Source organism: Doryrhamphus excisus, unplaced genomic scaffold, assembly GCF_037039965.1.
Source record: "Doryrhamphus excisus strain RoL-2023G ecotype Guam unplaced genomic scaffold, RoL_Dexc_Guam_v1.1 HiC_scaffold_24, whole genome shotgun sequence".
Taxonomy (NCBI): domain Eukaryota; kingdom Metazoa; phylum Chordata; class Actinopteri; order Syngnathiformes; family Syngnathidae; genus Doryrhamphus; species Doryrhamphus excisus.
Genome location: NW_027621862.1, coordinates 1,484,399 through 1,696,208, shown reverse-complemented (window position 1 = coordinate 1,696,208; position 211,810 = coordinate 1,484,399). Strand labels below are relative to the sequence as shown.

General features: G+C 41.4%; 10 protein-coding genes across 16 annotated transcripts; 5 read left to right on the top strand and 5 right to left on the bottom strand.

The window, feature by feature from the left end:
- Positions 1-2,337: 2,337 nt before the first annotated feature.
- LOC131109981 (C1q-related factor-like) lies at positions 2,338-7,825 on the bottom strand. 2 transcript variants are annotated; one of them, XM_058062587.2, is made up of 3 exons: positions 6,802-7,825; positions 4,065-4,204; positions 2,338-3,890 (listed from the first exon to the last, which is right to left on the bottom strand). In XM_058062587.2, exons 1-3 carry the CDS (start codon positions 7,795-7,797, stop codon positions 3,866-3,868), a joined length of 1,161 nt encoding a protein of 386 aa, XP_057918570.2. In that variant the 5' UTR covers positions 7,798-7,825; the 3' UTR covers positions 2,338-3,865. The 2 variants fall into 2 exon arrangements, with proteins under 2 accessions (XP_057918570.2, XP_057918569.2); XM_058062586.2 differs by having other exon boundaries at positions 2,340-4,204.
- Positions 7,826-11,566: 3,741 nt separating this feature from the next.
- Positions 11,567-36,976, top strand: LOC131109309 (vinculin). The gene is made up of 21 exons (XM_058061191.2): positions 11,567-11,876; positions 21,523-21,593; positions 24,464-24,614; positions 24,691-24,799; positions 24,878-25,000; positions 25,069-25,229; positions 28,189-28,279; positions 28,344-28,491; positions 28,565-28,718; positions 28,788-28,963; positions 29,045-29,235; positions 29,306-29,505; positions 30,660-30,788; positions 30,857-31,006; positions 31,081-31,189; positions 31,270-31,572; positions 31,645-31,769; positions 32,644-32,829; positions 32,897-33,100; positions 33,193-33,297; positions 33,357-36,976. Exons 1-21 carry the CDS (start codon positions 11,709-11,711, stop codon positions 33,501-33,503), a joined length of 3,201 nt encoding a protein of 1,066 aa, XP_057917174.2. The 5' UTR covers positions 11,567-11,708; the 3' UTR covers positions 33,504-36,976.
- Positions 36,977-37,089: 113 nt separating this feature from the next.
- Positions 37,090-132,397, top strand: LOC131109310 (adenosine kinase-like). 2 transcript variants are annotated; one of them, XM_058061193.2, is made up of 11 exons: positions 37,090-37,362; positions 38,858-38,932; positions 39,014-39,067; positions 51,935-52,013; positions 78,304-78,476; positions 80,209-80,317; positions 113,489-113,659; positions 119,520-119,555; positions 121,547-121,661; positions 130,787-130,873; positions 131,321-132,397. In XM_058061193.2, the coding sequence occupies exons 1-11, from the start codon at positions 37,313-37,315 to the stop codon at positions 131,443-131,445; spliced, it is 1,074 nt and encodes a 357-aa protein (XP_057917176.2). In that variant the 5' UTR covers positions 37,090-37,312; the 3' UTR covers positions 131,446-132,397. The 2 variants fall into 2 exon arrangements, with proteins under 2 accessions (XP_057917176.2, XP_057917175.2); XM_058061192.2 differs by lacking the exon at positions 37,090-37,362 and adding an exon at positions 38,216-38,377 and having other exon boundaries at positions 131,321-132,396.
- A 4,303-nt stretch (positions 132,398-136,700) lies between these two features.
- kat6b (K(lysine) acetyltransferase 6B) lies at positions 136,701-163,736 on the top strand. Of its 3 annotated transcripts, none has more exons than XM_058061490.2 (17): positions 136,701-136,836; positions 139,382-140,208; positions 149,098-149,206; positions 150,022-150,137; positions 150,339-150,420; positions 151,298-151,427; positions 151,497-152,416; positions 153,756-153,889; positions 154,003-154,115; positions 154,204-154,345; positions 154,492-154,653; positions 155,628-155,721; positions 157,843-158,074; positions 158,322-158,481; positions 158,770-159,066; positions 159,842-160,127; positions 160,236-163,736. In XM_058061490.2, the coding sequence occupies exons 2-17, from the start codon at positions 139,588-139,590 to the stop codon at positions 162,974-162,976; spliced, it is 6,339 nt and encodes a 2,112-aa protein (XP_057917473.2). In that variant the 5' UTR covers positions 136,701-136,836; positions 139,382-139,587; the 3' UTR covers positions 162,977-163,736. The 3 variants fall into 3 exon arrangements, with proteins under 3 accessions (XP_057917473.2, XP_057917472.2, XP_057917475.2); XM_058061489.2 differs by lacking the exon at positions 136,701-136,836 and adding an exon at positions 137,069-137,981; XM_058061492.2 differs by lacking the exon at positions 136,701-136,836 and adding an exon at positions 137,091-137,981 and having other exon boundaries at positions 151,497-151,552.
- Positions 163,229-165,497, bottom strand: LOC131109456 (dual specificity phosphatase 29-like). Its single transcript, XM_058061493.2, has 3 exons — positions 165,288-165,497; positions 164,999-165,222; positions 163,229-164,154 (listed from the first exon to the last, which is right to left on the bottom strand). Exons 1-3 carry the CDS (start codon positions 165,431-165,433, stop codon positions 163,913-163,915), a joined length of 612 nt encoding a protein of 203 aa, XP_057917476.2. The 5' UTR covers positions 165,434-165,497; the 3' UTR covers positions 163,229-163,912.
- A 3,305-nt stretch (positions 165,498-168,802) lies between these two features.
- Positions 168,803-173,140, bottom strand: LOC131109517 (dual specificity phosphatase 29-like). Its single transcript, XM_058061638.2, has 4 exons — positions 173,031-173,140; positions 171,582-171,764; positions 171,274-171,494; positions 168,803-169,080 (listed from the first exon to the last, which is right to left on the bottom strand). The coding sequence occupies exons 2-4, from the start codon at positions 171,737-171,739 to the stop codon at positions 168,860-168,862; spliced, it is 600 nt and encodes a 199-aa protein (XP_057917621.2). The 5' UTR covers positions 171,740-171,764; positions 173,031-173,140; the 3' UTR covers positions 168,803-168,859.
- A 662-nt stretch (positions 173,141-173,802) lies between these two features.
- Positions 173,803-175,738, bottom strand: LOC131110022 (dual specificity protein phosphatase 13A-like). Of its 2 annotated transcripts, none has more exons than XM_058062663.2 (3): positions 175,544-175,738; positions 175,249-175,466; positions 173,803-174,251 (listed from the first exon to the last, which is right to left on the bottom strand). In XM_058062663.2, the coding sequence occupies exons 1-3, from the start codon at positions 175,669-175,671 to the stop codon at positions 174,034-174,036; spliced, it is 564 nt and encodes a 187-aa protein (XP_057918646.2). In that variant the 5' UTR covers positions 175,672-175,738; the 3' UTR covers positions 173,803-174,033. The 2 variants fall into 2 exon arrangements, with proteins under 2 accessions (XP_057918646.2, XP_078644940.1); XM_078788814.1 differs by having other exon boundaries at positions 173,806-174,251; positions 175,249-175,461; positions 175,544-175,714.
- A 1,099-nt stretch (positions 175,739-176,837) lies between these two features.
- samd8b (sterile alpha motif domain containing 8b) lies at positions 176,838-181,174 on the top strand. The gene is made up of 6 exons (XM_058061755.2): positions 176,838-177,031; positions 177,664-178,240; positions 178,308-178,403; positions 178,479-178,596; positions 179,243-179,393; positions 180,129-181,174. Exons 2-6 carry the CDS (start codon positions 177,684-177,686, stop codon positions 180,431-180,433), a joined length of 1,227 nt encoding a protein of 408 aa, XP_057917738.2. The 5' UTR covers positions 176,838-177,031; positions 177,664-177,683; the 3' UTR covers positions 180,434-181,174.
- A 102-nt stretch (positions 181,175-181,276) lies between these two features.
- LOC131109873 (non-selective voltage-gated ion channel VDAC2-like) lies at positions 181,277-185,291 on the top strand. The gene is made up of 9 exons (XM_058062325.2): positions 181,277-181,546; positions 181,845-181,916; positions 181,996-182,045; positions 182,757-182,909; positions 182,987-183,039; positions 183,120-183,347; positions 183,425-183,575; positions 184,781-184,838; positions 184,917-185,291. Exons 2-9 carry the CDS (start codon positions 181,850-181,852, stop codon positions 185,006-185,008), a joined length of 852 nt encoding a protein of 283 aa, XP_057918308.2. The 5' UTR covers positions 181,277-181,546; positions 181,845-181,849; the 3' UTR covers positions 185,009-185,291.
- Positions 185,292-186,178: 887 nt separating this feature from the next.
- LOC131109874 (catechol O-methyltransferase domain-containing protein 1-like) lies at positions 186,179-190,476 on the bottom strand. Of its 2 annotated transcripts, none has more exons than XM_058062329.2 (7): positions 190,317-190,476; positions 188,649-188,773; positions 188,461-188,566; positions 188,163-188,281; positions 187,355-187,409; positions 186,849-186,982; positions 186,179-186,757 (listed from the first exon to the last, which is right to left on the bottom strand). In XM_058062329.2, exons 2-7 carry the CDS (start codon positions 188,751-188,753, stop codon positions 186,605-186,607), a joined length of 672 nt encoding a protein of 223 aa, XP_057918312.2. In that variant the 5' UTR covers positions 188,754-188,773; positions 190,317-190,476; the 3' UTR covers positions 186,179-186,604. The 2 variants fall into 2 exon arrangements, with proteins under 2 accessions (XP_057918312.2, XP_057918310.2); XM_058062327.2 differs by lacking the exon at positions 190,317-190,476 and adding an exon at positions 189,765-189,925.
- Positions 190,477-211,810: the final 21,334 nt, after the last annotated feature.

Here is a 211,810-nt window from a genome sequence, read left to right as displayed (position 1 = left end):
TCTGTTCTGCTTTAATAACCGAATTGCGGCACATTAACTAACCGGTAAATCGAACTTGTGGCCTTTTTATGTCGGCCTCTGAAAGACGATAAGTGTCGACGGCTAGTGGGTGACAACGAAGGGCAATTTAGTCTCCCGACAGTTCGAGGCATCTCTCTCTAATTTGGATCGCCCCCCCGGTAAGCTAATTTGGGGGTGGGGGGTTGAAGATGACAAAAAGAAAAGGGTTCATTAATGTCACGTTGGCAGAAGCCGCCATTGTTGTGTCGTCGTATAACGCAGCAGGGACATCCACAGCGCCGTAGGCGTCTGGAGACTTTGTCTATGTGTACTGTACTGTAAATATCACAGCCAAGGGATGCATTGGGGGAAGTGAGTCAAGGGTTCAAGCGCTGTGTACAGTCCAGATGCTGTTTCATCATAAAGACTGGTCCTGGAGGGGGTCCTGGGGGCGAGGTTGTTCAAACGGAATCACTGTCAAGGCCGGGAGAGCCTCAAGTCGCTTCGCCGAGGATTCCTTGTTTTTCTTTTCTAGGACAGGGGTCTCAAACTCAATTTACTTGGGGGCCACTGGAGCTAGGGTCTGGGTGAGACTGGGCTGCATCTATAGTCACATTTATACTCTTTTTATTTACAACATATTGCGCAACTGCAGGGTCTTGAGACACATGCTAACTCGCAAACGAGAGAGCTAGCAACCTAAATGGTAGCCTCCAAGTTATTTCCTTTCAACTTAAATCGCCAAAAACTTACCACTTCCACACGGATAGGGAGGATAACTATTAACACTTATTTAACCTTTAACATGAACATGAATCAAACGTAATAATTTTTTCTGGGTACATGATACCATACAGCATCCATATCAAACTTGCGCGGGCCGCACTAACATTAAACTTTCATATCAAGGCGGGGGCCTCACACTGGTGTCCTGCGGGCCACATTTGGCCCGCGGGCCGCGTGTTTGAGACCCCTGATCTAGGATATCTTTTTCTGACCATGTGGCTGCATACCTGACTTTTCATACGGTTAGGGTTAGGTATGGGGTGAAGGAGGTCTTGGTAGCTGAATGGTAGAACGGTACGTCCTAGGGCATTTTTCCCGAGGCCGGCCCCCTCCCAAATAAGTGGGCACGGGCTTTCATTTGGGACCACTTCCGACTTCCTGTGAGCACCGGAAGGGGGCGCAATTGTCAATAAACGTCCGTATCTCAGGAACCGGAAGTCGTAGAGCAGGGGTCTCAAACACGCAGCCCGCGGGCCAAATGTGGCCCGCAGGACACTAGTTTGAGGCCCCCACCTTGATATGAAAGTTTAATGTTTGATATGGATGCTGTATGGTATCATGTACCCAGAAAAAAAATTACATTTGATTAATGTTCATGTTAAAGGTTAAATAACTGTTAATAGTTATCCTCCCTATCCGTGTGGAAGTGGTACGTTTTTGGCCCCCAAGTAAATTGAGTTTGAGACCCTTGTCTTAGGGCGTTTTTCCCGAGGCTGACCCCCCCCAAATAAGTGGGCACGGGCTTTCATTTGGGACCACTTCCGACTTCCTGTGAGCACCGGAAGTGGGCGTAATTGGCAATAAATTCCCGTATCTCGGGAACCGGAAGTCGTAGAGCGTCGGGGGTGGTCTCAACGGAAAACTCGGGGTCGCCAACACGGCTTGATCTTTGCAGTGTTTGCTTCACCCTCGTACGGTGTCTTTGGGTTCGATTCCGTATGTTGCTATTTAGGAAGAGTTTCGGAAACTACCAATGTCAGACCGGCTAAACCCAGCAAGGCGTTGCGACGCTTTCTCACAGTCCGAGGGAGCATTCGTCTTTGACATTGTGACATGAAATCTCTTAATTTGACGATGCTCTCATAGCGCCCGAGAGGAAAGGGAAGAAAAAAAAAAAAAAAACAGGCTGCTCTAGTTTCTGGGCCGTCCTCGTGGCTCGGGTGACCTCTGCTTCAGCACGTAGCCTCAGTTTTAATTGTGTCTGGAGGAAGTGAGCTGTCTCAGGACAAGGCGGGCTTAAGTTTCGGCCCGCGAGGTGTCCGAGTAACATTGCAACGCTATCATACTCGCCGATGTTTGACCGAAGTGACATTTTGGACTCTTTCTCTTAACAAACTGTACGCTCAAAGCTGCGTTTTTTTGACAACTTCAAAACTTGTTTGGGGAATGTCGCAGCCTCGGTTGTCTCAAGTCGTGTCTAAAGATGTTGGAAAACTCTGGAAAAAATATATCGCTTCTTATAGATGAGCTCCACCAGCTACTGTCTTGTCGTTGAAAGTCAACACGCTGTCTAACGATAGGAGTCGCCATTTTGAACCAGACAAGAAATGCTAACATTCGAGGAAATTAAAACAACTTTTTCTTTAATGCAAAAAAAAAACATTGGGTACAATTCCAAAAACCAACAAACGTCAAAAACTGTTAAAGGTCCCATATTTTTATTTTTTTTTCAGCCATTTTAACAGACGAGGACCCTCGATTTCAAGTGTTTTTCGTGAGCTCCGTTTTGTGTCTGCAGCTTTAATGCAAATGAGCTCCACAACACATTGTGTTGATTGACGTTCACAAACGTTAGCGACGGTAGCATAGTTTCAGTTCTGACATCAGTCGTGTTTCAACATCATGGTGGGTTGGCTTAGAACAGGGGTCTCAAACATGCGGCCCGCGGGCCAAATGTGGCCCGCAGGACACTAGTTTGAGGCCCCCCGTCTTGATATGAAAGTTTAATGTTAGTGCGGCCCGCGCAAGTTTGATATGGATGCTGTATGGTATCATGTACCCAGAAAAAATTACTACGTTTGATTAATGTTCATGTTAAAGGTTAAATAACTGTTAATAGTTATCCTCCCTATCCGTGTGGAAGTGGTAAGTTTTTGGCTATTTAAGTTGAAAGGAAATAACTTGAAGGCTACCGTTTAGGTCGCTAGCTCTCTAGTTTGCGAGTTAGCATGTGTCTCAAGACCCTGCAGTTGCGCAATATGTTGTAAATAAAAAGAGTATAAATGTTTTATTATTATTATTATTATTATTATATTTATTTATTACTGATTGATTTTCTTTATTCTTGATTTGTTTATTTTTCATTTTATTTTGTGCAGAAAAATAAAAATCAAGATATTTGAGAACAGTGGAATGTTTTATCAGAGCTTTTATTGTAGAAAATCGAAACAAAAGCAAAGTTTATTAATTTTTCTGTTTTTAATAAATGCGTTTTTTTTTTTTTTTTTTTTTTTTAAACCTGCGGCGGCCCAGTCACGCCCAGACCCTAGCTCCAGTGGCCCCCAAGTATATTGAGTTTGAGACCCCTGGCTTAGAAAAACTAAATGATCAAACTCCCACACCAGTAGTTGACAGACTAGTGCTTTTATTTTTGTTTTTTGGTGTGTAGCGAAGCCTGCTTTTCCATAAAGTTGCGATCACAGCTCATGTCCTTGAGAAAGGGGTTCAAACCCTGCCTCAAAACCAAAACTTTTCTAAAAAACAAACATGTTTAGTTTTCATTACATTTTGGGACATATTACTGGTAGAACATCATCAAAAAGTCAAATTTTCACAATAGGGGACCTTTAATTAGTTTCCGTATCGATTTTAACAGGTGCTGCATGCTGAAGTTCAACAGATGCTAACATGTTGGCACGTCACACGGCACAAATATTTCATCAAAGTCTCAAACAGACAGGACTCGGACTGACAAGGTTCAATATCAGATCTGCTACACAAAGACAATCTCATTCTGGCCTCTGATCTCAAAGATTACGACACTTTAGCGCACTAATAAGAATGCAAGAACACCAACAAACAAGAGATTCCGGTTTGGAGATGATGCTGTCGGAATCGTCACCGCACTTGTTAGGTCGGGTCATCGGAATGGCGGCGTAGGCACCCTGAATGGACAAAAGAGGTAGACCCATTACCCATAACCACTAATCCATCTTACGTGACTGTCGATCAGTGGCTGTGGGCAACGTCGTCCTCGCTTGCAAGTGAAAGTCAAGCAATCGGTTGCTAGCGGTTCGCGCTAGTCGGCATAGAGAATGAAGCCCGAGAAGGTGCTGTACTTGTTGCTGTTGCCGCCGTGCGCCTTTCCGCCGTCCAGTTTGATGAAAACCTCATCGCCCGCGTCCAGGTGGAGAATAACGCTGTTGCTGGCGTAGTCGTAACTCTGGTCCTGGTCCTGGGCGATGGCGCTGGCCCTCACCTAAAATCGGAAAAACACGGGAATTTTTACTACAGCTACTTTACAGTTTAATTTATTCCTAATGCTACTGTTCTTGCTAACTTTCGTCATCTTCCATTGACGGTTAGCATAGTAATTTGTTGTGTTATCAGTAAACTGCATAAACCGTTCTATCACTTCTATCTAGTCTTCTATCTTTAACGTAAGTCGTCAGCGTTCAGTCGTTATGATTGTCATCAACAGTTATCGGAAGTTAGCATAGCAATACAGTGAAACATTGACCGTATGTTTTATTGTTTTGACGTTTGTTGGTTAGCTATTCGTCAAATAAGCTATGCAGCTTCGGATGTCTCAAGCATCTAAATTAAAAAAATTCGAAATCTAAAAAATTAACGTATTATTACCGATCTTTGGATTGGTAACCAAATCATTTTTACGTCTTTTGTTCATAAAATTTGTAAACTCTTCGCCAAAGCTTTTGTTGATATCAACATTCAACGTTATGCGTAACGTTTACAGCAAATTCATGCCGGGAAATCTAAATTTGTACGTTGTGTTTACATTCTCGTTGGTTTTCCACCACCGAAAGTCGGGATTAGATTTTTTCGGAAGTTGTAACCGGTTTCTATTGACATTTTACACTGAAATTGGTCCCAAAAAAAAATTGTAAACAAAGCTGTTGACATCAGCTCGTTATTGTAAGATCACAAGATAGCATATTGATGCAAAAATGTATCGTGTTTACGTTATCTTCACTCGTCCGCACAATGCGAACAATTTTTTTTTGTGATTTTTTGTTTATAATTAGTTGTATAATATGAATTACTAGTACAGGCTTGTGCTTGCTTAGCTCATTTAGCATTTTACGTCAGATTTATGTTAAAATCTGTCATCGCTTTGCCTAACTCGTGTCAAGAGATTCCAATTTCTGCTCATCTTGAAATCTTAAGAAGTGATCGTTAAAAACGTACAAAACGGAAACGCAATCTGAACAGAATTGTGACCTCTATTCCGTACACACACACACACACACACACACACACAATATGGTCATGTTAGAGGTGAAGTGTGTACTCCATTGAACAACCTCTCCACTCGTGACTCAAGTATAAGGAGTTAGTCTTGAGTCAGCCTTGCCTCGAGATGATGAGACGATCCTCTTTCATCATCAGTGCCAGGTCCCATACGTATCATTAGGACGACATAGAGGGTGGCGTTAGAGAGCAAAATCACTGAAAAACTTGACTCAAGCTTTTAGGTGGTTGGGTGCTAACGATCTGAATACAGTAAAATATGTCAAAGTTTTCAGCTATAAATTCAATAATAATGGTAATGGTTTTATTTCATTTGAACATGCATCAGATTACAATTGAATGCATCCCATAATCAGTTCCCAGTTCCACATGTCCAAAAGGAGTAGGAAGAAGCAAAGCTTATTAAATCCTACCCCTCCATCTGGTACTTTTACAATCAGTAACTGTTACATTTGTTCACTTCCTGCTTTCCTAATATAGTTGAAGTTTTTTTTTTTTATGTTTTTTTTTTTGTCCTATATGCTCAGGAGTGGTATGTCCGCAACGCATACTTTGTTTATATTGTGTGCGATAGTAAATAATAAAATAAATAATTTAATTTAATTTAATACCTTAATTTAAATTAAATTAAATCAAAATATAACAGTTATTAAATTAAATTAAAAGACGAGGCAGAGGTATTTAATTTAATTTAATTTAATTTAATTTAATTTAATTTAATTTAATTTAATTTAATTTAATTTAATTTAATTTAATTTAATTTAATTTAATTTAATTTAATTTAATTTAATTTAATTTAATTTAATTTAATTTAATTTAATTTAATTTAATTTAATAACTTACATTTGTTCACTTCCTGCTTTCCCAATATAGTTTAAGTTTTAAATTAAATTAAATACCTCTGCCTCGTCATTTAATTTAATTTAACTGTTACATTTGTTCACTTCCTGCTTTCCTAATATAGTTTAAGTTTTAAATTAAATTAAATTAAAAGACAAGGCAGAGGTATTTAATTTAATTTAATAACTGTTACATTTGTTCACTTCCTGCTTTCCTAATATAGTTTAAGTTTTAAATTAAATTAAATTAAATTAATCCATAGTTTGATTCCACATACTGAGATGCTATGGCTTTTTAACGTAGTTCTAGCAAGTGTTTCAATAATATTTCAGTAATATTTTTACTATTATTATTATTTCAGTTCCCGGGTGAAATTCCGTGTCGCTGTTAGTCTTGCGTATGTTTAGTTGTTTTTTAATAATTTGTATAATAACTTGTATTTCAATTTTAAAGGGCCACCAGCATTGAAGTGACGACAACCTGGGGCTATGTTTTGATGCGTTGGCGAGTTGCAGATCGCCACATAGCGCTCACGGAGTGTGTAAAATGCACACGTATGCAGTCTGGCAGCCTGCCACCGCGCGTTGCCGTTATTTGGGCTAAAAAACGGAATCTCAACACACATGACTGCGTGAATTCCACGTTTGGACTCTTTGCACGCTGGTGGGTTCGACTTACTGTAAGTCAAAGTGTCACAAAGGAGCATAACAACGACAGGAAGTCATCAAAAAAAGGGTCACCCACCAGACCGTTCTTGATCAGGTCGGCCCACATGCTAGTGCCGTCTCCGCCCCTCATCAGAACGTTGTATATGAAAAAGTAGGTGCCGGGAATCTTACAGGTGAACTTCCCCGTGGCGCCCTCGTAATTGCCCCCGATGTTGGTCACGACGTCGTCGAAGCGCAGGATGTCGTAGCCTTCCTGCGGATTCCGGAGCCCCGCGTAAAAAGCCACCCGGGGCGTGGTGTTGTAGGTCGGGGAGCCTTTATCTCCTAAGTTTAGAATCCCGGTCCGTACGACATCCATAGCATCCCCCGGTGGCCCCTTTGGCCCTGGAGGGCCCGGTTCTCCACGGGGCCCAGGGGGTCCAGGCTTACCGGGGCTTCCAGGTCTGCCGTGGGAGCCGTGAGCGCCGTACGTCGGCAACGGCGGTCCGATGCTGTGATCGGCCAAACCCGCCTCGTCTCCGTCGTCCACCTGTCGCTCGGCAGTGACCGGCTCCCCGGTGCCCGGCGTGGGGAAGGGGTCACACACCATGCGGCAGGTTCCCAGCATCTCGTAACGACCGGCACCGTCCTCGCCACCGCCCATCCCCACGGAGCTGACCAGCACGGGAATGAGCACCACCAGTACCAGAACCAGCATGACCCCCACGGCGGCTGCCACCAGGGTCTTACGCCCGATGCTCAGCCGGGGAAGGGGCTGCGCTGCCAGCGTGGAGCTCTCCGAGGTGGGAATGGTGGCTGTCGGGCGGGGAGAGGAACGCAGACGTGGAGATGATGCTCGGAGAGAGCCGGGAGGATTGTGTGAGTGACGGACAGGAGAGTCTGGAAAGAGAAAAAAGTCATCTAAAGGAGAGAGAGAGAGTGAGGAGGAGGAGGAGAGAAGAAGAAAAAGCAAGGGGAGGAGAGAGGAACATGAGTCAGGGCTGAGGAGAGCACTTTCCTCATGGCTGTCTCTTCCATTATCCTCCTCTTCCCATCGCCAAGGAGAAAGGCTCAATTCCAACATGGTGGCCATTTATTCGCTACTTTTTAATCATAGTATTGAATATCACGTTCATTCATTTTCGCCCAGCTGGACTGGTGGCCAGCCAATCACAGGGCACATATAGACAAACAACCATTCACACTCACATTCATACCTATGGACAATTTGGAGTCGCTAATTAACCTAGCATGTTTTTGGAATGTGGGAGTAAAACCGGAATACCCGGAGAAAACCCACGCATGCACGGGGAGAACATGCAAACTCCACACAGAGATGGCCCAGGGTGGAACTGAACCCGGTTCTCGCAGCTGTGAGGTGTGCACGCTAACCACTCGACCGCCGTGCAGCCCGACACCGAATATAAACAACATAATATACAGCGTAAATACGAAAATACAGTACAGTACTTCCAAATATTGACTGTATTTTTATCCTGTATATATTATTTTATTGTTGTTCTACATCAGGGGTCTAAAACTCAATTTACTTGGGGGCAACTGGGGCTCGGGTCTGGGTGAGACTGGGCCGCATCAGGTTTTCCAAAAAAAAAAAACAAAAACGCATTTATTAAAAACAAAAAAAATAAAAACCAATTTTCTACAATAAAAGCTCTGATAAAACATTCCACTGTTCTCAAATATCTTAATTTTTTTTTCTGCACAAAATAAGATGAAAAATAAATAAACAAATCAAGAATAAAGAAAATCAATCAGTAATAAATAAATATAATAATAATAATAAAACGGCAAATAATAAAAACTTAAGAAACCACATATAGTTGGTGGGTAGACAAATTATTTTTTTTCAGATTAAAATGAACAAAGCATTATTAGAGCCCTGTAGACATGACAAAACACGACTATAATCACATTTATACTCTTTTTATTTACAACATATTGCGCAACTGCAGGGTCTTGAGACACATGCTAACTCGCAAACTAGAGAGCTAGCCACCTAAACCGTAGCCTTCAAGTTATTTCCTTTCAACTTAAATAGCCAAAAACTTACCACTTCCACACGCTTAGGGAGGATAACTATTAACAGTTATTTAACCTTTAACATGAACATGAATCAAACGTAATAATTTTTTCTGGGTACATGATACCATACAGCATCCATATCAAACTTGCGCGGGGCCTCAAACTAGTCTCCTGCGTGCCACATTTGGCCCACGGGCCGCATGTTTGAGACCCCTGTTCTACATTGTCAAAACAGAAAATCCCGATTTGTTTGGCATATTAATATATCTCTGAACATAATAGTTACTGATACTCCTTTTTGCCCTCATTGGTCATTAGAACAATGTCCCCCTCATTTACATAAAAAGATATGAAATTGGATAAAAATTGAGGATAAGACTAATGAATTCAAAGCCTGGGCAGCATGAGGCCAACATATGCTGTCAGCGTGCAGCCGAATTAGCATATAAAAGTGCATTTATCAGCCGACTCCGCCGACCAATGAGAAGCTACAAAGGCACGCCACCTTTAGCTTTAGAGGCCAAGCAGGATGAGTCAGTCCTGAGTTAAAAAAACCTCATTTAATTCTCCTTAAAGGAAGATACAGCCCGTGCTGCGGGGTGCTCTCCAGCCATTTAAGTCAACTCCTGTGAAGAACACTCTGTCCCCCCTCCCACTTTGGAACTGTGCGACTAAAGGACCGCAATGTTAGCCTCTCTCTTGTAGCTGCAGTTTCAAGTAAAGCAGTCAGCTCCATGTTGCTAAGACGTACATCTTAAGGACATTCATTGTTGCTTCTAGTCGCTCTCAATGTTATCCAAAGCTTCTTATTTCCTTAATCAAGTCCAATCCGCAATCAGATTACATTTTACTGCATGTTATAAGAGGCTAGAACCATGGACTTTAAACATAAAGCATCATGCTAGCACCATAACTACAATCAAGGTCAGGGACCTCTCACGTGCATCACTAAGTCTATTGGAGGAACGATTGCAATCAGGTACGTGTTTCCACACGGACGAATATTACATTGCTCTCCCAGTCTTTACACCGTGGACACTCAATGACATAATATTTCCACAAAATTATTAATAAATGTTATTTTTTTTAAGTGATATTGGATAATTCCTCAGTGGAACAGTGATTTTAAATCACTTCTATACAGTTTATGATTGTTGTGGTTGTGTACGTTATGCTTTATGGTCAGTAGAGGAAACTCAATTGGTTCCGTCATTTAAATAGCAAGCGGAAGTAGTTTTTTTTTAAACATACGTTTGTATATATTTAAGTAAATGTGGGTTTTAATTCATAAATAAAACACAAGGAACCATTATTTTACTATAACGTTTTACTAGAGTTATACGTATAAAGTAGAACCCTCCCTGTGTTGTAGTTCTACTTTTCACCAAAAGATGGCGCCAATACTCAATGTTCTCCATTCCTCTTCGCCACAGTGAATATTCATCTTCGATTCAATTTGCATTGTTGTGACTTGATCCCGCTAATCTTGCAAGATCTTATTTGGTCTACTTAAGAAGATGGGGAGGGTCAGAAAGCCATGATGGACCTGCTTGTTTGTCTCTTAAGGGGCTTATTTCTTTGACTTTTGTCTTTTTAGTGTAGATAAAACCTGCTCGGTAATGCCAATTTTGTTTTCATCAGCAAGGATTTTTGGGAGAAATGAGGAAAACTATGGCTGCCATATTTATTACACTGCATCTCATAGACAGCTGTTGATATATTCTAACCACCAAAGTGCCTTGCTTGTTTACACAAGGCGCCAAACTCCCTAGATCCAGACCCTCAAGGTCCTTGTATCCTTATTAGGCAATGGGCCGCTACCTACCTACCAAGGGTTGTTTAGTGTGCCTGTATTACCTTTTTTTGGTGAGGACTTTTTCTTTTTTATTAGCTGTAAGTGTTGACCAAAAATTTAAAAAAAATTGTCTGCCGGTTTTTTTTATTGTTATTTTCATGTTTCTGCAATGTCATGTCATGGCATCTTAAGAGGATCCAGGCCAGGATGTTTACAAGGCCACTCCAAAGTCCTTATTTGGTTTTTCTTCAGCCATTCAGAGGTGGACTTGTCGGTGTGTTATGGATCATTGTCAAATTGAGGCCACAATTGATGGATAATGACTCTCACTGTGGTTTGCTGGAGTCCCAAAGCTTTAGAAATAGCTTGATAACATTCTCCAAACTGATAGATTTTAATTATTTTCTTTTTGAGGAGGGTGCAACAGGGGCAGAAATCACTTTTTCACACAGAACATGTAGGTTTGGATTTTTTTTGCTTTATTAATTAATTTAAGTTACATTTATTAAGTTGCTACAAACTTCAATAAATATTGCATATTTTGTGTTCTTCCCATCAAAGCAACCATGAGTTCTTCTCACAAAAATCTGTTCTATTGTAGAAAATATTTGATATGTGAAATGTTTATTTACAGGACCATTTTTGGACCTGAGTGTAAAAAGTGTAACTTTTTTTAAACTGTCATTTTCTTTAAAGCTTATATGGGAATACGACGGAGTAATATGTTGTTTTTTTTTCTGGTCTGCAGAGTGTCAAAAGTTGAGTGCGTCCGACCGGTTGATTTACATCGTCTGGAATGTGCGGGCTCACAAACACGACACACATATTGTCCTTTTTAGGGCATGAGGCTGTATTACGTAATTTAGGGAGCGCTCGGATCTCCAGCAGGAAAAAAGAAAGGCAATGATGTTGAGTGACGTTTATGTGCACCAATCAGAAAAGAGAAAGAGGAAGCCTCGCGCTTTGTGATTGGCGAGAGGGCGGGGTCTAGTGTAGTGACGTAGCAGTTAGCTCAGTCAGTCAGGACGAGTTTGATGGTTCTTCTCTGCCCCGGGTTGGTGACTGAGCGGGGGCGGAAAAAAGTGACTGGAAAGCGGGCTTCAAGGCGAAGGCTGGAAGTTTAACCTTCTTTTTTTTTCTTCTCCCTCTCCGATAAAGCAGTCGCCATGCCGGTGTTCCACACGAAGACGATAGAAAGTATCCTGGAGCCGGTGGCCCAGCAGATATCCCATTTAGTGATCATGCATGAGGAGGGCGAAGTGGACGGCAAGGCGATCCCAGACTTGACGGCACCGGTGGCGGCCGTACAGGCAGCTGTGAGCAACCTGGTCCGGGTGAGTAACAGACTTCCGGTTCTTTTTAGCTAGCTACTTCGCGGCTACCTGTCGCTTCATTGAGTAAACTTGTTGGCTTTGTTGAGTGGCAGCAAAGTCGTGGAAATGCCACGAAAGTTACCTTGCGGGGGGGGGGGGGGGGGGGTACTGACGCCCTTTGTTGAGGGTCCTACTGCTGGGTGGCAAACTTCAACTAGCAAAGTAATAAAATAATAGTCCATAGTACTAATAACAACATATTACATGTATAATGAAATACTTGCATTGCGCTAAACCAGACATTTTTGTGGGGGGGGGCAAACTGACACCATTACTCACATAGGGGTGTCAATAAGTTGTCTAGATACCCAATAAGGTGGCCCGGAAAGCTGCACTCTGTGTGTATATGCTACCAACCCCGCCTCCACCCGTTGACGTTAGTACAAAAGGGCTCACTCCATTCATTCCGTTGTTCTATGGAACAGATACAAAAACCACTGCGTGAACCCCCTCCTACCCGTTTGGAGGCGGGACATTAGGAAAACAGACACTCATGGACATTGCCATACCTAAATGATCGAGTTAACTGTTTATTGTGTGATTAATTAATCGCCCACTAGACCTTTGAGAAATCTTGTCATGTTTTAATCTTGTGAGATTGTCCAAAATGGCCAATTTATTGGCACACTGTAAAAATAACATTTCAACCCCCCAAAAATGTGATATGTTAGCATTTAAAAGTAAAAAGTTAATGCTAACAGAGACAAGACACTACCAACGAATAATGCAGAATAACCAACATCAGTGACCAGGATGGATAGGATCAGGAAGGAGTACATCAGAGGGACATTACATGTTAGCCGGATGTAGCAGAGATGAGGATGCTGAGGTTCTCACTGGGAGTGACCAGGATGGATAGGATCGGGAGCGAGTACATCAGAGGGACATTACATGTTAGCCGGATGTAGCAGAGATGAGGATGCTGAGGTTCTCACTGGGAGTGACCAGGATGGATAGGATCGGGAACGAGTACATCAGAGGGACATTACATGTTAGCCGGAGGTAGCAGAGATGAGGATGCTGAGGTTCTCATTGGGAGTGACCAGGATGGATAGGATCAGGAAGGAGTACATCAGAGGGACATTACATGTTTGCCGGAGGTAGCAGAGATGAGGATGCTGAGGTTCTCATTGGGAGTGACCAGGATGGATAGGATCAGGAAGGAGTACATTAGAGGGACATTACATGTTAGAGGCCTTGGAGATAAAGTCCTTTAGGCCAGACTGAGATGGTTGGGACATGTCCAGAGGAGAGATAGTGAATATATATTATATATATATATATATATAAAATGTGGCATCCCTCATGGAACAGGACATTTCCCTAACAGTTCCGACTCTCATGTCATAACACATAGGTCCTCTAGTTTTCTATTATGTAGTTAATGCTGAAAACCACTTTACACTGGCGGTTGCCCTCAAAGCCACAAAATGGAACTGGTTTAGAAACATTCACCCTTGTGAAACCTGAACAAAAATGCGACTCGCTTCTTCCAAACGCTGCTTCAGTCGTATAAAATGTACTTCCTGTTTCTTATTTGGACAGCTGCCTTTCATTCATCAGCATTGATGAGGGCGGTTACTTCACTGTCACTCCCAAACACACAAAAAAGTCTATCTCATGTGAGAGTGCTATTTATAGAACTTGTTTTCATGTAGAAGAACTAAAGGTGGTTTATTGGTGGTTGTGAGAGATGGACTTGATTGTTCTGAACTCCTGTTTCTATTGAGCAGATTAATACTGCTTAGAGATGTCATGTCACAAGTTGAATAGCAAGTGATTTATCGCTTTTTTTTTTTTTAAATTTGGGCAAATATATGAAACATTACAGTGCATTTATTACATCAATCAAAATATAACTTATTTACATTTGTATTCAACTATGTGATCACAAGCCCAAAAGGAGCAGGCTGAAGCAAAAGCTTATAAATGCCTACCCCTTTTTGCAAGATATAATCATGTTTATATTATTATCATTGTAAGATTATTATTGTTATTATCATTATTATCATTATTGTTATAATCTTGATCATAAGACATAGACTTTCTTTATTGTCATTGCACAATAACACAGCAGTGAAATAAGCAGTGAATAAATAATAAATAATAAATAATAAATAATAAATAATAAACAATAAATAATAAATAATAAATAATAAATAATAAATAATAAATAATAAATAATAAATAATAAATAATAAATAATAAATAATAAATAATAAATAATAATATGGAGAATAAATAGATGACATCAAATGTGATCAACAATGTACAGCGTCAACAGTAAATTGCACAATAATTTAAATAATTTTGGATAAATATTACCATTATTATTGTTATTATTATCACCATTATTATAATCATCATTAATATTACCATTTTCATCATTATAGTTGTAACAATTTTTTGATTTTTTTTTTATTGCTTGTAGTAGAGTGCTGTATCATTCCATCTGTTATTTTATGAAATCCACAGTATTTATGCTTTTATTGTCAATTTATTATAGCCCACTTTTTCCCCCTAAGTGTAACATTTATGTATAATTTTCTGGATTGCATGTGTTTAATCTTATGCATTAAAAAACAATAACTTGAGACTGTTGTCATGACGTTGGTTTGGCAAAACAGGAATCTTTCATTCATATTTCCAGATTATGGTTCCATGCGTTTGGAGCACGGATGAATCAATGAGTTTTGTCATTATTTCCAGTTGCCGTGGCAACCCTATAACATTGACTTTGCTAGGAGGTCCGTGAAGTTCCTCTGCTTTCTGGTGTCATGACTCATGCTCCAAAGGAAAAAAAAAAAAAAAAGAAAAAGAACGACTGTTCTATCTCTCTTCCTATTCATGCTGACATTTGAACGATTCCTCGGACCACAAAGCGAATCCTAAATAGTTCACCCTCGCTCGTATCAGTCGACAAGTGATACTAACATGCAACTGTCAGGAGTCCGAGATGGCGTCTTGAAAGGAACAGGAAGAGCTTCGTTTAATCGGATTGTTTGTTTTTGCAGACATCCTCAGGGCGGGGCCGTGTCATTAACCACATGTTGCGCACACTTCCTGTTGTGTCGACTCTGCTGGAAGATGTCTTGCTAAAGAACCGTTGTAGAATCTTAAGTATTGGCACACATGTTGGAGTGGAGGTTCTGGCTTGCAGTGAAATCTCTGTTAAGGTTCGGAACTCGAAAATCAACCCAGTATTTCAGAGAAAATATGACTTTAAATGTTTCCTAAACCATCACTAATAAACAAAAATACAAATAGAAATATTTCACGTATTCGGGATAAATACCACAACGTTCGCCCGAATCATGAGGAGGTAGTCGATCAACAATCTCTTCGTTGGAGCAAAACTTGTTACTACTTTGTACTGCAACCATGCCAAAATAACATAGCTGATACGTCAACAACCAGCCGTCGTCCTCAAACCACAACCACAACCACAGGACACAGTCTGTCACATTAACAGACAGTCGGAAATCGCAAACTCTAACGCTATACATCACTGCCACGTTGCTACATTAGCATTAGCGTTAGTAAATCACCGTTGTTTGTAAATTCGGCCAAAGCTCTCAGTGACAAAGTGTTCAGACATCTCTACAACAAGATCTGGAGCAGTTCAGAATGAGTATTTACCTAATAATGTGACAAAAAACCTTTTAACTTAAAACATAATTTGGATTGTTAAACATATCATCCAGTCACAGAATGGAAAAATTCGGACTTTATGGTGGGCCAGCTAGCTGGCTCTGTGAGGCGAATCTGAAATCCGATTGATTGCATATAGTAGTGTTTAAGTGACATGGGCCAGCACCCCTGATTCTGAAGGCCCTGGACAGATTCCATTGCCGTAGTAACACATAGAAGCTGAAATCTATACAATACAATACACTACATAACTGTGCGTGTGAAGGTTTTTTTTTTTTTTAACAGAGGCGATCTTTGTAATGTAGTATCCCTGGGAGTACTTCCTGTTTCCCAGAGTGCTTTGCAGTACAGTTTTTGTAAAAAAAAAAAAAAGTCTGGAAATCACATGGTTAGAGTTAATATTCTGCATTATACGTTTGTAGTGTATTGTCTGTTTTTATGCACATATTGGTGTTGCTGTGTTTGTTGTTGTTTGGACACCAGGAGTAGGAATAGTACCCTATTAGCTAATATGGTACGTCTCACACAGGGACGCTACAGTTGAGTACCAATGATCTTGGGTCGATAATTAATAGCGCAATTAAAAACTAGCAAAATGTGCTATTCTGATAGAACTAGCCAATTAATTCCACATGCATACAAACAAAATGATATGCAAATGATTTCAAAACAGCGTTAGACAGCTTTTCACAACAACGAACCAAACGCAAATGAATGGCGGGAATGTGAGGAATTCCCAGCCAGCCGGGCAGGAATGCAAACCTGCTCCCCGGGTGGGGGGGTTGAATCCATCCTTTTGAATGTGGAATGAAACATTAAAATACAATCATCTGTTTAAAAAGCCCCCAAAACGCAGTCTAAATCTGGTCATTCTTGTTGTAAGAAAGCCTTGCAGTACTACAACATGTCTGTAATTACACGCTCGTGGGGGGAAGAGCTGCATAAAAAGCCCCCCCCCCCCTTAAACCAAGTATATGCGCTGGTAAATGACACAGTATAGATCAGGGGTCTCTGCTAGCAACCTAAACGGTAGCCTTCAAGTTATTTCCTTTCAACTTAAATAGCCAAAAACTTACCACTTCCACACGGATCGGGAGGATAACTATTAACAGTTATTTAACCTTTAACATGAACATTAATCAAACGTAATAATTTTTTCTAGGTACATGATACCATACAGCATCCATATCATTAACATATAACATTAAACTTTCATATCAAGGCGGGGGCCTCAAATGTTTGAGACCCTGGTATAGATGCAACGCTAAAAAAAGTCCTTTGTAGAACACATTGTGAAGTCCAATTGGGTTGGTTTATCAGTACAACTGGTACCAGTACCGCCATTCTTTTGACTCGTATTTCAGCCCCAGTTGCACTTCATCATTTTTATAGTTCCTTTTTATAGACTTTGGGATAAAGACAGGAATGCTGGGGATGCGGGTGTCCGCGGGGAGAATAACGTAAGCGTTTACTTCCTGTTGCTGTGCTGGTTCCAAGGCTTCCATGGTCTCCCATGGAGACACCCAAGCGTTTATCTCTGATGGAAAGTCTAGAACAAAACTGCCACTCAGTCTGGAACAGGAAATGCAATCTAGAGACACACCTTTTACCTTTTGGTGGCTTTGAAAAGTTCACACCCTAATAGAAAGTTAGTTTGGGAGGGGCGCTTTTGTGTTCCAGCTCTACAAAGCACATAGTCTTGGATTACTTTACAGTGAAAAAACCTAACCTAGTCCTAACCTAGTACTATTGGGGTGAGATTGCGTACCAGGATTTCTCATTTACCGTTAGTGAGTTTTGACTTTTCTGGAACTATTCCCAGAAGAAGCATTCCAAAATGTTGTAAAAACCATTCCCAGAAGAGTGAAGGTGCAAGGACGGGCTGTGACATCCTCAAGGACTCGCAGTCTTTTAGGTGTTTTTTGTCTTCGGTCCTTATTAGTCCGCTTTCTTTGATGGTAGTACATTCTCCCTGCATAGAAATTGACCAGGAAATGCAGGCGGCCAAGACGGGAAGACCCACGCAGCTGTTGGCTCCCCCACTCCCCACTCCCCCACCCACACCACTCAGCAGTGGGAGTGGGAGTCAAACAAGGGAAACCCTTCAGTAATGAGACTTCATCTTAAAAGATGATGCTACACCAGGGGTCTCAAATACGCGGCTCGCGGGCCAAATGTGGCCCGCAGGACACTAGTTTGAGGCCCCCGCCTTGATATGAAAGTTTAATGTTTGATATGGATGCTGTATGGTATCATGTACCCAGAAAAAATTATTACGTTTGATTCATGTTCATGTTAAAGGTTAAATAACTGTTAATAGTTATCCTCCCTATCCGTGTGGAAGTGGTTAGTTTTTGGCTATTTAAGTTGAAAGGAAATAACTTGAAGGCTACCGTTTAGGTTGCTAGCTCTCTAGTTTGCGAGTTAGCATGTGTCTCAAGACCCTGCAGTTGCGCTCTCTGAATAGACAAAACATGTCTGGAATTGAACAGGGAATCTGACGTGGACTAAAAATGATTGTATCCTTTCGTAAGCGATAACGAGACTAAAATGACAGCGTGGGTTGAATGGTCGTGATGTGTTTGTTTTCATCGGGGCCGTTTGATTTATGACTTTCATCGCCTCGCCCCCCCCATTTCCTAACAGTTCGACACCGCTTGACAGATCCCGTGATGGAAGGCGTCGACCTCGGCCGCAACCTTCTTCCGCGTGGCACCTCTGAGTCATCGTTTTTTCGAACGATACTTGATACTACTTGGTTGGGATGGTATCGATCAGTTCAGGAGTGCTGGGACGACATTCTTCGGAATCTTGTGTCATCAGATTTCAATGCAAAGTAGGGGAATCACAATCCCGGGATGCTAAACCCCTTTCCGGATTATAGTTTCTAAGAGCCGACCTTGTGCATCAGTGACCCTTATGCTACAATTGAATCATTGGCGCTCTTTGGTCCCTGCAACTAACAAGGCTTTGTGTCCGAGCTAGCTAGCATGTGAAAGGCAGACTCTGTCTTGGAATCTTGGAAAACTTCAGAGTGGCCTTTCACGCTCCCAAGCGGAGTGGAGCGCTGTCAACAAAAGCCAGCCTGTTCTAAAGCTGCAGACACTTCATCAAGTCCACCTCTTTCACAATGCAGGGTTTCCAAATGGTGGCCCTCTGACAAAAAAGAAGCAACTGCATTTCCCTTTGTGTTAATATCAGCTAGCTAACAATACACAGCATTAGGACCCACCTTTTTCTACTTCAAAGCCTCTACAGTGTTTTATTGTTTGATATAGATGCTGTGATCACAAGCACATAGTTTGCATTGTGTGTGTGTGTGTGGGGGGGGGGTCCATGACCCCCCGCAATAATCTGATCCAACCAGTATAATCCACTCGACTCACAAATCACATTGTTCCGATTTAATAAAAATCTGCGTTATTTTGCATTAGTAAGTAGCAAGTTTAATCATCTGGTAATGTAACTCCCCCCTCGCTGAATACTTGGTATCACCCAACCTGCTGATGGACGACTAAACCTTCATTCATTCATTCATTCATTCGTCCATTTTCTACCGCTTATCCTCACGAGATTTTGGCTGGTGTTCAACATGGAACAGTACCACAGGTGGACATTTTGCACATACAGGGCAAACAACCATTCACACTCACATTCATACCTATGGACAATTTGGAGTCGCTAATTAACCTAGCATGTTTTTGGAATGTGGGAGGAAACCGGAGTACCCGGAGAAAACTCCACACAGAGATGACCGAGGGTGGAATTGAACCCTGGTCTCCTAGCTGTGAGGTCTGCGCGCTAACCACTCAACCACCGTGCAACTCTAAATCTAATTAAGAAAAAAAAATCCTGGCCAAAAAGAGGTAAATACCGGTGTTGTTAAGCTCGATTAGTTTGATCAATTGTTGTTTGTTCGATTCCCGGTCTCCTGTGAGGTGAATCAGACGTTGTCAGGACTAAAGTCTGTTAGCGGAGTTAGGATGCATACAAACGAGAAGTATTTTAGACCTTCATATTACCTTCATTGGCGGAGTATCTATGTGACATAGCTAGTTAGCTCCATGTCAGCCAGTGCAACAACACATCGAGGGCCTTAGGAGACCCAGGCATCAGAAGCGGCTTGACAACAACAGTTGGTTCTATTTTTACACCAAATTGTTTGCTCCGATTTAGAACTCAAGCGGACGAGGTCATGAGAAAGAAGGAAGTCGGTGCAGAATGTTAGAACTCCACATTGTTAGCCCATTATTCCTGTGGCCTAAAGTTGAAGACATGTCTGTACTTGACTTCAACTCATATAAATGGCGCTGCTTTGGCCTTTGCATCTGAATCAACTTCCGGAATTTGCTACAAATTTGCCACCGGCACCCACTTGGATGCGAGTATAAGCGGATTAGATTTTGGCTGATGTGCAAACCAGAGCAAGATAGAAATTCCTTTCAGTTTTAACCCCAAAATGGCTGCACAAAGTGTCTTTCCACAAAGTCAATATTATCGTAAGACATTTCCAACATGCTTGACCAAGGACGGATTTCGTCTTAGGTGGCCGATGATGTGACGTGTCAGCACGTCCGAACGCTTCTTGTGTTACGTCCTGCGCTCTCAGTTATGTTAACTGCTGTTATATATCCTTTGACCTTAGCTTGACTGAAGCACCCTCGACACTCATATTATGCATTTTGGGTAAAGATTACTGTATTTGCTGAATTTAACATGCCATACAGACAAATATAATCCCTTATGGAGTTACTTTGACACTTCTAATAGCGGAGAAGGCAGCAGTGGTGTTCAACATGTGCAGCTGAAAAATGATGATGATGGATGGGTTTGCTTGATAGGTGAAGGAAGAGTACCACAAGTGGATCTGACATTTTGCTGAGCTTGTTACATATCTGACAATTTCTGGTGATGTCATTCATTGTGCTGGAGCCTATCCCAGCTGTCTTAGGGCAAGAGGCGGGGTCGACAATTAAGTTAGCATGTTTTTGGAATGTGGGAGGAAACCGGAGTACTTGGAGAAAACCCAAGGGGAGAACATGCAAACTCCGCACAGAGATGCCAGAGGATGGAATTGAACACGGGTCTTCTAGCTGTGAGGCCTGAGTGCTAACCACTTGTCCACCGTGCAGCCAGTAAAACAGCAAAAAAAAGCCCAAAAATTTTTAAACGTTATTTTACAAGCATATGGTCAAAATATTAATTTAACAATAAAGTCATAATTTTATGAAAATAAATGTTCTTTTGAGGGAAAAACATGACTTTAGCAGCATAAAATTTAAATATTAAAGTTGTCATACTGTAAGAAACAAACAAAACAAATTTAAATTTTCTGAAAAATATGTTAATTAGGCGCTAACCACTCAACCACCGTGCAGCCAGTAAAACAGCAAAAAAAATTAAAAACATTTTTTTAACGTTATTTTACAAGTATATAGTCAAAATATTAACTTATCAATAAAGTAATAATAAAAATAAAAAATATAAAAATAATAATTTTATGAAAATACATTTTTTGAGGAAAAACATGACTTTAGCAGCATAAAATTGAAATATTAAAGTTGTAATACTGTGACAAACAAAGAAAACAAATTAAAATTTTATGAAAATTAGGTTAATTAGACGCTAACCACTCAACCACCGTGCAGCCCGGTGATGTCAAAATATGCAAAATATATGAATGACTTGACTCCCATCACAAACTTATTTTGCTACTCTCACGATGACAGGAAGTCCCACACACGGCAGACATGCTTGTTCTGGATGCTGAAATGGGGGGCGGAGCTAAACAGCTGTTATCGATACCATTCTTTTTCACTGATATCGATATACCGATATACCGATCAGTGGCCGGGGGCATTATGCCTGCTTTATGCGGCTTGGTGACCCCCATTCCTCCCATGCGGTCCCCAGAGGGTTGTCTTTTTGTCTTACGTGTGTCCTCTTGTGTCTCCAGGTGGGGAAGGACACGGTCCAAACCACGGAGGATCAGATCATGAAAAGGGACATGCCACCAGCGTTCATCAAGTAAGTAAACGTTGATCTGGTCTCTGGCTTTGTTACAGTAATGGCCGCCCAAGCGAAGGTCACACATGGCATGTTAAGTGCCGTTGCGTCTTCACTTGTCGAACTCAAATACCACAGGAGTGGAGGACTCGGGGTGGAGTGCCCCTTTTGTAAGCACCACTGCTGCGTCTATTTTTACTGATCTTAAACTCGCCCCTTTTGTTTGTTTTTGTTTGGAAGAACGACACAACTTCATCTTAACTATTAAACATTCGCTTGCAGTGTTTTCCCTCCGTCCGTCCGGGTCACAGATCTTTACAACCAGAGCCGAGGGAGACATCTTAAGACCCCCCCCCCCCCCCCCCCCGCAAGGTCAGGGATGAAACGCATTGGTTGTCAGGGCTCGACAACATTTGGCGCCTCCAAGTCACATCGTCACCCTGTCGTCATCCATCAGCGCCATGTGCTAGGAATGCATGGGCGTCACTAAATATAGTACCTGTTGGGGGGCGGGGGGGGGGGGGGGGGGGGATTGTTTTCTATGAAGGACATCTTGGCTGTAGTGTGTATTACCGTAAATTGGCACACACACAATCAAATTACCAGGACCTTGTTTAGTATAAGTTGGACTTTATTTCCCTGGTGTGGCTTGGTTATGGGACACACATGGGTTGGTGGTTGGTATTGTTGGTACTTTGTGGCTTTAAATTAAATTAAATTAAATTAAATTAAATTAAATTAAATTAAATTAAATTAAATTAAATTAAATTAAATTAAATTAAATTAAATTAAATTAAATTAAATTAAAACACATTTATCTGTGGCGGTCCAAATGTATGCATAGCGGACCATCACAAATAAGTGAATGTTTGGGAAACACTGCAGTAAATCATCGCCTCGGGTGTGTTATGGTTGACGCGGTAGCAACACATTTATCTGTGGCGGTCCAAATGTATGTATCATGGACCATCACAAATAAGTAAATGTATGGGAAACACTGCAGTAAATCATCGCCTTGAGTGTGTTTTGGTTGACATGGTAGCAACACATTTATTTATCTGTGGCGGTCCAAATATATGTATAGTGGACCGTCACAAATAAGTGAATGTATGGGAAACACTGCAGTAAATCATAGCCTCGGGTGTGTTATGGTTGACGTGGTAGCAACACATTTATCTGTGGCGGTCCAAATGTATGTATCATGGACCGTCACAAATAAGTAAATGTATGGGAAACACTGCAGTAAATCATCGCCTTGAGTGTGTTTTGGTTGACGTGGTAGCAACACATTTATTTATCTGTGGCGGTCCAAATATATGTATCATGGACCGTCACAAATAAGTAAATGTATGGGAAACACTGCAGTAAATCATCGCCTCGGGTGTGTTATGGTTGACGTGGTAGCAACACATTTATTTATCTGTGGCGGTCCAAATGTATGTATCATGGACCGTCACAAATAAGTAAATGTATGGGAAACACTGCAGTAAATCATCGCCTCGGGTGTGTTATGGTTGACGTGGTAGCAACACATTTATTTATCTGTGGCGGTCCAAATATATGTATAGTGGACCGTCACAAATAAGTGAATGTATGGGAAACATCGCAGTAAATCATAGCCTCGGGTGTGTTATGGTTGACGTGTTAGCAACACATTTATCTGTGGCGGTCCAAATGTATGTATAGCGGACCGTCACAAATAAGTAAATGTTTGGGAAACACTGCAGTAAATCATCGCCTCGGGTGTGTTATGGTTGACGTGTTAGCAACACATTTATCTGTGGCGGTCCAAATGTATGTATAGCGGACCGTCACAAATAAGTGAATGTATGGGAAACACTGCAGTAAATCATAGCCTCGGGTGTGTTATGGTTGACGCGGTAGCAACACATTTATCTGTGGCGGTCCAAATGTATGTATAGCGGACCGTCACAAATAAGTGAATGTATGGGAAACACTGCAGTAAATCATAGCCTCGGGTGTGTTATGGTTGACGTGGTAGCAACACATTTATCTGTGGCGGTCCAAATATATGTATAGTGGACCGTCACAAATAAGTGAATGTATGGGAAACACTGCAGTAAATCATAGCCTCGGGTGTGTTATGGTTGATGTGGTAGCAACACATTTATCTGTGGCGGTCCAAATATATGTATAGTGGACCGTCACAAATAAGTGAATGTATGGGAAACACTGCAGTAAATCATAGCCTTGGGTGTGTTATGGTTGATGTGGTAGCAACACATTTATCTGTGGCGGTCCAAATGTATGTATCATGGACCGTCACAAATAAGTAAATGTTTGGGAAACACTGCAGTAAATCATCGCCTCGGGTGTGTTATGGTTGACGTGTTAGCAACACATTTATCTGTGGCGGTCCAAATGTATGTATAGCGGACCATCACAAATAAGTAAATGTATGGGAAACACTGCAGTAAATCATCGCCTTGGGTGTGTTATGGTTGACATGGTAGCAACACATTTATCTGTGGCGGTCCAAATATATGTATAGTGGACCGTCACAAATAAGTAAATGTATGGGAAACACTGCAGTAAATCATCGCCTTGGGTGTGTTATGGTTGACATGGTAGCAACACATTTATCTGTGGCGGTCCAAATATATGTATAGTGGACCGTCACAAATAAGTGAATGTATGGGAAACACTGCAGTAAATCATAGCCTCGGGTGTGTTATGGTTGACGTGGTAGCAACACATTTATCTGTGGCGGTCCAAATATATGTATAGTGGACCGTCACAAATAAGTGAATGTATGAGAAACACTGCAGTAAATCATAGCCTCGGGTGTGTTATGGTTGACGTGGTAGCAACACATTTATCTGTGGCGGTCCAAATGTATGTGTATTGACGTCAATTGTGGTGTTCCACAGAGTGGAGAACGCGTGCACGAAGCTGGTCAAAGCCGCGTCCATGCTGAACGCCGACCCGTACTCGGTACCTGCTCGAGACTACCTCATTGATGGCTCTCGGGGGATCCTCTCTGGGACTTCAGACCTCCTCCTGACCTTTGACGAGGCAGAGGTATTTTTTTGATATCTTTTCTTCAGTTCCCACAAGAACTACTACTACTATTGTCACATCTTGTTCTTCACCACAGGTCCGCAAAATAATTCGAGTCTGCAAAGGCATCCTGGACTACCTGACTGTTGCAGAGGTGGTGGAGTCCATGGAGGACCTGATCACGTACACAAAGAACCTCGGACCAGGTCAGTCCAGCCTGAAAAGATTGACAGTTGTCTCAGATTGCTGTCCGCTTACTTCTTCCTCGACTTTGCCGTGTCCAGGTATGACCAAGATGGCCAAGATGATCGACGAGCGACAACAGGAACTGACTCACCAGGAGCACCGCGTCATGCTGGTCAACTCCATGAACACAGTCAAGGAGCTGCTGCCCATACTCATCTCAGGTAGACCATCAACGCCATCACCGAGGGATCACGTAGCGGTTTCCTGTAGCTCTTCCTTTATCCTCCAGGTATCAAAATCTTCGTGACCACAAAGACATCTGGAAGCCAGGGCGTGGAGGAGGCCTTGAAGAACCGCAACTTCACCTTTGAGAAGATGAGCGCTGAGATCAACGAGATTATTCGAGTGCTGCAGCTCACATCCTGGGACGAGGATGCTTGGGCCTACAAGGTGCGCACGCTTTCACTTTCTTTTACGTCACTGCGGGATCTGCGGTATCTAATATATTTTATTCATCATGCACGTAATTAACACACACACACACACATCATGGGAAGCCACGCCCCTCCCGTATGACGACAGATGGTGATTTCCAACACTATATATGTATCTCCAATTCACCCCCCTAAATATAGATAACTAGAGCTGTAAAAGTTAACGAGTTAATTACATGCTAATAATGCTTTAATGATGTGTTAATTGTGTGTTAATGGCGCATTAATGGTGAGTTAATGATGCATTAATGACACATTAACGGAAGTTTCCTTTAACAACAGCTATTTTTTTGATGCGCGATTAAAGTGCGCTCCTCCTGTTTGACCCTCAGCCCACATTTCTGCGATTAAATGTGATTAATCGTGAGTTGCATTAATGACACATTAACAGAAGTTTCCTTTAACGACGGCTATTTTTTTGATGTGCGATTAAAGTGCGCTCCTCTGATTTTACCCTCAGCCCACATTTCTGCGATTAAATGTGATTAATCGTGAGTTGCATTAATGACACATTAGCAGAAGTTTCCTTTAACGACGGCTATTTTTTTGATGCACGATTAAAGTGCGCTCCTCCTGTTTGACCCTCAGCCCACATATCTGCGATTAAATGTGATTAATCACGAGTTAACTATGAACAAAAAATTGCGATTAATCGCGATCAAATATTTTAATCAATTGACAGCCCTAACAATAATAATATATCAAACAGGCTTTCTTTTGTATTGTCCAAATACTCGTCATACTTCATAATATTTATTTCTAGAATTTGCCATGGGTCAATAAAAGAAGAGATGCGTGCTGAAAATGGCCCCTTGGTTGGAGTTTGGACACCCTGTCACAGTGAATAACGATCATAGCGACACTAAACAAAACAACTTCCTGCCCGAAGTAGTACTCAAGTTTTGAGTGTTTCCCTGGTTGAATACGCACCCGTACTGCATACTAGAGGAGTAAAAGTACGCTTAAAGTAAGGCAGTAACATACCAAGCATGCTATGTATCTCCGTTCTGTCTCGTCATTCTTTCCTAATCACTTTCCTCTCCTTTTAGTGTTTTTTGTTCCTGATGGTACTTTGGGATCATTGTTGCGTATTTATGTGGTTGTTCTTCTTTCCTTTTCTTTGTTTTGTTTTTTTTGTTTTTTTTTTACTGTTCCTTTCTCCCTTCATCCCACGTAGAAGGTAAGCCTCACCGCTCCTCTTTTTTTCTCTCTCACTGCTTTTGCAGCAGCAGAAGCATGTCTCAGCCATGATGTGTGTGTTTTGTTTTTTTTTTCCAAGTGCCTTTCCAAGAAAAAGTGTGTTGTCTTGTGCTTTTGTGATGCCCGTTGTGTGCTTTTTTTGCGGCGTTGGCGTCAGATTTCCAGGGATGAAATTGTGTTGCTAATAAAGTCGAGTGAGCTGTTTGAGTAGCCGGAATGTTTGGGCCCGTTTTAGTTCATCCTCAATTTTTTCATTTTTTTTTTTCATTTTTTCTTTCCATTTTAATTTGTTTGTATTTCAGTTTTTTGTTGTTACACTTATTTTTATTGTATTTATATATATATATATATATATATATACAACAACCATTCACACTCACATTCATACCTATGGACAATTTGGAGTCGCTAATTAACCTAGCATGTTTTTGGAATGTGGGAGGAAACCGGAGTAAACCCCGGAGAAAACCCACAATGTCCACACAGAGATGGCCGAGGGTGGAATTGAACTCGGGTCTCCAAGCTGTGTGGCCCGCGCGCTAAACGTTCATTCTAGCTTTGGTTTCTATTCATTCATTCATTCATTTTCTACCGCTTATCCTCACGAGGCTTGGGAGGGGGTGCTGGAGCCTATCCCAGCTGTCTTCTTCAGGCGAGAGGCGGGGTACACCCTGGACTGGTGGCCAGCCAATCACAGGACACATATAGACAAACAACCATTCACACTCACATTCATACCTATGGACAATTTGGAGTCGCTAATTAGCCTAGCATGTTTTTGGAATGTGGGAGGAAACCTACACAATAATACCTACCAAGGGTATGAACCCACGCCAAGCTAAAACTCTTAACTTCAAACAAGTCATTTGTCTTATTTTATTACTATACTGGGTAATACAAGTGTAAAAGTGACTATAGGGGTGCTATTTCATGTCTGGGGGGCTCTAGTAATGTTAAAAAAAACAGGTAAACAAGTTTTCATTCATTCATTTTCTACCGCTTATCCTCATGAGGGTCGCGGGGGGTGCTGGAGCCTATCCCAGCTGTCTTCTTCAGGCGAGAGGCGGGGTACACCCTGGACTGGTGGCCAGCCAATCACAGGGCACATATAGACAAACAACCATTCACACTCACATTCATACCTATGGACAATTTGGAGTCGCTAATTAACCTAGCATGTTTTTGGAATGTGGGAGGAAACCGGAGTACCCGGGTGCGGAATTGAACCCTGGTCTTCCTAGCTGTGAGGTCTGCGCACTAACCACTAGACCACCGTGCCGCCATAAATAAATGATTTACATCATAAATAAATTATCCCTAATATTTTCTAATAATGTCCGTCCTGATCTGATATAAAGTTGTTGATGCATTAATTGGATTAATTTTCTTCAAGGTTTCCCATTCGCCATCTTCATTGGCTTCCACGCTCGCTGTTGCCGATGAACACAATCATGGCATGCGGTTGTGCCTGACGTGTTTGCTTCCCCGGATCAAGGGTGTGGGCGGTTTAACATGTGGCTTCAAACCAGGAATGATCGGCTCCAAGCTCTATTTTTCGTAATTTGCGTCATTGGATGCGTCACATGTTCAACTCATCCCCACACTATGTGCTTTTTGCGGGAATATTAACACTAAAAGCTTGGTGTTTTATTGCATTTATTGTGTTATGTTTTTACAAATTCCTCATCTAATCCAGCCTGGTTTTCCTCCCAAAGGACACAGAAGCCATGAAACGAGCTCTGGACCTCATTGATTCAAAGATGGCTCAGGCGAAGAACTGGCTTCGGGATCCGAATGCCCCCCCAGGTACAAAAAACACAAACTTTCCTCATGACATTTTACCGATAAGAAAATGTCTTCTCCTCGCTAGGGGACGCAGGCGAACAGGCCATCCGACAGATCCTCGACGAAGCCGGTAAAGTCGGGGAACTGTGCGCCGGTCGGGAACGTCGAGATATCTTAGCTACGGCTAAGACTCTAAGTCACATGACCGACCAGGTGTCGGAAATGAGGGCCAGGTATGTCGTAATCTCAGATTATCCACCCGGGTGGACACTTTAGTCCAGCTTTCCGTGTTTCTGTCCACTCCAGAGGTCAGGGGGCGTCGCCGGCCGCCATGCAGAAAGCCCAGCAGGTTTCCCAAGGTCTCGATGTTCTCGCCGGAAAGGTGGAAAATGCTGCTCGGAAGCTGGAAGCCATGACAAACTCCAAGCAGGCCATCGCCAAAAGAATCGACACGGCCCAAGTGAGTCCATTGTCTCTTAGTGGAAACTGTAGGGTTGCTATACTATCATGTTGTTCTTGCTCATTCCAGAACTGGCTGGCTGATCCCAACGCGGGTCCAGAAGGAGAAGACAACATAAAGGCTCTTTTAATGGAGGCTAAGAAGATCGCCGACATGTGCGAGGACCCCAAAGAACGAGATGACATCCTGCGGTCGATTGCTGAGATAGCAGCCATGACCGCCAAGTTGTCTGACCTCAGAAGACAGTAAGTTCTTGACTTGCTCTCCAAAGATCTCATTCGGTTCTTCACATTTACTGGAATAAAAAGCTCCCTCTGCTCCGTTAGGGGCAAAGGCGACACCCCCGAAGCCAGAACGTTAGCGAAACAGATCGCCACAGCTCTGCAGAACCTGCAGTCCAAGACCAACAAAGCGGTAGCCAACAGCAGGCCCGCCAAAGCAGACGTTCACTTAGAAGGGAAAATCGAACAGGCTCAACGATGGATCGACAATCCCACCATGGATGACAACGGCGTAGGTCAGTGTCGTTTTCTTCCTCCGTTAGCTTAATTTCACCTCAATTAATATTTTTCTATATGTGTACTCAGGCCAGGCAGCCATTCGTGGGCTGGTGGCGGAGGGCCGCAGGTTGGCGAACGCACTCCCGGGTCCGTATAGGCAGGAGCTTTTGGGAAAATGTGAGCAGGTGGAGCAGCTTATGGCGCAACTGGCCGACTTGGCCGCTCGAGGTGAGGGCGACTCCCCTCAGGCTCGTGCCGTGGCTCATCAGCTACAGGAAGCCTTGAAGGTAGGATTCCTCATTCATTGTTCTACTAATACAGCAACAACAGTGGTTAGTCATACACTGTCAAACACCCCCCTCTGCTGGATGTTAGCGGAAGTGCAACAAAACGCACATACTGTGGGTTTTGTTTATATTATATTATTCATTCATTCATTCATTTTCTACCGCTTATCTTCACAAGGGTTGCAGGGGTGCTGGAGCCTATCCCAGCTGTTTTCATCCGAGAGGCAGGGTTTACCCTGGACTGGTGGCCAGCCAATCACAGGGCACATATAGACAAACAACCATTCACACTCACATTCATACCTATGGATAATTTGGAATTTTTTATGGAATGTGGGAGGAAACCGGAAAACCACTCGTCTGCCGTGCAACCGGGGCGGACTATACTCATGAAATTTAATTTCTTCAAGTTTCTAAGTTTCGGCGCACGAGTGGTTAGCACGCAGGTCTCACAGCTAGGAGACCCGAGTTCAATTCCGCCCTCGGCTATCACTGTGTGGAGTTTGCATGTTTTCCCCGTTCATGCGTGGGTTTTCTCCGGGTACTCCGGTTTCTTCGCACATTCCAAAAACATTCCAAATTGTCCATAGGTATGAATGTGAGTGTGAATGGTTGTTTGTCTATATGTGCCCTGTGATTGGCTGGCCACCAGTCCAGGGTGGACCCCGCCTCTCGCCCTGAAGACAGCCGGGATAGGCTCCAGCACCCCCCGCAGCGGTAGAAAATGAATGAATGAAAACTTGTTTACCTGTTTTTTTAACATTACTAGAGCCCCCCAGACATGAAATAGCACCCCTATAGTCACTTTTACACTTGTATTACCCAGTATAGTAATAAAATAAGACAAATGACTTGTTTGAAGTTAGAGTTTTAGCTTGGCGTGGGTTCATACCCTTGGTAGGTATTATTGTGTAGGTTTCCTCCCACATTCCAAAAACATGCTAGGCTAATTAGCGACTCCAAATTGTCCATAGGTATGAATGTGAGTGTGAATGGTTGTTTGTGTATATGTGCCCTGTGATTGGCTGGCTGGCCACCAGTCCAGGGTGTACCCCGCTATTGCTATGGAATCAAACTACAACATTTGCAGTATCGCCCACTTGTACAACGCAGAAGTGCTGACTCAGCGTAACATCTTCATGTCCTCCACAAAGGACCTTAAAGGGAAAATGCAAGAAGCGATGACTCAGGAAGTTTCCGACATCTTCAGCGATACCACCACCCCCATCAAGCTGCTGGCGGTGGCCGCCACCGCCCCCCTGGACACGCCCAACCGGGATGAGGTTAGCGTTCTAACTAGCGTTCTTTACCGTCCGTTGTGTCGTCGTGGTTTGACTTTGATCCTGTGTAGGTCTTTGAGGAGCGAGCCGCCAATTTTTTGAACCACGCCAACAGGCTCGGCGCCACCGCGGAGAAGGCGGCCGCCGTGGGAACCGCCAACAAAAGCACGGTGGAGGGAATCCAGGCGGCCGTAAAGTCGACGAGAGACTTGACGCCACAGGTGTGACCTGGCTTTGTGTTGTTGTTGTTGTTGTTGTTGTTGTCGGAATGTCACATGACTCGCTGCTTCTCCAGGTGGTTTCCGCCGCTCGAATCCTCCTGAGAAACCCCGGCAACCAGCCTGCTTACGAACATTTCGAGACCATGAAGAATCAGTGGATTGACAACGTGGAGAAAATGACAGGTTTGTACTGTTGTGTTATCTGAGGGAATCGAACCAAGGGGCAAAAACACACCAACAAGCAAATTCACTGTCTTGTTCAGGTCTGGTGGACGAAGCCATCGATACCAAGTCCCTGCTGGATGCCTCTGAGGAAGCCATCAAGAAGGACCTGGACAAGTGCCGCGTGGCCATGGCCAACCACCAGCCCCAGATGTTGGTCGCCGGCGCCACCAGCATCGCCCGCCGTGCCAACCGTATCCTCCTCGTGGCCAAGCGCGAGGTGGAGAACTCCGAGGATCCCAAATTCAGGGAGGTGGTGAAGGCCGCGTCGGATGAGTTGAGCCAAACGATCTCGCCGATGGTGATGGACGCCAAAGCCGTGGCCGGGAATATTCAGGATCCAAGTATGTGGATGTTTTTTATGGAGTTTTTTTTTTTTAATGGGGGATCCTTCTTATTCGGGTTTTTGTCTCCAGGTCTTCAAAAGGGGTTTCTGGATTCTGGGTACAAGATTCTTGGTGCTGTCGCTAAAGTAAGGGAGGCCTTCCAGCCTCAGGAACCAGACTTCCCACCACCTCCTCCTGATTTAGACCAACTTAACGTAAGTCCATACGTCCATAAGTATAAATATAAATATATAAATATAAATCCATCCATAAATATAGAAATATAATCCATCCATAAATATATCTATATCAATATAATCCAACTATAAATATATCAATATCAATATAATCCATAAATATATAAATATAAATATATAATCCATCCATAAATATATCAATATAATCATCCATAAATATATAAATATTATAATCCATTAATATATCAATATCAATATAATCCATAAATATATCAATATAATCATCCACAAATATATAAATATAATCCAACCATAAATATATATAATTCATCCATAAATATGTAAATATAAATATAATCATCCATAAATATATAAATATATAATCTGTCTATAAATATATGAATATTAATATAATCTATAAATATATGAATATCAATATAATCCATAAGTATATAAATATTATTATCCATAAATATATCACTATCAATATAATTCATAAATATAATCATCCATAAATATATAAATATTATAATCCATAAATATATCAATATATCAATATAATCCATCCATAAATATATCAATGTCAATATAATCCATAAATATATCAATATAATCCATCCATAAATATATCAATGTCAATATAATCCATAAATATATCAATATAAATATATAATCCATCCATAAATATATCAATGTCAATATAATCCACAAATATATAAATATAAATATATAATCCATCCATAAATATATCAATATAACCCACATATAAATATAAATATAAATATAAATATAAATATAAATATAAATATAAATATAAATATAAATATAAATATAAATATAAATATAAATATAAATATAAATATAAATATAAATATATGTCCCTCTCGTACAGCTTAACGACGAACCAGCGCCACCCAAACCTCCTCTTCCGGAAGGCGAGGTTCCGCCCCCCAGACCTCCTCCCCCAGAGGAGAAAGACGAGGAGTTCCCTGAGCAGAAGGCCGGCGACATGGTCAACGAGCCCATGATGGTGGCCGCCCGGCAACTCCACGACGAGGCCCGCAAGTGGTCCAGCAAGGTACCCCAACACATTTACCCCCCCCCCTCATAACTCAACCTCACAAGCCCCTCCCCCTCCCTAATAGGGTAACGACATCATCGGGGCGGCCAAACGCATGGCTTTGCTCATGGCCGAAATGTCCCGATTGGTGCGTGGCGGCAGCGGGAACAAACGCGCCCTCATCCAGTGCGCCAAGGATATTGCCAAGGCTTCTGATGAGGTCACGCGGCTGGCGAAGGAGGTGGCTAAGCAGTGCACGGACAAGCGGATCCGGACAAACCTCCTCCAGGTGAGACCATTTTTTCGTCACTGATTTCTTCAGTCTTAGCTTAGCATCATGTTATGATATGCTATGATATGACTTTTCATACCTGACTGCAGGTATGCGAGCGCATCCCCACCATCAGCACCCAGCTGAAGATCCTGTCCACAGTCAAGGCCACCATGTTGGGTCGCACCAACATCAGCGAAGAAGAGTCGGAACAGGTGAGCGAATATTTCACACCACCTCGCCTCCATTTTTTGCTAACACGGTCCGTTCCCAGGCTACCGAGATGCTCGTCCACAACGCCCAGAACCTCATGCAATCCGTGAAGGAGACGGTCAGGGAGGCCGAAGCGGCGTCCATCAAGATCCGTACCGACGCCGGTTTCACCCTCCACTGGGTGCGGAAGACGCCGTGGTATCAGTAAAAAAAAAAAAACCAGGACCAAGCGCTTTCTCTACGTCTGCGCTTACGCCGGTGCTGTCCTCATGGCGGACACTGAATGGACGGATGTTGAGTCTCACATCTTGGAAGGGTTGCTGGTTTTGTGTGGGATCCTTACTAGGAATGTGTGTAAAAATGTGATTTTTTTTTGGATAAATCCTGGGAATACACAGTATATATATTTGGATTAAAGCTTGGATTTCTTAGAGTTTTCAGTTCACATTCAGTTACTGACATTTGGACAAGACTATTTTAGACACACACTAGATTTCTTGGTTTTTTTTTGTCATAATTAAATCTCACACAAATTTAAATATTAATCAATGACAACACAACTGATACAAAATGCAGTTTTTAAATGAAACCTTTTAATTATGAAGGGAGAAAAAAATTCCCCTCTCTTAATAATAATAATAATAATAATAAAAAAGTGTCATTTAAAAACTGATTTTTTTGTTCAGTTGTGTTGTCATTGACTAATATTAAAAAAAAATTAAGTATAGGGAAAAAAAAGTAACAAAGGGGGCAAACACTTTTTCACACAGTAGATAATACCATTGTAGACTTAAACATGAGACCGCTGTAAAAAAACCATAATCTATGCAATATATAATACACAATAGACTATTGTAGACCCACACAAGACTATTATAGACAAGACTATCGTAAACCGTCACAAGACTTATAGACGAGTCCGTTGTGGACTGACACAAGGCTATTATAAGCGAGACTATTTTAGACCTACGCCGGACTTGTAGACAGGACTATTATAGCCTGACACAAAACTGCTATAGACAAGACTATAGTGAACCTACACCACACAATTGTAGACCTGCACAAGACAAGTATAGACCTGCACAAAACTATTCTAGATGACAAGATTTATAGATAAGACTATTGTAGATCTACACAAGACAATTACAGACCTGCACAAGACTATTATAGATGGCAAGACTATTGTAGACCTACACAAAACAATTATAGACCTGCGCAAGACTATTATAGATGGCAAGATTTATAGACAAGACAATTGTAGACCTGCACAAGACTATTATAGATGGCAAGATTTATAGACAAGACTATTATAGACGGCAAGAATACTGTAGACCTACACAAAACAATTATAGACCTGCGCAAGACTATTATAGATGGCAAGATTTATAGACAAGACAATTGTAGACCTGCACAAGACTATTATAGATGGCAAGACTATTGTAGACCTACACAAAACAATTATAGACCTGCGCAAGACTATCATAGATGGCAAGATTTATAGACAAGACAATTGTAGACCTGCACAAGACTATTATAGATGGCAAGATTTATAGACAAGACTATTATAGACGGCAAGAATACTGTAGACCTACACAAAACAATTATAGACCTGCGCAAGACTATTATAGATGGCAAGATTTATAGACAAGACAATTGTAGACCTGCACAAGACTATTATAGATGGCAAGATTTATAGACAAGACTATTATAGACGGCAAGAATACTGTAGACCTACACAAAACAATTATAGACCTGCGCAAGACTATTATAGATGGCAAGATTTATAGACAAGACAATTGTAGACCTGCACAAGACTATTATAGATGGCAAGATTTATAGACAAGACTATTATAGACGGCAAGAATACTGTAGACCTACACAAAACAATTATAGACCTGCGCAAGACTATTATAGATGGCAAGATTTATAGACAAGACAATTGTAGACCTGCACAAGACTATTATAGATGGCAAGATTTATAGACAAGACTATTATAGACGGCAAGAATACTGTAGACCTACACAAAACAATTATAGACCTGCGCAAGACTATTATAGATGGCAAGATTTATAGACAAGACAATTGTAGACCTGTACAAGACTATTATAGATGGCAAGATTTATAGACAAGACAATTGTAGACCTGCACAAGACTATTATAGATGGCAAGATTTATAGACAAGACAATTGTAGACCTGTACAAGACTATTATAGATGGCAAGATTTATAGACAAGACAATTGTAGACCTGCACAAGACTATTATAGATGGCAAGATTTATAGACAAGACAATTGTAGACCTGCACAAGACTATTATAGATGGCAAGACTATTGTAGACCTACACAAGACAATTGTAGACCTGCGCAAGACTATTATAGATGGCAAGATTTATAGACAAGACAATTGTAGACCTGCACAAGACTATTATAGATGGCAAGACTATTGTAGACCTACACAAGACAATTGTAGACCTGCACAAGACTATTATAGATGGCAAGACTATTGTAGACCTACACAAGACAATTGTAGACCTGCGCAAGACTATTATAGATGGCAAGATTTATAGACAAGACAATTGTAGACCTGCACAAGACTATTATAGATGGCAAGACTATTGTAGACCTACACAAGACAATTGTAGACCTGCGCAAGACTATTCTAGATGACAAGATTTATAGAAAAGACAATTGTAGACCTGCACAAGACTATTATAGATGGCAAGATTTATAGACAAGACAATTGTAGACCTGTACAAGACTATTATAGATGACAAGACTATTGTAGACCTACACAAGACAATTACAGACCTGCGCAAGACTATTCTAGATGGCAAGATTTATAGACAAGACAATTGTAGACCTGTACAAGACTATTATAGATGACAAGACTATTGTAGACCTACACAAGACAATTGTAGACCTGCGCAAGACTATTCTAGATGGCAAGATTTATAGACAAGACAATTGTAGACCGGTACAAGACTATTATAGACTGCAAGACTATTGTAGACCTACACAAAACAATTATAGACCTACACAAGACTATTCCAGACCAGACAATTGTAGACCTGCACAAGACTATTATAGACCAGACCATTTTAGACTTGCACAAGCCAATTGTAGACCTGCCAAAACTGTTCTAGACAAGACTATTGTAGACCTACAGTCCATAAGAATATTGTAGTCCTGCACAAGACCATTATAGCCAAGACTTCGAGAGTCTAGTCCTCCACAAGCACATTGTAGACCTGCACAAGACTACACTAGACCAACACTCGCTTCTGTCCGGTGACACTACTCTGTATTAAATATAAACACTGTTCTGTTGGTTACATTGTGGTGCAATTTGAGCTCATTTCTGTTGCCAAAGACTTGTTTTTGTTTTTTTTTTTGCTGTGACGTTAGACAAATAACGACAGTAGAGAGACAGCTCTGAGATTAAAATCTGCCTTTTTCAACAAAGCAAAAATAAAAATGTTACCGACACAAAAACAAAAAGTTTTAAATCGCACAACCAGTGTGCCTTTGCAATAGAATTTTTTATTTTTTTGTCATTTGCACAAGCAAAACAAATAAAGTTTCACCTGCCTCGCTATGCAAATAATGTAGTCAGAGATCATACTAAAGTGAAGATGCACCCCCATGTTTACTATATTGTAATAAAGCATTTTATAGCACTTGAACGCTGCTTGGTGTTGCATTTTCATTATTCAACCAGCAAAGAGCTCCTGTCACTTAGAGGATCTTTGACAAGCATGGCCATATTGCTTATGTACTGATGTGCAACTTTATCTATATTAGTGATGTAAAAAAAAGATATAATAGACATGATATATAAAATAAGAATGCTAGTGAAGGCTAGCAATTGTGTCAAATAGCCCTTCCCTTTATGTGGACTGCATGCTGTTGCTCCATCATCATCTTCAGAAGAGAAGAGAAGAGGAAGCTGCCGTTGGTGCCTTCACTTCTTGGATGTTCACCTTCATAGCACCATAAAAAAAATCTCTCATACAAAGAACATGTCTTACGAAGAGCCTAATGTGTCAAAATGGAGGAAAATAGCGTTAAGGTAAGCACTGTAGCTATTGCTGGGTGTATTGTATTGATTCTTGTGGTGCTGTAAGTCAACGGAGCTATCCGCTATAACAAGTATGTGTTGTTGCTGTTAAAGAAACGTTAATATTATGTGCGGTTTGGACTTAGGAGCCATTTTTATGACACATTAAACACCGCTGTTAGCATCCATTGATAGTAGCAGGCTAAATCACCGCTAGCTTGTCGAAAGGGTGGAGGGTGGTCATGTGACCGTAACACAACAATGTAAATAATGTTGATATAAACATATTTACAGAGTAACAATATTGATTTAAATTTATGTATTTTTTTTCTAACCGTATATTTATTTCTAAATCTGAGTGGTTGAACGTTAAGCAAACTTTAACTAAGTTAAATGTGTGGAAAATGCTCTCAATCAACACTTTCGTCACCACCCGGCATGCTTATTTAGAATGGGGCACAATCAGCACTTTCATCAAACTTTAAAACTTTATTGACACATAAATATTTAACAACACGGCTTTTTGTGCTAAAACACACTAAAGCCTACAAATCAATTTAGCCAGTTTTTAGCTTCCGATAAGAAAATATGGTGAAAGTTACGGGAAAAATGCGACGTTCACGTCACGCAGCGAATAGACGTGGCAGCCGTCTAAACCAAATATATCACATTTACTGACGGAGGTTCGAAAATGACTCAACTTTAGAGTTTTAGTTGCTGTTATGTGTTGTTATGTTGTCAACGAATAGTCACCATTTGCGTTGCTTAGTTGACACTTAGATGCCCAAAATCTTGCCTGTCCCAAATTTTCTCCACAAACCACATGGATTTGTAGCCAATCATTTACCAGAAATATGCATAAGACCCACCCTTTTTCGCAACGCCAGCCAATGGGCGGTTTCATTGCTGCTACACTTCCGGTATTCCAAAAGCACGTTTCTTTGGCAGCGCTGAAAAAGCCTGTTGGAACATTAAATAGCAATAATAACAAAACTGCACCGTTTTGTGACAACATGCCAACTCCAAGGTAAGACTTGTCCGATTTAGAAGTTAACTTTACGTAGTTGATTTGTGAGAGACATTTTATATTTGACGCTTAAAAATGTACTCTTGCTTCCTGTGTAAATTAATCTCCAAATGTTTCACTCTGAGAGCACTTTCGATGCATGCAAGTTGTGTAAGCTGTTATAAACAGTCATGCAATGGAAGATACCACTAAAATATCTGACAAAATGGCAAACGTGCCATGATGTTTTAAACATATACTGTATATAATTTTTTTTAATTTTTAATTTTCTTGTGTAAGCATACATATAGGTTTGAAATGTCCTGTGTTGAGCATGTGATGACCTCTGAAAAAAAAACCAGGTGCCATCTGTAAAAACAAAAAAACCCTAATTCAGCAAATCTCTACAGCATGACTCGCCACATCACAGCAGATTTGGATCCTCTGCCTGCTGAGTTTGTACAACAATATACAATATTTATTATTTCTGCTTCCACTTAGTGAAAACACACTTTTCGGGATGGGCAACCCCCTTCTGGACATTTCTGCTGTGGTGGACAAGGACTTTCTTGATAAGTGAGTGTGACTCTCATCCATTTTCTGTCATGTCATCAATTAAATATGTCTTTTAACGGGAGTCGAATCTATCCTAAAAAGGTACGGATTGAAGCCCAATGACCAGATCCTCGCCGAGGACAAACACAAGGCCTTGTGAGTAAAACTAACTCAATGCTAGTACACACACACATGCTCCACTGGTGTAACGTTAATATGCAGTGGAACCAAATAAGGGTTGTCCCAAAGCTTAAAATAGCAACCTTTCACATTTCCCCTGCGTAAGAGGGAGTCCCTGAACATGCCACGGCCATTTTATGTTATGTCTATGAAATATACTTAGAAAAATACAACCATCCTTATTTTGAATATCAAATATTTGGCGTTAATTGAAGGATTTTTGAAAACCCATTATATAAAATAATGATATGGAGTGCATGAGAAAGCTGCAAGAAAGAATATTGCTCTTTTTGATCACATGGAGAGCAGAGCACTGTTTCTAAGCAGCTACTGCAGAAAATGCTTGTCAAAGATCTTCTATGTGACAGGAGTGTGCTGCTGTTTTTTTTTAGGTAGCAACTGCAAAAAATGCTAGTCAAAGATCCTCTATTCGACAGTGCTCTGATGTTTTTAGGAATTGATGTGAATGTGTTGAACTGTCATTCCTGATTCCGAATTTTGCCCCACAATGTACAGTAATAAGTTATCCCAATATTATTTTTCCTGAACGCATCGCAGTGGAAATCAACAGGATCCATACTGCCTGGAGGTAAACATGTCCGCCAAACAAGCGTTTTGAAAGCAGAGATTACTTTTAATCAATAGCTGATCTGGCTCGAGCATCTGTCCTCGGGTAGAGTACAGATTGTACCGCGTCAGGGAATCTGTCTGGGTTAACGTCCACTATGACCAAAAAAAAACCCAATAACAACCATACCATCTGTGTGTACGACAATATGAATATGCCTTCCAATATGTCCAGATCAGCTCTTGTTGTCATTCCTGAGTCAAAAATTGCTCAACAATTGACACCTCCGAGCTGCTCGGGCTGACCGCAGTCTTATCCGCTATTAGCAAGATAACCGACCTGCGACCTGTCGGCCTCCACAGAAGCACTTTGGAGTTGCTCAAGGGCAGCGTATCAAGATAAGCGGTCGTAAACTCCATATTTGGACGTGTATAAGTCAATCTTGCACTTTTATTAGGGTTCAGTGGAACCGTGCAATATGAGTCAGTTACGTAATCAATATGAGCGTAGGCTTCTTTGATTGCACAACATGCCGTACACAGGAAGTAACAGGATGAGAGGAAGTAGACGTACAATAATATATTACTGCAGTACCGACGGTAAGATTACATAAAAGTGATAATATGTGACTATTTCTGCATAATACGTAGTACCTCGGGCTGCATGGTGCGCGAGTGGTTAGCGCGCGGGCCTCACAGCTTGGAGACCCGAGTTCAATTCCACCCTCGGCTATCTCTGCGTGGAGTTTGCATGTTCTCCCCGTGCATGCGTGGGCTTTCTCCGGGTACTCCGGCTTCCTGCCACAATCCAAAAACATGCTAGGTTAATTAGCCACTCCAAATTGTCCATAGGTATGAATGTGAGTGTGAATGGTTGTTTGTCTATATGTGCCCTGTGATTGGCTGGCCACCAGTCCAGGGTGTAGGAAGGAGTGTAAAGAGTAGGAAGAAGCAAAAGCTTATTAAAATCTACCCCTCCATCTGGTACTTTTACAGTTACATTTGTTCACTTCCTGCTTTCCTAATATATTTTTTTTAATTTTTTGTCACGTACCAAAGTACGAGGTGATATGACCATATAATGACATAATGGGTACTATACTAAGTGTCAATATAGTGATATATATAGCACATCATGACTGGTTCAAGACTCTTCATCCTTGTATTTATAGCATCAACTGCTTGTATTGTTTCTTGAATAAATAAAATAAAGTTTTGAATAAAAAGTTTAATTGAAAAAACTCTTAAAAAAACATTTTCACAGTACTGTGTGTGTGTGTGTATACTCCCTACAATATAACAATATAATAATATTTTATTGTCCACCTCCATGACAGCATCTTTACAGGCATGTGCTGCCATCTTGTGGCTGAAAGTGGAACGTACTTGTCAATAAATGAGTGCGAGCTCCCCTCCCCTTTTTTATTCACTTCTGCCGCTGTCCACTAGGTGGCATTAATGTCTCACTGATTCGTCCTCCTTCCCCCCTGCTCTGTATGGAGCTGGAAGTAACGTGTCATCACAACGAAGGTCCCGCCCCCTCCTGCAGGGGGATGATGATGATGATGATGATGTGTGCACACAGTAGACACATCATCACCATCATCATCATCACCATGCACCAATAGGACATCGCTTTTAATCGTGTTGTCTTTGCACTCCATCCAATGATAATGAATTGTTCTTTTGCAGAGGTTGTTTGCTCACATTGCAATTAAGTTCACCCTCCTCCTCCTCCTCATCATCGTCCTCCTCATCCCTTTCTGTGCTAAATGCAGATTAGCAGCGTCACAATGCAGAATGCGAGTAAACTCCTCATTATATCATGTGCGTGTGTGAGAACCTTTCTCTTTTTGCCGCATGAATAATTCAAGCCGCAGCATTAGCAAGCTGGCTGCTATTAGCATGCGGGATAGCGGTGGAGGATTGAGACGTACATCATCATCATCATCATCATCACATGCCCTGCTGTGTGTGCATGTGTGTGTGTTTGTACGTCGCTCAATCTACTTACAGGAAGTACAACAAGGCAGCAACTCCCCCCCCCCCCCGCACTCCATCTTGCCTAGATACCTACCTCGTGCTCAAACACCGGTAGCAGCGTGTGATACATTCATCTCTGTAAACACGCTAGACTGGTATTGTTTTGGAGCGAAGGGAACGGCTGAGTGCGCGCCCGCCATGGTTCCACTTCACAGCACGCTTGACTGAGCGTGTAGACACGTTTCTCCCCCCCCCCCCCCGTGCTGGCGCCGGTACTACACTACTTTAAAGTGACCTCCGTTCGGACCCCCCAGGGGTGGTGTGTGTGTGTGTGTATATGTGTGAGGGCGCAGCGGCGGTCACAACGTTCCCCCCTTCCGTCCTCTGCTCACGTCAAAGGTTGCAAGCCCGCGTCCATCAAGAGATAAATGGCGCCGGAGTGGTAATTGAGACCTCAGCGACGCGCCCGCCGGTGATGTTTTATTGATATGCATGAACGTGATGAAATGGGGATTTTGCATGAATGTGACATCACTGACATGCACACCCCCCCCCCCACCCGGTCTCCTTCTCACGGCCCTGCTCAGCTGCTGCAAGAAGTGTAGCGAAAAGCCTCTTGAAAGACGTTATATAGAACCTGATTTTTAGACTTTTTTTAATGATTCGGAGTGCATGGGAAAGCGGAAAACGGAAACCTAACCTCTCATTGACCACATAGTCATTCAATCACAAGTATATTGCAACAGAACCAATGTTGTAACAGTGGAGTGAACTGCTCAGCTAGCATGAATACCATTTGGGGAAAAAAAACAACAACCTTAAACTGTATTATGGAAAGCAGGAAGTGAACAAATGTAACAGTTACTGATTGTAAAAGTACCAGATGGAAGGGGGTAGGATTGAATAAGCTTTGCTTCTTCCTACTCTTTACACTCCTTCCTACACCCTGGACTGGTGGCCAGCCAATCACAGGGCACATATAGACAAACAACCATTCACACTCACATTCATACCTATGGACAATTTGGAGTCGCCAATTAACCTAGCATGTTTTTGGAATGTGGGAGGAAACCGGAGTACCCGGAGAAAACCCACACATGCACGGGGAGAACATGCAAACTCCACACAGAGATTGCCGAGGGTGGAATCGAACTCGGGTTTCCTAGCTGTGAGGCCTATGCGCTAACCACTTGTTCACCGTGCAGCCGAATGATATATTGTTCATTCATTCATTCATTCATTTTCTACCGCTTTTTCCTCACGAGGGTCACGGGGGGTGCTGGAGACTATCCCAGTTGTCTTTGAGCGAGAGGCGGGATATGTTTCAAGATGGCGCCGTCCGAGTTCAAGCTAGCTACGACAGCTCCGTGTCTCCTGCGCCGTTTTTAGTGTTTAATTGTGCTTTATTTATAAATTGAATGTGAGTGTGAATGGTTGTTTGTCTATATGTGCCCTGTGATTGGCTGGCCACCCGTCCGGGGCGTACCCCGCCTCTTGCCCGAAGTCAGCTGGGATAGGCTCTGGTATACCCACGTGACCGTTGGCGTCTGTTTCCAGTATTTCCTTCCGTGGCTCATCACTTAACCACCATAATGGGTGGGGGGAGGCTGATGCAATTGTCATTTGGGAGGGGGGGGGGGTCCCGTCCCAGCAGGTGGTGCAACAACAAACATGAACCACATTATTTATAACACGACTCCCCTCCTGGCCTCCCAGTCCTCTTCCACTTCCTTTTATGAGCATTTTATAATTAATACGTGGGTGTTCCGGACTATTTTTAGTCCACTTTGATTCCCCCCCCCCCCCCCCCCCCCCCCTACACCCCACACCCCAATTGTGCTATATGGGCTGGATGGTTCCACCGCACCTTAAGCACGCCCGCATGGCACATTCTTTAAAGTTCACAGCGGGCCATATGGTCCCCGCAGTAGCGTGGAATAATTCGCACGGATGGGCTCGGGCTTTGTAGTTTCGAGGGGTCTTCGGATCTGGATCCTCAAGAGAGCGACAGAAGCCTTCCATCCTTTTGTGCCACCGTCGCCGCTCTCACCCTCCCTTTTTTTTTTTTTTTTTTCCCTGCACCGCACTGTGGCAAACAAGCCTCTGCAGTGCAAAGAAGACGGGAAAAAAAAACTGCTGATATGAACACCAGTGTGGCCTAATTGAGTACAAACTGTCCTCTCGCTAATGCCAACAAATGTGCTGCTGCTGGATTGTCTTGCGTCTTGTTTTTTTTTTTTTTTTGGTAACACATTTTTTTTTTTTCCCCGGCGTTCTAATGCAATTACTCCCACATTACAGCCGTGTAATTGCACAGTCATTAATTGTGTACCCAGGCTGCGAAAAAAGCTGTTACGAGGTAATAGGTGCTTGTTTTCTCCCCTGAATAGGGATTTACCAAAATGGGCCATGAGATACCTGAACGTTATTATTATTATTATTATTCCGCTTTCGGCAAATGGGCATTTCTCCCATAGTGGATGAGAGCAAGGCTTCGACTCAACTGTTTGAATCATGACTCATTTGCACTCTTTCCATCTAAAGCAGGGGTCTCAAACTCAATTTACCTGGGGGGCCACTGGAGTTAGGGTCTGGGCAAGGCTGGGCCGCTACAGGTTTTCCAAAAAAAAACAAAAAAAAACGCATTTATTAAAACATTCCACTGTTCTCAAATATCTTAATTTTTATTTTTCTGCACAAAAAAAGATGAAAAATAAATGAACAAATCAATAATAAAGAAAATCAATCAATCAGTAATAAATAAATATAATAATAATAATAAAATGGCAAATAATAAAAACTTAAGAAACCACATATAGTTGGTGGGTAGACAAATTATTTTTTTCAGATTAAAATTAACAAAGCATTATTAGAGCCCAAAACACAACTATAGTCACATTTATACTTTTTTATTTACAACGTATTGCGCAACTGCAGGGTCTTGAGACACATGCTAACTCGCAAACTAGAGAGCTAGCGACCTAAACGGTAGCCTTCAAGTTATTTCCTTTCAACTTAAATAGCCAAAAACTTACCACTTCCACACGGATAGCGAGGATAACTATTAACAGTTATTTAACCTTTAACATGAACATGAATCAAACGTAATCATTTTTTCTGGGTACATGATACCATACAGCATCCATATCAAACTTGCGCGGCCGCACTGACATTAAACTTTCATATCAAGGCAGGGGCCTCACACTGGTGTCCTGCGGGCCACATTTGGCCCGCGGGCCGCATGTTTGTGACCCCTGATCTAATGTGATGAGAATGTCCTATTCGTTTTGCGGGAGATACTCTTTTTGAATAAGAATTTCCACAAGACTGATGTGAGGGGGGGGGGACCAGACTACGCAGGCAAGATAATTATTGATTTGAAATAAGAAAAAGATAAGGCTCAACCTTGAGGGGGAATAATTAATGGGCCTGTCTTGTCCCGCGCCAAGACACGAGGCGTATCGATTTTTAAAAGGATAAACTGCCCAACCCCTCCGCCGAGGCTTTGACAAACAATTTAATTGGGCAGAAAAACAAACAAACACACCTTGGCCTCGTCCATCTCCCTTTCATCGTGTCCCCGAGTTGTTTTCTCCAAGCCGACCTACGAAACGATTACTGTGCATCAGGCATCGCGTACGCATGCCTTCCAGACTACTAAGGAACATCAGCTAGGAATGGGATCCACGCCTTCTGATTGGGGATTCTAATCATCGAATGGACCTGCTTCCGTTCCAGGAACTCTCATCTTGTGCCAAAAATATGTTTTAGCATTTTAGCATAAACAGTTTTAGCATTCATCTGCAGGTGCCTTTTACACAGAACCAAGCAAAGAAAATTGCTGGATCAACTTTTACTACGGCTGCATGGTGGACAAGTGGCGCGGGCCTCGCAGCTAGGAGACCCGAGTTTGATTCCACCCTCGAGTTTGCATGTTCTCCCCATAGTATTACAACTGCATTCATTCATTCATTTTCTACCGCTTTTTCCTCACGAGGGTCGCGGGGGTGCTGGAGCCTATCCCAGCTGTCTTTGGGCGAGAGGCGGGGTACACCCTGGACTGGTGGCCAGCCAATCACAGGGCACATATAGACAAACAACCATTCACACTCACATTCATACCTATGGACAATTTTGGAGTCGCTAATTAAGCTAGCATGTTTTTGGAATGTGGGAGGAAACCGGAGTACCCGGAGAAAACCCACAGAATTGAACCCAGTGGAATTGAACCCTGGTCTCCTAGCTGTGAGGTCTGTGCGCTAACCACTAGACCGCCGTGCCGCCCCAGTATTACAACTTTAATATTTAAATTTTATGCTGCTAAAATCATGTTGTTTTTCCTCTAAAGAAAATTTACTTTATTGTTTAATTTATTTATTGAATTTTGTTTATTATTTTTTATTATTATTTTGTTTTTGTTTATTATTTAATTTGTTTATTGGACTTTATTGTTAAATTTATAAACTTTTTCACTTAATATTTTGACTTTATGCTTGTAAAATAACTTCTGAATTTTTTTTGTTTTTTGCTGTTTTACTGGCCGCTCTGTGGTCAGTGGTTAGCACGCAGGCCTCACAGCTAGGAGACCCGAGTTCAATTCCACCCTCTGTGTGGAGTTTGCATGTTCTCCCCGTGCATGCGTGGGTTTTCTCCGGGTACTCCGGTTTCCTCACACATTCCAAAAGCATGCTAGGTTAATTAGCGACTCCAAATTGTCCATAGGTATGAATGTGAGTGTGAATGGTTGTTTGTCTATATGTGCCCTGTGATTGGCTGGCTGGCGACCAGTCCAGGGTGTACCCCGCCTCTCACCCGAAGACGGCTGGGATAGGCTCCAGCGACCCTCGTGAGGATAAGCATTATAAAATGAATGAATGAACTTTTCCGACTTGTTCCATGCTTTCACACGCAACAACAGCAAAAGGGAAAAAGGCGGAACATTTGAAGCTTTAACCAGTTGTGTGAAAGGGGCTTAAGCATACTTGCCTTGCACTGTTGGAACAGATACTTGACTAGGTTCTTGCAGTATCGGAACTGTCCGACATTTATCCACACTTGTCCTGATTATGGTTTGGATACTATCTCGGAAGGTGGATAATTGCTGGGTCAGCTTTCACACAGAACAGCGCAGGGAAAAAGGTGGAACATTCCCAGCTTTAACCAGCAGTGTAAAAGGGACTTAAGTTGACCTGATTTTACGGTGGAAGCAGATACTTTACTAGCATTTTAGCATTTTTTTTTTTTACTAGCTTTTATGCAGATATCTCGCATCACAGCTGAACCTGCAGGTCTGGCATTTATCCTCAGTTGCCTTTCACACAGATCTCAGTGTGTTTGAGAAAATAGAGAAATTTTAGCATTCTGAAAGCCTTTTAATTTAATAAAAAAAATGACCAATGCGCCTTACAATCAAGTTCCAAAATCTGTAAAAATGTTATTCCGCCGAAGGTTGAATAATGCCGGCAACTCCTTTCACACAGCCATTCTTCTTCTTAAACCTCCACGGAGGACAAGCAAAGAAGTACTCTCCGTCTTCCCTTGAGCCCTCTCTTGAGCCGTGATTGAGGAGGTGCTTTCGGAGGGCGGGCTGTTTGATGGCGTCCTGGTGATTTGTTAGCTGTTTAAACATGAATGAGGCAATTAAATAAGGACGGGCAGTGGGTGCCGCAGTGATCATTAGAGATTAATTACCCCCGGTGCGCTCAAACACTCCGCGAGACGTCTTCCAGGAAGGAGTATCCACATCCAGTCGAGCCAATGATTAACGGAGTCTTGTACTTCCCGCGGAATCACTCAATGGGGATTTTCGGAGAACTCGTGCGGTCTTGTTGGGATCGGCAGAACACGAAAAGGCGAATGAAGAGAAACGGGCTAAAGACACTCAAGAGGAGCGAGTCTTGACTTATTGTCTTATTGTGTAAATAATCTGCTTCTAAAAAGGAAGTCATGAGTCACTTTGGGAACGCTCCGAGTACTTTTGGAAGTGCTCATATTTCCCTTGATGGCAGGAATGTAAACAACCAAGGGGGTCCCGACTTGTGTGATCTTGGACCTCCCTTAAGACTTACTTTTACACACAGATATTGTTCCAGGCAAGGAGGGAATGATATTGGTTGGAATAGTAGCTCATTATCCAATATTTTGGAAATGTTTGCAAGATTAAACGTTGCATAGTTTAATCCAGAAGTCCAGAACGCTAACCACGCTAACACCACGGAAGCTCACATTTTTCTTATGAAGTCCAGAATGCTAACCATGCTAAACATGCTAACCACGCTAACACCACGGCAGCTCACATTTTTCTTCTGAAGACCAGAACGCTAACCATGCTAACCACGCTAACACCATGCCAGCTCACATTTTTCTTATGAAGTCCAGAACGCTAACCATGCTAACCACGCTAACACCATGGCAGCTCACATTTTTTTTCTTATGAAGTCCAGAACGCTAACCATGCTAACCAGGCTAACACCACGGCAGCTCACATTTTTCTTATGATGTCCAGAACGCTAACCATGCTAACCACGCTAACACCATGGCAGCTCACATTTTTTTCTTATGAAGTCCAGAACGCTAACCATGCTAACCACGCTAACACCACGGCAGCTCACATTTTTTTTCTTATGAAGTCCAGAACGCTAACCATGCTAACCACGCTAACACCGCGGCAGCTCACATTTTTCTTATGAAGTCCAGAAGCTAACCATGCTAACCACGCTAACACCATGGCAGCTCACATTTTTCTTATGAAGTCCAGAACGCTAACCATGCTAACCACGCTAACACCACGGCAGCTCACATTTTTTTTCTTATGAAGTCCAGAACGCTAACCATGCTAACCACGCTAACACCACGGCAGCTCACATTTTTTTTCTTATGAAGTCCAGAACGCTAACCATGCTAACCACGCTAACACCACGGCAGCTCACATTTTTTTTCTTATGAAGTCCAGAACGCTAACCATGCTAACCACGCTAACACCACGGCAGCTCACATTTTTTTTCTTATGAAGTCCAGAACGCTAACCACGCTAACACCATGGCAGCTCACATTTTTCTTATGAAGTCCAGAACGCTAACCATGCTAACCACGCTAACACCACGGCAGCTCACATTTTTTTTCTTATGAAGTCCAGAACGCTAACCATGCTAATATATTACATAAATATTTTACATAAATTTGAACAATATTATGGTAAAGATTGATAAGGATAGTGCAAATTTATTTGTGGTATTGGATAGGATTCGGGGCAGCACATATTGTGCCCCTTCAGGAAAGCATAGAAGCGCTATCCCTGCAAGTGTTGTGTCCAACTGACATTATATAACAGCTATGTTATCGGAATGCATGGCATAGCTGAAATGCGAGTGAACAGAACCGTCATGGTTGTGGAAGCTTAGCCAAGTTTAGCGGCTGAGGACATTTTGTTCAAAAGGATCCCTTTTATTTATTTATATATATTTTTTAATCCTACCCTCCTAAACGCGCCCCCCCTACTTTTCCCGTCACTGGCTCAGCTCCGGCTGCAGTGGATTTTTGGTTTACTGTGTCGCTACTACGGGATCACATGTTTGCGGGTGTAAAAGGTCTGTCGGCAGCTGGTGTCCAATAGGAAGGGACCACCCCCGACCCCCCCCCCCCCTCTGCACTGAAAGTCGGAGCAAAGAGGAAAAAAATCCTCAGAAGCTGTCTGTCTATTTGAAATGGAGTCCCTGGGCAGCCTCCATGTTAGAAACACCCACAGAGCTTTAATTCCTCTTTTGTCCAGGAGTCATAACAGGTGTCTCAGGGTGGATTTTACTCTCCTTGCCCTGCTCCTCCTTCCTTCCTCCTGGTTAGCTTATTTTCCACTTGTATGGAAAGTTTTAGGAACATACCGGCTCGGCCCCGCCTGGAGAACCGATATAAGGACTCTTTTTGAAACCGTAAAGCTCAATTTACTCAATTTACTTGGGGGCCACTGGAGCTGGGGTCTGGGTGAGACTGGGCCGTATCAAGTTTTCCAAAAAAAAAACAAAAACGCATATATTAAAAACAAATTTTTTTTTTTTTAAAACTTCGCTTTGGTTCCAATTTTCTACAATAAAAGCTCTGATAAAAAATAAAAATAATAATAATAATAATAAAACTGCAAATAATAAAAACTTAAGAAACCACATAGTTGGTGGGTAGACAAATTATTTTTTTCATATTAAAATGAACAAAGCATTATTAGAGCCCTGTAGACATGACAAAACACGACTATAGTCACATTTATACTCTTTTTATTTACAACATATTGCGCAACTGCAGGGTCTTGAGACACATGCTAACTCGAGAGCTAGCGACCTAAACGGTAGCCTTCAAGTTATTTCCTTTAAACCTAAATAACCAAAAACTTACCACTTCCACACGGATAGGGAGGATAACTATTAACAGTTATTTAACCTTTAACATGAACATGAATCAAATGTAATAATTTTTTCTGGGTACATGATACCATACAGCATCCATATCAAACATTAAACTTTCATATCAAGGCGGGGGCCTCAAACTAGTGTCCTGCGGGCCACATTTGGTCCGCGGGGCCGCGTGTTTTGAGACCACTGCCGTAAAGGTTACTTTCACACCCGCTCCCAATCTGTCCATGCTTCATTAATACAGCTCCGACACGGAAAGGATGAAACGTGTGCATAGCGTGTGTTTGGCGCTTAAAACAGACATGTTTATTTCTCCAGGAAGGAGTGGCAACTAAAGGGGAATGCCTTGACAGCGTGTAATAGTTTGTTTATACAAGCGGCCATGCTTGTGATTAATTTAAGGTGGAATTACACAGCATAGGCACCTTGAACTGTTCACCATGTCGGCCACAAAATGGGCAGAATTCAATTTGCAGCTGGAGAGAACGTAGCGTATCATCTTGTAGACGGGGAGAATGCATATTATTTATGTGATTTTTTTTTTTTTTTTTTTTTTGCATCACCCGAGCATCTGAGCTATTTGTATTTGTATTTGTATTTGTTCATTTTTACCTCCATGTTGATGGTTTATATTTTCCTTGGGGCACTGCCCCTTGTGAGATGCAGTGAAATACCGCAGTTTTAACGCTTGAATTTTATTTGAACATGCATACATTTTACTTTGGTATCACTTTACAATTCATAACTTCTTATGACCAAAAGCAGAGCGTGAAATGAAGAGGGCGTGGCTTTCGGTTACTAAGTTACTTATGTTACTAACGCAACATAACAATGTGTTATAATGAAGTTGAGGTTCGTAAATCAATATACAGTAAAGTCTCGTTATATCGATATCGGTTAAAACGAATTACTACTTATTACGATACTATTTTCATTTCCCGGCAAATTTCTAGTCTTTTATGATATAATTAGCTCCGTTAGTACGATACACGGTTATTATGATAATCCGGTTACTAGGATGCCCTTTTTATCTCCCGCCAGCCAATTTGGTCTGCTTATATCGATACAAAAGCAGCTTAAATCAATCTTTGCTTAAGGATTTCAATACCACAAAAGAACACGGCGAACGGCTGCTTCCAGTCAACTTTATTTTTCACACTTCCACCACCAGAGTGCAGCACACACAGCGGAAAACACCCGTCCCTCGCGCCTACCCCTCCGGGTGGCAACACCTTCCCTATTGATAGTTCCGGCATGAATTATGTCCCGGTAACCGGTAATCACTACAGCGTAAGTTTATTTTTATTTACTGTAGTACAAAATGTATTGTAGTACAAAAGCATGCTAGATACGCAATCCATGAACTCAAGGAGAAAATTACATGCCATATCAAAGATCCGCCCACTTTTAATGCAGTTCGGCGCAGGATCGGATATATGGATAGTCCGGTTATATCGATATTTTTTCCGACTCCCAAAAATATCGATAAAACGAGACTTTACTGTAAATAAATTGAGGAAGTCTCGCTTTTACAGACCGAAAGTACATTTTTCATTTATAGGAATGTGTTCATAACTATGAAACATCATAATACACAATGTTGTAAACATAGGTAGTGCATTTTTTTTCATTTTAATAATCGGATTTGATGTTAATATCAGTGCAAGCATGTTTTGCTAACATTTTTGACCAATAGTGTCTTTTAATAAAATGTTCCGGCGAACCGGTGACATTTTTTCAAGATTATATTTCATTTTTTTCTTGCATTGAGTGCAAAAAAGTTGAGAAATGTTCTATGTCTTCATTTATCAATAGAAAAAAAATGTTATTCTATGATTTACCTTGAACAAAAAGTAATATTTGTTTGTGTGTGCGGTGTGTGCTTACTTTCAAGGTTCGAAGAAATCGTCAAGAGAAAAGAAGTTGAATACCATGCTGGCGGTTCCACGCAGAACTCGGTGAAAATTGCCCAGGTTAGTCTTGTTCTTGCGACTTCTCTTTTACTTTCGCTTTTTTTTTTATGCGTGGCACAAAGACACACGCCGGCAGGCTTTCATAATATTTGTGTAATATTTATCTGGCCTGATTTTTTTTTTTTCCGGGACACATCAAGCATCAATTAGAGTGTAAAAACAAGTCGACGCAATTAATGTGTCACAATAAATTCCATCAAACAAATGTTGACATTCTCCAAGGCGGCTCAGTATGTCGAAGAAATTGGTGCTTGTCCAAATCTTAAACGGCAACAAATGCAACCAGCCACTCCCGCCCCCTTTCTTTAAACTGACAATTTGGCATGCGGTGATTATGAACTGAAAACAAAACGATGGCGACCGGTTGAAAAATAAGTCTTAGTGACGCCTTTATTTGTGTTATTATATAGTCGTTAAACTTCCTGTTTGTAGCAGTAAATTAGTTCCCAGGGGAGCAAAGTTTGGGGTTAGCCACTTGGGTGGTCAACAAGCACCAATAGGTATCACACCCAAGGAACAAGACCACAAATAAGGGAAATGGGACCCAGGATTAGAAATCTGAGCACCATCGGAAAGACGTAGCGGTTCTCCTTAGGGACCAAAATGGGAGCAGTCCCAGGTACTGAAATGACATTGGGTACCGGGGACGGTCTTGAAGCATCACAATGTGCGGCAGTGCCCGTGACCAAAATGTTCAAAGTCCCCAAGCACCAAAACGGGAACAACGAAATTGTATGCTTTCCCTAAGGATAGAAACAGGAGTGGCCCCGTTGACTAAAAAAAAAGGTGTTAGCGAAAATGTAAACAGTGGACCAAAATGGGCGTGGCCAAGAAGCACCAAACCGCGAGGCACCACACCTGACGTCAGAGTCAAAGGAGAAATTTCTTTAGAAAATCAATGAAATGTATGAAATTTGTAGTTGTGGAGTATAAAATGATCTTGCACTTGAAAGAACTCTAAAAGAGCCGCCTTAAGGTATGCTTAAAAAAAAAAAAAAAAAAAACTCCCCTGTGAAATCAGGTGGAAATTTTCCACGGCAAGCCGACATGCTCCCCCTGTACCTCTGTGAGAAGCCTTCAGTCAGCTAAATTGGTCTTCTAAAGGCATGGCAGAGCCCAGTCAAATGTTATTCTACTCTGTTTATTTATCTATTTGCCCCCTCCAGAGGTATTCCGTAAAAAAAAAAAAAAAAAAAAAATCCAAGATAATACAGTACGAGTGTTTTCCTCCCACACCCACCAAGCCTCAGAGTCTCTGTCAATATATACCTTCAGGTGACGGTGCTCCTTTATGGAAAATGCATAATGCATAACCGGCTGCTGGATTATCACAATGTAGCACCTGCAAAGTACGAGCGGCTTCAAAACCGCACCGCATTGTCGGAGCTCGGCCTTCAAACAGAAACGATATGCACCGCATCCACATCAAAGCGCTCGCCTCCCGAATCCATCCAGGAGCTCCCATCGCCGGTCCAAGTCGAGAGAGAGAGAGAGAGAGAGAGGATGAAGGCGTTTGCAAGAAAACCCGAGTGTGGGTAAATCAATGATCTGAGTTTTCCTCCCGAACGCTTCATCAGAGGCTGTAATAGGTTAAATAGTTCTTCTCCATCCGAGTTGGGATTTCCGCACTATCAAGGAAAACCCTAAACCTCGGCTTTACGAAGGCGCCCCAATCGATGGTAATTGGATTTAGTTAAATGAGAATTGACCAAACGGAAGCTTATATGGATAAGTATGGTTGTGCTTGAACTTACGGTTCTTTCTTTGAAAACATCCACTGGACACTTTTATTTTATTTTTTGGTACCAGCTGGTAATGGAGAATTATTATTTTGGTATTTGTTCCAAAGAAAACATGTCGTTTGTTGACAGTTGGACTTTGGGTAATGTGGGACCTTAATGGAGGGCACTCCCTGCATAAGAAACAAGAGTGACCATTCATTCATTCATTTTCTACCGCTTTTCCTCACGAGGGTTGCAGGGGTGCTGGAGCCTATCCCAGCTGTCTTCGGACGAGAGGCGGGGTCCACCCTGGACTGGTGGCCAGCCAATCACAGGGCACATATAGACAAACAACCATTCACACTCACATTCATACCTACGGACAATTTGGAGTCGCTAATTAAGCTAGCATGTTTTTGGAATGTGGGAGGAAACCCACGCATGCACGGGGAGAACATGCAAACTCCACACAGAGATGGCCGAGGGTGGAATTGAACCCTAGCTGTGAGGTCTGCGCGCTAACCACTCGACCGCCGTGCCGCCAAGTCCAGATACAGATACAAATAAACCAATATTGTACCATGAAAATTGTACCATCCTCACAAAGGTCGCAGGGGGGTGCTGGAGCCTATCCCAGCTGTCTTCGGGCGAGAGGCGGGGTACACCCTGGACTGGTGGCCAGCCAATCACAGGGCACATATAGACAAACAACCATTCACACTCACATTCATACCTATGGACAATTTGGAGTCGCTAATTAGCCTAGCATGTTTTTGGAATGTGGGAGGAAACCTACACAATAATACCTACCAAGGGTATTAACCCACGCCAAGCTAAAACTCTAACTTCAAACAAGTCATTTGTCTTATTCTATTACTATACTGTGTAATACAAGTGTAAAAGTGAATATAGGGGTGCTATTTCATGTCTGGGGGGCTCTAGTAATGTTAAAAAAAAACAGCTAAACAAGTTTTCATTCATTCATTTTCTACCTCTTATCCTCATGAGGGTTGCAGGGGGTGCTGGAGCCTATCCCAGCACTCTTCAGGGCGTGAGGCGGGGTACACCCTGGACTGGTGGCCAGCCAATCACAGGGCACATATAGACAAACAACCATTCACACTCACATTCATACCTATGGACAATTTGGAGTCGCTAATTAAGCTAGCATGGGAAAACTCTCAAACTCCACACAGAGATGGCCGAGGGTGGAATTGAACTCGGGTCTCCTAGCTGTGAGACCTGCGCGCCAACCACTTGTCCGCCGCGCAACCCTGTCTGAGAATATTTTTCTTTGTTTTTCTCAAGATGCTGCTGAGTTTTTTTTTTTTTTTCCCCTCAGACAGCAAAGCCTTTTTTTGGTCTCCAGCCTGGAAAAATCTTGAATACTCTCCGTCTCGTATTCCGATCCACCTGTCTCCGTCACCTTTCTAACACGGCAGGAACTCAGAGAAACTGCATGACTGAGCCATCAGCTCGTAGCAAATCCTTCTCGTGATAAAACCGCCAGATAATCGCCCTCTTCAACTTTTACTATTGTGATCGCAGTGATTTAATGCAGTGGCGGCGTTACGCTGCGGCACAACATTCAAAGTGGGAGGAAAAGCGTGCGTTAACGGTGCATGTAAAAAAAAAAAAAAAAAAAGGTGCCTGATGGCGTGTGACACCGATGCCCCACATGAACACGTCGCTCGTCAAAGCGAATGAGGTGTGCTCGTGCTTCCGCGGATGAAAAAAAAAATAACCACTGAAGTACACACCTGGAATGTCGGCGCTGAAAACAGTCAGAAATCTTAAAAAAGATCCTTAAACCGTAAAAACAGGGTGCTTAAACAGCGCTTGTGCAATTAACCTGCCTTAAAAACCGAACCAGAGGATTTGGCTTCTAGGGCGACCACATGCTTGAGAGGCTCCATTTCTGCTGCTGAAAATGAAGGAGGGGGGGGTAAAAAAAAAAAAAAAAAAAAGCCAGCAGGGGCCTTAATCGCTCCTTAGCGGGTTTATTTCAAGCACAGCTGCACAGCAGCTACATTGGACATGATCAAAACCTGAAAAGGAGCGAGGTCAGGGCTCTTAGGAAAAAGACCTGAGACACTAATACCGAAGGTCTAGTCACAAAGAATGTCTGTCCTAGCACAAGTCATTAGGTTTGAGCAGGAGTGTAAGTAACAGTAAAACAGCTAATGGGCTCTTTTAGCGGAAAAAAAGCACATCCTACGCTCATGGCTGGAGCACAAAAGCTCCACTCTTTCGCCTTCTTGGCTAAGTGGTACCAGGCGTAGGAATTTCTTCATTTAGTCCGTTCAAGAAAAAGAAAAAACCACCCCCCCTCCCTGATACTGGTCTTTATTTATTTAACAGAACGAGCTATAAAAGGCAAACATTAGGTCATGGCATATTTTCACCCGGAGAAATAAGTCAATGAGACGTCAAAGCTAGTATTTCCTGAAGAAATGGTGCAGTCCGATTTTTTTTTTTTTTTATGTTTTTTTTTTTTTTTTTTTTTAATAAAACTTTCAACAGTGTGGTGCCGCACATGCGTTTCCAATAACATCCAAACCCGGGGCCCCCGCATTCACCCCTTCTGCAATTGACCACCTCTGAGGAAATGTTAAACAGGCTTCATAACCATAACAGTGACAAACGTGCGTATTTTTCTAACAATAATTAAGTATTTGCAAAAAAATTAACGACAAGATAATACAATAAAAATAAATCAAAAAAAGGTAGCTAACAACAAACATAGCAAACTAGGCAACTACACGACCTGCGTATTTGTCATGCGTCTTAATGAAAACACTCAGCATGCAGTGGTCGGATGCACTTCCCCCGGCAGAGGCAATAACTCCCAGGGTTCCAACCCTTGGGGGCTCTCCAGGGAGCTGTTGCGAGGCTTTGATGTTCTGGCTAAATGAATGGACTGTGCTTCTTGGTCCAGACACCCTCCCTGTGTCAACTGCCTCTTGTTACCTATATACACGATACTGCGAGTACACAATTCCCCACCGGTAACGAAGTAAAATAGCTCCCAGAAAAAAAAAAAAGAAGTGGTTTCTCGCTTGGTTCCGTCTTTTTGATGTGCAACATTGGGCTGGTTTTTGTTCATTTTACAACCAGTAGCGTTCATGTCGGATGTTGCTCCAGGGAAAGGTGTTTGGTAGATTCCAGAACTAAAGAAACAAGGTCCTGCACACTTCTAGGATTTTTACACAGAGAAGTTACAGGGATCTTGACAAGATCCAGTTCACCAAGATGGCCGCCATGGCCAAATAATAATAATGCTACATACAGTCAAAGACATCCATCCTTAGCTTGGTGGATTTACTCGAATATAAGACGACCTTATTGCATCAATTCAGGTATATCTGTTCAATCATATATCTCAGTCAATACAGTACTTTAAACAATAAACAGGATCAAATTATACCCTTGGGGACGGTCCCCATTTTGGGCCCCCGTTTTAGTGCCTGTTGGTCGCTCATTTCCATAACTGAAGCCCCCCCGTATTTTGGTATCTGTGGACTGTGACAATTTCGATCCCTCGGATCATCGCCGCATTCCCAGTCCCTGGCTGTCACTCCCATATCTGTCCGTGTTGGACTGCCCGGGTTTGGTTCCCCCCCGTTGGTCACACTCCATTTCTATGCCTGTAAGCCGCCCATTTTTTGGTCTTTAGAGACTGCCACATTTTGATCCCGATTGGTCACTCTTGGGGCAGCACGGCGGTCGAGTGGTTAGCGCGCAGACGTCACAGCTAGGAGACCAGGGTTCAATTCCACCCTCGGCTATCTCTGTGTGGAGTTTGCATGTTCTCCCTGTGTATGTGTGGGTTTTCTCCGGGTACTCCGGTTTCCTCCCACATTCCAAAAACATGCTAGGTTAATTAGCGACTCCAAATTGTCCATAGGTATGAATGTGAGTGTGAATGGTTGTTTGTCTATGTGTGCCCTGTGATTGGCTGGCGACCAGTCCAGGGTGTACCCCGCCTCTTGTCTGAAGACAGCTGGGATAGGCTCCAGCACCCCTGCGACCTTCATGAGGATGAGCAGTTGAAAATGAATGGTTTAAAAATGGGCTGCACGGTAAACAAGTGGTTAGAGTGCAGGTCTCACATCTAGGAGATCCGAGTTCAATTCCACAAATCCTCTGTTTGGAGTTTGCATGTTCTCCCCGTGCATGCGTGGGTTTTCTCCGGGTACTCCGGTTTCCTCCCACATTCCAAAAACATGCTAGGTTAATTAGCAACTCCAAATTGTCCATAGGTATGAATGTGAGTGTGAATGGTTGTTTGTCTATATGTGCCCTGTGATTGGCTGGCGACCAGTCCAGGGTGTACCCCGCCTCTCTCGAAGACAGCTGGGATAGGCTCCAGCAGTGGTATTGGCAATCTGGAAATGTTACCGGATATAACAAGACACTTATTTCAATTATTTGTAATTTTATTTATGTTGACGAGGAAAAATGTGAGCTGCCATGGTGTTAGCGTGGTTAGCATGGTTAGCGTTCTGGACTTCGGAGCAAAACGCCCCAGGTTCGAATCTTTTCTCGGTATTGGAATGTAAAGTATCCGTAATCAGGGGGAAAAATTTAACTTGAACTAGCTGGGACTTAAGTAACAGCGCCTCTGCTGGTTGTGGCCAAGTACTGCACTCAATTCTCAGTTACTTCAAGACACAATCAATGAATTCGGCTAATAGATAATTAATATATTATTTATTAATAATCGAAAGATAATCGATAGATAATTATTGAAATATTCTACCCATCCATGTCTTGTATTTTCCTTGCAGAATTCCAAACATTTACTGGCACATTTCTCTCCGTGCCCTCCCTTTTTTGTGGCTGAAATGTTGCATAGCAACAGAGAGAGGGGGGGGAACACTTTTTTAATATTTGGTTATTTTTTTTCTTTTGAGGAAATAACGTACAGCCCACAATTACAGTTCATTTCTCCTCCCGAGTTCAAAAGTTGAAGCAGCCCGTCGGGTTTGTGTGCCGAGCAATAAATGAAACCAAAATGAGGGTTTATGTCCGCGTGGAAAAACTGACAAAACGCAGCCTCTGGAATACCGCTCGGACTTATCAACAGCTGTTTTGTTTATCAAATAAACGCCGGGTAGCTTTCAGCGCCCCACGGTAATTCATTTGGAAGCTCGGTGTAGTTTTTGTGTGCGGTTTAAGACCCCAGCAAGTGCAACGGTGACAGGATGGAAAAATGTGTAGGTGAGCGCCTCGGGAAAGAGGGTGCAGGGGAGGCTGGCTGACGCACAGCAGGTGACAGGCAGACACTAATAGTAATGGCTCTTATCAGTGGCGGGCCTCTGACATCCTCCACCCACTCCCCCCATCTAGCTGTGGATGGGTACCGAGAGCTCGCTGCAGCCCGTTCAGTCGGAAAAAGAGACCTGCCAAACACCGCCCCCCCCCCCCCCCCTCACCCTCCCTCACATATAAATTGCATCATTAACATCGCCTAGATTATTCCTGAGCTCTCCCACCGGGTTTATGGCGACGGAGGCTCAACTTAGCAAGTTGACACTCGGAAGACACTGTGAGCTGTCAGGGGTGGCTGCTGGTTGGGGGGGTAGGGGGGGGCGTGCCAATTCTGTTCTTGAGCCTCAGCCTTATTATTTAGTCTGGTGTGCTTTAGTTGGATGTAAAAATAGACTTTTAGAAATAGATTTAGATTAAATTTTTCACTTTTTTACATCTTTGAAAAAGAAAATGACCCCCGTACAACAATAGAAAATGTGAGGATCTATTGTGTGTTGCATAAAGGTAAGTTAAAAATGTGAACGGCATCATATCAAAAATGTTTTTTGAGGAATACCTGGAATATGAAATGATAAAAATTTTTTCATTATGAAGATATTTCAAGAAAACAACCTGACTGGGTCATTTTTGACCCACTTATGGAAGGTTGGGGTAGTAACACAAAAACAAAAATTTCTTAAAATGTATAAAAGGTAAGTTAAAAATGTGAACGACATGATATCAAAAAAAATGTTTTTTCAGGAATACCTGGAATATGAAATCATAACAATTTTTTCATTATGAAGATATTTCAAGAAAACAACCTGACCGGGTCATTTTTGACCCACTTATGGAAGATTTCTTAAAATGTCTTAAAATGTATAAAAGGTAAGTTAAAAATGTGAACGACATGATATCAAAAAAAATGTTTTTTGAGGAATACCTGGAATATGAAATCATAAAATTTTTTTCATTATGAAGATATTTCAAGAAAACAACCTGACCGGGTCATTTTTGACCCACTTATGGAAGGTTGGGTTAGCAACACAAAAACAAAATTTTTTTAAAATGTATAAAAGGTAAAAATGTGAACGGCATGATATCAAAAATGTTTTTTGAGGAATACCTAGAATATGAAATAATTGTTTTTTTAATTACTAAGATATTTCAAGAAAACAACCTAACCGGGTCATTTTTGACCCACTTATGGAAGATTTCTTAAAATGTCTTAAAATGTATAAAAGGTAAGTTAAAAATGTGAACGACATGATATCAAAAAAAATGTTTTTTGAGGAATACCTGGAATATGAAATCATAACGAAGATATTTCAAGAAAACAACCTGACCGGGTCATTTTTGACCCACTTATGGAAGGTTGGGGTAGTAACACAAAAACAAAAATGTCTTAAAATGTATAAAAGCTTAGTTAAGAATGTGAACGGCATGATATCAAAAATGTTTTTTGAGGAATACCTGCAATATGAAATCATAACTTACTTTAGTGCACTGATCCTTGGGTATTGCCGGGAACATGTCTGCTTGTACATTATTGTGGCATTTCGGGGTTGTTGGCCAAAATTAGCCCCAAGTGGCGGACCTCCCAAACGTTCGCTTAGACCTCAGCGCGGAGCCCATTAGCAACGGGTGTAACCTAATAGGATTTGCTCTGTGATCAAGAGCTATTTCCTGCGGCTGTTACAGACCAAAGCACAAAAATAAATACCCCTGTGTTCGATGCTATGAAACGCACAACACCGAGCGATCACTGTGATCGGCCACTCCACTCCACTCCACGATACCCCATCCCACCCGGGATGCCTCGTTATTACCACCGTGCTCTCTCCCTCTCGCACTGAAACTAAAAGCCTTGCACTTTTCGTGCAAAGGAGTCATTTGTTCACTTGTGAATGAAAACTTGCATGGTCGGCAGAAGCTGCACGGTGTCGGAGGGTCGCGGAGATTAATCGCGTCCCCGATTAATCACATGGACGGTACAAGCGTGAGGATAGTCATTGAGGAGTAATTGCCACGGGGGGCTTTATTGTAGCGTAATGTATTCCGGCCTATGAGGTAGGTAGCCTCGCAGCGGGGAAAAGGCGGATAATAGACTAAGAGGATCATATAAAAATGTTTGGCGTTTCAACCTTTAACTCGGAGCTTAACCCTGACCTCGTATTGTAATTACGAGTTAATTGCCTACTGATCTGGATCGAGGGCGGGATCGGTTGGACTTCAGCGTGCATGTCAATCGGGCTTAGGTTCTCTAACTCCGCTACTCGTGAATTACTCCACACAAAAGGGTGAACATTTGTCAAGATATGCATCCAGCTGTGTTGCCTCTGCTATTATTCTTCGAGTTCTTGAGTTCTTGAGTACGCCACATGATGTGAAACCCCTCAAGTTGGCTTCACTTGACATGTCAATCAAGACCTCAATGTGCAAAAACACTCGCTGACTTTAGTGTGTTTTGCTAAATCACTAAGAAATTTGGTACACGACTATAAAAGTGGGGCTGCACGGTGGGTAAGTGGTTAGCACGCAGGCCTCACAGCTGGGAGACCTGAGTTCGATACCACCCTCGGCCATCTCTGTGTGGAGTTTGCATGTTCTCCCCGTGCATGCATGGGTTTTCTCCGGGTACTCCGGTTTCCTCCCACATTCCAAAAACATGCTAGGTTAATTAGCCACTCCAAATTGTCCATAGGTATGAATGTGAGTGTGAATGGTTGTTTGTCTATATGTGCCCTGTGATTGGCTGGCCACCAGTCCAGGATGTACCTGGAAGCGGTAGAAAATGAATGAATGTATTTCAATATTTCATTTGACTAATAATAGGCTATAGTCAACCACAAGACAGCGATCAATTAATTAATTTATGAATTTTTGAAACTTAATGACTGTATTATGGACTGAGTGGTTAGGGCGCAGGCCACACAGCTAGGAGACCCGAGTTCGATTCCACCCTCGGCCATCTCTGTGTGGAGTTTGCATGTTCTCCCCGTGCATGCGTGGGTTTTCTCCGGGTACTCCGGTTTCCTCCCACATTCCAAAAAAAAATGCTAACATGCTAGGTTAATTAGCGACTCCAAATTGTCCATAGGTATGAATGTGAGTGTGAATGGTTGTTTGTCTATATGCGCCCTGTGATTGGCTGGCTGGCGACCAGTCCAGGGTGTACCCCGCCTCTCGCCCTAAGACAGCTGGGATAGGCTCCAGCACCCCCTGCGAACTTCGTGAGGGTAAATGGTAGAAAATGAATGAATGAATGCTGTTTTACTTTTAGTTTACTTTTAGTTTACTTTTAGTTTTCTTGCAGGCCAATAAAAACACAGTGGATTTTCCCATGATACTAATGGGAGAAAAGTGTGAGGTATAAAAAGTACAACATAACCGGTGTGGCGCTTGTCCTCCACATGACCTCCGTTGATGCTGTCCTGATGGATGTCCTCGACATGGCGCACTTCATAAATCCACGTTCAGCGGCGTTCCCCTGCTGTCACCGTTGCCCCCCCCCCCCCCCTCCATGAGTGTATGTGCGCGCGTTGTCGTGCCACCTGCACGGTTACAGTACAGTGTGCACCTGTCACACGCAATTTATGACCGCCAATTTGTTGGTGCATGTCATGGGAGTTGCTCTTTTTTTCTTTTGAACGCCAAGGAGTGGAATTGAATATGTCCCAGTACCATGGTGCCATATTATAAAACAATGGCGACTACATTCTGATGTAGCCCGAGGGGCTTAGCGGCTTGTGATGAGCTGTCACTCGCCGTGTTCCGTACAATATAAGCAAACCCGAGCATGACAATGAGATTTTTTTTTTTGTTGGGCGTAATTGTTGCACCGCCGCCTGTACTGCCTGCGCTCGCAGCGAGGATTATCACCCCTCAGAGACACGGCGGGGGTAATAGTGGGTGTGTGGGGGGGGTATTCCAAAAGAGGTTTCCCACACCGCCTTGTTTTGATTCACATCTTCCCCGCCAATTAAGCTAATATGTCATAATTAGAATTTTTAATGTACTGTATAGCACTGTGAGATGAGTATTTTAAATAATTACACTCAACCAAAGCCCTCTGTTTCGCATTTCTTCGTCTTCACACATGAGTTGGCGGCTGATTATATCGCGGCGCTAATCAGAGCAGCATACGAATTTTAGGGGAGACCCCCCCCTTACTCTTGAGCAAACATTTCCATTACAGTATAGAAAATACACACACACATATATATATGTATGTATATATATGTGTGTATATGTATATATGTATGTGTATATGTATGTGTATATGTATATATGTATGTGTGTATATGTATATATATGTATTTATATACGTATGTATGTATGTACATATGTATGTATGTATGTACGTATGTACATATGTATGTATGTATGTACATATGTATGTATGTACATATGTATGTATGTACATATGTATGTATGTACATATGTATGTATGTACATATGTATGTATGTACATATGTATGTATGTACATATGTATGTATGTACATATGTATGTATGTATGTACGTATGTATGTATGTACGTATGTATGTATGTATGTACATATGTATGTATGTACATATGTATGTATGTATGTATGTATGTACGTATGTATGTATGTATGTACGTATGTATGTACGTATGTATGTATGCATGTATTTCTACTATCCCAGAGAAAGGGTATCAAACGAAGGACAAAGTGAGAAGCCACAAACTAACCACTTCCACACGAAAAAGGAGGAGAGCCTTTTTTCGAATGTCATAGGATGGATGTCTCATCCATGTAACATGACTGCTGCCTAGTGGCTGGAATACAACAACAGAGATTTTGCGAGGGAGAAATAATCGAACCGCGGTATTGTCAGAGATGTCTGTACTTTATCTAGTATCCGATATTCGTTTTTATATTGATTGTGTGCTGAAAAGTACTGAACGTTTTATTGCCCTTGGCTGTGTAGTCAATACTAGTTAAACATAGTATACTTTAGTCCGCCCAGGCGCCACGTATAAATGACCATCAATTCACGAGTATCATCTAGTCCAGTTGTTTCCTCTGCGCTTGTTTTTACTCAATGCCCCCACCCGCCCCAAGGGCCTTTTTCACTTCAACTTCAACGCACAAAGCAGTCAATATTGGCAAGAGAATATTACCCACAACCCCACCCTCCTCTTGTCCTGGCTTGTCACTGTATCAATACTCCTCAGCAAGAAGAAATAAACTAAACCCCAAAGACCTCCTTTTTGTGCTCGGCTATTGGCCCGCCACAAAGGAACTAATGACGGATCCCGCCGACGTAATTGTCTAATTATGTCGGGCAGATGGGCGCGCTGCTTTAACTAGGACACATTGTGCTGCCTCTCCACAACAAAAAAGGCAAAGCAGTGTGACAGCCTCTTCAGCGCTGAGTGGGCGGGAGAGCGAGAAATAAAGAGAGCGAAGGACAGGAGAGGATGAGGAGGGGGGGGGGTAGGTTGGTGTTCGCCGGGCCATTCCGCAGCTCGATGTGTTGCCACAGAAACAAACGTCTGGCGTAAACACCGCATGGATCACAGCTCCTGGGAGGTGAATCAGTGTAATGATCTGGGCTCGTTACCAAGCTCGCGTCGTATTTAAGGCTTCTAATTAAAGACGATTGGACACTCCGTCATTGATCACTTTGGTCAACTGCGCCTGAGAGGAAGATACAGCTATACATGGAGATAGCAGGGGCGCTACAACATATCGATACATTGCATGGTTATCTCCCGCGGAGCGGTGTCGGCGCCATATATATTGACATGGGCAGGTTTTTAATTATACGTAAAAAAACGCTACCAACTAAAATTGCTACTTTTTAAAATGACCTACTAGCCTTGATACTTTCTTTAAAAAATGTCTCCAAACTATACACAATGAACATACTTACCTTGTGGAAGTTTTTTCGGCTTAAAACTGTACCAAACATGCTCTCTTCTATTGTGGAGTTGCATCATCGCTTACTGTTAGATTTTAATGAATGACGCGCAAAGTGGTGAGAGATTACCGTACTACCAATGAAAACATGATTTACTACGTTGTACTTTTTAAACCCGCTAGCCTTGATACTTTGTTTTAAAAAAAAAAAAGATCTCAAACCAAACATGCTCTCTTCTATTGTGGAGTTGCATCATCGCCTCTTTATACCGTTTAATTTTAATGAATGACGCGAAAAGTGGTGCGAGATTACCGTAATACCTTATGTAATTTAATACATTTAATATATTGATTAAATGTCAATTTTGCTATGTTCCAGCGGCATTTTAACGACCAATGAAAACATGTTTTACTACGTCGTAGTATTTTTAAATGACCTACTAGCCTTGATACTTTGTTTAAAAAAAAAACTATACACAATGAATATGCTTACCTTGTGGAAGTTTTTTGGCTTAAAACTGTACCAAACATGCTCTCTTCTATTGTGGAGTTGCATCATCGCCTACTGTTAGATTTTTATTAATGACGCGCAAAGTGGTGAGAGATTACCGTAATACCTTATGTAATTTCATACCTTTAATGTATTGATTAAATGTCAATTTTGCTGTGTTCCAGCTGCACTTTAACGACCAATGAAAGCATGTTTTACTACGTCGTACTTTTTTTAACCTTGATACTTTGTTTAAAAAAAATGTCTACACAAACTATACACAATGAACATACTTACCTTGTGGAAGTTTTTTCGACTTAAAACTGTACCAAACATGCTCTCTTCTATTGTGGAGTTGCATCATCACCTACTGTTAGATTTTAATGAATAACGAGCAAAGTGGTGACAGATTACCGTAATAACAAATGTAATTTAATACATTTAATGTATTTATTAAATGTAAATTTTGCTGTGTTCCAGCTGCACTTTAACAACCAATGAAAAGTTTTACTACGTCGTAGTATTTTTAAATGACCTACTTGCCTTGATACTTTGTTTAAAAGAAATGCCTCTACGAACTAAACACAATGAACATACTTACCTTGTGGAAGTTTTTTCGGCTTAAAACTGTACCAAACATGCTCTCCTCTATTGTGGAGTTCAATCATCGCCTCTTTATACCGTTAGATTTTAATTAATGATGTGCAAAGTGGTGAGAGATTACCGTAATACCTTACGTTTTACTACTTTTACCTTGTGGAAGTTTTTTCCAGCTTAAAACTGTACCAATCATGCGCTATTTTATTGTGGAGTTGCATCATCGCCTCTTTGTGATTCTCGTGCAAAAAAAATGAACTTAAACGACCAATGAAAACAATGTTGTATTTTTCAAAATTTGCTGCTAGTATTGCTACTTTGTAGTAATGAAAACTAGTATAATGTGTGGATTACTGCATGTAGCATATTCATTAAAAGTACAGAATATATTTTTTTCAAATTGCTGCTTCTCAAGCAGAAAGCCTCGCAAACTCTGTGGTGGTCGTCGTCCGGCTGCCTTCAAACGGCCGACCTTTGACCTGCGCTTCTGTTTTTTTTTTTCCATAAGCAGCAGCAGCAGCAGCAGCAGCAGCAGCAGCGACGCACGCATCCACTTTCCAACTTCCAAGCGTGTGCTATTTTCAAACTGTGTAATCGCCGCTGTGACAAAATTCATTATGCTCAAAGGTCTGTTTGCTGTTTATGTACAGTACATTGCTGCCATATGGAGCCGTGATGCACATGGAAGTAGTAGACACTGCAGATGGAGGGATGCACACATTCACACTTTTTTTTTTCTTTCTTGCGATCTGTCGCACTTTATCGGAGCTAGGAATAACCACAGAATCTTTGAGTGGACACTATAAACCAGGGGTCTCAAACTCAATTTACTTGGGGGCCACTGGATTTAGGGTCTGGGCGAGACTGGGCCGCATCAGGTTTTCAAAAAAAAAAACAAAAAACGTGTGTATAAAAAAACATAAAAATTAATAAACTTTGGTTTGATTTCGATTTTCTACAATAAAAGCTCTGATAAAACATTCCACTGTTCTCAAATATCTTAATTTTTATTTTTCTTCACAAAATAAGATGAAAAATAAATAAACAAATCAAGAATAAAGAAAATCAATCAGTAATAAATAAATATAATAATAATAATAAAACGGCAAATAATAAAAACTTAAGAAACCACATATAGTTGGTGGGTAGACAAATTATTTTTTTTCGGATAAAAATGAACAAAGCATTATTAGAGCCCTGTAGACATGACAAAACACGACTATAGTCACATTTATACTCTTTATTTACAACATATTGCGCAACTGCACGGTCTTGAGACACATGCTAACTCGCAAACTAGAGAGCTAGCGACCTAAACGGTAGCCTTCGAGTTATTTCCTTTAAACTTAAATAGCCAAAAACTTACCACTTCCACACGGATAGGGAGGATAACTATTAACAGTTATTTAACCTTTAACATGAACATGAATCAAACGTAATAATTTTTTCTGGGTACATGATACCATACAGCATCCGTATCAAACATTAAACTTTCATATCAAGGCGGGGGCCTCAAACTAGTGTTCTGCGGGCCACATTCCGCATGTTTGAGACCCCTGCCCTTTAACATCGCCACAAAAGAACAACAACTTAGAACCTCATGCAACATTTGACAGACATAAGTGTCTTAAAGTACGTTTATGGGATGTTTTCTTAGCCAAGACTTGAGTAAGTTGTCAGACATGTTTCATATGTTCCATCCAATTGCTGTTTACTGTATGAGCTTCACCTCAGACAATTAATTACTGTTTTACTTCACTTTTCTTTTTTTTTTGGTCTTTCTGTCTTTGGAGTGATGTGATCAGTGTGTGTCTCGTCTGGTTTGGTCCACGCTGGCAGTTTCCCCGTTTGGCACCCGACCAGAGACAAACATGTTATTCCAAAGTGGGTGTAACTTCCCCATGCCAGTCACAAAGTGCTGCTTTGGCGTTTTCTGGAGTCCTGCGGCTGGCAGCTGTTAGCAATTTCTCTTGACAGCTCTCTCTCTCTCTCTCTCTCGCTCGCTCTTGCTCAAAAAAAAAAAAAAAAAAAAAAGGCTGCCCGGGTCGTTTTCTTGTCATTGATAACTCACATAGAGAATGCTGTGACCTCGACATTGCACCATCCAATACAATAATCATCATTATTACTATTATTGTTATCGCAAGTCAGGCAGAATATTTAAAGTCCATTAGGGTAGTTGGAGGTGACATCAATGGAGTGTTTGGAAAGCAGGAAATTGGCATAAAAAAATAACCAGAATATTTGTATTGTGTCCTAAAACCTGTTCAATCCCAACATTCCAACTATATGAGGCAGCGGGGTTATTACAGAGAAGACTTTTACCGATGTGTCAATAGAGAAACATTTGGAAATATATAAATTAAAGAACATTCAAAACAGGCGGGGTCTCAAACACGCGGCCCGCGGGCCAAATGTGGCTCGCAGGACACTAGTTTGAGGCCCCCGCCTTGATATATGAAAGTTTAATGTTAGTGCGGCCCCGCGCAAGTTTGATATGGATGCTGTATGGTATCATGTACCCAGAAAAAATTATTACGTTTGATTCATGTTCATGTTAAAGGTTAAATAACTGTTAATAGGTATCTTCCCTATCCGTGTGGAAGTGGTAAGTTTTTGGCTATTTAAGTTTAAAGGAAATAACTTGAAGGCTACCGTTTAGGTCGCTAGCTCTCTAGTTTGCTTCAATCATTTTATTTTAATCGGCTTATTAATGAGCATTAAGGGTCTTTATAGACTAATTTATTTCATATTTCATCACCACCGCAGCCACTCCCCCCCCCCCCCCACAGTACACATACATCTGGCTGTCAAAAGATGTTTATATAAGATGTATAATACTTTACAGACGTGTCGCTACCACTGAATAGTGTTGTTAAGGGATTATGTAAACAGGGCATGACTTATTCTGTTCTGTGGCAACATTGACATGATTTTTATTTTATCCCGCGTTCCGGCCGAATAACGTAATTTTTCGGAATGTTTTTATACCGTACTTTCAAGCCAAATGCTTCTTAATAACCCTAACCTAACCCTAAACCCTTCATTCATCCATTCATTGTCCTATTTTGCTAAGTTTTTGTCCCTTTGTATTGAGTTGAGGACTCCTATAGAGCAGCTACACACAATAACCCGCATAGAAAACTTTCGAGATCTTCCATAGTCTTCACCTATTCCAGCTGTATATTCTTAGATCTCCAAAACTGTTTTAATTTATTCCTTCAAGAATGCCCATGTGATTGTAAAAACACTGCGTTTATTGAACTATAAATGTCATGTGTGCAAATGTACTGTTCGCTTTCATAAATAATTGCAAACAATATATATATAACATATTTAAGCAAAGTTAATAAATCACACTTATCCGCACTTTTGGTTTGTTTTAAACGCTCGTCTTTTTTAAAAAACTGACATTTATTGACCTCTTAGGGTAAATTTCCGCAACACTTGGAGTAGACTCTCCGAGCTTTGTTATTGTTGTGGTTGTACGGTTGTATGGTTGGCCGGGGAGTCGCTACGAACGGAGCTGCCAAAGCCAACAGGAGTTGCTGCAGTCCGAGTGCAAAAAGCGATGATAATAACGATACAGTGTGCTTTACAAGGGATTGCACACATCGAAAACACTCTACTGCTCTTGTTTTCACTGCAATCCACTCACTAAACCCCCACGGTAACACACATTTGTATTGGCTTAAGCCGCTACCAAGAACCTCAGAGCCTAGGGTCTTAGGGTTCACATCTGGAGTCTTTGGTACTAGAGTTTTGGGGTTGGGATCTTGTAGTTAAGGATTCGGGCTCGGGTTAGAGTAATGCTTTGATCTTGTGGTTGGTAATAAGGCTATGAAGATTTTGGTTAGTTTGAGAATCTCCAGGGTTGGGTGATAGGGTTAGGGTTTTGCGGTTCAGGCTAGAATCATAGACAGTTGAGGCTAGTGCTAGGTTCTTTGCGTTGGGGTTACGACTTTAGGGCTAGCATTAGGGTCTTGAGGTTAGGTGAGGGTATGTCACATCAGTCTTTGTCATTTTTTGTCTTTAAGAATTTAAAGGAAAAGTGAACAAAAACCGCCCTCAGTCGCCACGCTAACAAAGTCATTGAATTTGCACCCTTATCCAGATCCAAATCAAAATGGATTCAGTTCTTTCTTACTTATCCCAGTCTGTAGTGATCGATTTTAATCGGCTGTTGTAATGTTTACCAAAGCTGAACAATCCTGAATCATAATCATCGTTAAAGTATGAAGGGTTTTTGGGAAAGGTCTACAAAAGTGATAAAAACATGAAGGGTTTTTTCCTCTGACAACTTCCTAATATAATTTTTATGACCTCTTGGTTGCAAAACTTGTCACTTTCCCGTTATTTCAGAAAGAGACATTTATTTGTACAGATTTCTCACAGATTTGAGTCGGGTCCAATCAACATAGTAACGCTATATCCACCCTACAGGTGGACATTCCTGGCAGTCACAACTGTGGGGGAAGCCCCCCGTTTGTTGTAGAGCACCAGATGATGCGGGTTGGGGCGGGCGGGGGGGGGGGCACTTTTTCCTGCGAAGACGGTCAGAACATAAATTCAAATGGCGCTATAAATCAAATATAGATTTTCAGATCCCTGCACTTTCCCGGGGAAGGGCTGCAATAACAATGTCATCTGACTCTGCCTGGTTACCATTAATGTACTGGCATCGGTCCAAGCCGCGGATTGGGGTCTTGGTGTCGAGTGTGTGTTTTACAAACCCCCGACTCGAGTGATGGAAATATTACTGACCTATTTAGTGCTTTGCATGTTAAAAAAGGGAAGAGGCTGAGTATTTCCAAACGCTCCCAAAAATGGAGTGGTGCCTGCCAGATATAACACCCGCACGAGCCAATAACGTTAATGCTGTGACTTTCTAGACAGCCGCATTAGGGAGCCGCAAGAAGAAGACAATGCGCTCCAGTTAAATTGAACCCAAGTGAATAATGCGATTGCTATTTAGATATTGTTCCTCATGCCAGGAGGGCCGTCCCCCTGCCAAATCATGAATTTGATCTAATTCATGTGTACTCTCTCATTAGACCAAAATACTGGAAAACTTTAAGAACGCATGGGCCAAGACTGACTCGCCTAACTGTGCTTCCTGAATGCTAACGGTACTGTGACTACAGAACCACTTTGATATCTCAACTAAAAACCCAGTGGAAAAAGTCAATTTATCGTTAAGATTTGTGTATTTTTATCTGGGCATCGTGGGTTCTCCCATTGCCCATGATTAAGATCCGAGTACAGTGGTGCCTTGGTTAACATCATTAATCCGACTTAAACCAAAACGGACTCTAACCAAGGCAAGTTTTCCCATCGAAAATAATATACATTCAATTAATTCATAGACTGCCAAAAGTACATCAGTCAACGTTCTACTTGAATTTGCTAATTTTTAAGGCTAATTTTCTCGTCCACATAATTTGTTTTCGCTGTAACCATCCTATGTTCTACTGACAATTTATAAAAACTAGAAAAAGGCTAGAAACAAACTTTTTTCTGATTAGTTTATGTTGTGTGTTTCTGTCTGGAAGCAGCAACCCTGAACGGTCCGTTGCAATTTTTAAAATTGGGAACATGATACAAGATGGCGGCGTAAACATTTTGCATGCTAACCGAGTGGGCGAACGCAAACCAAGGCAAAGTTTGATCAAGATTTTTGGATGTTAACCAAAAAAAACGAGCTCACCTGGGCAGATGTTAACAAAGGTACATACATTTTGTCTATGAAAATGTCTATGAAGGTGTACAATTTTGTAAAGTAATGTAAAATCTACCTCTCTGATTTCGTTGTGCGGGTGACGCCGTTTTTTGTAATTTTTCTTCATTTCTAGACATTAAAGACAAAGATCTGGGATTCTTGCTGTTTTTCCAAGACCGTTCTATAGATGACGCTCTTCCATAATTTGTCTATGAATGGGCAAATGATGGATCGAACCTCTCTGGGATTTAAAGATCTTTGCTTTGCTCGAGTGGTTGTCGTTATTTACCAATGGTCCAGCATAAAGTACGACACAATGCGAGTTATATTTGCGTCCTTGAAATATTACATCTCGTGAAGCGATGATAGGAATTCCGTTCTTTATGGTTTGGTAATAACTGCCTTATTTTTCATGGCGACGCGGCTTCTAATTTATCACTGGCGGCTCACACAGGGAGTGGAATGGTGGTGTTGAGGGGGGGGGGTGAATGATGGATGGCCGCGTCGTCCAACGTTGTCTGGCGAGCAGCACCGGGCGAAGGAATCTGGAAGGTTATCGGGGCAATAAATCCCAAACTTTTTAGATGTTGTTTTTGTTATGGCAAGAAACAAAGGGGCTCCGTCTTGCCCTGCAGACATCCGTAAAACAAAAACTGGAGGATAAGACCGGAAGTAAGAGTGCAACCAGAGAAATGATTGCATCTTTACTGTATTTGTCTCGCTCCATAGACATCAGTAAAACAATTTTGGAATATGATGGGACTTGCAATCTTGCAACGTAGACCTGAGTAAAACATACTTAACTCTGGGATAATATGGGACTTAAAAGGGCAAGCATGCTGGAAACAGCGAAACGACAAGGAAGTTTACATCTGTTGCTCTGTAGCACACGTGTCAATGGAGAACCTAGACTGCAGGTTTTCTCTGCATCAGTTGATTTAATTGGTAATGCTAATGCTAATGGTTTTGTTTCATTTGAACATGTATCAGATTACAATTGAGTGCATCCCATAATCAGTTCCCAGTTCTGCATGTCCAAAAGGAGTAGGAAGAAGCAAAGCTTATTAAATCCTACCCCTCCATCTGGTACTTTTACAATCAGTAACTGTTACATTTGTTCACTTCCTGCTTTCCTAATATAGTTTAAGTTTTTATGTTGTTTTTTTTTTATTTACATTTTTTTATTTTTTTATTTTTGTCCTATAGGCTCAGGAGTGGTATGTCCACAACACATACTTTTTTTTAATATTGTATGTGATAGTAAATAATTTAATTTAATTTAATTTAATTTAATTTAATTTAATTTAATTTAATTTAATTTAATTTAATCATTCATTTTCTACCGCTTTTTCCTCACAAGGGTCGTGGGGAGTGCTGGAGCCTATCCCAACTGTTACATTTGTTCACTTCCTGCTTTCCATAATACAGTTTAAGGTTTTTTTTGTGTTTTTTTTAATAATGTACCTCGTACCGAAGTACGAGGTGATATGAGCATCCAATGACGTAATGGGTACCATAGTAACTGTCAATATAGTGATATATATATATAGCACATCATGACTGGTTCAAGACAATCAATGTCCTAAAGGCTCAGGAGTGGTATGTCCGCAACACATACTTTTTTTAATATTGTGTGCTATAATAAATAATTATTTTATTTTATTTTATTTTATTTTATTTTATTTTATTTTATTTTATTTTATTTTATTTTATTTTATTATTCATTTTCTACCGCTTTTCAATTTAATTTAATTTAATTTTTGCTTTGTTCACTACTGAAATATTTCTGACCTTATGTTGTATATTATATTTGTAATATGAGGTTTCCAGCTCATATTTTCATCTATTGCGATCAATTAATTAAGGAGCTAGTTCACATAAATTGAAGGAGGTGCTGATCATTAAAATCAACTGCTTTTGTGACCATTTGGGGTAAAAAAAAAAAAAAGCAGTACTGTATACACGCCGTCTATTTGGAATACCGTATCCAGTCGACATCAGTAAAGCATACATAACTTAAGTACATGATGCCACTTAAGTGCAAACTGTGCTTGAACCAGCAAAATGATCGCACAATGACAATGAATTGATCTTTGTATTTAAACCGTCGCTCCCCACCCGGCAGCTATCTCCGCGACAGTGGTATGTATTTCATCTTGATGTATGCCCCCTGTTTAATTCCTTCTAATAAATGGCCCTTTTAAGCAGAAAAAGCAGGAGGGAAGTTATCCATGCTGGCAGTCTATTAGTGCAATGATAGGGACCATTACTGCACACAGCTGCCTGATTGAATGACGGCCCTCTCAAGGTCAGGCTGCAGTTTTTTTTGTAATACATACACTGTGTGTATATATACGTATATATATATATTATATATATTAACAAAGTTAACAGAAGTTTCCTTCAACGGCACTATATTTTTACTGTTACTGTATTTGTATCTACTCTCAATGTGATTGGACTGTCATGGAGTACATCGTTGTCGACTTAGTACAGAGAAGCATACTAGTGTCACAATTAACTAGTTTTTTTGGTTTTTTTTTTAAGAAGCGAGCCGTCTTTGGGCTAATTTTTTGCTTGGAAATGTTAGCTTAAATGTGGGTTCATGTTGTTTGTTTACAGCAGGCATAGCCGAGGACATCTAAGTTGGTTTTTGTGTCATTTCAGTGCTAGCTTTAGCAAGAAATAGTAGTGCACTAGCTAGTCATCGGCACGTCAATAAAGAGTTTTTTTGTTGTTTTTTTTGAAGAAGCGAGCCGTCTTTGGGCTAATTTTTTGCTTGGAAACGCTAGCTTAAATGTGGGTTCATGTTGTTTGTTTACAGCAGGCATAGCCGAGGACATCTAAGTTGTTTTTTGTGTCATTTCAGTGCTAGCATTAGCAAGAAATAGTAGTGCACTAGCTAGTCATCGGCACGTCAGTAAAGAGTTTTTTTTTTGAAGAAGCGAGCCGTCTTTGGGCTAATTTTTTGCTTGGAAACGCTAGCTAAAATGTGGGTTCATGTTGTTTGTTTACAGCAGGCATAGCCGAGGACATCAAAGTTGTTGTCATTTCAGCGCTAGCAGTGGCTAGCATTAGCAAGAAATAGCAGTGCACTAGCTAGTCACCGGCACGTCAGTAAAGAGTTTTTTTTTTTGTTTTTTTTTGAAGAAGCGAGCCGTCTTTGGGCTAATTTTTTGCTTGGAAACGCTAGCTAAAATGTGGGTTCATGTTGTTTGTTTACAGCAGGCATAGCCGTGGACATCTAAGTTGGTTCTTGTGTCATTTCAGCGCTAGCAGCGGCTAGCATTAGCAAGAAATAGCAGTGCACTAGCTAGTCATCGGCACATGTGTTAAAAACTATGACAAGAACAACAGAGTTGTTTTGGTTGCGTATCACAAATATACACATTAGCACTCAATAAGGTAAAATACAGTGTAGTAATAGTAATACTTTTGCAGTACTGTGCGTTGTGGGACGCATTAAAGATGCAAAAACTGATTTCTAATTGTATATTCGTCACTATATAACCTTTTTCATCTGTGATTAAATGTGATTAATTGTGAGTTAACTATGGAATAAATGCAATTAATCACGATTAAATATTTTAATAGACTGACAGCCGTAATGTATATGAGTATTTCCATCTGTGGAGGACATAAAGACACTAGTAACCTGATAGCAGGATTTTTACTTTTTTGGGGGGGGGGCCGGCAACCATAGACCAATAGACCTTGCGTCCCACCCCAACCCCCCCCCCCCCCCGTTCCCCTTCCCTCTATCAAAGTAAACCAGCCGTTAAAGTCACTTTGCAAGCGAGGTGCAGACGGGGTCAGAGGTCAAGCTGCGAGTGCAGCTGTTTTGTCTGCTTTGTCTGGAGTTCCCATACCCCCCCAACCGACCCCCCCCGCCGCCTGTGGACCAAAAGTATGTTCTTCTATTATTGTCTGCTATAGTGATTCTGCTCTAAATCCCGAACACTCAAGCAAGGGTTTTTGTTTAGCATCCGATCCTTCATGCTGTCAATCATCCTGTCTATTTACACAATTCCAGAGCATTATAATATAATAATAATACATTTAATATCTTGCAATAATACATTTAATATCTTTTCAGAGTACTCACAGACGCTTTACAATAGAGAAAAAAATAAATAAAAATAGAGTTGAGTTAAAACAGAGTAAAAGATGCATTAAAATACAATATGCTATAATAATAATACAATATATAATACTGCTGTGTCACTCTTTTACCCGTGTTTTAGCTGCGTATAAACAAATTAATGTTGTATTTTAATGTATCTTTTACTCTGTTTACTTGCTTTTATTCAACTCCATTTTTTGTAAAGTGTCTTTGAGTATTTTGAAAAGCGCTATACAAATAAATTTTATTACTATTATTATTAAAAATAATAAAAGAATAAAATAATAAAAGAAGCACAGCTTATTAAATCCTACCCCTCCATCTGGTACTTTTACAATCAGTAACTGTTACATTTGTTCACTTCCTGCTTTCATAATACAGTTTAAGGTTTTTTTTTTGTTTTTAATTTTTTTTTTATTTTTTTTATTTTAGTGACATGTCACTCATGTAGCAATAATGAGGGAGTTAACACAAAAATGACCCCTTCAAGTCAAATTTTATTTTAATTTTTTCTCCCCTTGTTGTAGTATTATTCAGGAAGTACTTTGACATATTTTACTCTGGTGTCCTCCTTCTTTTTTATGGAAGCACCTTTTTAAGAAGAATGTCACCGGCATCACTCCACCCCTTCGTTAATGAATCGCCTTGACGCACTTTCGCAATGTCCCGCCCTCGGGCACTGTGCTATAATTGGGATGTGACTAAGCATGAATAGCCAGGCGTGGCGTTGGTTGACCCCTCGCTAACCCCCCCCCCCCTCCACTCCTCCTTCCCCGTCATCAGTCAGCGGATGTGACTTTTTGTCATCATGGTGGCGTTAGGACGGGAATGAAATGATAAGGTAGTTTTGTCTTTGATGCTAAATAATAAAGATTAGCATCTTATCTATTGCTCGTCTGTGTTTATTAGAGGAGAGAAGCTTCCGGCTAAAGTGTGTGTGTGTGTGTGTGTGTGTGTGTGTGTGTGTGTGTGCTGCGTGGGTGCAGCGTCCTCATGCTAGTGTATGTTCGCCTGTTAACGACCCTGTAAAATGACAAGCTGAGTGAGTTGGCAGTGAGAGTACAGCCGACGGTCATGGGGGGGGCGGGGGGGGTGCTGTGCTTCACCCTGTGATTCCCATCACAGGGACAAGGGTGGGTGGACGTCAGTGGGGTGTGGGAGTTAGGGGGCCGGGTGCCCGTCATGTATTCCCACCTGAGCGGGGCCTCGCTTGTCATTATTTACAGCCTAACCTTGGATGGGATGGAGGAGCGGCGGCGGTGGTGGCGGGGGGGGGTGGCGCTCAGAATCCGATTGGACTTGACGTATACCCGAGACACTGACCTTGGTAAGTGCGAGGCGCCTGCAGCGAGAAAAGGTTGGGGATGGGAGGAAGAGGAAGAAGGAAAGATGGCTTCTGTTGGCTTTCGCTGCCAATTTGCACACTTGTTTATGTCAGCGAAGTGGGCGGACGCATGTAAGCATGAGTGGGGACGACACCCTGACTGTCCTGGAATTCACACCAGTCACATGTCACAAGTCGGTCACGCTTATGTCGACACCCCGCCCCCCCTAAGTATGACCTCGTCATACAGTACATACTCCTATCCCAGCTGTCTTGGGGCGAGAGGCGGGGTCCACCCTTGACTGGTCGCCAGCCAATCACAGGGCACATACAGACAAACAACCATTCACACTCACATTCATACCTATGGACAATTTGGAGTCGCTAATTAACCTAGCATGTTTTTTGGAATGTGGGAGGAAACCGGAGTACCCGGAGAAAACCCACACATGCACGGGGGAGAACATGCAAACTCCACACAGAGATGGCCGAGGGTGGAATTGAACCCAGGTCTCCTAGCCGTGCCGCCATTAGAACCACACCAAATAACGAAATTACCATCAAAAGGTTGATACCAGGTTGTATGTTAAGTTTAAATTAATTACTTTGGAAAAAACGGGCGGGCCGTATTCAAACACTTGGCGGGCCGGATTTGGCCCCCGGGCCGTAGTTTGCCCACCCCTGCCCTAAGGCATAATTTCTGTCATAAATCTCGACCTGTGTTTTGTTATTATGAACTGCTACCTACTTACACAGCATTAAAGCACATTGACTTCCTGTTCAGTGCAAAATAAGCTTCAAAATAATTAAAAGAAATTCACAGAAATTACATTCCCAGTTTTGCAAAATTACATTACTTTGTGCATAATGCATTAACCTTGATGAGAAATAGCGACAAGCACATCTTGAAGGTGCGCTATTTAGTTCTGAAACTTACAAAATATACCTATATATACAGAGCAGTTTTAGACAGAGGGCTCCGAGTGACTTCGAGTGCTTGTGTAAATAAGGAGATGAGCCTGCTTTTAGCGAGGCAGCGCAACAACAGCGCCTCTGTTTGCACACCGGAGTTGACTTGTTTACGACCGCCGGCCGGCGTCTCGTGGTTCCCTTCCAGCCCTTCCAACACAAAACCCGCTGTCATTTATTTTCTACTGTTTTTTTGTCCCACAGTGGATGATCCAGAAGCCCCACAAGGTGGCGACTTTCTTCGGCTGCATCGGCACCGACCGCTTCGGAGAGATCCTGAAGAAGAAGGCGGCGGAAGCTCACGTGGACGCCCGCTACTACGAGCAAAGCGAGCAGCCCACCGGCACCTGTGCGGCCTGCATCACTGGCGATAACAGGTGTGTGTGTGTGTGGGGGGGGGGGGGGGGGGGCGCATCTTGGTGACCTTTAACACCAAAAAAAGTTGACCATCCATTGAGTAATTGTCTTAAGCTAGTGGGGCAACTTCCTCCTACGCGGCTGCCAATCAATCAATCAATCACTGTACCGCCTCCCCCACTATGTGTTCTTTGCGGGCTTGTCGGACGTGAGCTCTTGACACCTGAAAAGGTCACATGACCCCGGGGGGACGGACTGTAATATTTCTTACAGGTGTTTCCCAGACAGACGCCGCACGGAAAAAGGTCACACATCGGGAAAAAAGGGTGATGCCTTTCAAGGTCTGAGAGCTTTCCAGTGTCACGACCCTTTCTCGCTTCGGTAATCCTTCACGTCAAAGCCGCGGTTCGCCTTCCCGTCGCTTTCCTACGAGCGACGAGCTTCCTGTTTCCTGTGTTAGCTTACCGTTTTAATTGTAGTGCACAGTAAAATGATACCGATGTCACCTTTTAATATCAGGCCGATAATTATCGATGCCCCGATATATAATATCAGACATGCCTAAAGAGGGTATGTTTTATCACCTCAACCAAGTGAGAACCTATTTGTGCTGAAGGCAGCACCTGCTCTGACAACCCCCCCCCAAACCCCCCACTCTAAGTAGCCATGATTGTGGCACTCATTTTGATAGGCACTCATAAAGAGACGGCTTTAATGTCCCACGTTGAGATAATGCCACCTGCCTCTCTCTTTACACAAATGCTCCTCACCCCCCCCCAAAAAAAAAATAACACACCACTTCTCACAACTCATGTGTTCACTTCATGATGTCCCCCTCCCCCCACTTGCACCGACAACAAATTGGCCTAAAATAAGCATTTTTAAACATAAAAATTACTAAATGAACAAGAATACAAATATTCAAACTGTGAATGTAGTATTCTACATTGGCCACTAGATGGCAGTAATTGTTTGATGAGACAGGGACTAGCATGCTCCTCCCCACAACAGGCACAATAATAATTTCATTCATTTTCTACCGCTTATCCTCACAAGGGTCGCGGGGGTGCTGGAGCCTATCCAAGCTGTATTCGGGCTGGTCGCCATCCAATCACAGGGCACATATAGACAAACAACCATTCACACTCACATAAATACCTATGGACAATTTGGAATCGCTAATTAACCTAGCATGTTTTTGGAATGCGTGAGGAAACCCGGAGTACCCGGAGAAAACCCACGCATGCACGGGGGAGGAATCAAACTTAGGTCTCCTAGCTGTGAGGCATGCGCGCTAAACACTCACCCACTATGCAGCCTAATAATAACATAATAATCATAATAATAGCATGGGCGACAGTGGATCCAAAACCCTCAACAAGCTTAAAATCAACACTGAATCTCAGGCGTCACTTCCTGCCCGCCCGCCACTAAGGTCCCCTAGGGAACTCTAAAACTCCATTTAGAAGATCATAAACAGGTTTATTTATGCCATAACTACGAAAATATTCAATTTATTAATATTGTAATTCACTCCTGACAGTTGGTTCTAGGATACATACTAGTCTAGGAGACATACTTGGTCATTTTAAAAGGCGCTTCCAGGCTGTAAAAGTGTGCACCCTTGCTGGTTACCCCCACTAAGGGGGCCTCAAAAGACTTTTTTGTCTAAAAAGACTTTTTTTGACAGAGAGCGAAAATGAAGACGGATGCCAAGCAGAGCTAAAAGAATTCTGACCTGTGTCTGGGCAGGTCCCTGGTCGCAAACCTGGCTGCAGCCAACTGCTACAAGAAGGAGAAACACCTGGACGTGGACACTAACTGGGAACTGGTGACCAAAGCCAAGGTCTATTATATAGCGGTAAGTGGAATAGGAGGACAAGATGTTTAAAAAGCCCTCACCCATCCATCCATCCATCCATCCATCCGTCCATCCGTCCGTTCATTCATTCAAGCTATTTTGTGTGGAATGATCCTCCATTCGACGTGAATGTAACAGGTACTGCTAGCTAGTGAGAAAAATGCATTGTCATGCCAATTCCGGAATTCCGCATTCCGGATGTCGTAACTTAACCACGGCGGCAGCCGTAAAATAACAAGCGTAGACCCCTGAATAATAATAGTAGGTGGTACTGTAGGCATAATAACAATAGTAGGGCTTTCAAATGACTACATTTTGTAATCCCATTAATCAGTTAATTAATCATAATTAATCACCAACTTAAAAGTTGATTGAAGTTATAAAAGAGCCTCAGACTCCACAGAGATATTTTTTTTTCGTTAGATGAATATTGGTGTGGGCTGCACGGCAGTCGAGTGGTTAGCACGCAAGACCTCACAGCTAGGTTCGATTCCACCCTCGGCCATCTCTGTGTGGAGTTTGCATGTTCTCCCCGTTTTCTCCGGGTACTTCGGTTTCCTCCCACATTCCAAAAACATGCTAGGTTAATTAGCGACTCCAAATTGTCCATAGGTATGAATGTGAGTGTGAATGGTTGTTTGTCTACATGTGCCCCGTGATTGGCTGGCCACCAGTCCAGGGTGTAGAAACCGGGGTGAAAACGATGTAATACACGAGGCACGCCTGCGTGTGGTGCCAGAACCAACACGCATACGGAGCATACGGAACCATGTGACACACCGCACGACGGAAGAAGAACGGATCCAATAAGCTAATTAACTGTATATTTAATTAGTTTAGTATTTATTTTACTTTTGTCTCCCCCCCCCTGCAACCCCAGTTTTTTTTCTTCTTCTTCTTCTTGTCTGTGTTTCTTCTTGCTCCGATCCGACTGCTCCGAATTTGCATAACAAAAACATAAAAAAACGGACAATAAAATTTCATAGTACAGGGAAGTTGTAGCTTACATATTTCCTGACACAAAGAAAATATGTTTAGCATGTAAGGTCATTTAGATCAACAATTAAAAAAAAAAATCCAAAAAAATGACAAAATAAAAAAAATATATTTTTGTATTTTTTACATTTTGGCACCCCCCCCAAAAAAAGCTTCTAGTTTTTGTTTAGTCCCGCTTTGGAGACTACATCAGTGCATTAGCAAGCGTGGCAAATATGCAAACACGTGTTTTTGTTAGTGGGGTTTCAGCGCGATGGGGGGCGGGGGTTTCACACATGGGTTTTTTTTTTTCTCAGGACCGGGTGCTCAGTGTTCCTGGCGAGGCCTCTTTGTGTTCCTGGCGAGGGTCTTTCACTCACATGACCCAGATCATGGCTATAAACCCATGCTAGCATGATATTTATTTACATGTTTGTTTGTATTTTAAATATACGACTGGCGGTGTTTGCTTGTGTGCATGCATGAAAGCATCATCATCATCATCGTCGTCGTCGTCGTCATTGTGGCTGGTGGAGGATGCAGAGTAGTGCAGTGCAGCCACCCCCCCCCCTTCACATCGAGAGAGAATGTTGAACTCCTGCCAAATGTTGGGTGGCAGGCTGGTTGCTAGGAAATGTGGCTCCTTAGGCAAATCACTGCACAAAGAGCAATAACAAAGGAGTGGATGGGATTGGGGGGGGGATAGAAAAGCAATGGCGGTGCATTTCAATGCCATTATTACGTGTTTTTAGGGGTGTTTGATTGCCGTCTTATATCAGAAAACGGAGTGACTCTAATTGTCGGGGATGATGTGGATCGGTTAGTTTCGTCCTTCCGCTCAATGCCACCCTCCCTCCGAGCATCTTTTATCTCTCCACACACTGCAGCATCATCATCATCATCGTCGTCGTCGTCGTCGTCGTTGTCGCCGGCTTGTTTTTCTTGCCCTGCCGCCCTTCCTGCTTTGTCATTTAGTGCAGCCTTTCAATGAACCCGCGCCGCGTAATATAGCAAGGTTTTAAGTAGTAAACCTTGCAGTTACGCAGCCCTGTAGACAATTTGAATTTGGGAAAAAAAAGGCTATTTAGCCGAGCGCAGATGGTCAGAAATAAGCCAAGGATGCGTGGAGGTGACGATCACCTCTGCCAATGAGGCTCAATCTGCTTGGCGAAACCTGAGCACAGCTGTCAGCTAACGGCAGAAGTCCATATTTACACTTAATAATGCAACTCAAAGGAAATAATATTCCTAAATAATATTCCGATTGTGATGTCATGGGATTAGATTCATTTCATAGATTCATTTCATTCACCTGATTGGCCTCCAAAGTCATTCTTGGTCATCCGAGTTCATGCTTCCTTATCCACCGATTCCGACATTTTTTGTGTGCTGAACACAACTCGCAGTTTTATTCAGATTGCATTCAAATTTTGTGTGTTTGTAACAACATTCAAGAGCTCCACTTGTGCCAAAAACGGTGTCTCTCGTTTCAACTCTGATGAAGTTAAGACCAGGAATAAGCGAGTACGCCGCCATCTGGATCTGTATCTGTTCACCCATGGAAATGATCTGTAGTGTACAGTACTGAAGTGGGGGGCGTGGTTTATTCAGAAATGGGTGGGGCTTACATCAGTCAATTATTTGTAGTCTGAAATTGACATAGATCAGGGGGCGTCACTAGGTTCTGAGGACGGGGGGGGGGGGTTCCACAGGATATGAATGAATGTAGTAGACATTCAAAAAAATCCAAAAAACAAATAACAAACAATTATTAGCCTATATTATTAGCCTATATTATTACTATCATTATTATCATTATTCTTCTTCTCATTATTACTACTACTACAAGTAGTAGTAGTAGTAGTAGTACTAGTAGTATTAATATTATTAGTACTACTACTACTACTGGTAGTAGTACTAATACTAGTAGTAGTACTAATAGTACTAATACTACTACTAATAGTAGTACTAATACTAGTAGTAGTAGTAATAATAGTAATAGTAGTAGTCATAATCAGAAGAATAATGATAATAATGATATTACTACTAGTACTTCTACTAGTAGTACTATTAGTACTACTACTAGTATTAGTGCTACTACTACTAGTAGTAGTAATCATAATCAGAAGAAGAATAATGATAATAATGATAGTAATAATAATGGGCTAATAATATAGGCTAAAAATATAGGCTATTAGTACTACTACTAGTAGTAGTATTAGTACTACTACTAGTAGTAGTATTAGTACTATTAGTACTACTACTGGTAGTAGTAGTAGTAATACTAGTAGTAGTACTAATAGCCTATATTTTTAGCCTATGTTATTAGCCTATTAGTACTACTACTGGTAGTAGTAGTAGTAGTAGTAATACTATTAGTAGTACTAACTACTACTACTAGTATTAGTAATAATCAGAAGAATAATGATGATAATGATGATTAGTACTACTACTACTACTAGTAGTAGTAGTACTATTAGTACTACTACTAGTATTAGTACTACTACTACTAGTAGTACTAGTAGTACTAGTAGTAGTAGTAATAATCAGAAGAAGAATAATGATAATAATGATAGTAATAATAATAGGCTAATAATATAGGCTAAAAATATAGGCTAATAATTGTTTGTTGTTTTTTGGATTTTTTTGAATGTCTACTACATTCATTCATATCCTGTGCATCTCCACCCCCCCCTGTAGTAGTAGTAGTAGTACTAGTAGTAGTAGTACTAGTAGTAGTAGGCTAGTATTAAAGATCGCCACGACAACAACAACAACAACAACACGCGCAATGAGCCCAAACACACGGCATCACACGGAGTCGCCGCATCTGCGTTGGTTTAGCATTGAGCAATATCGTTGATCGGTTGTGTTTTCAAACGCGCGCATGGAAGCATTTAGAAGCATTTAGAAGCATTTACACGTTGGCACAGCCCCGCGCTTTTGTTAACGGGGAATCTTTTGTTGTTTGTTATTGCCAGCGCCGTAACGCGAGCCACGGGGGGAGTGAAAAAATTGCTTTAATCCATTGCATCTTGGGTAATGGTCTCCTGGGTATAAGGGGGGGGGTATGTTTTGGTCCCTGGCGAGCCTCCAGGCTGTTGTCCGCATTACTGTATGACATGGTAAAAAAACAGTAACAAGCTCACCCCGCATGACTGTGTGCATCTGCTACACCGGCAACAAGTCTAGTTTGGCTTCCTCTGAAGTCTTATTTGCCTTTTTTTTTGAAGCTCTACCTGCTTGAATAACGTTAGCGAATAACGCCGGCTTTAATTGAATAGGCCGAGTAATTATTGGTCAAGTAATACAGAGCGGGGAAAATAAATAGCCACTTTGCGGCGAAGGATTTTGCCTGATGGCCGTGTGTTGATGCTCTCACCAGGGAGGAGTGGAAACCTGCTTTAGTGGCTAAGTGTCTAATTAGGATTCACACGACGTGATGTTTTCGGACTGTGTCTCTCTCCTGGGCAAAAAAATAATAAATAAAAATAATATCTTTAGAACACACACATAAACCAGCGAGACCTGTGTTCGTGTCAAAAATTGCCCCAAAATTCCAGTTTTCCACGGAAAAAAAGTCAAAGATACAAGGAATAGCTTGGCGTTGGCGGCACCTCGACAAAGTAATCATTCATTTTAACAGACGATTTAGCTAGCCAAAGCTAGCCTTGATAGCTTAAATAGAACTCGACACGCTCCGAACACGGTGCTAGCGTTGCACGGATTTGTGTTCAACGCAAGTCCGATGAGGTCACGCATTTGCTATCATGCTAATATCGTATCCCGAGAAGCTAATCGACCAGATTGTTGTCAACATTATGCATTCCGGATGCGACTTTCACCTTGAACAAGATTAAATACAGAACTGACCAGTCTGTCGCTCGAGGTCAGCTGGGATAGGCTCCAGCATACCCCCCTCGAATGGATAATGAACGGATAAAACGACAATTCGTGTCCAGTACATACATAAACAGTCAATAACACAACCTTTCTTTTCGTATTGTTTGTGTTTTTTCTTCAGCCGAAGTAATCATTCATTTTAACAGACGAACTAGCTAGCCAAAGCTAGCCTCGATAGCTTAAATAGAACTCGACACGCTCCAAACACAGTGTTGCGTCATGTTTCGGCTAGCATGGCACGGATTTGTGTTCAACGCAAGTCCGATAGCATTTGCTATCATGCTAATATAGCATCCCGAGAAGCTAATCGACCAGATTGTTGTCAACATTATGCATTCTTGATGCGACTTTCACCTTGAACAAGATTAAATACATAACTGAGCAGTCTGTCGCTCGAGGTCAGCTGGGATAGGCTCCAGCATACCCCCCCTCGAATGGATAATGAACGGATAAAACGACAATTCCAGTGTCCAGTACATACATAAACAGTCAATAACACAACCTTTCTTTTCGTATTTTTTTTTTTTTAGTTTTTCTTCAGCCGATTTTTGGTTGCGTTGACAATTGATGGACACTTATCGTACGAGCTTCTACAAGCGTAACTTTTTACAAAGAAGCGCAGAACTGAACCGAACTGAACCTCGGCGCTTGTTTGGGATGGAGGCTCTTTAGCGACCCCCTCCCCACAAAAAAAGATTTATTGGACAGCTTGCACACAAAAACAAAACACCGCCTACTCTCTTGAGGAGCGATTGTAAATGAAGATGAAATGATTTACAAATCTATTTAATAAGGCTTGCCAGAAGTCAAACTTGGCATGTAAATGCGGTGGGGATTCAATTTCAAGCGGGACTGTAACTGATCGCCTGCAGACAAAAGGGAGGTGGTGGTGGTGGTGGATGGTGGGGGAGTCGGGGTGGGGGCTGCCAGTTTTCCCTCCACTCTACATTTCTCTTCAGCCCCAAAAAACCACCCACCATTTTTTTTTTTTTCCCTCTTCCTTCCTTGGCTACGTTTTGACTCGTGATCCTTCCCAAGCTATGTGGAAGGACGGAGAAGGAAGGGAAAAAGGGGGGGTGGGGGGTTGCAGAGTGGCGCAGTGTAGCAAAGGGCGGCCCGAGGAATGAGAGGATGTTCAAGGTCAACGTGAGGACACGACATGGGGTTTGGAGACTCACCTCCTTGCTAGTTAGCTATTTAGCACTTCAGGATCGCCTTTGTTTTGGGCCCCGAAACTGCAGGGGCTGGCAAGGCACAGTAACAATGTGTGTGTGTGTGTGTGTGTGTCACTCTAGGGTGCTAGCAGGCTGGCGAACTGCTAGCGGTGCCAATACTGCGCACCATCAACCTCCTCACCCCCCCCCCCCCCCCCAAAAAAAAAAAAAAAACTCCCACCCCCTGTCTTCTTTGCATACAGTGCCTGAGGCTGAATCCCAGCTTTGCCCCTGCAGTGGAAGCATGAAAACACCTAGCAAACAGTCAGTATGTTTACTTAGCAGCACAGCGCAGCATGCAACGGGAATATATTCCGATAAAACTGCAATAACGTTTCAGTTTCGCTTTTTGCGTATAAATAAAAATATATTTAGTATTTATCCGTTGTCATTATAAACACTAAACCGCCCTTCTCCGGAACAAAACAGGTTGAATGGAAGCTAGCGGGGTTAGCTTCATGTAGCATGCTAATGAGGTTTGTGGTACTCTTGTACCCAACTCGTCATTCTCAACACACAGAGGACATACTACCAAATTTATACGTATTTATACGTGTTTTTTCAACCCAAACGCCCAATTCCAAAACCGTGTATACATAGGTGATGATGTAACTGCATGATGGGTTTTCTCCGGGTACTCCGGTTTCCTCCCACATTCCAAAAACATGCTAGGTTAATTAGCGACTCCAAATTGTCCATAGGTATGAATGTGAGTGTGAATGGTTGTTTGTCTATATGTGTCCTGGCGACCTGAAGACAGCTGGGATAGGCTCCAGCACCCCTGTGACCCTTATGAGGATAAGCGGTAGAAAATAAATGAATGAATGAATATTATATATACATTTATACACCATTGTTGGTCTGTTTACATGTAGCAGACATCCTGAGTTGATTCCACGTTGCTACATCCGAAGGTGGAATAAAGCCCGGTCGCCTTCATCAGGGTCAATGACAACAAAAAGGTGGAAAAATGTTGGCTTTTCCATGAGGCGGCGTGAAAGAGCGCTATTGTTTCCAAGCGCTTTGAGGCTTCACAGGGACTTCGGCATGGCCGCCGTTTCTCTCTGTTGGGAGCATTTGGACTCTCTGGAAAGTGTCAAAACGTGTCAGCAACACATGAAGTCTCTCAGCCTACTTCCTGTACGTGTCTCGCTAGCTTCCTCCACCCCCCCCCCCCGTCCCCCCCCGTCCGTCTCTGTCACACTAACAAGCTGCCACTGATCTATTTTTCATGTGTCGCATTGTTGGGACTTTTATTTTCTCTTGCCATGGCTTGTTACTGCCGGTGCCTTGCCCCCCCCCGCCCCCCCACCCCATCTACCCGTTGTCGAACTCCGAGACGTTCCGATGATGATCTCAAACATCATGGCCGCCAAATGACTGTAAATAAAAAGCAGACCTCTTTGGTCTCTTTTTGATTCTCTCCTTGTGTGTTTGCATGCATGCTTTGGAATGGGATGGGAGGGGGGGCACCAATCAAAACAATAACAGCTGCTCCTTTTGACAAAGCACCCCCCCCCCCCCCCACCCCAAGGCTCTCCATTGTCAGAAGATGTGAGCTGACTCATGCACACGAGAAGAAGGGCATGCATCCCTGCAAGCCGATGATGCATCTTCTTCTACTCCGATTAATTACAACTAGTCGCTAGTTTGTTGTTTTTTTTTTCCTCTAATGAATCCTCTCACTCCCCTGTGGAAATTGATTCGCAAATACCCCCCCACACTGACGGAAAAGGGGGGGGCAAAAAAAAAAAACATCCCTTCTAATTGGTTTGTTTATCTTGAGGAACAGACTTTGGGTTTGTGATTACTCACCTTGGAGAGATGAGGAAGAAGAGGGGAAGGAGGCAAGGTTGATGTGATGCCCCCCCCCACACCCACCCACCCCCCCCCCCCCCCCCAACCGTCCCCCGCCACTTTAGCTTGTGTGACATCATTTGCCAAGAGAGATTTGTTCCAGGAAAATATGATGATATTGGGGATTGATTTAAATGCGACACGATGGGACAGCACGGTGGGGGTCGTGGGGGGGGTCCTAACAAGCCGCCAACAGTGGATGTAGTCACGTATGATTGTTGACGTCTCTTATGTTTGTGACTTTTTTTTTTTTATCAAACAGCAGGATTTCATAGTCAAAATATGTAGTTTTTTTATTACATTTTATTATTTTTAATCAGAAAATATTAGGTTAAATATTAGGTTAGAATATATTTTTTTGTATATATTTTATTTATATTTTATCTATTGCAGTATGGTGTAATTTTAACCCACAATTCCTAATTTACTATATTGCATTGTTATGCATATTTAATAAATAATACATGTATTATAAATAATTATATAGGTATTTATAAATAATTAATGACAGTACTAATAAATATTATACATAAATCCAAATTAATAATTCTGTATAATAATAATAATAATAATAAAATAAATACAAAATAATTTAAATTAATTAAAATTGCATTTTTTAAATTAAAAATAAAAATATAAAATATCACAATGCGGTGTATTTCCCATGATTCTTAATTGACCTTAAAAATATAAATAATAAATTGATATTATTATTTGAATTATTTATGCTGTTATCATTTTTAATAACAGGAAATATTAAATTAAATATAATGAATTGTTTCAATGAGTAATATAATACAAAAATAATAAAATTTATATTAATGATAAATGGATTTACTAATATAAAAACAAATATATAAAACATTACAGTAAGAATAAAATAATACATTAATATCTTAATAAAACAGGAAGAAAATGTATTAATTAATAAATTATGAATAACTATATATAGATTGTAATAATTGTAAAAAATTTAATAAATGTAACGTTTGCCTTAGTGTAAAAAAAAAAACATCTTAAATCTTCTTCCCTCATGATCATGATACCGCCAACCATCCATCAAATAAAATAAATAAAATAAATAAAATAAATAAAATAAATAAAATAAATAAAATAAATAAAATAAATAAAATAAAGCTATGCCAACCATCCATCAAATAAAATAAATAAATAAAGCTATGCCAACCATCCATCAAAAAAACATTAAATAAAATAAATAAAATAAATTAAATAAATTAAATAAATTAAATAAATTAAATAAATTAAATAAATTAAATAAAATAAATAAAATAAATAAAATAAATAAAGCCATGCCAACCATCCATCAGTCTGACACAGACATATGACCTGTAGGGTTGATCATTTAGTTTCTCTTCCTCCAATAGGCTAACCAAACATGGACAAATACAGCTCATTAGCATTAAAGCCACAGGCACACAAAACCTGCTCGGGTCAACTAAAAGCACTTTTAAACCGTCTAAATTCCATCACCAAGGCTCGAGTTTGGACATCACGCTTCTTATACAATATTGTGACAGCTCCAGAGACCTAATTATGGAAAAATAATATCATATGGGACCTTTAATCGTCCGGATGTGCCCCTGCTGAGTTATCAGGCTAAGCCATCCGACTGTCGCCACGGAGCACATTGATATTAGCAACGAGAGCCCATCCTGCTGAAAGCGGCATAAAAGGATTAATGCAGCGCTTATCCTTTTGGAAATAATGCCCTTTTATTGAGCCGATTTGACACCGTAAAGGCTAATGATGACATTGAATGGAGCCGGGGATAAGTAATGGCGCATCATCACCGGAGTGCTGTTGCTATTTGCATTCTGCCGGGATCGGAGCGTATCGATCCGGACAACCTCCGAAGGCTTGTTTTTCCTCGGCGGTCAATCATCGGCGTTCCTGAAGCTAATGACGGTCGTCTCCCTGCGCGCAATGACACGCTCGGTTCACCGTCAAACTTCGCCGTGCAGGGGGGGGACCCGATAACGCGGTTAATCGTGATGAATGTACATCCTGACAGTCGCATCCACGAGTGGCGCCATTTATAGCGCTAAGACTTGATTACCGCATCCATCCAGGACTTTCCGCCGCCATCATTTTAACTCTGACAGTATAAAAAAAAACATAGTTTTTTTTTTTTTTTCACAAAGAGTGACCCGCTGCTTATTAGTTTTATACTCTCGACTGGTGGCTATAAACACAACATGTGCCCGTGCGAGCTAAACGGACCTCCGAGTGGAATGTAAATCACCGCTAATGTGATTCGCCGCCGCAGAGTCTCCTTGAACTTGCCCAACACCGTTTGATTATAAAGAGGTTAAACAAATGTAATCATAAATCTGTCCATTTTTTTAATAGGATCTTCCATTTTCTACGGCGGGCACTTAAGCCGACGTCCGTTATTTATCCACGCTAAATTGCCGCCTCCTCTTCGGACTGTGCATTTTATTTACTTTAGCTGACAAGCTAGCCAACTCATCCGTCACATTGTCAAGGACTCTAGCCAGTCTTCCTAAAACATCATTGTTTAAGTGTAATAATAAAATATGTTTATGATATGAAAAACAGAAAAGCGTACAAGTCAGCTTTTATTCAATTAATACGGTATTTTTTATCGTAGTTAATACAGAAAAATTGCTCTTGATTGGATTCAATGTTAATAAATGTAATATTTTTGTAGTTTAAGCATAAAAAAATCTATTTATGACTTTGTAAATATGTTTTTTTAACATTATTTGAGCCTTGTAGGCATAAAATACCTTGCCTATAGTCACCTTTACACTCCTATTATTCATTGTTTACAAGATATTGCGCAACTGCTGCTAACTAGCATGCTAGCCAGCTAACCAGTTAGCTGCAAATTTTCCATCCATCCATTTTCTGTACCGCTCACAAGGGTCACAGGTATGCTGGAGCCTATCCCAGCTGTCAGCGGGGTGCACTCTGGACTGGTGGCCACCCAGCCAATCACAGGGCACATACAGACAAACAACCATTCACACTCACATTCATACCTATGGACAATTTGGAGTCGCTAATTAACCTAGCATGTTTTTTGGAATGTGGGAGGAAACCGGAGTACCCGGATAAAACCCAGCCAGAGATGGCCGAGAGTGGAATCAAACTCGGGTCTCCTAGCTGTGTTGCCTGCGTGCTAACCACTCAATCCATAATACAGTCATTAAGTTTCAAAAATTCATAAATTAATTAATTGATCGCTGTCTTGTGGTTGACTATAGCCTATTATTAGTCAAATATTAGTCAAACCGCTTATCCTTACAAGGGTTGCGGGGGTGCTGGAGCCTATCCCAGCTGTCTTCTTCTGGCGAGAGGCCGGGTACACCCTGGACTGATGGCCAGCCAATCCCAGGGCACATATAGACAAACAACCATTCACACTCACATTCATACCTATGGACAATTTGGAGTCGCTAATTAGCCTAGCATGTTTTTGGAATGTGGGAGGGAACCTACACAATAAAACCTACCAAGGGTATTAACCCACGCCAAGCTAAAACTCTAACTTCAAACAAGCCATTTGTCTTATTTTATTACTATACTGGGTAATACAAGTGTAAAAGTGACTATAGGGGTGCTATTTCATGTCTGGGGGGCTCTAGTAATGTTAAAAAATAGGTAAACAAGTTTTCATTCATTTTCTACTGCTTATCCTCATGGGGGGTGCTGGAGCCTATCCCAGCTGTCTTGGGACGAGAAGCGGGGTACACCCAGGACTGGTGGCCAGCCAGCCAATCCCAGGGCACATATAGACAAACAACCATTCACACTCACATTCATACCTATGGACAATTTGGAGTCGCTAATTAACCTAGCATGTTTTTTTTTTGGAATGTGGGAGGAAACACCGGAAAAAAACCCCACGCATGCACGGGGAGAACATGCAAACTCCACACAGAGATGGCCGAGAGTGGAATTGAACCCCCGGTGTCCTAGCTGTGAGGCCTGCGCGCTAACCACTCAACCACCGTGCAACCCCAATATCGGACATCTCTAATAATAATAGTTTTAGTAAATGTTTTGTTGTTTTCCCTACTATTATTGTTTTATATTATTACTTATAATGAATTGTTGTGGATTCAAACATTGTTGCTAGTTCCAGATGCTAAGTGCGTATAAGAGGACGTGTGTGTGGGTGTGGTTAGGACACAGTTGAGTGCATAAGCAGGTTCATACTCGCTTCTCCTTCCTGTCCTTTTTTTTTTTTTTTTTTTTTTTTTTTTATATAAATCCTGTCTGAAAGCGAAACACGGTGTCTGGAACCCCGGCCAGGGAGCTCACTAACTCGCTCGCTCGCTCGCTCGCTCTGCAGCACTTCATGAAAAATGCATCCACTGGGTTTTTATAACTCTTCTTGGCCTCTGATAGTCGTTTCATATCATATCCATGTCATGTCAGCGCACGTATTAATTATGTAGCGAGTGCGGTTGAGGAGACAATATTGATGCGCGGCTGCCGCTAAATGGCCATGCGAGTGTGTGTGTGTGTGTGTGTGTGTGTGTGTGTTACCACTCTGCTATGGGGAAACATCAACATGAGTCAATTAAACACTGTCACTTACAATTTGATGAGCTATATCATCTTTTAAGGACACTCTGAGGACATTTTTTTTAATCTTTAATTAATCTTTAAAAGTAAGAATAATAGAAAAAGTGCTCTTTAAAAATACATTTTAGAAGCTTTTGCCGAAATATAAGATGCTAAATATATCAGAATCTACATACAAGACATGTATTCCATATGCGGCAGGTCGGAATATGAAGGTTTTGTTTATATGCGCACTGGGATAGGCTCCAGCATACCCCCCTAGTGAGGATAAGCAGGCCACTTTTTGGTCCCGTAATAAAAAAAAAAAACTCAACATGTTCCCCGGAGGTGGTTGCATCATTTCTTACTGTAGTAAAATTAGGTCAGCGCCGCAATTGACTTTAATTGTGAGATTATTTTGGGGATACACACACAAACACACACACACAGAGACACACACACACCTCATTAAAACTGTTGGCACATTTCCCATTGCAATCAAATGTGTCAACATATTTGTCATTCATATTTCACTTTCACTTTTTAGCCTTAGTATGTATTTCCAAAATGGAACGTTTTGTAAACAAGATCATATCCAGCCTTGGCGGAGGTCTTGTCCCCCCCCCCCCCGCCCCCCCCAACACCTCCAGCTGCAGTGTGTTTACTTCCTGGCCAGGAATAAATGCCCCCGAGAGAAGTGCCTCTTCACAGGAAGCGCCTCGTCACACGCGGCGCCGTGACACTCGTCCGCATATTGTGTTTGTCTTTTTGAAGATGGCGAATGTGTCAGCCACATGCATTCCGCCACCCGGCGAGAGGCTGAGCCGCTTTTGTCACGGTTCCGTTTTTAAATGGCTGCCAGTGATACTCAGCCGTTCACTTCCTCTTCAATGCACAGATTACTTCCCTTCGGGATGATTTGAGGGCGACGAGTTAAGATGTCAGTTGAAACCACGTTAGGGTGGAGGAGATTTGGGCGGTTGTAGTTTGTGCCCCCCCGCCCCCCATTTCCTGTGGGTAAACGTGTAAGTCGATGTTTAGCAATATTACTTTTACTTTTTATTTATTTTATTTATTTTATTTATTTTACTTATTTTACTTATTTTATTTATTTTACTTATTTTACTTATTTTATTTATTTTATTTATTTTATTTTTTTCTCTTATTTTCTCTTATTTATTTTATTTTTATTTTACTTATTTATAATTTATTTTATTTATTTATTTTATTTCTTGCAATAATTTTACAAGAATAAAGTCAAAATATTAAGGGAAAAAAAGTGGTGAATTTATTAGAATAATGTCATCATATTGTGATGGGAAAAAAAACATCATTTTAGTAGCATCAAGCTAAAATATTACAAAAAAATAGATATTATTTTTTAAGTCATATGATAAGCAAACAAAACAGAATAAAGATGTAATTTATGGAAAATTAGGTTTTGGAAAAAGTTTTGGGAATAAAGTCAAAATATTCTGGGATTATGTCATAATTACAAGATTAAGATTTACAAGAAGAAAATGGAAATAGTTAGAATAGAAAATTTAAGATAAAAAAACAACAGTAAAAAGAAGAATAAAGTCAAAATATTAAGAGAGTTGCAATTTTACAAGAATAATCTCATAATACTAGGATAATAAGAAAAAGTCATTTTACTAGCATTGAGTTTAAATATTAATGAAAAACTTTATATTTTTTAAGTTGCAATATGAGAACAAAAAAAAATTTTGTAATTTTTGGAAAATCAGGCGAGGAAAAACAGGTTACATTATGGAAATAAAGTCAAAATATTACAGGAATAAAGTCATAATATTAGAAAAAGACAATTCCTAAGATTTTTTTAAGAAGACAATTTAAAAAATTGGAAGGAAAAACAGCAAAAATGGGGAAAAAAAGCAATGAGTGAAGTCCATACATAATACGTAATTAATTGAAGCATAAAAAGCTTTCGAACATGTATTATTACGTATTTATAAATGATGACCGATTTATGGTGAATAAAATGGTTTTTTTTTTTGTGTGGAAAAATGTTATTTTTCATGGAAAAAAAAATCAAAATTTTTTTGGGGAGCTAAAAAAAAATGTAGACGCATTTAAAATGTTAATAAATTTCTTTGTTTTTTTTTAGTTTGTTTTTTTATCTCCCTTGGTGACATTTTTTTATGTATCATGTCACCTTGATTTGCTCAAGCATTTTTTTTTTTTAAGCTTTTTTTTTTTTATTAGCCATCGGCAATAAAATTCATATTAATAAGACGTACATTATATTGTCATCGCACCCTTAATTCTTTCTGAATGAGTCCCTGGGTGGGAAAAAGTTTGGCTACCCTTCACTTAGATGCTGCCAGTTTATGTCGGCACGCACGTTTGATGCCCACCCACGTCGTCTGCGCCGCTGATGCCCGTCGTCCCACCAATTAAAGAGCCCCGGCGGTTGGGTTGTCATATCAATATTCCCGTCATGACCTCCAGCTGCTTTATTGCAAATTTGCATTCACACTGGACAGTACCACGAAACACCCCCCACCCTCATTACCCCCCTCATCCTTCTCTCCCACCCTACTGTTGTTTTTCCTTTTTTTTTTGAGAGGAAAAGGTTTCTTGATTCCCGGCATGCCAGAGAGAGGTCCTGTGAGGATTACATTGGCTAAGCCCTTATCACTCCAGGAAATTCACTGCCTGCTTTAAAAAAGTGTAGAAAATCAAAGCGGGATGGGGGGGCCGCAAAGTCTTATTCTTCTCAACTTCTCCTCCTCTTCGCCGAGAAAGTTCTTGAGGAAAATAATTTTTTTTTTGTCAAGTTCTCATTCCTTGCTGTGGAATTTTGGAAACGGGGAAAAAAAAGTGAAGGCAGGTGCTTTAGAAAGCGAGGCACAGAAACGAGTGTGTGTGTGGGGGGGGGGTCCTCGTTCCTCGCTTTGGAAGCCATGTTAAACATCCAGGGGAAATGTTTGTTATTCTAACGGGATGGCGCCATGGCAACCGCTCCGAGAGACTCCCGAGGCTTTTGTGCGCTTTCATCAATCTCATTTCTTTACTTCCAACATGTCGCCCTGCCGATGACACGGATATGGATGGATGTTGTGTTGTCGGAGCGCGAGGGGAACGCTGCCTTTTAAAAAAAAATTCACTGTGATTAGTGCGGAATGACATCCTGCCTGGGAAGGATTAATGACATTAATGACACGTTTAGTTGCTATTATTTGCTTTGTGAGTCATATTTGAATTGAACAGATTTGAGAGTATTTGTAGACATAATGCCTTTTGAGTGATGATGATAATTTCATAATTACTGCAATTCTTTTTTTTCTTCTCATGGAAGTAGAAATGAAGCCTTGAAACATTACAAACGTTATATATTTTAACCTAATTAACATAAAACTATACAGTGTACAGTCTAACCCAGGGGTCTAAAACTCATTTGGGCAAGGCTGGGTTTAAAAAAAAAATAAACGCATTTATTAAAAACAGAAAAATATACAAACTTTTTCAGTACGATTTTCTACAATAAAAGCTCTGATAAAACATTCCACTGCTCTCAAATATCTTAATTTTTATTTTTCTGCACAAAATAAGATGAAAAATAAACAAATCAAGAATAAAGAAAATCAATCAATCAGTAATAAATAAATATAATAATAATAATAAAACAGCAAATAATAAAAACTTAAGAAACCACATATAACACATGCTAACTCGCAAACTAGAGAGCTAGCAACCTAAAACCGGTAGCCTTCAAGTTATTTCCTTTCAACTTAAATAGCCAAAAACTTACCACTTCCACACAGACAGGGAGGATAACTATTAACAGTTATTTAACCTTTAACATGAACATTCATCAAACGTAATAAACTCCGATTAGGTTAATTAGCGACTCCAAATTGTCCATAGGTATGAATGTGAGTGTGAATGGTTGTTTGTCTATATGTGCCCTGTGATTGGCTGGCCACCAGTCCAGGGTCTCGTCCGAAGACAGCCAGTAGTAGTAGTAGTAGTAGGCTAGTATTAGCCTGCTTTTGCCCTATTATATAAAATTTGTCAAAAAAAATGTTTAAATTTTTTTTTTAAAAATTAATAAAAATTATCAAATTATTTAGGAGGGCTTAAGAACATTTTAAAATAGGCCTAATGACGCCACTGGCTATGAGAAGTAAAAAAAACAAAAAAAAAACATGCTAGGTTAATTAGCGACTCCAAATTGCCCATAGGTATGAATGTGAGTGTGAATGGTTGTTTGTCTATATATGCCCTGTGATTGGCTGGCCACCAGTCCAGGGTCTCGTCCGAAGACAGCCAGTAGTAGTAGTAGTAGTAGTAGTAGCCTGCTTATTGGCTTGCTTATTAGCCTGCTTTTGCCCTATTATATAAAATTTGTCAAAAAAAATTTTGTAAATTTTTTTTTAAAAAATTATCAAATTATTTAGGAGGGCTTAAGAACATTTTAAAATAGGCCTAATGACGCCACTGGCTATGAGAAGTAAAAAAAACAAAAAAAAAAACATGCTAGGTTAATTAGCGACTCCAAATTGTCCATAGGTATGAATGTGAGTGTGAATGGTTGTTTGTCTATATATGCCCTGTGATTGGCTGGCCAATCTCTCGCCCCGAAGACAGCTGGGATAGGCTCCAGCATACACAGTGACCCTGGTGATTATACTTGGCTAAAATTCACTTCTAATGGTCGTATTTGGAACCAATTACCAGCAATCAATTAGCTAAACTAAGCTAATAGCAGCTCATATGTGTGCTGTACATATTCCATAAATAAGGTTATTATACATAATATAATGACAGGATGAAATAACATAGCAATTAACACTCTGGTCGTCTTTGTGGTTTAGGTAAATAAACACATTTAGCGTTTAACAATAAACCCCGTGAAGAGTCGCGATGCGGACTCGTTAACCAAAACCTCCACGGTGCCGTCCCACTGAAGAGCCTCCCCGACTCGCCGCAGTTGAACGCTCTCGTTGCTCGGACGCATCATGAAAAATGTCCACTTAAGGAGGGAAAAATAAACCTTTAAAGCCTGCCTGAGAAGAGGGGAGGTGGAAGGTTGCTTTCTAATTGCGGGAGAAGAGCGAAGTAAACAAAAGTCTGATCGATGGTGGTGGGGATTATATCCGAGGAAGAGTCTTTGGTCTTGGTCCAAGCGGAGAAGCTGCTGAGATAAAAGCATTATATATCACATGAAGGATGCTTGGGGGGGGGAGGGGGGGCAACTATCTTGGTTATTTGTATCAAACAAAGATAAGAGTGTTGGGAGTGTGATGGAAGGCTTAAATGGGATCATGACGGGGGGGAGGGACGGACTACCAACAGCATTACGTTGCGGTGTGAAGACCCTCCATTCATCACTGGGGATTCGGTTTTTTTCTTCATTTTCTTCATCTTGTCCTGATCCACTCCGCCACGGTGCAGAAATACGCTAGCATTCCTAGTGCCGACATCACCGCAAGGGTTTCACACCAGTCATACGGTTTCAATTACGTTTTGTGCCATTTATCATAAACGGTATCAGGAGGTTGCCTACAGCCACAGCAGTTCTGTCAACCAGGTCCACTATATTTTAATGTCATGCAGATCGGTGGTTTACGAGTCGAAGAGTTAGCTTGCACCATAACGCGAGGGTTGACTTGACCTCGACCTGAAGTGACATATTTTTATAGTTATGCCATAAAAAATATGTTTATGATCTTCTTATTGAAGTAACAGATGCAATGCCATAGTTACTTTTACTGGTAACTAGTTACTTTTGTAGTGGAGTAACTCAGTTACTTTTTTTGGGAGAAGTAACTAGTAAATATAACTTTTTTTTAAGTAACATGCCCAACACTGCGAAAATAATAATAATAATAATCATCATCAATAATAATCATATTCATAATAGCCACAATCACAATAACATTATAATCATAATCATAATAACCATAATAGTCATAATCACAACAACCGTAATAACAATAATGATAATAATAATAGTAATAATGATTTAAAAAAAAAATAATAATAATAATAATAATAGTAGAAAATAAGCCATTTAAGACAGTTTTCCTTGCCTGGACTGGTGGCCAGCCAATCACAGGGCACATATAGACAAACAACCATTCACACTCACATTCATACCTATGGACAATTTAGAGTGATTATTATTATTATTATTATTTATGCTTGAAAATGGGTCGCAGGGGTGCTGGAGCCTATCCCAGCTGTCTTCGGGCGAGAGGCGGGGTCCACCCTGGACTGGTCGCCAGCCAGCCAATCACATGGCACATATAGACAAACAACCATTCACACTCACATTCATACCTATGGACAATTTAGAGTGATTATTATTATTATTATTATTATTTATGCTTGAAAATGGGGCGCAGGGGCACTGGAGCCTATCCCAGCTGTCTTCAGGCTAGAGGCGGGGTCCACCCTGGACTGGTCGCCATCCAGCCAATCACATGGCACATATAGACAAACAACCATTCACACTCACATTCATACCTATGGACAATTTGGAGTGATTATTATTATTATTATTATTATTTATGCTTGAAAATGGTCAGTTTGGGCAAAATTAACGGAAGTGATTTTGGTTATTATCAATAAAAGACACTTTTCTCCTTTTTTTTTGTTGGGAACTGATATTTCCCCGAAACTAGTTAATGTGCTATTTTTGACAGCCTAAATTTATATATGTAGATATCAGAGGAGAGCAGTATGCATATCCGTACATAAACATATTAAAGTGAGTATCTATTTCTACGTTCTTGTTTTATAGTCTTTGGCACACAAACCTGACGCCTACCCACCATAAAGTGTGACGTCGGGATTTGAGTTATTTTTTTTTTTTTAAGCGCCTGCTTGATGCCTATTTTTTTTTTTTTTTTTTGGCTCAAATGGTTTCCTGGATCCTTTTTTTTCGAATGCAGGAGAGCCAACACTCCACTGCAAATATTTGACGTGGATTTCTTTTGGGATGGAAATGGGGGGGGCATCCGCTTAGGAAAAAGCAATATATTTCATCATAATGGGCAACTTGAGACGGTGTTATCTTACATTCAGCAACCTTCACTCGGCACAAAGCAAAGTTGGAACCAAAAAAAAAAACCCAAATCCTGGTATAAATGCAGACTCTTCAAGGAAATGAGTAATTATTTTTTTTGTAATATTGCTCAGCGCCAAATAAATAAACACGCCACAGAGTTTCTTGCAGCAAATGTCTCTTTTGCATAATTTCCACACTCTTGTCGCCACGTCTTGATTTGATTTGGAGCCCCTCCACTTTCAAGGAAATTGAGCTTAGGGTATGAGAGTTCACACTTCCCACCTCAGGGCAATTGATTTTTTTCGTTTTTTTCCCCCCCCTCCTGGAGCTCGGTGGTGTTTGAAAGTGTTAAAAATGTTGTGGAATGATACTGAAACCTCAGCAGGGATGTCATCATTGAGGGAAATATTTTTTTGGTACCACTTTACATAATGATGATCAATTATGATGTTTTTTTATATATGAAAGGTGGGGGTTATTTTGAATAACTGGAGTGATCATTTTAGTTACACATCCACCTTCCTCATACATGAGCGAGTGTACTGTGAGAATTGACTTTGTGGATTATTTGGAGTCTTTCATTTTATTTCTACTGTGTGTTTATATTACCCAAAGTGGCAGTTGGCATTAATAACTGGCGTAGAAAACAATCGCATTGATTATAGGACATGACGATCTTGGTTGTGCATTAGCTAGCATACCGTGAGCTTTGATTTTCAGGATTGTCTTTGAGTCTTTTTGTTTGCTTCTGTTACCTAAAGTGGCAGTTTTCATTAATAACTAGCACAACAAGCTATCACATTCATTATAGGACATGCCGTTCTTACTAGCATATTGTGCTAGTATTGTACTAGCATATTGTGAGCTTTGACTTTGGGGATTATTTTGAGTCTTTGTTTGTTTCTATGACCTAAAGTGGCAGTTTTCATTAATAACTAGCATAATAAGCTATTGCATTGATTATAACACATGCCGTTCTTACTTTTGCATTAGCTAGCATATTGTGAGCTTTGACTTTGGGGATTATTTTTGAGTCTTTCTATTTGTTTCTATTCCCTAAAGTGGCAGTTTTCATGAATAACTAGCATAATAATTACCCAAAGTGGTAGTTGGCATTAATAACTGGCGTAGAAAACAATCGCATTGATTATAGGACATGCCAATCTTGGTTGTGCATTAGCTAGCATACCGTGAGCTTTGATTTTTTGGATTATTTTTGTGTCTTTCTATTTGTTTCTATTACCTAAAGTGGCAGTTTTCATTAATAACTGGCATAATAAGCTATTGCATTGATTATAAGACACGCTGTTCTTACTTATGCATTAGCTAGCATACCGTGAGCTTTGATTTTCTGGATTATTTTTGAGTCTTTCTGTTTGTTTTTGTTACCTAAAGTGGCAGTTTTCATTAATAACTAGCATAATAAGCTATTGCATTGATTATAACACATGCCGAACTTGGTTGTGCATCAGCTAGCGTACTGTGAGCTTTGTTTTTCGGGATTATTTTTGAGTCTTTCTCTTTGTTTCTGTTACATAAGGTGGCAGTTTTCATTAATAACTAGCATAATAAGCTATTGCATTGATTATAGGACATGTCGATCTGGGTTATGCATTAGCTAGCATACCGTGAGCTTTGATTTTCGGGATTATTTTTTAGTCTTTCTGTTTGTTTCTATTACGTAAAGCGGCAGTTTTCATTAATAACTAGCATACTTTTGACTTTATGGGTTATTTCGATTCTTAGTGTTTATTTTTATCGCACAACTCTTCAGTTTTCATTAATAACCGGCGGGTGGAGTCATCACATAAATTGTATTAGATATGTATTTTGCTTATGCGTGAGCTAGCAGTCTTTGAGTTTTATGTTTATGGCTTATTTCGAGTCTGTGTGTTCATTTCTATAACTTCCTGTAAGACTTTATAGTAAAAGCAGTACCATGTTATGACTGCGTTGTACCCGTCCAAGATGTTCTCAGTGTCTGTGTTTCAAATCAAGCTAATACTTTTTGCGTTCCAAGTGTTGTGACTCCAGCGGCTTGCAGTTTTGGGACGATTAAATTAAAAAAAAAAAAAAAAAAAAAAAGTGTCAGGCGTCGAGCCAAGTGACATTCCAGTTTCCCATCCACGGTCTGGCCCGGCTATGAAAGGGGAGAAGTTAAAGTCTTTAGCGCCGGTCGAGGCGTGGATCGTGTGTCCAGAATACCGGGGTCCTGTTTCCCATGTGTCAGGGAGGCCTCCCCCCCCCGCCCCCCTCCCGGTGGAAGTGGAGCCGCCGATCGCATTTCCAGGTCGATGCAAAACATTCCGTTAAGCATTCTAGCCGGTGATAATTCCCGGGAAGACAACTTTACTCACAGCAAACATCGTCCAGCACTGAAAGGGCGTACGTACATTCTGGGTGTACGTTTGGGTGTAATGGGCTTAAAATATACCTTAAAAATAAAAAATGAAGGATTTGCATCATTTTCCTCTCCCACATGGAATTTATCACCTGAGTCTGTTGGCCAAAAGACTAATTATAGCCGATGTGTTAAATTAGATTTTATTTTGCAATGTCGCAAAATTTAGCATGATGTGTCGGGGAAACTTCAACTCTGTGAGAATCTTTTTGTGATTTTTTTTTTGTGATGTTTCTATAAAAGCATACAAGTGATGGCCAATAGGAAAAGTGTGATGATAACCATAGAACAGGAAATAGCTGTTAAATTTGAATGAAGAAATATCTGTGTTGAGATGTACTGCCATAATCCACCAAAATAAATCTGTGACCTGTGTCCTGTACAGGAAACAGGATAAAGTGTGATGATAACCATAGAATAGCAAATTAGATTTTATTTTGCAATGTCGCAAAATTTAGCATGACATTTCAGTAAACTTCAGTTGAAGTTTGATACAAATATGTTTTGGGGGAAAATATGCATCTAAATTGACAAAGGTTAAAGCGTGATGATAACCATAGAACAGGAAATTGAATAATTTTTTTTTTTGAATGTAGCCAAATTTGAACGACCATAAAAGTACACTTTGAAAGAGAGAAGTCAAGCCATTATGTGTGATGATAAAGTGTGATGATAACCATAGAATACCATATAGGATTTTTTTTTTTTTTTTTTTGCAATGTCGCAAAATTTAGCATGTTTCAGGAAACTTCAGCTCAGTGAGAATCTTTTTGTGATTTTTTTTTTGGTGATGTTACTACAAAAGCATACAAGTGATGGCCAATAAGAAAAGTGTGATGATAACCATAGAACAGGAAATATCCATTAAATTTGAATGAAGAGATATCATTTTCAGCCTGTGTTGAGATGTATTGTCATAATCTCCAAAATAAAACAGTGACCTGTGTCCTGTACACAAAACAGGATAAAGTGTGATGATAACCATAGAATAGCAAATAGGATTTTTTTTGCAATGTCGCAAAATTTAGCACAATGTTTTGGGAAACTTCAGCTCCGTGAGAATCTTTTTGTGATTTTTTTTGGGTGATGTTACTAAAGAAGCATATAAGTTCTGGCCAATAGAAAAAGTGTGATGATAACCATAGAACAGGAAATAGCATAAAAGAGATATAATTTGTTCTATATCATATGCACATACGTATAATTTGTGTGGAACTTTGTGGATTATTTTGAGTCTTTCAGTTTAAACCCAACGCTACGTCAATATTAGCATTAGCGTAAACACATGCTTCCATCCCAGAGCTTTCACTGATTCCTTCCTCTCATTACCCCAGACATCCATCCCATCATGCATTGTGGCGCTGAGGGGTTCATTACAGCGAATTAGATGTCACACAGATCTTCTCCTCCTCCTCCACGCTTATCTCTATAAAGCAAGGCCGATCGATAGCCGAGGTTTGGAGCTTCATTAGCTCAGCGTGCAGACTCCGTCGGGGGACGGACCTTTGGCATGCTCCGCTTACGAGATGCGCGTTTACTCTCCGGTATTCCTCGCCGTCCTGCTGTTTTACAAATGATGCACGGGCCGACAAAGACCTTCACGCATGATGTCACACTGTTTGGGACGAGGCAAACGCGGGACAAACATTTTTCGAGGTCTCGGTGAGGTCTCCCACCAGGCGTTCTCACCAAATTTGTACATCTTTCAAGAAAATCCATTGAGGAGGTCGTATTACCCAAAGTAGGTTTTTTGCAAACATGGAAAATGTGATAATAACCATAGAACCAAAAAAAATTGTGATATACCCTAATTTCAATGGCTATAAAGCCAATGATACATTTATGTTTGGGGAAAATATACATCTAAATTGACTAAGGTTAAAGTGTGATGATAACCATAGAACAGGAAATGGGATTTTTTTTTTTTGCAATGTAGCCAAATTTGAACAACCAGTACACTTCTTTGAAAGAGAGAGGTCAAGTCGCCATTATGCGTGATGATAAAGTGTGATGATAACCATAGAATACCATATAGGATTATTATTATTTTTTTTTTTTTTGCAATGTCGCAAAATTTAGCATGTTTCGGGAAACTTCAGCTCGGTGAGAATCTTTTTGTGATTTTTTTTTTTGTGATGTTACTATAAAAGCATACAAGTGACGGCCAATCAGAAAAGTGTGATGATAACCATAGAACAGGAAGTAACTTTTAAATTTGAATGAAGAGATATCATTTTCAGCCTGTGTTAAAATGTACTGTCATAATCCCCAAAATAAAACTGTGACCTGTGTCCTGTACACAAAACAGGATAAAGTGTGATGATAACCATAGAATAGCCATGAAAATCTTTTTGTGATTTTTTTTTGGATGATGTTACAATAGAAGCATACAAGTGATGGCCGATAGGAAAAGTGTGATGATAACCATAGAACAGGAAATAGCATAAAAAGTATGACGATAACCATAGAACAGGAAATAGCATAAAAGAGATATAGATATAGATAAAGACATACATGATATAGAACAAATTATCCCAAAATAAAACTATGACCTGTGTCCTGCACACAAGTGTGATGATAACCATAGAATAGCATTTATTTTTTTTTTTTTGCACTGTCGCAAAATTTAGCATGATGTCTTGGGAAAACTTCAGGTCAGTAAGAATCATTTTGTGATTTTTTTTTGATGATGTTACTATAGAAGCATACAAGTGATGGCCGATAGAAATGTGTGATGATAACCATAGAATAGCAATTTTTTTTTTTTTTTTTGCAATGTCGCAAAATTTAGCATGATGTCTTGGGAAACTTCAGGTCAGTGAGAATTTTTTTTTGATGATGTTACTTTCGAAGCATATAAGTGACGGCCAATAGGAAAAGTGTGATGATAACCATAGAACAGGCTATACTGCCATAATCCCCCAAATAAAACTGTGATCTTTGTCCTGTACACAAAACAGGATAAAGTGTGATGATAACCATAGAATAGCCGTAAGAATCTTTTTGTGATTTTTTTTTTGGGTGATGTTACTATAGAAGCATACAAGTGATGGCTGATAGGAAATGTGTGATGATAACCATAGAATCGCTTTTTTTTTTTTTTTTTTTTTTTTTTCCATGTTGCAAAATTTAGAATGATGTCTTGGGAAACTTCAGGTCAGTGAGAATCTTTTGGTGTTTTTTTTTTTTTTGATGATGTTACTTTCGAAGCATACAAGTGACGGCCAATAGGAAAAGTGTGATGATAACCATAGAACAGGCCATACTGCCATAATCCCCCAAATAAAACTGTGATCTTTGTCCTGTACACAAAACAGGATAAAGTGTGATGATAACCATAGAATAGCCGTAAGAATCTTTTTGTGATTTTTTTTTGGGGTGATGTTACTATAGAAGCATACAAGTGATGGCTGATAGGAAAAGTATGATGATAACCATAGAACAGTTTTTTTTTTTTTTTGCAATGTTGCAAAATTTAGAATGATGTCTTGGGAAACTTCAGGTCAGTGAGAATCTTTTGGGTTTTTTTTTTAATGATGTTACTTTCGAAGCATACAAGTGACGGCCAATAGGAAAAGTGTGATGACAACCATAGAACAGGCCATACTGCCATAATCCCCCAAATAAAACCACAAAACAGACAATTAAAAACAATGCGCAAAGCAGCATCACATGTGCTGAGTTGATTCGACACATACGATAAGGCGGCCATTGAGCTTGGGCAGCATCCTCCTCAGAGCGCCTTTGATCGAGCTGAGAGGCATTTTGGCGCGAGGCGATAACATCTGCCTCTTCTTTCCTCGCTTCCATTAGGAATCATGTTCCGCTCAAGCTTATCAGATAACTGGGAAATTCATCCACTGCTTCCAAGGGACTTGGGTGGAAGCCAGTTTGTGCTGGAGAATATAAGGGTGGTCTTTTTAAGGCCGCCCTTGGGAGTTCATGAAAAGGGGGACGGGGGGGTTATCATGTCAGGATGTAAGAACCTGAGTGTCCGTTATTAAGTAACCGATTCTTGATCTACCCGGGAATGGCGGCCTAACATTCCTGTTTATGTTGAAGCTAATTAGCGTGGACATCGGCCGTGCATTAAGCAAAATTAGCATTCATTTTCGCTAATAGAACGGGAAGTCGCTTGTGGCTGGCTAATTCGACATCGAACCTTTCCTGTGCCGGTTCAAAAATATGTTGGCAGTGTAGTGTCTCGGTCGGTCGGTCGGTCGGAACGCCAAGGAATGTTCTCAAGATCCAGGAGTAGACAGTCCAGGCGTTTTAGCATGCCAACATTAAGCCGCAAATAAATCATTGTCGTATAAAAAAGCAAAACAATGAGCTTCTTTCACATCAAGATCAAAGCCCTACGAGCTGTCTTTTGCATTTCTCACAGAACTTTTTGCTGTAAATGTCAATCATTGAATTATGCTTTGCCAAGCTCCTTTTACACAGACGATTAAAGCCAGAATATACACAAATTTCCTAAGTAAATTATCATCTAGGTAGTATTATCCAATAGCAGCTGTGTGAAAGGGAATAGCAAGAAACACATTTGTCGTTTTGTGTCAAAAGCAATTAGCTTTTTTGTGTCTCAGAATTTTTCTGTGTGAAAGACGCTACTTGTTGAAACTACCTCAAAAGTCGTGAAATTATTTTACACCCCCGTTATTCCACACAGGCACTACTCACACATGTATTTAGGTGTGCATTTCATACAGAACCGACCATACTGGAATACATTTTTGCATTTTTTCGCCCTGGTTTGTCTGCTAAGAACCGCATGCTTTGACAAGCTCCTTTTACACAGCTGATTAAAGCCAGAATATACACAAATTTCCTAAGTAAATTATCTACAGGTAGTATTATTGGTTAGCAGCTGTGTGAAAGGGAATAGCAAGAAACACCCAAGACTCATTTGTCCGTTTGTGTCAAAAGTGATTTGATTTTCCAATGTTTGTGTCTCGGAATTTTTCTGTGTGAAAGACACTACTTGTTGAAACTACCTCAAAAGTCGTTATTCCACACAGGCGCTACTCACACATGTATTTAGGTGTGCATTTCATACAGAACCGACCATACTGGAATACATTTTTGCATTTTTTCACCCTGGTTTGTCTGCTAAGAACCGCATGCTTTGACATGCTCCTTTTACACAGCCGATTAAAGCCAGAATATACACAAATTTCCTAAGTAAATTATCATCTGGGTAGTATTATCGGATAGCAGCTGTGTGAAAGGGAATAGCAAGAAACACCCAAGACTCATTTGTCCGTTTTGTGTCAAAAGTGATTTGATTTTCCAATGTTTGTGTCTCGGAATTTTTCTGTGTGAAAGACACTACTTGTTGAAACTACCTCAAAAGTCGTTATTCCACACAGGCACTACTCACACATGTATTTAGGTGTGCATTTCATACAGAACCGACCCTACTGGAATACATTTTTGCATTTTTTCGCCCTGGTTTGTCTGCTAAGAACCGCATGCTTTGACAAGCTCCTTTTACACAGCCGATTAAAGCCAGAATATGCACAAATTTCCTAAGTAAATTATCATCTGGGTAGTATTATCGGATAGCAGCTGTGTGAAAGGGAATAGCAAGAAACACATTTGTCGTTTTGTGTCAAAAGTGATTCGCTTTTCCAATGTTTGTGTCTCAGAATTTTTCTGTGTGAAAGACACTACTTGTTGAAACTACCTCAAAAGTCGTAAAATTATCTACAGGTAGTATTATTGGTTAGCAGCTGTGTGAAAGGGAATAGCAAGAAACACATTTGTCGTTTTGTGTCAAAAGTGATTCGCTTTTTCAATGTTTGTGTCTCAGAATTTTTCTGTGTGAAAGACACTACTTGTTGAAACTACCTCTAAAGTTGTTATTCCACACTGGCGCTACTCATACATGTATTTAGGTGTGCATTTCATACAGAACCGACCCTACTGGAATACATTTTTGCATTTTTTCACCCTGGTTTGTCTGCTAAGAACCGCATGCTTTGACAAGCTCCTTTTACACAGCCGATTAAAGCCAGAATATACACAAATTTCCCAAGTAAATTATCTACAGGTAGTATTATTGGTTAGCAGCTGTGTGAAAGGGAATAGCAAGAAACACATTTGTCGTTTTGTGTCAAAAGTGATTCGCTTTTTCAATGTTTGTGTCTCAGAATTTTTCTGTGTGAAAGACACTACTTGTTGAAACTACCTCTAAAGTTGTTATTCCACACTGGCGCTACTCATACATGTATTTAGGTGTGCATTTCATACAGAAGCGACCATACTGGGATACATTTTTGCATTTTTTTCCCCCCTGGTTTGTCTGCAAAGTAAACATTTCCACAAGGTGTCAATAGGTGGACATGAACGCTTTGAGTGAAAACACTCAAGACGACGAACGCGGGGTGTGAGACAGTGTCGCCGTGTTCGCAGTCGCTCTGTCGAAAAAGCTCACTGCAGCAGCTTGGAAAATGGCAGGTAATTGGCCCAGCCATTGAATCCAGTTAGGTTTTGCTTGAGAGACTAAAATAACAAAGCGCTGATTGCTGGAGGAGACAAGGGGCGGGTCAGCTCGGAGGCAAGAAGACTTAATTTGATACACATTTCTCCCCCCTCACCCACCTTGAAATGTACTGGAAAAAAAAAAAAAAGCGAGAAGGTGGGTGAAATGGTGAAATGGTGAAATGGTGAAATGGTCTCCCATCTGCCAGATTACATTTAAGCAGCAGGAGAAGCTGAAGGAGCGCCCTTCACAATATTGTGTGAAGGCTGTCAAAGTCTATGCAGCAGCCTGCTGGCTGAAAGTCGGCCTAATCAGAAATTCCGACTCTGTGAAAATGGAGGAGGACTTTTTTTTTTTTTTTTACATGTGTGTTTTTGTATTTCCAAAAAAAAAAAAAAAAAAAAAAACATGACACCTGAGATTTAGTGTTACACTAGCACATAATTGGGGGGGGGGCACATGCAACATGAGCAAAGTCACAAAGTCACAAATGAAGGCAAACATGTAAGTCGAGCTGACCGGGTTCGTGTATGCGCAATAACACACGTGTCACATGTATGTTTAATACAGTCATGCCAGTTATTAATGACAGTCATCACATGACATAATAGAAATAGACTCCAAAATAATACACAAAGCCACAGCACACTTGTACAAACATACGTACCTCCCACCAGTTATTAACAAAAAGCACCACCTTGCATATTGCAAATAGCTTGGAAGACTTGAAATAATCCGTTTAGTCAAAGCCCAAGGGATGCTAGCTCATGCACGAGCAATTAGCCTACACTATGCTAGCTCATGCAAAGTTAAAAGTCAAAATTAAAACTAGCATGTTAAAAATAGCTAGAAAAACTACAAATAATCCCTTTCGTCAAAGCCCAAAGTATATATGTCATATAATTAACACAAACTCTCCTCCCGCCAGTTATTGTTGAAAATTGTTAGCTTGTATTATGGAAAAATACATATATTACAAATAGCTAGAAAGACCCGAATATGCTTACTCAATGCAGACATGTTGTATACTTAATGCAAACACTCCTCCTGCCAGGTATTATTGACATGAATTGCCTTGCACAATAAAAATAAACTGAAAGACTTTAAATAATGGCAGTTATTAATGATAACCACCACCTTGGAAATAGAAACAAGGACTCCAAAAAAATAAACCCATACTAACTATGCACATGATCATGCATGAGCATAGAAATAAACAGAAGGGCTTGAAAGTCACAGTGGGTATCCTCCTGCCAGTTATGACGACCACTTTGTATGATATATTCACAGAAATACTCAAATACAGTAATCGCAAAGTATGCTTGCTCACGCATGACCAAATATAGTTAATGTGATCGCTCCTCCTGCCAGTTATTAATGACAAAAATGACACTCGGACATCGGAACAATCGGAACAAATGTCTCATTGGCTAATTATTTATAATAATTGGCACATAACACAAAGTCATGTACGATCATCACAGTGGGTATCCTCCTGCCAGTTATGACGACCACTTTGTAGAATATAATCACAGAAATACTAAAATACAGTAATCTCAAAGTACGCTTGCTCACACGTGACCAAAGTAGATGTTGTATAGTTAATGCGATCGCTCCTCCTGCCAGTTATTAATGACAAAAACGACACTTAGAAATCGGAACAATCACTCAAAATCGCAGTTCATAATGAAAATGTATGCTTGTGCGTCATATCAATAGCAGCACACATTGTCTCATTGGCTAATTATTTATAATAATTGGCACATAACACAAAGTCATGTACGATCATCACAGTGGGTATCCTCCTGCCAGTTATGACGACCACTTTGTATAATATATTCACAGAAATACTCAAATACAGTAATCTCAAAGTACGCTTGCTCACACGTGACCAAAGTAGATGTTGTATAGTTAACGCGATCTCTCCACCTGCCAGTTATTAATGACAAAAACGACACTTGGAAATCGGAACAATCACTCAAAATCGCAGTTCATAATGAAAATGTATGCTTGTGCGTCATATCAATAGCAGCACACATTGTCTCATTGGCTAATTATTTATAATAATTGGCACATAACACAAAGTCATGTACGATCATCACAGTGGGTATCCTCCTGCCAGTTATGACGACCACTTTGTATAATATATTCACAGAAATACTCAAATACAGTAATCTCAAAGTACGCTTGCTCACACGTGACCAAAGTAGATGTTGTATAGTTAATGCGATCTCTCCACCTGCCAGTTATTAATGACAAAAATGACACTTAGAAATCGGAACAATCACTCAAAATCGCAGTTAATAATGAAAATGTATGCATGTGCGTCATATCAATAGCAGCACACATTGTCTCATTGGCTAATTATTTATAATAATTGGCACATAACACAAAGTCATGTACGATCATCACAGTGGGTATCCTCCTGCCAGTTATGACGACCACTTTGTATAATATATTCACAGAAATACTCAAATACAGTAATCTCAAAGTACGCTTGCTCACACGTGACCAAAGTAGATGTTGTATAGTTAACGCGATCGCTCCTCCTGCCAGTTATTAATGACAAAAATGACACTTTGAAATCGGAACAATCACTAAAAATACGGTACCAGCAACACAGATGCAGTTAATAATGAAAATGTATGCTTGTAATAGCAGCACTAATAATAATTATCTAATCGGCTAATTATTTATAATAATTGCCACATAACACAATCAAAATAATCAGAATGACTTGAAATAAGCCCCCCAAGTTCATGTCTTCCCAGGCTCCATTTCTGGGAAATGTGGTGTCACGCTTCTGGCAGGAGGAAGCGACTTGTAGCCGCAGTGATCTTGGACTAGGCTTGTTTGGGGGGGCGGGGGTGGGGGGGGGGCTTTGATCAACGCTAACACGCTGCAAACCGTGGCGGTTTATTTTCAGAAAAGACAATCTCTTGACGCTTTGGCACACAGTAAAAGAAAAATGTCACGACTTCCTTGTGTTTGTGTCAGTGCAAGGCACGCAACCTCAGGTGCGAAACCCAGACTTAAATAAAGTCCGTCACTCTCGTCATCAGGCTTTAATGAGGAGATTCCCAGCAAGATTGAATGAAACTTTTTTTCTCTCTGAGCTCCAGCGTTTTATTTGCCAGAGCAGCTTGTGGCTGGAAAACAAGGTTAAGAAGATCAGTATCAAAGGAGGAGTCTTTCTGTGTGCCCCCCCCCCCCCCCCCCGTGTCGGATTTCCACCTTGAAAACCCGGAAGGTGTTTTCTTACCTGATTTGTATTCATTCACACAATAGGCCGACCTGCCTCTCTTGTTTCCCAGTAAGGAGAGTCCAGACGAGACTTTTGTTGGCGCGATCATCGGATACGTTCATGTTGTTTCCTGCGGCCGTGGGGGTTGATTCTTTGTTGCCATGCACTCTAAAAAAAAAAAAAAAAAAAAAAAAACACCCTCAAGAGTGTCGTCCAACCCGCAAATTAGCACCTAAAAGGTTTTTACAAATGCAACATAATAGTTGGGGGGGGCACAATCGCTAGCAACACTATCAAAGCTGCTCTATACGAGTCTATTGGCTGAAGAAAAAGGATCACACAACTCCCACGTCTGTAGCTGACTGACTTTATTTTAAGATGTGTAGTGAAGCCTGCTTTTATTCAAAACTTCATCATAGAAATGAAGTTTTGGATGAGCAAAAATTCACAAAAAAAGTCAAGAAACTTGATATTTATAATGAAAAAAAAACACAAATATGGCGGATAGGCAAACGTTAGCATGTTAGCTATGTGAGCTACATTGCAAATGTATATATTATCTATAAGATATATAAAATGTGTCGGACCGCCTGCGTTTCAATATGACCATTCATTATTGCTTAGCGTCTTGAGGGTCGTGGGGGGGGGCTGGAGCCTATCCCAGCTGTCTTTGGGCAAGAGGTGGGACACACTCTGGACTGGTGTCCAGCCAATCACAGGGCACATATAGACAAACAACCATTCACACTCACAGTCACATACCTATGGACAATTTGGAGTGGCTAATTAACCTAGCATGTTTTTGGACATGTCCCAACCATCTCAGTCTGGCCTTAAGTTCTTTATCTCCAAGGCCTCAAACATGTAATGTCCCTCTGATGTACTCCTTTCTGATCCTATCCATCCTGGTCACTCCCAATGAGAACCTCAGCATCCTCATCTCTGCTACCTCCGGCTAACATGTAATGTCCCTCTGATGTACTCATTCCTGATCCTATCCATCCTGGTCACTCCCAATGAGAACCTCAGCATCCTCATCTCTGCTACCTCCGGCTAACATGTAATGTCCCTCTGATGTACTTCTTCCTGATCCTATCCATCCTGGTCACTCCCAATGAGAACCTCAGCATCCTCATCTCTGCTACCTCCGGCTAACATGTAATGTCCCTCTGATGTACTTCTTCCTGATCCTATCCATCCTGGTCACTCCCAATGAGAACCTCAGCAGAACTTGCAAACTCCACACAGAGATGGCCGAGGGTGGAATTGAACCCTGGTCTCCTAACTGTGAGGTCTGCACGCGACTACCGTGCCGCCCTTAATATGACCAATGGAAAAATAATAATAATAATAATAATAATCTGCCGGAGGGTGTCATGAAACATGACAATAAAAATGGTGGTTTCAAGTAACCATAAGGTGTGCTAACCAGGTCATTCTCCAAGTTGGAGGCTGTTTTCCTAACCGGAATACGACTTGGTTCTTCTTTTCCAGGGCTTCTTCCTCACCGTGTCCCCCGAGTCCATCCTCAAGGTGGCCAAGCACGCGTCGGAAAACAATAAAATCTTCTGCATGAACCTGTCAGCGCCGTTCATCTGCCAGTTCTTCAAGGAGGGCCTGATGAAGATCATGCCCTACGTGGACATCCTGTTTGGGAACGAGTCAGTAAGTAGCGTCGATTTCCACTTTATCATGCATTTTGGCAGAAAATGGTGGGATTCTAACAATTTTAAACTTGCTATGACAATGAAAAAAAATTTATTCATTCATTTTCTACCGCTTATCCTGACAAGGGTTGCGAGGGTGCTGGAGCCTATCCCAGCTGTCTTCAGGCGAGAGGCGGTGTACACCCTGGACTGGTGGCCAGCCAATCACAGGGCACATATAGACAAACAACCATTCACACTCACATTCGTACCTATGGACAATTTGGAGTCGCTAATTAGCTTAGCATGTTTTTGGAATGTGGGAGGAAACCGACACAATAATACCTACCAAGGGTATGAACCCACGCCAAGCTAAAACTCTAACTTCAAACAAGTCATTTGTCTTATTTTATTACTATACTGGGTAATACAAGTGTAAAAGTGACTATAGGGGTGCTATTTCATGTCTGGGGGGCTCTAGTAATGTTAAAAAAAAAACAGGTAAACAAGTTTTCATTCATTCATTTTCTACCGCTTATCCTCATAAGGGTTGCATGGGGTGCTGGAGCCTATCCCAGCGCTCTTCGGGGCGAGAGGTGGGGTACCCCCTGGACTGGTCGCCAGCCAATCACAGGGCACATATAGACAAACAACCATTCACACTCACATTCGTACCTATGGACAATTTGGAGTCGCTAATTAGCCTAGCATGTTTTTGGTGGAATTGAACTCGGGTCTCCTAGCTGTGAGTCCTGTGCGCTGACCACTTGGTCACCATGCAGCCTCTTCTATAGCCAAATGACACATATAAATCATTAAAAAACGATTTTACTAGTAAGGAGATGCATTTTATCCAATAGGAGACATAGGGCAGCCAGAAAAAGGAGTGATGCAGCAAAGTGGAGACTATGGGGTCTATACTATAATATTGCAGCATCAGTGATTTTTTTCCCAGTATATGTATATATTTAGTTTGCCCCCTATATTGCCCTGGTCATAGTATTTTTTTTTTCATCCCTTCCCACCTAAAAGGTGTCAACATTCCCTGAGTAATTAGCCGGAATTCCCTTCCGGAGCCTTGTATAACAACCTCCTGTCCCATCCCAACGGAGGTGGTTGCGGAGGTGGCAGCGATGGAAGCGCATTGCTGCCCGATTTAATTGGCTAACATGTCGAGCGATGACCCAGGAGGGCGGCTTAATTGACTCCTTCCGCGTCGTCTTATTTGACTACCTGACACTGAAACCAGGGTGCCGTCTCGTGCCTTTTTCTGTTTTAATGGCGGCAGTTAATACGGCCCCCGATGAGAGACATGATTACCTTCTAGAATGAATTTAAAATAAAAAAAAAAAAAAGCTCACGGTCGGCCATAAAATTAGCCGCCATTTGCCTTACGTGCTCTCTGGAGCGTCGGAGATAACGCACACGCGGGATTGTTGGCTCGGGATTGTGGTATTTAACACAAACGGAATGATCATTATTGGATTCATCTCCCATACGGATGCTTTTAAGCCCTCTTCATGCGGTATCTGTCTGTGCTCTTTGGGAATTGGGTACAGGTCATAGTGTTTAAGCTTTTTTTTAAAGACTTTCTGTTTAATTGGACAGGAATAAGGCTTCGCTACACATCTTAAAATAAGTTCAGGGACGTGATGCTAATTCTACAAGTAGAATTACATATATTTTGTTTATTATTTCATCATTTCAGCATATTACATTCATACAGCATATAAAATAAAACTAGCGGCAACATTAGCATCCATTAGCATCACAAATAATTTTTACAAAATGACATGAAAACGTTGAGTATTAGTAAAAATAAATTACATCATATGTCAATTATAAACAACTGCAATTGGCTAACTACCAGTCCAGGGTGTACCCTGCCTTTCGCATGAAGACAGCTGGGATAGGCTCCAGCACCCCCGCGACCCTCGTGAGGATAAGCGGTAGAAAATGAATGAATGAATGAATAAACAACTGCAATTGGCTGACGACCTGTCCAGGGTGTACCCCGCCTCTCGCCCGAAGACAGCTGGGATAGGCTCCAGCACCCCCGCAACCCTTGTGAGGATAAGCGATATACAATGAATGAATAAATGAATGAACAACTGCAATTGGCTGACGACCAGTCCAGGGTTTACCCCGCCTTTTGCCCGAAGACAGCTGGGATAGGCTCCAGCACCCCCCGCAACCCTCGTGAGGATAAGCGATATACAATGAATGAATGAATGAATGAACAACTGCAATTGGCTGACCACCAGTCCAGGGTGTACCCCGCCTCTCGCCCGAAGACAGCTGGGATAGGCTCCAGCACCCCCGAACCCTTGTGAGGATAAGCGATATACAATGAATGAATGAATGAATGAACAACTGCAATTGGCTGACCACCAGTCCAGGGTGTACCTCGCCTCTCACATGAAGACCGCTGGGATAGGCTCCAGCACCCCCCGCGACCCTTGTGAGGATAAGCGGTAGAAAATGAATAAATTAATGAATGAGTAAAATAAATTGTATCATATATCAATTATAAACAACTGCAATTGCCTGGCGACCAGTACCCCGCCTCTTACATGAAGTCAGCTGGGATAGGCTCCAGCACCCCCCATGACCCTCGTGAGGATAAGCAGTAGAAAATGAATGAATGAATGAATGACCTTTTTCTGTGTATTTAGATTATACTGTAAATAATTCTAAAAAGTTGCATTCAAAGACACTGGGACAACTTATTTCCCTTTTTTAATATACCATAAATGGAACATTTTCTGAAACTTTTCAAATTGTCTCTTGACTGGGATATTTGGATGAAAGCATTCCAAGTCTAAATTCCGGAATGTGGACAATACACGTCCTATGCGCTATAGAGGGACAATCATCTGCTAAATAGTGAGCGTTTCCTTTCCGCCGTGGCCATGAAATCGTGGATGTGGCGTCTCCCTGACTGACTGCGCTGTGGATTATTAGCTTAAGCTGGCTAAAAATATCCCTTTGACTGCTTAAGCCTCTGACAGCAACAACATCTCACACGTTCTGATAGCTTCATACCAACCACGGCCTTCCCACTTAGCGTCTCTTACCTTGTTTGTCCCGTTTTTACCTCCTCCGACCGCCATCGCTCTCTCGCTCTCTCTCTCTCTCCATTCTCACATCTTCTTTTGATTCCAACAATACGATTTTTATCTATTTGTTGAGCCCAGATGTCACTTGAAGCCGTCGTCATTGTGGCGACAGCTGCAAAAGCACACGTTGGAAAGCTGTGGAGCGCAACATCACCCCCCCCCCCAAAAAAAAAGAAAAAACCACACATTATGTGTAAAACACACACGACTTGTAAAGGAAGGCATTAAATGTGGATGCTGTGGGCTCCTTAAGACAAAGATGGTGTTTATGATGGCCTATTATGTGATCTTTATGTTTCCCCAAGTAGCCGTCATATTTGCATTTTTATGCCATCGTTACATTTGCATACGCTCATCTGCTGCAACCTAATGGGAGCTAATGATAATATTTGCTAATGACTAACGAGGAGGGCTTACAATATTTTGGTGGCAGTATTCTATGCAATCAGTAACCAAAATAACAAAACAATTTAATTAGTATTAGTTTTTATGTTATTACTTAAATATATCTAATATATCATATAGTTGATATTATTATTTATTCCAGTCAATATATTATATTAATATTATATATATAACCAAAATAACAAAAAATAATTAGTATTTTTCTTTACAGTACTCATAGTTTTTATGTTATTACTTAAATATATAATATAATATAATTTATATTATTATTTATTGCAGTCAATATATCATATATATATATATATATATAAAACCAAAATAACAAAAAATGTAATTAGTATTTCTCTTTACAGTACAGTACTCGCAGTTTTTATGTTATTACTTAAATATATAATATAATATAATTTATATTATTATTTATTGCTGTCAATATATCATATATATATATATATATATATAAAACCAAAATAACAAAAAATGTAATTAGTATTTCTCTTTACAGTACAGTACAGTACTCGTAGTTTTTATGTTATTACTTAAATATATATTTAATATCATATCATATAATTGATATTATTATTTATTCCAGTCAATATATCATATTAATATTATATATATGTATATATATATATATATATATATATATATATATATAACCAAAATAACAAAAAATTTAATTAGTATTTTTCTTTACAGTACTTGTAGTTTTTATGTTATTACTTAAATATATATAACATCATATCATATAATTGATATTATTATTTATTCCAGTCAATATATCATATTAATATTATAAATATTTTTTTTACATAAAAGAGTCACCATTTTTTAAAAATAACAGTTTTTAAATCTTTTTTTATTTTATTATTTTTAGATTTGCAGGTTTTGCTTGAAATTATATTTATTGAATATTTTATTATTATATTATATGTTAATTGTATATTTCTTGTATATTTATTATTTTAATTAGTGTTTTTCTTTGAGTTTTTGCCTTCTTCTTCTTCGACTGGAGAGTGCAGTGTCAGCTCAAGTGCGCCCCCACAGCTCTGGTCCGGTATTACACATTAGTAGTAGTAGTAGTTAAAAAATAACGAAACAAATGTGATACTGACAAATTCGATTTAAAGGAGGCAAAAGGCAGCGAGGGGAAGGCGAACTCTTGACCTTTGCTCTTTACCAAAGCGACTGTAGTGATTTATTGATTTCATTGTGTGTGTTTTTGTGTGTGTGTGTGTGTGTGTGTGTGTGTTGAGTAGTGGATTGACATATTACTGTTGAGACTACCCACTCGGGAGCGCTAACCTTATTGTTCCGTGTCATTTCCTCCCCTGCTCTTTGAGCGCCACCCTGTTGACCTCCCACACAAAGTCATTCCACCTCCGTCAGGCCTGACACCCACCCTACCCCCCCACCCCATTAATGGAATATTGTGAAATCATAGCATCATCTTATTATCAGCTATAATAAAGCCTCACAAGCAAAATACACTATTTACGCTAGCTGTATTATATTAGTGAATATAATCACTCCATGAAAAAAATATTCAGAAGATATAATTTAATGTGCCAAAAAAAAATTACACATTTTACAAAATTGATCTCCTTTATGCTTTTGTTATTTTAATTATTATTTTAATAGTTTATTTGCTTATTTTATGTTAATTTGTATTTGTTTTTAATTAAGATACGTGGAGCTTTTACGTCTAAATTACATGCCTTTTGGTTTTAATACAAACAAAAATAAATAAATAAAAAATTTAATTATTAAATACACTAAAATAATAATTGTGCATAATTTATAAATATTCTATGTAATTTTTCCATGAAATATTGAGAATATTAACTGTAAAAAATGTTTTCTAATGGTTTGAGTTTTTTTTATTAAACTATAAAGAGTAACATTTGATATTAGTCCTTTTATTTTAATTCCTGTAATATTTTTATCATTATTTAAAATTTTTTTTGTAGTAGTAGTATTAATACTACACATAGAAATAAGTACATCTGCCAGTACAATGGAACCTCATAGGTTTACGCATATTAGCATCACACAGGCTAACACTGTGTTAAACTGCCTTTTTAAAACATTGCCTGTGCAGTTAATCAAGCTTTAACGATGGCCGCAGATTGACCTTGGAACAGACTATTTCTATTTCCATTCTCGTCTACGAGGGGAAAAAAAAAAAAACGATTCCACAGCACACGGGCAAATGAGTCACACATTACACTCGGTGACCTTACCTCTTAGCACTATTTATACAATATGGCGGGGGGGTCATGGGGGGTACTACCTACCTGCATGCCTCAGGTGCTTCAACACTTTGTAATCAACTGCTTTTTTTTTTTGTTAATGCAGGAGGCGGCGGCATTTGGCAAAGAGCTGGGCTTTGAGGTGAGTTAGCCTCTTCTGATACAAACGCATCCTTCTTATTTTATTTTTTGCTGATAATGAAGTTCTTTTTCGGACAGTGATTGATGTGCTATTATACTCTGCGGGCCTGGATGCAGTTGCTATGGCAACCTGGCAGTCGTCATGGTTTCTTTGTTCAGTGCCGCCTCTCTCACTCTCTTTCACTCTGTGTGTGTGTGTGTGTTATGACGCACTCTTGCCGGGTGTACAGCCGACATCGCCTACAGATGTTATTTATTGAATTTTGAAAAGCCTCTCTGGAAGCCGACGCATCCTTTGGAGCCGTTCGCTCATCAGGTTGCCTCCTCGTCTTGCCACCCCTAATATCGATTTCAACACACGCGCTAAAGTCCCTTAATAAGCTCATTAAAATCATTTTTAGACACCATGACCTCTTATGTGTCAAAGTATTTTTTTCGTATTTTTGGATTTGAGCTCCTTTTTAATAATAATTGTCATCCGGCATCACTAAAGCTGTGATCAACGTGACCGGAATAGGAATTCCATGATGGCACTTTGGAGAAGGAACAGGAGGAGGAGGGACAGGTGAAGGAGTGATGGAGACTCATGGGAGTAAAAAAAAAAAAAAACACACTTATAAAGGGCAAAAAATGTAAGGGTTCGCTCTTTTGACATTTAATTTCTAAATTCCATTATTATTATTATTATTATTATTATTATTATTATTACTCACTTGATAATGTGTTATTGATCTGGAAAATCACAACGTTGCTGCTTAAGGCGGGTCATGGACAGGAAGGGGCGTGGTTATATTTGATTTTTTTTTTTTTTTAGTACATATGACCCTTTTCGGGCTGCACGGTGTTCTAATGGTTAGCGCACAGACATCACAGCTAGAAGACCTGAGTTCAATTCCATCTCTGTGTGGAGTTTGCACGTTCTCCCCGTGCATGCGTGGGTTTTCTCCGGGTACTCCGGTTTCCTCCCACATTCCAAAAACTCCAAATTGTCCATAGGTATGAATGTGAGTGTGAATGGTTGTTTGTCTATATGTGCCCTGTGATTGGCTGGCCACCAGTCCAGGGTGTACCCCGCCTGGGATAGGCTCCAGCACCCCCATGACCCTCGTGAGAATAAGCGGTAGAAAAAGAATGAATGAACATTATAGGCATGCTTTTTATTTTATTTTGACGTCTTCCGCTGCCCGTTTAGGCGGCAAACTACTTGAATGACCTTGTTTTATGCTACTTTCCCCCCTACAATAGGGTACAGCTGCACTCTAAACACCTGTTGGCCTTATTTAGTCTGCACCCCCGGAGCCTCTTAGCACCTTAAACCTGAGTAGAGCACCTTTTTTTTTTTTTAATGTCGAACATAAAACCAAAGGGTGACAATTTGCCGAAACCTTCTGTGGTTTTGTGTTCAGTGTCTGGAGGAGTGCTTGTGCTTATATCCAGTCCCGGTAACAAATTGCCCCCCCCCCCCACCAAATCCTTCCACATTGCCTCCTCCTTTGCCCCAAGCACCGCGGCTTGCTAACAGCCTCTGCATTAACCTCCCCATTAGCACTTTTAGTGTTACACCCATTTTTCCCTCAGCCCGGGTTCTCAGCGGACCTCTCAGGGCTAATTAAAGGAGGTTCGGAAAGCGTTTAGAGGCGTTAAAAAAACCTCATTGGTTGACTTTTGCGGCGTCCGTCTTGTTTGATGACTCACCTTAACCGTACTGTTTGCTTTTGATTCCAGCGCAAGTGCCCACTCCGCTGTGGGGCGGCCATAATGGCACCGCACTCGCTTTGCTACATCGCGGTGGTTAATAATAAGGCGCCACTGACGGCCGCATCTGATCAAAGCGGCGAGGAGCACCGGCCGGACAATTTCCACACACCTATTTCCACCCCACTTTAGGGAATATGACACGGACCATCATTTCCTCCCACACGGCCTCTTATCGATCCGCTTTTTTTCCCCAGCGTTCCGATTCGCTAAATTGATAACGCTGTGTGCTTGCAGACGGACGATATCGGCGAAATCACAAGGAAGACCCAGAACCTCCCCAAGGACAACCCGACGAGGCAGAGAGTGGTGGTCTTCACCCAGGGCAGGGACGACACCGTCGCAACCACCGGTAAGCCATTTTTTTTGCAAGATTACGCAAATACAGATTTTCCGATTTTTTTTTTTTTGTGTAGGTGGCACAAGTAAACATTTTTTAAATATTTTTCTCAAAAAAAAAAAATCCCAAAACACTACTTCAGTCTTCTCAAATAATCCAAAAATTATTCTATTTAGCATTAGCGCCACATTTCATTGGAATCGCTACAAAACATAAACTTTTACATCTTGTTTTCATGTCTTTGGCAGCCCGTTTAGGCAACAATCTTTTTTGGTAACATTAGCAAGGATGCTAACAATGTCGGATCAAGCTAGCCAACTGTCGTCACAAGAATTCACAAAATATTTGGAAATTAAACAACAAAAAAAGCTATGTTTGTACATAAGTAGGACGCTATATATTCGGAATATCTGGATTTACTGTTAAACACGGAATTTTGTGGATATTGACATATTGTGAGTAGATAGCAACATAGCAATCCGGCATGACCGGAATCAGGTCAGTCTTTGACGAGGCCACTCCATTCATGGTTCCATTTATCACAGCAAATCAGCCACGGACACTCACACTACCACCACCATATTTTACTCTTGGTATGATGTCCTACTTTTAGACCAGGTGTAATGGGACACACACCGAGTATTTTCCCAAAGGTCTTAGGGAATCAGGTCAGTCTTTGACTTGACCACTCCATTCATGGTTCTATTTATCACAGCAAAACAGCCACAGGCCCTCACACTACCACCACCATATTTTGCTGTTTAAATGCGGCGTTACTTTGACACCAGGTGTAATGGGACACACACAGAGTATTTTCCCAAAGGTCTTAGGGAATCAGCAAAACAGCCACGGACCCTCACACTACCACCACCATATTTTACTGTTGGTATAATGTCCTACTTTTACACCAGGTGCAATGGGACACGCACAGAGTATTTTCCCAAAGGTCTTCGGGAATCAGGTCAGTCGTTGACTAGGCCACTCCATTCATGGTTCCATTTATCACAGCAAAACAGCCACAGACCCTCACGCTACCACCACCATATTTTACTGTTGGTATGATGTCCTACTTTCACACCAAGTGTAATGGGACACACAGTATTTTCCCAAAGGTCTTAGGGAATCAGGTCAGTCTTCGACTAGGCCACTCCATTTATGGTTCCATTTATCACAGCAAAACGGCCACAGACCCTCACACTACCACCACCATATTTTACTGTTGGTATAATGTCCTACTTTCACACCAAGTGTAATGGGACACACAGTATTTTCCCAAAGGTCTTAGGGAATCAGGTCAGTCTTCGACTAGGCCACTCCATTCATGGTTCTATTTATCACAGCAAAACAGCCACAGACCCTCACACTACCACCACCATATTTTACTGTTGGTATGATGTCCTACTTTCACACCAGGTGTAATGGGACATGGAGTATTTTCCCAAAGGTCTTCGGGAATCAGGTCAGTCTTCGACTAGGCCACTCCATTCATGGTTCCATTTATCACAGCAAAACGGCCACAGACCCTCACACTACCACCACCATATTTTACTGTTTAAATGCGGCGTTACTTTGACACCAGGTGTAATGGGACACACACAGAGTATTTTCCCAAAGGTCTTAGGGAATCAGGTCAGTCTTTGACTTGGCCACTCCATTCATTTATCACAGCAAAACGGCCACAGACCCTCACACTACCACCACCATATTTTACTGTTTAAATGCGACAGTAAAATGGGACACACACAGAGTATTTTCCCAAAGGTCTTAGGGAATCAGGTCAGTCTTTGACTTGGCCACTCCATTCATTTATCACAGCAAAACGGCCACAGACCCTCACACTACCACCACCATATTTTACTGTGACAGTAAAATGGGACACGCACACGAGTATTTTCCCAAAGGTCTTAGGGATCGTTACGATGTTTTCTGGGAACCTCTTCATAGTTCCTTCCATCTTCATTTCCGATTTGATTTGTCCCCACTGTGGGTTTTTTTTTCTTTTCAAGACGTGTAGCCTTCACTTGAAAGCGCGTATTTGGAGAACTGCACAAAGTGGCCTCAAATAGACGGCAGAATGCTGACAAGAAGAGCCAAATGCTATCAGGCCTTCTGCTTTGAAGTCAACCTCCAGTATTGACACCAGATGTCAACAAAAAAAAAGAAGGCTACATTTAGTCCTAAAAGGCGTGTTGTCGGGGGTGACCGGGGGGGGCATTGATTTGTGGAGTACTTCTAACTTTTTCTTGGACACGGTCCAGGCTGTTCAACTCCTACATGGTGCCCCCCCCAACCCCCCAAAAAAAACTAATTTTACCACACATATGTTGCTCTCTCTGATTAGCTGTTAGCATGGGTGCTAGCTTCGAATAGCGTGCAGAGACGTTATTTTGCCATGCATGCACCCTTTCTTTTTTAGACCTGTCGTGCACAAGCATAGATAGCCTCAGGTGAAGTCTCCATCATATCACCCCCCCCCCTTTCACCACCACCACCAGCAGCCTGAGGAGACGGCGGCAGCACTGTTAGCACGGCACCGACTTGGCATGTCTTTAATTCTATTTTTTAACCACCCGTATTTGCTTTTTATGGTCCGTCTGCCCTTTTCAGTTAAGCCTTTTTGAGAAGATAAAATAAAGGTTAAAGCGGCCGTAATCGGTCCGAGCCTCCTTTTGTCCTGCAGGGGTTTGGACTCGCTTTTACGATCGGAATTTGGGTTTGCAATTTGCAGAAAAGTGTGGATCCTGTGTTGTTTTTGGCAGCCATTTTCAATTTTGGTTGTAGTCTTTTGAATGAAAATGCTTGGAGGATTTCGGAAGACTAAAACTTGACACGGGACAATAATTAACTAATTAATCACACAATAAATTAAAATGACGTCAATAGCTGTGTCATTTTTAATATATTGCTGTTCCATAGAACAACATCATGAACGGAGTGAGCCCTTTAGTCAGACACACGTCTTTGTCGGTGGGTTGGGGGCGGGGTCGCTAGCATACGCACAGGGCGTGTAACTTAGCAAAAATAATTTTAGTCGATTGCAACCTATTTTCGTTGATGTTTTCGTGATATTATACCATCGCCTTGTTCTCGTAGACGCAGTTTTGCGCATCATCTGGTCTCTTGAATTTTAGTCATTCCCATATTAGTTAATAGTTTTAGTCCAGATTTTAGTCCAAGGATGCTAACAATGTGGGATCAAGCTAGCCAACTGTCGAGAATTCACAAACTATTTGGAAATTAAACGACAAAAAGAAAAGCTATGTTTGTATGTAAGTAGGACCCTATAGTAGACAAAAGGTCTTCAACAAGTCGTTGGGCCTCTCTGGCTGCCAACTGTAGTTGTTTGGGTGGCATCCACCTTCGTTGGCGTCCCGTTCATCGTCCCAACAAAAGCAAGGCGGATTAGCACGAAAGAAGTTAGTTGCAGAAGTAGCATCCCCGTATGTCTCAGGTCTGAGAAACTGAGAACATTTGAGACAGGGGTTGGTACACGCCAAAGACAAAACACCCAATACCCACAAGAACAGTCTAGTGTATGCGTATACGAGTGAGGGAAGCCATCTTGGGTCTATGACACCACCTCGCCTTGTTTCAGGTGACTCCATGACCATCTCACATCTGAATGATGGCATGCTAACAAAGACGATGAAGCTCATTTAAATAGATTGGCTCTTGCACCGAGTTCTCAATCTAGAGCTGTACTATCTATCTAACTAGCGAGCATCCAATCAGGAATTTCATCATGAACTGATTCCACTCGGATGTTCAAACATTCTAGTTAGCATTAGCATTGGGACATTTCAATATGGCTTCCACTTTAAGAGATAAAAAGTGTTGTTAATCTGGAGGCCATTGTTTAGGCTTAAACATCAAGCAATTAGCATGCAGCTGCCCCTTCGTGTCGTACATCTGATGGAACAAGTCGAGCGTGAAACTGGCTTGCTTGGATTTGAAATGGATCCAGGGGAATTAAACCCAAAAAAAAAAAAAACATCACAGTAGGATAATGACGATGATGATAATAATAATAGCATCACGATATGACTTCCACTTCAAGTCAATAAACGCTGACACACGGGCGTGCTAATGAGCGGCGTTGCTTGTAATCAATCAACATTTTCCAAAACGCCAGACTTGTAACAAACGGGAATGAATCCATTGTGCCAGAGGTGATGGATTTGTGGCCGCCTGCTGCGAGACGAAGCCCCCCCCTCGCGGGTTTGATATCAAGTCGACGATGAAAAGACAACGCCTTTCAGATGTCATCTACAAAGGCGAACATGATAAACGCCATTGAGCGCGCCCGGCAGATACATTAGCGGCTCCAGGAAGTAAGCGTGCGCATCGCCGTTCATTCATGGCAGCCAAATAAATGTCAGCGTAAAAAAAAAAAAAAAGACAATTAAAGATTTCCCAGAGGTGACGGCAACAACGGCGGCAGCGCTCTAATAAACCTGACGTCTCATTTTGTTTGCAATTTGTCCTCCTGTCAGGATTTGATCATTCGCCATGTCATGTTAAAGCATTTTATATTCCCGATTACAGGCGGGAATGCCGCTCTGATCCCACCCGGTTGGTATCGTACTCAACAAAGAAAAGACGTCATGTCAATTTGCTCATTTCCATGCCTCCTATTAACGTTTGCTCCGTGCTCGTTGACTTAGCCGACGCCGACGCTGATCGCTGACACGACACAAGGCTTTTTACTTGTACGTTCAATAAAGCGCTAATTAGCATCCATGTGCCAGGCGCCATATCTAATGAAAGATCCAGGTCTAGAGCCAGATTGGCTACGCTAATCCCGGATAAGGACTTGATTAGAAAAAGCGGTCCCGTTCAAAACGCAATGGAGATACTTGATTTTCACTGTTATTGTTATTTTACTTACATGCAAAAAAATGATGAAAAATAGAAAATATGTATGTTTTTTACTCAGTATATATATTAAAGATGTCTGGCTCGATATCAGCATCAAAATATCGGTATCGATTTTTTTTCCCATGCTGTATTCCACCACAGGATATATATCATGTTACACGTATTGGTCTCGGCTGATATCGGTATCGGCTGATATCGGCACGGCTATTGACTGGGGGAGGGGGACAAACGGGTATCTTGTCTCGGGTCCAGGTTTGGGGGGGGGTGGGGGGGGGGGGGGCAGCCAAAGCTGTCAACTGAGAGTTGGACAATATCGTTTTTTGGCAAAAAAAAAAATTCCTACTTTATATCCAAACCACTCCTAAAAAAAAAAAAAACAAAATAAAAAAAAAATTGATGATTTTTTTATAATAGATAGATTTAATAGATTTTTTTTCCATTTTTTTCTCAAAAAACAAAACTGCTTCAGATTTTTAAAATTAGTAATAATAAAAAAAACAAATACATGCTTTTTATTGGCCTTTCTTTTTGTTTTTGTTTATTTTTCTTATATCTGAAAAATAAACCAAATTTATCTTTTTAGGGCTACAAAAAAACTAAATTTAATGGGTTGACAGGGGGGACTAATTTATTTATTTATTTATTTATTTATTTTTTTAATTTTTTTTGCGTAATTTAGGCATGTCTCTCTGTTATGATGGCAGACGGAAGCACAGTGGAACTTCATTCTGACCCGAACACATCAACAGGAATCCAATTCCAACACCATATACATATATATGTATCTCCAACTCACACATGTCTGTAGTCTGTTTATCCTGGGAATGACACTTCCTCATACAGGGACACTCGGAGCACCAGAAAAATAAATACATAACTCAAAAAATGTGTTCCAGATAATAAAAAAAACAAAATTTTCCTCTGAAAAATTAACCAAAATAAGTATACACAATACACTAAAGTAGCAAAATGTATTTGAATTGTTAAATAAACGTCACTTGTCATTCATTGGCGTCTAAGGTTGCCCATATTTCCGATCGGGATCCGGGCCAATGCGGCGCTCTTCCATGTTTATGTGGCATGTATGCTATTAATCACAATGCCGTATCTCCCTGGCACGCTGCGTTGCAATGTTTTCTTTCATTCCTCTTATGGATACAGTATGTGTTGGCCACGCCGCTTGTGCTTGCAGTAATTACAGGCATGTGTAAACTTTTTACTCTTTTTTTTTCTCTTCCCTGCAAGCCATAACGTTGACAGTTACGACTGAGAAACATATTGAATGTCGACTGATTTCCCAACCTGTGGCGTTTGCCAAGAACGCCGTTTCCTTTTTCACTCTCTCCGTGGGCTTTCTTGAGTTTGGGTGCAAAGGCAAACGGGAAACATTCCAGACGAAGAAGAAGAAGAAGACGTTTCTCACATGGAGGTGGTGTTCCACTCCGATGATGAGCGATACCTTTTTTAGCGGAAGCGACTCATTTATTTATCATTATCACCGTGATTTGTAACCATGGCGATCAGAGGGGTCGGGACCCTTTTTGGCTATGATAATGTTGTTATAGTGAAGCTAACCAATAATAATAATAATAATATTATAATCACATTACCATTAGTGTGATTTCTGGTGCTGCATGGTACTCATGGGGATGAGGATGCTGAGGTTCTCATTGAGAGTGACCAGGATGGATAGGATCAGGAAGGAGTACATCAGAGGGACATTACATGTTTGCCAGAGGTAGCAGAAATGAGGATGCTGAGGTTCTCATTGGGAGTGACCAGGATGGATAGGATCAGGAAGGAGTACATCAGAGGGACATTACATGTTTGCCAGAGGTAGCAGAAATGAGGATGCTGAGGTTCTCATTGGGAGTGACCAGGATGGATAGGATCAGGAACGAGTACATCAGAGGGACATTACATGTTAGCCGGAGGTAGCAGAGATGAGGATGCCGAGGTTCTCACTGAGCGTGACCAGGATGGATAGGATCAGCAACTAGTACATCAAAGGGACATTACATGTTAGCCGGAGGTAGCAGAGATGAGGATGCTGAGGTTCTCATTGAGAGTGACCAGGATGGATAGGATCAGGAACAAATACATCAGACGGACATTACATGTTAACCAGAGGTAGCACAGATGAGGATGCTGAGGTTCTCATTGGGAGTGACCAGGATGGATAGGATCAGATCAGGAACTAGTACATCAAAGGGACATTACATGTTAGTTGGAGGTAGCAGAGATGAGGATGCTGAGGTTCTCATTGGGAGTGACCAGGATGGATAGGATCATTACTAAGGGGCATTACATGTTAGAGGCCAGTTTCAACAAAATTTCATTTCTCAGCAAAGCATTTTTTTGTGAAAAGATGCATTTCACTTTCACTTTCGAAATAGTACAAAATGAAATAAATAGCTCTAATTATATGCTACGATATAATTAGCTAAAATAAGCAAACACAGGAGTGTATTTTAATAATAATACGCCATCGAAACACTATAGCGCCATCTAGTGTATCAGAGTAACCAATCAGGTGTTAGGATCCACGCACAGACTTTGACATGTAACTTGACTTAGCCTGTGGGCCACACTTTGGACACCCCTGCTCTAAATAAATAAAAAAAAAAACAACTTTAGTTTATTTACATTTTTCTATCTATAACTTAACTGATTTCATTTCTGAAAATACTAATTTAGACACGATAACAATCCCGTCATCTCACTTCTCGTCGGAGTCGAGGTCGTCTGGAATGGGTATTGAAAAAAAAATAATAATAAAAAAAAGAATATGCGCTAATAAAACGCCTTAATTGATCGTCATTTCAAAGAGCCCGCTGTTGAAAGGCATTTCAATCAGCGCCACACAAGAGCGCTAATGAGCGTATTATGACAAGCCGGCGAACAAAAGCACACAATTAGAGCGTTACTTCCTCTCTTGTTGTTACGAGCTTCACCTATGGAAAGCGACACTTTCCTCGGAATACCGCCCTCCAAGCTTCCAGACCTGTCAGTGACCACAGGGTCCTCTTTTCTGTTTCCATGACTTGCCAATGAGCTCTTTGTTGCAGACAGGCGGGTAATTGTCGGGACTGTAACCTTAGCCGGTTTTAATCATTTGTATCACAGGGGTTATGTAAACCTCCCCCCTGAGCGGGACAAGCTGCGGCAGAGGAGGGACCGTGGAGAGAGAGACACAGGGGGGGGGGGTTTCTCTGGAAAAGACATTGAACGCCTCATGCGAGTGATTTTTCAATGGAAGCTCGTCGTTCTCTGCCAAAAGGCCCTCCGGGGCTCCTGTAAATAAAGTTAGCTTTGACGGGACAGCTGCACAAAAGACACAATTTACGACTTAAAAAGGATCAAAATGATTTACCAGTCATCCCATGTTGTGACACGTGTTATTATTTAGACGTTTGCCATCATCGCTTTCATCTTCTTGCAGAAAAATCCCAATATGGCGGAAGCCCAGAAGCGGAACGTTTATGAAAGAAAAGTTATTTCAAATATATAAAAGTCAAACAATAATCAGGAATAACAAAAATATTCACACAAAAGAATGCATAAAAATGATTTATGTTCTAATTTAGACATTTTTGCATCGCTGGCTTTGATCTGAAGTGAACCCCCGGAACCAGAAGGTGGTTCTAGAAGAGCAACTAGAATCCAGAACATGATCAAACATGTTAGCTCGATGGGACAGCTGAACAAAAAACACAATTCAGGACTTAAAACGTCATCCTATGTTGTGACTTAGGTTCTATTTAGACCAGGGGTAGGCAAACTACGGCCCGGGGGCCGCATCCGGCCCGCCAAGTGTTTGAATACGGCCCGCCCAATCTTTCCAAAGTATTTCAATTAAACTCAACATAAAAAACTCAACATACAGGAGTAAAAAAACAAACATCTAAGTAAGCTAGCATAAACATCTGTAATTCATATTTTAATAATATTTTAGTTCTATCAAGTGTTAGATTTTATTTTTTTATGTTATCATAATGTCTGAATCTTCCAAACTAGCTTTGTTGACTATAAAGACACAATGTAAACATTGCGCATGTTAGCATGTCTCGCTCTTTCACGAACTTGTTACATAGCATAGCCGTGATATCGGCCACCTGTATAATTACCGATGTAATTAGGCTAGTAAATTGAAAATCAACGGAAATATCGAATCAAAGTACTTGGGCTTAAAGTTTGATTAATAAAAAATAACGGCTTATTTTTATACCTTAATGTTTTTTTTTGTATCCTGATTGCAGGTGGCAAGGTGACCATGTTCCCCGTTTTGGACATCGACCAGAACGATATCGTGGATACGAACGGTGCCGGAGATGCCTTTGTCGGAGGTACTGTATGCATTTTTGTATGAAATCCGAAATCCGATCGATTGAAATCGGAGAGTGACTCTTGATAGAGTATTATAACAATTTGACCATGATAATTTGAAAGGATTGTGCGGGAACAATAAAATATGGCTCGAAATATGGCTGCTGTTCAGTGAAAAGCACGTCACATTATCCCGATATTTGATCCACGATATCAGTAGCATCAGGATACAACAATAAAACTACGAAATATTGTCACATAGCTAAAAAATTAGAGAGTTGTTTTTGTCCAATTTTTTTTGTTGGAGAAATTTGAAAAGAAACAACTGTACGATATTGCACCTTATCAATATTTTTTTAGTTGGTAACGTTAATTTGTTCACATTACCGTAACGTTAATTCTGCTTACCGTTTTTGGACGAGGTGCCGCAAACTATTAACGTAATACTCTACGATGTCGTTACGCAGGGTTCCTGTCTGCGTTAGTCCAGGAGCATCCACTGGAGGAATGCATCCGAGCGGGACACTACGCCGCTAACGTCATCATCAGACGAGTGGGATGCACCTTCCCCGAGAAGCCGGATTTTCACTAGATGCATTCGAGAACATGATCGCATACAGTACATATCCGCGTCGGGGTTTTATGTTTTTCTACTACGCAATCAACCACAATGGGCACAATAAACAACAACTTTTTAACCAAAATCTGTCATTTGTATCTTGCTAGCGATTGGACTTGATGTCTAATGTTATAAAGATCAGTTTTTAAATACGATATTTTTTGTGCACAGAACACAGGTCACAATTTTATCTGGATTATAATGGAATTTTGTACAGTTGGAACAATATTTGAGATCTCAAAGTGGGCAAAAAATCGTGTCTCCGGCTTCAATTTTGATGACGTTCTTGCATTTTTCCGCCGTAGCTTGAACACAATCGTAAAGACTGACCTCATTATTAGATACTGATTGTTTTTTTTCGGACAATGTTTCCGATACTTTTTATCATTTTCATCATACCAGCCGTATTTTTTTTGTTGTTGTTGTATGTAGCTAATTAAGCTAACCAAAATTTTGGCCAAAAATTAAATAAATGAACACAATCGTAAAGACTGACCTCATTATTAGATACTGATTGTTTTTTTCGGACAATGTTTCCGATACTTTTTATCATTTTCATCATACCAGCCGTATTTTTTTTGTTGTTGTTGTATGTAGCTAATTAAGCTAACCAAAATTTTGGCCAAAAATTAAATAAATAAATGAACACAATCGTAAAGACTGACCTCATTATTAGATACTGATTGTTTTGTCGGACTATATTTATGATACTTTTTATCATTTTCATCAAACCAGCCGTTTTTTTTTGTTGTTGTTGATTGTAGCTAATTAAGCTAACCAAAATTTTGGCCAAAAAATTAATAAATAAATGAACACAATCGTAAAGACTGACCTCATTATTAGATACTGATTGTTTTGTCGGACAATGTTTCTGATACTTTTTATCATTTTCATCATAGCAGCCGTTTTTTTTGTTGTTGTATGTAGCTAATTAAGCTAACCAAAATGTGTGAGTGTTTTGGGGTTGTCATGGTAACCCTTGTCTTAAGAAATATTGATTCTATATAAGTAATTTTATTTTTTGCATTATATGTATTTTACATATTTACATTTTTATATATTTATTTCCTAGATGATGTCATAAATATGTGATATAGTTTGACGACGCTTAATACAAAGAATAAGTCACAAATATAACAAGTTCATGTTAATTAAGTTTTTTGCCGAAAAACGATTAGTTTTGTCGATTATGCTATGAAAGCTAGCGCTACATCGAGAGGAAAAATAGTCAAATAAGCAACATTCATCAAGAAAGGATGCACACCAGGTTGGAATGGCTCCAGCAAATTCAACCAAATGCTTTATCATGCTAATACTGCCCATTAATTAGAAAGTACCCCCCCTCTCCACAAACGAACTCCGAAAAGTGCCAAAAGATCGACTATAGGAGCTTTTTTTTTTTACCCATCCCCCCAGCTGTGCCATCTTGGCCGGGTTGGGGGGGTGTCGGGGCCACTAAGCAACTGTGGTCCAACAACCTGTTACATCATATCAGCTGTCAATCAACAACAAAAAGGCTTCTAATTAACTTTTTGGGGTGTTTTTTTTTCTCCCACACAGATGCCACTCTGAAAGAAAGTGTGTGTGCGTGCGGGGGTTTGTGATTGGGCATGATCACACTCATGAGGGGCAGCTGGCTCATTGGCCTCTCTCAAGATGACAGATGGCAAAACACAAACACAAAAGGGGAGGCGGCCATGATTAAGTCATGAGAACGGACGCCCACAATGGTAGGGAAAAAGTCCTTTTCTCCTCACTTTCCCTGCAGAACTTTTTCCTTCGTCATGTCGGGAAATGGGATTATTTACGGGAAAAAAAATGGTTCGACCTATGTGTATGGAACCATGGGGGCGCTGCTGTGGTGCCCCTACAGATGGGCGGCAGTCTTGGTGAACACCGGTTTGGTTTTGGTCTTGGCAAGGGCCAGCAAGACGGGTGTCGTTACAAGGGGGATGGGGCACATTTGCTCCCATTCAAAAGATCCAAGACGGCTTCACCTGCAGCAGCAGCACCCCCCCCCCCAGCCCCCCCACCCAACGCCCCCTGCCCCCAATCCCCATGATAGCTTTACATGATTCCCACCCATTTAGGACAAATTGCATTGAATGTCATGTCGCTGAGCGCCATATTTGTTTCTTATGCACGCCAGTTAGCCAAACGCAGGACCGTACCATTTTTTTTGTGACTTCAAAAAAAGGAAAATAGTGGTTTTGTTTGTCGTACATTTGTTAACTACTTAATAGTACTTCTTGTGTTAAGAAGGATGGAATAAGAGGTATAAATAACTTTAACAGGTTGTGGCAGGGATGTGTTTTTGTTAGCTAGCAGGCTACTTCCTGGTTTCGAAGGCCCCAGCTAGAGCTAGCGTAGCAGTATAGCTATTTTGAAAGTATTTACACTCAGTCACTGCTGATAAACATCCTTCTTAAGGTACAAATTGTGATAATGGTGAAGTAGAATTGCGACAATTCTTCGATTATCCAATTTTATCAAATTTTATCAAAAGTTAGCAGGCTACTTCCTGGTTCCAAAGGCCCCAGTTAGAGCTAGCGTAGCAGTATAGCTATTTTAAAAGTATTTACACTCCGTCACTGCCGATAAACATCCTTCTTTAGGGACAAATTGTGATAATGATGAAGTAGAATTGCGACAATTCTTCGATTATTCATTTTTATCAAATTTTATCAAAAGTTAGCAGGCTACTTCCTGGTTCCAAAGGCCCCAGTTAGAGCTAGCGTAGCAGTATAGCTATTTTAAAAGTATTTACACTCAGTCACTGCCGATAAATATCCTTCTTTAGGGACAAATTGTGATAATGGTGAAGTAGAATTGCGACAATTCTTTGATTATTCATTTTTATCAAATTTTATCAAAAGTTAGCAGGCTACTTCCTGGTTCCAAAGGCCCCAGTTAGAGCTAGCGTAGCAGTATAGCTATTTTAAAAGTATTTACACTCAGTCACTGCCGATAAATATCCTTCTTTAGGGACAAATTGTGATAATGGTGAAGTAGAATTGCGACAATTCTTTGATTATTCATTTTTATCAAATTTTATCAAAAGTTAGCAGGCTACTTCCTGGTTCCAAAGGCCCCAGCTAGAGCTAGCATAGTAGTATAGCTATTTTAAAAGTATTTACACTCAGTCACTGCTGATAAACATCCTTCTTTAGGGACAAATTGTGATAATGATGAAGTAGAATTGCGACAATTCTTCGATTATTCATTTTTATCCAATTTTATCAAAAGTTAGCAGGCTACTTCCTGGTTCCAAAGGCCCCAGTTAGAGCTAGCGTAGTAGTATAGCTATTTTAAAAGTATTTACACTCAGTCACTGCTGATAAACATCCTTCTTTAGGGACAAATTGTGATAATGGTGAAGTAGAATTGCGACAATTCATCGATTATCCAATTTTATCAAATTTTATCAAAAGGTAGCAGGCTACTTCCTGGTTCCAAAGGCCCCAGCTAGAGCTAGCATAGTAGTATAGCTATTTTAAAAGTATTTACACTCAGTCACTGCTGATAAACATCCTTCTTTAGGGACAAATTGTGATAATGATGAAGTAGAATTGCGACAATTCTTCAATTATTCATTTTTATCAAATTTTATCAAAAGTTAGCAGGCTACTTCCTGGTTCCAAAGGCCCCAGCTAGAGCTAGCTTAGCAGTATAGCTATTTTAAAAGTACTTACACTCAGTCACTGCCGATAAACATCCTTCTTTAGGGACAAATTGTGATAATGGTGAAGTAGAATTGAACGATTATATGTTGTTATAGTTCCCATTCACTTTCGTTTAATAATCATACAGGGAGAGGAGTCACTCAGCAAAGGAACTACGCCATAAACGAGGTGAGCCATTTTGAGTCTTGTTTGTCTTGGTGGGCGGAGGCGGGGCGCATACACACATAGAGTGCAGGAGAGTGTAACAACGTCAAATTTAAGTTAGTAGATCGCACTTTTCTTAAGAGTCATGTTACAATTTTCATTGTTGATGTTTGTTAGCGTGTGTGATGCCTTCGAGGCGCCTTGTTTTTTCCAGTTTTCTGCAGCAAAGTCGAATAACGCCCGGATTGACAATTGTGTTTATTTATGGATGCATTTTGATCCTAAAATTTTTTCAGGCTAACAGCGCCACAGTTCACCACTTGTGTATAGGAATGCATTAGAAAATGCCCATGTGGTACATTGTGGTTGTCTACTGGCATGCATTTTTGTAGGCCCGTTTATGCATTTTGTGTGTGTGTGGGGGGGGGGGGGGGGTGTTACACATACGATATTTGTGACCGTAGGCTTGTTCATCATCCGTTGTTGTTTTGCGGTGCATTCCAGGAGGCTTGTTTTTTCCACTTCCCTGTGGAAAACTGGTGTATATATATGTTTTTATAGCAATTTTATGTTTTAATAGTGATTTTAAAATTGTGTTTTTTTCTATTTTTGCACTTCACGTATGGGAACGCATTAGAAATGCCCATAGGGGTACATTGTGGTCATCTGCATTTAGAATACTTGTCAGTGTGAAGATGTAAATACAGAAGAGCTTCTTCATCCTTTATTATTGTTATGCGATGCATTTGAGGCGGCTTGTTTTTTCCCACATCCCTGTGTCAAACTGGAGTACTCTTTCCGTTTTGGCATTTTTTTTTTTAAATAGTAATATACATTTTTATAGAGGGAATTTTGAGTTGACGATGCATTTGCAATATTTGTTACCATGGAAACATAAAACCTCTTCATCCTCCATCGTTGTTATTTTTTTCCCACGTCAAAACATTTTGAGAATTTCCGATTTTGATGCTCTGAAACGTTTCCTGATGGCATCGCAATTCACCAACGTCACCACTTGGTGGTGTTCTTACGCACTCGTGCATCGGAATGTCCTTCGGGGTACGTTGTGGTCGTCTACAACGGGAATTCTTTATTTAAGCAGCTTGAAATGATAAATATTTTAATATTTTGTCACCTTTTGGAGGTATTAAGGAGTAAAAACATGATAAAGTACACGATAGTAAACAAAGCCATGTATTAATTCATGCAACTTTTGTATTTCTTGCATATTTAATGCATGGTGCAGGTGTTTATGATATGATGGCGGGTCGACACTAAAGACGTGATGTCTCCAGTGAAGGAGGAGGAGGAGGGAGGGAGGCGAAGGAGAAGCAGGAGGAGGAGGAGGGTACCATTTTGTCACAGCCTGCTATGTAGATTAACCTTTCAATTAGTTGTTATCAACTGCTCTCCATGCGAGCTCTGCACCTCGGATATGCTTTTTTGTTTTTTTTCTTTTTTTCTCTCCCCCCTCCTCCTCCTCCTTTGAATCATTTCACCATCATGAAGACAAGAGGACTCGGAAAAACTTGAGGAGGTAAACTCAGCACTTATATGTTTTTTGGAGTGTTTTTTTTAACAATTTAATCGCGTTTCTTGCGCTTTCTTGCATGCAACTTAGCGTCAATGTGCGCACAATGGTTCATTTAAAGAGCGATTAAAAGCAACGTTTGCGGGACGTGACGGGTGCGTGGGGGGGTTAAACTCCTATACAGCGTTTATTAATGAATTTCCCCCCGCTCCTTAACTTGTCTCGCTTTCCTCCCTGCGGGCTCAACTATTTCGGATGTCGGAATTATTTAATGGCGATAAAGAGGTCACATCTTCATTGCGCAACGCCATGTGGGACGTTCACTGTCATATGGTGTCTGATGAGCAGGGGGAAAAAAACACGCACACTTTTATTAAATAATGTTTAATTGGCTTAAATGTGAATTATCGGGAGAATTAACGGGCTACTCCAGGGGAAAGAATAAGAAGGGAGGTGGTGCTTAACCGGGGCGATCGTAGCCCCCTCACACGTTTTGACTCCCTCTCCTGTTAGGAGTCTCTAAACGCGTCACCGTGTATTTGTGTACCACTTTACCGGCGTTTATCGGCCTTGCTGCTTCCCCGATAATTAATCATTTAAAGTGTAAAAACGATCCACTTGCAACTGTTCTAAGGAGGAATGTGTCATTAAGGTGGGACGGTGTTACATGGCCACTGACGGTTGGAACATTTGTCTTGTTAAATCGTGACACAGCATGTAACGAACATGCTGCGCGTCAGCGTGTGTTGAACTGCCACAAATAAAAGAGGAGACAAGTTGTAAATAAATGTTTTAGCGTCCTGTCCGCCTGTTCATGATATTTACGCCACCGTGAAGGCACCTTAAGAAGGCGGGACAAGACAAGGGGGGGAGGAAGTGACAGCTAGGCCGGCCAATGGCGTGAGCTCGTGCGTGAAGATTGACACGTATTTTATCAAACCAGGAATCGGATCTCGACTCGTTACAGCCAATATTGAAGTTGTTAGGGCGGGCGCATTAGTGTCGGCGAGCTTTAATGAGACTCCATTGGATTGTAATCAGCGTCATGTCGGATTCGCCGTAAACTACAACAGTGTAACAAAATGGCGACTGTTTAGGTGACGCCACTTTGAACGCTTGTCATTTCAGGAGCCACTCGACGCGACTCGCAGGTTTGTTACACGGTTTGTTACCCGCTTTCTCGTGTTTGCTTAAAAAGCGTGTCAGAGCGGCGAGCTTTCGCCCTTCGGGGCATCGAACGTGTGGCTGTCAGGGAGCGGACATTGATTTTGTGCGTGTGGCGTTAATCACTTTGTTGTGGGCGGCCATGGAGCTGTCAAAAAGTGGAAGGGTGGAATGTTGCCTCGGCGTCGTCATTTTGTGTGACGGAAATGTTATTTTTTTTTGTTGAAATGTTAAAACTCCAGGCAATGATAGATACAGTGACTGTTGTGTTGCTTTATGATGTAGAATGACGCACACAACTTACTGGGGAAGATTGTTTACACTTCTTCACAACTCCATAGAACTTCTAGAACTTACTAGACTTTGTTTGCTACTCACCAAACACTAAGCCTGGGTTTTAAATCTATGCATGTTTCTGAAATTGTTTCCTTATGTTTTACAACATCTTTTTCAATATGCTCATCACAGCCACTCAGCTGTTAACTTGTTGCCATATTCACACAAATGTAAGACGACCCTTCAGAATATGAGACGACCCATCTGTTTTTAAATACCAGTTATGGGAAAATATAAATATTTGATTAATCTCTCAGGATGTCCGTGCCACAATACCACACACATCGCAAGACATTTTTTTCCTTGTTTTTGTAACTCTGTAGAAGTTTCTACAACTTTGCTAACCTTCCTTTGCTACTTACCAAACACCTGAATTTTAAAACCTGTCAGGATTTGTTGTTTTACTACAAATTAAGTAGTTACCGTAGGGATGGGGGATGTAAGACGACCCCTGTATCCCTCTTTTTCAAGACCAGGAAAAAAATTAATACAATCCCCTATGCACTTTAGCGAGGACAATGTTTTCCACCTCGTTTTTGCTAGCTACCAACCAGTTAGCATGGATTTTAAACCCTATAAATGTTTTTAGCATTTTGTTCCTTATGTAATACTTGTCAGCTTCTTGTAAAAAAAATCTTTTTTTAATGTTTTTTTTATGTTTTACAACATCCTTTAGAAGGCAAAAGATGCCCATCAAATCCACTTGGTTGTTAACTAGTTATCAGTGTTGACCCGAATACAAGATGACCTGGAATATAAGACGAGCCCTCATTTTCAAGATCAGTTTCTCAGGAAAATATAAGACTTATATATAACTTAGACGGCCGAATATGGCCATCACAGCTACTAATTACCGCATATAAGACAACTCTGTACGCATGATGATCTTTTTAACGACCTAAAGCATCCAAAAGTTTTGAACTGGTCTCGCCGTAATTATATAAGACATCTTGTCAACTGTTTTCTCTGAAAAAAATCGTCTTATATTCGAGGCAGTTTTGTAATAGATGTGCATCTATCTGTGTAACGTGTCTATTTGCTTTTCTCATAGATTTAATGTTGGACTCAAGTAGAAACAGCCCAAGTGGTGGAATTTTATTAGTGCCAACTTTTCCCCCTGTTGTCTTACACCCGGGATTGTTGTGGAACGTACCTTTTTGACTTTCTTGTCAAGGATGTGGATGTACCCAGTGCTCGCCAGCAGCAAGTGGGGATCTGTATGGATTATCGCGTTCTTGTGAGTGTCCTTTTTCAGCCATGGTCAAACTCGCAAACCCTCTCTACACGGAGTGGATTCTCGAGGCAATACAGAAAATCAAGAGGCAAAAGCAGCGTCCCTCGGAGGAGAGGATTTGTCATGCGGTGGCCACATCGCACGGACTGGACAGGAAGACTGTATTGGAGCAGTTGGATTTAAGCGTTCATGACGGCTCTATTCTTAAGGTTACCAATAAGGGGAGCACTTCGTACAAGGACCCGGGGAACCCAGGGAGAGCCGGATTGATCCCGCCAGCTCCCGTTGTGTCCGTGCCATCAAAGGAATCTATATGGAATCCCGGCGATCTCCGCCACGTTGATTGGAATAAGATACTTCGGAGGGCCATTGGGGGCCTGGATGATTTGCACGGCTCGTCGCTGAAGAACATCGAGAGGTACCTGAGGAACCAGGATGACCTCACGGAAGTTGCAGACAACCCGGCATTCCGTCAGAGGTTGCGGCTGGCCGCTAAGCGGTCGGTCAACAGTGGCCGGTTGTTGAAGAACGGGCCGCGGTATCAGCTCGGGCATCCCGGCGCCGAGGGGAGGGTCCCAAGGTGCCCGGGTGCTTCCCCTTTGGTGTTGTCGACGGTGACGCTGCTCCCCCATGAGCGAGAACAGGTACATACATCTTACAACCTTTACAGTATCCAATGAATGTTTAGTCTACGATAGTTCGACGATACTTTTAGTAGTCGGGGGATTTGATAATCATTTTTAAAGGGGCGGGATGATGTTCTGATGCCGCTTTTTGTCCACAGCTGTTGTCCTTTTTTTAGACAGGAACTGGTGGAGTCAACAGAGCCTCTGCCGGTAGTGTAAACCAGCAACAGGTCAATATTGTATGTATTGGAAGTAACCCAACAATGCATAACAAACATCAATATTTGACAATGGTACATACAATATTGATACTTTGTCATACATGATACCAATACAGTCGCCTCTCGCCACTTTGTGGTTCGAATTGTGGCTTCAGTTATTACGGTTTTTCAAAATATATAAATGAATAAATCATACTGTTGATTCATATTGAATATAGCCAAAGTCTCACAACAGGCACAATAATTCCTAATGAAAACACAGCCGACTGTTGCAACCTTAACCCACGTCAAGGTGAAACTCAAGTCAACATCACTTCCTCTCCGCCACGCACACAGACACCCCTCCCCTGGGGAGCACATTTATGGCAACGTCTTATTTCTATGATTATGTCTACTTTATTGTGTGATACAAGTGTAAAAGTGACTATAGGGGTGTTTATTCATGTCTAGAGGGCTCTAATAACGTTAAACATATTTACAGTAGAAGGTCGTAAACAAGTTCTCTATATTCCACCTCTGAAACAATTCCATTTGTAAATAAGGATTCGTACCATGATAAATTGGTTCTGGAACCAGTTCCCCACGATAAAGGAGGGATGTCTGTACAATATGTTGCAGTATCAGTATTTGAATGCATATATAATGTTGTTGTTTAGTAGGTGAAGGCTGAATAATTGCCCTATAAAATAGTGTTGATAATCAAAATACACTTCAAAAATCACATCAAATAGCCCCTGTGTCTCAAAAAAAACAAAGGCGCATTTATTTTGCAAAGGAGTGAGCAACACTGTCTGTGAGCGCGCACCATTTTTCACCGTTTGTTTGGATTTACTTTGCCGACCAAAGCGTTAGTCGTAGCGCCCTTCTTTCCCGTCACTACAAATGCAACATATCGGTTTGTCAGTGTTTATTCGCTTAACTTATTCATTCTGTTTAAAACCGTGACGCTAACTTGCTGCTAGCACATGCGTAGTGAACCCTCTTGTCATCCAGCCTGTGTGGTAAAGCGATGAAACAAACACGCATGTATGCACATATCCGTTCATCAGGGCTGGCAAAATTATCAACTTTGTTTTTAATTTAATTTTTTTCAATTATGCTAAACCCTTGCTTCTGTGTTGCAAGTTGTTTTTGTTTAATTTTGCTTTTGTTGCAATTTTCAACGTCCCTTTTGGAGAATAATGCTTGTCTAAATGGCTCCTTGCGTCCACATTGGAGCGTGTGGCCCCTCAAGTGTTTGTGTTCCTGTTGCTGTGTCTCCATAATAAGAGTTGCTTATAACCAGGAAATGGTGCATGTGTGTGTATGTGTGTATGTGTGTGTGTGCGGTAGGCTTCCCACAGGTTACATAAGCCTCAGCCTAAGCCTAAATGACCCTTAAAGGATGTGGTTGACTGTCTTGCGAGTTAAAGTCGATGCATATATTTTCTGAGGGGGGAAATTCAAAGACTTAAATAACAAATCTGCTCCATGCAGATGCCAGGATGCTCACTAGGGGAAACATAAACTAGACCGGTCCCTCAAAAGCGTACCCTTGAGGGGGACCATAAAGGGTTGTTAATTTTTGCCAGGTGCATTGTGTTCCTTGCGTTTAGTGACTCCGAACGAGTTGACAGAAAGATGTCAAACGCTGATGAAGTAAACTATTTTAAGTTGCATCTGAGAATGCTAATGCTAAAAAAACAACCCTAACAAGCAAGCAAGCAAGTTAGGAAGGTGCTGCACTTTTCATGTGCTAAACTCAAAACAAAGCGTATACTTAAACACTTTTATGTATTACTCAGTCTCGGAAAATAAACCTTTTAATATGGCTAGCGTTGTCTATTTTCTGTAAATGTAAATGTTTTCTTTGTGTTTTTTTGAGCTGTGGTGTAAATGGTTTCATGCAGTGCAGAGATGTCACCTTGTTCATCAGCAGTTTCACAGTGAATAATCAGGAAGCGACACCTTTTTCATTCTGCAGCCATAACTGCGACTGTCTATGGTTAGGCCTAAAAAATGACATTTATTGAAAAGGGTCCTCAAGGTTCTCACAGCTGCATTTCCTTTTTTTTTTGTTGTTGACATCACCTTGCCCAGTCATGGTTTACCTTGCGCTTCAAATGTTGAGACTCCTCACAACTAAAGACACACAATGGCTGTGTTATGTGTTGAGAAAAACAGGTACTTTGCAGTAGAAAAGAGCAGTGTTGGCTCACAGTTTATAAGCGTCTGAAGAGAGAGACTGCCAGGAACAAAGGCGAGGAATAGGATTTTTTTTTTTTTTTTTTTTCCCCCTCAGCTGTGTTATGCAACCACTTGAGCTCGCTTTCCACCAGCAGTGTTCTAATAGGACCCCACCCCCTCGCTCAGGACAGCCTGCTCTTTTCATGCAGCATAATTTCCTGTAATGTACTTAATTTAGAACCCCTCCAAGAAAATCATCAGCATCTCTTGAGCTCTTGCTCTGGTTTGGGTTTATGTAAAATGCCAGTATAGATTCATTTCATGAATGTTGCCATGCTAGTGTTGTCACTTATTAGTGCAGAGCTGAAAAAAACAATTCAGATTAGAGCTGCAACAATTATTCAATTAATTATTTAACTGTTTCGATATTTGATTAATCAATTTTTTAAATATAAAAATGTAAATATTCTCTCCTCTGTCTTCAAAATGTGAATATTTTTTAATTTCCTTCATCATCCATAAATGCAGACCTATTATCTTTGTGTTTTTATGCAAAAAAAGATTTTCTCACACATCAGCGTTGACTTTTAAAAACGGTGATGGACATTTTTGGTGCTTTTCTCATGTGTTGCAGACCAAACCACCGTTTGGTTGCTTGTGTGCGGGTTCCTACTGCTTGTACCAGGCATGCCCATATAAGGAAGTCACCGGTTGGACTTCGCACAAGGCTCACTGTTAAGTCAGTGAGCCGGTGTTAGAAAAAAACTCTCTGAAACCGATCTTTCAGAGCCATCCCAAATGTCTTCCGAATATGCAAACCTCATTATCTGAAACTTTAGCATCATTTAACACAAGAATACGACATTCTAGCTACATTCATAGGTCAGAAAAGTGTAAAAAAACATAACAGGTCCCCTTTTTTTAAATTTGGAACTTAAATTACTCTGTCAATATAAGGGCATGCCTCTTTGATTTACTTTAAGGTGCTGCTTAAAATTTGTAGCGTTAACATTTGTAGCTGCGGGACCACGTTACATCAACATCAAATTTTTCACCCTTTTCTATGCATTATAACGAGTTTATATGAGCTGGCTAACAATGCACATCATTGAAACGTCCTTATTTAGACGATGAAGCCCTCTAACTTCACATTGTCTGATATACATGCTGTGATCATGCGTTAACAAGTACACTGATGACATGTACACATAACATTTAATACTTAATAATTAGTAGTAATCATAATAATATACAGTTTATTTGACTTTGATGTGAGTCAAACGACGTTAACAAGCTCTTTCACTGGCGCCAATGAGTTTAATGGGGAGACAAGAATGCAAAATTCAACCGAAATGATGACAGCAGCCACTTTTTAAAATATGGTTTCCTTTCCTACAGGCATGCTAATGCGTCAAATCCCTTCTGTGTTTTGTTGTGTGTGGCGAGGAGAGGTTTTTTTTTTTTCAGTCATTTTGGATCAAAGTTAAAAGGAACTACTGGGAACTTTCCAAAATGACATTGAAGCAGTTGTTGCCATTCCATCCAATTACTTTTTGGCTCTAACGTGACATTTTGTAGGATTTTTACAGTGGTTTATGTGATATATTAGTATATGACCCATTGTCGTAGGTTGTAGAAGTCCATGCCACGGTTGCAGGCATTTGTTTCTCTTCTGCAAAAAAATCCTCCCTAAAAGTTCCAGGGGCAGTTCCTTTGGGCCAAACACAGGTGGTGTGCAGACCGCTTCGCTGAGATGGAAAACCTCCTAATGATTCTTTGTGCTGCTATTTTTTTTTTTTTTGTCACATGCTGTGGATTTTGGACATTTTCAGTTCAAAGCAACACATAGCATATACTAATTCAAAGCAGAGGGTTTTATGTTTGGGGGTCTGAAAGCAGCAGCAGCAGCATCATCGTTCCAAACAGTCTTCTGCTTTTGTTGTCAACCATCTCTGTTGCTAGTTAAAAATCACAGACATGTGCTATTATTATTATTATTATTATTATTCATCTGTACTCCTTGTCATTCAGCAAAAGCACATTGTTTTACACCAGTCTAACAATGTCAACATGTCTCTGTCACATTCATTCTACAAGATCCTTATCAGAATTGTGTAAGGCGGTTGTTGCAGTAGCTGCTCAATTAACCGCAGACATGCTATCATGAAGCGTCTATTATGCTGGTGTTGCTTTTTTTTTTCATTTTTCCCAATGTCGTGCATCAATCATTAAAAACCTGGTCATTTTTTGTTGCCTTCAGGAGCATCAAGATTAAAACATAATCATATTTTTAAATAGAGATAAATCAACGCAACCCAGCATGACTTAGAAATGACTTATGCAATCAGAACATTCTGTTCAAAAGCAGTTGACACCAGTTTTTATGTATTTTTAGCAGAAAAATAACGTCTCTCATTCAGAGTTGACTTTTAAGAGTTTTGATTAATTAACCTTTACTTTCACAGAAAACATTTGTAGTGTGACGCATTTTATTGGCACCCTCTGACCTGATTTTTTTTTTTTTTTTTGGTAATCTGATCTCCAGCCAGTCTTGTTGAACAGGCTTCTCGTCGACCACAGAACATTTTTATTGTTTACCGTGTTTCCTCAAACAGTGGCCTTCGGTCTATGACATGCCAGCCAACAAATAAATGCCACACTTTCAATGGACTTAAAGTCCACAACAGTAGAGCTGAAGCAATTAATGGGACGATGAATCAATTATATAATTGAACAACAAATATTTAGGTATTCAATTAATGTCCTGACTGCTAATTGGATGAGCAAGGAAAAGGGATTGGCAGTCGGTTGTTTTGGCACGGTTGTTTCAATACAGTGATTAATCGACCACCTTGCAACTGTGGAATGGGCAGATCATTCCCAGCATGCTTTGCTATAGTTTAAAACGATCAGTTTTTGAAGTGTTGTGTACCGCTAAATTGTTTATGTTTTGTATTTGTATACTGCTTATTCTCACGAGTGCTAACAATAGGTTAGGCACAACTGTTGTGTGTTCGGTATTGAACATATCAGACTTGTGCATTCAAAATTTAGAGAAGCTCAATTAAGTTCACCTAAAAAGATTACGCAGTAGCACGTTTTGATTTCTTTCTGAAATGCAATCCGATATATCCCTAGCCTCTTGTGAGTAGTATAAAATACTACCAAATTAAAACATTAACTTGTGATTTGTATTGGACTGCATTGACTGTCCTGAAGTCCCATTTGTAATGTTGCCGTGCTCTGACTCATGTCCATTTTACATACTGGGATTTAAGCGCTCTTATTTTTTCCATGCGCTCACGTCTGATGTCTGTGGATACTTCCCCTCCAATTTATGTGTGTTTTGTCAAGTTGTCATGTCACATTTGCACTTTGGAGCAGTGCTAGTTTCAGAGCGTAGGAGACAAAGCCATTTGGCACCGGATACTGAAAGAATGGACATATATTTGGTTCGTCCATTCACTTTTTAAATGTTCGCTTTCCTTTATTAACAAGACACGGTTCTCATTTGAGGATGAAGTGGCTTAAAAAAACAGCGTTGGTAAATAAAATGTCCTTTTAATTAAATGCAATAATCCTTACATTTATTGATGCAATACATAAATGGACAATTTTGGCCAGTAATTGAGAAATAGATTGAGCCTGTCTTAACTTTTCTAATGGGATGTCAGCCTCTGCACACATTGCTATGAAATCTTCAAACAAGATAATGACTGTGTGCATTTGATTAAGGAAGATGTAGTCACACATGTAATTCCAACTGCATATGTTATTTATATTACATATCTATTTAAATTTTTTTTTTACACAGATATGGGGAAAATGAGTGTGCTCAAAATGTGTTTACAGCTAAGACAAACTATGTGCAAAAATAAATGCTCGTCTTTTTTTCACTCAAAACCTGCACGTTGTCATCATCGGGCATTGCAAAACACTCCTCACAAAAAGCGGTAAAACACAACTGTTGTTTGTTCATGTAAACCTGGATCCATTCCAGTTTGCTTATAGGCCTGGCAGGGTTGGTTGATGATGCAATAGGTACTTCATCGGATCCTGACACATCTGGAAATAGCAGTGACTTTTAGGAGCCAAGATTCTATTGACTTTTCCTCACTTTTTAATTGCATCCAACCGCATATTTTAGCAGAAAGACTGAAAAGCATTCACAGCATTGAGCCTGGCTTCATATCCTGGTTGATGGATTTATTTTTTTTTATCTGGGAGGTCGCAGCGTGTGTGAGTTAACAAGTGTTTTATCTGATGTTCTTTTATCTTCCATTGGGTCGCCACAGGGGTGCGTCCTCTCTGCTCTTTTTTTTGTCTTGTACACTAATGAGTGTCAAACTTCATACCCGGGGGCTGCATAGCCTTAAATTTGCAGATGACTGTAATGGTGTCGTATCTTAGGGATGATGACTGTTCATGTATGGAAGTATTTACTCGACGGAGTGCTCAATCGTGGCACTAAATCAGTGTAAAATGGCGAAAAACGCCTGCAAATCTCCTCTTACAGAGCTTAAATCGCAGCTAGCGTGGGGTTAGCCGCCGTGTTCCCTTCCCATTCTTGAAGACGGAGAGGGCAAGCTCCTCAAGAACCTCCTGTTCTTTGGTCCTTAGTAACAGCTGTCCATTGACTTAGCATCTTTTGCATATTTTCTTGCACATCTTAACACCTGCCTCGTGATCATAGTACAAAGAAGCAGGATTGGACAAGACATGAGTAGCAAGATGTTGCTTCAATGTGACGGGATTAATCACATTATGTAATCTCATGTCAGTTTTTTTTGCTAGTCACATGGGTTACTACTCTTTCAAAATTAACACATTTCAGTAATTAGATACAATAAGAACCAATGAATTTACATCCTTTTAAACATGAAATATTTATGTTTTAAAGATTGTAACCATATTGATTTTTTTTATACAAAATATTTATTGCTGTTTTCATCAAGCTTTTAACCTGAGGCCCATTGCACAGAAGTAGGATTGAGAATTGAGACATCCAGGATAAATGAATGAGCTGAGCTCAACCAAGCATAAAAAAATAACGTCATTGTCTGTGTCCATAAAATAACTTTGGAGTAATTAGTTAGCAATATCTCACCAATAACTCCCACATCAAATCTTAATTTGTCTTCTGTCCTGCAGAGAGCAAACTGAAACATAAAAAGAGGTAACTACATACATAGCATAGCCTTTTGTTAGGTTAATTGGCAACTCTAAATTGTCCATAGGTATGAATGTCAGCATGAATTTATTCTATTTTTTTCATTGTACTTATTTAAAAGTAATGTTAACGTCTCGTCTTTGCCGACCCAAAGTCATGTATTGTATCGTGTTAAATTTCTTGTGACACTCCTTTTGTGTAATCGAAATAACAATACAATAACGATACTCGGGAGACATGGTATCTGTAAAGCTGACTGATATATATTTTTTTTTTTGCAATGCAAACCCTTCAGTCATTAAAATGGGGGTGTCATAATGATATCTGAATGAATCCTTCAGGCGTCGTATCCATGGTTTTTATTTCGCAGCGTGAGCAAGGAGTCAGCCTCCACAGCGCCACAAGCCGACTTTCAAATATTGACCTGGCTGGTTGGAAAATAGAGTCATCATTGACCTGGGAGTAAACCGCCCCCCTCCCTCACCCAGCCACTCAACAATCTAATTGATACAGCAGCCTTCAATTCGGCTGCATTTTTACACCCAGACGATGCGTGGTGGAAAAGGTGGTCCTGTCATGTGTCTCTTGATGGATGAAAGAGGGTGGGCGGGGAGAGATATTCAACTGTAGGTCACGGAGGTGGTCATGTATGAGGTTTCAAGTGAGAGGATGCTATATTTATGCATGCCCAGAGTGCCCTTAAAGCTCTATTGACAAAGCCATGATGACACACAATCTTTACAGCCTTATGTAACGATCATATCTGCAAGTTGTTTACATATAGGGACGAAGGCAGCACTTGCTTTAATGCTCCTTGAGAGGGGTTTTACCTGGCTCCAAAAGCTCAATCCTTGACTTATTATTGTTCACGTGTGGAACGGGAAGCCTTGGAAATGTTTGTTCTGTAACGTTTACACAGGATCATGGCAATAACGTGTTTTTGTTATGACATTCTCGTTAATCCTTCTTGTCTTGAGTGCCAGCCTGAAGACGTGGATTAAGTCCTTAAACTACAGTTGACTAAAATGAGTCAGATGTAATTGATAATATGTGTTGGAATTCTAACATGGCAAAGGCTAGTGTGTTTTTATTTAGGATATAAGTACACTAGCCTATATTTATATTGCATTACATTTATTTGTGGGGACTATAGGGGTGTTATTTCATGTCTGGAGTATACGATACACTAACCGTTATTCCATTTATCGTCCAAATTCATTTATCACAGTCAGGCCTGGAACCATTAATTGTGATAAATGAGGGATGAGCGTATGTTTTGTACATTCACTATATAAGATCCTTCCATCTCACCCCCTTTAATGGTTTGTTTATGTTTGTTTTCCCATTCAGCTCCGGGTCGACCCCATACCAATATGCAGTTTCTGTCTCGGCACTAAAGAGTCCAATCGGGATAAGCGTCCCGAGGATCTTCTGTCTTGCTCAGACTGTGGGAGCAGCGGTAAGCACGCACACACACATATCGTTTCTGGTAAGCGGTATGAAACTGTTGTATTGTAAAATCAATCCCAGCCGTAAAGGTTATAGACAGCTTTGTGATCTCACACGACACAAGTACATCTTTCATCCTCGGGCATGGCGGCAGTTCTCAGCATTACTTAGTCAGCTCTTTTACCGGCCGGCTGGCCTTTCAGGGGATTTATCGGGAGAAGGACGTTTTAAATCGAGTGGCTTGAACCGATTCAAGGGAGCACGTCCTTCCACAAGTGTCCATTTTAGAACCCTCCGGTCAGATTCCGCTTCTGCCTCCCAGGAGCAAAGATCAACTCCTTTTTTTCCCACAGCAGATTTCCTTTTTCTGTTGTGTTCCATGCACAACTGCTCCAGCCCCGCCCTTCCGTGAAATGGCCATTTATGTTTGAACAATTATTTTTAAATGCCGCAAGGCATTGTTCTCAGCGTGACATTTTATAGTGCAAATTTGAGTAACTAGCGTCGAGGTGGTTTTTATTAAGAGCTCCGAGTGTACACAAATTGTCCTCTCACTGTAACACAGCTGTTTTACAACCAAGGGGGGGGGGTGTGGTGGGTGAGACACACTTCTACATGACTTTCATGGATTGGCTTCCATTAGAATGAGCGCCACTACCTTTTCAGCCTCATTAAGAGCAAATTATCCGTAATTAGCCACTCTGATGTTTTGATCGCACTGTTGTTAGCTTGTGGCAGGGTAAAGGGAATTTTAAAGGTGTACAGGCATGTGCTAATATTTGTAAATATGTAACACTTCAATTTTATTTTATTTTTTCCCCCTAGGGCATCCGTCATGTCTGAAGTTCTCCCCCGAGTTGGCCTCAAATGTGAAGCGATTACGCTGGCAATGCATTGAATGCAAAACCTGCAGCACCTGCAGAAGACAGGGGAAAAATGCCGTAAGTACACCCCATTCTCCTTTAAAGACCCACATGCCATTTATTCAATCCATCCCCGAGGCCTTGTTGCTTTTGTCGAGACTCTCCTGGCGTTATTCCCCCTCCGCTCCCACTTAACTTTAAACGATGAGTGCACGACACAAATGCACCGCACACTCCTTTTATTTATTTATTTTTTACACGTGTCTGCTGTTCCTCCAGGATGAGATGCTCTTCTGCGATTCATGTGATAGGGGCTTTCACATGGAATGCTGTGACCCACCGCTTTCAAGAATGCCAAAAGGTGAGGCTGTCCCTGCTGTCAATCCAAACCATGTCTGAGAGGGTGGGGACGGGGGGGTGTCGCTCAGCTCACTGTGGCTTATTTTGAGCTTTGCATGTATAGCAAATTATTCAAGCCTCACCAGGGAGATGCTGATACCTCCACATTACGGTGCTGACCTTCCAGCAGGCGTCTTGTAATGATGAGGTACATACTGTAGTAGTACACTTTGTTTGTACTCGTACTGCAGGAACTCACTATAAAAATATACTACATGCAATTTGACCGCACCCAGAAGAAACAGTTCTTGAAGGAGTAAAACTGAAATAAAATGGAATATTATAATTGTTTTTGAAAAAGTGTATGTGGAACAAAATATAACAAACAGCCAGTAAAAAAAAAAAAACATAATTTGAGAAAATTTTGAGAAAAAAAGAAAATAATGAGCATCTCAATTGTCATCCTAGAGGCTTTACAGGTTTGCAGGTTTGAAAATGCATGTGCAATTTCCCCCATTTTTGCACGTAGCTAGCACATATTTTGGGATGTAACGCCACCTTAAAGTGCACTTACAATCTGAAACATGAATTTAATTCAATTCAATAATTTTTCTTCTGTCCGCCCCCCCTCCCTGTAAACCTATGGGACTCTGCCAAGTGATTCATACCTCGTGTTGCCCAACAATCTGCCGTGAAGTTTATTTGACTAGACTGGAGTCATTGTTTTCCTTATGGCTTTCTGCTTTGTGCCGAGTAAATTGATTGTCATTGTGAGCCAATGGGACCGTCGCCAGCACCCGCTACTCGAGGAAATGTTTCTAAAAGAACGTACTGTTTGTCCCCTGAATTGGCCAACCCGCCCCCCCAACAGTGCTGTCCTGTGTTTGGATGCCCTCTAGGAACCTGGGTCTGCCAAGTTTGCCGGCCCAAGGAGAATGGAAAGAAACTGCTCCACAGGAAAGCTGACGAGATCAAACGTCGATATGCAAAGCCGATCGGAAGGCCCCGGAATAATCTCAAGCAAAGAATGTACGTGTGTAATATTCACTTGACACGAGATCCGGTGCAATCTGACATGGTAAATGTGTCTGCTTGCAGGTCTCTAACCGGTGGTGATGGTTCCATGGTGGCACTAGGCGGAAGGGGGTCACCTGGTAGGGGTCAAAAGATTACAGTCTGTACCACACCCTCATCCGGTCATGCTGTATCTGTGAAGGACGCCAGAGACAGATTGGCTGTTACAGACGCCACCCAATTCACCACCTCCACCCCCACCACCACCACCACTCCCCCCCTCCTCACGCCCTACACCACTGCAGCTACGCTCCCAGTTAACAAGAAAACCAAAGGGCTCATCGATGGGCTTTCCAAATTCTTCACCCCTTCCCCCGTGGGGCGCCGCTCGCGAGCCGTCTCCGTAGAGTCGCCCGCCAAGCGTTTAGGCTCTAGGGACGAGGGTCCGCCCGAGCTGACGCCGCCGCCGCCAGATACCGGTCACAAGATAGCCCCCTCGTCTGCACTTCCTCCCGCACCAACGTCACCGGGATTTAGCCCACCCTCGCAGGTGTCCAGCAGCTCCACCTCCGCTAACTCGCCCCAGAGCTCTTCCAGCCAGTCTAGTGTTCCTTCCCTGAGTAGCCTCTGCAATAGCAGCCAGCTAAAGGGACTATTTGACGGACTCTCGCACATTTACACCACTCAGGGACAGTCGCGGAAAAAGGCGCTACCTTGCTACGCGCCGCCCAGGCGTGCGCACCGAAAGCGGGACTCCAAATCGGGGCCGCAGCGCCTCGGAAAGAGCGAGTTTAATAAAAACAGGCTGAGCTCCACCTCTGCCGGGCCGGGCCGACCCAGAGGACACCCCTTTAAGTTGGTCGGCCATTTCAAACGCAACCCCTTCCTTAAAAAGCACCGGACTCTAGGCAGGCTGAGGTATAAAGTGAGCCCCCACAAGGGAGCCCCCTCCCCAGGAAAGGGCGACTTGACAGACGGAAGAATTAAGCCAGAGAATAATCACGGTAAGCAAGGCTCCCAAAAGCGCCAGCCGAGGCCTGCGTCTCGACACCTTTTTTTCTAAGCTTCTTCTTTATTTTCTTTCAAAGCTTTGACACTTGCACTTATTTTTTCTTCAAAGCCGAGCTAATCTTTTCTTTTTGAGACGACACCCACAGCATTCTAACAGACTGATCTGCTGCCTAATTTGAATTCTTTTACTTTCTTAACTTGGCTGCGGAGTTGACGTGGCTTCCATCCTCTCTCGCTATCTCTCAGCCCATTGGCTTGTTGTTCTAGTGCATGGCCCACTAACTCCTCTGTCCTTGACACCCCCCCGTCCTCCCTCCTCCCCCGCTTTGTGACTCGTAGTCCGCCATCACATCACCCTCCGAATCAGTGTCACCATTCACAGCAGCCATTTAGGCATGACTTCCCGAGTGATTCAGCCGCCCGGGCTGACTCAGAGATGACATGACTCCAAGCCACCACAGCAAGCACTTCAACAAAAAAGAAGGGAATATATTCAAACAAACTAAATTTAATTCACAAATAAAAATTCCCCAGCAGCGGCACGGTGGTCCAGTGGTTAGCGTGCAGACCTCACAGCTAAGAGACCAGGGTTCGATTCCACCCTCGGCCATCTCTGTGTGGAGTTTGCATGTTCTCCCTGTGCGTGCGTGGGTTTTCTTCGGGTACTCCGGTTTCCTCCCACATTCCAAAAACATGCTAGGTTAATTAGCGACTCCAAATTGTCCATAGGTATGAATGTGAGTGTGAATGGTTGTTTGTCTATATGTGCCCTGTGATTGGCTGGCGACCAGTCTCACCCAAAGACAGCTGGGATAGGCTCCAGCACCCCCCCCCCCCCGCGACCCTCATGAGGAAAAGCGGTCCAAAATGAATGAACGAATGAAAGTTGCCCAGCAGCACACTCATGGATATGCTAACTGCAAATTATTCCCACTTGAAATGTTTTGGTGGTTTAAGTCATGATGTCTTCTGATAAGACGACTACCTGCTCTCCAACATCCGCCGCGTCTCCATGTCGGTCCCCGCTCCCTTCACTGCATCTGCTTCTTTATTCATGGACAAATGTCTTGGTGGATGACTAAGCACATGAAAGCCGTTACGCAATTAGAGCCATTTAGTTTCGCTCCATTACATGAAATCTTTTTTTTTTTGTCCCCCTTCCCAAATAAACATGCAAAGATGATGAAAATTTCCTCGGAGGAAATTTGCATAGAATGTACCGAGGAAGTTATGTGGTCGCCCCCCTCCCCCTCCTCGCCTTCTTCAAAAGGGGCTGTTGTTTATTTTGCAAGTCCACGATGTTGATGTGGCGTTTATTGTTCCGTTAAATAGGCCACAATGTGGAGTTGCGAGTGAAGCGGGAAGCCGCCACCACCACCGCCACCAGCTTGGCAGCCATGTCCAGAGACCACGTGACGGATGAGGACATTGAGACCTTCACGCAGGTCCAGAAAGCCGCTTCACAGGTAAACACGGATTGTGTACTTCCAATACTAACTTCTGACACCTGGCTTTATCTGATAGCTAATGGTTTTCCCACAGACTTGTTGGGTGTTTACATGTTTGATTTTCTTCACAGAGAACTGGATATCAAATGAGCGCAGACTCAATGCGTTGTCCAGCCGTCATCGAGTTTGGGAAGTATGAAGTTCAAACCTGGTATTCCTCACCTTACCCGCCGGAGTATTCAAGGTATTCTTTATTTGTACGCAAGCAAATTGTATCCGTTTTGTTGCTACAAGATCATCCGGCATGTTTCTTTTTTTCTTTCTTTTGTCAGATTACAAAGGCTTTATCTATGCGAGTTCTGTCTGAAATACATGAGAAGCAAAAACATCCTCCAGAGGCACACAAAGAAGTGCGGCTGGTTCCACCCGCCAGCCAATGAGATCTACAGGAAGGACGACCTCTCGGTCTTTGAGGTCAGCATAGCCTTTCCAGCAATGAAGCAATAAGTGCATGCTGGATGGTGTTTTGTGGGCGGCAGAGGGAAGAAAAAAAAAGATATATATATATATATTTTTTTTTTTACCGAGTGTCCTCTTTGCTCTTTTTCTGCTCTGTTTAGGTTGATGGAAATGTCAGCAAGCTGTTCTGCCAAAACCTCTGCCTGTTAGCCAAGCTTTTCCTGGATCACAAGACCTTGTATTACGACGTGGAGCCTTTCCTCTTCTACATACTCACAAAGAACGACAAGAAAGGCTGTCATCTCGTGGGCTATTTTTCCAAGGTGGGCACCAGTAATGACACAACACTTAAATGGGACCTATGAATTTTGAATTTGGGTTGTGTTGTGGACGCCTAGAAAGCAGCTATGTGTATATAACCAGAACATAAAGCTTTCTAGAGCTTCCAGAAACTGCACCTATTCCAGTTGTATTTTCTTGGCTTCCCAAAAGGGTCTGTTTTTAATTTATTACACCCACAGCTCGCCTCCAGACACTCACTTGCTGTGATTGGACACATTCCCAAGTGTTCCCAAAGACTTCAGGACTATTGCCGAACCACACTTTGTAATTTTGTCAGTATAGGTGTTGATAATAAATGAACATAAAGAGCTACTTGAAAAGTAGTTTATTCGCTACTGGTAGCTTATCGGCTACTGGTTGGCGACCCCTGACTTTGGTAGTGTAAATTTGGTTATTAAACGTTTTTGCAGGACTACCCATGTTTAAAAACTTAGGTCGATCTGCCAATTCCAGACATTGCTGTGCTTGTAAGACACTCCCTGTATGCACACGCTATAATGCTACACAGACAACCACTTACTTAAACAAAATAAACACAGTTAGGACACTGATAATTTAAATTAAATGTACACAAAACAGTCCCATATTTTTTTTTTGCTGATTTTAAATCTCCAACCACTTATGCCAAGTTCAAAACCTGAACAAATATTTCCTGGAAGCCATTAGCGTTGAAACCGAGCGTCCATAGCCATCCCAAATGTCTTTATCATCACATCTCATTATCTGAAACTTTTCATTGAACATAACATAACAGGTCTCCTTTAAGGGTGGTCTCCAGTGCAATTATTGATTCACTCATTTAGCCCTTAATGTCTATTTGAGTTCTCTGAAAGTTCGCCGCCTGTGATTCATCTTTTTATTGAACTCCGTCAGCCGTGTGCGTGGACGAGGACAATGGCAGGTGCAGTAAATTGCCACAGCTCTGACATACTTGATCTGTTTCTCCTTCCCGCAGGAAAAGCTTTGCCAGCAGAAGTACAATGTCTCCTGCATAATGATCTTGCCTCAGTACCAAAGGCAAGGATTTGGACGCTTCCTTATTGATTTCAGTAAGTTCCTTGATGTTTGTTTTTTTTTAAAGCGCACCCACGTTGTCTTGTTTTGTTCTTCAGCTTACTCGTTGAATTAATAGCTGGTGGTAAGGTGCTGTTATTTGCTTAAGGCTCGGAAGTAGCCTAATCAAGAGCATTCACGAGCAGCTCTTAAACAGTCAGACAGGATTAAGTGTTAGAAACAGTGCAATTCTGTCCGCATACATTATTTAGCGCTCATTTCCTTTTTAAAATGTGTCACATCCTCACTTTCAAACCAGCATATCATTTTCCATCATACTGGAGAGCCGCTGGTAATGGAGCATTTGATTTCCTGCTCACTTTGGGGAGCCATTGAGACTCGTGCACACACAGCAAGGATCTTGCGATATTGAGAGTGAGCCGGTAACAAAAGACGGGGAGGATTAAGGGAGATTGAACGCAGCCGAGTTGTCAGCTCTTTGAGGACTTGATATTGGAAAGATGTAGCGCCGGAGATGGGAAGTTATTTAGATTAACAGATTTCCCTCTTCTGTCGGACCGTAATAACGGGCAGGTAGCTTGAAGGCGGCCACATTCTCAGCTCAAGGGCTCAAACGTATGAAAAGACCATAAATGCTCCAATTAACGCCTCTTCAGTGAACTAGTCACGGGGGGGGGGGGCACGGTTCAGGTTTCCTTTATAATGCTGGGTAAAACCCATTGGCATTATCAGCTGCGGTTGTAGGCAACCTCCTGTATTCTTTTATTTTTACTAACCTATGCCAGTAGCGGCTGCACGGTGGTGTAGTGGTTAGCGCGCAGACCTCACAGCTAGGAGACCCGAGTTAAATTCCACCCTCGGCCATCTCTGTGTGGAGTTTGCATGTTCTCACTGTGCATGTGTGGGTTTTTCTCCCGGTACTCCGGTTTTGAATATGAATATGTCATAATGTTTTTATATTTCATCAAAACAATTTTATAAAAATGTGATTTATAATACAGATTTTCAATCCATTGAAAATTGCTTAATTACTGTATTCAATACTTTAATTGGGTCTGGCGTGGAGGCATGCATGTTTTTGGAATGTGGGAGGAAACTGGAGAAAACCCACACATGCAAACTCCACACAGAGATGGCCGAGTAGGGAATCAAACCCAGGTCTCTTAGCTGTGTGGCTAACCACTCGGTCACTGTGCAGCCCAAAGTATAATTAATTTTACCTTTTTAAAAAAAAATGAAATTATGGCAGTACGGCGGATGAGTGGTTAGCGTGCTGGTCTCACATCTTGGAGACCCGAGTTCGATTCCACCCTCGGCCTCCCACATTCCAAAAAGGTTAATTATCGACTCCAAATTGTCCATTTCCATAGGTATGAATGTGAGTGTGAATGGTTGTTTGTCGATATGTGCCCTGTGATTGGCTGGCCACCAGTCCAGGGTGTACCCCTGGGCTCCAGCACCCCCCCACGACCCTCGAAAATTGCCTCTTACCTGTTTTATGTCCAGTTTCCTAACAACTATGCCGTATTTGGAGTGGAGTTTCCTTTTTAAATCATCATTCAATGCCTCCTGTTTTGTTGTATTAATGATATCACACTTGACAGACATTGAGTGTGTGTGTGTGTGGAGGGGGGGGGGCAAATGCTGTGAGCAAGTTGAATATTTAAAGGGAAGTGTTTGTGATCACAGAATCCTCCAGTGAGCTTCAGCAATGAATTATTTTCACCATGTGTTTGCCGGGTAGATGTGCTTGTTTGACGCCGGGTCGTGGGTGCACATTAAAAGGCATTAATTAATTCCATGCAGTTAATAATGGATGACCCTTGACGGTGGCTGCTATGAAACTAATTACACACACAGCTAGCATATTAGTTTGCTTGTTATCTCTTGCTTATGCAGTCTCTTGAAAGCGACGCCGCTGCCTTTTTGTTACTGCGTCTTTAATTCTCTCCTCCAGTATTTGTCATAGCTTTGGAGGAGAGGAGAACTGATTGCTTCGCTTTTACGATTTGAAGGTGAAATCCCAAGCAGGGGTCACATCCTTGCACTAAAAAGAGGAGGGAGGGAGGATTTGAAATGCAATCAAAAATAACCCAGCAGTTTCTTCCTAAAGCTTGACTGAAGCATTTTTTTATTTGTTTTATTTTTATTTTTAGGTTACCTTCTCACCAGGCAAGAAGGACAAGCCGGCTCCCCGGAGAAGCCGCTGTCAGATCTGGGTCGCTTATCCTACCTGGCATATTGGAAAAGTGTCATCCTAGAGTACCTCTATAAGCACCCAGATAAACACGTCAGTGTTAAAGGAATAAGCAGGGCCACTGGGATGTGTCCGCACGACATCGCCGCCACGCTGCAGCACCTCGGCATGATTGACAGACAGGATGGACGGTCAGTTTGTTGCTGCCACCTTACCTCTGGTCTTTGTCTCTCTGTCTTCTGCGCATGTATGTGACGTCTGACTTATCCAGGCCAGATGGTATTTTTAACAACGTCTCAGTATTACTGAATATTGACAGAAGTAAAACATTAAAACGTGCACACTGCTCCTCCATGCAGCCGGATATCGCTTTCAGTCATTATGTCATGTTGTCTTACTGTTAGCAAAATATCACATTATGATGGCCTCATATGTCAGGGTGGTGCTGATCAGGAGAGAGCGGCTAATCCAGCGACACGTTGAGAGGCTGAGAGCCAAACCCCGCCAGCCCGAGGTGGACCCCGACGCCCTGCACTGGACGCGATCCACGTCGCTAAATGCTGTCCTGTCCGAGGAGGAGCGGGAGGCGGAGATGGATGTAAGTTTCCTCCATCCTTGTGGTGGCGTACAGTTTGAGTTCAAATACAGGCCTCGTTAACAAGCACCGAAAATGTCATGCAAAATTGCTCTCACTCAGTTCACATTATACGCAATCTTTCATCAATGATGGCAAACATCCGATGAGAATGTTCCTGTCGTCGTACGAGCGTAAAAAAAACGCGCAGGGATTCATTTGTCACGATGTAAATTCCCATTAGCCTCATCGCTCACATGCAGGAGTGGCATCCCTCCCAGAGATAATGCACCTCGTCTTTTTAATTACCAGGCTGAGCGACTGAAAGAGCAGGCCAGTTGCTGGGAGAAAGAAGAACAAGAGAGCCACGTGACGACTCACGGCCGCAGGCAGTCGCTCACCAAGGTGCACTGTAAGGTGCCCTACAGGACGTACGAGCGGCGCCACGCACCGCCATGGAGCCGACGCATGCAGCAGCCGCAGAACGTAAGCGATGATGATGAGGACGAGGATGATGATGATGATGTCGAAGCGGAGCATGACGCTGACTCTGATGCCTCACCGCCTGTCCTGACAAAGGCTCGTGTGATGCTAGCGGCTAAGAGAAAGGTGACTTTTATTGTTTGTTGTTATAATGAATCACGCTCGCCTCCCCGTTGCGTAATCACAAATCACACGCTCTCCCAAAAGGGGGGACTCACTTTGAATGCATTCTTAGTCCAGGACAGAGTGGAATTAAATGCATATCATAAAATATGTTTCCCCCCCCTGTTACTTCATTAGTGCTGTGTACTCAGGCGAGATGAAAGTTGGGATAAATATTCATGAATTCAGCTGAGGGTTCAGTGGAGCCCCGCTGTCATCCAGACCCTCCTTGTGCTTCTGCAGCTGTGGATAATAGATTGTGTTTTCACGCTGGTGTCCAGACTGCGCAGGCTTTTAAACCTTGTACTATTGTCACCGGTCATGCTATATTTACCTCCCTGTGTCGTCATTGCATCTCACATCTTTCACTGCCCCCTGCTGCTGGAGATGATATTACACCCGAGACAATGAAGGAAAAACCGCTTGGATTTGATACAATGTGGTTATTGCATTACTGGTTTCATGTTCCTATGAGGCAAGGAGAAGGGCAGCAGTTGTGTCGTGGCAACCGCTGAGAAATGTAAAATGTCGACTGTGGTTTGTGACTGTCTCATTTGCGGCTCTGCACGCTAGGCTACATTGCTCCAACACTGTGTTTTTTTTTTTCCACATTTTTAATTTGTCAATGAATTTCTGCACTACTTCGATGGAGGTCACCCACCAAGTTGGCCTAGTTTTCATTCACCGCAGAGCAACTTGGACTAAACTTCATGTTTTTTTTTCTTTTCTTTCATTTTAGAGGAGCATCATACTGAAGAAGAGGGGGCGTAAGCGAAGGAGAATAAACAGCAGCGTGACAACCGAGACCATTTCTGAGACAACCGAAGTGCTGAATGAGCCCTTTGACAACTCTGAAGACGAGTGCCCAATGCCGCTGTTGGAGCGCACCTGCAGAGTGGGCGAGATGGACCAGGAAGAAGAGGAGGAAAAAGTAGCGAATATGATCACACCTGTGAAACGCAGAAGAGGACGACCGAGGCTGAAGGAGAAGATGCAGCGAGACAATCTGCAGCACTGGAATGAAGGTAATAGCATTGCTAATCACGAACATATTATCTGACGCGGTCATTAATGAAAAAATAAAAGCGTAAAAAAACTTACAATAAATAAACCCTGCATGATTTTGTTTATAGGTGCTGATGTCTCCAAGACACCCAGCAGACCTCGTCCTGTGAAGCGAAAGAAAGGTTGGCCCAAAGGCGTCAAGCGAGGCCCTCCTAAGTGGCGGTTGAAGAATGAGCGCAGGATGGGTTTCAAGCTGAACCTTTACACGCCGCCCGAAACACCCATGGAGGCGGAGCACCACCACATTCAGGTCGAGGAAGCGCACGACTGCAGCAGGGCGGCCAGACGCTCCTCCCGCCCGCATTTCACGTCACGGAGCCTCTACTCGGAACCCCCGAGCCCGTCTGATCATCAGAAGTTCAGCTCCCCCGCAGGCTCGCAGGGGGCCTCTTCGGCGTGCTCCCCCGCCGCCTCACCGGTGGCTGCTTCATCACCCAGACACGACGATGGAGGCGAGTCGCCAGAGCCTCAAGAAGATGACCGTCAAAGCGAGCACGAGATGGACTCGCCAACCAAAGATCACATCACAGAAGTCGCCGCGTCGCCGGATAATCACAATGACGAGATGCAGACGACGCAAGATCAGGATGACGATGACGGGAAGGAGGAGGAGCCTGAGCGCTGCCAAATAGAGGCTGAGCAAAGCGCAAAAGAAATTCCCGAATGCACCCAACGTTTTTTAGACCCAGAAGAAGGCGGTGACGGTGCATCGGGACAGCAGCTTTCTAACGTTCGGCCCGCTGAAGAAGAATCGGCTCCCCCTGCGGATAGCATTCAAGATGAAGGCGCCGAAATGAAAGCGGCATCGCCTCCTCCTGCAACGGAAGCGCTCTCCTCAGTAGCAGCTGTGGACTCCGATAACCCTGTTGAGTCTGAGTCAGAAGAAGAGCGTGCACCCAGTCCGGGCCGGGTGCCTCCTCCACCTCCTCAGAGGCCGCCGATCAGTCCCGTGCTCAGGGACGACCCCTCGATCTGTGCAGAGATCGACTCCGAGACCGCCCAGGCAGTTCAGTCTCTGACGCAGGAGAGCGAGCGTGACACTGTGTTCCAGGACTGTGTGGAGACCCAGGAAGCATGCAGGAACTTGCACACCTACGCCCCCGTCACCCCGATGGAGGACTGCCCCCAGTCGGACCACAGCAGCCCACTTTCGTCGGTGCACTCGCATCCCAGCCAGTCGGTGCGCTCTGTCAACAGCCCGGCTGTGTCCATACTGGAGACGGGCTACACGCAAATCAGCCCCGACCACAGCGCCATCTCCGTGCCCTCCATCCACAACATGGAGACCAGCCCCATGATGGATGTGCCGTCTGTGTCGGATCACTCGCAGCAGGTGGTCGACAGCGGCTTCAGCGACCTGGGCAGCATCGAGAGCACCACCGAGAACTACGAGAATCCCAGCAGCTACGACTCGACTATGGGCGGCAGCATCTGTGGGGCCGGCCCCTCCCAGGGCGGCTGCCCCTACGGGGGGATGCCACAAAGCGGCCTGGCCCAGAGCAGCTGCGCCGTGAGCCAGCAAATGGCCGCCGTCAACCCGGGAAGCTGCGGTATGATTCAGCAGAACACCCTGAGCTCCCCGCCGCACTGCAACGTCAAGTCCCCGCAGGGCTGCGTGGTGGTGGAGCGGCCCCCCAGCACCAGCCAGCACAGTCAGCGCGCCGCGCACGGCCAACACAACTCCCACAGCAGGCACGGCCCTCACAATCAGCAAGGCCAACACAATCAGCACGGCCCTCACAATCAGCTAAGCCAGCACAGTCAACACAATCCCCACAGCCAACATGGCCGCCACCACCACAATCACCACCTGCAGCACAATCAGCTGAGCCAGCACAATCACCACGCGCCGCACAACCTTCACAATCAGCATGCCGCGCAGGACGCCGCGCCCCAGTGCGCCATCCCCGCCAACTTTGCCACCACCATGCAGGTGGCGGACATCCCCGAATCCGGCAACCCCAACTTCGCTCTCTATGAGAGAATCAACCACCAGGGGGAATACGGCAGCGGGCACTACCCGCAGTCGTCGGGCCTCAGTCTCGCCAAGCTGCAGCAGTTCACCAACACGTTCATCGAGCACCCTCACTCGCTCTCCTTCAACCACTCGGCGTCGCACCCCATCACGTCGTATGCCAACACCCCCTCGCTGTCGTCGCAGCACTCCAGCCTGGTGTCTCTGTCTCAGACGCCGCATCGAGTCCCCAACCCCCAGGTGCAGGCCACCATGACCCCGCCCCCCAACCTCAGCTCCCCGCCGGCGGCCATGATGCTGCCGCGCAACATGAGTATCCCGCCCGCCCAGCGCATCCAGTCCCAAATGGCGCCCAAGAGTCACGTCATATCGGCGCGCTCCAAGTCGGCCCCGCTGTCGCACCACCACCACCCCCATCACCACCCCCCCCACCACCACCACCACCAGCAGCAGATGTACACTCGGCCGTCGCAGACCGTCGCCATGCAGGCGTCGCCCCGGACGCTAGCCGCCATGCCGCGCATGAACATGAGCGTCAACATCATGCCCGCCCCGGCCTACAACTCCATGAACATGTCGTCGCTCAACGCCATGAACGGCTACGGCATGAGCCAGCCCATGATGAACAGCGGCTACCATGGCAACCATGCCTACATGAACCAGTCGCCCCAGTACTCTATGCAGATGGGCATGATGGGAACGCAGCCATACCCCCAGCAGCCCATGCAGGCTCCGCCACATGGCAACATGGTGTACACTCCGGCTGGTCACCATGGTTACGTGAACACGGGCATGTCCAAGCAATCGCTGAAAGGGCCTTTCATCAGGCGGTAACCCTGATGCACTGATCTGGCCTTCTGTTTTCCTTTAGCGTGTGTGTGCTCTCCGATTTTCATTTGATTTGTTCTTAAAGCGACGAAACCAGCAGCAGCACTTGGAAAGAATGCAAACATTTTCATCCACTTTAAAGCTAATGTTTTCAAACCAATTTAAAGAGAAAGTATTTTTGTTCCTCTTGAGACGGGAAAAGCCTTACGTCGTAGTGATGACGATGATGACATTTTATTTAACGAGGCAGGTTTCCGAGGCTCCCGAGGTGGGCGTCATCAGTGCTCTTGCAGTCGTGTAGCAGCCTCCACTCAAGCCATTTAATGTGCCTGCTGCAAGTGGAACCTGTTCAGTGTACCTGTCTAACAGTGCTGACAATTAGTTTGTACGATATTCATGCCTTTGTATATTTAAATTATTGTACGTATTTTGTAAAGTGGCAACTCTAGCATGCTTGGGTCTCCGTTAGTGACAGTGCATTGAGTACTACTGTACAAGTGTCGTGCTTAATAGCCAAGCCATTTTAAAGATATCGGGCCTTTCATTAGGTTTCCCTGCAAAGGGAGAAAGATGAAACTATATTTTGTTAATTCTAATAATGTACAAAAAAAACAAACCCACAACATATGTAAACTTTAGTCCTGTTTTCTGTTGCGCTTTGAGAGGATTTATCGCTATATGTATGTATAATTCTGAAGTCTTTTTGTAACAGATCTCCTTCAGGCAGCTTTCTGTTTAATAAAGCAGACTGATTTCTGTCCAAATATTCAAGTGCTTGTTTGTACTCTAAATTTCAAAACTAAATGCTGATAGAATAATAAAAAAAAATGTAGTCCAAAGTTGCTGTTTTGCATAAGGTTTTACATGCATGTAACGTCTTTCATGATTTTAGCCTGAAGATGCAGAATGAGACGAGAATCACATTTGGAATCCAGGTATCCTTTAGCTCATCTCCTGTGGCTCATCTTTTTCTATTTGCTGACTCTCTTCTTTCCGTCGTTGCAGGAGGAGCTCATCCAGCGCCCTCAGCTGCTTCAGAAAGCCCCAGTTGGGCATGATCCTCCTGCGGTTCTTTACATGCTCCATGGCGTCCACCAGCGTCATGTCCTGGCAGATCATCAGGTAGGCGAGGAACAACGTGGCCGAGCGACTCCTCCCCATCACGCAGTGAACGAGCAGTTTGTCTGCAGGTACACACACAACAAAACTCTATGCCTTTTGAATATAACGCATGACAAAAAGCTGCAAGGTGCCTGGTAGGCTACATTGTCTACTATAATTCGTTTTGTGTGTATTTATTACGATTGTTTATTTTAGTTGCCACTCCCTAACAACTTAATTGTAGAAAAATATATCTATATTTTCCGAGATGCTGTGACATCACCTTAAAAAGGTTATTCATGCTGGAATAAATTTAAAATAAATTTAAAAAGCATAAAATCCAAATCGAAGCATTACTGTATGCTTACATAATGTAAATGGTAATAACTGCTACATACTGTATTGGTTAAAAGGCTCTACCTTACAGTAAAGAACGACTAATGTACCAAAAAAACACAACTTAACAGCTAAAAATAGATTTAAGTGGGACTTCTAAATCTATTATGATAAAAAAAAATTGTAAAAAACATTTTTGTAGTGCTTCCAAAAAAAGGTGATGCAATAAAAAAATAATTACAGAACATAAAAAGCCAGACTAATTTTTCAAAAGTAAACCCTCTATGATCCTCATCTTTGATACTTCAATAAATGTATGCATTAAAAATAACGACATGTAAAAAAGTTGTCAAACTTGTTTGAATTTACAGTAAATATGATAAAAAGAATTGACCAAAATAAAAATTTTAACAAGTAAACAAAAACTCTACAGTCCTTTACTGTAAAAGTAGATTTAATTGGTGCTTTAAAAAAAATTTAATCCTAAAAATAACTTCATAAAAAATGGTTCATATAAAAAAAACACCTTTAGGCTCTTTAATAAACTTTTATGACTTATCATTTAAACTAAATTAGCATCAATTTTCTTACTGCGGGGGTCGCTTAGGGCCTCTTGAATGAACTGGGCTGCAGAGAAAAAATACTGGCTTAGATCGAAGGTCGGGGTGTCTGCTGCCAGCACACCGTGATAGACCACGCCCATGTCGCCATAGTAACCGGCTCCTGTGTCCACGTTGTTCCACGTGCCCTCTGCTGCGTTCAAGACATGCGTAATTCCCAGGCTCTTCAGCTTCAGCTTGTTCTTTGCCGAGTCCCTGTCATGGTTGATGTCGTGTCAGTCCAGTTTTTATTCTTTTCAGGGGCGTGTTGGTTTACTTACTCGTCACCGATGTAGACCTGAGGCCACACCTCGCTGCAGGGGGTGTAGGCCGGGCAGCCACGGTTAAGGATTTTGTCCAGTTCATAACCGCTGGGTGTCACGTATTCGTTTCTGGTCTCGGAGGTAGCCTGCTTCCTTTCACACATAATTTATTTGCTTGCTGCTTGTTATATAACGCCAAAAAAGAAAAGCCTCTGGCGGCCTGTCGTCCTTTTTAAGACAGGACGTGCGAAGGCTTCCTGAAGGGAAAGATTGTGTAACTGCTGCTGTGACGGCCGTCAAATGGTAGAGTTTATTTTTAGGGCTGTGATGTGGCTAGCGTCCCTGACCTTAGCTGCCGCACTGGAAAACTTCCACTGATCCACCCCGCCTCTAAGCATGCTGCGCTAATCTTCACTGCTGGCAGGATGCACACACTCCTGACACTCAAATGTATGCCCATCATCTGCAGTCCTGAGATTCTCTTTTATGTGTGTTCGAAACTACCGAAAGGTCCAGCAGCTAGCACGTAACGCTACAAATTATTACATTATTACATATTATCATGAATGTATATGTTACTCAATGTCACAACATGGATATAAAACCTGGTTGGAGGTTTTTTTTAATGGTTTTATACTTCAAATAGGTGTGTCCCATGATGTGCTTTGTTAGCTTCCTCATGCTAACTGTTCATTTCTCTTTAGAATCCACAGAAAAGGATTGTGAATGATTGGCAAAAAAAACAAAAACTGCAGTTTCTTTAACTTTAACCAACATCAAAAACGTAGTATTTCTTGAATTCAATAGTGTTTCGCACTTTCTTCATCAAAATGTCGTCACTTTGACTCCATTTTGGGTTATTTTGCAGCCGTGATCCAAAGAAAAGTAGAAACTTTTTGATGAGAAACTCGAAAAACAATAATTGTAAAATTATAAAAACATGTTTTGGCTTTCTGGAATGGGTTAATTGGATTTATATTATTTCTAAAGCTGACTCGGTTAGAGTACATGTGGAACTGATTATTGACGCTAACCAAGGTTCCGCTGTTTCTTAAACAAAAATTGCTGAATTTGCAATTTTGACACTGAAATGTATGCCCATCATCTGCAGTGCTGAGATTTTCTTTTCTGTGTGTTCGAAACTACCGAAAGGTAACGCTACCCACTGCATTTGACTGTCCAGCAGCTAGCACGTAACGCTACAAATGATAAAAATACTGGTAAGTATTACATATTATCATGAATGTATATGTTACTCAATGTCACAACATGGATATAAAACCTGGTTGGAGGTTTTTTGAATGGCTTTATACTTCAAATAGGTGTGTCCCATGACGTGCTTTGTTAGCTTCCTCATGCTAATTGTTCATTTCTCTTTAGAATCCACAGAAAAGGATTGTGAATGATTGGCAAAAAAAACAAAAACTGCAGTTTCCTTAACTTTAACCGACACCAAAGTTCCACCAAATTCAATAGTGTTTCGCACTTTCTTCATCAAAATGTCCGCACTTACAACTTTCTTTGACTCCATTTTGGGTTATTTTGCAGCCGTGATCCAAAGAAAAGTAGAAACTTTTTGATGAGAAACTCTATAAAACTATAATTGTAAAATTATAAAAACATGTTTTGGCTTTCTGGAATGTGTTAATTGGATTTATATTATTTCTAAAGCCGACTCGGTTAGAGTACATGTGGAACTGATTATTGACGCTAACCAAGGTTCCGCTGTTTTCTTAAACAAAAATTGCTGAATTTGCATATTTCCCAATCAAGTGAGGCTGCCATGAGCGAGTTGGATCATGGCGCCTGCCAGGTTGTGTTTGTTAGCATGTGGCTAACAATATATTTACGACACTGCATGCCTTTTTATAACTTGTATAATGTCTTGGTCACCAGTCCAGGGTGTACCCCGCCTCTCGCTCCGAAGACAGCTGGGATAGGCTCCAGCACCCCCCACGACCCTCGTGAGGGAAAGCGGTAGAAAATGAATGAAAAACAGTCGCTATATAAGAAGGTGAAATGAGTAAATGCTTCCTTAGCGTCGTGGCAGGCTGTAGTGGGGGGGGGGCAAGATGGAAGTGAAACGTGTCAGACTTGACAGATGAGCCCTTTCATAAATGGGTAGTTGGTGAATGAACCTGAGCGGTGGCACGGTGCAGCACGGAACACGTCAGACGGACTTTTCACACCGTCACATCTTCCCCCGGCTGCCATCATTCATTCTGACAGCGGAATGGTTAAAGCTGTGATATCCAATTCTTTTTATTTTGACAGCGTGTGGAGAACATCTCTTATTAAGTCGCCTCTTCATCTCACGCTTTCAAAGTCCGACCTGATTCTGTACACAAGGCGTATTTTTTTGCCATATGAAAAGCCGCTACTTTGACAAATGGGAATAAATAAACTCAGTCTGGTTTATTTATAGGAACTCTGCGCTTGTTGATGGGGGGGCCTTTTGGACACTTGTCTGTCACTTGCTGGTTTTTGCTGATCCACTTCAAGTCTGAGGAAAGAGCTCTGCTCTCAAGGCGGCATCAAACTTGCGTAGCTGCTCCAGAAAAACCCACGTTGGTGGTGTGCTCTGTATAGCTTTAGCGAGGGATAGTCCTTCCTTGATCATGAGGAAGGCCGGCACCAGGGTCGCCGAGGGACTGATTCCCCAAGCACAGTGCACCAGTACTCAGTACCTGGACCGCAATGACCGCATTTTCTGTGAGATCCGTTTTTGCAGTTGTTAGCATATGTTATGCTGTCTTCGGGCGAGAGACTGGTGCCCAGCCAATCACAGGACACATCCAGACAAACAACCATTCACACTCACATTCATACCTATGGACAATTTGGAGTGGCTCATTAACCTAGCATGTTTTTGGAATGTGGGAGGAAACTGGAGAAAACCTGGGGAGAACATACAAACTCCACGCAGACATGGCAGAGGGTGGACTCGAACTCTCGAACTGTGCGCTAACCACTCATCCACCATATAACATATATTATTAATTGATTTGAGAAAAACCCATATAAAGTGAGGGAGTGATGTTGGAACCGTGATGTAGCGAGGGACGACTATACTACAATTACTACAATACTACAATTTTAATGTATCTTCTTAATGGCTTATATTTGTATTTGATAGTTCATTTTGTATGCTTGAAAAATGCCGAGGGTGGAATTGAACTCGGGTGTCTGAGCTGTGAGGCCTGCGTGCTAACCACTCAACCACCTTGCAGCATGATGAAAACTTAAGAAAATGTTCCTGTGTGCACAGCCGCTAAAGTTGTAATATGAAAAAGTCGGTTGGATACATAATGCGTTATGCCGCTAAGCAACCAAACAACAAACTTCAGATTTTGAACATAAGTTAATTTTGAGCAGTCTTGCATAAGGACCTTTTTAAAAAGAGTCTGTATGCATTGTGTACGAATTGCGTAATTGAATCAGGATTGAGCTAGCATAGGCAAGAATTTTTTTTGTGTTGATATTGAATTAAAAATGAAAAATTTTGACTCTCGAGGTATTTTTATCAAAACATTGTCTGAACATTTCTGATTCTTTTATTTCATTCTACTTCCAAGCCAGGATCATCACTCCTAAGTCCACCCTTCGCGCCTCGCCGCCCCTTGGTGGCACTGCAATTGTTCATCGAGCTCTCGCAGCTGCTGCAGGAAGCCGGCGTTTGGCGAGATGTTTCGGTTGGCGCCGACGGCCTTGATGGCCTCTGGGAGCGTCATCTTCTCGTGGATCATGAGGTAGGCCACCACCAGTGTGGCTGAGCGGCTGAGGCCCATGGCGCAGTGGACCAGTACCCGACCTAGAAAACATTAGGAAAACAAACGAGTTAACGTCTTAGCCCGCCTTATTTACGTCTTATTTGAGTGCGAGGACAAGTCTTGTCAGGAATAATCCAGAGGCCTTTGCCTTTCATAGAAGCCATTTCCGATTCCAGTTGATCAACCACAGGTCAAATTTTTTATTCGTTATTCCGACAACTTATATCGTCACGGACTGTAGACTGATTTTAATTATGCGACATCACGACATCTGTAAGAAAAGTAGGAAAAAATTCTACATTTCCTTGTACGATTTTTTGGTTAGCTAGCAGGCTACTTTCCGGTTCACGGAAACGTAAGGCATTTGATTATCTAAAATGGTGTATTTGTGTGTCAAGGACAACGTACAACCTTACGAATTGACAAAGTAGATCGATTTTTAATTAGCAGTAAATAAATAACATGAGTAATAACATAAAACGAGAAAGCTAATTAATCAAACTGGGTCTTTAGATACCGCATTTGTTAGATTTTTGTTTGTGCTTGTTAGCTAGCTGATTACTTCCTGATTTAAGATAAACGGCTGTACGAAGATTTGGACGAGTCAAAGGAGAAAATGGTGACTGAAACTGCGTTTTCCGAATCCAAATCTCTCACGGGAATTGGTTCTATAGTGTTTTGGTTAACAACGTTGATCAACCACAGGTCAAATTTTTTTTATTTGTTATTCCGACAACTTATATTGTCACGGACTGTAGACTGATTTTAATTATGCGACATCACGACATCTGTAAGAAAAGTAGGAAAAAAAATTCTACATTTCTACATAAAATTCTACATTTCCTTGTACGACTTTTTTGTTAGCTAGCAGGCTACTTTCCGGTTCACGGAAACGTAAGGCATTTGATTATCTAAAATGGTGTATTTGAGTGTCAAGGACAACGTACAACCTTACGAATTAGACCGATTTTTAATTAGCAGTAGATAAATAACATGAGTAATAACGTAAAACGAAAAAGCGAATTAATCAAACGGGGTCTTTAGATACCGCATTTGTTAGATTTTTGTTTGTGCTTGTTAGCTAGCTGAATACTTCCTGATTTAAGAGAGACGGCTATACAAATATTTGGACGAGTCGAAGTAGAAAATGGTGACTGAAACTGCGTTTTCCGAATCCAAATCTCTCACAGGAATTGGTTCTATAGTGTTTTGGTTAACAACGTCGATCCAAACAAAGCCGATACTTGTCGGCGTGGTTCTCTGCTCACTTCCTGTGGATCACCCGGCAGCTCAGCCACCCTCCGTCACCATCCACGTCTGCGTTTACAACCCCGCTACAACGGGATTATTTCAGCCAACTTTAGTCTAACTGACTAATTTGTGACTTCTTCTGTGGATTAAAAGTCACACGCGTCACGGCGACAGCGAGGAGAAAGGAGGAGGGGACTCCTAACTCCCGAGAAAGTCCGCCCCCCCCCCTTCCACCCGACGTGTTGCATCAAATGTTTCTACACACGGTAATCCTCGCTGCCTTATCGGCGGGCACAAGGATTAGGGCGCACAGGAGCGCGTAATTGAACTGTCTTGGCGGCTGTGCACTTTTATCGGGGATTACGGTGGGCGCCTGCCACACAACACTGAAGCCCACCCCCGCCGCCCTCCCACTCTGCCGGCGCGGGACGGAAGAGGCCTCATCCTATAACTGTCATGTCGCACAACGACTACTCGTACAGACTCACAACGCAACAACGTGCAGGAAAAGGCTAATGCTAGGAGTCCACTGCGCCGGTGCCAGTTGGTGCCAGTTGGCGCCAAAGATTAGCGCGTGATGTTCGCTCAGCATGTTGTCGTTATTCGGCGCCACAGCAAGCCACTATGCGCCAATCACATAATCTTTGACGTCAACTGGCGCCAGCCCAGTGGACACCTAGCATCATTGGTGCAACTTGGCTCGTGCCATTACATTCCAGTGGATTCCTTTAGGTGGATTGTTTGTGACATTTGGTTCCACTTTACGGACACTTGCATCAAACAATTGGCGCGACGAAGATTTTAAAAAATTTTCTTGCCGCCAAACAACATTTTTGCCGCCGTTACAGGCCACCACGAGCCAGTTGGGAGGCACTTTGAGCCACTAGGCACCTTATTGGCGCCACTAGGCGCCACAGTTGCATCATTCTGCCTAAAAACAAAACCCAAACGGAACCGAGTTTAGTCATGGAGAACCCGGTCACCTGTTGGTGAGCTCAGAGCTCTCCTGATGAAGTCAGCTGATGAGTAAAAGAAGGGGCTGAGGTTAAAGGTCACCATGTCGAATGCCTCCACGCCGTGATAGGTGATGTTGGCGTCTCTGTAGAAGGAGGCGCCCGTGTTGACGTTGAACTTGCCATCGGCGGCGTTGAGCACGTGGTTGATGCGGTGAGCCTGCAGGCTCCTCTTGTCTTTGGCCGCGTACCTAAAGACCGAAGACTACATTTGTAGTATTTATTTATGTAGTATTTATTTCTGATTATTGCAGTTGTACTGGAGTCATTCATCTTACATGTCTCCCAAGTAGATCCTAGGCTGGACCTCGTCCATGTGGTGGTTGTCGCTGCCTTTCTTGGTCCACATCAGCCTCTGCAGTTCCGAAGCTGGGGGGGTCACGTACCTGCCATGTGCCCCCCCAGGGTTTGCTAAGCTTCCTAGTCTTCCGGGCATGACCCGATGCTCCACTTTGGCTTTTCTGTATGACCGACCATGTAAAAAACCTTTTTAATTGATCAAAGTGGAGCCTCGAATGAGTCATAGGTCGTACAAATCACACACCCACAGTCTGTTTTGCTTTTTATGGAGCTTTTTCGGACCTTGGAAGCAAATTAAATCGCCATTATTCTGTTACTCGTCTGACATTAGTGACACTGTAAAGTTAGCAGCCAGGCGTCTTACTGCTATAAATTATGTGGTTATGTTTTTTGTAGTTTTTAAAGGGGAGACAATCTCATGTAGTCTCTGGCGGGGGATCTTTTGCTTCTGGCGAGATCCGGAAGTAAACCGGAAGCATCATCGGAAACAGGAAATGCGTTTTAAAATGAAGACACTAGAAGACTAGAGTTCAACTGTAGCTTTTAATTGCCTTTTAATTGCCTTCCTTTATATTTATGTGTGATTTATGTGTGAAAAGGCATTCCTATGTGATAATTCACCGTGGATTGCATATAATACAATCTCATGTAGTCTCTAGCGGGCGATCTTTTGCCTCTGGCGAGATCCGGAAGTAAACAGGAAGCGCATCATCGAAATCCGGAAGTATATTTTAGAGATAACATTTTTAAATATAAATTTACATACACAATGAATTACGTCTTTAAACAACTTATAATAATTTCTGTTTTCAACAGAATTGAAATAGAAATGTTTTCAACTGATAATTCAACCTGGATGACATCTAATATAACCTCATGTAGTCTCGAGCGAGCGATATTTTCCCTCTGGCGAGAGCCGGAAGTAAACCGGAAGCGCAGCTTCGGAAACAGGATATACATTTTAGCGATAACATTTTTAAATATAAATTTGCAGAAACCATAAATTACTTGTTTAAACAGCTTCTAATCATTTTTAGCACATATATATATTTAGCATTGTTTATTTAAACCTATTAATTTATTTATTCAGAAAATTGCCTTAAGGGCAGCACAGAGACACTTAAAAAAACACCACCCTTTCTCCTAAACACATTGTGATGGTTTATGGTTCTAGAAAACACCCTGAACTTAATAATACATGTACAAATTGTATTGATATACCAATTCTAGCTTGCCTAAAGGGGAAGAAATGTAAAAGTGTATCACATAACCACTCCTTCCCCTACGGGGGAACAGTGCCCACAGTTAACATGGACTCCTCTTTCTCCGGGCGTCTTCTCTATGTGTTCAGACTTATTTTTCAGTACATTCATGATTCATGAATATATTAACAGTTCAAAGCACACAATCCGATGTAGGACACTTGCCTTAGCTTGGAACTTCTCCGGTATCAAATGCACGAGCGACACAAATGTAGTTTGTCGTCGTCCTCGGCCGCAATAATCTACCCGGCAACCTTTTTGGCTATTTTAACATGAGTGCTCCAGTACTCTCTCATGCACTCCCCAAAATAATTCAAGCGTCATCTTTCTTAAAGGTTAGCAGAGCCAAGAGGGAACACTGAGGGGACAGATGTTGTGTACTTAAAATAATAATAATAATTATGACTGTAGGAAATAGGTTTTTTACATTTATTTTCTTAATTTTAGAGGTTAGGGTTAGTTATCAAGTCCACAAAAATGGACAGTTCAGTATATAATATAATTAATAAATTAATTATATTTAATTATATTTATGTTTAATTATATTTATATTTAATTATATTCATTAATAAATTAATATTAATAAAGTTAGTGTATTGTGAGTGGTTTGCTGGAAATATTTCCTTACACCGTAATATTTATTTACATCTTTTGACTTGTGTTTTTCGCCAGGAATCGAACCCGTGTCTCCTAGCTGTGTGGCCTGAGCGACGCTAAGTGGGTTTATTTCTGTGTAAGTAAGCAGTTGACTGTGTAGCATTATAGAGTGTGCATACAGAGGGAGTGGGGGGGGGGGGCAAATTACAAGCTCACTGATGTCTTGAGTTCCTTTTCCACCACAGTCAGTCGTCTACTTGAAGTAGAATACTAGTGGTACTGCAAAAAACGTGTAATGACCACATTTGTACACGTGTAGAAATAGTAGTATCTTTTTATTGACATATTATGTTGCAATGAAGAAACATATACAGTACATTTATTTGGTCCATTTAGAGAAAGGCATACAAAGTTTAAGACCATCCATTCTAGGGCTATGCTGGAGCCTATCCCAGCTGACTTCGGACTAGAGGCGGGGTACACCCTGGACTGGTGGCCAGCCAATCACAGGGCACATACAGACAAACAACCCACAGTTTAAGAGCTATCTAATACATATATATCATATACGTCATAATATTTGACACTTCTCCTTCTTCTTCTTCCTGGCCAGCTGCAGGTCCAAGTCCAGGAGCAGGGCCAGGAAGTTCCTGTTGGGGTAGATGGCCCTCTTCTTCACCAGCCTGTGCAGAGCCTGCTCCAGCGGGAGGTGCTGGTAGATCATCAGGTAGGCCAGCACCAAGGTGGACGAGCGGCTCATTCCCATGATGCAGTGCACCAGCACTTTGCCTGAGGAGGAGCAGACCAGATTTATAGACATTTATAGGGCCATTTTTATATTTAGTAAGTTACATATATTTCAAGACATGACAAAATGGTCTTTGCTCTTTTTTTCTCAAATTGTTTACATTTTTTTGGAACTTTATTCCCACACACAACTTATTCCCCAACCAAATTTTCCAAAAATTACAACTTAATTTGTTTTGTTTTTCATAAATTTTCAACAAAAAATTCATAAAATTCATACAAAAAATATTTATTATTTCAACTACTTAAATTATTATTTTCTTTCTTGTTAGAATACGACTTTTGTCTCAATATTTTGACTTTATTCTTCTAAAATGACTGCTGTTTTTTTCTTTGCAAAAATAATTTTTAATTTTTTTCACCATAATTATGACTCCCCCACCCAACCTAATTTTCCAAAAATGAAAAAATATTTTTTCTCCTATTTTGACTTTTATCAAATGTCTTTTTCCTTTAATACTTCAACTAAAATGACCTTGACATATTTTTACTAATAATATTATGCTATACTATTCATAAAATTATAATATTACTTTATTCTTGTAACATTCCTGCTGATTTTTCCATATTTTTACAATAAAAAAAAATATATATATATTGCAAAAATAATTTTTCATTTTTTTCACCATAATTATGACCCCCCCCCCAACCTAATTTTCCAAAAATTACAAAATATTTTTTTCTCCTATTTTGACTTTTACCAAAGGTCTTTTTTCCTTTAATACTTCAACTTTATGGTACTAAAATGACCCTGACATATTTTTTTACTAATACTATTATGCTATTTTATTCATAAAATTATAACTTTAATTTTTTTCTTTTAAGATTATGACTTTTTCTTGTAAAATTCCTGCTGATTTTTCCATATTTTTTACAATTAAAAAAATATATATATATCACGGGCTGCACTTTGGACACCCCTGATCCAACCCAATAAAAACAGACATGCATGAACGTAAGGATAGGAGAGGGACCCTACCCTGGGGGGCCTTAAGGCCCCTGTGGATAAAATCGGCGGCCGGTCGGAAGTAAACATCCAAGTCAAAATGCGTGGAGTCGTCTGCCGGAATGCCGCAATACTCAAAGTCCTTCCCGTAGAAGCCCTGATTCCCGATGCTGCCTTTCTTGGAGTGAGCGGCGTTCAACACGTGAGTTATTCCCAACTGGACCAAGGCGGTCTTGGTCTGGGCCACTGTCCTGGCAGAGAGACCGAGAAGGTCAGAGGTCACAGCTTTAGAAATCAGCCATCGAGCTGAAATGAGCGGTCGACTTACACGTTGCCGATGTAAATATTGGGCCACACCTCATCGATCTGACTCAGGTGGAGTTTACACGAGTCCAGGATGTTCTGCAGGTCCTTCACCGTCAGGTATTCTTTCTTCTTACCTTTATGGGCCCACATTTTCTCCCAAATCCTCCGGTGTGGATGGATTAGATCCCCTTCCGCTCTCAGCTGGGAATGATTTGTCCCAGCAGGTGCTTTGCTCCGCTGCTGTCACTGGACACTCCCCGCCCGCCGCCCCCTTCCCTCGTTATTTAACCCACTAGGTTGCACTCACGGGGCGCTACACACTGGGGGCGCCTCCCTGCACCCGCAGTTTGGAAAAAACAATCCCAATAATGCTCTTTTTTCATTGGTCATATCATTTATTGTCGCTAGGTAGAATAGTTAGTTTCCTTGGCGACTTGGAGCCTCACACAGAATAAAGTTGTAATATTAGAAGAAAAAATCAGAAAAAAGTTTTCATATTAAGAAACTTACAGAAATTAAGCTGTAATATTGACCACAAATTGTGGGGATGAAGTGAGATGTAATGTTGAAAAAAGTTAAAATTTTATGCAATAAAAGTATAAAATATATTTAAAAAAATATATGATTTAGTCAGAAAGAACCTCTGATTTTATGTGAAAAAAAATAATTTATGGGGATAAAATGAGAACAAATTGTCCTAAAAGTGATAATTATTCATGAAAATTAACTAATCATTTTACCAAATATTTCACAACAATAAAGTACTAATATTATCGAAAGAAAGTCGCATTCATAAGTGGAAAAAAGGTCATAATATGAAAGAAAAATGATGAGAAAAATTCTAAATCATAATATTACGAGAATAAAGTAGTAATATGACCAAACTATAAATATATGAATAGTGAAGTAATAACAGTATATTTGTATGACAATAAATGTACAATATTATGAAAAAAAAGAATTTTGTCAGAATAAAGCTCTGATTTTATGAGAATAAACTGCAAACATGAGAAAAAAATATAGGGATAAAATCCAAATTGTCAGCGTAATATAAAAAATATTATAATATTCATGATGAAGTTATGAAACAAAACTACCATCAATATAATTCTCAGTGGGAAATGTGTAACACCACCCAGATAAAATCGTAATATTATGACAAAAATACCTCATAGTATAATGACAACGACGTCTTAATGTTATGAGGAGTAACGCGTAATATTGTGGGAATAAAGTCATACAGCAAAACAATATTATCACACCACGCTGTAGTTCCTTTTCCTTCCACGGAGTGTCGCTGTAAGCCCTCGTAAGCCATTTACCTCTCCTTGTGCCATCACAACGGGATGCTAACCAGGGTGACATGATTGGCAGCAGCATTACAATTATTATTATTATTATACCTGCCGTTATGAATTGCTCACATGTTTGCGAGATACCTTACAGTTAGCTTCCTTGGAGCCTCTACGTTACGGCGGCGTCGCTTTCTTTCATCGACCTCTCAACTCGGGTGAGTGAACCTCGAAGGGAAGCTAACGTTGTTAGCTTAGCAACCTAGTGATTAGCCTCCGGATGCTAGCTGGTTGTTGACTGAGGAGGTGGCGCTCTAGTTTAATGATTATTTCTTTGGCAGTCCGTTAAATCATAATCACGCTATTAATATTGTACATATATTTGTCTTTTAAAACAGGTGTAATTGCCCAAGGGAGGGGTTTGAACCCGAAACCACAGAAGCCATATACGTATGACACATTAGTCACAAACGCTAAGCAACAATTAAATATGTTGATGTGCATTCATGTAATATTTGCTTTATAAAAAAATTAATTTTCAGTAATTTATGTTGAATAATAGCGTGCCCAATATGAGTGCATTGAGCACCTTAGATTTTTTTAATTATTTTTTACTACTACTATTTTAATTATTTTTTATTTTATATTTTTTATTGTAAAAATATATACATATAGTAAAATAAAATATAAAAGATATACATTTTTGATAATACATGGTGCCCATGTGTGCATACACAACTCCACCCACATCTTCAGTTCAAAATAAATGGTCAATGCAAAGTGGCGTAAAAGTAAATAATACATTAGCAATGTTAGCATGAGTGTCATCCATGTTGTTTTTGTCCCTCAGCTTTGGGAGCAACGAAGGAAATGAGCCAGCCGAGCGTCCGCCTTTGGACCCCCAAACACGTGGCCAAATGGCTGAAGGAGGAGGGCTTCTGCGACTACGTGGACCTGCTTTGCTACAAGCACCGCTTGGACGGCACCAGCTTGCTCGCCCTCAGCGAGTACGACCTCCGCTCCCCACCTCTGGAGCTCAAAGTGCTGGGCGACATTAAACGCCTCATGGTGTCAATTCGTAAACTCCAGAAGAAGAACCTGGACCTGTTGGAGGAGCTGGGTCTCCCCTTTGACGGACACTCCCCGACGGGCGCGGGGGGAAACTCGGACTGGTTGTGCAACGGCGAACCCAGGAGGGACTGCGACAGTACGGACATGGCGCCGGTCGGCGAGGAGTACCAGCAGTACACCAACGGGAAGTACAAGCAGCAAGCCAGGAGGTTGGATCCTGAGTACTGGAAGACGGTACTCAGCTCCGTTTATGTGGTTTTTGTATTTGGATTCACCTCTTTTGTTATGGTCATCGTGCACGAGAGGGTCCCTGACATGCGCACGTACCCGCCATTACCGGATATCTTCCTGGACAGGTGATACCACCGCTTGCTAATATGAGCGTCCCTTGCAAAAATGATGACCTCGCCATTTTTTGCTTAGTGTGCCTCGAATCCCGTGGGCCTTCGCCATGGCTGAAGCATGCGGTGTGATCCTGTGCAACATCTGGCTGCTGGTTCTCCTCCTGCACAAACATAGGTAACACTTAGCGCTTACACGAGCATGCTGGGAAAATTCATGGAGCGGTTTTGAACACTGTTTCTTGTGTTTTAGGTCCATTCTTCTCCGCCGCATGTGCAGCCTCATGGGCACCGTGTTTATGTTGCGATGCATCACCATGTTTGTCACCTCCCTTTCTGTTCCCGGGCAACACCTGCAGTGTTCCGGAAAGGTAACTTCTACATAATGCTGGAGCCTATCCCAGGCACATATAGACAAACAACCATTCACACTCACATTCATACCTATGGACAATTTGGATTCGCTAATTAACCTAGCATGTATGTGTTTGAAAAAAAAAAACATGCATGCACGGGGAGAACATGCAAACTCCTCACAGAGATGGCCGAGAGTGGAATCGAACTCGGGTCTCCAAGCTGCGAGGCCTGCACGCTAACCACTCGACCAGCGTGCAGCCTCATAATCTGCTATTTTTTACCTTTTTATCGACTCCTATAGAGCAGTTACACACAATAACCCAATACAGAAAGATTTCTAGATCTTCCAGAATCTGCACCTATTTCCTTGGAAATGTGCTTCCCGCCAAAACGGTCTGTTTTAATTTATTTCAGGCCACACCCACTCTGCAGTGATTGGTCTCACTCAGCTTGTACAGGGCACGCCCATATAAGGAAGTCTGGCTCACTGTGACATCACAGAGAGCCGGTCTTAGAAAAAACTAGCATACTAGCCATGCCAAATTTCTTTCAGGGCTAATTTCCAAATGATCTGAAGAATACGACATTCTAACGACGTTTATAGGTCAGAGAAGTAGAACAAACATAACTATGTCATCATTTCCTGTTCTTCTGGTGCAGATTTATGGCGACATGTGGGCCAAGCTGCAACGCGCCGTGGCCATCTGGAGCGGCTTCGGGATGACGCTGACGGGCGTCCACACGTGCGGCGACTACATGTTCAGCGGACACACCGTCGTCCTCACCATGCTCAACTTTTTTGTCACAGAGTGTGAGTAGCAAATTGCAAATTTTTTTTTTTTTTTTTTTTTGCAATTTAAAAAAAATGTTGAGCATCAAACTTGAACGGGGAGACCATTGGCAGAAGGGGACATTAGGCGATACTGCAAATTTTGGTATTAATCCAATACCAAATCAAAATAGCAGTACATGAACCACCACTTCAAATCATTCTAGTGTATAGATAAGTATATATAAGTATATATAAATAATAGCTAGGTTGCCATGACATTTTTACTGACAATCTACACTAATGCCATTTTTAAAAAAAAAATGTTATAATTCATGTTAATATGTATGATAATAAAAAAATGCATCATTTAAAATGTTAATTTCAGTCAATAACTCCAAAACAAAAAACATAACAAAAGAAAAGGGCACCTGCCAAACACAACAGAGTATACCGGGTCAACGCACAGTGGGGCTTCTGATCCGGGTGTTTCCCGTTCTGTAAGACCGGCACGGTGAAACCGGTCCCACAGGTGTTGCAACTGTAGCGTCAACAGAGCCTGCTGTGTTGTGACGTTTTCTGCAGGTTTCTGATTGTGGGTTGGGAACAGCCAAAAAGCCTGGCTATGTCACCACCATACCCAATGCATGATGCCGTTCACTGGACTAACAATGCTGGCCTTCCTGTGTAATTTAAATGGGAAACAAGCATCCTTTGTTGTCTCTTAGTATTCTTTGGTAGTACACATGATATTGTATGTATTCTTTTCAAATGCAGACACGCCACGGAGCTGGAACTTCATCCACACGCTGTCGTGGGTGCTCAACCTTTTTGGCATCTTCTTCATCCTGGCGGCGCACGAGCACTACTCCATCGACGTCTTCATCGCCTTCTATATCACCACCAGACTCTTCCTGTACTACCACACGCTGGCCAACACGCGCGCCTACCAGCAAAGTCGCCGCGCTCGCATCTGGTTCCCAATGTTCTCATTCTTCGAGTGCAACGTCAACGGGCCCGTGCCCAACGAGTACTGCTGGCCCTTCTCCCGGCCCGCCTTCATGAGGATGCTGATCGGGTAGCAAGTAAGCTGCATCAATTTGATCACTTTCAAGGCATGAGCCTATCAGCAGCAAGGCCTGATGGGGGGAAAAAATGCACATTTTAAATCGCCCTAATCGCCTTTTTTCCTTGCAGGATTTATAGAGAGTAAGAAATCTGCCAAAAAATTAATGAAATTCTTCTCCCTTTGTCTTAAATATGATTCAGTTTGCCAATTACACATAGAAATGTCCCATTCTTGACACATTTGATGATAAAAATGACTTTTCTACCAACATCAATGAACTTTCCACAGCATTAATGACAGCACATTATTTTGTAGTTATACTGTAGTATAAGTTATTTAATGTTTTTTGTGTTTCTTGATGTTAACTTATTTCATTATTTTGTGGTATTTTTGTACTTGAAGCAGCAACATGCACACTAAAATATGTTTACAGTTGCTCAAAAGGACGCACTACCTGTTTTTTTATTTTTAAGTGTAATGATTGATTTGTTGGCCTCAGAGTGAAAGTTGCCTCCTGCGGTAGTCGGCAAAAAAATGTAACTAAGTAAAACTTAATGAAACCATTATGCCCCGACAGAACCATGTTACTTTTCATGCCTCATTGAGCCATTTATATTGTGGAATAAAATAAAAGGAACTTGTTGATTTGTGCCTAATTAATGTGCAGTATATTGATGTTAGTTGACTAATAGAAACACTTGATAAAACACGACGAACCTGTTGAATTAATGTGGATGTCAATAAAGTTTAAGAGAAAAAGCACGTTGCCATGACAATTTTGAGCTCTTTTCAGATGCCTGTTTTATTGCTCGAGCGAAACCTGCGCTTTTCTTTCAAAACGCAATACCAAAAATTAAGATATATTACATTTTGTTAACAAAAGTGTGTAATTGTTTAAAAATAATTACTCTTTAGTGAGTAGAATAGTTTTTTTTAATGTCATTTTAAATCAGGCGCGCCGTAGACATACTATACTTCGGGGTCCTACATCACCGAGGTCAGCCGTGTCTCCTCTCCTCCAAATCGTCCTATTCCCGACACCGGCACCTGCTCACTGCTTTTATTTAAAACATTTATGTTCTTTTGTGGTTTCCAGAAACCCTAACAACGATATAAACATCTTTTGGTGAGTAAACTACGTCACGGTGTCTTGTTAGTTTTCATTGTTATATTGCGATAAGTTCGACAAAGTAGCGTCCTACTTGCTAGCTAGTAAACGCCCCTAGCTTACACCCTCAATCCTCCAGCAAAGCAAATAGAACATAATGAAGTGTTTTTCCACGTATATGTACTAGTTGAAATGATTAAGCGGCGTTCATTTTTTCGCTAACAGTATGCTTTTCCATAAGCAACAAGTATACATTTTCAAACAGAAGGAATTTTGTTCCCCCAACAAGTGTACTAATAACATGTATTGTGAGCAGACACAATGGCAGTTCCTCCATCATATGCAGATCTTGGAAAATCAGCAAAAGATATCTTCAACAAGGGATATGGTAACTAAGATTATATATTTTTTATTTATTTGTGTTTTAACTTAATTTAAGTTGTTAAATCTGTAAATTGTACTGGCAGGATTTGGACTGGTGAAGCTTGATGTGAAGACTAAGTCTTCAAGTGGAGTGGTGAGTAAATCTGACTTAAATATACACTATGTCTTTATAGCTCATAATATGTGCTGTTTTTTTATGTTTAAAAAATATAAAACCATGCACAAATGTAGCCAGAATCTTTATGTACTCAACTGCAGACGGGGTCAGGAGTAAGGTATTTATTAGGAGGGTGGCCTTGCTTTAAATGCATGAATTAATTACATGAAAAAAAGAACTGAATAAAATATTTTATTATATTTGTCAAATTTTATGATTCTTTTATAACATCTTTTGTCATAAATATGATATGCTTTAAAGTACTATGTATTAAATATGCTCATTTTCTATCGAGTCGTGTACTCCTATAAAGTAACTACACACTAACTTTCCAGATCTTCCAGAATCTGCGCCTATTCCACCTGTGTGTTTCCTTGCATTTCCTACATTTTCTGTTTTTAATTTATTACACCCACGGCTTGCCTCTGAGCACGCCTACTCCACTGTGATTGGTCACACTCACAAACTGAGTACCTGAGTACTTCCAGACTGCTGCCGAACCCCACTTTCTAATTTAGTGGGTATAACAAATCAAGAAGGGGGGCAAACACTTTTTTCTCACCACTTTAATACTGTCAGTTTTACAGATAGCATTTCCTTCTATGGGTAGTATATGTTGTGGTAATCATAGTAAATTATTGAAGTGCTAACTGTATTGTGGCCATGCTTGAACAACCATCATTTTAGGAGTTCAAAACATCAGGCTCGTCCAATGTGGACACCACCAAGGTGACCGGAACCCTGGAGACCAAGTACAAGTGGGCCGAGTATGGGCTGACCTTCACGGAGAAGTGGACCACGGAGAACACGCTCGGGACAGAAGTGTGCATCGAGGATAAGGTACGTTTTGTTACTACAGCTAATAGTTCTCCATCATGTTTGGGTACATAAAGTGACACGGTGATATGCTTATTTAGATCACAAAGGGACTCAAACTGAATTTTGAAACCACATTCTCACCAAATACTGGGTATGTACTAAAAAAAATGTAGAACGTGTCCGAGGTCATTGAAATACGAGCTTTTAGTGTAATAATTATTATTTGCACAGCAAGAAGAGTGGCAAAATCAAGACGGCGTACAAACGGGAGTACCTTCATGCCGGTGGTGAAGTGGACTTGGATTTCGCCGGCCCCACCATCCACGGCGCGGCAGTTGCCGGCTACGAGGGCTGGCTGGCCGGCTACCAGATGAGCTTCGACACGGCCAAGTCCAGGATGATGCAGAGCAACTTCGCCGTCGGCTACAAGACGGGCGACTTCCAGCTGCACACCAACGTGTACGTCACGTGCGTCACGCTTCACAGGAAGATGCTACCACCGCTCATAATAACACCATCTTGACTCTTGGTTGCAGAAACAACGGCTGCGAATTCGGGGGTTCCATTTACCAGAAGGTGAACGACCAGCTGGAGACGGCCGTCAATCTTGCGTGGGCGGCAGGCAGCAACGGCACTCGCTTTGGAATCGCAGCCAAATACCAGTTAGACTCCAGTGCCTCCATATCAGTGAGTGCCCGCTTCATCATTACACGCATTAATATCAACAATTAAAAGTGCGAGAATCAGATTGTCAACTGCATTGCTACTATGCATGATAAGAAATGTTATATCCAAAAGGCAGTTTTTGGTATTATTATTGTAAGGCCGATCCCAGCTGACGTCAGGCTAGAGGCGGGGTAACAACCTGGACTGGTGGCCAGCCAATCACAGGGCGCATATAGACAAACAACCATTCACACTCATCTTCATACCTATGGACAATTTGGAGACGCTAATTAACAATTAAGTTTCTGGAAAATATCAGTTCCCAACTAATGATACATTTTAAGCATAATTTCATTCACACCATTCGTACTTATGGGCAATTTGGAGTTGCCGGTTAACAATTAAGTTTCTGGAAAATATCAGTTCCCAACTAATGATACATTTTAAGCATAATTTCATTCACACCATTCGTACTTATGGGCAATTTGGAGTTGCCGGTTAACAATTAAGTTTCTGGAAAATATCAGTTCCCAACTAATGATACATTTTAAGCATAATTTCATTCACACCATTCATACCTATGGGCAATTTGGAGTTGCCGGTTAACAATTAAGTTTCTGGAAAATATCAGTTCCCAACTAATGATACATTTTATGCATAATTTCCTTCACACTCACATTCATACCTATGGGCAATTTGGAGTTGCCGGTTAACAATTAAGTTTCTGGAAAATATCAGTTCCCAACTAATGATACATTTTAAGCATAATTTAATTCACACCATTCATACCTATGGACAATTTGGAGTCGGCAATTAACAATTAACATGTTTTTGGAATGTGGGAGGAAACCGGAGCACCCGGAGAAAACCCACACCTGCACGGGGAGAACATGTAAACTCCACACAGAGATACCCACACGGAGATTCAAACCCAGATCTTCCCGATGTCCTGATTGTGTGGTCAACATGCAGCCCGCAGTCTTAATGACGGGGTCTATATCTGTATTTCACCCATACATAAGGCGCATCATATTATAAGGTGTGTACTAAAAGATTGTTAAATTGCTGGATATTACACATTATTTCTGATGGGTTTAACCTCTGGAGTTCATAAAAAAACACCCTTGCGTCATCATAGCGCGGGTACTGAGTCCAGGTAGCCTTTTCAGAACTCCAAAATGCCGATCTTTCTCTGAGATTCCAATGATGGATTGACTGTCCTGCAGGCCAAGGTGAACAACGCCAGCTTGGTAGGAATTGGATACAGTCAGACTCTTCGGCCCGGTGAGAGAAAATTCCTTCTATTGAACATCAACCTGTAAACGTGATATTTCACAGATATTTTTTTATTTCTTGATCCAGGTATGAAACTCACCCTGTCGGCGCTCGTGGACGGCAAAAATATCAACGCCGGCGGTCACAAACTTGGCCTGGGACTGGAGCTGGAGGCATGAGGATGACTTTTCCCATTTTGCAGATGAGTGGAGCATTGATCCCTCGTGTGTGTGTGTGTGTGTGTTTCACTATGTATTTCATCCTCTGTAACTCCCATGATGCACCAGTCTGACACACAATCCCCTGTACTACATTCGATGCGGGAACTTCTTCGGCTTGACAATCCAGGTTGCACAAACCTTTTGGTGGCGTGTTGCTTTAAGTGGGATGTAGAATGTATCACTCAGCCGTTATTTTGCACACTAGGCTTTTATCTTTATCAATTAAAGCGCTTCTTCCTTTTGTTTTATCCGTCCTTCTTTATCGTCTTGCTCGTCGCAATGACCCGCTTCTAGTTTGCCAAGACTCTTGAGTGGGTGTCTGTTATTTTTAGTCAATAAGCTGTTTTATTATTATTTTATTATACACCCTTGTGGCGCTAGCTAAGCCGGTAGAGCTGTGCCTTTTGCCTTTTTAGTTGCAGATTGTTTGAATCATAAACAATCCATCTTTTTTATACTTTTTGTTAAATTATAGTCTTGTAATATAGGTACAAAAAATCATCTCCTACTAATACCAATTGTTCTCAAATTGTGCCCCGGTTTTATGCATATATAGAAAATATATGCATTATGTTGACAAAACAAAATATATTGCATATATTTCGAAAAATGTATATTGAATTTGAGTGTGAATGGTTGTCAGTATGTCCAGTATGTGATTGACTGGAGACCACTACAGGATGTATTCCACTCCTACCCTTGAGTCAGCCGGGATAGGCTCCAGCATACCCTCCGACGTAGATGGAGCGACACCACCTACAATGTCCGGCTGTGTGCTCCACTCCTCAGGTAAAACATGCTAATGGGACAAACCATCTTTTTTGAGTCGTCCTAGCGAAATTGAGAGCGAGGTATCCACGCCGCCATCCGTGCGTGACGCTGACATGAGCGGCAAACACTTGATTGCAGTTGTTGCTTAGGGTGGCCCAAGCAGTTATTAGGTTTGGGGGGCAATCACTCTCCATTTTTTTTCCTCCCTTAGTAAATTTCACAATTAGAGACACTTAAGTATGGCAAAACAGGCAAAAAAAATCAGGAAGTGGCACACCCCTTTTCACACTTTCCACTTCAGTGATGATGTAAAGACATTCATGCTTTACATAACACCCCTAATAAATCCCTCGCCACTTTAGTTCATTTATTTCAATCAAGTGATTTATTCTTGTACTCTAAGTAGAAAAAGCTGTGTGCTAAAAAACTTAAGTATGCTTCATTAATACTGAATAGGTTGTAATAGACAGTATTTTTATGTGGAGGGGAATAAAACACTATTATATATTCACTAAATATATTACATAATGAAACATTTAATATACATTGTTATTGCCAACAAAAATCACGTACCGAATCTCCAAATTAAAGTAATCTGACAGTAATGAATGCTTGAGCCCTAATAAATGCCTGGTACTCCCTGCAGTTGAGGCAATAAACAGCCACTATTTGAGGAACTATAAATGGAGTTAAAAATCACAATCACAGTAATTCATCCTTTGGATTAGCACCTCGGGGGTGTTGTAGTTCCTTTTAGCGATTGATACTATTGCAGTGATTGGATTACAGTTTGACGGCCAGCGTGAGGCCGTCTCCTACAGTGAGCATGCTCAGACTGACCCGAGCATCCCGGTGCAGCTTCTTGTTCAGCTTGTCGATGGCCACCGTGTCCAAGTCGTCGGCGGCCGGCTGCAGCACCTTGCCCCCCCAAAGAACCTGCACAGACGGCAAGCGGGCCACATTATTTACTGCACGTTTTGACTTATTTCATGAGTAAAATAAAAACAAAAAAAAGAAGGCATCTTACATTGTCCACAGCGATGATGCCTCCTTTCTTGATGAGCTTCAGGGACTTTTCATAGTAGGGGTCATAGTTCACTTTGTCGGCATCAATGAAGACAAAGTCAAATGTTTCGGCCTCGCCAGCAGCCAGCAGTTCATCTAAATATAATGACAATAACATAATAGTTACGCAACTTGGACAGAGTAATCAATATATGTACATTTCTTGCGTGTGAAAGCACGGAAAAACTATGATATGTAGGAAGGAAGCCATCATGCAATGCAATGTCTTTTAAAAAGAGGGAGAATACCGCCCTCTACTGGGACCTTGTAGAAATAACAGTGTAGTGGGCAATCCATTGCCCAATGATAAAAAAACCAAGTCAAAAATCATTCAATGATATCAATCATGTACGCACTGGCCAACTTTGACCCTGAGGTAACTTTGGTAGTGTATATTATTATTATTATAGTGTATATTATATTATTATTAAATCAAATAAAACTTGTGGATAAAGTTCAGAGCTTTACCTAATGTGGTCAACGCCGGCTGAATGCGAAGATCAATCTTTTTCTCCACCCCCGCCTGTGGAGTCATCAAAGTACACTTATGTGTGTATACTGTAAATACACAAGATTTTACTTACAAGACCTGAAACTTGTGATGAGTTGAGTCATGGTTTTGCAATACGGGAGCAGTACATGACTATTACTCATATTTTGCTCATTTCCTAGGGATGCTCCTATCCGTTATATCAACCACTGAACATGACTAAAAATATTTACAAGAATATGTAGTAGTACGCATTCACAAACGATGAGTATTTTTTTAAAAAGCTGATCGGTATCGGGCATTATCACATACTACAGTATTAATTGGCCCTGTACCCTAGAAACGGCCCATGAATGATACGGGAAAAGGCTGAAATGATACTGTGTCAAAGCCCAGGGCAGTGATACTGATAAAATATAGTTTTACCATGTCCAGTATCAGCCCCCCGTAGCTGTCCACTCAGAGCGCGCTGCTCTGGTATCGTGGCCGTGAAACAACCAATCAGAGAACAGCGCACAAGCGTGTGGACACACAGTTTACACTGTTTAGATATAATACATGAAATAAACTGATGTTTTTTTCTGGAAACAAAATGGTCTTTTGATTAAATAGTACGTGATAATAAGATCATCACATGGTTTGTCTGGTATCAGACCCAGTATCATGCCCCCGCGTGCCAGTATCGGATACTGACACTTGGGGGCATGATGCCTGATCCGTATCGGAATCAGAAGTCGACAGCATAAAACCCTAATCTTAGCATTCCTACTTTTTTTTTTACTGTACCTCTTTCCAGAAGGGTTTGCCAATGTTGACGTATTTTTCATCGATGTCACACGCGACCACGACGCCGTCATCGGGCAGCGCCAACGCCATGCTCAGCGTGTTGTAACCCGTGTACACACCTGCAACAAAAAAGGTACGTCAATTGATTTCACAACACACAAATCACAATTTAGCTTAATGTGTTGGTTATTTGGAAGTTACACTTAATGCCGCACCTCAAATCTCATCCAATTAGTAAAAGAACATATATGTTGATTTATTGTAACATACAAAATATGATATTGCTCAAAAAGGTTACCGATCTCTATGGCCTTCTTGGATTTGATCAGTTTGACCAAATTGGCCATAAACTGCGACTGCTCACAGGCCACCATCATACTGCTGCTGTTGTGCTCCAGTGTCCTCTGAAAGCATCCATGTCCAAAAAAAATACATAATCAGGTCGAATATGAAGCTTATGATTCTAAGGCTAAAACATATGCACACCTCTCTGAGGTTGGCCAAGGCGGGATGCTCCCTCATGGAGTGACGCAGGACGTACTGCAACAGCGGGTTGTTTTTGCCGCCGCAGTGACTTTTGGAGATGTTCATTCTGAAAGATTTTCTCTTCCCTGTGGGGGCGAAAATGAACAGCATAAATAAAAAAACACTTGCTCAGGGTAGGCATTATGTTGATAAAGTGCAGTGGAAGTGGACTTTGTACTACCTGTGCTTGACTCAAAGTCAACTCTAATCCAAACAAAGCAATGTTACACTGTAAACGTGAAACTTGTAGCAAAGAATTGACTTTGTAATGATATTGCTGTGAAATTGCGCCAGTAATGTTAGCACTGTAGCGCACATAGCTACGTATATAGATATGCTACTTAACAAACCACTGTTGTTGTGTATGCGATATACGGCATCTATTGCGTTGTGGAGAGTTACGATGTATTTTGTAGCAACCCCAATGTGTTCTTGTTGACATGTTTTCTGGAATGTCTGACCGTTTCGGGTGGCCCTGAATGCACCAGGAGGCGTGTCGTTGAGGGGAACCAGGAAGAATGCACTGGTGTGTTATTGACCACAGTCATGCGACTTCCGGATACATAACAAGTAGGGCTGTCAATAACAGTTTTTTAATTTACTTAATTAATGACATTACTTTTTTTTAACCGCAATTACCACATTAACACACAGCGTCTTGGCGAGCCACGTCGCACACTTATGACGACAGAAGGAGGCACAGCGACAATGTCTCATTAGTGGTAAAGCTACAGAAACACAAAACCAACAAAAAACACACTTTTAAAACTACGTTCCAACGCCAAAACTAGATGTTTATATTCTTGTGAAACCTATTGTCCCAATATGGACAAACTTTTGTTAGTCATATACAATATAATAAACATTACGGTGTCATTTTACATTAATTGATCTGCAAATGAGTTTAACTTACTTTAACTAGTCTATATTCAACATATATAAATATTAAATGTTAAACATTATATGTTAGCACAAGAAATCTGGCAGTGCACATAATCATTAAACTAACAGTCCTCTAAACAAGGCACAATGGCACTCCTCGTAAGCTCGTAAAACCAAGAAAGTCTCCGTCCTTACCGAGCAAATACCCGGCGATAAAAAAGAACCCCAGTGTGATAGTTCCAACCAGGGTTTCTTTGGATATGTTACGAGAAGGCATACTTTAAAAAACGGGAGTGAAATCCAAATAAACAGCGGCTTAAGCGTGGGATCTTTGGAGTGACGTCATCCGAAGTCGCCACACATGAGGCGGCCTCAATACAGTAACTCCCCGAATAGAGGCGCCGCTTTAAAAGCCAGATCGTCGCCATTACTTGACAAAAATCATTAAAAGTACGTTACAAGCCACCGATTCGTGTATTTAACTTGCGTGAACACCGCGTGTACAAACTACTACTACTACGACAAGTCACGCCGGATGTAGCCCTTCTAAATCACTGCATTAACCGATTTCACGTTTTGTGGGCTTGTTACCGTACTGCCGGGAATAGAGACGAAGCTTGTTCTTATAAAGAAAACAAACGCTGCACCTTGACTGAATTATCAGTTAGTGAAAGATTACAGAAAGCAAGTGAGCATTTTTTTTACCATATAAGCGTCCTCGATAGTGGTGATAATCAGCTGCCTTACCTCCTAGTTAGCAGTTCTGATGTGTTGTGTCTGGTCTCCCTTGGACTGAATTCCAAGTGAACCTTGGATCTCGGTTCACTCAGTCGGGATGCATGCAAGTCACATGACAAGCACCGCCCTTTTAGTTGTATAAGATCATATAATACAATACTCAAAAGCCTCGAATGGCGCATATCTCTTTAGTGGCTGCAATGCTTACCCGATCCTGGTCTGAATATTACAAAGATAGCATAACAACAGATGGTTGTTAACGGGTGTAAACAAAAGGATGTAACAGCGTTGATCCGCCACAAGAGGGCGGTGTTGCATCTACAATGAAGTATTATCGTCTCTGATTGGGTGAGTTGGAGCACCTGTGGTTGCTGGGAGCTTCGAGGCGATTCAAGTCCCAGCTGACAACGAATCAATCATGCTAACAATTTAGTAGTTTTGTTAGCGTAAGTTTTATATTCTACATCTATGTTGCATTAGTAGCTTTCGTTTGTGTTTTTTTCTCTTGCAGTAAATGGTGTCAATATACTACAACAAAATAGGCTATAACTCGCCAAAAGTACATATAATATATACTGTAGTCGTTTATATCCCTGTATATATCCACACTGTATCATAGTCACTTCATTGCACTATTGTACATATTACTGTTATTATATCTTGTCACATTCATATATATTTATATTCAAATCCCTGTATATACGTATCTACACTGTATCATAGTCATAGCCTGTTATAGTTTGTACATATATCTGTCCATTCACAGCTTTATTCTATTTCTTCATTTATTTACTTTATAAATTTGCACTTTTGGTTGGATGATAATTGCATTTTGTTGCATGAGCAATAACAATAAAGTCTAAAGTAAACTAAACTAACCTAAAGTAAACTAAAAAACTAAAGTAAACTAAACTAAAGTAAAGCAAAGTAAACTAAAGTAAAGTAAACTCTAACAAAAACAAAACACGGAGGCTTGGCAGTCATTCCGAATATTCACTTTTCACATTGGAATATTGTAAAATGAAAAGTCTAAAAAGTAGTAACCCACCTACATCAATACTCAAATATAAGACGGCATGATACTGTACCCAAGTTCCGATTTGAAAGCAACTAATTCCCAAATAATTCCAGCAGGGTACACGTGAGGAAGTAACGAACCACAGCATCAAACAAGTGACTCAAGACTTCAAAGGGTAGCTACTGCCATCTGGAGGTTTCCTACAGCCACACCGGGTGTTAATTGGTAAGTTTATTTCTCATTCCGGGAATTTTTTTTTTCTCCAAGTTCAGCCCGATGCTGTCCAAACTGAAGTCTGATTATGGCAGGTTGAGGTTTTGCATAATGACTTTAGTCGGAAGTCGTGCCGTTTCGACTCCGGAGTCGACGCTATCATTGCATTTCCCCATCATCCCCACTCGCCCACGCGCTCTTTCAGGCTTCATTATTCAGCAAACGTGTCAAAAGTTTGAAGTAACGGATCTGAGCGCTGTCAAGTCGCTTGCCTTTCACCCAGAAAATGAAATGTCATGTAAGTACGGTCCTCTCAACTCCTGTGACTTTGGCAGCCGAGTCTCTCCTTGACTGACAGAGCAGCGAGCGATACGACTCCATCAGAGAGCGGCGCCTGACAGTTTGATTTGACAGCCCTCTTCAAAACCAATATACTCCTTGTTCCTGACACTACATCAGCGTGACAAGGGGAGGGGGGGGGGGGGGGGGGGCAGATAACAACGCTCGTCTGCATACACATCAGTACAAAATGTACGACAACATATACTTAAACGTCTTTGCATTTTCACGTCTTTCACGTGTATCTCCTATTCGTTTTCAGTCTGAGGCAGCGTCCATTAATAAGTATATGAATTGTTTAACTTATACAATAACACAAAGACATATATTTGGACTGTAAGTGTTGTTCAACTGATCATTATTCTTAGATTATTTTATTAGATTTATTATTATTAGATTTGCTGCACGGTGGGCATGTGGTTAGCGCGCAGACCTCACAGCTTGGAGACGCGGGTTCAATTCCACCCTCTGCATGTTCTCCCCGTGAATGCGTGGGTTTTCTCCGGGTACTCCGGTTTCCTCCCACATTCCAAAAACATTCCAAATTGTCCATAGGTATGAATGTGAGTGTGAATGGTTGTTTGTCTATATGTGCCCTGTGATTGGCTGGCCACCAGTCCAGGGTGTACCCCGCCTCTCGCCTGAAGAAGACAGCTGGGATAGGCTCCAGCACCCCCCGCAACTCTCATGAGGATAAGCGGTAGAAAATGAATGAATGAAAACTTGTTTACCTGTTTTTTTTTTAAACATTACTAGAGCCCCCCAGACATGAAATAGCACCCCTATAGTCACTTTTACACTTGTATTACCCAGTATAGTAATAAAATAAGACAAATGACTTGTTTGAAGTTAGTTTTAGCTTGGCGTGGGTTAATACCCTTGGTAGGTATTATTGTGTAGGTTTCTTCCCACATTCCAAAAAACATGCTAGGCTAATTAGCGACTCCAAATTGTCCATAGGTATGAACGTGAGTGTGAATGGTTGTTTGTCTATATGTGCCCTGTGATTGGCTGGCCACCAGTCCAGGGTGTACCCCGCCTCTCTCTCACCCGAAGACAGCTGGGATAGGCTCCAGCACCCCCACGACCCTCGTGAGGATAAGCGGTAGAAAATGAATGAATAAATGAATGACTGATATTGGGTGGACTAGTGGTTAGCACGCAGGCCTCACAGCTAGGAGACCCAAGTTCAATTCCACCCTCAGCCAAAAACATGCTAGGTTAATTAGCGACTCCAAATTGTCCATAGGTATGAATGTGAGTGTGAATGGTTGTTTGTCTATATGTGTCCTGTGATTGGCTGACAATAAAGGTCTAGTCTATTCTAGAATGCTACCTTATATTGGCACCATTGTTGATGTTTAATGTTTACATTTTTAGTGTAATAAATATGCAAAAAACCCTTATGACGTATTCCCTGCCATTAGTTGCTAAATATTGTTAAAGTCCCGTTATTATGATAAGCATAAGTTCCCGTTTTAGGTCATAAAATGCATAGACCCAAGGCCTAAATGATTCATGGCAACCCTTTCCATAACTTATCATTAATCACAACCCATTGGCTTAGAATGTATTAATAGTGAACATGCACAGCCGCCATGGCGATACACAAATTCATATCCTAAGTCATCATCGGCACATTGCTCACTCGGCCGGACTCCGGGTGTACGGGGGCGGGAATAATTCGACGCAACAACAAATTATCTGTGCGTTTAAGTGGGAATGTCTCCATGCGATGGCCACAATATGCATTTGCCCTAAGAACTTAACGGGGGGGGATCTTTTATCGGAGTTGTCACATGTTGTGGCTAATCATTGAGAGCGTCGTTAAGATTAGCGCTAATGCATTTCCACCCTCACAGCCCCGGCGTAGCCCTGCGGGGCATCTTTGGTCCCGTTCTGCTCATTTCCCGCAGTCCTCGCAAGCTACGCTAATAAAAAGCTGTATAATTCATGGACAAAGTGCACTCCGGTTTTTGTATGGGAAGGAATTCCAGCCGTGATTCCGATGTAGAATGGTGTTTTTTTTTCCCTGGAAAACTGACTTTAGATATCATTTTAATGCTGCGTTTGGGTTGCCTTGCTGACGCATGCTTGCAGCAAAGGTGCTCTTTAAACGTATCAGGCTGCACGGTGGTCGAGTGGTTAGCGCACGGAACTCACAGCTATTGAGACCTGGATTCAATCCCAAATTGTCCATAGGTATGAATGTGAGCGTGAATAATTGTTTGTCTATATGTGCCCTGTGATTGGCTGGCCACCAGTCCAGGGTGTACCCCGCCTCTCGCCTGAAGAAGACGGCTGGGATAGGCTCCGGCACGCCCTGCAACCCCCGTGAGCATAAGTGGTCGAAAATGAATGAATTAATGAAATATATGATATATATATGATATACTATATATTTATATATACCAGGGGTCTCAAACACGCGGCCCGCGGGCCAAATGTAGCCCGCAGGACACAATTTGGAGGCCCCCGCCTTGATATGAAAGTTTAATGTTAGTGCGGCCCGCGCAAGTTTGATATGGATGCTGTATGGTATCATGTACCCAGAAAAAATTATTACGTTTGATTCATGTTCATGTTAAAGGTTAAATAACTGTTAATAGTTATCCTCCCTATCCGTGTGGAAGTGGTAAGTTTTTGGCTATTTAAGTTGAAAGGAAATAACTCGAAGGCTACCGTTTAGGTCGCTAGCGCTCTAGTTTGCGAGTTAGCATGTGTCTCAAGACCCTGCAGTTGCGCAATATGTTGTAAATAAAAAGTATAAATGTGACTATAGTCGTGTTTTGTCATGTCTACAGGGCTCTAATAATGCTTTGTTCATTTTAATCTGAAAAAAATCATTTGTCTACCCACCAACTATATGTGGTTTTTATTATTTGCTGTTTTATTATTATTATTATATTTATTTATTACTGATTGATTGATTTTCTTTTCTTGATTTGTTTATTTTTCATCTTATTTTGTGCAGAAAAATACAAATTAAGATATTTGAGAACAGTGGAATGTTTTATCAGAGCTTTTATTGTAGAAAATCGGAACCAAAACACTGAAAAAGTTTGTATATTTTTTCTGGTTTTTTTGTAAAACCTGATGCAGTCTCACCCAGACCCTAGCTCCAGTGCCCCCCAGGTAAATTGAGTTTCAGACCCCTGATATATACTATATACTAGTCTAGCACTTCACAACTGATATCGATACCAATGATCTGGAGTCGCAGGATTAGCCACAGTCGACCATTTTATATACGTCGCATCATTTGTATACTCGGAAAAACACGATGGCTGCCGTGACCTCACGGTGACACCCGAGTGTTTTAACAAGCACACGGGGTCAGGCCTAACGAATTGTGTCAGGCGCTCAATGTATTCTTAGTTTGGACAGTTAATTCAGAGGCGAGCGTCTGCTAACGCTCCTCGCCAGCGAGCAAACAAAGGGCCCTCCTCTTCGCTAATGGCCCCCGAGGCTTTGCAACTATCTTATTGATCTGCTGTCACCCAATTTCTCCGTGACTTATGCCCTTCTTAATTCCCATTACTGTGCACACTGAGGCCTTATCACCGGGAACAATAGGCTTGTTGTCACTGCCGGTGGGAGGGAGGGAGGGAGAGGGGGGGTAAAAAATATGAGCCGGCCAATAACAGTCTGAGTTCAAACCCGTGACTCGTAGACTGCCGTAGCCCGCGCAGTGACCTCTACGCTTGTGTAGGCTAGCGTGAATGCTAACTTCAGTCGATACAGTTTTGCAGACAAATCAGAAAATTACATCTAGCATTTTTTATTTATTTTAATTTAATTGAATTTTTTTCATAACCCTCCAGCAGTCCCCTCAAAACCACAAGACGGGTCTCCCCGGCGATGATAAGTTGTAGCGTCCTCGGTTTGCCTTCCTTTCAATTATGTTTCTCTTCTCTTTTTAGACAAAGAGTAATAAAACCATAAATCGTGTATCCGGCAGGAAGGTACGGACGTCCCGTCTCTGAAGTGCAGCTGAAGGCGCCATAAACCACCCACAAAGTCCCAGATAAGGATTTACAGTTATTTAACATCACCTCGTGCCCTAAATCACCCCGATAAGAGAATTAAGAGATATTTGTCCTCCTAGCTATCCACTTCTCAAACGCAGATGGCGAGCGAGGTGTTTGTTCAGGCTCTTTGCTTTGTTGAGGAGTCGAAATGTAGATTAACCGTGCTTGACGTTTGTGGCGCCTTGATTGTGCTCAAAATGCTAACAATTGTGTATCACAGACGTCCTCGATGTGATAAGGATCGTTAATTAGTTGCAGAGTTCTGACAATTTACCCTAAAAAAGATGTTTTCCATGATGGCATCTATATTTTTTGCACAAATTTTTTCCTCAACGTAATAACTGCAAACGTAACACTGAATTTTGCGCTAAATTATTCCATATGTGGGAAAGTGAAAAACTGTAAATGTAATAACTTCCCACAAATGTAATATGAGACAAAATAATTATCTTTGTGGTTGTTGTTGTTTGTTCATTCTTCTTTTAAATAAGGGAGAAGGTGTAAATGTCATTTTGAGGATTTTAACAAGATTTTTTTTTTTGTGGAAAAAATATTATTCAAAGAGTATCATTTGAATACATTAAAGTAACATAAAAATATAATATAATTGTGATAACTGCAATTGTTTTAATAAAATTAATATTACATTATTATATTATTACTATTATTAGATTTTATTATGATTTATATATTAATTATTATTTATTATATATTTTATATATATTATTATATTTTATTTCCACAAAATTTAATAATGTAATTATTACATTTGCAGGAAATTTAGTATTACGTTTGCAGTAAGTAGGCAAATTTTATTACGTTTGTGGGAAATTTATTACATTTGCGGGATTATTACATTTAAAGCCGCAGATTTGTATTACTTTTTTTGTTTATTATGTTTGTGGGCAGTTATTACGTTTGCAGGTGAAACACACGTGTGTGTACCAAATTTGGTGTGCACCAAATTTTGCGGTGATTCGTCTAAAACACCAAAACTTTTCCATCAAAGGTCTTTTCCTCAAAAGTCAAATATTTCTTATTAAATAATTTTTTTGCACCTTTTCTTTTCCTAACATTATGACTTTATTTCCATAATATTTTGACTTTATTACCATAATGTGTGCAAAGCATTATTGGAAGCTCATGTTAATTGTACACCTTGCAATCCAACCGACCTCGGTGTTCACAGCCGGAGTCAAACAGCTGCTTGACTTAAGAATGGGTCACCAAAGTGTGGTGCAGGGACCATCCGTGTACTGTATAGGGTTAGCATTGTTTTTGGACTTTTGTCCAGTCATGGTACTTCCTTTTTAAAATGTGAAAATCTTGCCTCGTCTTGTGGCCCCAATCTGGTGCATAGTCCTGTCTTGTGAATTAAGTGTTGTGACATCCCTGGTCGGTTAATCTTGATCCTAACAAAATTGCAGAAATTCTCGAGCGATTAATGGTCAAATTAATCTTTTTTAAAAATGTATCTCCATGGCTATGGTACAGTCGCTCCACTGATTTGCAGCCAAAGGCTAGCTAGCCATGGATGCGCTAATATGAAACACTATAAATAAGAATCCTTGTTCACTTTGGGCTTCTTTAGACAAAACCCATGACCGGATCCACAGGAAGACATCCATCTTGGTATCCAGACTGGTATTAATATCAAATGCGGCAAAAAGCATTCATTGTTTCCGCCAAAGCCGAGCGTATACGTCGCTTGTAGCGCCCAATGTCCCAGTTTGAACAAAGACGCGTACAGCTCGCTGGAAGTTAGTCACTCGTGTCAGCGTGAAAACACTTATGTCAGTGCCTCGGAAGACGGCAGCCGCTCGCATTCAACGTCTCGTTGCGCTGAGTTCACGACCCTGCAGCTATGATAAATGTCAAGCGGGACAATGTCCCGCTAACTAGGCATGCCACCGCCAGCCAATCATCTCGTTATTGACTGCGAAAGCGTAAGGAGCTGTAATGTGACTCTAAATGCTACATTACCGCCTTATTTATCCGGCTAACCATGTGGGCCGGTTATTCCGGCTGATGCAGTCACTCACTTTGGCCGCGAGCCGAGCTGTCAGTCGGCACCAAACGGGGGGGGGGGGGCGCTGTCGCAATATGTGGCAATATTTGCATCAATACCGACTTATGTAGCGGTGTAGTCATGTGGAGAAACATTACCATCGATTGGCCAACGCTTGGTATTGATTTCTGGGGGAAAAAATATGTGATGGACATATGCCGATAAATGCCTCGGAAAGCTGATCACAAAAATCGATCGGCGAAGGGTTGCCGAGGCTCACTTTCGGTTGTGGGCCGAACGAAATTATCTTGACTTTGGGACTGAATCTGGCACCCTTATTAGGAATGATTGTGGATTTGGAGTTATGAACAGTATTGTTTTCACTTTTAAAATCAAACAGCCGAAGGGGTTGTTCATACCGCAGGAATCGTTTACTTACTCAGATTGTTGCTAGCAGTTTCTTTGATAAGGTCCAGGAGGCGGGCCGACTCGGTTCCGCAGGCCGGATGAAATTATGGAATCGCAACGCGGGCCTGGGTTTGACACGTGTGGTTTTACACACTTGGCTGGCTCGCTGCAGTAGAGTTATCCCCCTAGTTTATGGTCTTCGGATGCTAAATGTGACTTTTTACCACAGTTATGTTTTCTTTATGAAACCAACGGTTTTAGTTCAGAGCTCGTTTTTGCCACGCGTTCATGGGGTATGCGATAACTTTTTGTGTTTAGTGTCACAGAACAATTTTGCTTTCTTGGCGACGGTGCCACTGAGGAATAGATGCGGAGGTGCGGATGCTGAGGTTCTCATTGGGAGTGACCAGGATGGATAGGATCAGGAAGGATAACAATATATTGAAATAACAATATAAAAAATTATACATATATATTATATTTTTATTATATTGTTGTTGTTTATTATATTGTTGTTTATATTATATTATCATATATTTATATAATTATATATATTGAATAACAATGTAAACAAATAATAATAAATATTACAAAAATATTAAATAATAAATAACAAACAAATTATTTACAAATTAACTACAAATTATATTACAAATAATTATTAATAATAATAATAAATGAGGTTCTCATTGGGAGTGACCAGGATGGACAGGATCAGGATAGATAACAATATATTGAATAACAATATAAAAAATTATACATATATTATATTTTTATTATATTGTTGTTGTTTATTATACTGTTATATTGTTGTTTATATTATATTGTTATATTTTTTATTATATTTTTACATTATAATTATATATATATTATATTGAATAACAATATAAACAAATAATAATAAAATAATAAATATTACAAAAATATTAAATAATAAATAACAAATTATTAAAAAATTAATTACAAATTATATTACAAATAATGAATGATAATAATAAATAATAAAAAAAATATACACAAAGAGACAAAATTTTACCATAAATTTTAAACATTAACCAAAAAAAAAAACCCCACAGTAACAAAGGTGCCCAATGTACGCCGACAACAAAGCTAGCTTGCTAGTATTTGCATGCTGACAACAAAACATCCAATTAAAGCCAACCTGTGCGGGGTCACATGAGTGAAGGTATTTACGATACCTTCCAACTGCTGAGGACTCTTGGCGGATGTCTTCCCGTTCACCATACGGCAGCCATATATCAATCCCGGGAAAAGCTAAAGGGTCACTTCGCTATGTATAGCCAGATGGCTTTTATTTTCACCCGGGGTAAGGGGAGGGGGGGTGTCATCTCATCTTTAGGACAGACCCCCCCACCCCAGCCCCCCCACCGCAGTCTGTCAAGTCTTTTAACGGCTGTTGAGTGGTGGCGAGGCAGGCGCTAAGACGGCATTGACACCCCGACCAGACTCCTTTTTAAACGCTCATCTGTTTTCACCGCCATCTATCGGCAACCGCATATAGAAACATGTTCATATTTAGGGGCCTCTTCGGAAGGGGGTGAGCATAATGGCGTATTTAAATCGGAGACAGGTGCGGACGGTTTTGCACCTGCGCTCCTTTACTGTGTGGGCTATGAAGAATGTGGCTTTGCTGGTTTGGGAAATGCCTGGCATGACTCGGAAGATCTGGACAGGAATATGCTAGTCTCGACTATTTATTATTTCTCATATGTTACCTTTTATATTATGAGTCATCATTTCATTACATGTACACATTTATTCCTGCTATATTTCAACTTCCCTACAGTTGTGAATTTATCTTAAAGTGGAACTACTAGGCTTTCTAAGATCTTCCAGAATCTGCACCTATTCGAGCAGTATTTCTTGGGATTTCCGAAATAGTCTGCTTTAATTTAATCCACCTGCGACCCACATTCGGGCACACTCACTCACTGTGGTGTAATTGCTCACGCTCTCAAGCGTTCCCGAGTACTTCTGGACTACTGCCGAAACCCGCTTTGTAATTTTGTCGGTTTAGGAGTTGATAATCTTCGGAGAGCTACTCCAGCATACCTCTGCGACCCTAATGATGATTAAGCGCCATATAAAATGAATCGATGAATGAAAAATGTATTGGTTAGCGTACATTTCGGACCTTCTGGAACAGATTAACGATATTAATGTTGTTTATAAATGCAGTTTCGACCACAGTTTTATTCAGATCATATTGAAATTTAGCGTCTTAGTAACAATAATTGTGCTCTCAACATGATAAAAAATGTAAACTAATATGTTGGATACACTGGTTTATTTTTCCGTCATTTGAATTGGAATCATGCAGTACCATGCTTTTCTAGTTTTTAGTAATTTAACTTATTAAAAAAATGAAAGTACAGTGTAGTAGTTTTCTACAATACAACTGAACCGATGTAGGAATTACAATTCTAAATCTTCTGTCTGAGAAATTTTTGCTCCAATGTAAAACACACGAAAACCCTCCAGGGCGTTGTCCAAACATGGCCGCCATCAATCAGCGATATTACCAAACGCATGTCCATGCACGGGACATGGAGAAACTGCTTCTTTAAGCATTTCTCCGGGAGGCATAAAAGTGTATTTACGGTCACCACGGGCAGGTATAAAAGAAGATTGGCAAACATGAAAATCAAGTCGTCTCGCGGGTGCCATCGAGCGGTGTGCTGCCGTGCTAAATCATAGACGGGGGGGCGGTGGGGGTCTGGAGAGAAAAAAAAAAAAGCGCTGCCTTGGGCGTACGCTTTGCATTTTCTCTCCAGCCAAGTTATTGCAGTCGATGTTTTGCTTCATACCTGTTTTCAGCTCACTAATGAACTTCATCTGTCTTATCCCGCTCCCCCGACGACGTGCCGCACTTTAATGTAACCTATAGTTTACCGTTTATTACCCGCTGCCAAGATTTAAGGATGCTGAGGATCGTGTTTCTGCACATAAGTGATGCGGGATTGATTTCCTTTACAAATATATGAATCACCGAGGTCATTACGGCGCTCCGCTCTTTCATTAAATTGAGCTATATCTCCTGCGACGTTCCCCGGGATCCTTCTGAGAAGCCGGGAATATACCGTACCTCTGCGGAGACTACTTTGAAAATGGCCGACATGTAAACTACAGCTTCATTTATCCCGCCGCCGCGGTGAATAGGTGAGGACGTACTCCGGATGCCCTCCGTGGTTTTAATAATTGAGACGTAGGGAGGCGCGGGATCTTCGGAAATGTAATAAATACTGACAAAGTACTCTTAAAAATAGCAGCGTTGCTTTAATCTTTTGTAATTGTGGAGTACGGGGGGGGGGGGGGGGGCTCGTAACGCATAGCGGCGTGGCACGGGGGGGTAAAATTCCTCACACGTGGCAGCAATATTGACTTTTCAAATAAAAAGACATTCATGTAGATAAGAGCCATTTTGAATTCTCATTAGTCACCACTAATCTGGAAACACGGGCGATATGTTAAAGGGGGGGGGGTGGTGGTGTTTGCGGCCGGTCATTAAAGGAGAAATAAAAGACAAAATAAATCCAATCTTGGAAGGCGAGCTATTAATCATGTTGGCCACCGCTGGCTGGCTGCTTAACAGTTTTATTGAGTCATTCAGCCTGGCTTCCCTGATAATCCATTTATCCTGAATAATACCCCCCCCCCCCCCCCCCTCTTCCCCCCCCACACACACACTTCATCCTCAAAGTGCTGTGATCAGGTGATACTGCTCTCGGGCAAATATTTATTATACTTTATACATTTACTCACCTATACATTAGGTACAGCTGCAGAATTTTATGACCCGATGCAAACTATAAGCACAATAATCCTCTCAAATAAGACATTTATTTCCACCCAGTGCTTCTCAAACTGGGGAGGGGGGTCTCCAGGCATCCATCGCTAGTCTATCTCATAATTTTTCACATAAGCATATATATAAATTAATAAGTAATGCAGTTTTGTGGTTGTATACGGCCTATTATTAGTCAAAAAATATGCATATTTAAGCAAATTGTATGTTATTTTTCAAGCATAGAAATGAACTATCAAATACAAATATGAGCCATTAAGAAGATACATTAAAATTGTGAATGTAGTATAGTCATGGTTCGAACATCACTCCCTCACTCTATATGGGCTTTTCTCAAATGAATTAATATGGGGTTGCATGGTGGTCGAGTGTTTAGAGTGCAGGCCTCACAGCTAGGAGACCCGAGTTCAATTCCACCCTGCGTGGGTTTTCTCCGGGTACTCCGGTTTCCTCCCACATTCCAAAAAAACATGCTAGGTTAATTAGCGACTCCAAATTGTCCATAGGTATGAATGTGAGTGTGAATGGTTGTTTGTCTATATGTGCCCCATGATTGGCTGGCCACCAGTCCAGGGTGTACCCCGCCTCTCGAACCGAAAATAGCTGGGATAGGCTCCAGCACCCCCCGCGGCGACCCTTGTGAGGATAAGCGGTAGAAAATGAATGAATTAATGTCCAGTATATGCTGGTTCAGATGGTTCCGTTAGAGGTTGCTGTGATTTGTTTATTGCATTGAAATGTGCCTGACATTATGAAAAATATGCCTGTGAGGATTAGGTGACGTGTGCATACTGCGTGCCTGTTTACCAAATTACCACCGCGCAGGGTGTGCTTAGCCTACGCTTAGCTTACGCTTAGCCTACGCTTCGGCGCACCTTCGGCACACCGTCGGCGCAGTGGTTTGTCACAAAATTGTCACTGCACCAAGCTAGACACCTCCACCACCCCTCCCATCTCTCCGCAGCTCAGTCTACCACATTACCAAATTGGCGCCATCCAATGAAATTTGAGCCCATTATGAATGTAGAGGGCTGTTGCACTAATTTGATTAGATTAATCTATGCGCTAATCTACCCCATTTCTTTAATTGCCAAAAAGTTAAATAGTCGACCAGAATGGTAATTGCTCACTGACAATGCGCTAGGAAAGCAGGGTTGTCCAAAGTGCCGCCCGGGGGCTGTTTGCGGATTGGTAGTCTTTTTACAAATGTCATTAAGAGGATTTTTTTATAGCTTTTTTTAAATTTATGGAGTAAATACACCAAATGCAGAACAATTCAGTAGCCTAGCCCCGCCCTGAACCACAACAATTCTAAATATACTCCCCTTTAAGAACGATGTTTTAACAGGTTTCAAGCCAAACGAGAGCAGCCTGTCTCCATTCAACATTAGTTGTGCGTCTGTAAATATAGCAATGAGCTTTTTGGAGCGTCGCTAGAGACTTTCTCACACGGTCTCGCCCGAAAGCCCCCAAGGCCTATCAAGTATCGCCAACAGCCCCAAGTACTAGCACCTGACGACATGGCTTTCTGCAGGGGAGGTGCCGCTGTCACAATAAATCACCCGCAGACGGGATACAGTTTAATCGGGCCGGTGCCCCGTTTCACTCGGGCCCCTGCGGAACGCTTCACTAGAATCCGCGTTGCAACGCCTTGCCACATAACCACATAAGCAGCAGTGCTTGATGGTTGACTTAAGCTGGAATTATCCGTAGAAGATAGCGGACAAAGAGCTGTTGATGTCCTCCGTCACGTACAATGATGTACCGTTCCGCCTTTTGACGCCAGATGCAACAAATACGATAAAATCAACTTAGATGCTCTGTTTTATATCCCAACATATTGCACGTACTTTACAAATGACGCGTGAAACATATTTAACGACATTTAAAAGCAGAGCGCCACACTTAAGTCATGTGAGCCGACCCAAGTAAATCAAGATGCCTCAAATCAAATAGAGCAGGAAAGGAATCATAAATCCTGATTTGATTCTCAGAAATCAAAAAAAAAAAAAAAAAAAAATTCAAAGTGAAATCCTTACGCGGAGCATTTGCTGCTACTTTGTGACGCAAATACGCCGCTTTTGATGTGCTATGAGAAACCGACATGATGGATGATAACTTGGGGCGTCGCTCTTTGTTGTGGGACGGGCCTATGTGAGGAGAAGACTGGCTGAATGGAACATGTCACTGAGGCCTTTAAAAAAAAAAACACAGCTTTGAAGTTTGTGAATGATTGCAAGGCAAACACAAATAGAAGATTCCAGCGTGCTGCGGCGGGAAAAAGTTTGCTTTTTTCTTCTAGAAGTAGCACGACCTTCTGTATTTATTTAGAGTCTAGGCGTTACTTTATGTTGCCAGTATGTAAAATGTGATTTATCAAGCCGTGGGGACGGCCCGTGTCATTCCCTTCTGATCTGCTCCAAAAAATACTGCGCTCTTTCATGGGGCCTCTCCCGACTCTCGGCTAACCTCCAACATCTGCTAAGAACCTTCTTAGTTTTTAATATATTAGCTATGAGAATAGCGCAGGTGTTGGACCTCAGCTTCATGCGGTTCCATTCAATACGCTTCTCCCATAAAATAAAATACAACCATGAATGTTACGATGTGTTCAGGGCACGGTGGAATTATCCATTTAGGTGTGATTGCTACAGGCTAAACAACCTCATACTCGCTGTGGCTAGCGTACTAAATCTATTAAGGTAAACGTTCATAAATAGCAGTCGTTAAAACGAAAGATGTTTACTTAATCAGTCTTAAACCTCCAATCACAACTCTTTAGGCTAATGAGCAAATATTTACCACCCATTCATTAATAAGCCGCACCGATGACGATGTTACGTGATGAAATGCATCTGGCAACGAGCCATCATTAGACCTATGCAATAGTCTGAGCCGATAACAAAACTAGCATGTAAGACATAAAAGTACTTTTAGTGGGTAAATAAACAGTCATAGTAAATGTGTGAAAAGAAACAAATAAAAGTTAAAATGAAACAAACTACTTACCAACCTTCCTACCTGGTTCTGTTCCAGAACACGGAAAATCTTGTTTACAGATTCCAGACGCCATAAATTAATTTCTAAATATGTTTTAAACATTATTAAAGCCCTGTATGCATCAAAAAACACAACTATTATGCTGTAGGGACTCCAGTTAGCAAGCTAGCGAGCTAACTAGTTAGCTTCAAATGTATTTCTTCTAACCTTAAAGGGGAAGTGCACTTTTTTTTTTAGAATTTTGCCCATCATTTCGACTATAAGGCCCTGTAGAAAAAGCTTCTAACAACTAACAAACACATTACCTCGCTAACGGCTCGCCTTAGCGTCATTCACAGACGGAAAAGTGGATACCTAGCGCTCGGTTTTGTATGTTTAGCAATGAGGCGAGAAAAGAAGGTTTGGGTAGTGTTTTAAATCATCAAAATACGGCAAAGTACCGCAACTATTACATGTTATCAGTGTATATGATCAATCGCTTCATAGTCAAAATATATCCCAATGACTGCATTGTTAGCTAGCTCATAATAACTCATTATAAAGAACAGAAAACTAATATATGTGTTCATGTTTCACATAAGGATTGTGAATGTTGGGAAAAATTCCCCAAAAAGTGCAGTTCCTCTTTAAGAAGCCAAAAATTGTGCTATGATGTTGGATGGCTGACTTAGTTAAGAGTTAAGGTAATGTCGTTAATGTAATGTAAATAACGTTTCGGTATATCATGACTATTTCAATATGTTTTGACTAATAATAGACCCTATTCGACCGAAAAACTGCGACATAGCGAGGGACTGATGACTGATAGAAACAACACAAAATAGAGATTTCAATTCTATCCTCCAATTATAATAACGCATATTGTTATTGTAGCTGACTGCAATGCATTGTCAATGTAATGTAGCATACTCTATCTAGCTAGCGTAGCTAAAATATGCCCTTCCAAGTGACGATCCGTTCCTCGGAGTTACTAATCCTTGTCTCCTTGGTGGCAAATAACTACATTTGTTGCCGTATCATAAAACATGCCCCACATCGAGAAAGCGAGAGTAGTGGGACCCAGAGAAGGCATGCTAACAGCTAAGATAGCTTGAATGTAAAGAAGCAAAACAAAACAATGAGTGTTTAGTTTAGTTAGACTGTAACGAAGTCTAGCCGGGGAGTAATCGGGCATTGAGCAAGTACATGAATAATAGCTATTAATAGGAGTAGCTAATCACGTCGTTACTTTATGCTAATAGTCCACTGGGCCGGCGCCGATTGTGGCTTAGTGCGTAGTGGCTCGCTGTGGCGCCGAATTATGTTAATTCCACTACGCGCCAATCACATAATCTTTGGCACGAACTGTCACCAACCGTCGCCGCCCCAGTGGACTCTTAGCATCATTGGCGCAACTTGGCTCGCGCCATTACATTCCAGTGGATTCCAATAGGCGGATTGTTTGCGACATTCGGTTCCACTTGGTGGACACTTCTACGCTGATTGAAAATTGTAAACATTTTGACATTTTCAACTCAATTTTTGCCGCCGTTACGGGCCACCACGAGCCAGTTGGAGCCACTAGGCACCTTATCGGCGACACTCGGTGCCACAGCAAATTGCATTGGCGCTGGCCCAGTGGACTCTTAGCGTTACCATCTTTGGACACCACTCACCGATCAGTTTCACGGTCAGTTCTGAGCCGCACCGCCGAATGAAACATAGCTAACGCTAACCGACAACTGTAGTAAATAACAGACTTTTTTCCTGGACGCCAGATTTTCGGTAACGTTGGGAACCACCAAAGACACCCGGCTCCTCGATTTTGCGCTGCGAGAGCATCAGAGGGAAATGATAATGAGAGAAAACATCTGGATATGTTTGACGTTTAGCCAAAATAATTACCGGAGTTAAGATTGACGACGGCGTTGCACCTGTGTGGACGGAAACAGCTTTTCACTCCACGCCCACAGATGCAAATGAATAACGCGGGGCCGGACGATCGCCTCGGGGTGAGGCCGAATTGACCCGTCTTCAACATTGCGAATATTTGTCGTACACAAACAAATCCACCATCTGGTTTTCATTTCCCGATTTAAAAAAAAAAAATAAAAATTCAAGACGTTCCGATAGAACCGACGGCTAATGTAGTCAGGATGGAATCTGTCACTCAGTCTATCGCCTGCTGATGACTAAGGGCGCTTTCAGCTGTAAGCAGCACATGATTTATGGACGCCCGGTGAACCCTTGTAAGCAAAAGCCAAGTCGGGGGTTCGGGGGCAGCAACTGGGCCTTTTTTTGGCGACTGGGGGGGGGGGGCGCCTTAGCTTTTTTCTTTCCGTTCGTGCCAAAGTATTTCGCACGGCAATTAGCTCCGTCCTCATTTGGGTCTCCAATCCCGCAGGGTTAGCAGAGCCATTTATCATCCTCGGGGCTTGGAACGCCGCCGCTTCAACTTAGGTAGTTTTTGTAAACAGTCTCTTTCCATGTGTGTGTGTGTGTGGGGGGGGGTTCTTTCATGCAATCATCTGTCTGCCGGATGCTTTTTCTCTACATGTGCTCGGGTGGAAACGTCATTATGCACGCCTCATTTCTCTTATGATAAATACATGAGGTGATGACAACATGGAGGATCAACTGCTTTTGACTGGGAATGGATCACAAAAAAAAAAAATAAAAAAAAAATCTGCTCGTTGTTTATGGTCTTCATAACCTAAATGACACAGAGCCATTCATGAGCAAAATTTACAACGCTCTTGACTTGACATTTAGCTCATGTTTACACAGATATAGACGCAAGATAAGCAAGCTTGTTAGACCCGGCGTTTTATTAAAGAACCATTTTTCTTTTATGTTGATCAGCGCCCCTGACTTACACCGAAAAGCGTTGGCTCCTTTACAAGTATTTATATTGCCTCCAAATGCCTGCGGGGCGTCATTAAAAAACACGCATTTGAGTAGGCAGAGCCATAAACACACGCTGGATGCATTTTGGGCAACATCTTCAGAGGCGGCTCGGAAAAAAAAAAATAATAATTGAACTACAGTATGTGCGTTCCCATCCTAAGAGAGTCATTACTTCACTGAGAGCTTGCCAAGCCATTCCCAATCCGTCATGTGTTGAAGCCATACGCCGTCCTGTCGCTGCTTCTGTCTTTATCAATCAGAATTAAGGAATTAGATGAAGCTCTTTGGCGGTCCCCCATCCTTTAAGTGGACTCGCGCCGAAGTGCAAGGCCCCGGAGGTTGCGCAAGTATCAGATGGGCCTAATTGTCAAGGTTACATCTCGGGCAGATGATTGATGTGAGGCCGGGGCTGTTTTTGTCGGGCCTGTCAGGTGGCTGGAATGTTTAATGTTCTCATTATTGCTTGCTGTGTTGTGTGTATGTGTTTCTCTGTCAGCGTCTGACTTGCCAGAGTACTTAAAAAGGGGGGGCCCGCAGGTCATCCGTCTTCCTCCTGAATGTTCAGCCTCACTTGAGTGTTGCTGATTTGTTATGACGCCAGATCCAGCTGACGGGCAGGTTTCCTGTATAAGAAAAAAAATGATTGCTGGGATAGCATTATTGCTTTCGTAATTGGCCAGGCGTGCCGTTTTTTTACCTCAATGCAGTTGAAAACGGTTTTGTTTGTTTATTTTTACGTTGTAACTCTTCAAATATGTTCCTATTTTTACTCTGGAGTTGCCGTCTATTTGTGGACGCAGTTGACCAAAAAGTATCAGCCTTCCTGAGAGAAGCAGTATGGACCACATGTCACGAAAATTACGTAGTAAACAGTCCAAAATTTGGTACAGTACACGACCTTGAATGTAAAAAAGATTTCACATTTCTTTGTTTCTAGAATCAATGGATTTTGTGATTTGTTGACAAAAATGTCAACATGGTAGCTGTACTGTGTGAAAATTTAAATATTTTTTTTTTTACTTGCCACATAACCTCAAAAACCATAAACATGGCAGACTGCGCTAGGAACACAATATTTAGCCATAAAAAAAAAATTGCCCACTTTGCGTAAAAAAACATACTGCGCAAAAATGCGACATTTCCCTTCAACAACAACAACAATTACTTTACTACAAAACCGCAAAATCCACAAATAGCTATAGCTATAATAGCTCAGCTATATATAAACACAGTAGTACAAAAGCGGTAGACATACTGCACTTTAAAAATGCAATGTTTACGTTTGGCTGCAACTCAGTATTATTTTCTTAGCGACTTATTTCGATTAATTGAGTAATTGGTTAGCCGCGAGATGGACCAAACACAATCCGTAATGGCCGCCACACATGGGAGGCGACAAACGACTGCAATTGGTGAAATTCATCGGCAATGCGTAGCAAACCGTGCACGATTGTGTCCAGCTACGACGCATTCACGTCCAGGGTGAATCGTACGAGTGTCCAACAGTCTTAACATAAACGTCCATAAATGTTTGCGTAAATGAAAATAAATAAATTCTTTTTAGAAATGTCAATAAGCTAAGGGGAATCTCGGACGGCGAGTGTAGCATACAGATTAGCATCCTGTCCGCTCATTGGTCGATCCATGAAACTCACGTTCGATGAAAAGTGGAATATTTAGTGAAACATAGGGTAATCTCCAGTTCCATTGCCTCCCATGTTGGCGCCCATACTGGTTTTGTCTTATTTTCATGGGTGACTAAGGAAGTACAAAAAAAATTCAAATTTGAAAGGCTGAACTTATAGGATGTTTACATTTTTTTTAATCAAAAATTGATTAATCGAACACCAAAATAGTTTTAAATTATTGAATAATTAATTAATCATCAATTGTTAGAGCTCTACTTTATCCATAACAATATGATTTCAGTCACAAACATGCTAGATACTGTGTTTAAAAACACAATATTTTGCTGCAAACTTGCACACGCCTCAAACATGGTGGACAGACGGCCCTAAAAACAGTTTTACCACAACAGCCATCAACATACCGCATTAAAAACACAACATTTAGCAGCATTAATATTATTACTTTACCACAGAAAGACACTTACCATAAACGTTACGTCCATACTGCGCTAAAACACTTTATTAGCGACGGTAAATTGATTATTTTTCCTAGGGAATGAAAAAGTCGTAAACAGAAAAGTGTTGTTTTTACCACAAGTACCTTCATTTTAGGATAATAGAGCAAAATAATTCAATTTTCTAACCCAATCTTACTAAATCGTCATGACGATAGGTACCAGATTGTTGTGGGACGGCAACCGTAAGACCACAGCTCATACTACGGCGCTGAGGTCACGATAGGAAAGAAAAAAATATAATTTTTTTGCTTCCCAGGGCCCTTTTACAGGATTGATTGTTTTCTGCTGCTCTAATTTTGGCTCGTGCAGAAACAGTCCATTCGTCTCCGAGGACAAACGATTTGCCACATGCTGCAGATGGACTTTTTTTTTTTTTTTTTTTTTAAGTAGAAAGCTGAAAACGATTAAAGAGAATCTGCGCTGCTCTTCAAGCCTAATCACGAGCTGTACATTACACTGGCCGTTTAAGCAGATGGCGCACTTCCTGTATATTAACATACTGTCGTCTGTCATGTTTGACTCCGCAAAGTGACACGTCCATCACCTGTAATGCTCGACCAGCTGGCATTATGCATTACACTTCACTCCATGTGGCATTTTTCTTTTTTTTTTTTTAGCTCGCTTGCTATTTTCCATCACTGTCACTACCCTGGTAAGTACCCCCCCACCATTTCCCAGCTTCACCAGGAAGAAATAAGCTGTGTCCACAGCTAATTTCCTCTCATAGGTCACCGCCATAACTCTGCCGCTGAAACTGTTGCACTTGGCAAAGCGTAGGAGTTCGATGGTAACGTGATTAAGTGAAACCTGTCGATGCGGTGATGGTTTTATGTTAACAAACCTAATAATGAGGAAGCGGGACGGTCATGTGTTTGCCATAAAAGGCCGTCGACCGAACATCAGACGGTATGTGTGGTTTAGTGTTTAGCTAAGCATGTTTCTTGTCTGCGCTTTTACAAATGAATTCTATTTTTCATGGCTTAATTTTCTAATTTTAAGCTAACAGGGAATAGAATTGGGGGATACTTTGGCCGTGGTCCCCCCTCCCCTGACGAAAGAGCACGAACAGCAGGGAGGCACGATGCCAGCGTGTGGTACATTTAAACACTGTTAAATTAGAGGCTGTTTACTGTTCTCGGCGGCCATTCATCTTAGTCAACGTTGGTCTGCCTCTTCGCAAATTTGTCAGTAAGAGCTTCCACATGCCACGAAAAAAGTGTGTGTGTGTGTGTGTGTGTGGGGAGGGGGGGGGGTCGGGAGTCAGGGTTATCGGAGGCAGCTTTCGTGTAGTGTTTTTAGTCAGCCTGCAGTTAATTAACCACCTCCACACAATGAGGCTTACAGTCATTAATCACCCCGAATGAGCAGGAGGCGACAAAATGCGGTGAGCAAGACGTTTGGGATCGGGGTAGCTTAGGGGGGGGGCCCCGGCAAAAAAAAGTAAGGCACCCATGACAGACTTCAAAAATGGCCCCTTGTCAGTGGTATGTAAATTATAGGCTTTGTGCGGTGCTGAAAGACAAGAACCCACTGTTCAATTCACTGTTTCGCTCCACTCAATGTTGCTCTTTTCTCTTTTTTTTTTTTTTTTGCTTGGTGTGTTGACAGAGTCCTGACGCGGCGAAATT

Bases quoted from the DNA above. Each gene is read 5' to 3' on its own strand.
- LOC131109309 (XM_058061191.2), top strand. From the start codon at position 11,709: ATGCCGGTGTTCCACACGAAGACGATAGAAAGTATCCTGGAGCCGGTG. The intron at 28,280-28,343 runs GTACAAAAAACA...TCTCCTCGCTAG, and splicing joins GGATCCGAATGCCCCCCCAG to GGGACGCAGGCGAACAGGCC. The intron at 28,964-29,044 runs GTAAGTTCTTGA...CTGCTCCGTTAG, and splicing joins TTGTCTGACCTCAGAAGACA to GGGCAAAGGCGACACCCCCG.
- LOC131110022 (XM_058062663.2), bottom strand. From the start codon at position 175,671: ATGTGGGCCCATAAAGGTAAGAAGAAAGAATACCTGACGGTGAAGGAC. The intron at 175,467-175,543 runs GTAAGTCGACCG...TCTCTCTGCCAG, and splicing joins AATATTTACATCGGCAACGT to GACAGTGGCCCAGACCAAGA. The intron at 174,252-175,248 runs GTAGGGTCCCTC...GCTCCTCCTCAG, and splicing joins GGGCCTTAAGGCCCCCCAGG to GCAAAGTGCTGGTGCACTGC.
- LOC131109517 (XM_058061638.2), bottom strand. From the start codon at position 171,739: ATGCCCGGAAGACTAGGAAGCTTAGCAAACCCTGGGGGGGCACATGGC. The intron at 171,495-171,581 runs GTAAGATGAATG...TTCGGTCTTTAG, and splicing joins AGGATCTACTTGGGAGACAT to GTACGCGGCCAAAGACAAGA. The intron at 169,081-171,273 runs GTGACCGGGTTC...AATGTTTTCTAG, and splicing joins AGCTCTGAGCTCACCAACAG to GTCGGGTACTGGTCCACTGC.
- LOC131109456 (XM_058061493.2), bottom strand. From the start codon at position 165,433: ATGTGTGAAAGGAAGCAGGCTACCTCCGAGACCAGAAACGAATACGTG. The intron at 165,223-165,287 runs GTAAGTAAACCA...CAACCATGACAG, and splicing joins CAGGTCTACATCGGTGACGA to GGACTCGGCAAAGAACAAGC. The intron at 164,155-164,998 runs GTAAGAAAATTG...GTGTACCTGCAG, and splicing joins GGCCCTAAGCGACCCCCGCA to ACAAACTGCTCGTTCACTGC.
- LOC131109874 (XM_058062327.2), bottom strand. From the start codon at position 189,846: ATGCCTTCTCGTAACATATCCAAAGAAACCCTGGTTGGAACTATCACA. The intron at 187,410-188,162 runs GTACAGTAAAAA...ATGACTCCACAG, and splicing joins GCAAACCCTTCTGGAAAGAG to GCGGGGGTGGAGAAAAAGAT. The intron at 186,983-187,354 runs GTAAAGCTCTGA...CATTATATTTAG, and splicing joins GCCGGCGTTGACCACATTAG to ATGAACTGCTGGCTGCTGGC.
- kat6b (XM_058061490.2), top strand. From the start codon at position 139,588: ATGGTCAAACTCGCAAACCCTCTCTACACGGAGTGGATTCTCGAGGCA. The intron at 150,421-151,297 runs GTGAGGCTGTCC...GATGCCCTCTAG, and splicing joins GCTTTCAAGAATGCCAAAAG to GAACCTGGGTCTGCCAAGTT. The intron at 155,722-157,842 runs GTAAGTTCCTTG...TTTTATTTTTAG, and splicing joins ACGCTTCCTTATTGATTTCA to GTTACCTTCTCACCAGGCAA.
- LOC131109981 (XM_058062586.2), bottom strand. From the start codon at position 7,797: ATGGCCACCATGTTGGAATTGAGCCTTTCTCCTTGGCGATGGGAAGAG. The intron at 4,205-6,801 runs GTGGGTGACCCT...TTCCGATTTTAG, and splicing joins ACCTGATCAAGAACGGTCTG to GTGAGGGCCAGCGCCATCGC.
- LOC131109310 (XM_058061192.2), top strand. From the start codon at position 38,241: ATGGGCGGTTTCATTGCTGCTACACTTCCGGTATTCCAAAAGCACGTT. The intron at 52,014-78,303 runs GTTAGTCTTGTT...TTTGTCCCACAG, and splicing joins ACTCGGTGAAAATTGCCCAG to TGGATGATCCAGAAGCCCCA. The intron at 78,477-80,208 runs GTGTGTGTGTGT...GTGTCTGGGCAG, and splicing joins TGCATCACTGGCGATAACAG to GTCCCTGGTCGCAAACCTGG.
- samd8b (XM_058061755.2), top strand. From the start codon at position 177,684: ATGAGCCAGCCGAGCGTCCGCCTTTGGACCCCCAAACACGTGGCCAAA. The intron at 178,241-178,307 runs GTGATACCACCG...TTTTTTGCTTAG, and splicing joins CCGGATATCTTCCTGGACAG to TGTGCCTCGAATCCCGTGGG. The intron at 178,597-179,242 runs GTAACTTCTACA...CTTCTGGTGCAG, and splicing joins ACCTGCAGTGTTCCGGAAAG to ATTTATGGCGACATGTGGGC.
- LOC131109873 (XM_058062325.2), top strand. From the start codon at position 181,850: ATGGCAGTTCCTCCATCATATGCAGATCTTGGAAAATCAGCAAAAGAT. The intron at 182,046-182,756 runs GTGAGTAAATCT...CCATCATTTTAG, and splicing joins CTAAGTCTTCAAGTGGAGTG to GAGTTCAAAACATCAGGCTC. The intron at 183,040-183,119 runs GTATGTACTAAA...TTATTTGCACAG, and splicing joins ACATTCTCACCAAATACTGG to CAAGAAGAGTGGCAAAATCA.